The sequence below is a fragment of the Castor canadensis genome, chromosome 5 (genome assembly GCF_047511655.1).
Source record: "Castor canadensis chromosome 5, mCasCan1.hap1v2, whole genome shotgun sequence".
Lineage (NCBI taxonomy): Eukaryota > Metazoa > Chordata > Mammalia > Rodentia > Castoridae > Castor > Castor canadensis.
The window spans coordinates 75530675-75801875 of NC_133390.1; the positions used below are offsets into that span (position 1 = coordinate 75530675).

At 45.4% G+C, this 271201-nt stretch overlaps 1 protein-coding gene across 3 annotated transcripts; it reads left to right on the forward strand.

Moving 5' to 3' along the window:
• Nucleotides 1–1463: 1463 nt before the first annotated feature.
• Nucleotides 1464–161524, forward strand: Xxylt1 (xyloside xylosyltransferase 1). 3 transcript variants are annotated; one of them, XM_074073485.1, is made up of 5 exons: nt 1464–2067; nt 36206–36353; nt 65647–65823; nt 95219–95351; nt 160033–161524. In XM_074073485.1, exons 1-5 carry the CDS (start codon nt 1603–1605, stop codon nt 160427–160429), a joined length of 1320 nt encoding a protein of 439 aa, XP_073929586.1. In that variant the 5' UTR covers nt 1464–1602; the 3' UTR covers nt 160430–161524. The 3 variants fall into 3 exon arrangements, with proteins under 3 accessions (XP_073929586.1, XP_073929587.1, XP_020029211.1); XM_074073486.1 differs by lacking the exons at nt 1464–2067; nt 36206–36353; nt 65647–65823 and adding an exon at nt 48752–49658; XM_020173622.2 differs by lacking the exons at nt 1464–2067; nt 36206–36353; nt 65647–65823 and adding an exon at nt 89319–91338.
• The last annotated feature ends 109677 nt before the right edge of the window (nt 161525–271201 follow it).

Genomic DNA, 271201 nt, shown 5'->3' on the forward strand with positions numbered 1-271201 from the left:
TCTTTACTGTTAGGCACTGTTCTGTTTATTATGAACTGACTTTTATAACCTCATAGGTATAGAAATTAGTGTTCGCCTCATTTTACATCTGGGTGTAACTGTTGTTCAGGGCGATTAAATAATTTACCTGAAGCCAGGTTGCAGTAGCAGAACCAGGGTCCAGCTGGACCACCCATTTCAGCCCTTCAGCTTGTTCTCTTAACTAGGTCACGTGCAGAAGATTGTGGCAAAATACAACTCAGATGTTCAGTTACTGATTTTGGAGTCAGTCTTGGCTCACTTACGTTAAATTTGGGCTTTGGAGCAGTAAATCTGGGTTAGAGTTTTGGCATTGCTTACTAACCAACTAGATTTGGGTACTTTTCTGATTTGTAATCTCCTCTATTGTAAATACCTCCTACCTCCTAAGAGTTGTGAGGATTAAATGACTACCGGATTTTGGTAATTCTGTCTTGGGTTCCCAGTCCTCCATGGTGAGTAGCACTGAACTTGTTGCCAGTCCTGTTTCAGAGGTCCAGTGTTTTGTTTTGAGAAGTGTTGCTCCAATTGAAAGGACAAGAGTTGTGGTTCTGGGAAAGATGGCTCCACCTTACTTTGAGAAATAATGGCATGGCCTCATAAGCTGATGAGAGATCCATTTGTGTGTGCACTGGCCTATGTGCTTTCACCTCTGCCTGTTTCAGGCACGCAAAACACTTATACATGTTTACTTCAGAACTCTTGGTATAGCATCAATTCTTAGAAGACTGAAGTTGATGGCTGGCAGTGTCTAAGGTCAAAACTGCCCACAGGCTAGCCGTGTGACCTTGGATAAGTAACCTTATTGTGCTTCAGTTAAAAATTTGCAAAACTTCCTGGGACATACTAGGCTCTTTATTAAGTTTTAAAGTTTCTTTAAAAATGAAAAGCAAATTGATACCACAATCTCCTGTGCTGTTACTACTCGGGCTCTCTGAGTGACCATGATGTTTTGGGCAGCGGGGTCCACCTGCTGGCCACACCCTTAGATTACCTGTGATCTGTCCCAGAGGTGGCAGTTGCGATGGGGAGGCGATTTCTACTTCTAGTGCTATCATTACTTTAGCTTGAGAGGGAAAGGAACTTGCTAGTTTAAATTCCGTAGCCCCACCTCGTCTCTAATAGACGGAGTCGGGGAGAGAACAAAAGAGTCCCCAAAAAGGAGAAAATGTACGGACAAAATTCTCCCTTGCGTCCAGTTTATGTTAACCGAAGGTCATGATTTAGGGCTGCCTCAATTCCTTCAAGGCTATCCTCGGCTGGGCAGGTAGGAGCGCTTGTTCTCTGTGCAGCTGGCATGCCTTCCTCCACCTCAGGCTGCTGAACTGTCAGCCGGCCATCCGGCTTCTAATCCCTCTGAATTTAGGACCCTGCGGCAGCCAGGCACGCGCTGGCCCCGCCTCTCGAGCATCTGTGCCCGTGATTGGCTCTGGGTCGCGCGGTCCCGCCCCCGCCATGGCTGCCGCCTCGTCCCTAAGCTAGGTGGTGGCGGGAGTGCGGATCTCTGCGGGCTTCCGCGGCTGCTGGGCTGCCGGCTCACAGTGCATGAGCCTCCTTTGAGGCGCGCTCCTATGCGCACGGGCCATGGCCCGCCTGGGCACTGTGCGCTCCCACTACTGTGCGCTGCTGCTGGCCGCGGCGCTTGCCGTCTGTGCCTTCTACTACCTGGGCTCGGGCCGGGAGACCTTCTCCAGCGCCACCAAGAGGCTGAAGGAGGCCCGCGCCGGGGTCCCCGCCGCGCCCTCGCCACCTGTCCCTGAGCTGGCGCGGGGCTCCGTGGCGCCGGCCCAGGGCGCCAAGGCCAAGAGCCTGGAGGGCGGCGGGGCCGGACCGGTGGACTACCACCTGCTGATGATGTTCACCAAGGCGGAGCACAATGCCGGGCTGCAGGCCAAGGCCCGCGTCGCGCTGCGCTCGCTCCTGCGCCTCGCCAAGTTCGAGGCTCACGAGGTGCTTAACCTGCACTTCGTGAGCGAGGAAGCCAGCCGCGAGGTGGTCAAGGCCCTGCTGCGGGAGCTCCTGCCGTCCGCCGCCGGCTTTAAGTGCAAGGTGAGCTCCTGGTGGGTGGGCCACGCGCATTCTGGGTGCAGTCAATGCGTGCCCCGGTCAGGGAAAGGGGAGGGACTGCCCTGCGCTGCTTGCATGTAATGCCTGTAGCCTAAGCCCCTCTGCCCTGTACTTGCTACGTTCACTGCTAGCTGGAGGCCTGATCGGGGGGTGTGTCCCGGAGTCAGAGGCGCTCACCTGGTGCCCAGGTGGAGCTGCAGCGCTGACCCCAGGGGAACCCGCACACCTGCACTTTGCAAGCCTTGCAGAGTTCACTTGCAATGCCCTCTGAGACTGCACCTCTTTTTGCGTTCTTAGACTTCTGAGAGTGGAACCAGTCATTTAAAAGGCACCAGTGCCCTTACCGAGCAGTGTCTGCTGGACAGGGTCTTGGTGAATCTTTGGAAGTGTCAAAGTTGCACTAGCATGTCTTAATAATAGCATTTAAGGTTTTTCTGTCATCTCTGGTCAAACCCAGAGTGAACCATCTCATGTCCTGTGTTTCCTTCCCCCTTCCTTCAAGGGTCATGAACTCAGAGAAGTTGTGGGTTCCTCCTAGTGAGGAAGAGAGAGCTTTAAGAGGTACAGATATGATGTGGGGAGAGTCCACCTAGGTGCCTTGTCCCAGGCTGGACTTACCTGCCTCTGTGGCAACTCCTGCCTCTCTTCACTACTTGGTCCTGGTTCTGCTTGTCCAGGATTGGATTGCTGACCTAGTTTGTTTATTGCTTTCATCCTGCCCTGCTTGCTTCCTTTTGACCTAATGGTTGTACAAAGGGGATCTGGAAAAAAAAAAAAGCAGGGGATCTTAAAGGAGGGAGACTGGTTTTGGAAGGGTAGTGTGGCAGGAGCAGTGACTAAGGAGTTAAGAGCCTAGTGACAAGGGGCAGCTGCTGCTAGGATCACGCAGGTTCAGGGGTCTGCAGTGTTCCTTGTTGCCTACAGAGTCAAGTACCAGTTCCTTGGTGGGGCTGTGTTGTCAACCTAGCCCTTCTCTCTGGCTTTGCCTTGCTTCCTTCCTCTATACTCATGTCTTTTTTGTGTGTGTGTTTTGAGACATGGTGTCCAGGTTGGACTTGAATTCTTGGTCCTCCCTCATCATTGTCTTGAGTACTGGGATTACAGGCATATGCAGTTGGCCCCCTTATGTTTGAACTGTATTGAGTGTGCCTTTATACCACCTGTACTCTCAGCCTAGAATGGTCCTTCCTTCCTCTTGGGCCTTCAGACACTCTTTACCCAGCTTTTACTTCTCTTGAGAATGTCCCTACATCTTGGGGACAGTCCATGCCCAACCCTCCATAGCTGTCCATTCATGTCCTCTTCCCTCATTGTCATTCAAGATGTGTCCCCTAGGCAGGACAAGTGTGCCCATCAGGACACTCACCATGGTCAGGGAAGGACATCAGGGCCAGGATTTCAAGCTATAGGAGGCTAAGGGTTCAGGACCTGGAGCTTGTGGCTGCAAGGGCCCTTGGTTCCTATTGCCTGGCCTGGGGTTTTGTTTCGGAGCCCATCTTGCTTCACTTAATTGGTACCTCAGGAGGTAGGGTAACCTGTCCCAGGTGATCTCTAGGAGTTGAACATTTAAGAAACTTTATACTAGTGCAGGGGGCAAGGTCGAAGGCCCTTGGCCATAGGTCCAGTCTGGTCAGATCTGGGATTTGTCCAGGTCTCCACTACCACTCTGAAGAGCAGCAATGCCATTCTACCTGCTGAGCAGCCTTGGGTCTACTCCACACCATTGCCAGATCTTTACCCTCCTCTTGTACCCAGCTGTGACACCACTTGTGTTGCACACGCTCTGCTGGCTAACCTGCATGCCTCTGCTTATGTTGTGCCCACTCTCCAGTACTTTCTCCAATCCAAGTCTTGCCCCTCTGTAGATAGTGCTCGCTCCTTGGAACTATCCAAGGATCCTCAGCTGAAAGGAATGTTATTCTCTTTTTCCTTCTGGTGCCTCCCTAGTGCTGTGTGACTATATCATGTTGTATCTCCCGTCTCTTATGAAGTCCAGTACATAGTCAACACCAGAAATCAGGCCAGCCTCAGGACCAGGCTTCTGTCTTGGAGTATGTGTTTCCTACTCTGAGTCCCTGCCTCGGTGGGGTCTAGTCCTGACCACCATAGCCCTCACCCAAAGCCTGCAGATGGCCTGAAGGAACTGCCATCTCCCCTGAAGAGGCATGAGGGTAAGGTGAGGGGTGGTAAACAGAGGACAGTGGGCAGGCAAGGGTTTGTCAGTCCTGGGATCACATTGCTGCCATTACTTTTGAGTTCACAGAGTGTGACTCTGTCCTCTGTTTGTGATGAAAGGTGCTCTTTTTTTTTCTTTAAATGAGTGGTTCTAAAAGGCTTGCTTCACTTTATTTGAGATTTGATTCTTCCTCCTTACACCACAAACCACTTCACACATTCCTTTCCCTCTGCCTGGAATATCTCCTCCAGCCCGTCCTTAACTCCTGGTGAGCTTTCAGGCTTCAGCTCCTGTTTTCCTTGGTAAACTTGTGCTGAGCTCCCATTACACACACTCCCAGCTCTGAGTACTCTTCTCTCATTACCCTTAAAATAGTGATATTTATATAGTTATTGAATTAATTCTTTCTCTGCCTTGCTAGACAGTAAACTTAAGGACATCGACCATGACCTCTCTTAAGTGCCATGTCCCAGCACTTAACACCATGCCTTACATATGTGGGTGCCGTCCATGTGGACAATTACTTTTTCAGTATTGATTAAGAAGAAAGAAACTAGGAGTTCTCGCTGGGCTGCCTCAGAGGTAGAAGGGGTTCTTCAAAGGCATATAGCACAATGAATGGGGAAACTTGCCAAGGCCACCCGCGAACTTACCCAGTTGGGGCTAAACCAGAATCCAGGCCAATGTTTTTTCCTTTGTGACCACATTTCCCCTTTCCTCTTGTAAGATAAGGTCCAGAAGACAATTTTCTCCCAGGGAGAGTTGAGTCGAAGTGTGTTGGGACACAAATGGGAGGAGGAAGGCAGCTCCTTGGCCACCCTGACATCTGAAGACAGCTTGGAGGCCATTTTCCTAGAGGGGGGGTCTCTGGGACTCCACCATGCGGGCAAAATACAGAGCACAGTTGCAGTAAGCTGGCCTAGGACTTGTGCCCACACACAGAGGTCCCTTTAGGCCTTTTCCAGTGATACAGAAACACCATTTAGCTGAAATGGTCAGAGAACATTACTGATGACTTTAGATTATATTTTGGCAATTAAATATTAGCGGAAAGCATTCACTTAATCAGAAAAATCTTTTTGTCTGTTATTGAAAGTTTCTGGCCTGGAATAGTGGTATGTGCCTCCAGGATTACAATCCAGACTTGGGAGACAGAAGCAGGAGGATAGAGAGTTTGAGATGAGTCTGGGCTACATAGAGAGATTCTGTCTCAAAATAAAAACAAAAGACAAACAAAAAGAATTATGATCCTAGAGCCAGAAAATAAAAATAAATTTTTTTTCTCAAGATCTATTAGTTATCTCCTAGCAGTATGGAAGTATCTGTTAATAAACATCTGAACTTGCTGTATCCAGGCACCAGTATAGGAGCTGTTTGTAGCCTATAGTCTGTTTTCTAACTGCTTGAGAATCACCTGGTAATACTTAAAAATAGTCTTGGGCCTTGGCCCTTCCTTTGGGCCAGAATCTCTTGGGTGGACTCTGAGAACTTGCATTTGGATGGGACAGTGCAAGCAGTTGTAGGAGTGCCTGGTGTTCTCTTGATGACACCAGAGCCAGTTCTGCAACCTGCCTGGGAAGCATGGTGCCTGGTGCACGAGGCATTCCGTACCAGCTGACTGACAGTTCTTTTTCATTCAGTCTTTCCTGGCTCTGCTGGGGAAGGCTAATACTTTCACCTTGCTAAAATACTGCTTTTATCACCTCCTATAGCTCCTGGCTCCCTTTCATCCCAGGTGATCCCAGCATCCTGGATCCCTAGTTGCTGGCCTCAGCTTCCTCATCCAGCCTTTCATCCTGGATCTGTGGTAAAGGCTGGTCCTTCTAGTGGAGCTTTGCACTCTTGCTTCTGAGCTACCAGCTGCCATTCAGTCAGGTAGAATTTCATGCTTATAGAACTTAGCTCAAAGCACAGGCTTTTGCCCAGAATAGGCCTTGCCAAGCTCATGGAGCATGGATGGAAATGCCAGCTTCACCTACTCCCAAGGACATTGCCAGCCCATAGGCCAACTTCTAGATAGCCATAGCACAGGGCTTCCTGACCAGTTTTATCAGAAACAGTCTCCTTCCCTGGGGTACCCCACTTCAGCAGCCCCCAGCAGTCACTCTCAGTTCAGCCTTCAGACAAAGCCTGCTCTGTTCCCTCTATTTAGAGGGTGAAGGGCAAACAGGCCAAAGACCATTGTACCTTTTCTCTCTTCAAGACAGTCTGTGAGGATGTGAAAATGACTTCATCCTGAAAGTTTCTACCTCCGCTCATAATTTGGAACATTTACTTTAAATGAACCAAACACACAGAAACCCAATGTCTGTGCTATCTCGGGACAGTTAACCACAGAACTAGCAGCTAGGAACAGCTCACAGAGCACTGAACCCCAAACCCAAGTGTGCCTGAGGAGATTGCCAAGTGTACACTTACTCAGATGCTCGGATCCCCCTGACTGAGGCACTGCACTCTCCAGGTCCTTGTAAAGGCCAATGAGTTTTTTCTTTTTCTTTCTTTCTTTTTTTTTTTTTTTTTTTTTTGTGTGTGTGGTAATACTAGGTTTGAACTCAAGGGCTTCACACTTGCTAGGCAGGCACTCTACCACTTGAATCACTTCGCTAGCCTTTTTTTTTTTTTGTGTGTTGGACATTTTTGAGAAAGGGACTCATGAACTATTTGCCTGGGTTGGTTTCGAACTGTGATCCTCCTGATCTGTGCCTCCTGAGTAGCTAGGATTACAGGTGTGAGCTGCCGGTGCTTAGCCCCAACTGAGATGTTTAGTGAAATCTCCCATAAACTAGATCCAGGAAAAAGCTGTGTTTTATTTCAGCCATTAAGTATTAGTCATGGTGACCTCATTTTACAATGAGGGTAGGCTGGTATTTCTAATGATGACAAAAGCAATAAATTCTTAAATTCTCAAAAAAAGACATTTCTTACATGAGCCTTTCTTCATGTACCATGTTTGACAGACTATACCATGAAAGCCTCACTTAGAGCTGGTTTAAACAAGCTTATTTCTCACCTGAGTAATTTAGAGGGAGACATTCCTGGCTGGTGTAGGGACCTCGTGAAGTCACTAGGGCCCTAGGTTTTTCTAGCTCGCTGTCTTACCGTCCCTAGGGAAGGGCCCTTGTCTTTGTGCTCCAGGATGACTGCTAGAGCGTGAGCCACCACACCTGTGTTTGGCCTGCTAAGAATTTGGTTTTGGGTTCAAAATATAAGCACCAGTGAGCAGGCCTCAAAGGATCTCCCACATGGAGGCACCAACAGGACCCTGTGGTCATCTCATCTCTCTTCCCCAAGACAACCAGCCCCTGGCCATCTCTGGAAGGGTGTGGCAGTACTGTGCTCCATGGTAATTCTCCTGCACTGTCACTGAGTTATCAGCTCTTGTTATGTTAACTGGTCATTTTCTGAACCCCCTTCTAAAGCAACCCTGGCCCCTTCTAAAGCCCCATCTTTCCCATCACTTTGCACATGTCTTTTGCAGCATTTACGCATTTGTTCATTCATTCATTCAGCAGGTGTTGAGGGTGTACACTGTTGTAAGTACTGTCAACAGCAGGCGCAGAGCAGTCCTGCTCACGTAGGGCTTACACTTTAGAACTTTAAACAAATGAGTAGACAAGAGAGCAAGTCAGATTGGGATGCGGTCCCTGGGGAAAGTAAAGCAGGTTAAGGAGATAGGAAGTGTGGGTGTCATGGGGTGTTGTTGGCTGTTTTGTGTAGATGGCTGGGGAAAGGCCCACTGATATGGTGACAATGGATGGAACACTGAAGGAAAGAAGGGAGGGAACCACCAAGGGGAGGAACTTCTTCAGAGAGAACTGTGAGGTGGAGGCCTTAGATGGGGGTGTGCTCTGCAATGTGAGAAAGTACTCGTCCTGTGGACTTGTCTGTGGCCTCTCCTTAGTGGAATATGAATTCCAGAGGGCAAAGGCCTTATCTACCAGGTTTTAGGAATTCCAGAACTGCACCTTTCTGAATTGGAAATGATAGACTAAGTGGGCAAGTGGCTCCCTGATGTGCAATCTGAGAATGAGACAGACTGTGAAGAGACAGGTAGCTCTGGATACCCACTGGCCTCCCTGCAGGGATGGGCAGAAGAGGAGAGGCAGGGGTGGGGTGGGCATGCCTCCTAAACTTACCTACCAGATAAGTTTCCCCTCTTGCCTTAAGGAGTTGGTGGGCATGGTGGGGTAGGGAGTATAGCACGGGGAGCAAGAGGCCAGGAGTGGTGGTGTAGTGGAGCGTCCTCTTTGTGGAAGCACAGTGGAGGTGGAGGTGCCCTCTCTCACCCATCAGCCCAGTTCCTGGCACATTCGAGGCTGTCTATAAGTATTGATGGTGAACCACCTGGTAAGCTAAGTGGACTAAACCAGGAGTCTTGGAAGAGGCCACAGTGAGCCACTTTTCTGTCACAGCTCAGCCTGTTGCTGGAGGCTGCACAGACTCGAGGACAAGTTAGAAGGGGTGGTGTGTGTCCCCACTTACAAGTGGTTGCTGGATTCCAGGGACAGCAGAGCCAGAGAGTCACTAGGAGTGACTAGGCAGACGTTAGAGCTCTTCAGGGGCAGTGGGGGATCCCAGAGTTCCTTTTATCACAAGAGCTTGGCTGGGGGGTGTGGCACAGAGGTAGAGCCCTTGCCTAGCATGGCAAGGCCCCAGGTTTGATTCCCCACCGCCCGCTTCCCCCTCGAATCTGTGAGTGGCTTGGAAAAGCTCCTACTTGGGGCTTGAGAGAAGCCTCAGTGTGATGACCCTGTTTCATTGGTGAAGAAACGACAGACAGGTGACACTGGAACTATAAGTCAATGCTCTGGTTCATCACAGTAGCAGACAGCTTGCACGTGAATGAAACCTTTGACTGTATGCCATGATAGCCTGGGAAACAGGTGGTCAGAGAAAAGTGTCCTGAAGTGAGAGGCTCTTTGAGATGAGGCTTGCATTATATGCCATCCGAGAACAATGTGCATTTCACCAAGTGGACAGGGACACTCTTAAATTTTAAAATACTCCTGAGAGTAATTGGACTAGTTAGTGTGCCAAGGTGTGTTTCTCATAGAAGACTGTAATGGTGGATCTGTAGGAAATAACTCTGTGTACTTTTGTATCAGTAAATGCAATAAATAAGTGTGTTGAAATTATAATGCAAAGGTCATAAGTAAGCCAGCAATATCATATAGATCAAATGATATACATGTGATTTATAAATTCTGTGCAGTCCTTAAAATGCACAGATGAAAATGTTTCAGCTTTGGGCATCAGTAATTTTATACAACTTCCTGATTGTTCTCTGTTCCTACAGGCCATTTTTTAAAAAGATATTTGCTTCTTTGTTTTTACAATTAAAGAATGAGATATAAGTCACATACCATAAAATTTACCCCTTTAAAGTACACATTTCAGTGATGTTTTTAGTATGTTCACAAGGTTAAACAACCATGACCACTAGTTCCAGAACATTTTCATCTCAATAGAAATCTTTGTGCTCATTAGCAATTACTCCCCATCTTTCTGTCCCCAGTCCCCCAGAAGATGTTGCTTGGTTTTGTTTTTATAAATTTGTCTAATTTGATTATTTATTAGAAATGTGTAAGTTTTTGTGTGGACATGTTTTCAGTCCTCCAGTAACCAAGGAGTTGTATGGCTGGGTCATACATTAACTGTTCAACTGTTTTCTAAAGTAGCCATGCCACTTTCCACTGCTGCCAGCAATGTGCGCGTGCTCCAGTTCCTCCACACCCTCACCGGTACTTTTATTGTCTGCCTTAGACATTAGAGCCATTCTAGTGGATGTGAAGTATGGATGTTATTTTGGTTTTGATTGATACTGAGATGATTACATGCTGATAAGGACAATTGAATGAATGTATTTGCTATTTTTTAAATCCACTTGCGGTGACAAAACACCTGAGAAAAACAAAAGAGGTTTCAGTCCATGGTTACTCGACCCCATTGCTGTGGGTTTGCCCCATTGCTGAGGCAGAACATCATGGCATGGAGGGGTGGCAGAGTGAAGCTGCTCACCTCATAGCAGGTAGGAAGCAGAGGGAAGAGAGAGGAAGGGACAGTTGAAGGTATACCCTTTTTAGGGTACACCCCTAGTGACCTGCTCGTTCTAACTAGACCCTACTACATAGTTTCTACCAGCTCTTAATAATGCCATCATAATATGAATCCATTCATTAGGTCAGAACCCCCATGATCAAACTGCTTCTGTCCTCAAAGCCCCACTCAACATTGCACTGGGGACCAAGCGCTCAACAAATGAGTTTTTTGGGGGACATTTGATATGCAAACCATAACACTTACAAAAATGTGTTTTACAAGAAAACCCTACTCCTTTCACTCTCCTCTCCTCATCCAGAAAGATAACATCTTTGGAAACGTGCATGTTCTGAAGAGTGTTGTTGGGAAATTTCTGATGCAGACAGAAATGCTATGCCTAAAGTCAGTGGCTTTATGTGCATGCTCTGTGCTCACAGGTGTGGGAGCAGGAGGGCATCTCTGAAGTCTGGTGAAGCTCTGGGCACAGTGGCGTATGTGTCACCCCCCACCCCTCAGCTGAGACCCTGAGCTAGAGTGGGGCAGTGATGCAGTGACTCACAGAGCTGCGTCCTTCAGTCCTCTGAGGGACCTTTTGCAAGGGTAGATCCAGAGCCAGCAACACCCATCTGCAGCATAGTAGCAGGGCTGGTCCTCTATGCATGCAGGCCAGGTCTGCCTTCGCGGCTCCCCAGCATCTTACTCGGTGGGGCTGGGGGTTGAGGAGGTACTGCCTGACCTCCCGGAGGCAAAATCCGCCTCGGGGCTAGCTTTCCAAACGCCCAGTACCTGAGAATCAGTACTGTGGGAGCTGTGTGCCACAGGGGAAACCCCACTTGTTTGTCCTCTGCTTTGGGGTGTGCGCTGGAGGACCTCGGTGGCTATTATCCGCGTGGGAACCGCCAGGCCTGGAGGAGGAGGAGGAGGTCGGGCAAGTCACGCTGCTCTGCCTGACCTCCTGAGACCCAAAGCAGCGAAGGGCCATTGCCCGGCGGTGGCCGCTGGAGGGCGCCAAAGCACCGCGTCGTGTGTCTCCTCTGCGGCCCCCACCCGGCCGGGCCCCTGGTCAGCGCGTTTCCTCCTGGATCTCGCGCCCTGGGCTTTAGAAAGGGGGATTGATGCGAGGGAGCCAGCGCAGCGACGGTGGGCGGTTACTTCCTTCCTGAGGCCCTTTGAAGAAGGCTCCTTTGGCCGCGGGGTGCAGAGGGCGGTGTGGAAGGGGAGGCCCCTTCGCCCTCCTTGGTCCCCGCCCTGTCCCCTGGTGCAGCTCCCCCTCCAGCGCCACCTGCGGCCCAGCACGCAGGGATGGGGGGGCTCGGCTGCGGATGTGGGCACTGTGCATTAGTACTTCTGGAAGGTGGAGTGGCCTGGGTACCCTGGCACGTGGCGGGAGTTGGGCTACTGGCAGGTGGAGGCTTAATTGCGGGAGCTTCCGGTCCTCAGCTGCCAGTGGGCTTGGATTCCCATCTCACAGGCCCATCCTGTTTTAGGCGGAGGGAGGCCCCTCCCTGGGAGGGGGAGTCCTGCCACCAGCTGAAGGGGTCTGATCTAAGGTCCCTCTGCTGCCTTTCCTCATACCCTTCCCGTCTAGGCTCTTGGGTCACTTACACTGTCCTGTAGATTGTAGAGAACCTGTCAAGATGACCAGGGCAACAACATCACTTCCTACCCATGACCTGCAGGCTATAGGGGACTTGGCCTAGAGGCCCCGACCCGGAGAAGCTCTGTACCTGTTCCAGGCAGCTGAGCCAGGCCATGTCAACTGGCAGGATGCCTACTGTTAGCTTAATGTGTTCTAAATTAAAGCCATTTGTTGTATTTATTGGGGTGATTACCGTTAAGCAGCCCCAATTAAGCAATCCTCTGCTGGTAGGATGAAGTGTCCCAGAGTCTGACCTCTGTTGCCTTGCTCATGTCAGGTCCCAGATGCATGTCAAAGCGCCTGGAAGAGCGGGTGCACTCCTCCCTCCCGTCCCAGCCCTACACTTCAGGGAGCACTCTGCTACCCACATTTGCGCAGTGCTCATCTTGCCTGCCTGGGTCTCCCCAGGGCAGAGGTGTGTGTCTTGGAGTCTGAGACCTGGGTTCAAATCTAACCTGTGACATTTGGGTGGTCCTGGGGCCTGTGTGTAACACTTCTGAACCTCCACTCATGACTCCTCACTCATGACCTTACAAGGTAGCTGTGAGATGAAGCTGAGGCAGCACAGGGCCTGGCATGTGGCAGGTGACTAGTAAATGATAGCTGCCACTAATGGTACAGGAGTGGGGAGGTGTGCAGGGAACAGGGACCCTTAGCATTCTAGAAGGTAGGAACTTGTTGATCCAGTTGGAGGGCAGCTTCTTGAACTACAGAGTTCTCCCCTACTCCACTCTTCCCTCCCTTGACAGTACATTATTTCCTCCCCAGGAGCATGAACACGGTGCCTTGCCTGATGTTATGTTGCATCCATGCTTTCTCCTCCTGCTGGAGGGTTCCAGTCTTCATGTCTTAGGTTCCCTCAGAGCCTAATACACATGCCTGGCTCAGGGCACAGGCTCTGAATGCTTGGTACCTAGTATTTTGACTGGTGCTCTTTCTTGTCAAGGTGGGAGAGCTGAGTCTGTGTGCTTGGTAGTCTTTTGTAGACAGCATGTCTACATCCTGCTGCATCTTCTACAGATGAAATCTTCTGTGTGAATGCTCCTTAGTTTCTAGGAAGTTCCAATTCAAGCTTGTTCATAGTAAACTGTATGTTTGATGCTTTCTTAATGGTTTTTTATTTGTTTTCTTGATCTGATTGCTTGTTCATACCCTTTTCTAGTAAGTGATTTAAAAGGCCAGGCTGCACTCCCCCACATGGACCCATGTACTTCCAGAGCTTGTTCACATCACTGGCTTCTGCCCAACCCCTAAGTGGTCTTGAGCCTTACCCTTTGTGGCTCTTACCCCACGGGATGTGTGCGGCCAGATGGCCCTTCTCTTGCCAGATCATCATGGCAGTCTGCGCTGTGGGCTGTGTGAGACTTGTCCAAAGGGTCAGGCTTGTCAAGTCCTGACACGGGCGGGACTCTGGAGGGGTTTCATTGACCCTGGTAGGTGCACAGGTGGGTTAGCCAGTGTTTAAAAACCTGGACAGGATCAGGCTTAGTGCTAGCTTGGTTTAGGATTCCCGAAGCCATCTGTCCTGTGAGAGGCAGGAAGACAGGGCAGGGGATTCCTAGGGTGGCCAGGGCCTGCTTGTGAGAATAGAGAGGTTGTTTGTGGAAGTGGGGGAGCTTTGAGTATGCACATCCATGGTGAATTGGTGGAAAGTACCCTGCCTCTCTTATATATGAGGGAATCAAGGCAGCTGGGGTGACAGGACAGACTAGCCCTGTCCCCTGTACCTGGCAGAAAGGTCATGACCAGAAGATGAGGCAGAGGGGAGCAGGTGGGGGAGGGGCAGCCTGGCTGGGGAGTGCATGGCTCTTTGGGTTGTAAGAATCATGCTTCAGGAGGACTCCAGAACAGGAAGAGAGAGCTGCAGAGCCTGCCCATACATCTCAGTATGCCTGACTCTCATGCAGTTCTGCCCCTGAACTGTCTGGAATTGCCCTGTGCCTATGCCACTTCATATCCCTGGGACTTTGCTTAGCTGCTTCCTGTCCTAGGACACCCACCCCTCCCTTCTTTCTTTGTTTAGCTCTCTCATTCCTCAAGATGTAACTCTGGTGCCAGTACATAGGGCTCCACCTCTGACCACCCCACCCTGGCTAGCCCTTGTCCTCTGGCTCCCGCTGTGCTGAGTCAGGTCCCTTTGCACATTGCTGCAGGGCAAGGCCATGACTTATTTCATCCTGTCTCTGGGGGATGGTGTAGGACAGAGCCTGGCAACAGGAGACACAGCATAGGCTTGTTGGATTGGAGGAAGTAGGTGCCGCTACAGGTGGGCAGTGAGGTGTGATTGCAAGTGTGAGCTGTGTCCCTGAGTCCTGGGGGAATGGGGCTGCTGGACACCCATGCTACTCAGACATTCTGTGAACAAGATTCTTGAATGGGTGGGATTTGGAGCCTGGGCCACCCAGAGGAGCCTTGTGATTGTAAAGACAGCCTCCTAGACCTCATGATTTGGAGACTTCTTTCTGTGTTCGAGAACCACCTGCCTTGCATTACCCTGAAGAAATACTGATGCTGGCCTGTTTGTGTCTCATCTTACACAGCTTAGGGAGGTTACCTGTTCTGTCCAGAGCCCCCTGCTGGGAAGCGGTGCCCTGGCTGACTCTTCAGCCCCTGCCTGGGCCCTACTAGGCATTTGCTTTTATTTATTTATTTTTGTTGTTGTTGTTTTTTTTTTTTTTTCATTTTTCTTTTATTATTCATATGTGCATACAAGGCTTGGTTCATTTCTCCCCCCTGCCCCCACCCCCTCCCTTACCACCCACTCCGCCCCCTCCCTCTCCACCCCTCAATACCCAGCAGAAACTATTTTGCCCTTATCTCTAATTTTGTTGTAGAGAGAGTATAAGCAATAATAGGAAGGAACAAGGGTTTTTGCTGGTTGAGATAAGGATAGCTATACAGGGCATTGACTCACATTGATTTCCTGTGCGTGGGTGTTACCTTCTAGGTTAATTCTTTTTGATCTCACCTTTTCTCTAGTTCCTGGTCCCCTTTTCCTATTGGCCTCAGTTGCTTTAAGGTATCTGCTTTAGTTTCTCTGCATTAAGGGCAACAAATGCTAGCTAGTTTTTTAGGTGTCTTACCTATCCTCACCCCTCCCTTGTGTGCTCTCGCTTTTATCATGTGCTCATAGTCCAATCCCCTTGTTGTGTTTGCCCTTAATCTAATGTCCACATATGAGGGAGAACATACAATTTTTGGTCTTTTGAGCCAGGCTAACCTCACTCAGAATGATGTTCTCCAATTCCATCCATTTACCAGCGAATGATAACATTTCGTTCTTTTTCATGGCTGCATAAAATTCCATTGTGTATAGATACCACATTTTCTTTTTTTTTTTATTTATTTTATTTTATTATTATTTTTTTTTATTTTTTATTTTTTTCTTTTATTATTAATATGTGCATACAAGGCTTGGTTCATTTCTCCCCCCTGCCCCCACCCCCTCCCTTACCACCCACTCCACTCCCTCCCGCTCCCCCCCCTCAATACCCAGCAGAAACTATTTTGCCCTTATTTCTAATTTTGTTGTAGAGAGAGTATAAGCAATAATAGGAAGGAACAAGGGGTTTTGCTGATTGAGATAAGGATAGCTATACAGGGCATTGACTCACATTGATTTCCTGTGCATGGGTGTTACCTTCTAGGTTAATTCTTTTTGATCTAACCTTTTCTCTAGTTCCTGGTCCCCTTTTCCTATTGGCCTCTGTTGCTTTAAGGTATCTGCTTTAGTTTCTCTGCATTAAGGGCAACAAATGCTAGCTAGTTTTTTAGGTGTCTTACCTATCCTCACCCCTCCCTTGTGTGCTCTCGCTTTTATCATGTGCTCATAGTCCATTCCCCTTGTTGTGTTTGCCCTTGATCTAATGTCCACATATGAGGGAGAACATACGATTTTTGGTCTTTTGGGCCAGGCTAACCTCACTCAGAATGATGTTCTCCAGTTCCATCCATTTACCAGCGAATGATAACATTTCGTTCTTCTTCATGGCTGCATAGAATTCCATTGTGTATAGATACCACATTTTCTTAATCCATTCGTCTGTGCTGGGGCATCTTGGCTGTTTCCATAACTTGGCTATTGTGAATAGTGCCGCAATAAACATGGGTGTGCAGGTGCCTCTGGAGTAACAGTGTTTTGGGTATATCCCCAAGAGTGGTATTGCTGGATCAAATGGTAGATCGATGTCCAGCTTTTTAAGTAGCCTCCAAAGTTTTTTCCAGAGTGGTTGTACTAGTCTACATTCCCACCAACAGTGTAAGAGGGTTCCTTTTTCCCCCGCATCCTCGCCAACACCTGTTGTTGGTGGTGTTGCTGATGATGGCTATTCTAACAGGGGTGAGGTGGAATCTTAGTGTGGTTTTAATTTGCATTTCCTTTATTACTAGAGATGGTGAGCATTTTTTCATGTGTTTTCTGGCCATTTGAATTTCTTCTTTTGAGAAAGTTCTGTTTAGTTCATGTGCCCATTTCTTTATTGGTTCATTAGTTTTGGGAGAATTTAGTTTTTTAAGTTCCCTGTATATTCTGGTTATCAGTCCTTTGTCTGATGTATAGTTGGCAAATATTTTCTCCCACTCTGTGGGTGTTCTCTTCAGTTTAGAGACCATTTCTTTTGATGAACAGAAGCTTTTTAGTTTTATGAGGTCCCATTTATCTATGCTATCTCTTAGTTGCTGTGCTGCTGGGGTTTCATTGAGAAAGTTCTTACCTATACCTACTAACTCCAGAGTATTTCCTACTCTTTCTTGTATCAACTTAAGAGTTTGTGGTCTGATATTAAGATCCTTGATCCATTTTGAGTTAATCTTGGTATAGGGTGATATACATGGATCTAGTTTCAGTTTTTTGCAGACTGCTAACCAGTTTTCCCAGCAGTTTTTGTTGAAGAGGCTGCTATTTCTCCATGGTATATTTTTAGCTCCTTTGTCAAAGATAAGTTGCTTATAGTTGTGTGGCTTCATATCTGGATCCTCTATTCTGTTCCACTGGTCTTCATGTCTGTTTTTGTGCCAGTACCATGCTGTTTTTATTGTTATTGCTTTGTAATATAGTTTGAAGTCAGGTATTGTGATACCTCCTGCATTGTTCTTTTGACTGAGTATTGCCTTGGCTATTCGTGGCCTCTTGTGTTTCCATATAAATTTAACAGTAGATTTTTCAATCTCTTTAATGAATGTCATTGGAATTTTGATGGGAATTGCATTAAACATGTAGATTACTTTGGGGAGTATCGACATTTTTACTATGTTGATTCTACCAATCCATGAGCATGGGAGATCTCTCCACTTTCTATAGTCTTCCTCAATCTCTTTCTTCAGAAGTGTATAGTTTTCCTTGTAGTGGTCTTTCACATCTTTTGTTAGGTTTACACCTAGGTATTTGATTTTGTTTGAGGCTATTGTAAATGGAATTGTTTTCATACATTCTTTTTCAGTTTGCTCATTGTTAGTGTATAGAAATGCTAATGATTTTTCTATGTTGATTTTATATCCTGCTACCTTGCTATAGCTATTGATGATGTCTAGAAGCTTCTGAGTAGAGTTTTTTGGGTCTTTAAGGTATAGGATCATGTCGTCTGCAAATAGGGATATTTTGACAGTTTCTTTACCTATTTGTATTCCTTTTATTCCTTCTTCTTGCCTAATTGCTCTGGCTAGGAATTCCAGTACTATGTTGAATAGGAGTGGAGATAGTGGGCATCCTTGTCTGGTTCCTGATTTTAGAGGGAATGGTTTTAATTTTTCTCCGTTAAGTATAATGCTGGCTGTAGGTTTGTCATATATAGCTTTTATAATGTTGAGGAACTTTCCTTCTATTCCTAGTTTTCTTAGAGCTTTTATCATGAAATGATGTTGGATCTTATCAAAGGCTTTTTCTGCATCTATTGAGATGATCAAGTGGTTTTTGTCTTTGCTTCTGTTAATGTGGTTTATTACGTTTATTGATTTTCGTATGTTGAACCACCCCTGCATCCCTGGGATGAAGCCTACTTGGTCGTGGTGAATAATCGTTTTGATGTGTTGCTGAATTCGGTTTGCCATTATTTTGTTGAGGATTTTTGCATCAATGTTCATTAAGGAGATTGGCCTATAGTTCTCCTTTTTGGAGGTGTCTTTGCCTGGTTTTGGGATAAGTGTAATACTGGCTTCATAAAATGTGTTTGGCAGTTTTCCTTCCCTTTCTATTTCGTGGAACAGTTTAAGGAGGGTCGGTATCAGTTCTTCTTTAAAGGTTTGATAGAATTCAGCAGAGAATCCATCAGGTCCTGGACTTTTCTTTGGGGAGACTCTTGATTGCTGCTTCAATTTCATTTTGTGTTATAGGTCTATTCAGGTGATTAATTTCCTCTTGGTTCAGTTTTGGATGATCATATGTATCTAGAAATCTGTCCATTTCTTTTAGATTTTCAAATTTATTTGAATATAGGTTCTCAAAGTAGTCTCTGATGATTTCCTGGACTTCCATGGTATTTGTTGTTATCTCCCCTTTTGCATTCCTAATTCTACTAATTTGGGTTTTTTCTCTCCTCATTTTAGTCAGGTTTGCCAGGGGTCTATCGATCTTGTTTATTTTTTCAAAGAACCAACTTTTTGTTTCATTAATTCTTTGTATGTTTTTTTTGGTTTCTATTTCGTTGATTTCAGCTCTTATTTTTATTATTTCTCTCCTATTTGTTTTGGGATTTGTTTGTTCTTGTTTTTCTAGGAGTTTGAGATGTATCATTAGGTCATTGATTTGGGATCTTTCAATCTTTTTAATATATGCACTCATGGCTATAAACTTTCCTCTCAAGACTGCCTTAGCTGTGTCCCATAGGTTCCGGTAGGTTGTGTTTTCATTTTCATTGACTTCCAGGAACTTTTTAATTTCCTCTTTTATTGCATCGATGATCCACTCTTCATTAAGTAATGAGTTATTTAGTTTCCAGCTGTTTGCATGTTTTTTGTCTTTACTTTTGTTGTTGAGTTCTACTTTTACTGCATTGTGGTCATATAGTATGCACGGTATAATTTCTATTTTCTTATATTTGCTGAGACTTGCTTTGTGCCCTAGGATATGATCTATTTTGGAGAAGGTTCCATGGGCTGCTGAGAAGAATGTATATTGTGTAGAGGTTGGATGAAATGTTCTGTAGACATCTACTAGGTCCACTTGATCTATTGCATATTTTAGATCTTGGATTTCTTTATTGAGTTTTTGTTTGGATGACCTATCTATTGATGATAATGGAGTGTTAAAGTCTCCCACAACCACTGTGTTGGCGTTTATATATGCTTTTAGGTCTTTCAGGGTATGTTTGATGAAATTGGGTGCGTTGACATTGGGTGCGTATAGATTGATGATTATTATTTCCTTTTGGTCTATTTCCCCTTTTATTAGTATGGAATGTCCTTCTTTATCTCGTTTGATCAATGTAGGTTTGAAGTCTACTTTGTCAGAGATAAGTATTGCTACTCCTGCTTTTTTTTGGGGGCCATTGGCTTGGTAAATCTTCTTCCAGCATTTCATCCTAAGCATATGCTTATTTCTGTCGGTGAGATGAGTCTCCTGTAAGCAACAAATTGTTGGATCTTCTTTTTTAATCCTTTTTGTCAAACGGTGTCTTTTGATGGGTGAATTAAGTCCATTAACATTAAGCGTTAGTACTGATAGGTATGTGGTGATTCCTGCCATTTAGTTGTCTTAGTTGTTTGAAGGTTTGATTGTGTGTACCTAACTTGATGTTACTCTCTACTGTCTTGCTTTTTCTTATCCTGTGGTTTGGTGCTGCCTGCCTTTTCATGGTTAAGTTGGGTGTCACTTTCTGTGTGCAGGATCCCTTGCAGAATCTTTTGTAATGGTGGCTTTGTGGTCACATATTGTTTTAGTTTCTGCTTATCATGGAAGACTTTTATTGCTCCATCTATTTTGAATGATAGCTTTGCTGGGTAGAGTATCCTGGGGTTGAAGTTATTTTCATTCAGTGCCTGGAAGATCTCACCCCACACTCTTCTTTGCTTTTAATGTTTCTGTTGAGAAGTCTGCTGTGATTTTGATGGGTTTACCTTTGTATGTTACTTGTTTTTTCTCTCTTACAGCCTTCAATATTCTTTCCTTAGTTTCTGAACTTGTTGTTTTAATGATGATATGTCGTGGAGTAGTTCTATTTTGATCTGGTCTGTTTGGTGTCCTGGAGGCCTCTTGCGTTTGTATGGGAATATCTTTCTCTAGATTTGGGAAATTTTCCATTATTATTTTGTTGAATATATTACGCATTCCCTTCGCTTGCACCTCTTCTCCTCCTTCGATGCCCATGATTCTCAAGTTTGGTCTTTTGATGGAGTCAGTGAGTTCTTGCATTTTCTTTTCACAGGTCTTGAGTTGTTTAATTAATAGTTCTTTGGTTTTTCCTTTAATTACCATTTCATCTTCAAGTTCTGAGATTCTGTCTTCTGTTTGTTCTATTCTGCTGGATTGGCCTTCCGTTTTGTTTTGCAGTTCTGTTTCGTTCTTTTTTCTGAGGTTTTCCATATCCTGGCAGTTTTCTTCTTTATTGTTGTCTATTTTTGTCCTGAGTTCATTTATCCATTTATTCATTGTGTTCTCTCTTTCACTTTCTTGTTTATACAGTGCTTCTATGGTTTCCTTTATTTCTTCTTTTGCTTTTTCAAATTCTCTATTTTTATTGTCTTGGAATTACTTGAGTGTCTCCTGTACATTTTGGTTGACCCTATCCAGTATCATCTCTATAAAATTCTCATTGAGTACTTGTAGTATGTCTTCTTTTAAATTATTCTTGTGGGCTTCATTGGGTCCTTTGGCATAGTTTATCTTCATTTTGTTGGAGTCTGGATCTGAGTTTCTGTTCTCTTCATTCCCCTCTGGTTCCTGTACTAATTTTTTGCTGTGGGGAAACTGGTTTCCCTGTTTTTTCTGTCTTCCCGTCATTGTCCTTGGTGTTGTTACTGTCCCTGTACTGTGTGTAATTAAGTATTTTCTGGCTTATTATAATAACAATGGTAATATTTCGAATGGAAGAGTGAGCTGAGATGGAAAGCAAGAAGTTAAAGAAAAGGGGAAAACAAATATACAGACAAGAGGGAGAAAGCAGAACAAGGTATCAGACAAGAGAGTTTCAAAGGTATAAACAGGGAGTGTTAGTGTACTAATCGACAGTAAGCTGAACAGACATTAGAGAGACAGAGAGAGGATTGAAAATCAAAGATAAAAAAATAAAAAGTAAGTAAATGAAAGTAATATCTATATATAAAAATGAATTAAAATAAAATGGAAAATAGAAAATTAAAAAAAAAAAAAACCAAAAAACTTCCAAGTTTATATGCAATGCAGTTTCAGTCTTAATAATTTGGGTGTCCGTCTCAATCTCCAGTCCTGGAGTTGGTGCCTCAGATGTTGTTCTGTAGTTGTCTCATCAAAGGGGATGCATAAAGTAGAACAAAACTACACACACACACACACACACACACACACACACACACACACACAAAAGCCCCACCAAGTGTCCCCAGTTCAAATGCAATACAGTTTCAGTAAGTTTTTCGGCTTGCAGGTGTAATTCGGTTGTTCTCTCATCAAAGGTAGGGAGAAAAAGAAAAAAAAAGAGTCTGGAGACAGTTCTGAGAGTGGTATCTGCAACTGTGGCTTGCCTGCCTGCTGCTCTCAGCCTGTAGCTGGCGGTGTTATTTATGCAGATCTCTGGGGTGAGCTTAACACTCACCTGGTCCCACAGGCTTTGTTTGCTCAGAGTTCTCCTGTGCGGGAGCCTCTGCTACAGGCTTTCCCCTTTCCAAGCACTGGGAAAGGTGACACAGGCATTTGCTTTTAATTAAGTATGGTAGACACAGCCTGCCAGGGATTGGTGATCCTGACTTACTTTGATAAGGCCTTCTAGTGCTTCTAAGCCTCAGTTTCTCCTCTGTAAGATGGCAGGTTAGTCACTTTTCTGTTGCTGTTACAAATACCTTGAGATAATCAATTTATTAATTGAGATTTATTTTGATTATAGTTTTGGTCCATGACCAGGCAGATGTCTTACTTTTTAGGCCTCTGGTGGGGGTGCCAAATGGCAATGGTGGGGAGCACTTGTGAAGCAAACTGTTTACCTCATGACTGGGAATTGAAAGGAAGGGAGAGGAAGTGCTGGGGTCTCAGTATTCCTTCAAGGGCATATTTCCATTGATCTAAAGACCTCTCATTGAGCTCTACTTATTAAAGGTTGCATAACCTCCCAGTAGCACCATGGACTGGGGATCAAGCCTTTCCACATGGACTTTAGGGGGCCCTATGAAAATGGTAGCAGATCAGTGGGGATATTCCAGCTATGAGTCATAGCTGCAGCTCCCTTACTGGGTTGTCTAAACTGGGTACTAGGAAGTTGCAAATCAAATATTCTTCCAGCTGTGCCCATCCTCAGCATGCCATCTCCTGGTCCTCCTCCATGGGTCACCACTTGCTCACCCTGTGTCAGCTGGGGTCCTGGAGCAGGTGCCCATGCCTGATATGTGGGCTGGCCACATGGCTGCTCAGGCTGACATTTATTTGCACAGAACTTCCAAGTTCATATCCTTTACTGTGCTCTGTTTATGTGCTGAGTAAGAGTGAAATGGTACATGGGCCTGGTGGCAGGCAGGTGAGCACCACACCTTGTGGTCCCCAGGTGTCTCAGTGGAAGAGGGACAAGTTTGCAGTTCTGGGACATGGCTCCTGAGGAGGTGGTAGTTGGGAAATACTCTGGTGGAGAAGTTGACCTGTGTCCTGAGGGTAGGAAGTGAAATGTTTGTTATCTCAGCAGATGGCCCTCTGTTGTGAGGTAAGTTTAAGAGATGTCAGTGCATGGTGGGGCTTTGGTCCTGGTCGTGGGCATGGCTCTAGTCACTACTGACATTGGTGACATGACCTGGGTCCTTTGTCACTCCCTGGGGTTCTGGCTATGCCTGTGGGCTTCCTGAGGGACTCATAGTATGGGCCCACTTGGCTGGAACACAGACATGTGGGAGCCCATTGGGAGACACCATCTCCCCTGCAGCCTGTCTCAGATGGTGCATCCTGGTGTGGAGCTCATTATTGGTGCCCTGGGGACATTTGAGAACATAATTTTCCTCCATGGGTTACAGCTGAAAACTCAACCTAGTGGAGACCTGTGCTCAGGGAAGAGTGCATGGCCACATGGTGAGTGGAGTGTGGTGAGTGGCCTTAGCTGAGATGTGACACCTTTTGTAGGTTGGTTTGGTTTCCTTCTCTAGGTTTGGGACCTTCTCTAGGTTCACTGATCAGCTTTTGCTTTGACCAGAAACATGAGCAACTGAACTTATTTACTCACTTGGCTCTTTCAGAGAGTTGGAAGTCTTTTAGAGAAAATGCAAAGTGAAAACATTTCTTTTACAAGGAGAGAGCTCTGTCTTAAGCAGTTGGCTTTGGGAAATGAAATCTGACCTTGCTGCTTAACCTCCTGGTTTCTAGAACTCTTGGCTTCTGTGCCCTCTTTGACATATGCATGCAGCATCTGGACTTGATTTATGGGACTTTTATTTATAATGAGAGGGCAACTCAGTGGCCCATGAGAGTGTTCAGCTCTGAGGTCAAGGCCTGGGCCCAGGGGAGGAGAGGGGCTTCAGGAGAAGCAGACAGGTGGGGAGCAGCGAGTGCACCCCACTGAGAGCCCCCCTGACTTGCTTTTTACAGAGGATAGGAAACTAAGAAGTTGCCTTCTTGGGAACCATTTTCATTTCCTACATGTCCCTTGAGCCCTTGTCACGTGTGGTCCTGATTTTGGTGTGGCAAGGGAATTCTGTTTTGCTCATTTTACTTAAATGGGACCCACATGTGGTGGTGTGGGTCATAACCTTTCCCGTCTTGCTGTCCTGTTTGGTGCTTATTGTTTATGTGGCTATAGCTTAAGTTATTGTCATACTTCTTGTAGAAGGTGTTCTGGGAGTTTCTGACTTTTTGCACTATAAATAATGCACAAAGAATGTGTGTATATAATTTTTTCTTCTGAATTGTTCATAGAGGTTCTTTGATTATTCACAAGGAACACTTCACAGCTCCATATCACAAAGTAAGTCAGGACCTAGCAGTAGCGCTCTTCCATGCGTACTCTTTTGGCCTTTCACTAGAGTTTTGCCTGTTGACTTACAATGCCTGGCCCTACTTTCTCTCTTCTATAGCATTTTATTTTTTATGCATAAAAAATGTTTAAATTAGAGAGCCGGCACCAGTGGTTCATGCCTGTAATCCTAGCTCCTCAGGAGGCAAACATCAGGAGGATCATGGTTTGAAGCCAGCTTAGGCAAATAGTTCTCAAGACCCTATCTTGAAAAAACAGAATGCAAAAAACAGGGCTGGTAGAGTGGCTCAAGTGTAGTGTACCTGCCTAGCAAGTATGAAGCCTTGAGTTCAAACCCTAGTACTGCCAAGAAGAAAAATTCAGGAAAAAGTGAAGATACCTGTGTTCCTACTATCTAGGTTAAGTAGCTGGGGATGTTTTGCTGTATTTGCTTCAGATTCTCTTTTTTTTAAAAAGAAGTGAAATATAGCTACTGATAAATCCCACCCTTGTTCTTCTTTGTCCTTTCCTCAGGGGTACCTCTTTGTCCCACGTGAAAAGTTGGCGTGCTTTGAGGAATTTGTTTTGTATTTTCATTTTTATGTCATATATAGGTATACATCATATTCAGTCTGTTATGTTTTGTGTGTTTTAGGCAATTTATATAAGTGCTGTCATATATCCCTTGGATATTTCTTTTTATTCAACATGATGGTTTTGAGATTTATCCCTAGAGATATATATATATAAGTTTTGTTGGTTCTGTTTTTCTTCCTCCTTTCCTTCTCTCTTTTTTGTGATACTGGGGTTTGAACTCAGAACTTCACATTTGTTAGACAGGCGCTCTACTGCTTGAGCTATGCCTCCAGCCCTTTTTGCTTTGGTTATTTTGGAGCTAGGGTCTTGCTTTTTACCCAGGCTGGCTTGGACCACAATCATTCTGTTTTATGCTTCTGCTATAGCTGGGATGACAGGTATGTACCATTATATCCAGTCATTGGTTGAGATGGTATCTTGCAAACTTTTTGAGGCTGGGCTTGAACCATGATCCTTTTGATCTCAACCTCCTAAGTAGCTAAGACTGCAGGCATGAACACTGGTGCCCAGCTTTATTGGTTCATTTTAACTGCTGTGTAGTATTTCATTATGGGAAGACCTCAGCTAATCATTTTCCCTGAGAGACTGCCAGGAGGTTCCTATTTTTTTGTCATCCTGTGCTGAACACTCAGGCACTCACCTGCATGCAAAGGTGTGTTTGAGCCTCCCCAGCTTGCTTACCTGGACGGCGTTAACTGTCCAGGGGTGCGTACACCCACAGCTTCACAGGACACTGATGTGCTTTCCTCCAGCTCTGCAGCCCCTTTCCTACTTGGGCTAGACTCCTTTTTCTTGGTGTGGGTCCTGCTGCCTTTGAGACAGTAGACATGCATTTAGGGACAACTTTGGGAATAGGACAGGAGGGAAACTTTGAGGGCAAATGTGCACATTCCCTTGGTACCACTCCAGACTTGTGTCAGTCTGACTTGGGTCAGTCTTACCCAGTTTTCAGCATATCTGGGGTGAGGGCAGTGAGGAGGGCACCCAGCTGAAGGTGGAATAGGCTTTTATTCAGTCTTGACTCTGCATTCTTCAGCTGTAGCTTTCCACTGGCCTGCCCTTGCCTTGCTCCTCTCACAGGTGAACCAATGGAGGGCTGGAGAAAAAAGCCCCAAAGCCTGGCTCTGTGGCCGGCTTCTCTGGTGGGGCACCCCTTCTCTTTCACTGGGCCCAGTTCCCTGTCTGAAACAATCAGTAGTTTGTGTGGCTTCTTTGCTCACCCAGTTTGACTTTTGCAATTAGCAAGTGGTTTCCACCTTCCTGGCCACAGGCTGCTAGGCTGTATGTAGCCTTGGGAGGCCGGCAGGTCTGGGTGGGGACCTGGCATGGGGGCTTTAGTGGCCTGGCACTCCCCAGGACCTGGCTGTCTACTTCCTGTGGCATAAAGCAGCTGTGTTCAGTTGAATGGTCTGTGCTTTCCTGTAGTTTGGGAATGTCCTCAGATACCAGGGATTAAGACTAGCACAGATTTATGCTGCTAGAGGGAGCTGTCGCTGGCCCTTGGGGTTGGGCTGTTCACTGAAGCCAGAGGTAAAGGAGGGCTGCTTTCCTTGAGAATAGCATTTCTGAGGTGTGTGTGATTCCATCCAGTATTGCTGTTGTCTGAAGCCTCACTTGGCCAGTACTCACTGTGTGTTAATGTGTGCCAGGCACTGTTGTAGGAGCTTGGTATGTCAATGAAGGAAAGGTTCCTGCCCTTGTGGATTTAGCAGAAAGAGGATTTAGTGAGCTGCTAAAAGCTGTCTAAATTGTTGCCTGAGAGAAGTGAATGAGGGGCTCAAAAGTGTTTGGTTTCATTTCGCTTCTTTGTTCCATGAGAAGCAGATGAGTAAATGATACAGTGTGCTAGCAGGTTAGCAGGTGAGATAGGATGTTAGCAGGCTAGGCAGGTACAGGAATACCAGCAGTTTCCAAGAAAACTCATTGAGAAGGTGGCATTGAGTGGAGTTAAGTTGCTGCCCAGGAACCAGGTGTGAGGGGCAGGTGCCTCTGGGCTTAGGGCTGTCTGGAGTGGCGGCGATGTCAAAGGCAATGGGAAGAAGAACATCAATCTGTTATGGAGATTGTGGGGGAGACATGTTAGGACGCCATCGTCTTGATCCAAGCAGGGAGGACAGGACTTGACCAAGTAGAGGCAGTGGAGGATTCCAGATTCATCCAGGCAAAGGGCTGTTAGGTTGGTGAGTGGTGGGTTTGTTTACAGGAAAGTGTATTCAAACACAATGTGCAGTACAGGATGCTGTGTAGCATCACCTCTTCTGTTGGACTTGGGCGTGCAGTGGTGTGCTCTGGAGCTCTGTCCTGGTGAGGGAGCGGGAGAGGAAACTTGCTGATGGGGAAGATGTGTGTCTCTGACATCAAGAAGGCCTGGGCTTCGTCTGCCCTCAGGAGTCCACCAAGTTGCCCTGGACAAGTGACTTACCTCTCAGACCCTGCAGCTTTCTTTATAAAGGGCACAGTTGTGGTGAGGTTTGAATGAGTTCATGTTTGTCTACATTGCTGCCTGACACGTTTTATTTCTTTGTGGCCCTGTGAAGAGCAGGTACCAGTGCTCTCGTGCCTGTGGGCTCCACGTGCCTGTTGTGTGCTGTGTGCTTGTTGTGGTGCTGCTTGAAGAAGTGGCACATCCTGGACACAGCCTGGCAGGCATGAGCTCTGGGGCTGGAGGAAGGGATTTAGTTGAAGGCTGTGGATGTGGAGTCAGATGGTCTGAATCTGATATCAGCAGTGTGTGACCTAGGGGAGCATGGGGAAGGCAGGGAACTCAGACACTGGAGCACCTGCCTGCCAACCAGCGCTGTGCATAGCATTTTAAACACATTGTCTCGCTCATGAGACGAGGTGACAGACACAAGCAGTGTCTCCAGAATCAGGTAATTTAAGTATTTCCTTCACGGTTTTGCCAAAATCCTAGAATAATCTGCAGTATTATTACTTACTTAATAATATATTTCATTTTAATTTTTATTTCTTTTTTTTTTTTTGAGATAGGATCTTAACCATTTAGCCTGGGCTGACCTCAAATTGAAGATTCTCCTCTGTCTCCCAAGTGCTAGGATGACAGGCATGCACCTCTACACCCAGCCTTAATATATATTTTAAAATTAACTTATTTGTATTTTAATTGTATTTTATATTTTTCTTTTCTCTTTTTCCTTAGCTTCTCCTTAGGTAATATCTATGATATGAAGCTCTAAAATGTTTTCACTAATATTTTTAGTATTATACAAATCAAAATAAATCTATAAGTTTTGGAATGGTCCCCCTAGATTTCCATTGTTCCCCTCTAATGGAGTGTGTAGCAGTGGAGAAGGGGCTTTAGGAGAGCAGGCAGGCTCTTTCTGGGGTCTGATGGTCTGATTTCAGCAGGGAGCTCTGAGTTCCCAGGCATGGAACTCCATCCTTGAGAGCCAGGAGAGGAACGGGGGCCAGTTAGGACTGAGGCTCAGTCCAGGTTTTAAGCAGCCAGGCCAATAAGGGAGGTTGTGAAGACAGTGAACAGGACTCAAGACTGAAGCCACCTACCTACCTACCTGATTAAAGCTTGTCAGGGTCCTCCTTTTGGGTGTCACTGGTAAAACCACAATGTTCTTGAGAGGTCATAGGTTATGGGGTAGTCCCCACACAAGAAAGAGCAAGCAAGAATCTAGGGAAAAGGCCAGCCAGACCAATTTCTGTCCCATTTGGTGAGCAGGTAGACTATGACAGCTCACTAGAGACTTCACAAGAAAATTCCAAACCTGCACTTTTTTCCTCTTCTTCCCTGCTTCCCCCCAGTAGAAGAAAAGTCAGTCCAGCTATGCTGGGCACAGAGAGAGCCCTGACTCTAGTTCCTTCGACTGGGGTCTTCTCAGTTAGGAGGGCCTTATCTTCTTTGGAGCTGATCAAGCCCCCAGATCCTGACTCAGAATCTTTGTATTTTAGCTGTGTCCCTGTGTGAGTCTGCACACACTGAGGCAGGAGACCCTGGATTGGGGCTACCCTCTTGCTAGCAAAATTGAGACTGGCAGGCATGTTGAAGACATGTTCTGTTGTGGGTGTTGTTTAGTTCCCAAGTCACCCACCCTCTCCTGTCTCTCTTGGCTTATGTTTTCTCCTTGTCCTACCATGCCTTGGTCTATCCAAGGCTTGGAATATGGCCTGTCCTTGGTAAAATGTTGGGAATCTTACAAGAATCCTAGAACATGAGTTGCCAATCTGGATACCTGGAAATGACAGGTAGAGATGTGGGTGGGAGGGAGCAGGCAGGTGCGTTGTGGTGGTTGGATGCAGTAGTGAGTACCAGGGCAGGGCTGCAGCTTCTCTACTGCTAGTGAAGTGGGTTGTAAGAATGGCTCTTGGAAATTAGAAATGAGAGATTGGGCAGGCTTCTTTTCCCTCCCCCAGTGGCTTTCACTTCTGCCTGGCAAAATTAAATTCCATCTAGGACATCGTGCCAAAGTGATAAAAGTCACAGGAGGGAGTAGCTCCCCCTGTAGCTCCTTATTGTAAAAATTGTACATTGATTATTACCTTTCCTATTAATTAAAACTAACATATCCAAAGCTTTTTTTTTTTTTCATCTCTCCTGAGAGATCTTTGTTTCCAAAGTGAGTTAAAGTTCTTGGAAGCTGCAACAAACAGCCACTGATGACTGATGGCGTTTTTAGGACCTGTTAGGGATGAAAAAGAGAGAGATCAATAGATCTGTCGCTTTACTCACTTGTCACTGAGTCATCTATCAATCACAGCCTAGTCCACGAAAACTTCATTTAAGGAACCACCTCTGTTATGACTTCAGACAAAATTTTAAAGTTGGACACAGGTATTCTGAAGCAGCTCACAGATTCGGTACAAATCTATTAGACCACAGCTCCTACTGATGAGGTGAGACATTGCAGGCCTGTTCTACTGATTATTCTGGCCAGCAGGGTTAAAGAGGGAAGGAAGACCCGTGTATCTGAAGGTTTCAAATAAGCCCCATGAGGGAGAAATTTCTCTCCTTTGGGAGAAGGGTGTAGCAGAGGGGAGAGGGGGAACCTGGGGTGGGAAGGAAATGCAGAGTTCCCAGGTGGTCTTGCAAGGCCACTGCTCTGTGTCCTGGGGTGTCATGTCATCCCTCCCCTCTGGATGCTTTTCAGTCTCTGCCCCGTCATTTGCTTGTTACTGCTTACAGCAAGCACTTGCTGAGCCCCACCGTATGTGAGGTCCTACCCTCATGGTGCCTTATAGCCTGGTGGGGAGCTATGGAGAGGCAGTGAATAGATGACTAAAACACTTAAAATTCCACATGTCAAAAAAAAAAATTCTACATGTCAGATGGTGGTAAGTGTATGGAAAAAGTGAATCTGGTAATTCAGTAGTGTAGGTATGTCTATATGTGTGTGTTGGGAATGGGACTGGTAACTACTCTTTTTTGGTGAGAGAGATTTCAGGAGGTGACATTTGCACCGATACCTGAATGAGTAGAAGGATCTGGATACAAGAAAATGCTGGGGAGTGTGCGCTGAATAGAGGGGATAGCCAGTGCAAAGGCCCTGAGGTGTACAAGTGTTTGACATGCATGTGGAATGGAAAGACTACCAATTTGTCAGCAGATTTTTTTTCTTTCCCTCATGGAAGTAAGGCTTCTGGTGCATAGTACAGATCAATAAGAAAACTTTTTTTCCCTTCTGAAAATCATTTTACCTCTAGCTCTTAATGGAATTGATTACTGAGATTATTCAGATTAGTAACAAGTTTGTGAAGCTGGCTGGCCTTGGGCGGGGGTTTGGAGGGAATGCTAGCCTGTGGTTGGGCCCACTCTGTGCTTGCCTCCCACCCTCGGAGTAAGTCGTTCTGTCATGCTTGGTTCCCCATTTGTCCCCAAGAATGCTTGGGCCAGGAGAATAATGGGGGACCTTCCCTTGCTCCAAGAAGGAATAAGCAGCTCTTCTTTGGAAATGTGCTAAGTGCTTGTCACCAGGGAAGACCTTGCTTTTCCATGTCCTCCTGGGTGTCTTTGCAGGCTAGGGGAAGCTAAGGGCAGAGTACTGGTCTAGGGGAGATACTATTTCCCATTGTGGGGCAGATGTCCCTCCTTAGTGACTTTTTCTGACACATTAAGACCTCTTCAGTTCAGAAGAGTATTTAAATCTACCCATGGGTTGGGTTGTTTTAGTAACTGTAGAAGCACCTCCTATAGACAGGTTCTCTACACTAAGCATGAAGAGTTGCGGAGCCCTGGGCAGCCGTGGCAGAGGCAGTATCAGGGGTATGGGCTGAGGGTGACAGGAGGAAGGACCTGGAACTACCTTCCATGCAGCCAGTGTGCTGCAGAGCCAGGTAGCTCCCATGACTGCCACCAGTGTCTTAGGACTACATGAAAACAGAATGCATTGTGTTCTCAAATCTAGGTGTTCTTTAATGGAAAAACCTTCTAACTGTATGGGAATGGGGTAATAACATCAACTGTCGTTATCCAGTGCCTACTACCTTCCTCATGAGAGCCCTAGGAGACAGTCACTGTAGTTCTTTCCCATTTTATAGATGAGCCAAGGCTTTTGAGTGTTTGACCAAGGTAGCCGGGGGTCAAAGAAACATCTTAGCATCGAACCCAGTACTGGGCTTTTGCTATTGGGCAAAATGCCCTGGAGGCACTGACTCCCCATCACTGAGAGATTCCAAACTGGGTGCTTGCTTATCACATGGCATAGTAACCACATGGTATGTGTGCTTGCCACCCTTGTGTGGACATTTCTGTTAATGATGGCAGGCTTTCTGGTTGAACCCAGATGTGGCCATGGAGTCCTTCCTACCTGGTGCTCCGGCAGCCCCTCTGTGCAAGTTGAGTCCTCTTTGCTGATTCTGTAGGAGGAGGGTTCTAGCATTCAGCAGGGTCCACCAGGAATGTGGGAATCCCATACCTTCCCTGAGCTTTGTGCCATCACTTCTTCCTCCTGCACCTTTTCTGGAGACAGTCTCCAACTGGCTCAGACTTCCACTGCCTGGCACTGCTGCTGCAGCTGGGGAGCTATGGCTCTTCGGGCTTTCTTGGGGACCTGGCATCTTCCTGTGCTCAGGGCCAGCCTCACCACCTGCCTTCTTGACTCCAGGACTGTGGCTATGACTGACCCCCAGTGGTGAATGCGTTTCCTAACCATGAGCTAATGATTTGGTGTCACTTTAGATCCCCAGTGAATGTCTCCAGGAGCTGTGGCATGGCTGCTTAGGCTTCTTTGTGCCACAAGCACTGGGCCGGGCTGGAAGAGGCATTTGCTCCTGCCTGGCATGAGGCTCAGCCATGGCTGGTCACTCCAGCCTCCAGTGTTGGAACTCTGTAGAAGAGAATGTGCCATGTGTGGTGCAGTGAGGCAAGTTTCCCTTTGCCCTCCCCTCTCTTCTTTTGAAAACTGTCCTTTTCCAAAGAGTTAAGACTTTCTAAAGTTACATAGTTATATAGTTATGTTACACTGTGCTTTCTCATTGCATACTTCATTTTCAACAACAAAGGACTTGTTGGAGGATAACTTAGCCTAGAAAAAATTTTAGTCATTATTGAATTCAGATGTTCCTAAGATGTCCCTTGATAGAATTAATTAAACATAAAAGGAGGCAAAAGCATTTTACACAGACTTAGTCCTTTTTCCTTTTAGAGGGCTGACCTCATAATTATAGGTATGAAATATTATAAACAAACCTTTTAAAGATCAGTAAAGAAGGAAGATTAATAAGTAGCTACAAATAAGTTATTATTGGCTAATGAAAACCCAGCTACCTTGATATGAACTTGGGGAGTGTTGTGTGTTGGGGTAACATTTCCAATAACAGGATCCGACATGAGTTCACAAGATGCTGCATCCACACATCTGAAGTGACAGGAGGTGTGACATGCCCTGGGGACTCTGCCTCATTTGGGGTAGATAAAGGCATCACTGTTGATGTACATGAAGGTTTTATTTTTTTATTGAATATTTTGAGACAGTGTCTCATGATATAACCCAGGCTGTCCTTAAACTCAGAATCCTTCTGCCCCGACCTCCTGAGAACTGGGATTATAGGTGTGTGCCACCATGCTTGGCTTCATGAAGGTTTTGAGGAAGAAATCATTTTGTAGGCTGAATGTAGGGGAAAATAGTGTTTTATAATTTATAGTATTAAAAATAGTATGTATATATAAATAAAGCTCACAAATATTGATTTGACTTTTTTGTCCACATTTCTAAAAATTTTACAAGTTTGCACAGATTATTTTAAATTTTTTTTTTGGTGGCACTGGGGTTTGAACTCAGGGTCTCAAGCTTGCCAGGCAGACACTCTACCACTTGAGTCCCTCTGCCAGCCCTGTTTTGTGTTGGATTTTTTTCGAGATAGGGTCTCAGGAATTATTTGCCCAGGGCTGGCTTCGAACTGTAGTTCTCCTGATCTCTGCCTCCTGAGTAGCTAGGATTACAGGTGTGAGCCACCGGTGAGGGGCAGGTTTGCACAAATCAGTTTTGGATCATCTCATTGTCCAACTGCCTGCAATAAGAGAGCCACTTTCTGTTCCTGGTGTCCTAGGTTATATAGTAAGTCTTCCTATAGCTCCTAAGGTGGGGGATTTGAAAAGAAGGAGGAAAGGATGGAGGGGTGACCTTTTCTCTCCCTTCCTCCTCCCTTTTTCTCTCTTCATTCTTGCTTTGTGGCCTTAGGCCAGGCACCAGACCCTGGGCTGGGCTGGGGGTTCCAGGGTGTGCCAGGCCCAGACACTGTCCTCAGGCAGATCACCGTTGAAAAGCCTGTATTAATCTTTGGGAGTACTGGGCATTTTTATCCACACTTGCAGTATCTGTGGTTTGCTTCCTGCTGCATGAGTATATCCACGGAACATATTAATTTATCTTTAAGTAGATTTATTATATGAAATATTCATTGGAGCGGGCCTCACAGTACAGCTCTTGGAACAAATGTACAGAGTACAGTTTGTCCTCATAAATCTATCAGTGCTGATGGGATGCAGTTGTTGCCTGTGAAGCTTTGGGGTGATCTGGGGCCGGTGACGTGGGGAGTCAGCTGGCTGCCAGTACGAGTTGCCTCTCCAAGCTTGGCTGAGGTTGTGGCTGCGGCTGTGGCAGGCCCTGCTCCTCAGTGTCCACACATACTTCCCTTCCTCTGTTCCTTTGTCATGAATACAGAAGCTTTCCCTCTGAGAGCCCTTGTTGCTTCCAGCTCCCAGTGATGATTTGGAGCTGTAGCACGGCTGGGAGAGAAAGCTCATGATTGATGGCTGATCTGTGAGGATGGGTGGGGGCTTCAGGGAACCAGGACAGGGGCAAAGGCTTGGGAATGAGAGCAGCTGAGCACCCCCAAGCTGGGTGCTTGTCTCAGATAAGCCTGACAGCACCACAGGAGGTAGGTGTTGTCACTCCTGTCTGACCCATGAAGAGACCAAGGCTCAGAAAGTCTAGTAACTCCCCTGAAGTGCAGTTCCTTCCGTTTAGCAAACCTGTGTTGATGGCCTGGCATGTATGTGGCCAGGGCTGACTATAGGGAAGGAGCAGTCACAGTCACCAAAGCACCCTTGTGAAATGGGGTGCAGGAAGGGCTTGGGGTTTAGGGAAGGCTGGAGGGGAAGATTGAAAGGCTGCATAGGAACTTACCAGGCAGATGGAGGCTGGGTGGAGGCAGTTCCTGGAGGCAGTTCCAGACTTAGGAAGAGCATGTAGGTTTATAGGAACCTAGAACATAAGGGGTGGCTGGCAGCGGTGGGGATGCCTGGTTCAGTTCTGCCCAATTCTGAAGGGAGGACTGGGGGCAGGAAAGCAGAGCTACTGCTGCAGGGCCTCTTGAACCTATCACGGGAACTTGGACTATAATTGAGGGCAGTGAGGAGGGTGGAGGTTTGGAAGTCGAGGAAGGAGAGAAATGAGTTGTGTATTTGGCAGTGACTATAGAGGTACAATAAAGGATGTTTGGGGAAGTGAGAAGGAGCAGGGATGCAGGAGGTGATAGTTATAATTTGGGATTTGTGTTGGGGAGTAGCAGAAACTGGCTTGGATTGGTGGAGAGACCACAAAAAGAAAAAGTCAGAGAAGAAAAGCAGACAGAAAAGCGGTGAAGGAAAACAGTACCTAGGAAGAGAAATGTCAAAAACTTCAAAAAAGGGTTTCATAGAGAGATGCAAGATTTAAGGAGCTCCATAAAACAGGTTTTAGTGAATGAGGAGTAAGAGTATGAAAGAAAGTTTTCTAAGTTTGATAGTATTTTTGAAACTTAAGGAAACCTAAGGCCAAAAGCAAACTTGTAAACTAAGAGAATGTAGGTTAAAGAAAAATATGCAGGAAATATTAGGAATAAAAGAAATTCAGGCCAAAGGCAGAACCCAAGATAGAGAAAAGCAGACAAGGTTTACCACCATTGCAAGGTTGTGGTATGATGACTGAAGGCTCTGGAAGTGCAGGGAGTGTGGTGACCAGAAACCTGGGCAGAGGCAAGGCCAAGGGTGAAGGTACGTGGTAGATTGGCACCAACCTCCAAAATTTGGAAAATTCTCAGGTACTGCCCACACCTGTCCTTTCTCTTGCTGGCAGGGCCTCCCTCGGCTTAAAGCAAGTCACGGTCCTCCTGTGTCTTCACCTTTTGCTGCTGCCATCTATTCAGGTGGCTTCTTGTGTTGGAACTTGGTATAGTGGTGGTGGAGCATTCAGGTGGCATCTGGCAGGCTTGTGCTGTCCTGCCAACTACCAGGGATGTACATGGTAAGAGGGAACCACTCACTGATCTCCTAAGAGGGAGGAGGAAGAAGGGGAGTGCTATCATGTGGAATTAGTGATCTGGATGTCATAGGGCATACGGAGTAGCAGGAAAAGCCCGAAAGACAAAAGTGAGCCGAGCACATGGTAACATGGGGTCCTATGAGCTGAGGCTGGTGTGGAGCAGACTTCTACTCTTCTGGAATAGTGTCAGACAGGAAAACCAACTTAGTGTCTCCTGTCTCTTCTTGTCGCTCGCCATCCTGATGTCCTTTGTTGGTCGCTGTTAAGGAGAGGATGTGATTGTAGTAGAAGGAACATGAGATTGGGAATCTGGAGAGCAGGGCTCAGTCCTGACTCAACACTCATTAGCCACTTGATTTTGGTAGGGTAGCCTCTCTGGGAACCTGCTGTCTCACTTGTAATTTGGAGGCTGGGACAGTGATAGCTGCCTCACAGGCCCCGGGTTATCATGGGGATCAGAGCACAGATGAGAGAGCATCTTATCAACTGCAAAGCTCTGTGCAGCAGTTGGTGGCTCCTCCAGACTTCTATACTTTGATGAAAGTGGTGCTCTGGGCACAGAGCTACCTTCAGGGTGGCTGGCTTGAAGTTCAAAAGCAGAAAGCAAACTGTGAACTGTGCCTATTCCTTGTTTGCCTTCTGATCTCTCTTCTGTTGTACCTCTCCCCTAAATGTGTCCCTACTCCCATAGTCAGCCTTTGTGCTGCCTTGACTCTTGACTCCTTGTTCCCCATGTACTTCTCAGTAGCTACCCCTTTCCCACCCTCACTTCCTGCTCAGGGACCCTGGAGAGGTCCTAGACAGGAAACAGGTGTTCCTGCATCCTGGGCTCAAGTATGTGAGTGTCTAGTGCCTAGGGCAAGAGCTGATCAGCTAACTACTGGGGTTTTCCTCCTTCCCTCTACAGGTCATCTTCCATGATGTGACTGTGCTGACGGACAAGCTCTTCCCTGTCGTGGAGGCCATGCAGAAGCACTTTAGTGCTGGCTCAGGGACCTACTACAGCGACTCCATCTTTTTCCTCTCAGTTGCCATGCATCAGATCATGCCCAAAGGTAACCTGGACTGCCAGAACAATGGTCCAAGGGTGTCTGATTCTTTGTGCATTCCCTGGCTCTAGCCGGCTGGTGTACGGTCTCAGAGAAAAACCTCCACAAAGACCTGAGAGAGAAGTGGAGAGCCAGCCAAGCCCTGTGTGCAGCAGGGCTTCCTGCACTAAGAATAAGGGCAGGCAGGCCCTCGGTTGCATAGCTCCTGGGCCCAGTCATGAGGAAATAGTGTGAGCTGAGCAGTGTGGTGTCCCTGGGCATTCTGGTTAACTTGGGCTGCAGCCCTGACTGCACCTTCCATGACCCCCACCCCTTCCCCAGGACTTAATTGTTCATCTGTTTGCTTAGTTCGCTGATTGTGGTGGGTTGGATTAGGTGATCCTGTTCTGTGTAGTTTGAACCTGTACTTATACAGCTTTAAAAGATCAAATCTAGATGTGAGAGGTACAAATTATGGGCTTACTATGGGACTTTTTTTTTTTTTAATTTTTGAAATTCTGATGTACATTAAAAGAATCTTCTGGGCTTCTGCCCTCTAGGAAAGAAGAGACGCAGTCATCCTCTCTGTGATAGGTGCAACTAGTGAAGAATTGCTGAAAGGCCTGGTCATCCTTGACTGGCAGTATTGGAGGGGTCTCATTTATGGTGTGTCCCTGGCTTTTGGATCTTTTTCCCAGTGACCAATCAAGATTGGTTCTGGAGTCCTGGATACTGCCCAGTTTCTGATCTTGAGCCTCATAGGAGTGAGAAGGAATATTCTGGGACCTTGGGGTCGTAGGTATCCAAATTGTGGCTGGTCGGCTTTTTTGGCAGTTTCTATATGAGGCAGGACTTGTGAGCCCAGGGACAGCCAAGCCACTTGCTATTCTAGACCAGCAGACCAGGAAAAAAAGAGTTGTCAAGAGCCGCCATCCACAGACTAGACAGAACTTGATCAACCAGGGACTCAGGAGTTGAATGTTGAACCTCACTGGCAGAGTGGCTCAAGTAGTAGAGCACCTGCCTAGAAAGAGTAAGGCCCTGAGTTCAAACCCTAGTACTACCACACACACACAAAAAAAATCTGAAAGTTGAACCTCTCCTGTCCTGTTGGCAGATGTCATATTGCAGGGAAAACAAGCCAAAACATTTTGACTGTTCCAGCACCATAGAGGCCTCTGAATGTTCTCTTAGTTGTAAGGCTTAAGGAGCTCCACAGAATGTGGATCTGTCAGCTTAATCCTTCTTTAGTCCTGTGAGGCGACAGAGCAGACTAAAGAGGTTTGTCACCTGCCCATGGTTATATAGTCATTAAAGTGACAGAGCTAGGATTTGAACCCAGGTCTGTCTGGTTTGAAGCTCTGCCCTTCTAAAGAGTGATTCCTTCTGTCCCATCAGGTGGCCTACATGGGATCTCTCTAGACAGGCCCAGTACAGGTGTGGCGGGCAACTCAGACTCAACTAGGGAATGGTTCGTGGTCTCCTAGATTCCAGGGGCAAGACAGGTATAGCTGCTGGTCCAGCTCTGCCACTAGCTATGTGCATGCCTTTGGCTAATCTGCTTTGTCTCCCGATGTCTAAGCTTCCCCACCTGTAAAATGAAGAGCTGCATCAGTGAGCTGTTTCAGTCTGCCTTCTGCAGACCTAGGGCTTGTGGGAATCCCTGTAAGGTTTGTGTAGTTCTAGAGAGCTCAACCCTCATCTCACCTCTCTTGCATGCCCCCAACCCGACTCCTAGCAAGATATACACCTTGATCACTGTGTATATTAGGCTTTGGCATAGGATTCTGTTTGGTCATGTGTTCCATGGCTAAGAAAGTTTGAAACAGTTTAACTAGATGGGCCAGGGGCCTGACCAGTCTTGTTCTGCATGTGTGATTGACTAAAGAACAACAGTAGACGAGGGAGGAAGCACGCTGGGCTTTCTGTGCCCCTTCCCTCTATCAGCTGCCAGGTCCCAGCTTAGCCAGTGAACTCTTCTCCAGGTTGTGCTTTGAGGTGCCCAACCCCGGAGCAAGCTTTTTCTCACTCCCTTATTGGAGCTCCTGGTTACTACTGAACCTAACTGGGCCTAACTGGGCAGTGATGGGAGACGCAAAAAGGACACAGGATAGACAGGCAGACAGAAAGTGGGATCAGGTGTGCTGGCCGCTTGGGTGGAGATGCACAGCAGCCTCATTGCTTTTTTATCTCTATTATTCTCTTCATTTACTTTGCTTCTTTTCTCTATCTTTGTTCTTAAGACCTTACTCCTTTATAGTTCTTTAAAACCTTGCTTCACTATTCTTTAAAACCTCTTTCCTTAGACTCCCTCTGTCCCATGTTTTCTCCTAGTTGTTCTTTAGCATAATCTCTCTTAAAGTCTTTGCCCCCAGATTTGCACTGTTCCATGTTCTCTCTTTAGCTTTCTTAAAGCCTCGGTGCTCAGACTTGCAAACAATAACAGCTCACCTAAAAACTGCATTTGCATAACTCTTAAAGTCTCAGCCCTCAGACTTGCTAGCAATTCCCCTTTAGCAATTCTCCTTCAGCAATTCTTTTCTCTTCAGCAGTTCTCCCTTCAGCCATTCATTTTCCCCCTTCAGCACTCTCCCTCCAGCACTTTCCCTTCAGCAATTCTTATCCCTTCAGAAATCCTTTTCCCTTCCAAAGCCTCCCACATCTAAAAGCCAAAAGCCCAAAAGCCAGCGAGTCTTTTATACCCAATGGTAAACAGGGTAAAGCAATGGTTCTTGGGGAGGGGCGTGACATTGTAACAAGAGTACATTCCTGCTTCACTAAATGTAAACAACTTAGGAAAAGCAGCTGCTCTGCATCTTATTCTGGCCTTATTCTGTGACCAGGGCTGTGCTGAACTCAGCCTACAGAACATTGGGCACAGATGTGCTTAGGTCCAGTTCTCATAGTCTTCTCATAATCCTCTCTCCACACCCAGCAGGAGGCCTTTTGCAGGGAGTGAAGATGCCTCTGTCCCAAGATAATGGGGGAGGAGAACTAGGTGGTGAATTGTCAGGCTGCTCTGGTCTCCTCCCACTTTGCCCTGCCCAGTAGCCTGACATTGTTTAGGGGGCCATGTCTACAGAGAAGAGGCTTCAGTGGGAACTTTGCTGTGGACAAAGTAGGTGGGTTAGATCATCCAGGCCTCTCCAGGTGTGGGCCAGGGCCCACTCTGGGGTAATAGGAGAGATGGAAGGAGTTGTTTTAGCCCAAATACCCATCTATTTTTGAGTTCTTTAGTAGAATGATAATGTGCTTCCAGAGATTCATTCTTGCATATGCCCAAGATTTACTTCCTAAGAAAAGGTACTTAGGAGTTACTACAACTTGATAGTCACAGAATGAACTGACCAGTGCTGCTGTTGCCTGTGGCGTCTGGGACTGTTCTGCTAGGAAGTCTGGCTGCTGCTCAACACTTGGCACTGTTGCCAAGTTCCCACTGGGCAGGTCCTTTGGAATTCCTGCAATTTTCGGAAGGACACTTTGTTTTTAGACATCATTAGCATTGTTTTGAGTTGGTCATGATTCTTTATTGCTGCCTTTTCTGTGTTTATTTTTTTAATCATAAAAATTACTGCTGTTTTGTGCTTTGGTTGATGGTTTTGTTTTTGTGTAATTGCAGCATTCTTGCTATTTCATCTCTCTCTCTCTCTCTCTCTCTCTCTCTCTCTCTCTCTCTCTCTCTCTCTCTCTCTCTCTCTCTTTCTCTATTTTCCCTCCATGAAGGCAGAATCAGCTAAACTTGTGATCCTCAGATTTATGAATCTGGAGGTGGTGACAATGATTCCAGAAATGCAGGTTATTTCTGTGTCTGAACTCCTCTGTCCTGTGGCATACAGGTCATCCTTCTGTACCTAAACTACTTTTAAAATATGTCTCTCTCTATGTATTTTTATTTCTGGTGCTGGGAATTTAATCTAGGGCCTTGTGCATGGGAGGCAAGTGTTCTACCACTGAACTACAACCCCAGTCCTGTTTTCTTTTTCTATTTCAAAAGAAACATTTTTCTCATAAGATAGCAGAGAACAAGTTAAAATTTAAGAAAGCTATTTTATTATCATATAAACATCATATTCTTAATTCTTTGATTATCTTCTAGTATTTTTCCAATACATAGAATTTTAAAATTTTGAGCAAGGCGTTAGACGTTATATTCAGATCAATCTGAGTCTTTTTTAATGTATCAAGATATGAAATTAAGCTTTCATTTCAGTTCAAAAAAGTGAAAGAAATGGTACAATTAAAGCTGTATCATATTTTCTATATAATTATAATCTTTGAAATTTTCTTGAATAGGGACATTGAATAGATGAACCTTAGTTCACTTTATCATTTCCCTATTCTCAGCTAGCTGGATGCTTCCTGTTTTCCTTCTAATATCATATAAATTAAACTATGATGAATATACACATGCATAAAGATTATTTTTTCTCAGTATGATTATGTGCTTATGACAGCTGTCCAAGGGTAGAATTACTAGGCCAAAGATGATCCTCACAGAACCAAGGTGGGTCAGCACCCAGTGCCACCATGTTGTTGGCTTGCATGGGTAGGGTTGCAGGCCTGCTGGTGTCAGACCTCTTGTGTAGTGCTCAAGGTAGCCTCATAGAGTGTCTGATCAGTTACTGTCCCACTTGGCAGAGAAAAGTGAGTAGTTGAGAGCAGATCACTTCATCGCATCCCTAGGTGAGCTGGGTCTCCCCTGGGTTTCTGATCCCTCTGCCCACAGCCACTCTGCTATTGAGACCTGAATGCCATTCCTCTTATGCTTGTGCCACCTCTTGAAGCTTAGAGAATCTAGCTTTCAACCTCTCCTCCTGGCTGTTCACTGCAACCCTGTGGGCAGGGCCTGGCTGGGAGAGGGTTGAGGAAAGCAACCCTGTGCATTATGCCATGACTGTTTCCTGAGCAGTGCTGCCCCAAACCACATCTGCACAATGGTGCCCTAGCAGGAGCAGAGTGAACATAGTCTGTGGTGGTGGCAGGGATCTCTGGGAAGGGCACACAGGCCTTAGATGATCAGTAGAGCCTTCGTCCATCCAGAGGTCCAGGAGTCACACATACCCCTGAAGGCTCTCCTGTCCTGTGTCAATCTGTGTCAGTAGACAGCCTTTGCTTGTTGTTTGCATGACATGGTACCAGCCACTCTGGGTGTATCAGGGAGCTTTGTCAGGCTACAGCTTCATGGTCTCAGGGGCAGGTGGCATGGTCTAGCAATGAAGGCAGACAGCATGAAGATCTGCAGTGCTGAGGGTTTCAGAAAGGACAACGAATCAGAGGCAGGAGGGAGGAAGGCTTCATGGAGGAGGTAGTACTTGGGGTGGGCCTTGCAGGGCAGTAAGGTTTCATCATATGGAAAGAGCAGTAGTGAGTGGGCCAGGCAGACAGCAGTGAGCTGAAGCAGACAGTTGGGAAAGGCTATGTGTGTGTTTGGAAATAGCACACTGTCTGTTTGGTGAATGCATCAGACTACATGCTGGGCAATAGCGAGGAGATGGGGAGGAAAGTCGGTGTGGGCTGTGGAGGTCTGGCTACCAGGCCAGGAGATGGTCTTTGTGGGCATTTTGACAGAGAAGAGCCTTGTTGGCTCTGTACATTAGGAAAGCTGATGTGTCCATGAGCTGCAAATGCGGGAGTCTAGCTGCTTGCTTTTCTGCGTCTGGGCCTGCGGGGGCCTATGTGGAGTGCATGCACATGTCTGTGCATGGCCTGTTTATGATAACAGACCTGTGCATGATAGAATATGAAGCGAGCACCCTGAGACCTAACAGGCACCCCAGGTTTTCAAGTCTACATGTCTTCCAAGCCTGGAGGGGTATGCACCAGCTGCTATGGAACAGACATGAATTAACTTGTAGTTTTTAGGTACTCTGTCAGTTCAGAGTATGAGGAAATGAGGCAGTTATGAGAGTGAACAGAGCAGCCACTTAGGTTGGGGCCACAGATTCTTGTAAGACCAGTTACATGGCACATATTCCTTCCGTGTCACTCCTTTGCCCTTTAGTATGAATTAGCCTGATTACTTTCTTCTTCCTTTCTGATTACTTTCTTCTGAGCACTAAATTGGAAGGATGTCCTACTGGTATGAGATGATACTGTGTTTGTTGGATAAACAAATGAGGCTGAGGCTGAGAGAAAGGTGGGGTAGGAGGTCTTGTGGATATGGACTCAGGTTCATCTTGATAAACCCTTAGGATAGGGAGATGAAAGCTGGGAGGAAGGAGACCCAGGCCTGATTCAGACCATCATGAGGTCAGGACCCTCATAAGGTTGAGGAAGCGGTTTTCTTCGCCCAATACTTTCTTCCTAGACAGTGAGTCTTGCCTTGGCCCTGGAGCCAGGCCTGGTTAGTGCTTGGCTTTACCATACTCTGAATCCATTTGGCTCTGTGGCTAGCCTGGGAAGCCTATCCATTTTTTGCTTTTGTTCTGGTTGGGGCAGAGGGAAGTAACAATTCTAGTTAATTGACTTGCGGATGGCTGTGGGCACAAGCAGCCCCTCATGAGGCAGGGGCAGCACACCTGAGTCCCACTGGGCTTTCTAGAGGCCTTTGCTCAGGTGTTTCCACAGGTCCTAGGCTGCTGGCCCCTCCCTGCAGGTAGAGGGCAAAGTTCTACACATTGTCCTCTGTACGTGCAGAGAAGGGATGGCTCCAGTTGGAGCAGCCTCCCCTGGTTCAGCTGTGTTGGTGAGGAACTTCCTGACTCAGGGTGTCCTCAGCTGCTGCTGTGGGCTGTGCTGTTCACACAGTCTAGATTCTTCGTCCTGCCTGTGTCTGGAAGTCAGATGCATCGTCCATGGCATCCAGGAACTGTTACTCTCAGTGAGTCTGTTTGGACCACACTGACAATTTCCTTCATTTGAAATGAAGGAAATGTCCTTTGCTTGTCTGGTGACAAAACATAATCATTCATAATCCCATATCTTTATTGAGGACCTTCATGTCCACTTCTAAGAGGGACAGAGCAAGTGCCATGATCTCTATTTTCAGATAATGAACTTGGGGCACAGAGAGGCCTTTCCAGGACCACTCAGCAAGGACCAGGACCCAGGCTTCTTGCCTCTCCGCCCACGTTGTCTGCAGGTGTCCTCTTGGTGCTGTGCCTTTTCCTGGTCTGTGCTGAGAGTCTGGCCTGACCTCAGACTGTGCAGAGAATATCAACATTTGTGCAGGCTGCTCTCTGTCTAGAGGCCGTGAATCTAAATTTGAGGGCTGGCTCTGACCAAGCCCTGTGTGTAGTGTTTTGGGATGACCAGAGACCAAGTGAGGCAAAGCTGAATCAGGGCAAGAAAGCAGAGACAAACCACACAGTTCCAGAGAAAGAGGACAGCTTCTGCCTTGTGAGGAGGCTGGTGGGCATGGCAGGTGTCAGAACTTGCTTCCCCACCTTGTACCCAGCTGTGGCTTCCTCAGCTGTGAAGTGGGGATATTTTTACACTGTCTTGGTTTCAGGGCTGTTGTAAAGAGAGGTTGTATGCAAAAATACTTGAATGAGCATCAATGTGCTACTGTGTTAGTACTAATGCTGGTGTTTCCTCAGCTCACATGGTCCTAAAGCAATGGTTCATTGCCAAGCTTACCCATCTGGGGACCCCTTCAGCTACCCAGAGAATCTCACAGTAACTATCTTTCTCATATGACACCAGAGGAAAGCAGTGCTCAGTTAGGGGCAAAGGATTGTGCTGGTTTGGGTGTTATGCCCAGAGAGGGAGTATGTGTGTTATAGCTGATAAATCAATATTGACACTTTATTATTAACTAATACAGTTTTTTCATATTTTCTTACTTTCAATCTGCTATATTTTGGATCTCAAATGTCCCCAAATGCCCATGTGTTAAAAGCTTGGTCTCCAGGGTGGTGCTACTGGGAGGGGTAGCGCCTGTAAGAGACAGGCCTAGTTAGTGGTCTTAGGTCATTGGTGGTGTGCACTTGGAGGGAATAGTGGGTCTCTAGCTTCTTCCTCCTCTCCCTTTTTTTTTTCTCCCTGGCCATGAGATAAGTGACTTTGCTCTGCCGCATGCTTTTGCCACGATGTTCTTCCTTACCACAGGCTCTAGAGAAATATGTCATTTAATTATGGGCTAAAATCTGCAAAACTGAGCCAAAATAACCTTTTCTCTTTATAAGTTGATTATCTCAGGGATTTGTTGTAGTGATGGAAAGCTGACGATCACACAATCTAATGTCCTTTTTCTATGTTCAAGGTTCCCATCCAAGATATTACATTCATTTAGTTAATGTTTTCTTAGGCTTCTCTTGGCTGTGAAAATTTCTCAACCTTGCTTTGTTTTGATGACCTTGACTTTTTATTTTTTTTTTTGGTGGTACTGCAGTCCAAACTCAGGACTTCCTGCTTACTAGGCAGGTGCCCTATCAGTTGAGTCACTCCACCAGCCTTGATCTTGACAGTTTTGAGGAGTAATAGTTTATACAGAATTTCTTGATTAGGACTTATCTGATGTTTTTCTCATCTTTAGACTGGGGTTATGTGTTTTTGAGAGGAACACCACAGAGGTAAAGTGCCAGTTTCATCACATTAAGGGCACACGATTTATCACTCGTGATTTGACCTTGATGACCTACCTGGCTGAGGTAGTGTTTGTCAGGTTTCTCCGCTGTGAAGTTTCCACTTTTTCCTCCTCCTTTCTATACAGTGTTCTTTGTAAGGAAGCCCCATGTGTAGTCCTATGTTTAAAGAATGTGGGTAGACCTGGGTGCCAGTGGCTCATACCTGTAATCCTAGCTACTTGGTAGGCTGAGGTAGGGAGGATTGCAGTTCAAGGCCAGCCCTGGGGTGGCCAGTTGCTGGTGGCATAGCCTGTTATCCCATTGATGGGGAGAAACATAAAATAGGAGGATTATAGTCTAGGCTGGCCTGGACAAAAAGTGGGATCCTGTCTCTAAAATAACCAGAGCAAAAGGGCTAGAGGTGTGACTCAAGCAGTAGAGTGCCTGCCTCACAAGGGTGAAGCCTGACTTCTAACCCCAGTACCAGTCTGTACCCCTCTACCCCCCAGAAAAAGAAGAAAAGAATGTGGATGGCCACAGGGCACACCCCTGCTTGGACCCATCCCATGCATCCTGCTGGTAATGCATCCAGTCTTTACTATAGGATCCTGGAGATTTTTAAGTTCTGCTTCATTAGAGTGGGGCCCCATTTTGCTGCTTTAGTTGAACATATGGCCATGTCTGAGCGTCCCTTGATTTCTAGGTCCAGTGTCTGTGTTGCACTGAGCCAAACAGGTCTCACCAGACTGGAAGGGGAGTTAATGTATCACAGAGCAGGAGTTCAGGCTCTGGATTTGACAGAGCTGGGTGCAAATACAGCACTGTGACTTGCCAACTTAACTGTGTATTATAGTGGTTAAAAGCTTGGGTCTGTAGTCAGATGCCTGGGTGTGTGACAGCCCTACCACTGATTAGCTGGGTGACTCCGGCCAAGTTGCTAAACTTCTTTATGCCTCAGCTTTCTCATTTATAAAGTGGAGGTAATGGTAGATCACATCTCATGGGGTCGTTATGAGAATTTAAGGAGACAGCATGTGTCGGCTTAGAATGGTACCCGAACTCCTTAGCGTTAGGAAGCTCCTCTCTGGATCTCCCTCTCTGTAAAATGGGAAGGGATGGTATGTTCCTGAGATGATAATGGTGACTGCATGTAGCTCTGTGCCTGGCACGTTTCGAGTGCTGTCATTATTGTTAGATGTTGTAGTGATGGTGGTGAGTCATGCCTCTACACACGGCCCTAGAGGGCGTGGGGCTGGAGTTCTCACACTTGTAGACCACCTACTTGTACTTTTTGGAAAGAGTTCCTGACAGAGCATCTTAGTCCAGTTTCCATTGATAATAACACGATACCACAGACTGGGTAAATTATGAAGAAAACATGTTTATTTTGGCCCAAGGTTGAGGGGCTGCTACTGGTGATGACTTTGCTGGCAGAGACCCCACGTGGCACAGGGCATAACATATAAGAGAAAGATAGCATGTATGTGTGTTCTGGTCTGTCTCCCTCTTCTTATGAAGCTACCAGAATTCAATCATGGGGCTCCAACCTGATGACCTTATCTAATCCTGATCACTTCCCACCTCAAAACACTGTAGTCAAATTGTTTTCATCCCATAATATCTCACATTGGTGATTAAACTCCAACATGTCTTTTGCAGGGGGCAAACCTATTAAAACCATGGCATAGTGGATAAATAAATTCTGTGTATGATCCTGGCAGTAGACTGGGCAACAGGGGAGAACTGTCATCTCTGACCTACCTCCCTCACAGGGTCATGTGAGTCAGACGTGGAGTAATGCAGCTAAAAATACTTACCCCTTCCCTAAGGCCTGCCCTTCCCCCCAGCTCCCACAATCCTGGTGTCTGAAATCCATATTATCCTGTCACATGATTATTGCTACCATCAATTCTACCTCCTTATGCTTCCTAAGATCTAAGTGGGTACAAAGACCAGGCAGATGCAAAAGCGATGTAAAACTCTGAAAATGTAGATCTTAGAGCATAAGCCTCTTTTGCCCCAGAATCACTTTTTTGAGGCCTCCTATGATGGTTTCTGTTGCAGAAAAGAATAGCAAAGCCAGCTGGCTGTGAACTGGGCAGCCCAGTCCTGCTCCCAGCTCTGCCTTCTCTTGCATCCAGAGAGCCATCACCTGAGGGTCCTTATTCAGCAGTTTCTTTGGGAGTGGGAGGGGACTTGCTTCTGTAAGGCTGATTGGACTCTTGCAAGGACATGCTTGGGTCAGTGGCACAGGATGGGAAAGACTGGTATAAACCTTGGATAATTCACACATGGGTGCCTCTCAGCATAGATTCTTAGGCCTGTTTGCATGACAGAGAATTGAGAGGTGAGAAATTCTGAAGCCTGGGGGCAAAACCCACCTAGGAAAATCAGATTTGATACCTCTCATCCATCCATTCATTCATTCATGCCCTGAAACATGGAGGTACTGTGTGGCCTTTTGCAGAAAGCCTTTAAGAAGTTTTGTTTTTTTTTTTCCTCTCTCTTAAAGTGAAATTCAACAAATGTAGTAAAGGCCATATTTGAATTTATTTTTATTCTATGTGTTTTGTACTTTCATTCCCAATCATGGCAGGTATTTAGTGTTCTTCACTGTTCTTTCATATCAGCTTCATGGTACAGAAGTAGTTTTTAAAAATTTTTTGTTTATTTTTATTATTGTTGTGCTGAGTGTACATTGTGACATTTACAGAAGTTCTTACAGTATATCATAGGTGATATATTCTCCTTTATTCCCCTTCCCCCATTTCTGGAATAGTTTCAACAGGTCTCATTTTTCCATTCACATACATGTGTATACAGCATCTGCACCATATTCACCCAGGTCTACCCTTTCCCCACATCCTCCCCGCTCACAGGTGGCTTTTAAAGCTGGTTTGTGGAACTTCATAACTTTGCTCAATGTGAAACCAAACCAGAATCTTGTTTTGTTCTGATACTCAATTAGCTGGCACGAGGCACATGTTTGTGATGGGAAGGGTCCTGGAAGGAATGTGTATGCATTCTGTAATGCGGGCTGTGGCAGATTGGGGATGGGGTTATGATTTGGATATAAAATGGCCCCAAAGACTCACTGAGGACTTGGTCCTCAGCTGGTGATGCTATTGAACCCATTGATGAATTCATAGCTGAATGGGCTGTTAGGAGATGGAGTGTGGTTGGAGGAAGAGGTCACCTAGGGATGTGTCTTTGAAGAGTATATCTTCTCTCTCTCTCTCTCTCTTCCCATCCCCCCCATGCTCCCTTTCCTGGCTGCCACGAGGTGAGTGGCTATGCTATACCTTATATTTCCTGTCTTCGAGATTCTGCTTCACTTTAGGCCCAAAAGCAATGCAACTGCCTGACCATGGACTGAAACCTCTGAAACTATGAGCCAGAGTAAGCTTTTCTCTTTTTAACTACTTTCTCTCAGGCGTTTTGTCACAGTGATAAGAAGGGTCTAACACAGAAGGGATCCCAAGGAGAGAGATCTTTTTCACTCCTATTCTCGTCAGCCTCAAGGCCTAGAGAAAGCAGACACAAAGTCCCCTTAGATTCACTGGTGCTGTTTAGATGTGGTTTTCTGTCCATCTGAGAGCCTCAGTGTGAAGGTATTGCATGCTCTGGTTGTCACAGTTAGCTCTGTGGCCACTGCCTTCTTTTGGGCTGAGTGGCCTGAGGATAGATGGGGGGTGCTTTGGTATGGCTGTGGGTCCCTCAGTCCCTTGCTTTCTGGTTCTCTGATGTAGGGGAGAGGAGAGCCTGGTCCCTCCTGAATTCTGCCCCACACCAAGGTGAGAGTGTGCTTCTAGGGCCTTGTTTGTCAGTGGCATGGCTCCTGGGTGAAGGGTCACATGCATGAGTGTAGCTTTTCTTTCTGGAGTTTTCCTCTTTCCTAAGGCAGTAGAAGTGAACTGAAAAAGGTCTCCACAGCAGGGCAGGGACACTGTTTCTTTTCTCTTCTGTCCTTAAGCTTCTTTGAGCAGGAGGAGGGGAAGGTCCTGCTAAGACTTTGGGTATAAGCCAAATTCTCCAGCCTCGTTCCATGTCACACCCAGCTGATAATAAAGTGCTGCTTGAATTTCCCAACTGCCATTGCTCCTGATGTGTGTAAGTGTCTCAGAAACCTCCCACAGAGAGGGCCAACTGAGCTATTCCTGAGTATTTTGATCAAAATAACATCTAGTTTGCCAACCCACCCTCCCCATTCCCCGCAGAGGCCTCGAATGAACAACCTGAGCACAAGTTCTTTGTAAAATGAGGGTAATGATAGTACAAGCCTCTTTGGGCTGTGATGAGACTGACTGAGGTGGTGGGTGAAGAGTCAGAGTCATCATGCCTGGCTCAGAGGTGCTCTGTAAGTGACAGCATTAGGACATTTCTTCTTGGAGAATCAAGTATGGATCAGCAAATCGAAAACATAGGTAAGTCCTACTGCTGGAAAAGGTTGCCTTTATTAAGCATGAGAGACCACCGAGTGCCTTTTTTGAGTAGTACCTATTTGAATTCTGAGAGAGGGTTATTCCACAGAACTCTCTTGAGCAATCCTGCCCTGAAATAAAGGCTCATATGTGCAGCTCTCTTTTGGGGAGGCGGTGGGCAGGAGAGCCCCAGCTGTCAGAGAAAGGCACTTCCTGTCTGTTCCTCTTGTTGGCAGCACAGCCCACAGAGCATGTAACGGTCATGCCATTTTAATTATTCCACGTCTACTTCCTGAGTGACCGGAAGTAGTGAAGGAGTTTGCCTTGGGCCCAGAGGTGTAGGAGGACTTTCCTTGGATCATAAATCATGGTGAAGATCCTAGGGACAGAGCTGTCTATAAGAGGTAAGTGTCTGTTAGCACATAGTGGGTGGAACACCCTTGGCATTGGCCATCAGCCAGTTGTTTCAGAAAAAGGTAACCCATAGGATCCTGCCATCAGTCCTTGAGGAAACTGGGTCTAAACAGACTTGTTCTTTTCTGGAGGGCTTTTCTGGGAAGAAGAAGCAGGCCTGTTCTGTGGGCTAGAAAGGCGCCCCAGGTACAGCTGGTCAGGGTTTAGCTTTCTCCACTTTTCTGTGAGCTCATGGGCAGGGTCTTTTGTCCCTAGGTAGCAAGTCCTGTCCTGTATATTGAGGGGTTGCATAAGGCACAGTGGTGCAGACTGGCTGTCTATGGCCACAAGTCATGCTCTGTGTAGCCATTTTATCATCTGTTCTGTTCTTTACATCTCTTGGTTGTCTTGTTGTGACTCTCAGACCTAAAGCCCTCTCCTCACCTTAAAGTGGCCACTGCAGGTCTATGGCAGCTCTGGCTTCGGCTCCTTCCCATTCTCTCTTGCTCCTTCCACTTTGTCCTCTTTCCCTGCTGAACCCCTCTGCCTCAAAGATCTTTGTCCAAAGGTCGCCCCCTCACTGAGCCAGCCCTTCCCCTTCCTGTGTCACACCTACTCATCTCTTGTGGAATACCTCTACCTGGCTTTGTTTTTCTTCCTAGTCATCTGTATTTCCTTTTTTTTTGAATACTCTTTCTAAATCACCCAAATATAAGTCCCATGAGGACAGGGACTTTTGTGTGTTTCGTTCATTGCTGTGTTCACAGTTCCTCAACAATACCAGACGTGTAGTAGGCATCCAGCAGATATCTGTCAAGCAAATTAGGTGAGTGAACTTTTATTAGGCCCATATTGTGAACTGTTTTATTTTGGGGACCACCTCAGTTTGCCAGAGCCAACTTTCTGCCTCAATTCTTTCTCTTAAGCTGATGGTAGAAGAGCCTGGGGAGTGAGGTCCAGCAACTTATGATAGGTTGCAGGCTCAGGTGCTGCTTATAGGTGGGTCACAACCAGAGTTTCAAGTTTTCTGAGCCGTTTTGTGACGACCCCCATTTGAGGAAGCACGCTGGGCTTTGATTCCTGGCATAACAGGAAGCCCCCGACTGCCAGTGCTCAGTGTGGCGTGGGGGCAGGAGTACTCCTGTGGAAGAAAGCAAAGAAAAAACAGATATTCAGGAACTTGCCTGAGTGAAAACATCTGAGTAAATACTGAACAAAGGTTATAAACATGTGTCCAGTGATTTCAGTGAAAACTATTTCTGGCAGCTCCTATGGAGCGAATCGGAGGCATTTTATCCTTCTTATTCTGAAGAGGGACAGCTGAGCATATTTGTCATAAAAGGCTAAAAATAGCGACGTGGTGCAGACCACTTTCTACTAATTTAATGCCAGAGCTGTTTCTCAGCTAGTGAAAATCATTTCCATATTGGTTGACTAGTGACATCTTCCCTTCTCGTTCCCCCACCCCCACCCCCACCCTGTCCATTGGCTTCTACCTTTTAACTTTTCAAGATTGTCTTTAAAATTCTTGACTATCAGTTAAAGGCATCAGCTGGCTTTTATTATTGCCACAAGGTTTGACAGCATGTATGCTCTGCCTCCCATCACCAGTGAAGGGTCTGGACTCCCCCACCATGTACAGGGTACTGGGGTCGGAGCCGCTGTCCTGCCTTTTGGGGGAGAGAACCCAAATAAGTGTGTGGTCACAGAGCAAGAGGTTATAGGGCAGCCTTGGCACTGTGTCTGGACTTTTGGAGATGTTGTGATTTTTGTGTGGAGAATGGACCAGATTCAGGCAGAATTCAGAGGGAAAACTTCACAGGGGAGGGATATGTGCCAGGCCTGGAAGGCTAGGGACCAAGGGTGGGAGAGAGACAGAGTGGCTCTTCAGGGCATGGGATGTGTTGGGCAGTCTGGACCTCAGCCTGGGTGGCGGCTGCTGCCTCTTCAGATGGAGTTGAGTTCTAAATCTCTCCATCCATTGTGTTCACTGAACCCTCTGGGCTTGACAGTCACTGTGCGTGTTCTCTTTGTCTCTACCTTTGTGCATCGTCTCCTGTCAGGAAAATACACAGTTTCAGTACTCAAGCCATGTTTCATTGTTGATGACCATCTTAGATGGAATCTCAGGCCAATTTTCTCATCTCTTTTTCTTCCCCACCTACTTACTCTGACTTCTAGACATCCTTTGGAGTGTTCTGGACTCTACCTGGGCCTCCAGAGAGAAAGAGAGCTGCAGGGATGTGGTGCCTCAACTCCTCTTGTCTAACCCATTTCCCCTTTAGTATTGCTCTTTCTCCCCTCCTACTTTTGTCTTGACCTCCAGACAAGTTGGCCTCTTAAGATTTCTTGGTCAAATGTACACTCTGTGGTCCCACTTCCTGGGCTGACTCAGCTCCACCCTTTGGCCTGGATGGTCTCCCTTAGGCCCTATTAAGGACACTACCTGTCAGAGGAGCAGGCTTGTTAAGCTCACAGTGTCACCAAGCTGCTTCTGGCTGGGCCTTGGGGATGTGAAGATCCCTGTAGAGTCCTAAATCAGGCAATATATGACTGAGACAGCACGAGCCTTAATTTTTTGTAAAGTCTGAAAGTGGGTAGGGAAAAGAGGGTGATTTCTGCCTATCCCTTGTGGCTCCAGTGAATCAAATCGGCCTAGTGGGTTTGGAGTTAAGGTGATAAACACTTTTAGAGCTGCTTGTTTCCTAGGTAGCCAACATAGATCCCATCTGCACTGACCCTTTGCCTTTTTACTTCTGTCTGTCACCCCAAGCCAGGACTGCTTGCCTTCTTAACAGGCTTAGCTTAGTCCTAATCTCACACCTCCCCGTGAAGTGCAAGAGATGCAGGTGCAGGTGTTCGAGGAAGAGGGAAATGGTTTCTCCTCTGCATTGAGTTGGGGAGTCAGGTACAATATTGATTTTTTTAAAGCACTTTATATCACATAATAAGATTTGTACAGAAGAGTCATTAGTCACAGAGCTGTGAAATAAGTGATTAACTGTGCCTTGGATAGAGTGAACTTCTGATTGTAAGCTGATTTGCTGGCTACTTCAAGTAAACTCCCTCTCACATCTTTTGCAGTCATGGCCTGGCAGCTCATCTGATGTCCCCCAGGAATATCAGGTGTACCTTCCTTCCCAACCCTCTACCTCCTCCTTTTCCTTTTTATGAGAAAGTGAGATTCATACAAGTTACTGAATAAAAGATAGATGGAAGAAGCTAGAACAGGAACATGGGGCCACTCTGAGGACCTAGAGTGATTCCTTCTCTTTCTCTCTCATGTAGTATCTTTGTTTCTGTCTACCTGGCCCTATTTTTTCCTCTTGTCAACAGCTTTTTTTTTTTTCCTGTTCCTATGGAACTGAATTATGCATGGGGTTTTAGTTTGTTATGATGTTCCCATGATAGGCATCGTCCCTTGGTATTTTCCATTTCAGATCCCGGTAGAGAATCATCTGGCCAAATAAATTGTTGATTTATTTAACTTATTTTTTAATTATTGTTGTGCTAGGTGGAGGTACATTGGAGTATTTGCAAAGGTTTTTACAGTGTATCAAATATACTTGAATTCATCTCTCCTATTTTTATTTTTATTTATTTTGTTGCTGATCCAGCCAGCTGAGACAGAGCAGATGGAACCATGTGGTTCCAAATCCACCTGCCTAGGTCTGCCTCTTCAGCAAGGGTGTGGGGTGTGACTGCTGCTCTTTGTTATACAGCAGCCATCAGGACTAGATGCCATACTGAGCAGGAGAGAGGAAGTGATGTGGATCAGATATGGATTTTGCCCTCATGACTTTACTTTGTAGTGGGAACATTAGATGTTTGTATAAATACACAAATAACTATCATACAAAAAAGAAAAAAACAGCTGTTATACAAATGCTGTTACCTTGGGGGATGTTGTTGGCAGCCTCTTACTTGGCCACTTCCTGGTATTCATGCCTGATGGGATCCTCTTCCCTGAGTGGGGGCTTATTGACTTGGTTCTAATGAACAGAACTTGTTAAAAATACTGGCACATCCCGTCTGAGCTTGCTATAAAAGAGTACAGCAGCCATCTTGGGTACCTTATTTCTTATTCTTCTTGAATCCCTGCTCTTAGGAATCAGCCACCATGTTACAAGCAGCCCTGGGAGAGCTCCATGGCCCTCCCCGCTTAAAAAACTGATGCCTCTGGCCAACAGCCAGAAAGGATCTGAGGCACACCAATAGCTGCAAGGGTGAGTGTGTGGCTTACTTGGATGTGGGCTCTGCCCTCAGTGGTTCTTCCTAAAGGGACTGGTGTAGCCCTGATGGGAGAATCTGAAGACCTGGCTTAAACCTCTGTCTTTCCCTATTCTTGATGATGCAGTCTTAAGCGAAGTACTAAGCACCTCTCTTGGGCCTTCCCCGACATGTTTGCTTTTTTGTTTTTTTTTTCCCCGAACTCTGATCACTTATACACACATGCCAGACAATCACTCTTCCAATGAGTGATGCTATCAAATCTTCCACTTTCAATTATGGAAAAATTTAAATATCCTCAAAAACAGAGAGAAGAGCATAATGACCTTCCCTGTACCCATCACCAAGCTTCAACTGATATTAGCTAATGGCCTGTCTCAATTCATCTCCATTCCTACCTGTTGCCTTCTCCTCCAACTAGATATCTTACTATTTTATTCTTAAGTGCCTTGATAAATACTGATGGTGGATAAGTACTCTTTTTTTTTCGTATAAATACAGTATTACATTTAACAAAGCTATAATGCCTTGTGATCCTCTAATATCCATGCAGAATTCACATTCTTCACTTTCCTCAAAATGTGAATTTATGGGTTTGTTCAAATCAGAATCCAGATAAGGGCTACATATTTCATTTGAATGACTTTTGAGTCTTCTTCTATCTTCTGAAATTAAACTCTTAATTTTGAGGTAATTATAGATTAACATGTACTTTTAAGAAGGGATAGAGATTCTTTACCCACTTTTTCCCCATGGTAACATCTTGCAAGACTATAATCAACATGACAAGCACTGGATAGACATTGTCACAGTCAAGTACAGGGCATTTTCATCAGTGCCAGGATCCCTCGTGTTCCTGTTTTATAGCTCTAACCTCTCCACAAACAACCCTTGGCAACCACTAATCCATTTTCATTTCTAGTTTTTTTGTCATTACAAGAATGTTAGTTAAGTGGGACCATGAAGTATGTTACCTTTTGGGATTAGCCTTTTTTCAGTCAACATAATTCTTAGGAGACTTGTTGAAGTTGTTGCATGGATCAACAATTCATTCCTTGTTAGTGCTGAGCAGTATTTCATGGTATGGTATAGCAAAATTTGCTTACCCATTCATACACTGAAAGACAGTGTATGAATGTCTCCAGTTTTTGATGATTGTGAATAAAGCTGATACAGACATTTGCATACAGATCTTTGTATGAACATAAAATTTTATTTCTCTGGGATAAATGCCCCAAACTACTCTATAGGTCCTCCCTTCTTCAACCTCTATTTTCTAACACACTAACTGGAGATAAAAAGTGTGTGTTCTGATTATCTCTCGTGATTGAGATGGTATGTGTGAAACTGTTTGATAGACTAGATTGTCCCTAACTGTGACTGCCAGTGCTTCCCTTTTGTGAGTGTGTCTGAAGATGGTATCACAGAATCTTAGAGAAGATTTATTAATTGTCTGCCTTGCCTTTCCTTGGCTGGCTGGGTTCTGTAGGGCAGCTGGGCCAAGAGGGTTGCCACAGGTCAAACATGTTCCAATTCAGCTTGGCTTTTAACTGGATATTGAGGTCGGTGGGGAGTAAAACACTGAAACTGCCTGAGCAACCCATGAAGACCATAGACCCTGCCCACAGATGTGCTGGCTGCCTAGAATGGTTCTCCAGCTGATCTTGGGACACTGCTGCTTCTGCTGCTGCTGCTGCTGCTGCTGCTGCTGGTGTGTGTGGAAGGGAGGGGGAAAGAGGGAGGGATGGAGGAGAAGGGAGGGAGATTTCTTAAGATGTCTACAGTTTTCTATAACATAGTGTGCTGTGTGGCAAATTCCAGGCTCTATTAGAAACAAAACCTAAGGCTTTTAAAAAGCATTCTCCTCGTCTCCTCCCTTGTCCTCACCTCCTCCCTTGTGCTAACACAAATGTAATTTCCTCCATTGGTCATCATCCTTCTCTCTCCCTTGCTGAGCTGTTGACAGATGCCTGAAAGTTAGTGTCAGCCTTGTTTCAGGGTTCAGTGTGACTAATATGTCCCCAAGTTGCTGGCTGACCTCAGACAAGTGGTGTAGCAGTTACCTGCCCTTGCAGTCCCATCAGCATCAAAAAGGACAGTCCTGGCACACCATGGCAAGGGGCTTGGAGGAGTAAATAACAGGCTGGTGGAGAAACACTTGGAAGGTGAATCATATTGGAGGCACAGTGGAGAGAATGGGTCCAGTGGGCCGCATGCACCTCACTTTATAGGCCTGAGTGGGTGCTAAATCCCTGTGCTTTGTTTTAGAAAATGAGATTTATTTGGTTAAATTCACTTTGTGAGTTTTTCCCAGTGCCTGCCCCTTTCTGCATCACTGTGGATCCCAGGTCTGGGGTTGGGAATGTGTCTACTGTTCTTTTGAAGGATATATGGACCCAAAAAGGCTTTTAGTGATATGCGTGTGTTGGGGTGGGGGGAGGGGCTGGGTACAAGCCACTCAGTTAAACAAATAACAACTGTGGAAGGCCCAGGAATGTTGGATTCCTGGTGCAAGTGTGCACATTAATGCAGACAGAGGACTGAGCAAGAATCACAGCCAGAGAGCGGGTACAGATACTCTTGGGACTGCTGGGCACGGAACCTGCCTGCTGTGCTGTGTCCCTGCACATTGCTTCTTTCTGGGGACAGGGCTCCTGGGCACTCCAAGGATTCTCAGACATCAAAGTGCTCTTCCTCTGTGTGTGTTATTTAGCAGCAACCTTTCTGTGGGCAATCACTGTCAGGGTGACAAGCATGGATGCTCAGAGGGCCCAGGGGGGATGTTCCATGTCACATACTCCCACTCGCTCATGTCTTAGGTTCTGTAACATTGACACCCACGGGCTGGGACATTCAGTGAGAAGTGCTGAAGTGCATCTGCATGGCTCTTAGGTCCTACTCAGGGAGAGATCTCAATCCCAGTCATTCTGTTCTAACTACCCTGCCCCTCCTTCTTGCTGCCATCTGCTTGGGTCAGGTCCTGGTTGCAAAAGACTTTAGTAATAAAACATGTGACAGTTTAGAGAAGGCCCATGTTGTGCCAGGCACATGCTTGGTGCTTTACTACGTGTATGACCTTATCCCCAGTAAGGGTGAAAGAGGTAAATGCGACATTTCACAGGTGAGGAAAATTGGGTTTTGACGGACGGGCAGATTGCCACAAGATGCAGAGCAGTGGCAAGCAGTACTAGAGCTTGGGCTTCCAGACTCCGGAGCTGGACCCTTATCAGGAAAGAGGGACTTGGATGATCCATAAACTCAAGGGAAACATAGTTAAAAGTTGTCCTGACCACCTTCCTTCTCGTACACAATTGTCAAGGTCATTGAGTAGTACACAACTCAAAATAACTGAGCACAAAGAAAACAAAGTGCAATGAGGGAGACCCAGCTAAAACAAGAAACCACAGAAATAGCCCTTTAATGACTTCAGGTATTGAAATTTTATCAGATACAGACTTTTAAAAAATATATGCTGACCATGTTTAAAAAGAAGCAAGTATAAATCTGAAAATATCTGCCTGGAAACTAAAACAGTGACCTTGCATATCTGAAAGAGGACCAAATAGAACATTTAGAAATTTTAAAAAGTACAGTAATTGAAACAAAATGTTACAGTCAGTTAAGGAAAACCTTAAAAATGCACATTTTTAAAGGTAACAAGTACACAAATTTCCTTTCTTACCCTCATTCTATTCCTCTTCAGTGGTGAGCACTGGAAAAAAGTTTTTGTGTTTCATTTTAGACCTTTTTCTAAATATGTTCAGAAACGTTTACAGGGTCTGGGGTGTGTATGGCTCAAGCAGTGGAGTGCCTACCTGTAAACATACGTTTACCAACACACAACAGCAAAGGGTTTTTGCTTCTTTGTTTTGGGGTCAGGGAAGCAGTGAACTCAGGGCTTTGTGCTTGTCAGGCAGGTGCTCTATGGCTTGAGCCATGCCTCCAGCTCAGAAGTTTTTTTGTTTTGTTTTTTTTAAATGTAAGTGAGATTTAAACTCTTCATATTGATCTTCAACTTGCTTTTGTTTCATGTAAGTAATATGTTAGTCAGTTTTGCTGTCAGTGCAAATTTATAGATTTATCCCACAGACGAAACTCATTTATTTGTTTTTGGCCTTTTTGGTGTTCACCCCAAAATTGGTTGAAAATTGTTGGCACAAATATCCAGAAAGTACGAAAGGATATACAGAGCAAACCTCCATGCTCCACCCACTTGCCACGAGTCCTCCAGCCCAGTGCATTATATTATTATTATTATTTTACTATCACTGTATCTTGCCAGGAGTTTTCAGCCAATGTATATAGGGTATCTCATTCTTTTTAATAGTGGCAAGAAATTTCATTTTGTACAGAATTTATTTATCTCATCACTTGCTGATGGACCTTTAGGTTATTTCCAGTTTTGCAATTATGAACAATGCTGCAGATACTGACTTCTTCACAAGTGATGTCTTGTATATATAATATAAATATAAATGGTTTATTTGTTAGATAAAGTCCTAGACTGAGATTCCTGAGTCAAAGGTGTGTGCACTTTAAATTTTGTTTGATGTTGCCATACTATGATGATAATGGTGTTTATATCATTTCTCCTTTCACCAGTGATGAGTGAAATTGTCTGTTTCCCCAGATTCTGGATAGCTAGACATATAAGAAAACTATTTGATCTTTGCCAGTTTGATTGGAGACAAAATATATCTTGGCGTATTAATTTTTCTTTCTCTTATTTTGAGTGAAATTGAATATCTTTTCATGTGGTAAGAATTATTGAATTTCATTGTCTGAACTTTTTATGTCCTTGTCCCTGTTTTTCTATTGGATTGCTGACTTTTTCTTAAGGAGCTCTGTATTTATTAAGGAAATGAATATTTTTGTCCCTGCATTGAAAACATTTTCTCTTTGCACTTTGTTGCCTTTTGGCTCTTTTTTTCCCTTTTCTCTTTTTTTGTGGTCATGGGATTTGAACTCAGTGCCTTGCACTTGCTACATAGGTACTCTGCCACTTGGCCATACTGCCAGTCAGGCTGTCTTTTTTCCTATAAAGATTTTATAGTCAGATATATCAATCTTTTCTTTTATGACTTAGATTTTGTGTCATCTTAGAAAAGTCTCCTGTACTCCAGGCTTATGAGATGACATTATCTTGTGATTTCTGATGGAGCATGTCATAAATTACAGTACATTAACAAGAGAGATGAGCTATTATTGCCTTTAAGAATAGTCCTGGCTTACTTCTCTGAACTTACCTAAACTACTTCTTTCAAGGTAATCCAAGTGAGGATTGGAAGTTCTGGATCTGATGCATAGGATTGGAAGTTCTGGATCTGATGGTGTTGGGGGGTTCTGATAGCTTGGGCTGGGAACCCCAAATTGACAGGTTTTCACCTTTGGGGCTGATGGTAGATATAGCAGTCTCTATATACATAAGTTTGAAAGCTGAAGACATTTAAAGAAAGATGGACAAGGTGATGGGCATGGAACTAGAATGCTGTAAAGCCTGTGGGTAGGCCTTGCTCTTCTTTGGATAGCACTTGGATAGCATTTGCTTTTGAGGCTCTCATTGTCTTGGTTGACACAGTTTTAGATTTAAGTGTGAGGTGGTCTTGGTGTGCCCCTTTGTGCACTTAGTTGTTAGTTAGCAGTAAGTTACCTGTGTTGTTGGAGGAGATAAGCTGAAAAGTAGTCAGATCCCAGTATGGGAATTAATTAGAACTTGAAGCTTTGTGTCCTTCTAGGCCTTGGGTTCTTATGCCAGTTAGGTTCTGAAATGTGTCCATCAGTCCAGCTAGAACTTGGATCCAGGATAGGAATTCTACCTGACATAGCTCCTGACAAGTGTGAAAAGCCACTGGAGTGTCAAGGAGAAACCACTGCAATTTCTGAGTTCAGAGGAGGTAGAAATGGGATCATCAATAGGGAATAGCTTTAAGAAAGGACTTGAGAGCGATAGACACAGTATGAAATTTGGGAGGACAGTTGGGGCTTGCTTTGTTACTATATGGTTTGACAATGTGTTAGGATGGCCTAAAGGCAGAGGGCTGAGATGGAATGTCCCAGAGCAGATGGGTTGAAAATGTGGGTATGGGGCTCCCGTGATACATAGAACACCTCTCTCTGCCAGGCAGAGGCCCTTTCTAGTTGTCCTTGGGAAGTCCTGACCATATCTAGCCATTGGATTGAAAGGCAATGGTTTCAATACCCTATTCCCAGAGGAACCCAGAAGTTGGTGGCCTTGTATAAGATGCTGGAGAGGATGCTGTGCTCATCCAGGCCCATGGCTCTAAACTAGAGGGTGCATCAGAATTATTCAGGGAGCTTTTTTCAAACGTTTGCCTGAGTTTCAGCACTCAGAAATTCTTTTTTATTAAATGAGGTGGAATTTATATACAATGAAAATAGAGATTTTTGACTCAGTAGGTCCAAGGTTGGGCTCTGATTGGGTAATTTAAAAAAAGTGTCCTGGACCAGTTGACTGCATATTTCTACTTGAGAATCTTATTTTCTTTGTTTCTAAATTTTACTAATGGTTATGAGTGGCAGAGCACTGGGGTACAGTAGACCCTTGGGCTCAGGTGTCCTTGTGGTTCACAGTTGTTTCGGCTGACTGTGACATGCTTAATCTGATGAGAGGCTGATGGGTACAGAGTGAAGGAAGCCAGCTGACATCCTTTTCCCAGCTCAATTTAGACAGGAATTTGTAGATTTTCTGCATCTCTCAGTATAGCCCCAGATTCCTGACCACAGTGTCTGTGAGAGTGTCTACGTAAGCCAGCAGAATGCTGATCACCAAAGCTCTCTGGGAGCCAAGTTGGCAGTGAAGAAAGGAAAGTTCCACATCCTGCAGCAGGTTTCTTGGTAAGCACTGGGGAAAGCATTTTCCAGTTTGATTCCAGAGGAGGGATGGGAGTTCGCTACTGCTGTTTCCACTGCTGCTTCCCACTCTAAAGAGTTATCTCATGTGATCTGTCTTTGTGAGTGGATGTGATCGTTTTTCTCAATTTACAGATAAAAAGAAGCAGCTTAGGAACATGGCCATGGACACCCAGCTCCACGTGGAGCTGGAATTCAAGTCTAGTTAGAGTGAGGCCAATGCTTCATGGGTTTCTGAAAGAACCAGTGTGGCGCATCATTCCCTAAACTACCTGTTCTGGAGACTCTTACGTGAATTGTGAAGCAGTGATGGGAAAATCCGTGGGTACACAGAGCAGTTGACCCCTTCTTGGGGATTCCTAGTGTACACCGTCACACTGGAGGCTTTGAGGAGAACTGCTGCTGGGGAATCTGTCTGTCTTTGATTAACCAGAGTTTCCAATGAACCTGCCCACAGATCACTTCTTTTTACCTCACCCTAATGGCGTGTGAACCTCAAATAGAAGTTTGGGAAATGCCATCATGGCTCATAAGTCTAGTGTTCTCATTTTCAAGGAAGGACAGAGCTTGTGTAAGGTCCAACACAAGTCTATTGACAGGCTGGGGATCTGTGCAGCCTGAGGTTTTTCAGGATGGCCATCTTTGATGGGACACCTGACTCCTGATAGGTTGGAGACAGGTAGAAGATAACCTCTATTGAGACTCTGTAGCTTGGGTTTTTACAAGGGTGGCAAAAAGATTTATTGGAAAAGATTAATTTTGTAGGTAGAGATATAGCCACAAAGATTAGTTTGAGGAGCTTTGAGTAAAATTTCAGGTTTCCTTTCTTTAGGTAATAATGTGAACCCTGCATTAGTGGCTGAGGAAACAGGCTATGCTCATTTGATCTGGATTCTTCGTCTAGTCCTGCCAATGGGGCCTTGTGTGTGGGCCAGGCTCCTCCTAGTCTTTGTTGTTGACTCCCTGGGCCCAGAGGGTCCATCCCTGCCTCCCAGTTCTTCCTTCTTACAGATTAATTTCAGTCCCTGGTAATATAATAGATCAGAATTCATTTCCAAGCAGCAAGTTTATATAAGTTGATTTTTATAGAAGTTTGTTTTTTCTAGTGTGCTTGGCAAAATGATTACCAGTATTTACTCATTAACTAGAGGATTGGTTTTCTTACTCCCATCTGAGGACTCTACAGCTTTTGTCTCTATTTTCTGTAGTGGTCAATGTTCTTAGTGGTGAGGGATGGAGATATTTTGCTTCTTGTGATGAAAAAGTAACTTTCTGAATTGGTTATCAAGAACAGTGGATGCCATGACTTTGTGAACAGCATGGAACTTTTCTCTGATGACAGGGGTATTTGTGTTTAAAAGTTTTATTATATGTTGCATAATGATTAAGAGCACTAGAATAACACTGCCTGGGTTTGAATTACAGCTCTATCATTTAGCAGCTGAAAATAATGGTTATCGTTTTGTGAAGATTAATTGAATTGTATATGTAAAGTACTTCAATGAGACCTGACACATAATAAGTGCTATATAAGCATTTGCTATTTTACTCTTGTTAGTGTGGCATGGGTTGAGATGGTCCTTCTGACTCCCAGGCTCTTGACTCTTTGTACCCAATAACCTTTACTTACCATGGGTATAGCAGGGCCTAGAAATCCTTCTTTGGGCCTTTGGCCTCCTAGGATGCAATGCCTGGGCAACTTGTTTCTGATCAATCTTCTTTAACCTCAGAGAGGGTGGAAAGAGAAAGTCTATTTGTATGACCAGTCACATTGAACCTACTTCCTACTTCTAGTTGGTTACTCATCCTTTTTATGAATCCCTTGTGCCATTTACTGCCTCCTGAGTTTGCATCTCTTCTTTAACATACTTCTGGGATGTTTTTGTCAACAATTGCTCCACAGTCAGGAAATGAAGCTTAATTTTTAGAAGCTAAGCCAGATAAAATTGGGTAAACCAGATATACACTATATCCCTAAGTCCCAGTTGAGTAGCTATTGGATCGTCTTCTGTCATGAATTAGTCACACTTCTGCTGGTCTGCTTTTATGAATAAGGGAAAACTGAGGGTGAAGCCTGTGATTAGGAGTCAGCTCCTCTCTCACCTTGTACAAGAGGTAATTATTGGGTGGGGCCAGCGTGGGTGCCCTCAAGCCTGTACCTTCAGGACTTTGGGGGAAGCCTCTCGATTTGTTTTTCTTTTCTTTATTTTTAAAAGATTAACACATAATGACTGTACATATTTATGGGGTACATGTGTTGGTTCAGTGCATGGATAAGTGATCAAATCAGGGTAATTATCATATCATCTGTATCATTATCATTCCTTTATGGTAGGAACATTTAAAAATCGCTTTTTTAGCTTTTTTGAAATATAAAAGAGGTGCTGTAGTTTGAGTATGCTTTGTCCTCCTAAATTCATGTAATAGTTTAATTCTCAAAGTCTTATGTTAATGGTATTGAGAGGGTGAAAACTTAATCCAGTTATAGTGTTTAGAGGTGAGGTCTTTGGGAAAAGATCAGATTTGATTAGGTCATTAGGGTGGAGCTCCCATGACTAAATACTGGTGGCTTATTAAGGAGAAGGAGAGAGAGATCACACAGAATGAGATACACACATGCACCTGCCTCATAAGGGTATGTGCCATAGTTTTTGGATATTCAGCCTCCAAAACTATGAGCTAAATATCTTTACTTCATAAAATTAGCCTGCCTCAGGTATTTTGTTATAGTAATGAAAAGCAAACTAGTATAGGAGGTGAAAGATCTCTAAAATGAAAATTATAAAACATTGTACAAGTAATATACAAATAAATGGAATGATATATTGATAGATTAGAAAAATTGCTGTTATTAAAGTGTCCATTCTAGTCAAAGTGACCTACAGATCCAATGCCATCCCCATCAAAATACTATTAGTGGGCCAAGGCTTGGCCTGCTTGCTGCACAGTGGAAGCCTAGCCATCAGTTGAGAGGCAAGACAGTGGGAACGAACTTAATTTAAAACTTCAGGACTTTATTAAGCAAGGATCTAGCTGATCAGAAGATGGCAGACCTTCAGCTTAAAGATCCTTCTTCCCAGAAAGTTGATTTAGGAGTGGTTTATATAGGAGACAGGGTGATGGGTAGTCACAAACTGGTGGGTGCTTCCTCACCGGTGGGTGTTTGCAACCAGATGATGCACATCTGATTGTAATCAGTTACAAGATGTTCTGCAAATTGCAAGAAAAACATTGATAATTTTTGTCAAAGATCATATTTCTTCAGGTTATTCTCCTTACTGATTGGTTTTCCTTTATGCAGTTCCTGACACATTACCAATGGACAGGCTAGATGGGGTAGATACTGAGAGAAGAGAGAAAGACAAGGGTTGGGTGAGTTACATAAGCTAAGGAAGAGAGAGATCTGGTCTCAATGCTTGGCTTCAGTATCACTGACATTCTTCACAGAAACAGAAAGGAAAACAAATCCTAAAATGTGTATGGAACTGGGAAAGGCCCCAAATAGCAAAAGCAATCTTGAGCAAAAAGAACAAAGCAGGAAGCATCACACTACCTGTCTTGAAAATGCACTACGTGGCAATAGCAACTGAAACAACATGGCTCCAGCATGGAAACACACATAGACCAATGGAACAGAACAGAGAACCCAGAAGCAAGAACACTTATTGGGGAGAGGACAATCTGTTCAATAAGTGGTACTGGGGAAACTGGGTGTCCACACGTGAAAGACTGGAACTAGACTCCTCTCTACCAGTTACAAGAATTAACTCAAAATGGACTAAATAAATGTAAGATATGTAACTACTAGGAGAAAACAAAGTAGACTTTTTTTTTATCCCTACAAGGTCTCAATGTGGGTAAGGGGAGTATGTGAGCATGTCTGGAGAAAGCAATCAGCTCTGTCACATGCTGATGAAAAGTAAGTAGGATAAGTACTGATTTTGTCATGACCTTGACCTTGAGCTGCTTCACTGGAGCAGAGAGAAGTGTGAGTCTGAATAGAGTAGATATATAATCATTTCCCTTCCCTTTTTTATAGGAATACACACACAGGCTCTTGCTGTGTAGCCCAGGCTGGCCTTGAACTTGCTATCCTCTCGCCTCAGTCTCCTGAGTGCTGGGATTACAGGGGTGCACATCTTGCTCGGCTCTTTGATTCGTTTCATGATGCAATATTATGATGTGCATGGACCCCGTCCGTTTTGGTTTCTCTTTCTGAATACTGCTTCCCCAGGACAATCATCAGTGATGTTTTAATATCACACCACTGGTATTTGACTCTCAGCACACGCTTTGAGGATTCCCTAAAACAATTTGAATAGCATTGCATTTTTGTTGTAAATAAATGTCCCAGAGGAAAATGGAGACTAGCTGCTATTGTTTCAAGTTAAAAGCTAATTGGGCCATGAAAACGCATTGCCAATTCAGTACCAAGACATGCAGAAAATAATTGCCTTGATGCATATTGATTTTTTTCACTCCAAGGTGGTTATGCTGCAAGATAATTGGTGAACACCAGCTTTTAAAAAGGACATACCAGTTCCAACACAAAAGATTTTTCCCTCTGCTATCTCCTCTGCCTGTCCTCAAATGTGCTGCTGCTTTTTAAAAATTTTCCATGAAGTGACAGCTAATGACTTGTTTAGCTGGCAATTACAGTCTGATTAGTCTCGTCTCATCCAATATCTCTCATTGCTTTGGCATTTTAGTTCCTGCAAAGCAGTTTTTAATAATCCCCTTTTCTTGTCTGATGTAATTCTTAATTTTAAATTTTGTACGCAGTTGGGCCCTAACTCTTAATGCAGTGGTAAATTATAGAAGAAATTCCAAGCATGTCATTTATTCAGAGTTAAAAAGTGAAGGCAGAGGCCTTCTCATCTATTCTCATATTTTCATCAGGGTCTGGATTCATATCTGTGGTCTCGTTCCCCTCTTGGCTTCCTGTGTTGAATCCTCTAAGACGTGTTGCTGATGGAGTGAAGGAGCAGTCCTCAGATCTCTGTTGGGGTTGCTCGTCTTGGGGCAGTACTGCCAGGATGGAGAGGAAGCCAAGGCCCTGTGTCCTGTGTAGGACAGGTGAGTGGCCTGTGGTTAGGGAGCTTGGAGCCCACGGCCTGCAGAACCCATCCTGTGGCTAGAGGCTACCTTGTGGGATACACAGCTCTAGAAATTGGACACTGGATGGCATTTACATTCAATTAATTAAAAGTAAAGAAAATTAAAAATTTATTTCCTCAGTCACATTAGCCATATTTGAAGTGCTTGGTGGCCAAATGTGACTAGAGGCTACTGCATTGGCCAGTGTGAATATAGAACATTTCTGTCATTGTACAAAGTCCAAGCTCTAGAAGGCTTGGTGGCCTCTTGGATCATATGCGATGCCAGAATTTAGGATGCTGCTCATGGCAGTTCCTACCTAGACCCTTGTCTAAGGAATAGGGCTCTGCTTCCTAAAGACAGGAAGGGCAGATGGTCTGGGCAGTCAGCCTGGAGAGAATGACAGTGCTAGGCAAGGAACCGAGGCAGAATCTCAGACCCAGAGTGACAACCTGACAACCCGATCAGGAGGAAAGGGATTGAAACACAGAAGTTATGCCGAGACCCAGGCTCACTGAAGCTCCCAGGACACCTTAACACTTAGCAAGACTGAGTCTGGATCCCAGCAGGGATGGCTAGAGTTGTTGAAATCCTTCCTGTAGGAGAGGTTGAGCCTGCTAGAAGGGGTTCCAGTTGGATGCAGGGAGAACAGGGATCCCCATAGAGCCTACCCTGCTGCATAGCTGTTCTAGAGATCTCTGTGAGTGGAGGGTTGGGTGGACAGGAGAGGGAGCCTTCAGGACTCGAGGGACCAAGACACAAAAGCTTTTCTCTCCTTGCCCTTTTATTTACAACACACTAGGAGTGGCCTTTCCCAGGGATCTGGACATTTCTAAGAACAAAAGAACAAATAAGAAAAAGATGGCTTTTCATTTTAAAAGCTAGAAGAGGTTCTATCCAGTGGGAGAAATGCAGCCACTTCTCAGCAGGATTCCTAATAGGAACAATTCTAGCTGTCCAAGAGATTCAGGGAGGAATCCATAATGGCTACCCCAGGGAACCCAGGACCACCTTCTCAGAAACCATCAAGGCATGCATGTCTCAATAATGATGACGATGATGATTACATTGAAGATGGTAGCCAATATATAATATTTATTATGACCCAGTCACTGTTCCAATTGCTTTATATAAGTTCATTTAAGAGAATATCTATAATACGTTAATCAGTATAAATCACTCAGCATAGTGACTGGTATATAGTAAGTGCTCAGTGGATGTAAGTAATTATTATTATTTACTATTATCATTTTTGTGAGGCAAGTAAGGCTCAGAGAGATACAGTCAGTCAAGACACAGGTCTGGTGTGAACTCAGGCTGCACCTCCAGGTAGTGACATGTCTCTGAGAAGTTAAGACACAACATTTTTGTATAAGATATTGGTCTCTATACAAGCTGGGCTGTGGAAGCAAATATTTCCAGATATATTTTAGGATATTTAGCATTGCTTTGGGGATTGGAAGAAATTTTGTCCTTTCAACCCCAAGATTCTGTGATTCTGAGCTACTGAACAATGAACAGAGGAGTCTGAACTGTTGAACTTGGAGCTGGAGGGCTCCTTTGATCACCAAAGACTGGCAATCTGGGCTTCGGGTTCCAGGAGGTAACATTGCGGAGACCATGTGCTTCCATCCTTGGCTCTTGATCCAAAAAGTGCCTGGTGGACTCATCTCAGCAGGGCCTTTGCAGGACTTTGGGTGTTGGGAGGCCTCCCTGCAGACCACGGTGCCTTATGTCACTATGTGCCCAGCTCAAGAAAGGAGAGGAAACTGCAGAAGAAAGTTGATAGATCAGAAATTGGAAATAGTTGCCACCGGAGTGCACGGTCCCCATTGTACCTGCACCACAGTCTTTATTCTCCTCCAGGCAGCACAGACAATTGTTTCAGTCTTCTTTCCTGGATTTCCTTCTCCAAGGAGCAAAGGACAAGTCCTCTGTTTGTGGTTAGCTGGCAAGAGATTCCTGCTAAACACCTTTGGGAGATAAACTAATTTCATTCCATCCCCTGCACTTTTTCTCCATCTAGAAGTGTTATTTTTAGAAACAGACCTTTTCCAAAGTCAGGTGTTTACTGTCATATCTAAATATAGAGCATAAAGTGAACTCACATTCCTAGCATGCATTTCATATTAGTGACTTTCTTTAGTGGGATATTTGTCAGAGAGAAAGATTTTTTTTAAGTTGGGAATAAAAGAATGAAATTAGCAAAGGTACCTCTTTGGAGTACCTACTAAGAAAGGGACATTTAAAATATTTCCTGGCATTCATTTACTTTTTTTTTCTTTTCCTCAAATCTGTATTTTTTTATCATCATGTTGTTGTTGTACTGGGGGTACATTGTGATATTTACAAGTGTTCTTATAATACATCATAGTCAAATTCACCCTCTCCATCATTCTCCTTTATCCTCCTCCCCCACCATTCCTAGAATAGTTTCAACAGGTTTCATTTTTTTCCATTTTCATATATAAGTACATAATATTTCCACTACATTCACCCTCCTACATATATTCTCCTCTCTCACTGGTACCAACCCCCAGACAGGACCTGTTTTACCTTCCTATTTTTCATTTTTGAAAAAAGGCATTTTTATTTGTATAAGATAGCTATACAGGGAGTTTAATGTGACATTTCCATGTACATATGTATTATAACACAAATTGGTTCATCTTCTCTATTTTTCTTCTTTATACCTTAGTCCCCTCTTGCAATGATTTCAACAGGTTTAAAAATTCTATATTAATTCTTGTATAGAAAGCACATCAACCACATTCACCTTCTTAACTTCCTCCTTTTACCTGCCCTCTCTCGTATGTAACCTCCCCTTAGCGTGCATGGCCTGTTTTTCATAATAAGCACACAACTTTGTTAGTCATGTCTAGGCATGTCCTCAGCCCCAGATCTTTTCATAATAATAACATTCACTGGAATGCAACCTGCATCATTCACTTCTAGCTGAAAATGAAAAAAGTTTCAATCAACAGGGGCCCTAACTCAGTGTGCAGGCAAAGCAATTAAAGTCAAAGAAGCTGAATTTCCAGGGGTGGATTCCCATTTCTTTCTCCTATATATTTCAGCTCTTGAGTTATGTTACAACAATAAATCCTAGGATAAGCTATTAGGACCAGATTGCTTCTATGACTGATTGACTGTATTCTTATGACTCCTCATAGCACTACACAGATAAATTGAAATTTCCTGAAAAAAATTGAATGGGGGTCATGGCATTGGGGGCAGATCTCAAGCACAGAGACACAGAAGAGATAGAGAGTCAGAGCACAGCTTCAGCTCTGCTGCTGGTAAGAGACTCAGGTGGATGGAAAATTATTACTTGTGCTTCACTTACTCAATCAGCAAAGATTTACTCACTTCCAACAAAGAGCCAACTCCTGCTTGGGTGCTAGAAACATAGGCATTGAAAAGACAGATGTGATTTCTGTCTCCACAGAATATGCAGTGAGGATAGACATTGCCCAGTTGGTTTATGAATTGCAGCTTTGTGTGTGTGTGCACGTGCATGCATGCAGGGGCATTATAGGGGCACTAAGACAGAGTAACATTCAAGATGGGACTTGGCTGGTCCAGGAGGCAGTGGAAGAAGAGTGGTGCAGGCCAGGAACTAAGAGTCTGAAAAGGCTTTTAGTTGGAAGGAACTGCTCTGTCGAAGGAACTGAAGCCTTATCAGTGTGGCCGGAACACAGGGAGCCACAGACCAAGGCAGGAATGGTAGGCTATGCAGGGCCTGGTGAGTCGTGCCAAGGACTGGGGGCTTTATCCTGGGACAGTGGGATTTGCAACCACTGATGGAGTTTGAGCCAGCGGGGCAAAGTGGTTTGAGTTTCCATCTGGTGAATTCATGCTTTTTCTTATATTTAGGATTCCTATGGAGTACACTGAAGGCCACTGAAGAGTTCTGTTTATGGAGTGGTGGCCAGGGAACTAACACTGGAAGGCTTGGAATTGGGGAATGACAGACCAGGAGCAGCTCTGTTGTGGCTTTCAAGTTCTGGGAAACTTGGTATGTAGCAGAAGGCGGCGAGGAAGTAGGCCCAGGCATTCAGGATTGAAATGTCTTGCACTTTTTTCAATGAGAAGAGAGGCTGAGCACGTATGGTGTTGTCAGAAGGATGGAGGAAAGAAACTATTGCCTAGTCATTGGAAATTGTGTGCTGAGAAAGCAGGAGGTGCTCATGGAGAAGAGAGGTTGTGGATCTGAGTGACAGTGATTGAGAGAGGCACTGAGGAGGGAAAGGAGGACTTGGAGTGAAAGGAGAAGGGTGAGATGGATATGTGACCCACTCTTCTAGAGAGGCAAGAGTCAGGGCTCACTTGCAAGTGTCAGGAAAGATGGAGAAAGAACAGAAAGTACTGTCCCTTTGTGTTCCTCAGTGTCTGGAGGCTTGGTCAGTGACCTGCTGCTCAACCTAGTCAGCCCAGCGCCTGTACCCACACAACCTTAGAGTGGAGGGTTCATGTAATTTGTGCCACAGCTCTAAGGTTAGAAGCTGATTTTTATAAATTAGTACAAATTGACCTCATTTCCATGTTCATTCAGTGACCTCAGAAATCAAAGGGAAAAAGCAGCAAACCCAAACCCTCTCAAACCACATAACTTTTCCCCCTAAGCAGGACCCAGAAATACTGGTGACCTGTTTTCTGCTCAGGCCTTTCTGCCCTTGTGTTTATTCTGGGGAATATCCCTTCAGTATCTTAATTCCTCTCCCATTTCACTGCAGATGTGCACAGTTTCATGTTCCACTAATCAGATTATCATGATGGAACATTCCCCAGCTGAGCTGCTTTTTCCGTTCTTTATTCTTCTAAGTTCAGAGACAGTGAGCATTCCAAAACCTTGATTGTTCTTCTGTTTCCCAGAACAGACCTTTCTCCCTTTCTCCTGTGTACTCTTTCATTTCCCTTGCCCTTTTCCTAATTCCTTTTCATTTATTTACTTTTTTAATGGAAGTGAAGTCATTTGTCAAGCTGTTTGCTCTGCCAAGGGATAGAGATGAGAGAGGCCTGGCCCTCCTTGCTTACCGTCACTGATTTTGTACAGTCTGTAAAACAGAGCCATAAAAAATACTCACCATTTGGCTGTGTGTGGTGGCACACGCCCTAGTACGCAGGAGACAGGCAGGAGGATCATGAGTTCAAGGTCAGCCTGAGCTAAATAGCAATACCCTGTCTCAAAAAATCAAGGACCAGAGATAAAGCTCAGTGAGCACTTGCCTAGCATGCATGAGGCCCTTAGTTGATGCCTAATGCAAAAACAAAACAAAACAAAAGAACAACAAACTTCCACTTGGGAAAATGAAATGGGAAGGATGTTTAAGGTAGAGGGATAGCTATGAAACATTTCTTTTTAATGTAGATCATTTCATTGGTAAAGATGAAAAATGCTTTGGCCTGAAGGGGAACTTCACATTTTTTTCTTAACTGAAGTAAGCACTTCTTTCAAAAACAGTAAGTTTCCCTGAATGTTTTTCCCAGGCTGCAGTGCCTATCATAGATGTAAATATTGAAAGTTCTATAGGCTTTATGGGTTGGGGAGGATGGTCTTTTGACTGTAGTGGACCCTGAAGAGGAACTGACCTTGTTTCTGGGAAAGAAGACCTAAATTAGAGTTGCAGGTTTGTTGGGAGTCCAGAGAGGTCTTATGAGCCATTTTGATATTTTTCTTTGAACATCTAGAATTCGGAGGCCATTTATTTAAGGTGGTCTAAGTTGTGGTGATAACCAACAGAGGGAATTGGGTTTTTAATCATGTTTTCAGATAAAGGTGAAGCAGGCGAAGTCTGATGCAATTTGCTCAGCTGCTTGTTATGATCTAATGGTGTTTGAAAGTTTGAATTCCAAAAGGAAGTCAACCAAAGTGTGGAGGGCTTGGTACTTTGCGTTAAAGACCATTCTTCAGTCCAGGCTTAGCATTTTGGAAGGTGTAATCTGAAAAAATTGCATAGTAATCTGAAAAAGTTGCATAGTCTATCATTGTAAAAATGAGACAGTCACCAAGCTTGTCCATTGTTCCTTTCCACTGAGTTAACTCACTCTTAACAAATGAGCAAAAACAGGGCTCTACAGAGATGGTCTCAGTGCAGGGCTCTTCTGTGTATCTTGCTCTGATAGTTGTCTTTGCTTCTGGTGAACCTCAGAGGTCAATGATGGAGATTAAATGAATTTACATATACTAGGAGGTGTTACACAAACTAGGGCATTAGTTTTTCCCTTCTCTGTAAACCTGTCTTCCAACAGAAAATGTCCAGAATTTAAGATAGTGTTTCGTTCCCAAAATAAGCTGCCTAGGTGGCCTAGGGCCACGGGACCCTTTAGTCCTGGGAAGCCTCAGGCATTTGAGCTTTTTTTGACCATTCACCAAAAGTTTTGAAGTTTCCTTCAAATCTGGGGATGTTGAAAAGTAAGAGTCTAAGTTGGTCCCAGATTACCCCTTTCCTGGGATCAGGTGAGTAACAATTGGGTTCTGGTTCCCTTGGCAATTACACTTTTTTCTTTGCATCCATAGGAGAATTTTGACCCCCCTCTTGAGGGTCTCGAGTCCCCTGGGTCCTGGAAATAACCATGACCTCTTTGGATTTCTAGAACCAGGCCTTCTTGCGGTAACCACAACGGGTGAAAACCAATTTCTTAGGGTGCACAGGAGCAGACCAATCCAGGCTTCAGTCCCAGGAGTCACTGGGAGATGCACAGTGAGTGGAACAGTTTGATGAACTTAGAGTCCCCAATCCTGAACCTGGCTTTACCGCTGCCTGGTTGTGCGAACTTTATCATTTTGTTTGTCCTGCCTAAGTTTTAGTTTCTTGATTTGTGAGATGAAGATGACAATGTACCTCACAGAGTTTTCTGGAAGATGAAGGAGGGGAAGTAGACGATAACATGATATAAGCTGTAATAACACATTTTTTCCTATTTTCTGTATAGATTTTAGAATTTTATCATTGGTCCACCATTTAGCACATTAGAAGGTTCTTAGTAAGTCCATCTTTTGGGTCTAGGGAGTTGTTTTGGCAGCTCTATCCCAAAGGTTTTATCTACCCCAAAGGTTTTAATTCTGACCTTTTATGGGAAGGTAGTTGTTGTCAAAAATAGTTGTTGTCTAAAAGAATAGATTCTCATAAAGAGTTGAAAAAGTGTAAAGCCTTTTATTGTTCTTTTGTTTAAATTTCCTTCCTTTCACCAGAGACTTTTTGGATTAAGATCTTTGCTGTCTTGATGAGGAAAGCAGACCTCGGTTTCTTCCTAGGCTTCCAGCTATAGGAGGGGGATGGAAACAGGCAGGGGGTGTCTTCCCATACAGGCTCATTATAAACTTGCTCACTTAAAGTCTGACTCTGTGGCCCTGACTTTGTGTCCACCCAAATACAGATTAATTAATTCATTTGGAGAGTGACTTAAGACTTAGAACCTTTAGAATGGAAATGCTACACCCCAGGCCTTGTACAGTATAAGTTAGTGTTACTGTTTCAGTAGATAATCAGGTTGCCTTCTGGAGTTATCATGACCAAATAAAAGCATCACCAGTGATAACTGAAATTAATTGAGCAACTATTAGTTGCTAGCCACTGTTTTAAGTGCTTTACATTTGCTAGCTAATTCCTAATCCACACAGCCACTATACAAGGGTGGAAGGTAGGTACTGTTGTTTTTCCAGCGTTAAGTTGAGAAAAGCCCGCACAGGGAGGTTAAGTGACTTGCCATGAGCACACACCAGTTAAGCACAATATTTGAAAAGATGATGAGTCAGGGATCAGGGATATGTGTTAATTGGTTAATTAACATGCTCATTACAGTGTCTGGCAAAAGATAAGAACTCACAAATAGTAGCTTTTTTGTTATTTTGGTCTGGACTAGGACTGAAGAAGTGGCATATCTCTTGAAAGAGAAATAAAGTATGCAGTTGTGTATTTTATTGGAGATCTTGGGGGACCAGGACTCTCAAGACAAATGCTAAAGCTCATAGGATCTAACCTGAGACTTCAGCCTGAGAGCTTACCTAGCATCTGAGAGTTAATTAGATGCTTTGTGCATGGGCCCTCCTGTTTCCCGAATGGTGAATGGTTTAAGGACGGGCTGTGGGGAGACTTGCACTGGTTCAAACTGTGCTCCTCCATCCACTGGGCCCAGCCTTATTCCCTGAGGAATGAGAGCAGTAATAGCATACCTGTCTCAAGATTGCTTGTGAATACCAAATGAACTTGTATATAGAAAAGGCTTAAGACACAGGCAGTCCCTGGTCCATGGTAAGCAGTCAGAATGTTAACTGCTGCCCTGTTGTTGTTTGTCATCATCTACTTCCTTAATCCTGAGCCACATTCCTCCCAGAATCTGAGCTGTTCACCAGCTCTGTGTTAGTGTAACACAGAGTTAAACTGTTAGACAGACTGTGGGTGGGGATGGGGAGGGTTGGGGGGGTTGGGGGCACTAAGTGGATGATGAAATCATAGGTCTCATAGAAAAAGATGTAAAGGTGCACAGTGTTGCAAAGGAGGCTTCTAGGCCTCAGCCATTGTCATCACTTAGGTAGCCATTGTTATCAGAGAAAGAAAGCAAAGAATCCTGGGGCAAGCAAAGCTTTCCTGAGCATTGATCTGTAGAATAAATTAACACTTTTATTTCTAGTTCTAAACCTCTGACCCTGTGGAGAGAGTATGCCTTTGCCATTGTATTTCTTAAGTTTTTGGTCTAAACTGGCCTTAATGAAATCAGTTGGAAATTCTATATTTTGGTTCATCCCTCTTTAGCCAAGTAGGGATGAACTAACTATATTATACTTCCTTTTTTTTATCACTGATCTTAGATGAGTTCAGCTTTGAGAACCTCTTAGAAGCAATCTCCTGTTACAGCAAAAGGTTCTCTTGGCTTCTCCTACACTGTGTCTGCTGTCACTTCTTACCAGCGTGTGTGCACTTGTTTGGCTGGAGGAGCAGTGGATGCCTGTCCATGCTGCTTTTGGCATGTAGAGCTCTTGGGCCTGTGAGTTTGATCACGTTTGCCAGGGCATTCGCTGCTCTGGTGTTCTTGGCCAGACCAGGCCACATCGTGCTCTGAGGACTGGGAAGGATGGGGCTGGCCTCAGAGTCTCACCCTTGTCTGTTTGTTTGCTTATCTCCAGGGACAACAGAGCCAGGAAAAGGAGAGCAGCCCCTATAGAAAGAAAAAGGAACAGGAAATTGTTCAAAAGGGGTTGATGAAATGGGAAAAGCAACAGGAACCAGCTCTGAAGTAGGGGAGGCGATAGCCATGGAAATGTCCTGAGGACCAGACAGGCCAGAGGAACAATTCTCCCCAGACCTCTGCCTCTGAACCCTTCCTGGCCCTCCAGTGAGTCTTGCTGTTAGCAGAGTTTAGAGTAAAAGCCCCAATTCCTTAAGTCCCAATAGACTAGGCTCAGCCACCCATCCTAATATGCCGATTAAAGAGTGATAAAGGGCAGAGAAAGGAGGTTTAATCAACATGGCTACATCAGAAAGAACAAACAAAGGGGTGCAGTGACCTCCAAGTCCATCTTCGAGTGACAGATAGGAACTTTGAGATTTATAGAAATGGGAGATAGGGAACGGGTTGAGATATGCATAGCTGATGGAGCAGGTGATCTTGGTCAGGCCATTGGGCTGATTGATCATTACCTCAGTTCTGGATCTGCATGGTTCCAGAGAAGCTGTTATTGGTGTTGCATCCCTATCCATGATGCTTATTTATCATTCCTGTTGCTCTGGAATCCAAAGTGACTGTAGGAAAGAGATACTCAGAGGGAAAAAGTTAAAAAGGAAAAACTAGAGCCAGAGAGAATGAAATGGAATCAGTTAGGCCAATGGACAGTGTCTTCCTTCAAAGCCTCCAGGGTGGAACTGACCTCTCCTGTTACTGAGGGACTGACAGTGCCCCTCCTTGCCCTGGGCTTCAGTGTGGACATGGGGAACTGGAATTAGAAATGACACTGTGCTCATCAAGGCCCAGGCATCATCCCAGGAGGGCTACATGGTCCCCTTCTTTGCCCCTTTGTCTGCTCCCCTTCCTCATGGCATGAGGTCACTGGGGCACCAAGTCCCCAAGCTTGGTGCTGCTCAAAGATTCTCCCGTTCCTGATCAGGGGCTCCATACCCACCACCTTCATCCAGCCCTGACTGGAATCTTCCTGTATGTGGCTGAGTCAAAGCAGGAGGGAAAGGAGGAAGTGAAGGCCCATAAGAGCAGGCAGGCAGTGTCCTCGGGCCGCACACAAGCCACACTGCACAAGATGCAAGGCTCCTGAGACAAAAGCCATGTGTAGGAAATCATTTGGTAATTGTGGCTTGCTTTTTAGTTTGTGCCATGTCTTTACTACTCGATGTGAAATTTGGGAAATCACCATTTTTTGTTTTATCTACAAGAAAGATGAAATTAGGTTTCCAGTTAGAAATTACTTACTTGGTATAGACTGGATTACTTCTGTTATCAGGGTTTTCATTTGGGGCTTGATTATGAGTTAACAACCTAGCAACATCTGTTCTGGGCTTGTTTCTCATCACCGTTGCTCTGGCTATTCACTCATACACTCACACACCTGTATATGTATATACATACATACGCCTGTTCGGGTAACTGACTCTTCTTTCAGGATTGAGCCAAGTTTCAATACAGGGTGCAACTGCAAACCGGTCCCTGTACTTCCACATGCCTTTGTGGTCAGGCTGTTGAACATTACAGCTTTTAGCAGAAATAAGGGAGCTGTTCAATTGGATCAGAGACAGTTCTTGACTGTCTTCAACCAGAACTGAAGAGTTTCTGTACAGTGTGCAGTGACAGGGAGTTACTACTACCAGAGGCAGCCTTTTTCATCTTTGGACATGTTTTGATTTTAGAAAATTCTTTCTTACTTTGTCTAAAACCTGCTGCTGTCTGTTGATGCTAATGCCCAGTCTTGACCTCAGCAAAGAAGTCTGTTTCATTTGTTTCCAAAATTCAAAGACCGTTTTCAATAAGGGGAAACAGTTCTAGTTCCTTGCATGTTCCCCACTGGAAATATTTCTAGACAGCCTACTATCCAGATGCTCACTTTTGAACCTATGTTCATGGGTCTCTGCTCCTTTAAAATATAGGGCAGACTTCATCAGAGGTAGACACTGTGAGATGAACAAATGTAAACTGGAGTATGGACAACAGTGATGTTCTCCCCTCCATGTACAAAAACACTCTACCTCTGTTGATGTAGCTGCACTTAGATTCTCATAGGACTGCTGCATCCTGCTGGAGGTACAGCACTTGCCCTTATCCTAAATTCCTCTGTGGCTATTCTATATACCAGAGTAGATTCAACCAAACTTTGGTTCAAATGTTGATACCACACAGTGGGACTTTCTAGGGAGAGAAGGGCTGGCTTCCCAAGAGAGAGAAAGTAAAGGAGAAAGGAGACTAGCTTGGGGGTTTTTATATGGCTAGAGTTGAGGTTGAGATGAGGGTTCCAGATTAGTTGGAATTTGCATGGTTTGAATCTTCTGCTGCACCAAAGGAGGGAACATTCAGATTTTCTTCTCAACATGCCCAGCTACAGGCACAAAGAGAAGAGGGAGGGGAACACTTAACTTAAAAGCTGTCAGCAGTTAGATGTTAAAAAATGGAGTCAGACTTTTACACTCCCTTTTCATTTATTTTCTATTGAGATAATTTTTTATGGCACTGGGATTTGAATTCAGGGCTGTGCAAGTGATGCTCTTGACCACTTAAGCCACACCTCCAGCCTGAGATAAAATTTTTATATACAATGTATAATATAATTAGTTTTGACAAATGTACACACCCCTGAACTGATACCCCTGTCAAGATATACACCATTTCTGTCTCCTCAGCCTCAAAACAGTTTGAGGCTGCTGCTCAGGCAGATCTCTTGGCCATGAACCTGTGTGGCTGTTAGCATGTTGCCACTGCAGGGCCACTGTCACCCCCAATACACGTCACCTTGTTTGGTTTGGCTTCTGGTTGTGTCATAGATGACTCCTTGGCCCTTCCTGTTTACCACCCTCAGTCTCTGCATCTTGATGGTGGCAAGCCTGGAGGTTTGTTTCTCTCTTCTTGGAAGTCATTGGTGAAAACTGTTAACAGCCCGAGGCTGAAGAGAGTCTTGAAGTCTTGAACTCTTTCGCTTGAGGTCATGCTGAAATTAGAGCTCTTCTTTAGAGCCTGTTCTGGGGTGTGGAGGTGAAAGTAAGGTGAGAGTAGTCCACACTTCTGCTTCCTGAACAGACTGTCACTCTGCTGACAGCCAGGGAAAATGTGAAGGAGTTTAGTCAGAGGGCAGGCGCTGAAGCCTGAGGAAGGGACATACCTTCTAAGAGCAGGATTCTGCCCTTTCATGCTGTTGTGAAGACTCAGAAGGGGGATTTCAAGTGGTTCCTGACATGTTGGAGAAGGGACGCCAGCTGTATCAACAGGCTTGGGAACCTGTCCCCAGGCAAGGGCTTGAGAGTCCTTTCCCACTAGTTCTGAGTAGTTGGCCCTGTCTTCTTCTCAGATCCCATTTCCAACAGCCCCTTATGTGAGGCAAGGAGTGTTGCTATGGGAACAGTGACATTTGCGTCTTCTTACTGAGCTATTAATGTTGTCAATTCCAATCCCAAACTTCTCAGGTAAGCATAAGGGAGTGCTGGCTGTAGTGCATGATACAAATTAATGTCACAATCTGTTTCTGCTCTGCAGTCTCATCAGCACTGGTATACCTTTGAACATGAGGAACCCAAGAAGCTAAGGCAACTTAATAAACAGGATGTGGTGTGTAAGAGAGGTGATGTGTGCTGATGGTTCACAAGTGTGGATGGTAATGTTTGAGTCTGAATAATAGAATAGATCTCGGATTTATGGTCATAATCTGCTTTTTTGTCTGATTTTATACCAGTACAAAATTCTCTGGTTTCAGGGGTGGAGGATGACCATACAGGTATCAGAATTGCCTGGAGGGGATTTAAATATTCTGTAGAGCCCCTTTCCCCTAGGATTATGTGATGCACCCCAGAGTAGTTAAGGCTACCTCTTCTCCCTTACAAGTCACTACTGGAGAGTGGTTGTTGTTAAACTTATACTATCTTTTAGGTGTTTGGGCAGATAAGATTCTTTGTATGCTCACTTTATCTATGCCTGGACTTTACCTACGCCTGGACTTTACCTACAACCTCCACACTGATGATTTCTGCGTTAGGAAGGCTGGACTAGGCTGAGCTGTAATAACAAATATATTCTGAAATCTCAGTGACTTAATACATGTTTTTTTTTCCCCAAATTTCACTCTGGTGCTGTGACTCTCTAGGCATCTTTTAAGCAATGACCCAGGGACCTGGGCTGCCTACGTCCTATGGCCATGCCACAGAGTACATAGTCCAGGGGAGAAGTGCATGAGCTTGTACCAGTGGCTTCTTTACTGCCACAGTGCAAAGATTACATCAATCACTTCCATCCATAGTCCACTAATGAGGAACTAGTCATAATGGTCCTAACTGCAAGACCAGGAGAACAGGGTATGCGTGATCACTAGTCATGTCTGACCACCGTATCCACCTAAGGCCGGCTAATAGAAAGTCCATGCTCACGTCCTAATTATCTCTGAGAATCTCCTTCTGAATGTTCCATCAAACCAGTCTGTGCAGCACATGATTGTTCTCTCCCCCGAGATTTGCCTTTTCCTAATATTGGCAAAAGATGGGTTGCCTAAGCTGGAAACAAATCCTACAGATTGCCACCACATCTCACTGGTTTTGCCGTACACATATCTTTTGGTGGCTCCTGCTCTGTTCCTGTCCACAGAGCTTTGCTCAACCATGCATGGCCAATTGCTTATAAAAAGTTTGAAATGCCTACATTCTGGTTGGTAAGTTGATACACCCACCCCCAGGGCTCTGCTGCAATGCTTCTAGGCAACTTCCTTTCCCATTGGTGCTCTACTTGTGGGCCTCTTGGTACTTAAGTCAGCCCTGCCCCAGGTCTTCTTAGGATTTGGGCTGAGCATTGTTTCTTGTGTCTGCTTCGCTGGTACCCTTGCCCCAGCAGGGTTACATGTTCTACCTCTGTGGCCCCTGAGGACACAGCCTGCTTACCTATAGCTGTTTTTTAAAGTTGCCCACGGCACATTATGTTTCTTAAGCAGGCTCTGAGACAGCCTTACGCATTTCCTCCTTTTTAAAAATAATAGTTGTTGAATATGCTAAGCACTGGTAAGTAGTTGTTTGATGACAGATACATTCTGAGAAATATGTCATTAGGAGATTTCACCATGCAAACATCAATATACTTACACAAACTTCAGTAGTGTAGCCTACCACACAGTTATGCCATATGGTGCAAACTATTGCTCTGAGGCACAAAGCTGGGCAGTGTGTTGCTATACTCAGTACTGTAGGCAGTTATGACACAGAGGTAAATATTTGTGTATCTAAACATAGACCAAAATTACTAGGAGAGAGGAATTTTTTGACTCCATTATAATCGTATGGAAACACCATTAAAATGTGGTCCATTGTTGACTGAAACCTTGTTTTGTGGTGTTTGACTGTACTAGTATTCCAAACCCTCATGGAGCTTACAGTCTCACAGGAGAGGCCAATCATAAGTAAATAAATCAATGTATAAATTGTCATTTGTGGACTGGCTTATGTGAGAGGTCACAGGACTCCTTCCTTTCCCTTCCTAGGCTGGTAGTGAATTGCTCACTCAGAAGGTCCAGCTTGGAAACTGCCTTAGACCTGCAGGGAATTTGGGGCTGCTCTTGCTTGGCAATGCCAGCTGTCAGTTTCCTGGGAGAGTGGTTTTCCTGGAGGAGAAAACACTGCTTCAGCTACTTCTCTCTCTTTTTATTACAGCATCACAAACCTCTCATGAGGTGTAGAAGGAAACTGTAGTGCAGTTCTAGGCTTTTCTTTTGGAAAAGAGAAGGACTTGATCCTTGAGCAGAAAATCCCAGCCTGGCATGAGCTAGAAGTGCTTTTGAAAGGCTTTGTTTATATTACAGAAATGAAAGTCACCAACTGTCATGACTGGACTCAGGATATAAATGGAGGCGAAAATCTTAAACAAAAAACAAAACTCACACTGGTTTCCACAGATAAGGGACAGTTCTTTTTCTTTTGATGTGTGTCCAGTGTTCCTGTGGCACACAGTTGTGCCTGGCCTTGTCATTGAACTCATTTGGGAATCTTTTTAAGGTTGCTCAGCTCTTCTCTCACTGGCATCTCTCAAACTCTGCACCTGGATGTTTGTTACTAAGGATGGCAACAAAGTTGCAACAGATTCAAACTGTTGTATGAATTGCACAGGTCTTGATACTGGACTGGAATATTCTTAAAGCAAATTGCCCTGCCCTGGCAGTTAGGAACTACATCCTAAATGTAGACCTGCAGGAATCATCCACCTGCTTTGGTGGAACAGAGAAGGGACAGGTCATGACATCCTTTCCTAATCAGCGCAGCGTGGGTTTAGAGGCAGTCGATAGCAGTGATCTCCATCCCAGCCTGCCAAGAACAGGTTAAAATGTCATTTGTTTCTGTAGGAATGCTGAAGTTTTTTATTCACACAGGCATGCAGGAAATTAAACCACAAGAAAGGCCAAGTTGGATTTCTCAATCCACCCAAAACAATGACATTTGAAGTGTGGGTTTATGGTTGGAAAGTGACTAGATAAAAATAGCACAGAACTGACTCTACAGATTTGCTTCCTTGTGCCTCAGAGCATGGATGTGTGTGGACTCTGGGAAGAGAGCTGAGCTCTTGGGTATCAGATCTGCCTTTCTTTGGAAAGGCTGGCGCTCCTGGGAGAATTCAGGGCTACCTTTGGCATCTCCTGCCCAGGTATCCTGCTCTCTTCATGCTCAGTTCCAGAGTGCTCACCAGTGTCCTTCCATGGCTGCTTTTGGTATTGGGTAAATTTAGATGGTCTCTGTTTTAAGGTAATGGCAATCCTATCATCTTCAACCATCCTTGTCCATGATAAAGCTGACAGAAATTGACATCTGCTGGAGGGAACTGTAACCTGGGATAGAGGGCTAAATTTTCCAGTCATGACCTCATATCCTCACCTGTAACTGAGGCTGCCCCTTCTTTCTTGGGCTTCTTTGGATTGGCGGTCTCAGGACAGAAGCTGGCCTTTGAGAGAAAGACTCATCCCTTTAGACTTAAGTGTTTTTTTTCAGCTGCTCAGAGATTAAACATACCTGCCATTGCCTTGGACTTCAAGATATACTTGGCAAGAGGAGAGAGGTAAATGGAGCATGAACACAAATAAATAAATGAAAGAAACCGGGTGAGAGCAACTCCTTCTTCTTGTTTGCATTTTCTTTGAAAAATGCATTTGGAAGCCCAGTACCTTATAGTGAAGCAGGAAGGAGGCAGAAGTTTCTAGATGGTCTTAGCTTAGGAAAATGTTATAAAAACAGGTAACTCTGGCCACCTGGAGAAGGAATCCTAAAGAAAGTTGAGCTCCTGGCACAATGCTTTAAAACTGATACATGTGGCCTAAAACTAGGTATTTTTATAAGGCAATTTCTTTAAAGACATTTGTAGTTTGAAAGCAACATGTCCATTTTGAAAAGATGAAAAATATTTACAAAATAATTGTACATTTACCGCAGTGATGTTTTAGCATATTTTCTTCTAGTCTCATATTTGGCATATTGATATGTATATTACAATATTGTATAGTTTCACATAAACTTATTTCTGTGATTACAGATATGTGTGTGCTTATAGTAAAAGACTTGGAAAAGTATAAAGAAGAAATTTTAAATAATTTATAATTCCATTATGGAGTAAGGGTAGTCTCCAAAGATGACCTCCTATTGAACAATGCCTCCCAGTATTTTTACTGTGAATGCCAGGAGGATTGGATTTGGGCTGCCTCTCTGACTTGTTTTTGACCATAGGATGTAGTAGAGCATGGGTGAGGTCAGTACAGTGTAGTATGTCTTGCTTAATTCATGTCTGTGCTGTTCTCAGATCAAGCAGAAAGCGTGAGTGGGGGGAAGGCCTCTTCTAGGGTTGCCAAGAGCATCTTCTTCATCCTTACAGTCTGGGAAAGCTGATGCCCAGAGGAGAAGTGGCTTGCATATGAGTTGATGTCAAGCCAGGGCTTTAACCCTACTCACCTGAGATCCCTAAGTTCACATTTAATTCAGTGAGATACCCATTGCAGAGCTTGTTTAAAAAAAAAAAAAAAAAAAGCATGGGAAAGAAAAGGTGGTCTGGTGCCACCTCTCATAATGCCCTTATCCCCTACTTATTTGTTGACTGATGTCAGAATGGAAAATGGCCCTCTAGGCTGGTGCTGTGGGAGACTTTCCAAGAGGGTCCCTGAGTGTTTGGATTTTGGGCACCATGCCAGCTGTCAGGCACTCTGATGCTCCCCTGTCCAGTAGGTGCAGTAGGCAGCACCAGAGACTTCTGTCAGGGAAGCTTTTGCTTGGCACAACTTGCCACAAGTGAAGGATCCCCAGAAGCTCTTCTTAGAGTAGGATGCCAGCTCATAAATGTTAGAAGGAATGAAGGCATCGGAAAGTCATCCTTTGGCAACCAACATAGAAATAATTGATTTGGACACAAATCATCAATGCATACTAAAGCAAGGATGTAAAAACGTGTTGAGGAATCACATATGGTTATAGTCTCAAAGCTGTTAACACAGAAAGAAATAGTAGCTTTACAGGGATCAAAGTTAACATTATCAGTAATGGGGTAAACTGACAAGATGTCTCTGATAAGGTACAGTGACAAGAACCCAGCATGGCTCCTGTGGTGTTTCAGACAAAGATGCATAGCCTGGATCCAGTTGCTACCAAACGTTAGGTGAAGCCAAAGCGAGGAATCTTTTATTAAATAATTGGCCCATACACCTTAAATTGTTCTAGGTCATGGAAAAAAGAAAGACCAAAGAATTATTGGCATGTGGCAACTATTTGCAATCCTGGACCAGAAATTTTATTTTTGCTTTTATACAACTAACAAATATTGAATGGAACTGTGGAATTTATGGTATTGAACAATTGATGTTAATCTGGTTTTGATGTGACGCTTTTGTTATGTCTTGTTTCTTAAGGAATATGTGTTAAAATATTTAGGAGTTAAATAGGAGTTTGTTTTATTTCTCTTTTGTTTTCAGCTGCAATTATGCCAATTTGGCATTGTACTTTTGAGTCTTTAAAATTAACAAATAACTTCAAATGAACAAATAACTTAAATTTTATTTAATTAAAAGGAAAACTAAATTAAATAACCAGAATTTATTTAAAATAAGGAATTAATTAGTGCTTAAGTACAATCTGGTACATAGAATCTTTTCGGTTATGGACTGTGTTATAGGAAAAAGTTATAAAGAAGGTCTCTTGGTGGAAATAACTGGGGACCCCTGCTTCATTGTTTTGGCTGACAATTGGAGGCTGACTTCCAGCACAGGACCAGGCGTCTACCTTCTGTGTCATTCACATCAGGCTTGTAACAGGAGGGGCTGCTGTGATCTCAGTAAACATGGGCAAAGGTAATGCGACTTCTGCTGTATCTTGGGGAGAAGGAAACCGAAAAATGGAGACGATAAACCCTACGCGTGAGGGTTAAATGAGGGAAAATATGTAGTTTCTAGCCCAGTGCCTAGCATATGGCACTTCATCATTTTATAGATGGGGATAGATAGCCCATCTTTTAAAAATCATAGTGTAAAACTAATATCCTATCATGACCTTTTGGCAAGAGGCAGGAAACCTAAAGAGCCATTTGCTGATTGACTAGTTAGTTTACACACTATCTCAAGGTGATAAATGTTGCCACTAAAAGATGAAAGCCTTATTTTTTTTCTCCTGCTACAAAAGGTAAGGGAATGAGTAGTTCTTCATATGTGCTTTGCAGAGAAGCATGCCTGGGTTCATAGAGTGGGTTTTCTGCTTGAAAGCTGCCATGATGTGGGTTTCTGAGCACCAGGAATGATGTGGGGCCCAGCTTTCCTCAGCAGCACTCAGGGACTTACTTGCCAATGGGCAAGCCCTGTTCTCTTGGTGAGAAGGTGTCTGGCTTTGGCCTGATCCTGCTTACCCTGTGGGCTGATCTCAGTGTCACACTCCCTCTCTTAGCTGTAGGTCCTGTAGCTGTTCCTAGCTGGAGGAGCAGAGGAAACCTGTGAGGGTGGTAATGGGCTGCAAAACACCACTTGGAGAAGGATGAGCCTGCTGGGTGGAAGGAAGGCTTAGTCCTAGGAGAGAGCGGTGGGTTCACTGTTCCCACTGGGGAGAATTGGCTGCCAAAATACAGAAATGTTAGAGATGTGAAAGCTGCAGCCAAGGTCCAAGACACAGAAAGAAAACTGCACATGCTTGCTCAGGCTTTGCAGTCAGGGCCCAGAAGTAAGGATCTATGTCTAGCATGCAACTAGGCAGTGTGCAGAAAGTATGTTTTGGATTTTTTTGTTTTGTTTTGTTGTTGGTACTGGGGCTTGAATTCAGGGTTTTCACCTTGAGCCACTCCACCAGCCCTATTTTTGTGAAGGGTTTTTTGAGATAGGGTCTTATGAACTATTTGCCTGGGCTGGCTTTGAACAGCGAGACTTCTGATCTCTGCCTCCCAAGTAGCTAGGATTACAGGCATGAGCTACCAGTACCTGGCAGAAAGTGTATTTTCCATGGCAGAATGGACATGATGGTGTCACCTAAGAGGTTTTTACCATCAGAAACAGTTTCAGGAGATGATAGCCATCTTTGTGTAGGGGTCCTAATGTGGGATGTCCTGCCCAAAGAACTCCTGTGGGCATTTCAGAAACAGTTTGGGGGTTGTGATCCTACTCTGAGGGTCTGCCCACCTTGCTGGTATCTGACCATCTCTGGCTTGATCTGCTTAGTAAAGACCATGCATAGGTTCTGAGAAACTCAGTGAGACACAAATACAAGAGCAAGGTGGAGAATGAAGTGGGAGGCAGGTGGTGGAGGAAAGGAGCCCAGGGTGGCAGCCTGGGGCTGGTAAGCCTGGATCTCACTGGTAGACCAACTCGGCTCAGGGTAGGGCTATTCAGAGGTAGGAGGGAAAGCAAACAGGGCAGAGTCCCAGAAGAAACAGCAGCAGCTAGGCATCTGCAGCAAGGGCGTCTGCAAACAAGAAGGCATGTGGAGGGGGTCAGATGGCATGGATTCACTCCTGTTTTGCTGTTACTAATCACATGATTAGGATTAGCAAATACTAATCTTTGGTGCCTCCTATTTCTTTATATGTAAGGTGGGGATTCCCAGTTGCTACTCTCTATTGATTCTGTCCGTTTCTATTTTTAACTGAATCTCATTTATTTGGGAGCAGTGTTAGGCCACCAAATATATTTCATAGCTTTCTTTGCAGCTCGGTATGGCCATATGACCAAATTTTGTTCAGTGGGATATATGAAGAAATGTTAAAGACTTTCAGGAAGTATGCTTATGTGCCTGCCTCATTTTAGAGAGCAAGATAGAGGGTGTCCTTTCTCATTTCAGGTGTCTGGAATGCATCCAACTGAAACCCCTATAGTTGTAGTAGAGCTATGAGGTGACTTCAAGGATGGAAACCAGACCTAGGAGAGAATGAATGGGAAGGCAGAAGGAGACTGGACCCTTGGCAATTCATGGAGCAGCCATACCATCCGTGGATGGCTCAGCTGTGGTCTTATGTGTGTTGAAGCCATCGTTACTGTATACACTTTTCTGTTACATGCACTGAACCCAAACACATGGATGCACCTGCTTCCAGGGTTGTAAGGATTGAATGACCTAAAGCATGGGAAAGACTTTAATGAGCTGAGATTTCACTTTGAACATTGCAACATGCCATAAACAATAAGGAATTAGTCCTGTTATTATGAGTAAACAGAAGGAACAGGGCTGAACAGGGCCTAAAAGGTTGACTGGGTCAGGAAGTCAGTCACCATGTGGAGATGAGGAGCTGCAGGAAGCAGGATGAGACCTCTGTTAATTTTTCTGATCTTACACTGACTCTGCAAGCAACAGGGGGAGAATGGTTAGAACATGGAGACAGAAGGCCCAGCAGGTTAGAAACAAGAGCCCCATGACTGACCCTCAACATGGAACATTTGGAAAGTTAAACCATGGCAGTTTGGGCAGACCAGTGGTAGCTGAACCATTATTTTCAGAAATCATTTGTTAATTCTGCCCAAAGAGGATTGAGTTCTATAGTTTCCAGCTCCAGCTCCAGCTCCAGGTGAAGAGCCAAGACCAGGTGTCAATATAACTTTTGTGAACAGAATCAAAATGTGGTCTGCTTCCAAATAGGAAGAAGTCACACTTTTGGAGACAAAGTCTTTGACAGGTACCAGAGAAAAATACATGTGAAAAGGCCAACAGAGGCCATAGACGTCCAGATGGCGGATTTTCAGATCCCAAATCCCATTTCTCCTTCATCTTGAACTTCATCAGTAAGTGCATGAGTGATAATTTCATCTTGGCAATAGAAGTGAGAGGAAAATTGAGACCAGGTGTCATATGTGTCATCTTACAAATATACGTCCTTAAAGTTGTTCAGCCAAGTTCTAAATAAATCATGTTCTATCCCAAAGCAGATGATTTACACCTAGGCACAGAAGGTGCTAAGTGTGAGGAAAGAGGCTCATGTTGCAGAAGCAAAACCCACATCTTTTCATAATAATTTGTTCTGTCCGCAAAGCAGGAGCCAAGTTATAAACAATGCTATGGCCAAGCCGTAGGTAGCTCTCAGCACTGAGAGGGGTGAGTAGGGCCAGCAGAAAGAGCTGGTTGTGTAGCAAATATATAAAGTTGACTGTGATCATTAATTTCTACCTCCTGATCCCCAAATCTTTTACCAGAACCACTCACAGGTTGCATAAATCATTGTTTGGAGCTCCACTTCCTCCAGCATCCCCACCCTCAGAGGTGCAGGCAGCTGCTAATGTGAAAAACATAGATTAGCATGCAGGAGGCAGGGCCTTCCGGCTGAGTGGAGACTTGCAGAACTGAGCACTGGCTGTATCCGGGCATCCAGGGGCCCAGAAGAGGGAATTGCATGGCGGTGAAGAGCAAGCTGGGAGCTCTGGAGTGTGAGTTCTACTTTCCAGCTGTATGATGGTGATCACTGACTTAACCTTTCTGATTTCCTCATTTGTCAAAGAGGAATAATTATACTGTTCTCACACTGCATTGGATGATTCCATGAGTATGATCTATTTATCCATGTTGGCTATTGCCATTAAGGACTTCCTTTCACCTTACTTTGCTGGCAATTAAATCTTTATTTTTTTTCCAGATGTTTCAAACTGGTCTCTGATCAGTGAAGGGGAATCCCAGGAGCCCTCAGTCCCCTTGAGGATGAGGATGTTGAGGGAGGCAGGTGTGGGAAGTAGGACCACTGCCTGTGCATAGGAGTCTCTGTCACTGCAAAAACAAGCTTTTCTTGTTTTTAAGCAGAATAGGGTTTAAATAAAAGCTTTGGAGATGTCTGAGATCTTTTGTCAGAAGCTTGTATGTGATAGGTTAAATAACCAAGTAGGGCATATGTGGAATGGGGCACTCCTTAGCTGAGTCATTGAAAGTTGAGGCACCAGAGTGGGCCCAGGCTGGAGGAGCACCAGGAATCTCTGCCCAAGGCCTGGGACTCCTGGCATATTCTACTCTGTTCCTTCATAGCAGCTGCCCTGCAGCTGGGCCTTCCATTGCACAGGACTGGAGGAGGGTGTTTTCAGGGTCAGGGCCATGGCCATTTGGGAAGCAACCAAGTTTCCTGTTAGATGTGAGAACCACTACAGCCAGCTCCAGCCACCTAGTCACCTTTGCCCTTAGTAACACAGCCTGGGTCTGTGCATCACAGGGCAGCCATCCATCACATGCTTGAACCCTCCAATGCGAGAAGCCAGTCTGGTGGGGCTGGTAGGGCACAGAAGGACTGTGCCTGTCCTGCCAGTCACAAAACAGCCCTTCCGGGGTTATGACCTCTCATCTTTGGGGGAAGTCTCCACCCCTCTCAGTCCTGTCTTGTTCCTGCAGGCCAGAGGTGCTGCAAACAGCAATTAAGAAGCACCAGACTGATAAGGCAGGTGGCAGATTGCTGCAATATTTCAAAATAGACAGGTGAAAACACGCTCCTCATCCAGGCAGCTGCTTCCAGGTCCTCCATCAGGACACTGGAGCACATAGCTTGGTGGTATCAACATTTCCCCTTCTCTAAAGACCCTCTCCCAGCTAGTGGGAAGCTTGAGCTGATGTCTGATATGATAGCCCTCTGATGTGTTATAAATGTTTATCTCTGACAGGCTCTGAGACTGTTTCCAAATAAGAAGAGGGAAAGCATGTGTACATTAACCTGCCCCTCCAAGAGGGCCTGCTTGTTTCCCAGGATGTTGGGCTGGTGCTTACCTAAGCTCAACTTGTCCTCTCTTCCTTTTTTCATCTATTGTGCATGCTGTTTTGTGTGTGAAGATGTGTCTGCCAGGAATTGTTTCTGGGGACAAGAGAAGGGAGGGGAGGGGAAAGGAGCTTTTTTTTTTTTCTTCTGGGACATTTTTCCTTTGCTGTTTGGTTTTGGGTGTCATTAATTACTCACTTTGGGTTATAATTCCATCCATGGTCAGATGACATGCCCTGGGGCTAGTTTAATTGGAAGCTGATGATGTGTTGTCCCAAGCCTGTTTCCACAGGGGAAAGTTGGGTTAGGATTCTTCCAGCTGCTACAAACACTGAGACTGGCCTTCTGCAGTACAGTGTGGGCCCACCCAGCCTGGCCTGTGTATTGTTCATAGCCTAGTAGCAGGTGTCAGACTTCTCGGTCCTCAGAGCTGTGCCCTGAGTGGTCAGGAACTCTCAAGGAGTGCTGTCCAGGACGCGCAGTGATGATGGTGGTGGGGTCTGGAAGGTCAAGCACTTTCCATCTTATCCTTCATTTTCCAACTTGTTAGAGCCAGGTTCTTGTTACAGCCAGTTCTGTTGCCTGAAACAGGAGCAAGAGTGGATGAGGGGAAGTAAGACATGCCCACTTGTGAAGATGGCACCACATTTTCACTCTTCCCCCTACAGCTGAAGCTCAAGTGGAAATGTATCCCAGACCAGAGAGCCCACCTGCATCCTTAACATCTTTTCCCACTTTGGGCTGACATGCTTCAGTGGCTTGGAGATCAGTGTTACAGCCCCAATTGCTGCCCTACCATGGGGATGCTGGATGCTCCTCAGATTTTCCCAGGAGGACAGCCAGTCAGCAGCAGGCCATTGAGCAAGCATGGAGGGAAAATGTGCAGCACAAGTGTATACCCCCAACACCAAGGGTGCATATAGGACTTTCCCTAGCACACAGGGAAAGTGTCCCTCCACCCGAGAAAATGACACAGGTATACATCAGCTTAAACAAATCCATGAGAAGATTTTGTAATCTGGACAGGCAACTGGGAAGATTCAGCTAATTGGAAGTAGCAGCAAAAACTTTCCCAAGAACGAGCAGGTCAAGCTAGAATGAGGGGCTGGAAGGTGGGTGAACAATGAGTATCTTTCTACTGATTGCTGAGGGTCTCACTCCAGGCACTGAGCTTGTCTCCATGCACCTGGAATGTTCAGCCTGGCTCTTGCTTCCCTGTGAGTTTCACATGGCCTAAAATGTGTCCTTAGAGGAATGTAAAGATTTGTCTGTTTCTTCACATCCCTGTCTGATGCTAATGTGAGAATGTGGAGAGCAGTGTTCTCTTTCTTGAGAGCTGGCTGGAAGGTATGTGGAACACAGTCTCATTTCTTTTTTTTTTTTGACTACTCCTTATTCATCTTCAGATTTACATCTTCATGGACTGATATGTGGGTACTCCCTGAAGTAGATGGGATGGTGCTTTTGGGCCTTGACAAAATGTTTTCTACTCTGTAAGAGTTCATGGCCTGTGTTGGGAGAGGATGGGACAGGGTCTAATGAGCACAAGAGCATTGGCTAGTGAGGGAAAGATCTGAATTCTGGGATCAACTTTGCCTCTTCACTTTGCTGTGTGACCCCTGACAAGTCCCTCTTCTTTGGCCTTTAGTTTTCCCATCTGGAAAGTGAATAGGTTGACCTCAGTTGTTACCAGGCTCTCTTTTCAGATCAGCCACCCTAGATTATTCTGACTTCCTCTTTTTGTTGTCTTCTCACATGATTTGGACCTGGAGGGCAGCCAACCTGACTGGGTGCTAGCCCTTATTTTGAGCTTTGTAGATGTCTTGTCTGCCTTATTCTGAGACATGCTTTCCTGTACATCAGACTTCGTGTCCTCATTGCTTCAGGGACAGTTATCTCATTAATTTATTCCTTAAATTTCTGTGGTCCTGCTTCTGTCCTCTCAGCTATCTCCAACCAGCACCTTCTCTGGGCCATCACAGTACAGTGGCTGTCCCTTCCATGAAGCAATCTCATTTTGTTCTCATGCCTTTCAGCATTACCTATAAAACCACACAGATGTAATTCCCATGGCCGGACAGCTCCTCCAAGAGCAGAGACCCAGGGAGCAGGTCTCTTTAAATATTGGCATCCTAATGAATTACAGCATTCCTAGTAAGTATCATCCTCCTTTCAGCAGTGACATTTATAACTTGGCATCTTATTTCATAAAAGGGTAACATCTGGACAAGTGCCCACATGACAGTGCAGGCTGAGCAGGACCTGTTGGCCTCCCTGAACTACAGGGTGTGTCCTCCACCTCAGTTTGGGTTGAAGGGTCACTTCGTGGTGAGTCACGTCTGCTTTCCTTCCTAGTCAGTACCTCATGTAGTGAAGCTCCCCACCCCCAAAAGCAGTGCCAACAACTTCAAGTGAGGCCTCCTTAAACAGTGCTTGGGGACTGAGGCATCTCAGAGTCCTGTTCTTAGACTGCATGGGACTCTGTCTTGGCTCATTCCCAGCCAGTTCCTAAGGGTAGGGAAAGTGCTTGGGTTTGTGGAAAGGCTCAGCAAGACAAGACTAGGGCCCTGTCAGTGAGGTAGCAGGGTCTATTCAGCATCTGATGTCCCACTTTGCCTTCCCAGCACATTCCCATCTTCAAAGAGTGCCCTCCGCAAGGGCAGTGAGCAGATGCAGAGCAGTGCAGAGGCCACAGCCCTGAGGGACAGAAGATGAGGTCATGATTTCTGACCAGGGTCTGTCCAGGCTCAGGGCAGGAGGCACCAAGGCTGCTGCTGCTGAGTAAATAGAACTTAGATGGCCAGGACAGCCCAGAGAGTACACATGACGTGTTGGGTTCTAGAAAGAACTTCCATTGGTTGACAGACTAATAAGTGAATGGCTTCTCTGGCCATCAGAAGTTTCTTCAGTTGCAGTGAAATTACCATAAATTCCTTGTGTTCTTCTACAATCTGCATGTCACCAGCTTATAGCTCTGCCCTAGAATATTTTTTGTCCCTCAAAGCCCCTTTTGCATGCTTCTGGGGCTTTTGCACTTCTGGGGCAGTGGCAGTGAGGCTGAAAACCACCTCCCTGAGTGACTATGATCAGAAGAGAATTAGGGTTTGCTGGAAGGAATGTGGCATGCTGGCCTTTCAAGTCAAGTCAGAGTTCTGAGCCCACTCCACCACACTTTCTTGTGTGATCTTGAACTAATTTAATCTTTCCAAGCCTCTGTTTCTTCATCTAAAAATGGGAATAATTCTGCTTAACATTGGGCAGTTGTACCTGTTGAAACTATTCTAGGAATTGTGTGGGGGAGGGGAGGAAGAGAATAATGGAGAGGATGAATTCAACTATGATATATTGACAGACTGGTAAATGTCGCAGTGTACACCCAGAACAATAATTGAAAAAAAAAAGTTTAAAAAAAGAAAAAGAACTGTAGGGAGGGAAAATGGGCAGTTGTGAGAAATAAGCTATTGCCTAGGCAACACTGAACAGTTAAAAACTACTAAAAAGGGGAGGTTGGTGCTTCGTGCAGCCATTGTTGATGTTGTTAGAACTTCCTGGGGCCACAAAGACAAGGTCTCCACTCTTTTCATAGCTTTGTCAACAACACAAAGCTGCTACCATGCGTTCTGGAAGGTGCCCATCTTCTCACTGAATGCCCCACCCCCACCCTCCTCATTCTCAAAACCCAGGATGATGTGCTTCCTCTGCTGGGGCTGATGTACCATTCTGTGCCCTTCTCGTTCTGTTCTCTTCTCATTAAAGCTCTTCCTTGTTATGCATAAGAGGTGTCTGAGACTCTGGATGTGGGAGCTGCAGTACAAGAGAGGGAAATGACTGGAGAAATGTGTGCCATGGGGTGTCCCCAGATCCAGCTGGCCGACCTTTGATGGCCCATCATGGCTCCTTGGTGGCTGCAACTTTCACTCCTGGCCATTCTTTCCTGGAACACAGTGTCCTTTTCTAAGGTCACCATCAGGGTCCATCCCCCTGTTACAAGGTTGCCCCTGAGGTACCTGTGGCTCTATTCTGTGGTCTGTATCTGCTCTCAACCCCTCAGCCTAGGACAGATTTCCAGGAGCCCAGCAAAGTCCTCATTAAGGCCTCCAGACATCCAGTCTCCCAGGTTATCAACTGATCCTGACTTCTGGGCTGCTGCTTTTGTTATTACTTTTAGGTGCAGGAAGGAAAGCAGTCGTTTTACTCCTCCTGTGTGAGAGTGGCAGTGGGAAGCCAGCTGGCAGGCAATGGAGCCCTCATGTGCCTGGGAAGACCCACCCACTTTCCCAAAACCTCTTACCACGAGGGCCGGAACAGCCTGGCACCCCTGTGCTTTCCTCTGGCCTAAGCAGCTGGAGTCTCATCTGCTGTAACTTTTTTCTTTTTGCTTTTCTAGAAGAGTTATGTAGAATGTCAACTAAGGTTTTGTTTCCGAATCACAAAGGAAAATAGAACAAGGAACAAATGAATCAGTTTTTCTTGAATTGTAGGCTGTGATTTCTTCATAAATTAATTTAGAGAATGGCTATTGGATTCCACAAACATCCCCAAGTGGCTGCCGGATGCCAAACCCTGGATGGATGGAGGCCAGATGGCCAAAGATGTGGTCCCTGTCTTCAGAGGGCTTCTGTGGGCAGCCTGTTCTCAGAGAGCTGTAAGATTCTGTAGCTGGGCAGGCAAGAAAAGACTATGTTCTAGAGTATTTCCAATCCTGCCCTCTCCAGTCCTGCCCACACTAGGGGCCCAAAACAACTCCTCCTCTTTCAGGAAGTTTTCCTTGACTGCTTCAAGTCTTAGTGAGTTTCCTGCTCTCCAGACTCTGGATTCCCAGCGCCTGAAAGGCATTTCCCCCATGTCTCAGCTTCACAGCCTCTTGAGGCACGTAATATCCTCCATATTTTAATAAAGCAACTGAGATTCGGAGAGGCAAAATAACTTTCCCAGGATCACAGGATTAATCTGCAGCAAAACTAGAACTGGAAACTCATGTGCTTCAATTCCCAGGCCAGGCCTTCTCCTCTGTACCAATTACTTTTCTTAATCATTTAACCCCACGCGTCCCCTCTCTGGAACCTTCATGGCTCTCTTCCAGTTCATATTTCAGACCTTTCCCTGTCACTATAATGATCTGCCTGCTCTCCCTGAGGGTAGGGCCCTAGCCTGTGTGATGTCTGGCCCCTTCCTGGCACTACACCTCAGGAGCTGGTCAGGCTCAGCTGGGCAAAGGATGAAGCAGTGAACTCAGCACATCGAAACCCCTTTGTGCCTTGCTAAACCGCCACTCTCCTCTTCTTACCTCAGACTGATTGGAGACAATGGAAACCAATACCTCATATATGCAGTTATTGGGAGACTGAATCACTAGGGCTCTTTTTGTCTTGTAGATGATGGATTGAAAACATGGCAGCAGGTGAAGTCTTTCTGCTGTTTTTCTCTCAATCTGTGTCTTGACAAGACACATACCTGACTTTGCAGAATGTACTAATAAGGGCCTAAGATGGTAATGTCTTTTATCTCTTTCTTCTGTGAGGCATTTACCACTGTGCCCCAAAGACAAAATACCGGGATGCTTTGAGTCTTATGTAGGGTGTCTGCAGAGTGTTTCATCAAAGATACTTTGGGTAGTGAAATGGTACACCTGGACAGAAGGCCTGGACAGGGAGCCTGTTGCCACCTGGTTTTAAATAGAACAGATGTCTTCAGTTGGAAGAAAACATGGATGGTTGTGAAGATTTCTAGTGCAGAGAGGGCTGCTGGTCATGGATGGGCCTTTGTTTCCAGTGGTAACTGCATTATTCCGCAACCACAGTAACAAGCTGGTGCCTTTCTCTGTGCTCTTTACTTCTGTCAATGGCTGAACCTCCCAGGATGTGTGCCTGTGTCTTATCGTCTTCTCTTCTTTTTCTTTTATTTTGCAATGGTGTCTTTCTAGCCCAGACTAAATGAGAACTCATGATCCTTCCTGCCTAAGCCCCCTCAGTAGCTGGGATGCCAGGCATGTACCACCACACCTGACCTTACTGTCTTTTTCATTTTCCTCCAGAGATCATGCGGATCATTCAGCTGGACCTTGACCTAAAATATAAGACCAACATCCGGGAGTTGTTTGAGGAGTTTGACAACTTCTTGCCAAGTGCTATCATTGGCATAGCTAGAGAGATGCAACCCGTGTACAGGTAGGTGGTGTCTGTCAGGGGTAGCCTCTGAGATCCCACCCTACTACTGTCCTCTCTTCTGCCACCACAGCTGCTTGGTTGTATCTGTGTGGAACCTTTCTGTGCTCAATCCTTGGGAGCGTAGGTGGACTGACTACTCAGTTGGTAGCACCGCAGGTGGGTCTGCTCCTGAGACACTGCCTCCCTTAGTTTGGGGGAGTTTATGACATTTTTACTTCTGGAAAGCCTAGTTTTGTGATTGTAGGCTCTGAGTGAGCTCACAATTTTTAAATCTTAGACTTTGTCTGACAAAGGAGGCATCAGGATTTACCCTGTATTCTAGCGACCACTGGACTTTCTTGCCCCCCATTCACATGGCGCTATGAGACATAAGTGGAGGGGTTGGTCAGAGCAGCAGTGTGGAGGGAAAGGTAGCGCCTCCTGTGGACACAGATGCTGCCCAAGGTGAAGACACACTTTCAGCACGAAGCAGCATTTCCTTCTCAGTGTGTGTCACAGAGAAACTAGCACCTGGGAGCCAGGAGACATGATCAAGAACATTCTCTAGCATCCTTCGTAGTAGCCACAAACTGAAACAACCTGAATGTTCTAGACAGTAGAATGGATAAGTAAAATGTATTCATCCAATAAAAATGAGGAAGTGTTAGTGGTACGCAATGACAGGATAAACTAACAGGGAATCTTTGAGAATGCATATGCAAGTATGAAAATGATAGGAAAAGCTAAGATGTTCCTCAAAGCCAGCATCGGGGGTGGGCATGAGAGGGATGGTGTACACATTCCTTTGTATATAATATGTGTTTTACAGTTTAAAAGAAGAGAAAGGAATAGCAGAAGCAGGTTTTTGTTAAAAACAAAACAAAACAAACAAAAAAAAAACTGAGAATTCCATGTTGCTGACCCATCCTCCAGCAGCTAGAGTGACAGCTCCCCCAGCTCCAGCACTGACCAAGTTTGCTCAGAAAGAGCTGGGATTCCACTGACCCTAGGGCTTGCTTGTGTGCTCCATGAAATCCCCAAGGCTGGCTCCCTGAGGAAATCCTGGAGTGAGGCCCAGTCACTGGAGAGCTGTGTGAGTTTCTCCTCAGAGGGCTGGGGAACAAGAGACAGCCTCTATTTGATGGTGGCTCTTTGCTAGTCCAAGATCACATAACAGGAAATTCCTGCAAGGCATTGAATGAGCTGATAACTCTTGGGGTCTTGTGGGCTGTTCTCTCTTACATAATCTACTCAGGGTGCCCCAGAGTCTCTGGCATGGGGGATCATGACCATAGCAGACTCCCACTTCCTTCCTTCACCTTCCAACAAAGCTGTCGTATGCTGTGATCCTTGTTTCAACAAGGGAGGTGACAAAAGGAGCATTAAACACAAAATCCTAGATGCTAGTCCCAGCTCTGCCATGACACCGAGAGCCTTGGTGGCCCTCTATGAAGGGGTGTAGATAAGCTTCAAGACCTCCCTCTCCAACTGTGGCTTTGGTGGTCATAGCCCTGCCAACCCTGCTTGTCTTCCCTCCATCTGGAAGCTGCTTATCTGTGGTGAGCTCCCTTGTGCTACCAGACCCTGGGACATTTACACTGGGCTGATTAACAAATGCAGTTAGTTAGAGCAGTGATGCCTTCAAGCCCTGATGTGGAATTTTCCTGTGTAATGCCCGTGGAAATCTGGGTGTTTCACCTCATTTAATTTAGATAATCTTGACCAGAATTTATATGTTCTGTAAATCAAGAATTTTATAACAGAGCAACTTAAGTCAGTTTAATTTCTTGGCCTTCCCAAAAGAAACATCTGAATGATTATAGATTCAAAATGAAAATGTTTTCTCACCCTTTGATTTTTCACTTTCCATTATGTCCAGTGAGAATCATGAGACCCCCCCCACTCCTCTACCACCGCCACCACCACTGGTTGAATCTAAGAATGTCATTTGCAGGACCTGAGCACTCAGAGCCCACAGACATTTAAGCTCCTTTTCGTGTTCCCTCCATCCCCCCTCCCCCCAGTAGAAATGTTGCTAAAGACTTCTAATAATGAAGGCTGTGAATGCCCACCCTGCTGGCTCTGGGGAATCTGCTGGTGTTGGCTAGTGGCAGACAAGGAACAGAGCATGGTTTTTGCTTCTTCCACAGGAAAACTAGAGACCCCAGTGACCTGGAAAGACAGTGTTAGTCCTCTGCTACTTAGGAGTCTTCACCTGGCAGGGCTATGGGGCGAGGATGAAGGAAGAAAGAGATGGGAAGGGAGAGAGTGAACAGTGTCCACGGTGTCCACGCATAGACAGGTGGAGCTGGGCTTTTCTCCTGAACAGGCAGTCTTGGCCTCCTTGAACGTGACTGTCACAGTTTATGGGGGACCTGCAGATCAACCATTTGCCCTAATTATTGCCTGCAGAAGCAGCCACTCGCCACCCCAAGTATTCCCACAATCAAGGATCTGCCAAATGACCCAGTGTGACATTGACTAGTTATTTATCATAAGTAGCATCTGCTAACATCTAAGAGAAAAAGAAGATTAAGAACAAAGCCAGGCAGCATAAAGCACAACCTGACTGGTCAAGCCAGTGTATCTTGGTCTGGAAATTCACTAAGCAGGAATAGGATTGGATCTCTCAGCTGTGTCGTTTTTATCATCACTTGTCTCATAGTTACTATACTTCAAAGGGCACATGTTGAGTCATTTCATGGTGGTTTCCCCTCTATTGTGTGCCACAAATGTTCCCAGCTTGGAGGAGGGTGGGGCAGAAGTGTTTTCCACTGTCCATTTGACAGATGACTTTTTTTTTTTTTTTTTACAATTTCTGTTTCCCCAAACGTTCATCAAACTAGCTATTTTTCTGGACAATGACACGGGGATCATGAGATGTTAGAATAGTGGTAGAGAATGTCTCTTGGGTCTCTGTGACTATCCTGTGGAGCCAAGCCTTCTGTGGCCTTCCTCATTTGAAAATTGGGGTATCTGGTCATCTTGGGTAGAACACTGCCTTTATTCACTTTGACCCTTTTTCTGGCTCTTCCAACTAGACCCCTAGACAGGTCCTGTGTGATGATGTTGATTGGGTTAAGTGACCAAAAGAAAAGACGTTAATACCATGTGTTTTATAAATGTGCCTTGTGAACGTGCTTCCTTATGAATATAATAGAAAAGTCAAGAAAGCTGGTGAATGCTCTTTATATGCAGCTTAAGGTCACCAGCAGGTAAGGCAGCTTGAAGTATAGGAAATGGTGCCAGGTTGGACACAGAAGCAAATTAGCCTTGGGACATAATACAAGTCACTTGATTCTGTATATATGGAATGCACACAATAACTAACAAACTCAGGTGAAGCAATGTACCTGGAAGTTTCTGGTGTGAGACACCCCAATAAAGAGTGCTTCTTCTCTCCCTTAATCCTTCTATGTTTGTCCTTCTGGACTCCTGCTCCACCTTAACCCCACCACACAGGCCAGTTAAAGGTATAGGACACCAGTGACGTGGAACTTGAGATAAACAACAGATATTATCTTGTGTAATAAGTGTGTTCCAGGTACTGCACTGGACATACTTAGTAAGCAGTTATTTATTATCTGGAAGTTAAATTTAACAGATTATCCTGTTTGTTTTTCCTAAATCTGGCAGCCCTGCCCCTATCCAGGTTTTAAAACTACCCCTTTCAGCAGAAGCAAGTGATCTGGCTTTCCTACAGGAACGTTGAGGAAGCAGGAACAAAGGGAAAGTGGAGCTTGGGCAGGAAACCTGGCCAGGGGTAGAAGGCTGCCCTCAAAGTGTCCTGAGGCCACCCTGCTGAGGTATACCACCCTATCCCAGCCAGGAGCCAACCAGGGAGGCTATGGGAGCAGGAAGCCTTTCAATGGCTTGGCTATTGACCCTAGAGACTAAGGGACAGAAAGAGGAGGAGCCAGGTTACAGCCATGGGTTATGGTCACTGGGCCCTGGGGCTGGATGCCTGAGGAGCCTCTGAATGGTGGCTTTGTTGGTGGGGTTGCAGTTGTGTTCTCCATCCTCAGGCTGTGTGCTGGAGTGAGCCCAGACCCACCACGAGGCTGGAGCAGCAGGAGGATCCTGTCAGCTGCTGCTAACTCACCACTAGGCAGGAATTTGCTTTTGTGTTCAGTATTTTAATACTGTCCATTCTTTCACCTTCTTGGGTCACAGGGCCTTTTTTATTGCTAGTGCTATGCCAGCCTAGCTTCTGTCCAGATTCATTAAATGAAAATGTCTGTCCAGGTTCTCTGCACCTACCTATCCCATTCCTAAGATTGGAGTAGGGTTCTTGGGAATGCTGGGGAGAAAGGGAGGATGTGAACTGACACTCACCTACTGCCACTCTGTTGCTGTGTGATCTTGGGCAAGTCTCTCAGCCTCACTGCAAAATGGAGATTATAACACTGTGTACAGCAGAATTGGTGAGGGATTAAATGAGATTACATATTCATCATCCATGGCATAGAGCAGCACTCAGTAGCGGTGACAGCAATGTTATCCAGAGTCCTAGCTCAGCCACTGATTAGTTCTGTGACCCTAGAGAAGTCATTTAAACTTTGAGCTTCAGTTTCCTTATATGTAAAGTCATGGCTACTGGTAACATAGTTAGTGCTAATATTTGGGCTTCTCAGCTTCTGAGCCCCTTCCCTATCTTTGAGGACATCCCTGCCATAGGAGCCTGCCCCCTATTTTGGGAGACTAGAAAGCTGGTTGCTATATTTCCAGGCTTACTTGCAGCTAGCGAGGGTGTGGAGCTGTGGGTACTGTCCCCCCCAACACTTCCCTGAGGAAATCACCTTCGTGAATTGCTGTCTGTACATGGCAGCGTTTATGTTCTTACTATATATACTGTAAGCAATGTAAGAATTTGCAAAGAAACTGACAGTGCAATGGGGAGAAAATAACTAGTTTCTAATAACAGAAGGAGAGTTTAATATTTCAAGAGAATATTGGAAACCTAGAGATTGAAAGAGGGGGAGGTGTGCAGTGTAGTCACAGAAGAGGAGGAGGGGAGGGGCAGGGAAGGACCATGCCAGCAGCAGGCACTCTGCCCCTGGTCCCACACCATGAACCTCTTTCTGCTTCCTGTGCTAGGGTATTTGGGTCTTGTTACCCTGCACTGAGTGTGGGCCATTCTGTTTGCTTCCAGACCCCAGGCCATGGCCAGGCCCTGATCATCACTGTAGTTTCTGTTCCATTTCTGGCCCATGGAGATGTTTGTCTCATTTTTGAACCCAACTATGTCCTGTTCCCCTATTGGCCCCCAGATTAAAATATATAGTATATAAAAGTGGTTATTAGGTTGGGTGTGGTGATGTATACCTATAATTCCAGCACTTAGGAGGCTAAGGTAGGAAGTTGTTGAGCTCAAGGCTACACAGCCAGACCCTGTCTCAAAAAACAAAACAACAACAAATTTTTAAAGTAATACATTTTCATTAGACATTCAAATAGCATATGAGAATTGGTAACCTTTAAGAAACTTTCTACATATTTATTGATGTGTATACATATAAATAAACTCTTTTTCTTTTTTTTTTTTGCTTCTGTAGACCAGGCTAGCTTTGAACTCGCCTCCCAAATACTGAGACCACACCCAACAAACTCCTGCATTATATGTTCTTGGGCATCTATTTTCATTCAGCACTTTTGTGACCATCCTTATACCTAATTCAGTCTTCCTTTGTTAAACATTGCTAGTTTCCTAAGATAATTTTTTTTACTTTTTATTATGGAAAACTTCTAACATATACAAAAGTAGAATCATAAATACATTTTTTTGAGACATGGTTTCATATATAGCCAAGGCTGGCCTCACCCTCGCAATCCTCCTGCCTCAGCCTCCTGAGGACTGACTGGGATTACAGGTGTGCACTGCCATATCCAGCTTGAGTGCTTCAGTATTAGAATACCCATGGAGCTTTCGCAATGACCAGCTGGTAGCAATCTTGTTTCATCTCTCTTCCACTCACTTTTTCTCTTCCCCTGATTATTTTGAAGCAAATCCCAGGCATAATACCTTTTCATCTGTACATGTCATTTTTAATCTTTTCTTTTTCTTTTTTTTAAGCCTACCTACCATCGCTAGGCTTAAAGCCAGGGAATTATGAAACTGTCATTTTATCTGCAAATTCCTTGGTCTGACATCAGTTGGTATGAGGGAAGAAAATAGACAGAGGCGGCTATAGCGCTAGCTTGCCAGCACTCTCCATCTCTTTCCAGGCTGTCTATTATCAGGATGTTTATGTGACCGTCACATCTGTAAGGCTTTACAGCTGATATAAATTCATTGTTCACTAGGTGTGAGGCCCTCTTCAGAGGAGAACCCCCTTCCCCCACCTTAGGATGTATAAATCAGGACTTGAAGATGAAACTAATTCATTCCATTCTCTCTGTCCTCTGATACCCGAAGATGAATTTTTTTGTCCTTGTTCTTGTGTGTTTTGTTTTGTTTTAAATTCACCAAGATTGAGCCTGTCAGTTTTTATTAGAGTTAAATCTCAGTAAAGGAGAGAAAAGCTTGCCATCTTTTTCAATAATGATTTCTTCAGAAAACTGGACCGTTTTTGCCTAGCCTATGTCACCTATGGGAATCACTTGGTTGGTGTGAGGGGGAAGTTGGGGGATAAATTGACCTTGCAAGAGATAGAAAGTGTGCTATAAGGTTATCTTTTAATACCCTCATGAAGATGCATTTTAAAAGGAAGTAGCTGTATATGGAAGAGCCAAGTGACAGTGTTACTTGTGGTAACAAGTAACATGTTATGTGGTTTCTCGTCCAAGGGCTGTGTCCCCCTGTAAGCTGGGACACCTTGATACCATCCAAAGATGGGGGGGTGCTTCAGCTGAGAGCCAAAGCCTGGTTGGATGTGTGAGAGGCTTCTGGTGTCTGAAAACAGCTCTTTCGGGTCCTTTGCTTGCACATTCTGAGCTGTGGTTCTGCTGAATCAGTGAAACAGACTCACCACATCATACATCACAGATGCCTCCAGGAAGAACGAGTGAGGAGTGAATGAGTGGGACAGGCTGCTGTCTTCTCCCTGCTGCGAAGATGAGTGCCAGGCATGCAGGAGAGGTTTGTTGAGTAAATGAGGGAGCAGATGTTTAACCAGAGGATGCTTCCTCAGCAGGGCGGGGGCCAGCTGTGAAGTGACTCTCCATGGTCTGCTTATAGAAATTGCTTTTATGTGAAATTTTTCTTTTTAAAGACAATCCATGGGAAACCTTGTTATTCTCAGGTTCTATTTAGCGCGCTGTGCGCGTGTGAGCCATGGGCTTAGGTGCTTTAAGGAATTATGAAGTAGAAAACATGGTTCCTGCTTTCAAGGTTACATTGTAGGGGAGATGCGGCAGACAAAATGTACACAATGCCAAAGATGTGACTTGCGGTTTGGAGGCTTGAATCCTAGTGTGGAGATGTGACAGGTGGTGGGGCCCATGGAATGTCCTTAGGTCACTGAGGGCAGTGTCCTCTGAAGGAATGAAGACGGCTAGTTCTCATGAGAGGGTTACTATAAAAAGAGCAGGCCTGCTGCCTCACCCTCTCTCTGGCTTCCCATTTTAAGGTGTGATTTCTTCCTCCAATACATATTCCTGCTGTTGTAATGCCATCTGCTGTGAGGCTCTCACCAGAGCCCAGCCACTACGGACACCATGCTCTCGCATCTCCGGACCTGTGAGCTAAATAAACTTCTTTTCTCTTTAACATCACTCAGTCTCAGGTATTTCACTTTAGCTATGAAAAATGCGCTAACACAGATGCCAACACCAAGTCACTACTGCTGTTTGGAGATAGCACGTGGATATGCCACCAAGATATTCTGCGGTAATAACCGCAAACTGCTGAGCAGCCTACCCCACCCTCAGTTTTATTTCAGCCTTCAAAATGCTAAGAAGTTCGTTACCTGTCTTTCCTCTGAAAGGTCTCACAGGAGGGTGGTTGGATTTGCTTTGTGGATCTAGCCTCTAAGAAGTGCACTTAGAGTGGACCGAGGTCTATGCCCAAATATAAAACTTGGTGGATAGTTGGTGAGGGCCTGGCTGTGCAGTAGAGAGAAACTGGACTGTCTTCCAAAACATGGTAGCTTAACTTGTGGGACCCTTCCCAGAATGCCCCATGGAAGGTGGGCCTGGACAGATACTACAACTTAAGGCATAGCAGATGATGGACCTAAAAGGACTTTTGTTTTTGTTTTTGCATTACTGCAACCTGTTTCTTTGACAAAATAAATACCTCATTGAAAGGGCCTCATTTGCAATTCATGCAGCAAGAAAAAGGATGGACCTATCTGTCTCTTCAACAAAATTAGAGGTAAGGGCAGAAAGGTTCTGCCTGTAAGCGAAGGGGTTGGGAGGGAGAGGGTGGGGGGAGGGGCAGGGGGGAGAAATGACCCAAACAATGTATGTACATGTGAATAAGTGAACTTTTAAAAAAAGGACTTATCTGTAAGCATCTTCCTGGGGAAACAGCAAAATAACAGGATTGAATCACAGTGGCACATGTATAAGAAGGACCTTCTGTGACAAATGGTATATGGGAAGGACTAAGTTCAATGTGACCAGCTACATGTGAAGGGAATTTCAGTAAAACTTCATGGCCATTTGGGTACACATCTCAGTTGCATGACTGCCTTTCTGCAGGTGACTAAGTGACATGGATATGCATTCCCCATATCTATGGATATGCAACTCCGTCTCCAGTTAACAGCAGAATTGGTTGTTGTAGAAATATTAAACTTTTAATCTGAGCTAGGGCTTGAATCAAACACCTTGTCTTCTACTCCTGCTTTCCGTGACTTCTTTAAATGAGTTATTTGCTGCTGATTATAGAGAACTCCTGTGATCTCTGTTTGATGGAGGCAGAATTGATCCCCGCATCCAGTAACTACCCATAGGAATGTTTTCATCTAGAAACTTAGCCTTTCTAACTGTCCCCATCCTTGGGACTTTTATGTTGATGATTGCAAAAGAGGAAGCTTATTTCAGAACCAGAATTGCTTAGTATGTAATTGCCTGGACATTTACTGTGTCCCTGCTTGCCTAAGCACTCATGAGGCTGGCCCATGCTGATAGACTTTCAGAAGTGTGAAGTCACAGAGATGCTCGTTAATGTCAGTCACTGTGGATGACACCGTAGATGAGTGATGGGACCTATTTGGCTCTGCCTCTACTTGATTTCCCCTGGCCCTGTAAAAATATTTACTACCTCTCTTAATACAATGAAGCCAAGTATCTGCATGGAAACCCTTTCCCTTGCTGCCAGAACTATCCTATCTCAGTTGGCCCAAGGGTCATGAACATGAAACTATAAAGAATGCAAAATAATCCTAGCACTTTGTTTGGACTGAGAGTGACAGGATTTTCATGTTTGTAATAATGTATTTGCAATTCATTGATATTCACCTTTCAGAGAGCCTAGAAGAGAGTGTCTAAGCAAGGTAAAGACATAAAGATAAATCATGTTATTTAGAAGGAATCACCACAGCAGAGGAGAGGCACTCCATCTTCTGCCTGATCTTTCCTGCAAAGGCAGAGTTTGCGAAAGCATAGAGAATGTGACCTTATCCTGCAGGCCACCTGTACTCAGACCTCACATCCTTTTGGCTGCTGTCCAAGCTTAATGGCATCATTCAGTGACCAAGCAATACACTTTTGCATGAAAGGAAGAGTAGTATCCTTGAGCCCTTTTGGTCCAGAGGAGACTGAAACAGCTAAGAAAGGGGAATCGTCTGATCCACCTGTGCAGCCAGAACTTGGAGAAATTCAAGGAAGACATGGAGCACCTGGACAGCATGAGACTCTGTGAGTACAGGTGCCCCCCAGCCACCTGCACCCACCAGGCCAGAAGAGCCCCAGCCCCCAAACCACATGCATGTCACATTAAAGGTTACATAGAGCGAGTGGTTGTTTGTTTTTTTTTTTTTTTTTTAATGAGAGAATATCTGATTAGCTCTCAAAAGAAAATGTGATTTTCGAGTGAATGTAACATATTGTAACAGGTAGAAGAAGAGACCATCTGTGACTCAGAATTCAGGTTATAGCCTGTAACAGTGTAATTTTACATAAGTGCCTCCAGGAAATAATTAAATTTTTGAAGATTTACAAAATGGATTGTGAAAGGATGGAAGGAAGTAATCGATTGAAAACCCATCTATGCCTGGTTCTTGACTAATGTTTCTGAGGGTTTTTGTTGTTGTTTTTTTAAACATGAATATTGGCCTGGTGTTACCACATGTGCATTTTTTTCCTTTTTGAGAGAGTCAGAAATCTGACTTCTTATTAATATAAGAAGCTCCTCTATTAATATAAAAGCTTCTGATTTTAAAATCTTGACAATTAAGCAAACTGCTGGTCAAACATGTCCATGCACCAGATTAAGCCCAGCAACTGCCGGGTTGATCTGGCTTAAAGGTTCACTGAGGCAAAAGCTTGCCAAACAGGCCTGTCATTGGCCTGAGCCCTTCAAAGGCTTTAGTTGGCTGGTCCTTTGATGTTGTTTTCAGGTCTACCCAAACTTTTTTCCCCAAATGTTTTCTTTTATTTTTTGAAATAGTTGATTTTTACCAATAGTTTAAAATTCTATCACGTTTTTCTAACTAACCTCAGACTTACCTAATACAAATCATGAAGGCTAAGTAAAATTATTTTTCAGAAATGTGATTTAGGAAGAAAATCAAATCATCCCCAGACTCTCCATTTATTGGAGCTGGTGTTTATGTTAGCCTTAATGCATATAAGAGCATCTTCCAACGGCTCTGAGTGTCTAAAGATGCTTTGAGGAGGTTAAGGACCTGGATGGAGAGGGAAGGAGAGAGTGGAATCCAAAGGGAAAGGTGGGGGAGGCTGGAGAGGTGCCTTGGTATGCTGTCTGCCTCTCACATCACCCTCCTGTCCCATCTGTGCTGTCTCAGAGGAACCTGTGCAGCATGGATGTGTGGGTAGCCTAGAATCCACACGGACATGGCCCCATCCTGCTGCCTGCTGAGCGGTAGTATGAGGGTGTCCTTCATGCCACTGCACAGTGTTCTCTTTGACCCACCTGGAGGCTCTTCTCCTTGCTCTTAGAGTTAGGCAGAGTTGCATTTCTCCTAGAAAATTAATCCTTCTGTACCACTTATTACATGACCCTTTTTTCAGTTGACCGTAGAAAATTTAGAGCAAACTTGTAGTACACCTGTCTCAAGCCATGGTTCTCATAGGATTCATTTTGGTATTAGTGTTCATGCTGGGACAGGAAGTATGAACCAGGGCAGTCCTTGGCCACCTTAAGCCTGATATGGCATGGCTGTGTTAGAGAGAGGAAAATGGACTATGGGGAGAAGGCTGCAGGGGAGGGACACTGTGGAAGGCTGAGGGGTCAGAAACACTGCTGAAGTTTGGAGTGAATGGCTAAAATAAGGAGATGATCGAAGTATGATTACACCAATCACATGGTTTATTGCTATACCAGGAGATGTTTGGGGTTCCTTTTCTTTTCTTTGGGTTCATAGTTCTTATAGAGGGGGAGAATAATGAAAATAGATTTCCCAGGGAATACATTAATCACATAGTGAGTGAGTTGCAAATTTACTAACATCTAGTTGCTCAAATGGGATGGAAGCAGGCCTCTGGGAAGCAAAGTCTAATTAAAGTTTGAGGTGTACCCATGTATGGGCTGCTCTGCAGAGGTATGGCTGGCGCAGCACAGTGGAGATCCTTGACTACAGCTAAGGCTCCTGGATGCTGGAGGGCAGTGCTGGTGGTAGCAGGAGAGGTTTCTGAAATTCACTCCAAGGGCTGACAAGGTGTGGTCCTCTCTCAGCTTAAGATTTTGATCTCCAGAGAAATGGACTTCAGTGCAGCACTGTGACAACATAAGTTCTGGTGAGGTGGCTGACCCACTGTAACACTATTATAGCCCAAGGTCTCAAGTTATCTGTTTAAACTCTTGGGAATAATACACAGATGTTCCTCAATTATGGTGGGCTTATGTCCTAATAAACTCCTTATAAGTTAAAAATACATGTAGTACACCTAACCTGTACATGCTAGCTTAGCAATACAGAGCATGGTTGAATATCAGTGGTTTCTCCTGGGATCACCTGGCTGAGGGAGCCATGGCTTACTGCTGCCCTTGTCAGCATTACAAGAGAGTATTGACTGCATATCTCTAGCCTGGGAAAGAGCAAAATTCAAATTTTGAAATATGGTTTCTATTAAATGTGTATTCTTTTTACACCATCATAAAATTTTTAAATCTTAAGGACATCGGATGTGGGGGTACATTCCTATAATCCCAGGTCTTGGGAGGATAAGACAGGAGAATATTGAGTTTGAGGTTAGCCTGGGCTTTATAATGAAATCCTGTTTCAAAAAAACTAAGGACTGGAGATGTAGTTCAGTGGTAGAGTACTTGCCTAGCATGCCCAAAACCCTGGATTAGATCCCTACACTGAAAAAATAAGTAAATAAATAAGTAAATGAATTTTAAGTCAAGCCACTGTAAGTCAGGACCATCTATATTTTGAAGTCTAGTAGTTGAGATTAGTAGCTCACATATGTGGTCTGATAAGATGTGATGTTCTTGAGGAGAGAGGGAGTTTACACCATCATTCCTATCCCAGCAAAACATGTTACTCACATAACCAACTATGTGAGTGTTTGGAATCACTTCAGAGTTCCATAACACAGTGGATCTGGACCTATCATTTGTTGGGACCAGGAGGGGAGTGTTGGACCATTTCATGGTCAAAATTGTGCTTTTCGCTAGACTTTCAATGTCAAGTGTGAAAGTATCCTGACTATAAATAAATCTTACCGGGTGTCTTAGTTCACGCTTCTATAGACTGGGTGGTTTGTAGACAACAGGAATTTTTTTGCTCACAGTTCTGGAGAATGGGAAGTTTATGATCAGGGTGCTGGTTGATCAGGTGTCTGAAAAGGACCTGCTTCCTGGTTTGCAGGTGGCCATCTTTTTGTTCCATTTCTCATATGGTAGAGCAGGTGGAAGTAGGCTTTCTTACATCCCCTCTAATAAGGGCGCTAATCTCAAAATGAGGCCAGCCCTTGTGACCTAATACTCTCCTAAAGGCCTTACTTAGATGTTAGGATGTCAACATATGAACTGGGGGAGGGAACATGCTTACAGTCTGTAACACCAAGGCTGTTGTCCATCTCCTAGTGATTCGTGTCAGCTCATGAGCTGTAATTTGATCCTGGATTGAACAGGAAGATTAAGCTTTCTCTGTGGGGTGGTACTAACTCTGCTTTTAGACTAGTTTTCTAATTTTGAGAACTAAGCACTGGAATTTGGCCATAATTCCATGGAGAAGGAATCAAGGGGAAAAAGTGGAGATGACACAGCTAACTCTCAGAAGTGTAAATGCTTTGTTGTCACCATTGATTTTAGGTCTCAAAAATTCCCAAGAACTGCTTCTGGTGCACATTAGTTGCACATCAGAGTCAATCCAGGGCTGCACCTCTCAGCCTGTGACTGTGACTGTGAAAGGCTGACTTGGCTGCTTTTGTGTGCTCCAGAGAGCCTAAAGGAACCTTAGAGAGGGCATCACCCCCACATTACAGCTCAGAAATGTCACCTCCTGCCTTCTGGATAGAGCAGGAGCTCTGGAAGCTGGGAGGGTCCTTATCTTGGAGAATTTTGCAGGACTGAAAGTGAAGAACCAAGTCTTCCCAGCCAAGCTGTGGGAGGGGAATGGCATGGTGGAGCTCACCCATGTAGCCTGGCCCTGGCGTTACCCAGGAGGAGTTTGGGAAATCAGTGTTAGCCTGGCCTCAGTCCTTGGAGCATTTCTGTAAGTGACCCTTTCCCTTTCATCTCTGCACATCTGGGCTTATCCAAGTCAGCTTAGTGGACTTAATAGCTCAGCTCTGACAAATTTCACAGATAATATCCAGAGCCACAAGCTCCACCCTCAAGAAGTACAGAAAACTTTTGACTTTCAAAGGTGTTACATCCTGATGAACCCTTTGTAAGTTGAGGATATCTTAAGTCAAAAATGTATGTAATGCTCCTGACCTACCTAATATCATAGTTGAGCAATACAGTCCACTGTATCGTACTGGTGGTTTAAGTACGGCCAACTAGGAGCTGCAGCTTACTGCCTCTGCCCAGCATCACAAGAGGTGCCATACTGCATGCCATTAACTAGGGAAAAAGTCAAAATTCAAAGTACAAATTCTATTGAATGTGTATTGCTCTTGTACCATTTTAATGTCAACCATCAGTTTTCTAGGAAGGTATGTGTTGTTATTGTCATTATGTTGGGGGAATGTTGGAGAGTTTCTGACCCAACTTTCAAATAGCTGGGTTGATTGCTGGTTCTTCCATTTATGCCAAATGACTTTGCACCTCATACTTAAACCTTTAAAATCTCAGTCTCCTTGTCTATAAAATGGGGGTACACCCAACATATTGGTTATAAAATTATTTCTCTTTTCCCATGTATGACACATTTGAGATATGTGACTCCCGTGTTGCAATATACAGGTAGGAAGGGTGAGTTTGAGAAAGGCTGCCTCTCTTTCCCATTTGGGAGTCATTAACCCAGATCTTCAATAAATAGTTGAGAACAAAATGATGTCATGCACATTGTTATTTGATACCAAGCATAGAGGAGCTGGATAAGAGCCCTCTGCTTCTCTCCCTGCCCTATATAATCCATAACTTCCCTCCGTGTGATCAGCATTGGGCAGTTTTACAGAACACAGACAGGCTTCTGGTGAGCATGAGGTAGGGCCTCCTCTAAAGTCAGTGCTGTGTTTCCTGGCTCAGAAAGTGAGTGTGCTGAGCTGGAAGAGATGAGATCCTGCCTTGAATGAAGCTACCCCCGACCCTTTGCTCTTTGCGGTCTTAGCGGTTATAGGTCAGTTGTGTGTCCTTGGCAATGCTGAAAAACATGGCTTTCCTTTCCTCTTCCATGGTACTGAAGACCAGTGTGGAAAGCCCAGTGACAAAGATCCAGAAACTGTATCCAGATTGGGGCTGACCCTGGGTTGTTTTGTAGATTACAAACTGAAGATAACTTGCAACAATATGGTGTCCAGGATTCTTGAAGTGTAAGTGTTAAAGTGCTTCTTGCTTCTATTCATAATGTGCCCATCCCTGGACACCACTCCTATTCTCTCTCCTCTTTTGCCCTCACTCCACTTTCTGATTCCCTGCAGTGCCCCTTCTCTGTTCTGTCTCCCACAGCCTGATGAGGGCACTTTCTCTGCAGCACGTGGGCACTGTGACATGCTAGAATTGTGCAGAATGATCCCAGGACTGCCCATAGCTAAGCCAAGCGTAGGTGTAACTTGACCAAGGGGAGATCTAACTGTCTCCTTTCTTACTCATTCCCTGGGGTCATTTCTTATTTTGACATTCTGCATTTGGTCAAACTTTTATAATTAAGGTCCTTATCATCCAGTGCACTTTAAGAAACAGTCCAGAGGCAAGAATAAAATATTTGCTTCCTTTAGCTTCTGCTCAGCTCGTTCTTATCTAAGCCAGAAGTCTCCACACCCCTCAACAGACATGCCTTACCAGCCCCTCTTGGTGCACTGTAAACTATAAGCTCCCTGTGTCAGCTCTTTGCTCCTGCCAGTGTAGGACAGAGCTGCAGTTCCCAAGGTTTGAACAGGGTTCTGCTGGTTATAGGCCACTTTTTTTCATGTATATTTTAAATTTGTTACTCATGCTAATTCATTGAAGTAGGAAGAGATAGTTTTGTTCCCATTTTGCAGAAGACACTAAGTTTGGGGCAAATTGTATTCACTCTCAGTTACTGATTTTACTTGGTTAGAACTAGGACCCAGAGCCCTGACCTCAGTGCCTTATTGTCTGTCTGCACCTGAGGTCCTAAGATGGAGGGGTTCCTAGACCCTGCCCTCTATTTCCTGAATGAGGAAACAGCAGATCTTGAGAGGTCTTGCAACCACTGAGTCCCCTGCTTAGGGATTCGCAGCTTGTATTTGCATGTTAGAGATGATCACAGTCTTTTCATTGGAAAATGTAAAAGCTCTCCAGTTCCTATGCTGGTGTTTGAGCCCCATACAAATGGCTCTCCTGCCTTTGTCCACAGTCATATTTGGCAGAGGCTGGATTTCTGCCCTAACTCTTGTAGGTCTCTCCAGACAAACAGTTTTTATCACTTTTCCTCACAACCTATTCATGTCCCTAATGATGCTGTGGTCAGTGTGCTGTTAAAGAGAGTGTGTATGGCTGGTCTCAGGTGGTTTCCTGGGGTTTATGATCATTGGGGAATCTCAGTGGTATGGGTTTTAGTGTGGACTACATTCAATCAGACCACACAGCTTCTTCATTCAAGTGGGAATGTGATTAGTTATGAGAGGGTGGACTTCAGGGTTTTTTTTTTTTTAATATGTCTGCATTAAGTCATCTTTTGGCTTGGATTAAATCATCTCTTACTGCTGGGCACAGTGGCTCATGACTATAGTCCCAGCTAGTCAGGAGGCAGAGGTCTGAGGACCTCAGTTCAAGGCCATCCCTGACAAAAAGTTATCAGCTAGACTACAGCTCAGTCAATAAGCTGAGGTGGTGGTACACACGTGTGATCCTAGCAATTTGCAGTCTGAGGCTGGCTCTGGGTAAAAACACGAGACCCTACCTGCTAAAAGACCCCCCAGCTAAAAGGGCTGGGGGTGTGACTCAAGTGGTAAAGTGCCTGCATGGTAAGCTCTTTCTGAGCATGGTTTATCTTGCTTAACATGATGATCTCCAGTTCCATCCATTTTCCTGCTAATGACAAAGTTTCATTCTTCTTCTCCATTGTATATATGCACCACATTTTATTTACCCAGTCATCACTTGTTAAATACCAGTTGTCTAGGCTGGTTCCATATCTTGCCTATTGTAAATTGTGCTTCTGTAAACATGGGTGTGCAGGTGTCTCTCTTGTATGTTGATTTACATTCCTTCAGATATGCCCAAGAGAAGAAGGATCTTATGGTAGTTCTATTTTTAGTTTCTCGTGACAGCCGTTCTGACTGGTGTGAGGTATAATCTCAGTGTCATTTTGATTTGCATTTCTTTTATAACTAAGGGTACTGAGCATTTCTTCATATATTTATTAGTCTTTCTCTGGGTGGTACTGGGGCTTTTGAACTCAGGTACTTGTGCTTGGTAGGCAGGCACTCTACCATTTGAGCTTGTACTTATTCTTAGAACTGTCTGTTCGATTCATGTGCCCATTTATAATCAGATTATTTGTTCTTTTGGGTTTAATTTTTTGAGCTCTTTACATATTGTGGATATTAAAGATTTTCTCCCATTCTGTGCATTGACTCTTGATTCTGGAAATTGTTTCCTTTGATTTGCAGAAGCTTTTTGATTTGATGCAATCCCATTTGTCAATTTCTTGCTCTTATATTCTGAACAATTGGAGTCCTATTTAGAAAGTAATTGCCTATGCCTCCATAAAAGTGTTTTCCCTTAGTAGTTTCAAAGTTTCGGGTCTTACGTTATGACCTTTGATTCATTTTAAATTAATTTTTGTATAGATTGAGAGATGGGATCTATGCATGAATAGCCAGTTTCCCCAACACCATTTGTTGAAGAGGCTGTCTTATCTCCAACATAGTTTTTGGCTTCTTTGTCAAAAATCAGATGGCTATAGCTGTATGGATTTATTTCTGGATCTTGAGTTCTATGCCTTTGGCCTATGTGTCTGTTTTTGTGCCAGTGCCATGCAGTTTTTGTTACTATGGCTGTGAAGTATAACGTGAAGTATCATGATACCTTCAGCATTGCTCTTTTTGCCTGTGATTGCCTTGGCTATTCAGGGCCTTTTGTATTTCCATATGAATTTTTGGATTGGTTTTTTTCTATTTCTGTGAAGAATGACATTGGAGTTTTGACGAGGATTGCACTAAATCTATAGATTGCTTTCAGTATTACAGCCATTTTCACAATACTAATTCTGCCAATCCATGAACATGGGAGATCTTTCTTCTATTTCTTCTTCAATTTCCTTCTTCAGTGTCTTAAAGTTTTCATTGTAGAGGTCTTTCGCATCCTTAGTTAAATTTGTTCCTAGGTATTTTATTTTTGAGGCTATGAAGGAGATAGTTTTCCTGATTTATTCCTCTGCCGTTTTTGGTGGTATGTAGAAAAACAACTGATTTTGTATTCTGCTACTTTGTCAGATCTGAGTTTTTTGGTGGAATCTTTACAGTTTTTTAAATATGGGATCATGTCATCTGCAAATAGAGATGATTTGACTTCTTCCTTTTCTATTTGTGTCCCTTTTATTTCTTTCTTTTGCCTTATTGTTCTGGCTAGGAATTCAAGTACTATATTGAAAGTAGAAAGTATGGTCACCCCTATCTCTCTCTTTCCTGAATTTAGAGGTGGTTTCAGTTTTTCCCTCAGTTAGTGCAATGTTGGCTTTGAGTTTGTCATATATAGCCTTTGATATGTTGAAGTACATTCCTTCTATTCCTATTTTCTTCAGGACCTTTTGTCATGAAGGGATGTTGATTTTGTCTACGGCTTTTTCTGCCTCTCTTGAGAAAAGCAGCTGATTTCTACTGTAGTATCTTTCCTGTGGGTTTCAGCCTCCTGGTGCTAGGTGTAGCCAGCCTGGATTCTCCAAGGGGCAGTAGAGGTGTTCACTGTGTCATCAGCCCTTGGAGATGGAATGAATCCCTTTGCTGCCTCTTTCCTCTCACTGAAGTACCTAACATCCCTTTTCCTAGTGAATGGCTTTGTTAGATGAGGGTATGGGAAGGTACTCCTGGGTGTTTTGGGTCAAGTCACATCAGTCCTATCTGCCTGAAGGAGAATGGGAAGAGTGAATCAAAGTGTCTGTCTTGACTCTAACAGTAATGATAGATTCTCTTAATAGAATTAAATAATCTCAGGCATGGGCAACACAACTGAGGGCACTTTTTCTCACATTGGAGTGTCCCTTATAGCATATGTGAGTTATCAGGACACAGCTTAATTACCTCCCACAATGGGACCCAACCACTTCCAAAGTAGCCTATTATTTTATCATCAGTCAAGTTCATGAGAATGTATCTTAAGTTTAAAAATCTACCTCTCCATGGTTCCTACCCAATATCCACACTTGTGTCCTCTGAGGCCACATGGATTATGTCTATGTACTCTTCACCCCAGAAGCCCTTCAGGTGTTCTGGTTTACAGACAGCTCTCGTTTCCCCTGTTATCTTTTGTCAGGGCTGATAGCCCTTTCCCTACCCATCGCTTCAAGCCACATGTCCTGAGCGCCAGCCAGTTGGAAAAATGGATGGAAAGCCTTCTATCTTGGTACAGTGTCCCAGAGGCAGGAAGGAAACCTCTCTGAAAGACTATATAGACACACATTTCTTACCTAGGAAGCTAAGGTCTGAGTTTATAGCTTTCCAGAATCCCACCCTGGCATCCTGAGAGCTGACCTTGTCAGTGTCAGGAACACAAATGCACATGCACATTCACAGCAAGTGCCCATTTCTCCAAACTTGCCTAAGCCCTGCCATGGACAGAGAAGATCAGTTGCTTAAGGTTGTGATGGTCAGCAAGGGTCTTTCTCTCTCTCTGGATGTAGGGACCAGCAAGGTTTACAGGATATATGGAGACAGCATGGGATAGAAGAAGAAAGCTTTGGGACAGGCAGTATCTGGAAGGTTTGCTTTGGATCTGTGGAGAAGTGGCTGCCAAGACCCTTGCTTTTCCTCCTCACTTGTATTCTCCTTTCTCCATGGAAGGGAAAATCAGTGGTTCTATCATTTCTCTGATTGGTAGACTGGCTGGCTTGGCCACCTCAAGCCACAGAACCACAGTAAGGTGAATATCAGCAGCTTCAAGGTGTGGTGCAGCAAGTTCTGTCAACTTTCTCTAAGCCATCGTGAGTCAAAGGGCTGCTTTCTCTTCTTCCTGCCATCTGAGTGGGGACAGGTACTTTCTGGGGTTCCTGCCAAGTATGGGCATTGTTACAGCTGTTAGCTCTAGGTCTTTTCCCTGGACCTTCCTGGCAGCTGGAATTTGTGGCCATGGAGCATCATCATAGCTCCAGAGGATTTCTCTGGCTGCTCTGAGGCCACACTGCCCCTATTGTCACTTAAAAAGTTAGCTGGAATTTTATATTAGAGTAAAAGTGAGCTAAAAACCTAGATGTCTTCAGTATATATCTGGACAAATCTCCCAGGGTTTTGCAAACCTTGTGCTTTGCAGGCATGGAGTTCTGGTGTGGAGTTACTCTGTAGTGGTTTTCAGGGCAATTGGAGAGCCCAGCCGGCTGGTAGGTTCTAGGGAGTTAGGGCCCCAGCATTAGCCAACGGGAAGGGCCCAGCTATCAGGTTGGGAAGCTGGGTCGCTTCCTTTCTCTTTTGTCAGGACTGGGCCAAGGAGGGTGCTCTGAGCCTAGTAGAGAGGTCAGAGGCACAGCTGGACTCAGGCGGCCTGGGTTTGAATTCCAGCTTTGCTACTCACCTACCTGTGTGAGCTGCCCTGGTTGTTTAACTCAGTGGGTGCTGGGACATTGTAAGACAGTGCTTCCTCATGAGGAAGATTCAATGAGTTAATGTAATTAGGTGCTTTAGAAAAACACCAGGCACAAGTGCTACATGAGTATTAGTAAAATAAGTAAAGGTGCTGGGCCTGCATAGTAATTACTTGCTACAACATGCACCTGAGAATCTTTTAAACCCCAGCATCTGCCTGTGCATGTTATTTATAGCAACAGTGCTTAAAATGTGAAATGCTTGTCATGTTAGAAGCTGAAAATCTGATTTTGAGTCCAATAGATGCTGTCAGTCATGGGCCAATCTCTCCTGAGGTCTTTGATCATGTGTTTGCCTACAGTACTTCCAGAACTCTTGGGTGCCTATGGAATGCTGCACTTTTTTTTTTTCCTTCTGTGGAAGAAAGCCCACCGTTCTCTTCCCTGCACAGAGCTGTTGAAGCCCTCCTTCTCCTCCTGCAGCTGTTGGCTGCTGTAGTGCGAATGCCATTCTGGAAAAATTCATTTTCCTCCCCTCATGAGACTTCAGGGCCCAGCAGCATCTATCTGCTCAGCCGTGAAGGCACCTGACTTTCGGCTGCCTCCTTCTCCACACATCCCACTCCATGACCTGCCTGATTCCCATCGCTACAATCCTCCAGCCAGGCTCTGAGAACTGGGCTGGGCCACTGCCTGCCCGCTACCTCTACCCCAGGGAGGGCTTTTGGAATAAGACGTTATAAAATTTTGTTTCACTAGAACTCAGTTAACTAGAAGATTTGGTTTACACAGGATAGCTATTTCTGACCTCATTAACCAGAAAATTCAGATTTAATAGGAAGAAAATTGTGTGTTTCATCAAGCAAATCTAATTGAAGACTTGCTTCATTTTGGTCGTGGTAATATGAGAATCACAGAGTTGTTGGGAGATCTGCATATACCTTAAAATCCTACGTACATCTGTAAAAGATCCATATTATTATTGCTGGTTTTTTAAGCATTCTGCTTCCTGGGGTCTCTGGGATGGTGGGTGTCAGTTCCAGGTATCTACGTAAAGAGGGGTGAAAATGTGGTGTTGCTTCTTGGCTCTTCAGGTCCAATCTGGTGCATTGAGAAGGTTCAGGTGTTATCTCCCCAGTAAAGGCTGATGTTATCAGTGCCTCCCAAAACTTCATTTTCCTCTGATGCAGATTCAATTAATGGTAAACAGAAATATACTTTAAAACCAGGCACCAGTGTCACACACCTGTAATCCTAGCTACTTGAGAGGCTGAGATGGGGAGAATTGTGGTTCAAGGCCAGCCTGGGCAAGTAGTTCTTGAAACCCCATCTCCAAAATAACCAGAGCAAAATGGAATGGAGGTATGACTCAAGTGGTAGAGTGCCTGCTTTGAAAGCATAAAGCCCTGAGTTCAAACTCCAGTCCCACCCACCAAAAAAGGAAAGAAATATACTTTGTAGTAATAACTCATACTTAATGATATGTGTGATGTGCCTAGCACTGTCCTGAGCACCTGGATGGTTTCTGTTTATTTGCTTTGTTTGTTGGTTTTTGCAGTGCTGGGGATTGAACCCATAGCCTTGCACATGCTCAGCAAGTGCTTTACCACTGAGCTATACCCATGGCCCCACCTGAATAATTACTCCCAACTCCATAAGGTCAGTACTGTTTCTTCCCCATTATAGAGGCAAGGAAGCAGAAGCTCAGAAAGATGCCTCAACGGTATGTCACAATCTGTAAATATGGAAACTGGGTTCAAACCTTGGCAGTCTGACTTTGGGAACCCTGCTCTTGATCACTGTGTTACCCTTGCCTCTAGGTGTGGCAGATTGGCACGGATGGGTCCCATTGGGTTCCTTTGTTCCTTATAAGTGAGGTCATCTGCCTGGCTTCCCCAAGTCTTGCTGAGTGGCATTCAGCATCTTCATCTTAGCCCTGCTCCGTGCTGACCATCTGCCTGGATATCTTTTTCTCTTCATTCCTGCATCTATTCCTTGAGGCCCCTAAGGGGGATGGCCAGGAGAGGTAGTGTCCCCATTTTACAGAATCTGCCCAAGGTCAAAAAACTAGAAAATGCTGAGTCCAAACCTCAAGTGTAATCCATTATTCTTTTTACCGTAGTGTAGTGTTACATCTTTTGTGGTGACAATAGTCAGGATTTTGGATATCATGGGGTCACTGGTAACACTGTAGAGATTTGTCACCTCCTGCTGTGCTTCTCTAACCCTGCTCCAGCTCATGCTCAGAGAACCATCTTCAGAAGGTGGCTCCCAGTTCTCAGTTTGAGCTGTCACTTGCATCATTGACTTGAGCCCACAATAGAGGACAGAGAGTGAGAAATATGTCGGACAAGTGGAGTGGGACTTTCTGGGAAAAGTTTCTTGCAAGTGGAGTGGAACTTTCTAGAGGTGCATTTTCTTGCTGCAGCAGATTCCAAGCCATTTTTTGTGACTGTTGATTTGTGCATTTTGCTGTGGCTGCAGAAGTAGTCATGCTATCAGTAGCCAAAAGCTATATCTCTGTTCTGCTCGGGACAGCTGGCTGCAGAACCAAGGCCTGCCCTTGCTTGGAAGGTGCTGATGAGAATGTGGAGCTAGAACTGAAAAACCCAACTGCCTTACAACTGAACCAGCACACACATCCTTTTCATGGACAAAGAGCACTGTGTTTGGAAATGAATGAAAAGGGAAAGGCAGTCAGCAATGTAGGGACCACATCTTTGGTACTTAGGGTGCCTGAGGTAGTCAGAGGCTGCTTCCTTCAGCACGTAAGGACTAGGCCAACACAAGAGAGAAGGCTTTCCCTTGTGTTTCTGAGGACAGACTGTAGGGCAGGGGTCCAGGTAGCATGCATTGAAGGAGGCACCCAAATGTTGCTGCTTGCAGAATTCACAGGCCTGGACTGTGGTTTTGTGTTTGCAGGTGCTGAGCTGAGTAAACCTGTGGTGATTCTGCTGCCATTGGGCACCACCCTGCATCCTCCCTCCTAGCTTCTTACAGGACAAAGCCACACCTGGCACAACACATAGGTCCCTTTTTTCTGGCTTCAGCCCCCACTCCCTGCTCTTTCCACACCCTAAAATTGTGTGCACAGCATGCTGTGGGCATGGGTGCATTTGTTTACATGGTCAGAGGTGCCAACGTGCATCCAGCCCCCGCAGGTATGTCCTCTTCTTTCTGCTTAAGGCTGTGCTCATGCTGTTTGCTCAGCAGGGCTTGCCCTTCACCAACTCCAGCTGTGGACATCTTACTTGTTCTGTAAGCTGAGCTCCCGCACAGCTGCTTCCATGAACCCGTGCCCTGATCTACACTCCCCACATCAGTTGGAATCCCCTCTCCCCTGTGCTCTGTTCCTGAAGTGCTTTGCTTAAGACTCTCTGAAAGCATTTATTTGATCCCACCTGGTGTCTCCACAGTTTGATTACAAAGTCCTGTGGACCAGCAAGGTCCACCTTTACTCATCTCTGTGTCTTTCATATGCCCCAGCCCAGCCCAATTCTATAAGTCAGCAATCTGCATAGTTCCTGTCCATTTAATGGCATCATCACTTCACAGTCACCCCCAGATTTGTCTCGGAACGTGCTTGTGGGTAACGCCTTCTTGTTGGTGGGAATGCTGGAGCTGTATCCAGTAGTCCTCAGAGAAACCACTGAGCTACCAGGAAGTCCTGGGGATTGAGTGCATTACATTGAATATTTACTGAGATAGGAAAAAAGTGGCAGGAGGGACATACAAAGGACCAAAAAGCTCATGAAAAGATGTACACTATTAGTTATTAGGGAAATGTAAATCAAAACCACAGTGAAATATCAATTCACACATACTAGGATGACTATAATTTTAAAAAGGATAATAGCAAGTGTTGACCAGTATGTGGAGAAATTGGAGTTCTCACTTACTGCTGGTAGAAAATAAAGTTATACAGTTGCTATAGAAAATGGTCTGCTAGCTCCTCAGAATTAAATATAAGGTTACCCTGTGACAGATCTATTCCACTCCTATGTATATTTCCAAGAGAATTAAAAATTCATGTCTCCACAAAAACGTTAACATGAATGTTCATATCAGCATTATTCATAGTAGCTAAAAGGTAAAAACAGCCCAGTGTCTATCAGCTGATAAACAGATTAACAAAATGTGTACATTCATTTTATGGAACATTATTTGGCTATAAAGAATGAAGAATTGATACATATTACGACAGGAATGAACCATGGAAGCATTACGATACTTTAAAGAAACCAACCGCAAAGACCATGTTATATACTTCCGTTTATACGAAATGTCCAGAAAAGACCAAAATGATTGTTTAGGGATGGTAAGGGACAGGGCCAGGGGTGGGGGGGAAATGACAGCCTCCTTTAGAGGCGATGATAATCTAAAATTGCTTGTGTGATAAGTGTATAACTCTGTAAATATAATAAAATCCATTGAATTGTACATTTTAAATGGGTGAGTTGTATGATATACAAATTATCTGTCAATAAAGCTGACACCAAAAAATAGCAATAATAAAAGCAGGAGAAGGTATATTGCTGCAATATAAGTGTAGACTTCAATGTGTGTCCTAGCTCACTGCCTGAGCCCATCTTTCCCCCACACCATTTTTTTCCCAGGGTCAAATGAACATAAGTACTGACAGAGCTGTACAAAATCATTTTTTAAAGATGAAAATTTGTATTTCATTTTTCTGACTCGGCTTCCTTTTTACTTCCCTAGAAAATTGAAATGACTGCTGGCATTTAGATTACTCTGTTGGCTACTGGGGCAAGAAGTTGCACTAACCCTTCAGTCAGTGCACGAATGCACTTAGTCAGTCAGTTGTTCACAGCCAGTGTTTATTGTATGCCAGAGTGAAGTTCTGAAGGGCAGAAATAAAAGTCCCCACCATCAAGGAGCTTAGCGTCCAATGGAAGAGATACTCAAGTAAGACGTAACAAATCAGTATTGTGATGGGGAGGGGTATTCTAAACACACAGGAGAGGCCCAAACTCAACCAGAGGTAATCAGGGAACATTAGGAAGAGGCCACTTGTAAGGCAGGTAGGAGTTGGTCAGGAAGGAAGGACATTTTAGGTAAAAGGGGCTTCTTCAGCTTCCAAGGGCTGAGAGTTCAGGTCAGAGGCCTGGTTGGAGGAGTCAGGTACGCAGGGTCTCACAAACCATGGACACATTCGAACTTTATCCTTTAGCACATGGAGGTCTGGTTTCATCTTCAGCTTAGGAAGGTGAAGTTGGTATCATGATGGAAATTTGATTGGAAGGGAATGAAACTGCATGTGTGGAGCTCAGGTGGGATTTAAGGAGAAGATTGGGTAGGAGGATGAGAGCACCATGAGGTCAAAGATGCACCTGACTTCTGGTTTGGACTTCCTGGTAGGTGATGGTCCTGCTTATGAGATAAGAGGCCCTGGGGGAGAGGCAAGGTTTGCTACTAATTTGCCGCCTGGAGAGGGATGGGCTGAGCTATCAATGCTTACATAAGCAGACCTGAACCACAAACCACAAACTTGAAAGTGATAGAAGTTTTCTGAGTCAGCCGCCAGCCAGTGATGTGGTCATGTACTCTATTCCCCGACCCTTTGCAGATTATAGATCCTCATGGGCCCCCACCCATAGTAGGTTCTCTCACTTATCTGTACGGGAAAGTAGATTTATTGATATTGAGGCTCCCTTCCAGCTCTGACACTCTGTCATTCCACGTGATGGAAGGTTACACATTTGCACAGTTACCTCTTGTGACTTACATAATCATTGAGACATGCTTCAGAATTCACTCTAGTAGCTTCTCTGCTCTTAGATAATTTCAAAAGCTTACATTTCAGCTTTACTGTCTCTCCCTCCTTCTGTAAGGCTTCTCTTTCAAGCCTTAGCCTCTGAACATTCAGATTTACTGGGGGCACTGTTAGAAGTCTTTCCCAGAGCAAAGACTTCTAGAATATGGATTCCTATCCCACGCCCCTCAAGTTCCTCCTTCCCTTGCCTCTCAGGATTTCTTTTAATTTCCTAGCCTGGGTCTGAAAATCCACAAAGAGAACATTTTGCAAAATGGACCCATATGTTGGTAGCTGCAATCAAGTTATAGAATGGAACACACGAAGAAGAAAGGACTATTTCCTTCTGCTTTGTAAAGTCCTAATTGCATCACAGCAGGCCAGACAATCCAATCACCTCTCACCCGATTTGCAGCAGTTTCTGAGAGGCAGCCAGGCAGGATGTAGGCGTCTGAGAGGCCAAGCCTCCCTCTGGCCAGCTGCAGGGTGACGGGCGTGGTTGTTGGACAAGCTGTTTTCTCCAGAGAGAGAGTATTGGGATCAGACTGCGGAAAGGAGAATGAACCCTTCAGGGCTGTCTGTTTTTCTTTATCTCTCTTTTCTCAAGAATGGACATTTAAAGGAACACAAAAAAAAGAAGAAGATATTCTGTTCCTCCCTGCATGCTTCCTTCCCCTAGTTGATTTTTAAGACACTATGCCTTATTGGATCTTTGCCAAGACTATCACAGTACTAAGGAATGTCAAAGTTGGAAGGTATAGTGCAGATCAGGGATTTCTTCCTAGAGAGCAGGATTTCAGCTTCCATCACCTTCCTGTTACCAGCACTTGGTGCCTGGCTTGGTCCACAGTCTCTTTGTTTGCTGAGTGAATGAATGAGTGAATTGCAGGGAGACCTATCTCATTTACCAGTGGGGAGCAGCTTCTTAACGACCTTCACCCATTGGACTATGAGTCTTCCAGGCACAGGTAGTGTCTTTGTCTATATCCATGGGCCAACCCAATGGCCAGGACTGGGGGGTTGGGGAGTGAACAAATGCCTAACCCCTGGCATGGCATCTTTAGGTCGAGTCTGGCACCTTTCATTCAGGGCCTTACCCTGCCTCAGGCTGTACAGGCTGAGTGAGGTTTTTTGTTTGTTTGTTTGTTTTACTTTACCTTAGTGAATTAGGAGTAGGACTCAGTTCATTAAAGAAAAAAACTAAATTAGCCTGCTTCAGGCAGGTCTGTGATAAAGAGAAATTTTAAATAACCTCTGGTGTGTGTGTGATATGGGCATTTGTCACTGTTGGTTTTCTTATTTGCTGACTATAAAACAGTAATTCCTAGATGTGCGTTTGTGGTACTTAAAATAGCTTCCTCATTTATCTCAAGGGATGTCATAAACTTGACAGAAAGTTGCTTGGATCAAAAGTTTATTCATGTATATTTGTTGATTTATTTATCTTAGACCTGCAACTACTTGCAAGATCTAATAAAGAAGGTGTAGGCAATGCTAAATGAAAAATAAAAGACCAAAAAACACAGAAAAAGGAAGATGTTTTCATTGCTTCGATCAAGAATTCAGTTTAGCACTTAGCTTTGGAGACCAAGAAAAAAACATATGATGAAGTATATGATACATTTTATAGCAGAAGTCTGTGGTGGCCCTGGCAGGTGCTCTCAGCCCAACTGAGTTCAGCTGCAGATGCAGTGGACAGTACTGTAAGAGTCCAGAATGGCCTCTAGGGATGGCTTCCCCTCTAAGAGTCCACTTGAGTAGTTGCCCAGAAGTGAGAGCCATGGGAACAGTTCCCAGGTGGTCTTTAGCCATGGGATAGGAGTGGTGGGTCAGTGCTCTAACCTCATATCCCTTTGGACCACAATTCTAGAAGGCATTCTCTACACAGCTCCAGAGCCCTGAGTGGACCCGGCACTTGTGCCTGCCATATCCTATCTTGGAAACATACCTCTATACTGGCTTCTTTTGTTTCTCCTTTTTTTTATTTACAGTTTTGGGGGTTGAACTCAGGACCCATGCTTGCTAGGTAGGTGCTCTACCACTCAAGCCACACCACCAGCCCTTTTTGCATTGGTTATTTTTGAGATGGGGTCTTACTTTATTCCCGGACCAGACTGGACCACAGTTCTCCTATTTGTGGTTCTCTGTGTAGCTGGAATGACAGGCACATACATTGTGCCCAGCCATTGGTTGAGATGGAGACTTAGTGAACTTTTAGCCCAGGCTTGCCTCAAACTGTGATCCTCCTGATTTCAGCCTCCCAAGTAACTAGGGTTACAGGCTTGAGCTACCATGTCCATCCCTTCTGCTTTTTATGATTCTCTCACAATTAAACTGTCCACATCCAAGGTCTTATCTAGGGCTGTCTCCCTTCTGGCACTCCAGTCCCATAGTACTTTGATCAGGGACAGGCAGAAACCAAACAACTGCTTTTTCTCAGCAGTTCCATGATATAGGGTTAGATGGGACCTTGGATGCCCCCTCCTAGGAAGATGGTTTTAGAAAGAGCCCTTTTTCCTATGCCCAGCCTAGTATCTATCTACCCTGTCTCAGAAACTAGATTCAGTTCTCAAAAACTGATGCCATGGTGTCCCTTGCCTGCGCATCCCCTCTCAGACCCTTGTTACCCTGGACCCTGGAAGATACTTTTTCTCAGGGTCTGTCCCATTCAGGGACACATTGAAGGCCTTAGTTTAGCCAGAGGGCTGCAATGATTGCATTAAACCCTCAACAAACAGCAGGCCCCATATTTCCATTTCTATCTCTAGATATCTTTCCAAGGTACCCTAGGGAATTGTTGAGCTTGGATTCAAGCTGGAGATCCCATGCATGCATCAGGTGACAGGAGGATGCTGTCACATCCTCTGCAGCTTATCCTGAGCTCACACCATTGTCCTGCCCACTCCCCAGATTTGTGTGTGCTTTTCCAGGCCCTAGTTCCCTCCCTCACACATCCTCTGAACAGTGCTGGTTAGGTGGGCCCTAGGGTTCCTGGCCTTTCCTTAGGAAGGCCAGCCCCAGACTGCTTTTCTAACTCTTGAGCCCTGAAGAAGAAGGGGATGGGATGAAAGCAGCCTTCCCCACCTTACATTTTTAGGGTTGTCCTGGTCAAAGGTTGCAGGAGAGTGCAGGCTCAGAGCATCACTAGCAGGCCTCCTAGTTGAATATCAGTGCAGCTTTCTGCCAGAGTCAGACTGCCTTTCCCATCCTTGGGGAGGGGGTTAGCCTGGAATCAAGATCCCAGGAGGCTCAGTGTCGTCCTTATTATGTGATCTTTTCTGCACACTGTTTTGCTCTCAGTCTAGGCTGTTGGCTTCCTGAGGGCCAGCATCAAGCCTTTCCTCACAGAACTGCTTAGGAAATGTGTGATAACTGAGTAAGTTCTGGGGGCTATAAGAAGGTGGGAGGCTGTTTATTCCCACTGCTCTTTCCTTCCGTCCTTCAGATAACCTATGGCTACCTCAGAAACCCTGTACTCTTGATAGAAAGTACAGGTGTGTCCTGTGTCCACAACAAAATGGCTCAAATGCTGGCCCAGACGCCAGCCTCTCTGGAGCCAGCCCCTTCCCGTCCTGTGGTCAGCTCCGGTAGGAGCAGTGGCCCCAGGAGTCTCACTGGCTGAGTCCCAGCAGCAGGGTGTGGAGGAGTTTAGTGGCATTCTATGTCCATATGAGACTCTTGCATCTGGAACAAGAGGACTCTTTTTTTTTTTTTTTTTTTAATTTGACACACGATCTTACTATGTAGTCTGCCTCCCAGTCTCTGCTGGAATTACAGGCATGTACCACCATGCCCAACTTAAAAGGGTCATTTTCAAAGCAACTTGGATTCTTGGAAGCAGATATTAAGGTATATGCTCATTAGTCTGTCCATTAGCAAATACATCCTGAGCACTGTCTGCTGGCCAGTAATGGATGCAATTCACACCAAAACAGATGTGGTCTTTGGCCTGCTGCAGTATAGCAGGGGAGGCATAGATACATTAAGCTAATTATTATGTAGGGGGAAAAAAGTGTCCTGTGCCATGCCAGAAGGTCTTAAGGTCTCCATGCTATTCTTCAATCCTCTCCCCAACGTAGGGCCTGGCTTCATCTTCATTTATAAGTGGGATCTGTGGTTCAGAGCCACACTTTTCAAGGTATGTTCCCAGAACATGTCCTGGAGAAGAGGATTTCATGATCAAATAGGCTTGGGACATTCTGAATGTATTTGCATTCATCCCTCACCCACTCCACACCTTCTTACGTAAAATGGCGTCATATTTCCATGTAACCTAGGTACACCTCCCACCCCCGTGTACTTTAAATAGTCTCTAGATTACTTATAATTCCTGATACAATGGAAATACTATTCAAGTAGGTGTTGTTTAGACGGTAAAAAGATAAGGGAAAAAATACTGAATGTTCAGTACAGATGCAAGATATTTTGTTTTGTTTTGTTTTGTTTCATTGGCTATTTTCAAAATGCAGTCAGTTGAATTCATGGATGTGGAACCCGGGAACATGGAAGACTGACTGTCTACATATTTTATTCCTCTCTTCTAGATCCATGGAGTACAATAAAGACTCTACAAAGCTCTCAAAGTACACAGTCCTGCTTAGCTTTGTTGAAGGTTACCTTTTTTTAACTTTTGGGTCTGGATCCCTTCTGTCACATGGTACCTGTGACTTTGCTGCAGTGGGGTCTGGAGACATTTTAAGCCATGGTCATGGCACTGCCTTGGAATCCACAATCATTCCTAATTGGTCTCAGAACCATCAGTTCACCAAGCCATTTGTCATGGGAAACTTGAGCAGTACTCAGTCCCATTAATAATTCAGCTGACGAGCGCTTTAGACTCAGCCCTGCCAGCCCCAGAACTCACTTGTCTTCTGCCTCTAGAGATGTCCCAGGGAGAGTTCTCTGTTACAGCACAAATGCTAATAACTCAGGCAATAGTACCTCTGTGTTCTCCCAAAGTCCCCAAAGCCTCGTCAGTTGGAGGAAGGACAATGGATATGGGTTAATCCCACTCTAATTATATCAGCCATCTTTGAGAGGTGTTGGTAGGCTCTGGGGAGTGGATGCTAATGGCAAGCTTCAGGCAAGTTCCTTGTGTTGGGGAGGGGGTCTTATCCACTAAGACAAGTGGGGAGGCCCCTCCATTCCTTCCTTGCCTGTAGCATTCCCAGCAGTTCAGAAAAAAAAAAAAAGTAAGATCTTTTTTTTTAAGGCTGAGTCTTGCACATTGAAGGCACCTAAAAATATTGGTTGAATTAGTTCTAGCTGATTAGATCTGGTTCTTATTCCCATTTAGTAGAATGATAGGATGTCGCGGCTGAATGGGAACGTAGAAATCTCCTCATCCAGCTCCTTCATTTTCCAGTGCAGGAGAATGAGACCAGAGAAGAGACTCAAGGTCACCTAGCTGGTCGTTGCAGAGGTAGGCAGGTGCTTAGACTCCTGGTTCACAGCCCCACATCCCTTGCAGCCAGTCACACCTGCCTCTGAACATCCTGAGTACAGTGTCCTTGGAGGGCTGCGAACAGCCTGGGGCACAATGATATTGGGACGCCAGCTGCTCTTCTTTTTCTGGCCCCATGAAGCCAAGGGCAGCACATCTGTCTCTGGCTGGCTGTCATGCTGATGGGCCGGGGAGGGGGCGTGGTTATGTACCATTAGTAATGTGACAGTAAACAACTTTCCCTGCTAATTTGTGCTGCTTGGGTCTGGCAGTTGCTTCTTCAGATCCTCTGCTCTTTGCTATAGAGTTGAGCCTGGCTGCTTAGGGAAGACCTTTGGGAACCAGCTCTTCACATCCCTTTGGGGCCCAGCATTAGGTAGATACTGAGCTGGTTTTCCCCCTTTGCCTAGAGGGTGGAGGTTAGGATAGGGGAGAGCCTTACCTCTGCCACTTGCACTTTAACCTCAGTCCTTTTAGACTACTGAGGCATACAGTAGACTGAGTTTTTGTGCCCCCCACCCTAATCCATATGTTGAAATCCTAACTTTGGAGGTGATAATATTAGGAGGCAGCACCCCTGGGAAATGATTAGGTCGTAAGGATGGAGCCCTTGTGAATGGGATTAGCACTTACAAAAGAGACCTTCAAGAGCTCCCTCACCCTTCCACAATATGAGGTCACAGCAGGAAGATGGCCAATTATGAACTAGGAAGCGATCCTTCACCAGACATTGAGCCTATCAGTGCGCTGATCTTGGTCCCAGACTCCATGACTGTGAGCAATAAATTCCTGTTGTTTGTAAACCACCCAGTGTAAGGTAATTTGTTACAATATCCCAAACTAAGACAAGAGTTAGTGGGGTGACAAACTTGGGCCTTGAAAGCTAAAGGTTCTTGGGGAGGCTTGGTGCTAGAAGACGCTTTGGGATGACTTGGTCAGCACTCCCTATTCTTAGATGAAGACATCAAGGCCTAGAGAGGGGTAGCCACTTGCCCAAAGTAACAGGGCCAGGTGATGGCACTGTTGGGATGAGAGCAGGCTGCTCACTGTTTTTATTGTGAGTCTCAGCTTCAGGCACTCAGCCTTTCTAGTTTTGGATATTGTTCCACAGGGTAGGAGCAGCGTGTCTTGTAGTCCTAAACCCAGGGGTTGGAAGCACAGAGGAGGTTTAGTGGACAAGGAGCTCTCTGGGTGGCTGATGGGGCCTCACGGTGGAATTCAGGGACAAATAAGATGAAGTGAGTCCAGGCCATGCAGCAAAGGGGCCTTCAGTGATTCTTCAACAGGGGAACAATCTGCCCAGAGTGACTGTGTCTTTAACTCAACCTGGAGAGCCAACAGGACTGAAAGGAGCAGAGATGTGTGCCACTTGGAGCTATGGGTGCCATTCTTCTTCCATCCTGCACTGGATAGGGCCCCTTTTTTCAGACTTGTCTTTGAATTATGAGCTGGAGCGGTACTTGGCTACATTTTTGCCCCTAAGGCTTGGGGAGATGTAGCCACATAGGACCAGAGAGGCCTAAGTGAAGGGAAGCCCACACCTTCTGGTGTAAAGAGATGTAGGACTGTGGCTTGAGTGGTCAAGCCCCTTAGTGGCTCAGTGTAGTTTCCGTTAAGTGCACTATTCTAAGCACAGGTAGCCCTATCTGGGGGCACTGTGGCTCCCAAGCATTTGGATTCCAGGGATGTGACTCAAGGCCAAGACCACAGCAGGTAAAGCATAGCTCACAGGCCACATAGCTATAACCTTGACCCTAGCTTGTGCCAGCTACCCTACACAGAATCCTGCCAGGAAGCAGCAGGAAAGCTGCGTATGAAGCCTGCCTGCAGAAGAGGACTTGAGAATTGAGTCCTGGGCCCCCTGGCTCCGCAAGGGACAGGGTGGGTGGTGTACAGGAGCTGTGCTTACTTGGGCCTTGCCTATTCTCTATGTTCTCCCAGAGCTGTGATTGCCCAGAGCTTCTGTCCCCCAGGCAGAATGTTGGACTTAGAGCCCAGTAATTGAGCACACAGAAGGGAATCCTGAAGGAAGTGAGAATCATGCAGCAGATACCAAGGGTTCCTTCTTACAGGTACTGGGCACTGTCCACAGACCCTGACCTATGATGGAAACATTGGAGAAATGCCTGCAATGCTAAAATAATCACAGAAGGTAGATGTTTGTTCTTCTGGAGTAATGAGGTTAGGTAATGCCATTGGGTGCACCCTGTGGGCCAGGCACCATGCTCAACACTTTATATAGGATGTGGCTTAATCCTCATGATAGTTCTATAGTGCCAATGTTACTATTATCCCATTTTCCAGAGTAGAAAATGGAGGTATGAATGGTTCACACACTGGACCAGGCAGGCTTTCCCCTCTGTGGCCAGGTGGGGGCATCAGAGTAGCAGAAAGGCAGCATGGTGTTGGGAGGGGTCACCCCCAGGAAGATGGGACAGCTGTAGTGTCAGGTGCCAAGACACTAATGTCAGGTACTAGACATTAGGCTCTGACCTGTGAGATCATCCTGTCCTTGGGGCCTTGATATAAGTCTTCGACAGAAGACAGGAGAAATCTTAGCTTTTCATTTTCAGAGAAGAGAGAGACCATGTGAGTATTGAGTGGAACCTGATCTTGGAGTACATGGGCCAGTGCCCTAGTCATCCAGCAAGGACCCTGCAGGCCCAGCAGGAGCTTCCTGGGGATCTTGGGAGCAAGGGGCAGAGCCTGCCCCCACTGCCACCCTCTGACCCTCCTGCCTTCCCTCTTTCAGCTGAACCCCTTGCCTTGTTGTTGCAACTGCAGAGCAGGCTCCCCAGCTATTGTTCTTGGATGCCTTTCTGTGATCTTAGGACCTTTGAGAAAAGAACAAACAGCTAGGAAAACACAGGGTAGTTTTAACATGTTTGTGATTTTTGTGCTGCATGGAACAAAAGAGGCATTCGGGAGACTCAGCATTGTTCTGGGGCAGCGAGGATGAAACAGCCCTTTGAGCCCTGCTTGCCGACTTGGTGATATCCAGCTGGTCATGGTGAAATGTAGTCAGAGCTGCCTCACCTCCCCAGTGCCAGGCACCCACTCTGTGGAGGGGACTAGGAGCCAATTTTCACTGTAATCACCTTTAATCCTCGTGCAGTTTCTAGCCTGTTCTTTTCAGCTTGTCTTTGGGGAAAGAGGCTCAGTGTTACCACCCAGTCGTTTCATGCTAGCCATCCAACCCTTACTGGATACCTTTAATTGGCTGTGCTCTTCAGAAATGATGAAGTCATACTTAAAAAAGCAATCTGAAGTTCACATAGTAATCATGTGATTTCCCTCATTGGATCTTCCTGTAGGTTTCCTTATATAGGTGCTTTCTTCACTTTATCAAAGATAAACTGAGGCTCAAAGCAAGGAAGTGAATTGCATGCTTTGTTGGTACACAACCACCAACAGAGACCCTAAGGAGCATCATGCTCTTAGGACCCTACTGAAGATCCTTTCTTGGGGGAATTAAGTCATGAAAGCTCATTTCCTCCACTTCTTTGGGAATTCTGGACCCAAAGGTCCAACAACTGTGGACCCCCTGTTGTCTTTACCCAGGAAAGCTACATCTAGTATGGGAGCCAGAAGACTCCAGGCCCTGCCTCTCTAATTCTAAATCCGTAAGATTTGTACTGTGAAATTTAATTCACTATGGTTCCTTTGTAGCCCCAGGAAGTGGGTTAGGTTTATAACAGGGAGGGAAATAGAAATCAGTAGATTCCCCATGCCTTGAATGATCCCTTCTGGGCCTCCTATCTAGAGTCTTCTCTGTCCCCTCAAATCCTGACGTGGCACTTTACACAGAGCAGGTGCCCAAAATGACTTAATGTATTCTGTGACATGTAATTGTAGGTGTTAGAAGACTTGTGATTCTCCACCTCAGCTCTCCAGGCAGTGGTCATTCATGGAGCCCTCAGACCCTCTGTCTTGGGGGGAGGGACCAGTGTGCCTCTGTTTTAGGGAATTGGAAATCCAGCCAGTGAAATTCAAGGTTCCACGGGGAGGTGGCCCTCTATGAAGCTTTCCTGGAGAGTGTTGGGACTGGGCAGTGTTTGCAAGATAAATTGCCACCATTAAAGCGCAGAATCCAAAGATGGTTCCATGGCAGATCATCATCTTGGAATGCTCCTGGGGCCTGGCACTCAGGGCCTCATGGCCTGGCACAGACTCAGCATGCTGTAGCCAAATTGGACGCTCACTGCTTCCTGAGGCTGTACCAAGTGTTACCTTCTTATCTTTTGCACTGTTCCTGCCACCAGGACTTCTCCTCACCCATCCCTCTGTGGTTCAGAGCCAGCTCAGACACGCCTTCCTCATAGCGTTCAGGGACTTCCAGGGCACCTGTTTGCCTATCCAAATGTCCTGAACACTGACCACTATTGGGTCCTTTCCTTCTGGTCACATCTCCTCCTGCCTCATCCTTTGGTCTTGGGGTGCTATGCAGGTTTCCCTTCCAAGAAAGTTGTGTATTCCAGGTCTGGCTCCCAATAGGTGGTGTGAAGTAAATGACTAAAAAGAGAAGAAAAAACTCATAAAAAGTGGGAGGGGCTCTCAAACCATCTAAAGAGAGAAAGGATCCTGAGCAATAAGGGCAACACGGTAGTGTTGTTAAGACCATGGGTATTGAGTTTGCACGGCCTGGGACCTTGGCAGGCCACCTAACTTCTTTGTGTCTCAATTTCCTCATCTGATAAGTAAGAATAAGGATAATTACCTACTCACAGGGCTATTCTGCGAATTGAAATGTTTAAAACTAAGGAATGTTCTCAGAATAGTACCTGGCATGTAGCAAGTATTAATGTCCTTCAGCACACCGCCTCTCCCAAGTAAACTTGCATAGCCTTCTTACTTGCTTGTAAGTAAGCTCAGAAAACTGAGCTGTGGCTCATGACTGTAATCCCAGTTACTCTGGAGGTGGAGGTCAGGAGGATCATGGTTTGAGGCCAGCAAAGGCAAAAAGTTAGTGAGCCCCCACCTCAGCCAACAAGCTGGGCATGGTGATGCACACCTGTTGTCCTAGCTATGCAGGAGGCATTGGTAGGAGGATTCCAGTCTGAGGCTGACCTCACACAAAAATGCTGGACACTATCGGAAAAATAACTAAAACAAACAGGGCTGAAGATGTGGTTTAGGTAGTAAAGCACCTGCCTAGCAAGTGCCCTGAGTTCAAACCCTAATACCACCAAAAAAATAAATAAATAAAAGTGCCAAAAATTGGGGATCTTCAGAGCTACCACTGGATGTTCACCTCTGTTTCAGTCACATATTGTGGCTGAATCAGTTGAAGATTTTTCCCTGAGAAGGTTCCATCCTCACTATGGAAGAAGGAACATCAGAAAATTCCACTGGGCAAGAACCAGCTTGGCCAGGCTCTGTGCAAGGACTATCAATATAAAATGCTGTTTTATCTTCCAGCAGTGTCTACTGCTGTTCAGAACAGAGATCTACAAAATAGATAGAATCTAGTGTAACACAGAGAGCATGAATTTGGGGGGTAGCCAGACGTGGTGATTTAATATCATAGTTCTGCCACTTTCTATGTAAAACTCCACTGCCTAATCAATATTTTGGAAATAGTAATAGTACTTTTGGGTTGTAATGAGAACTCAAAATGCAGGTAAAGCTCTGCACATAGTGCTTGACTCAGAGTGATAGCTACCTTAACTATTATTACTAATGAATGCATTGTGGGAAATTACTTCAACAGTAGCATGTTTGTAGAAGACAAACCTTGGATTTGCTTTCTTAGAATGAAATGCTCTTGAGTTGTAGCTCAGCTGTGTGTGTGTGTGTGTGTGTGTGTGAGAGAGAGAGAGAGAGAGAGAGAGAGGCAGAGAGAGATGTAAGGAAGAGAAAGCCATGGAGACTGAGATTGGGTTATATGTAAGGGTTGGGTTTTTTTTTTTTTCCTTGTGGTTTAAAGAAATATCTTACTAAATCTCAAATGAGTAAAATAAGAGATTCGGCAGTTGAATTAACAGTTGAATCTTCTTGAAAAAGACCCCAGTAATATCTAGTTTTGAGGATTTTTTTTCTTACTCAGGTTGTATGTCTTCACAAATATACTTGTTTGCATTTCTGATTACTGTTTATGCAGAGCGGGTTTTAATACATGGTTATATTTAGTAAGGGAAAATAAGAATAGATACAAGAGCCCTAGAGCATTGGACTTGCAGCCTCTGTGGGTCAGCAAGTTCTCTCTTGGCTGTGGCACCTGGTCTGTGCGACGAGGAGCGACTCCTACATGGTGATGACACGTGAAGAGCTGCTGAAACTAGCCTAGTTGGGTAGGGATGTTTTCATCTTATCTCAAGGTTGATGTGGTTCAGCTGTGTGAGGGGTGTGTGGCAGCGGAGGTGGGAGGCCCATGTAGAATGGGTTTGTTTGTGCATGCAGGGCCCTTTCCCAGCATTGGCTGGCACCACTGAAGAAGGGCCTGTGGCTAGAGCCTTGGTGGGTGATTTCTGTGCCATGCCAGTTCCCATTTTCCTCATTTAAGGAATGAGGTGGTGTCCCCACCATGACTGCCTCAGAAGCCATGGGGATTACCTCGTGATAGGGTTCGGTCAACAGCTTGAACAGGGAGGCTCTAAAGGGCTAGTTGGGAGATACTGCCTGCCATTGTTGAATGGCATCGATGTTCACAGCCCTTCTTTCTGGAAGAGCGTGGAGGCGGCTTACCGTCTTGCCAAAGTGAAGCTGTAAATCAAAGGTCATTCTACGCAAAACAAAGCCAGAGCATTCTGCTGCCCCAGGCACAGGGCAGGTGCCTCTGTGTGTTTGGGATTTATTTTTATTTCCTAATCCTATTACCAACAGAAAAAGACTCTAAGGAGCCTCTGATTTTATTACCATCCGGGAGCAGTTTATCTGTTGTCTGTGGGATGCTTGGCCAGATGTCCAGGACTCTGAGTATCTCCTTGCCTTCCTCTTCCCCCTTCCCTCCAGGGGATGGCTTTGAGGATAGTGTCTTGGCCTAGGAAGGCAAGTGCAGAGGCCCCTGTTTTGGAGCTCAGGATATGGGGGCCATCCACCTGCTGTTCCTGATGTGGAGATGGCAGAGGATAAAGCCAGGCAAAGATTGAAAGAAAGGATTGGCTGCTGTCCTCTGAGCTGCCCCAGCCCTGCCCTGTGCTGGGGACCCTGCCCTCCACAGCAGAGCTGCAGTTTCATACCTCGCCAGCAGGGGTCTCACCTGGGTTGCTCCAGGTCTTCATTCAAGTCCCAGAACCTTCTCTGGGCTCCTCCCTCACAGCAGTCAAAATTAGTTTGAAAAAGTCCAAACTAATGAGAATTAGATGCCACTTGGAGGCACTGATACAGGAAATGGCTAACCCCACAGGAGAGATGGGGGGCAGGGGAGGTGATGCAAAGTAAATCAAGTGCATCTCTATTCTGAGCATTAGTGAATGACAAATGAAGGTATGTTTGGCTTCCACAAAGGCTATGTTATTTTGTAGAGTGGTAATATAAAGTAATCTTATTGATTATTTGCCATCACTTTATTAGTAATGGCAAGTTGGGCACTTGGAGGTAAAGAGCCCATGGTTAATTGAAAGCATTTCTTCTCCACAAGAATCAATACCTGTGGCATTCAGATCAATAGTTAAGTGCTACATATAGCCAGTGAAATGCTCCCTGAAATTAGTCAGCGGTCTCACACTTAATACGATGTAAATACTCTGAGAAAAGGACAGGCATTAGCTAAGAAGTAGTGATAAGGAAAGTGAGGAAATAGGAAGCAAACCATTAAATGTTGGTGACAAGTGTCACCAAGAAAGGAAAAGGTAAGCCCTGTGAGGCTGGGACCACCTGGCTTTTCTCACACTTTCACCAGCATCAGCAGGTGGCCGCAGGGGCTCTGCTGTGGTGTAGGCATGGCCTGCTGACCCCTGATCCCTCTGACCCCAGTGGATGGCTAAAATAGCTGTCCAGCTGGCCTCTCTGTGGCCTGTGAATGGCACAGAGACACACCCTTAGCTGGTGCTTCCAGGGGTGGACTGTGGTTTCCGGAAGAGTTAGCTGCTCACCCCACAGAGCAGCACACGAGGCAGACTGTCCCCGAGCAGGTTGTACAGTATTGCAACAGTTTAATGTCCTGTGCAATGCTTCTTTTTATGAAAAATATAAATGAGCCACCCTTGTGTCATTAACCTTCTAAAACCATGTGTGGGTAAAGGTTAATATCTTGCTCTTATGTCATCAAACTCTCCCCTTCTAACCTATTTCTAATACATACATACATCTTAACAGAAATTTAAATAGAAATCTGTTGATTGACTTTGCATGTGAGCCTCCCTGCTGGCACTTTGCTATTGGGCTTCTGTCAAATGAAATAATATGGTATAAAGATATGTCTGTGCTCCTTCAACTTTGGAAAATATCCTAAGAACACTTGAACTTGGAGAGTACTTGGTACTTTAAATCACAGACAGAAATGTACTACATTTTCCTGAAGTGTCAATTTTTTTCAAGATTTAGTAGGATACCAGAGAATATTAAAGTTTCATATGCTTTTTAGATAAGGCACAATTTCACTCACTTGGCACCAGTTATGTTTCCAGGTCCCCAAAGTTTTAGAAGCCCTGGTCAATATTTCTTGTGGTGTTATCATTTTATCATTCTTACTACTTTATCGTTACGAACACGTTTAATTATACATGTGAAATGCAAACTGGCCAGTGGAAAGTAGAAGTGCAGATAGCCCGTGATGTGCAGATGTCCTGTAGCCACATCCTGACCCCTAGGGAGCCTCACAAAATGCAGACTCCTGGGCCTCCTCCCAGGGGACCCCGATTCAGCTGGTCTAGGGAAGGACCTGCAAGTCTGCATTTTGACTATCCACCCAAAGTGATTCTGACCCGTAATTAGACTTAGAAACCAAAGAACCAACTCATTTATTCTAACTATAGAGATGGCAAAGTGGCGTAAAGTGGTATCCCATGGGCCTCGTAGAAGAGTTTTTCCTTTTTTAAAAATCAACATTTAAAATCTGTTTCATAGCTTTGCTTTAAATCCAGGGCTGTACCAGGCCTGTCTTCTCTCCAAAGCCGCAGCCTCAAAAAGTACAGTGGTGGTCACTTCCAGATGACCCTACTCTCTGGGTCCCTCAGTCCCCCCTGCCCCCCAATGCCACAGTGCCTGGCCTTCTAGGAACCTGTGGTTTTGATCCCTGCTCAATGAACATGTGGTCATGCCTAAGGCTCTTGAAACAACACCCCAAGTCACAAACTTCCTTTTCTAGCTGGGCAATAGGACACTATTGCGGCACCACCCCCTTCCCTCTCCCCCTTCTCCCTCCCACTACCAAGGGAACAGCTCACTTTGTTTCTACCTGGGAAGTGAATCATTCCAGAGAGAGGACTTCCTCTGATGAGAAGACTTGGGACTATGACTGGGACCTAGATTCATCCCCTCTGCTTATTACTTCTTATCTTTGAACCCCATTTTCCACTTATGGCCTCTTCCCTCCCCCAACACCCCAGGCATGCATGGATCTCTCATGGCCATCGCAATGGCAGTGTGCTCCCAGAGTGCCCTTGCTGCATGGCAACTTTCATGGTCCTGGGCTCCCATTTTCCTTTCACTATGGAAAGGCAAATGAGTTCAGAGTTTCAAATAACAGAATTGAGACCTGGTGAGAGGCTTATGTGAGCATGTGACTAAGCAGGACTTAAGTGGGTGCTGTCAGCTTGTGATAGCCCTGCTCAGCCATCAGAAGCAGGACCACAGCTCTGTCTTCTTCCCAAATGTTATGGGGACACTGTTCTATGTTGTCAAAGGATGCCATTTGGATTGGTCACTTGACAAGACTGCATTGTTCTTCCACCTTTTTTTCTAGTTCCCCAAGGCCTGGCCACCTGCCTTGATTCTCAAGGGCTTACAGAATGTGGTCTCTTCCGTGTTTACCTAACTCTAGGTGGAAGTACAGAGACAGAGTACCACTTACCTTCAAGTGGCAACAGGCATTTCCACTTGCCGGTTTAACTCCTCTCTTCCTTCCCGAGATGGATTCTGTTTGGGCTCTAAATATGTAGGACTTGGGCCTTTGTGGCCTCTAATAAATCCAAAAATAATGAATGAAGGCCACTGTACTTCTCTTTTACTTGGTAATAAAGCCACCAGAGGGAACTAGGCCCTACCTGGTGACCCAGAGTCCCAGTGTCTTATCCAAAACACATCTATGTTTCCATGTAGGCCTCCTAGTCTCCCTTCTACCCACTCCCCATGGCACTGGCACTTCTCAGTGTCAGCCTCCCTTTCTCCCCATCATGCAACTTGAGAGTGCAGTGAGAACTTTTCAGTCCCTCAGACACATAAAAGTCAGGCAAAATAGAAAGAATTCATTTTCACCTCAGGACCTGTTAGGAAGCCGTTATCAAAAAGACAAGCGATAACAAGTGTGGGCAAGGATGTGGAGAAAGGGGTGGGAGAAGGTGTAGAGTATGAGGACTACAGTTAAAAATATTGTGATGTATTCAGGATTTTTGCTGAAAGTATTTTAGGTATTCTTGCCACATACAAAAAAAAATGGGTATATGAGATGATGGATGTTTGCTTGACTGTTGTACCCATTTCATTATATATACATCAAAAAATCATGTTGTATACTCAAATATATACAGTGAAAAAGAAAATGTTCATTCTAATCCTTGGGAAAAAAATGTAGGATCAGACATGCCAGATATATTATTTTCTTCTAAATCCCGATTCTATATATTTTATCTTAATAAGGGGCCAGGTATTCTCATTTTTATTCATGAAATATGTTAATCAACAGTACATTTATAATCACCACACTTTACCCAAATGTCACTGCAATGTATAGCGTACAAAGGAGTGACCCTGGGCTAATCAGTGTTTTAAAATAGTTACATAAAACAGATAGAGATTGCGTGCATTTCTAGAAAAAGTGATTCATGGGGTGGAAGAAGCTTTGCGGCAGAGGATGTTTTTACCAGTTTTGCTGTGGTAATGCCCTGAGATGTAAATACTAATCCACCAGGGAGATTCTGTGTTTTTTCCCAGCGTGATTTGAGAAGTTTGGTGAAGGCAGCCAGAGGGATCCAGTGTTATTTCTGGGATATGAATGAATTAAGTAGATGTGTGGTGTTGTGGTGCATGTCCACATCTGCACAGCACTGGCAAGAGACTCAGAGGCTCTAAAGAGAGTATGTCATTTATTAGTCATGGCCTCACTGTCGTGTGCTATGAGATGCCTAGTGGCTTATGGTACCAAAATTGCTGCCAGGATTGCAGCAAAAGCTTTTCATAGAGACAGAAAGAACCCTTTTTTTATGTGTCTGCAGCGTGGACATAGCTATCTTTGGAAAGGCAAGCTTGAGTCTTGCTGGTGAAAGTATATCTATCTAGACATTCACTTGAATAAATATGGACCGAGTCCCTTCTTTGAGCCAGGCCCTGGGCTAGACAGCAGATACTCAGATATAAAAAGACAGTATCTATCCTCAAAGATCTCACAGCGAATAGGACAGAGAGGGATAGAGGGTCCTTGGAAACACCACAAAGGATATGGCCTCTGAGACTGGTCTCAGTAAGAAGCAGTTCTCTAGAGAACAGGGAGGGAGAAGGGTACAACAGCCCAGAGGCCTTGATGAGTGTGGCACATGCAGGGACCTCAGGAACTTTGGTGCAGGTGGAACACAAGGGACAGTGCCAGGGAAAGAGGACGGTGAAGGTGGATAGGGCAGGGCCAGATCGTGAGGATTCTGTGCTGAGCTGAAGAGTTGGGTTTTAACCTGTGGACAGGGAGGAGCATGGCAACACAGTGATGTCAGAGTACAGGAGAGGCCTTGTCAGTGTCTAGGCCACATTGCACCATCTGTTTTTTTGGCAGTCAGAATGCAGACAAGGCCCCATGCTAGGTGTGTAGGCAGGAGGTTCAGAGATGAATATGAAGCCAGCCCAGTACATCTGGCCATCAGAAGTCCAAATACTGGTGAGGGCTGAGGAAGCAAGGGGCAGTTGCAGGGAAGGGGTGAGGGAGACAGCTTGTTACCAGGAGCACTACCCTGCAGTTGGAGACAGCAGTGGTGGGAGGTTTGTTTCATAGGCACCATACTAGCAGTCTCAATGCAGGGGGTGGGTATTCCAGAACCCCCAAACTTCTACCCTTTTCTTCTGTAATATGTATTGTACTTCATGTAGCCTGTGTTCTTTTTTTTTTTTTAAAGTAAGACAGAAGAATTTTTCTTCCCTTTCCCATTTATATCCATCAAGAAACAGATCTCAAATATTTACCAAGGTTACACTTTTAAAAAAAATAAAAGCAACTTAAGAACCTTTACACTGAACTAGATTTCAAATACAATTTTAAAATTGAGTTTTCCATCACATGGTTCTGTGTATGAATATATTATGAATAATGGATTTCACTTCCAGCAGACTTGACCACATTCAGGCCTCGCTGGGCATGGTAGATGTGCCTCTGTGGTGCGATGGATGCCTGGGTGGCGGTGGGTGCAGACCTAACTGTCCAGCTGTGAGTCCATGCACCCACACCAGCATCTGATTTGTACATGTGACACAGGACAGAATTATTTCTTTATCTCTCAGCTTGTTATTGTAGTCTCTGGGAAAAATTGAGGAAGAAGAGAAGATGGACCCTCTTCCACAGAAAGCCGTGTTGTTTGAGAACCTGTCTGTCCCACACATCCTCAACTCCCTCAGAACATTCCACGTTCATTATACAGGATGCTGCTGCTACAGTTTCCCTTTGGTATCTCCAGCTCTAGAAAACAGGTTCACGGTGACTGCAGAACAGTGTGTGCCTGCAGTGGGGAGGTGGCAGAGAGAAAGCAGCACCCTTCATGTGAGGGCAGTGTGTCCCATGTTAGCACGTCACGCTGGGCTTGGCACTGCAGGATGGCAGCCCTTAGAGTGCATTATAGCCCTCAGACTGAGGGCAGAAAGGAAGCCTGGACAGGATGGGGGAGCCCAGAAGCAGGTTGCACTGGGAATGTGGGCAGAGGGTGAGGCTTTCCCCATTTGGCTCTGTGGTGGGCTCCAAGGACTTTAACTGTCAGACCCTGAGGGAGGATCTTAATAGCAGGGACTGGTGCAGCAGGATGGTCCCCAGAGGCCCAGGGTCATGCCTGGGATCAATGACTCTCCTCTGCCACTTAAAAAAAAAATTAAGCTCAAATATATATAACATAAAGTTGCCATTTGAGCTATTTTTAAATGTACAGTGACTGGCATTAATTCTATTCACAATGTTATACAGCCATCACCATTGTCTGTCTCTAAAATGTTTGCATCACCCCAGACAGAAACTGTACCATTGAGTAGTAGCTCTCCATTCCCCTTTCCCATTCCTGACATCCTCTAATCTTCCATCTCTAGAATTTGCTTATTTAGATGGTTCATATATGTGCGATCATACAGTAATTGTCTCCTCTGCCACTCTGCTGCTTCTAGGCCCTAGAGCACATTGTCCCCCACTCCTACCCTGGTGCTGGGCTTTGGGACTTTGTGGGTCCTTCCTCCTTGTTCATCACTCAAATTGTACTCCCAGTGGGTCTTTCTTGAGTTCCTTCAAAACTAGCCCATCATTCTCTGTCTAGAACATTTGGTTTGACGCTTTCTTTCTGTTCAGCTGATTTCTCTATGTGTGCCTGACTTATGCAAGAGTATTCTTCCCTGATCCCACCACACACACACACACACACACGCACACACGCACACACGCACGCACACACACGCACACACATGCACACACACGCACACACACATGCACACACACGCACACACACACGCGCACACACATGCACACACACGCACACATGCGCACACACACATGCGCGCACACACGCACACATGTGCGCACACACACGCGCACACACATGCGCACACACGCACACACACGCACACACGCGCACACACGCGCGCGCGCACACACACACATGCGCACACACGCACACACACACGCGCACACACACACACACATGCGCACACACATACTTCCTCTCCCCCTCCCTCCTTCTTTCCCTCCCTCCTTCTTTCCCTCCCTCCTTCCTTGTGAGTCGGGGCAACTTTGCCATCTCAGAGCAGAACCTCAGGGCTGAGCTTGTCCTTATCTGGAGGAAGTAGAGCACAGTGCTGTCACACACAGTACATACATCTACTGGCTAGCTGAGTGGTTTTCACTCAATTCCTTACCTCTACAAGTCTCAGCTTCCTCATCTGTAAAATGGGGGTGATAATGGTACCCACCTCCCACGCATGAGAAAAGCGAGCAAATTCAAGCTTGTAAACAAGTGCTGGCACAGGGTGCTATATACATATTTGCCATTTTTATAACCTGTGTCACAAAGTTTTGTGAGGATTAAATGAGATCATTCTTACAGTCATTTAAGTTGTCGATGGAGTAACTGGCGTATAGTAAGCATTTAGTAAATGTCAGGTGCCTATATTATGTATTCACATACATGTGTTTTTATTGAAACCAGGTAGCACTGGGGCTGGGTTCAGGGGCTGTCTTCAACTTACGGATGCCACTGGTTCAGTTTAGGGGACTGGACTGTCCCCGGGGGCAGATAAAAAACTAGTCTGCCTTCATTTCCTGTTTTTCCTTCAAAACAATAGAGAAATGGCGGGGAGGGCAGAAGATGTATGCCCAGAGAACTCTTTTTAGGGGTCTTCGAGGTAAAAATCGGAAAGGCCTGAGTTGGGAGGTATTGTCTGAGTTCACAGCACAGTCTTAGTGCTTGCACCTCTTTTTTCTTTTGAAGTCTGGAAACAAATCACGCGATTGAATTCTTTCTAACTTCCAGCCAAAGATTCTCACGTTCCATTATGTTCAGAAGGCTGAGTGGCCTTCTCCACTGATGTGGGTACCTACAGTTTAATCAAGATTCTTGTTTTTTAAAAACCCACAAGAGAAAAATTATCTTCTATGAAATCCAAACTTTACCAAGCTTGTCTCTGTGCTCTGATTTCAATTGCCAGTTACAAGACACCTCAGTCCTGTAATAAATAGCTATGTGAAATGTTACCAGGGCTGGAGCTAGAGGGATAGCCTCCTCACAAATGTATACCTCCATCTAAAGAAAGGTGGGAGGGCACTAACAGGAGAGGGAAGATGAATATAGTTGATATACTTTCTATACAAGAATATAGAATTTTTAAACCTGTTGAAATCACCATAAGAAGGGGACTAAGGTAGAAGAAAAATAGAGGAGGTGAACAATTCGGGCTATAATATATATATATATATATATATATATATATATATATACATGGAAATGCCATAATGAAACTCCCTTAAACAAAAATGTCTTTTTTCAAAAAACAGAGGACACGTTCTGTCTGGGGGTTGGTTCAGTGGGAGTGGGGAGGATATAAGGAAAGGGTGAAGAAGGGTGAATATGGAGAAAATAATATATACTCATGTATAAAAATGGAAAAATGAGACCTGTTGAAATTATTCCAGGAATGGGAGGAAGGGAGATAAGAATGATGGAGGGAGTGAATTCAACAACGACTTGGTAAATATCACAATGTACCCCCAGTACAACAATAATAAAAAAAAAATTTAAATAGAAAAAAAAATGTGTACTCAGACTGCTCAAACTGAATGCAAAGTTGAACTCTAGCTTCCCAAAGACAGAGGAAGTATTGTGTGTGCATATGTGTGTCTGCCATGTGAACGTGCATGCATATACATGTGTTGTATATGTATCTGTGTGTGCATGCATGTCATTGTGGGATGCACTGGAGTAGAACATGGTTCCAGGAAACAAATGTCATTTCTCCACACGAAGAGTGCACTGAGCACCATGTCTGTCCCCACCATCACTTATATACTCCCCCATGTACACGTGTTCCCCTGCTGGACATAGTCTGGGACCCATCAGAGGGATCCCCCAGTCTCCTCTAGTGGTCCTAGGCTCAGCAGATAGCTTCTAATAGTATCTTGAAAGAGCATAACTTTCTGATTAAGGTCGAGGGGGGTTACTTTTGTCTGTGCTTAGGGGTGAGGGAGACTCAGAGAAAGACTAGGTATCTATAAATGCTTGTTGATTCCAGTCTAATTTCTCTTGTTGGCTTCACTTTGAACCCTAGGAGGAACACTGATAGATATCACATATGGAGCTAGTTTCCTTGCCCCTGCCATTGCCTGGAGCTAAGCAAGACCATTCTCTAAAGCTGATTGAGTTCCGATAGGCAGAAAGAGTAGCAGGGAAGGAGCATTTTGCTAGTGGTTGTGGTTCCTTCTCAGTGATGTGGCTTCTTCATCATTTCCTCTGAGCCACTAACCTGCCTTGAAAATCAGACTCACTAAGCAGGAGCACAGTGTCTTCTATCCGTGTAGGCTGCCTGCCAGCAGATTGGCAGGACACAGCAGACCTGGGAGCTATGGCCATTTCTGCAGATTCTTTCTCTGTCTCGCTCCTTCCAGGAGTTATCAGGCATCATTGCCCATGCTTAAGTAACGTAGTGACAAGGGCACTTGAGGATGTGCCCACCAGCATGTTCTAAACAACCCTTTCGTTGGGCATGGTGACATACACCTGTAATCAAAGTTACTCACAGAGATCAGGAGGATCACAGTTCAAGGCAGCCCAGGCAGAAAGTTAGTGAGACTCTATCTCAATCAGAAAGACAGGTGTGGTGGTGCTGCCTGTCATTCCAGCTGTGCAGGAGGTATAAGTAGGAAGATTGCTGTCCAGGCCAGCCTGGGCAAAAACCATGAGACCTTCCCTGAAAAATAACCAAAGCAAAAAACAATAACAACAACCACCACCCAGCCCTTTTCCCCACACCCACATGGAATGCTCATAACCAGACGTGAGGACCCTCAGTCTAAGAGATGGACCTCAGTCTTTCCCTCTCTCACTCTTCCCAGACTGCATGGGACACAGGCTCTGTGCTGGACCCAATACTAGCCAGTGGGAGGAAGGAGGAAGGAAAGCTCCATCATCCATCGCCTGCTGGGCACAGGTGTTCACACAGTACTTCATTCACTCCTCTGGCAGTATTCTGAGCAAAGTGAAGCAAATTCCTTGGAGGCTGCACTCGTGGGTGCCCCTGGTGCCAGGGCTCGTCTGGCACCACATTGCCTTGTGCAGTCCTCACAGCCCTTCAGGATCTGGGGCAGGCCATGCTTTCACCAATTCATAGTCCTTGCTCTTCCCTCTACTTTTTCTCTTCTTACACAGAAGTGAAGCCTGCACCAGCAGCGTTGGCTGGCCAGGGAGCTTGTCAGCGGCGCAGATCCCATCTGCATTGTAACATTTCACTAGGCACGGTCATAGACACAGTGAAGGTGGAGAAGCGCTGCTTTTCTTAGGTAAGAGAATCTGAGAGGGACGTGGACGCTTTACTAAGCTTCCCTTTGCAGGGGTCAGTGGTCTCCAGCTCAAGCAGTGGACAGCACCATGGAAAGAGTAGTACTCCAGTCTCCCAGTCTGCACAGAGGACCTAACATTTGGGCTTGGTTCTCCACCATAGGGAAGAGCAGATGGCAAAACTGGGGAAGGAGGCAAGCTGGGGAAGGATGGCATGGAGACTGGAAGAATTCCTACAGGAGTCTCAAGTCCCTGCATCCAGAGACCAGGGCCACCTGGAGGGAAGGCAGCCAGGAACTCTCAGTGAGACTTCTGTTCTCTTATGAAGAGGGTCATGAGTGTGGGCCTGAAGGACTTGGTTCAGTAGAGGCCTGAGATCCCAAGACGTCCTACTGTATATGAGGTAAGGGCTGAGTTGGCTGTCTTCCTGTCAGCAGGAATCTGCTGGTCTGAACCAAAGAAGAGGCAAGAAAGCCTGGTGCACCACCCTGGGCCTCCATACATTCAGCAGGCATCTGTTGGTTTTGGGCAAGAAGCCAGGTATCTCTGAGAGGTCAGGGAGGAGGCTCTGTCAAGTGAGGATAGCTCAAAAGACACTGGCTGGCCCAGAGGCGTAGATGTGGGTTTTAGCAGAGCACAGACAGGCAGGACTGGCTGGTGATGTGGGGCCTCTATAGAGCCTGATCTGGCTGTGCTGAGCATGTTGGCTTCTTTTCTTCTTTGCTTTCTTCCCAAGGTGTGTCTACAGCCCAGGTTTTATTTTATTTTATTTATTTATTTATTTTTCTTTTATTATTCATATGTGCATACAAGGCTTGGTTCATTTCTCCCCCCTGCCCCCACCCCCTCCCTTACCACCCACTCCACCCCCTCCCGCTCCCCCCCTCAATACCCCGCAGAAACTATTTTGCCCTTATCTCCAATTTTGTTGTAGAGAGAGTATAAGCAATAATAGGAAGGAACAAGAGGTTTTGCTGGTTGAGATAAGGATAGCTATACAGGGCATTGACTCACATTGATTTCCTGTGCGTGGGTGTTACCTTCTAGGTTAATTCTTTTTGATCTAACCTTTTCTCTAGTTCCTGGTCCCCTTTTCCTATTGGCCTCAGTTGCTTTAAGGTATCTGCTTTAGTTTCTCTGCATTAAGGGCAACAAATGCTAGCTAGTTTTTTAGGTGTCTTACCTATCCTCACCCCTCCCTTGTGTGCTCTCGCTTTTATCCTGTGCTCATAGTCCAATCCCCTTGTTGTGTTTGCCCTTGATCTAATGTCCACATATGAGGGAGAACATACGATTTTTGGTCTTTTGAGCCAGGCTAACCTCACTCAGAATGATGTTCTCCAATTCCATCCATTTACCAGCGAATGATAACATTTCGTTCTTCTTCATGGCTGCATAAAATTCCATTGTGTATAGATACCACATTTTCTTAATCCATTCGTCAGTGCTGGGGCATCTTGGCTGTTTCCATAACTTGGCTATTGTGAATAGTGCTGCAATAAACATGGATGTGCAGGTGCCTCTGGAGTAACAGTCTTTTGGGTATATCCCCAAGAGCGGTATTGCTGGATCAAATGGTAGATCGATGTCCAGCTTTTTAAGTAGCCTCCAAATTTTTTTCCAGAGTGGTTGTACTAGTCTACATTCCCACCAACAGTGTAAGAGGGTTCCTTTTTCCCCGCATCCTCGCCAACACCTGTTGTTGGTGGTGTTGCTGATGATGGCTATTCTAACAGGGGTGAGGTGGAATCTTAGTGTGGTTTTAATTTGCATTTCCTTTATTGCTAGAGATGGTGAGCATTTTTTCATGTGTTTTCTGGCCATTTGAATTTCTTCTTTTGAGAAAGTTCTGTTTAGTTCACATGCCCATTTCTTTATTGGTTCATTAGTTTTGGGAGAATTTAGTTTTTTAAGTTCCCTGTATATTCTGGTTATCAGTCCTTTGTCTGATGTATAATTGGCAAATATTTTCTCCCACTCTGTGGGTATTCTCTTCAGTTTAGAGACCATTTCTTTTGATGAACAGAAGCTTTTTAGTTTTATGAGGTCCCATTTATCTATGCTATCTCTTAGTTGCTGTGCTGCTGGGGTTTCCTTGAGAAAGTTCTTACCTATACCTACTAACTCCAGAGTATTTCCTACTCTTTCTTGTATCAACTTAAGAGTTTGGGGTCTGATATTAAGATCCTTGATCCATTTTGAGTTAATCTTGGTATAGGGTGATATACATGGATCTAGTTTCAGTTTTTTGCAGACTGCTAACCAGTTTTCCCAGCAGTTTTTGTTGAAGAGGCTGCTATTTCTCCATGGTATATTTTTAGCTCCTTTGTCAAAGATAAGTTGCTCATAGTTGTGTGGCTTCATATCTGGATCCTCTATTCTGTTCCACTGGTCTTCATGTCTGTTTTTGTGCCAGTACCATGCTGTTTTTATTGTTATTGCTTTGTAATATAGTTTGAAGTCAGGTATTGTGATACCTCCTGCATTGTTCTTTTGACTGAGTATTGCCTTGGCTATTCGTGGCCTCTTGTGTTTCCATATAAATTTCACAGTAGATTTTTCAATCTCTTTAATGAATGTCATTGGAATTTTGATGGGAATTGCATTAAACATGTAGATTACTTTGGGGAGTATCGACATTTTTACTATGTTGATTCTACCAATCCATGAGCATGGGAGATCTCTCCACTTTCTATAGTCTTCCTCAATCTCTTTCTTCAGAAGTGTATAGTTTTCCTTGTAGAGGTCTTTCACATCTTTTGTTAGGTTTACACCTAGGTATTTGATTTTGTTTGAGGCTATTGTAAATGGAATTGTTTTCATACATTCTTTTTCCATTTGCTCATTGTTAGTGTATAGAAATGCTAATGATTTTTCTATGTTGATTTTATATCCTGCTACCTTGCTATAGCTATTGATGATGTCTAGAAGCTTCTGAGTAGAGTTTTTTGGGTCTTTAAGGTATAGGATCATGTCGTCTGCAAATAGGGATATTTTGACAGTTTCTTTACCTATTTGTATTCCTTTTATTCCTTCTTCTTGCCTAATTGCTCTGGCTAGGAATTCCAGTACTATGTTGAATAGGAGTGGAGATAGTGGGCATCTTTGTCTGGTTCCTGATTTTAGAGGGAATGGTTTTAATTTTTCTCCGTTAAGTATAATGCTGGCTGTAGGTTTGTCATATATAGCTTTTATAATGTTGAGGAACTTTCCTTCTATTCCTAGTTTTCTTAGAGCTTTTATCATGAAATGATGTTGGATCTTATCAAAGGCTTTTTCTGCATCTATTGAGATGATCAAGTGGTTTTTGTCTTTGCTTCTGTTAATGTGGTTTATTACGTTTATTGATTTTCGTATGTTGAACCACCCCTGCATCCCTGGGATGAAGCCTACCTGGTCGTGGTGAATAATCTTTTTGATGTGTTGCTGAATTCGATTTGCCATTATTTTGTTGAGGATTTTTGCATCAATGTTCATTAAGGAGATTGGCCTGTAGTTCTCCTTTTTGGAGGTGTCTTTGCCTGGTTTTGGGATAAGTGTAATACTGACTTCATAAAATGTGTTTGGCAGTTTTCCTTCCCTTTCTATTTCATGGAACAGTTTAAGGAGGGTTGGTATCAGTTCTTCTTTAAAGGTCTGATAGAATTCAGCAGAGAATCCATCAGGTCCTGGACTTTTCTTTTTGGGGAGACTCTTGATTGCTGCTTCAACTTCATTTTGTGTTATAGGTCTATTCAGGTGATTAATTTCCTCTTGGTTCAGTTTTGGATGATCATATGTATCTAGAAATCTGTCCATTTCTTTTAGATTTTCAAATTTATTTGAATATAGGTTCTCAAAGTAGTCTCTGATGATTTCCTGGACTTCCATGGTGTTTGTTGTTATCTCCCCTTTTGCATTCCTGATTCTACTAATTTGGGTTTTTTCTCTCCTCATTTTAGTCAGGTTTGCCAGGGGTCTATCGATCTTGTTTATTTTTTCAAAGAACCAACTTTTTGTTTCATTAATTCTTTGTATGGTTTTTTTGGTTTCTATTTCATTGATTTCAGCTCTTATTTTTATTATTTCTCTCCTTCTATTTGTTTTGGGATTTGCTTGTTCTTGTTTTTCTAGGAGTTTGAGATGTATCATTAGGTCATTGATTTGGGATCTTTCAATCTTTTTAATATATGCACTCATGGCTATAAACTTTCCTCTCAAGACTGCCTTAGCTGTGTCCCATAGGTTCCGGTAGGTTGTGTTTTCATTTTCATTGACTTCTAGGAACTTTTTAATTTCCTCTTTTATTGCATCGATGATCCATTCTTCATTAAGTAATGAGTTATTTAGTTTCCAGCTGTTTGCATGTTTTTTGTCTTTACTTTTGTTGTTGAGTTCTACTTTTACTGCATTGTGGTCAGATAGTATGCATGGTATTATTTCTATTTTCTTATATTTGCTGAGGCTTGCTTTGTGCCCTAGGATATGATCTATTTTGGAGAAGGTTCCATGGGTACAGCCCAGGTTTTAGGATTTCCTTCCGTCCAAGACCTCAGAGGAGGAAGGACCAGTGTTGGGAGCCCTACCCTTTGAGTTCTGTGACCTACCCAGCAAGATGATCCTGTAGGTTCTGTGGGGTGGAAGAAGGGCTTGGTCCCCAAGGAGAGTGGCTCAGACTCTCCTTAATGGCACTAGGGTGTGAGCATGAGCTGGTTGTAGATGCACTTCCAGCTGGTATGGCCAGACAAGGCAAGTCTTCTCAGTCAGCAGTCCCCAGCTGGCCCCAAGGAGGAAAGGCTGCCCCTACACAGGCAGAGAGTTTCAGAAGAAAGCCTCAAAGGGAAATGTCCCTAGTGCTCGTTTGGAGATTATCTTCCTGAGATTGACTTGAACTGACATCTAATTTTAATGGTGACTTTGATCTGATTTCTTAAAACTCCACTCTTCACATTCACTCACATCCCAGTTGGCTGTTCTGGGTGATCCCAGGCCACAGTCCATCTGGATAGAGATAAGTGCTGGTGTGTGTGCAGGAGTCTGATTTCCTCTTCTACATACTCTGCGACTCCAGACAGACCCAGCACACCTGTGTAGACACCTGACTACAGTGTAATTGAAGAGTGGTCAGGGGGGCCTTAGATTCTTCTCTACCTTCATGGACACAGAATCAGGACAATTATCTGAAAGAGCTGAAGAATAGACTCAAGAAGAATAGGGCCTATGAGGAGCCAAGGGGCACATTTCTGGTTAAAGGAGAAAAAGATGTCCCTAGAATGTCAGCACACAGGGAAGGAAGGCAGAGGAAGAGCTTTGGGCCTTGTGAGCCTGGGAGATGGTGAGGTGGCCTTGGTCAAGAATGGGGAAAGGTAGGTTTGCCTCCAGCCATCTGGAAAGAAGGTGTCATGTAAACAGGCCACACAGGGCTGCATCCCCCAGCTGTTCCCTTCCCCAGCCTGGTCTTGTGTTTGAAGAACATGCACAGAGGCAAGAGGAGAGTGCATGGGTCTGCCACTGAAGTGGCCCCCAGTGATGGGTGACATGATGTTAAGAACAAGAGTCATAGCACATCTGAGCAGAGAAGCCCAAGGAGACCACTCCTTATTGTACAGGTGGAAGAACAAGACCCAGACATGCATGTCTGGATGATCCTGACCTCTGAGAAGATGGTCAGGAGAGGAACTCTCATGTTGGGGACCTCCAGGGATCATCTCCATGGTTCAGGCCAGGCCCTGATGTTGGCAGGCATGGGTAACCTGTAGCTGAGGTTAATGGGAGAGGTCTTCAGGGTCCCTGCTATGTCTCTTCCTGCCTGAACTCCCACTCCTACAAGGTTCTGTGTTTTTAGATTGAAATGATTAAAGAAGGAAGTTCCAGAATATAGGGAACCCTTCCTACCCTGCTTATTCTTCCATTCTGCTCAGATAGTGGCACCAAGGGAGAGAAGTTGGGCAGGTGTCATTGACCATCTATTGAGATCACAGAGAGGGAAGGAAGTAGGTAGGCAGAAAACTAAGACAGCCTACCCTGAAACCTGCAGACACCAATAGACAAGACTAAGGACTTGGAGGAAGCAAATGAATTCAGCAACTGCACCCCTGTACTGGACACACCTGCTCCCAATGAAGAGCTCATCATTGGAGGCCACCTGCATCCCAACACTGGAAAAGTGGTGGGCTTTGTCAACAAAATGCAAATGAGTTTTGAAACAAAAGCAAGCAGCCAAAAAGGCTGCACCAAAATCTATGTTGTACTTACACACTGTTGGGCATTTAAGGAGATTGCTGGGGTTCAGTGATCATGTTGTTCTCAAGTTCACCATAAGATTCATGGCTTGGAAATCCTGGTCCTGGCAGACAACCAGAAACTTTCAGAACTGGAAAGGGTCCTTGGGCTGGCTGATTAGTCCCTTGAACAGCTTTGGAACTGAGAAACTAGGAGGGGCAGGGGCTTGACCAAGGTCATCCTTTTGACAAAGGTTACTCTGAGAACCTACACCTGCTCAGATGACAGGGGAAGTATGTGGGTTTGGCATCTACATTGTCTTCTCACTGAACGTTCATCTGTGATACCGGATATCAGATGAGCAGTTTACCTGCATTGTCATGAAATCCTTTCAACAACCTCGTTTATAGTCTAGAAGCTGGAAGCGTGGTGAATTTTAGTGCCTTTTCCAGTGTAGTAAGCAGAGGATGAGTATTTGAACCCTAAGACTGGGCCTGACTGTACCTAGAACCCTCATTCTTTTTTTTTTATTGGAAAAATGAATTTATTCATAGCTTTGACCAAAACTGGGGAGAGAGAAATTCTCAATTGGTCTCCACCTTGCCCACAGTAGTGTTACAACTTAAAGATGAAACAAAAGTCAGGATTTACTTGTGGGCCCAAGTTATAGGAAATAGAAGATAAATCTTTCTCCTGGTGCCAGAGGGCAGGGCCCTTGGAGTGGCCGTTTTCACTCTCAGCACGGTATCATAGGACCCACGTTCTTAGCCCCTATGTGTACTAATACTTCTTTTTCTTTTAACTCAGTGGGAATCTAATGTGTACTTTTCACCTGCATGCTGTCTGACTGCTCATCCCTCAAGTGATGGAAAGTGGTGGTGTTGGGCCCTTCTCCCTGGAACCCATGCCTATGCTGCTTCCAGGAAGCATTTTCCCAGAGGCCCTGCCCAGGGCTGTAGCAAAGTTAGACAGTATAGCAAATGCATGGAATTTGTATAAAATTTGCAAGTTGCCATGTTACCTATTTTATGGTCATTTTCAGGATAAATAATTTATTGATGCTCTTGTATACTTCATCTCTTTATAAAAATGATTTTTTTAAAAATCTTTTTTATTTTTTTCTGAGTATAACCTCAGGTGAGCAGTACCAGCATTCCCTGAGATCTTACCAAGGTTCAGCTTTTGAACAGGAACTTACATTTTAATGAGATCCCATTAAGGCTCATTTAATGAGCCCACTTGTGCATACAGCATCTGGGAAGGGCAGCCCCCATGACAGGCTCCTGGGTCTGGCCCATTGCTGTTCTCCAAGTGCCTTTCTCTGTGCCTGACCAATAGGTGATCCTCAGTGTTTGTGTCAATGTGCCAACCACTATTTATACCTTGACTGAGACTCATGCCACAGATGTTCAGGACACAAGAGCAGGGACAGCCCAAGGTTGAGGGTTCCCAGACTCTTTCCTGGGCTTGAGAAGTCAGGCATTTTGCCATGGCCATGCTGCTCTGTGTTTTTGTTTCAGGTGAGCCATGCTCAGGAAGTTCCTGCCACCTCTGGCTTCTGGGTTGGAAGTGAGGACGCTGGTGTGGGTGGATTGAGTTTAACTGGGAACATAAGGATAAATTCCACGCATAGCCTTACATACCCCTCCTTTCCACCCTTAGCACCCACACCTACACCCGGCTTGACATCCTGGAAAATACCCTGCCATGTGTATCCTTGTGACCTCCAGTGCTGTAGGGTTGTTGGGGGCAGTCAGCCAATTCTGAAGGTGACTCTGGCTTTGTCTTCATCCTTGTGAACATCCCTCCCCTAAGCCCAAATTTGGGGAGCTCAGCTTGGGCCTGATGTCCAGGCCAGGTGAAATGCTTAGAGGGCCTCACTGGCCCTGGCTTTAACTTTGGGATCTCTTGGTTGTGCCCCAAGGCTCCCACCAATTCAGCTGCTCCCTTAGAGTACAAGCCCCAGCCAGAGCAGGTGGGGTGAGGGGGTGTCTTCCAGGTTAGCACTGAGAAGTACATTGTCCTGGTCAGATTATAACTGGGCCCCTTCATGCCTACCCTTTGTCACACTGGGCATCTCACCACAGACATGTGTTCCTGGGCTCCCCCTAATGAAGACCCCACAGCTCTCAGATCACTGGACATGGGCACATTCTCCTCTCCTCAGCCACCTTCCTGAGCTTTCACTCTAGCGCCTTCCTGAGCTTTGGCTCTGGTGCCTTCCTTTGATATTTTCCTCTTTTAAATTCCTTCCATCTGATTTTAGAATCTGTGGCTCCTTCCTTCATTAGCCTATTCATTTGCAGCCAACAATTCTGAAGGGGCTTCTGTGAGTCAAATGCCTGCTAGGCTTTCCAAACAAAGATGAAGACTGCGTGGTCCAGTTATCAGCCCAGCTCACCTGATTCCACTCACATCCTCTGGCAAGCCCTTGTATTCATCAGTTATTAATCCCTGATGGTGTTACCCAGGGCCCTTGCAAGCTAATTCTGTCTTCTTCAAACCCTGTTCACACCCCAGTGTCTCTGCCTCCACAGGTGACTTCAGCTTTTGCCTTTCTAAGCTTTTTCAGTATCCCTAACCTCAAATGTGCCCAGGGCTCCCCTCTTCTTGGCCAGTTCCTCTGAGTGGCTTCCCTGTCCTTCCTGACCTTGGGCAGATCTCTTCTGTCTCTACCACATTTTCCTCACAAGATGCTGGAGACAATAGCAAATTCAAATATTGGGGTTAATTCAGTTAAGGACTTAAACAGGGCCTGGCATATAGTAATTGCCCACTAACTGAGCCATCATGATTTGCATTCCTGCCTTTCCCCCCGTATTTCCCCAGTCTGTCCTTCTCTGGCATATGCATTCCTTTGTGACCAGGTGCCATCTGCCTTCCCTGCATCAGATCTCTCCTGTTCATGTGCTCCCCAGTACAATGTTTCCTTCCTCCTACTCTCTGTCCCTTACCTCTCCTGAAGGTCACTGTCACCTGTGCATGACCAAGGTCTCACCCTGTACCTGTTTCAGCACTATTGAATTCTCTGTGTGTGATAAGGTGCTGGGGGGCTAGTTTAGACTGCAGAGGGAGCCAGGAGGATCCAGGAGACTCTGGCTATCCAGAGAATGGGAAGAAATGGGTTCCATAGAGTTCTAGGGGCCAAAAAGCAGGTTCTAGAGGGCAAGGGCAGGAAATTGCCACCAGAGGGATCTATCTCCATTCCTGTTACTGGATCTGAGTGCCTCTGGGGACAAAGTTCTTGAAGAGGCGAGTCCATAGCTCAAATGGGGTTCAAAGGACCTGTGGCCAAAGCAAGGGAAGGAGCAGAAGGAAGAAGACATGAATGGCAGGCAGCAGGGACAAGCATGGAAGAGCCAGACTGCAGATGTGGGGCTGTAAGGATATGGTGGGAGGTGGTGTGCATCCCTGGGGACCAGGGAGATCAAAAGTAAAATTGGTCTGTACTTGGTAGGGGGGTTGAGGTACTTGATGTGTCTGAGGTATCATTCTGTCCCAGTGAGAGCATTTCAGTGAGAGACAGAGTAGGCAGGTCACATACACATGTGCACCACCTGTCTCTTGCCACATGACGCTCTGCACTGCCTTGGAACTTTGTTGACAATAAGGCCATCATCAGAGGAGACCCCTAGACCTTACAGCTCTAGAAGTGTGGGCCAAAACAAACACTTTTAGTCATTTAAAAGTGATGAACAATTGATATCAACATAGAGGGCATCATCCAGAGAAGGCCCATACCTTCAGAGGGCCTTATTGGATGAGAATGAGGATGAGAAAGGCTGGAGGCTCCTTGACTTGGGTTGCAGGGCTAGGTGATGAATGGTTGAAGTGAGCACAGGGAGCCTGAAGGTCTATGGCTCCACCAGTATCCCCACAGCAGAAAAAACGGTCCCATGATTTGAGTCAGTCCTAGCCACTTGGGCCCTACATCTTCCTAGCTCCTCTTCTTCCACCAAGTGAATATTAGAACTCTGTCTTGCCTCCTTTGACCCATATATCCAGCCATGTGCTGGTCTTTTTCATGTTCCTACTCTTGCTGGCACCTATTCAAGATCTTTTCCTTCTGCCCAAACCCACCCCAGCCAGCCTTGGCATTGCTGTTGTTGGCCCCATCCTCCCTGTGGTGCCCTGGCTGCCCATCATCCCTCTGCAGGCCCTCTGCACGCAGCTCTCCCAGAGTCTGTCCCCACTCCAGCACATCTGTCTCACAGCTGTTTGTGGGACTGAGTGGTGGTAGAGTCCCCAGTCCTCACCCACAGTCTTCACAGCTCCAGGACATCAGGTGTGGACCACTGTGCCTGAGCTGGTGGGTGTGGAGAATGGTAGAACAGGAGAGGAGTCTGCTCCTGGGTGTGTGAGATGAGGCCTGCAGTTTTGGTGGGGCTCTGCGTACCTCCTGAGGTTTGGGGCAGAGCCTCAGGGCCCTGGCTGGGCCATGCCATGCCATGGGGTGGCCCCAGGTTGATTGATGCCTTTCCAGAGGTTTCTGAGGAGGACCTCAGTACTTGAGGGGATGTCTCATGGCAGGTCAAAAGCCTTGCTCTTGGAGCTGTTTTTCCTCCAGGGTGTCAGCACCATGCCAGTTTCTAGAGTCCGTCAGAGATGGGTGGGTCGTGGACTAACCAGACAGACAATGTGGGTCACCTATATTGTGCCAGCCTCCTAAAGCAGGAAACTGTGTTGAAACAGAAACCTCCAGGTATCCGGGTAGATGAAGGCAGGTCGCTGACATGCCACACCCACAGCAAGCTGGGCAGGCAGGAAGGGGCATTCGCGGTGTCAGCCGTCCTGAGCACCTGAGGTGACAGCCAGGGCTGCTTCTCTCCGGCATGGTGCTGGGCACAGTCTGTACATTGCTCTGCGCCTAGAGTCCCCCTGCAGTCCTACAGGGAAGTGTCACCCCATCCATGGGTCATCAGCCAGTAAACCAATCCCTGAGAGCCCTAGTGGCCCCCAGCTCTGGCCTCAAGTCCGGCCTCAGGTCTCCAGCCCATGACTGCCTCTGTAGGCAAATCCATGCAGGGTCTTATCTCCCTGTTAGATGCCAGTTCTTGGAGTAGGGGGTGCTCTGTTTGCTTCTCTCTCTGTTGGGTTCAGTAAGTACTCTATTAGATGTCACCAGCTGGATCAGCTTGGGAGTCCTCTGGTGCCTCTGCATATCCAATTGAGAATGAGATGGCACCACCTGAGCTTTGGATGTCTCCTTGCTGACCCAGGCCTGAATCCCTTTGCTTTTCCCTTCTCCAGCCACCAATAACTGCCTCCTTTTGCCACCCTCCTGGACAGAGCACCCAGCCAATCATGATGCATTTTCTCTGCCAATTAGGAGCAACAAGGTCAGGGAATGGGCAGCTCTGGGCCCTGCCAGAGTCCTAAGGGCTGTAGCCCAGGAGAATAAAGTGAAGATGGGTGGCACTGTGTCCTCCAAACTCCATGTACTGAGGCCCTAACTCCGACACTGCAAAATGCAACCTTTCTTGGGAATAGGGTCATCACAGATGTAATTAGTTAAGATGGGGTTATTGTGGAGTAGGGTGGCCCCTAATCCAGTATGACTGGTATTTTATAAAAAGGAGAATGTGCACACAGGGAGGACAACCCCAGAAGGTAAAGGCAGAGGTTAGGGGGATGTGTCTACAAAGAGCCAGAGATGCTACCAAAAGCTAGAGGGATAGCATGGAGCAGATTCTTCCCCACAGCCTTCAGAGGAGGCCAACCCTGCAACATCTCCATCTTGCACTTCCAGCTCCAGAGCTGCTAGAGAATGAGTTTCTGTTGGTTAGCCACTCGGTTGTGGTATTCTGCTTTGGGGCCCTGGCCAGCTACCACAGAGAGCTCGGGGTGGGGGGGGGGGGCTTGGAGGTAAAAGGAAGAGCCTATTGTGCAGATGGTAACAGAGGAAGCGTGGCTCATGTAATAGAATCACCCCAGTGCCCCATCATGACTCTCCCTCTCCCAGCTGAAGGCCCCAGAAAGGCAGAGTTCAAAACCACAGGTTTTTGGAACATAAATGGCTGATCTTCAATCCCTCAGCTGACCATGATCTGCCCTGTGCTGCTGAGTGCAGGTAGATGGTGACACTATCCTGTTTAATGAGGTACAGAGCCACTCTGCAAATGGCACCTCACATCTCCCTGCCTTCTCCCCAGGACCTTCCTCCTCCTCTCTCCTCTGAACCCCCATTCCCAGGCTGGGCCTCTGGTACAGAGATACCAGGAACTTGCAGAGTAGGGGTGCTTGTGACCTCCAGCGTAAGGAGAAGCGCCTCCATATAGAAATTTAGGAAATGCTTGATCCATACCCAGCAGAAAGGGCTTCAGGGTCTTGATTTGTATTCCAACAGGCTTTGTCAACTTCTGGAAGGACCCATTATTTACAGTGGACCATCTGCATGGGGCTTGTTTCCCAGGTGAAATTATTCCCAAAGAGGGAAAGAAACCCTATAACCTGCTCTCCAGGTAATGACAGATGATAAAACAAGACTCCACAGGCCCCAGTTTAGAGCCGAGTAGATGGCTGTGGGCATAGAAGGTTATTCAGAGCAACTTCTGAATGTTCCAGGACTCAGAACCAGATACCCAGGTTCATACAGAGGTTTCCTGAGGCCTCAGAGCAGCTCTTGGGGCTGAGTCCCGTGCCAGTGAAGTGCCTGTAGTGGCTGCATAGGGTGTGCCAGCTGAACTCAGAAATGAGTGAACCCCAAGTGCTGATCCTTGGAATATTAGCCCATGGAATCTGGGGCAGTTGGAGACAAAGGGACCTTAGAGATCAGAAGCCCTGCCCCTGACATCCCAGGACCTCTGGTCCCTCCCTGGTAAAATGCAGACAGCAAGGTCCCAGTGAGATGAGAGAGGGCTCAGAAACCTGCCCGCCATGAAGTGGGAGCAGTGCTAGTGCCTCCTGGTTAAGTGTGTGCACAGAGAGACCAGTGCTACCGTGAGCTCCAACCTTCCCACACGCCAACGTGGTACAGCTCCTCCACAAGAACCAGCTGCCATGGAGGCCAGAGAACTGGCCGTTCTCCAAAGTAACCCCTGTATTTTCCTGGGTGCATTAGGGGTAGAAGGAGCTCTTGAACAAGGGCACCCTGGAGGTTGTTTTGTGCTTGAAGAATCATTGGTTCCTTTTCAGGTTGTTTCTGCTTCAGTGGACACACTGGGAGACTTGCATTTCCAATTTCCTGTCTCTCCTGTGCTCCTGACACATTGTAATGCGCTGAGCTCAACCTGGTTCTTTCTAGCTCTTTGTTATGAAATGCCTCTGAGTCCTGACTGAGAGGCGGTGATGGGAATTATGTTCCCAGAACCACCTGGATTATGGGCTCCACCTGGGAAATGTTTTGTCCTCCTTGTGCTGCCCCCCACCCCACAAGCCCAGCAAGCTTGGTGCCAGGCCACCCTTTGGTCATTCTTGCCATAGAGAAGATTGGGACTGGAGTCAGAAAGGGTGTCCAAGGCTACAGATGACCTGTCTGCTCCCCAGTGTGCTGAAGAGTAGAACCCCATTTTGAGCATCCTCTCCATGGTCTGGAGCACTCAGTGAAGCCAGAGGTGCAGCAGTGGAACTCACTTTCCTTACTTTGTCGTGCTCTCTGGCTCCACCCATCATTGAAGGCTGAGAAGTCTCACCTGCACTCACCTTTCATACTCCCTTGCTGGTCACTTCGACCTTCCCAAGGCTCTGACAGAGAGCTGGATGGAGCGGGCATGGGCTTGGCCTCCTTGCCTCTGTTTTTCCCACTTCCTGGTTTCTCCTCCTGGTAAGTAAATGCTCCTGTCCCCATCCTTAAAGACGGAATCAAGTGCCTGGCTGGTATACTACCTGCTCCCCCAATTGGAGAATCCCTCCTCTACCACACTGGTGACACAGGTCTGTCTGGTAGAATTATACCTGATTTGCAACCTGGTCCTGAAATTAACCACTTAGAAGAAATAGGATAAAATGAGCATGCTACTCTGCTACCCACCCTAATGATTCCATTATCCAGGCTTTTGTGGCCCGAAAGACTATGGCATCTCAGTTTGATCTAGAAACATTTTTGCCAAGGTGGTTGTCAGCAGGCAGACGCCAGAGCCCTGCTGCAATCACTCCTGGAGGAGCTAACAATGAGCCTGCGTGTTCCTTGGGTAAGAGTGTCCCAAGGGCATGCTTTTTCCCACCAGGATCAAAGGCTCGGTTCTCTCTGTGATATGTGAGACTTCAGGGAAGACTTGGCCATTCTAGAACACAGATCATGCACTGGAATCTGAGAATGGATCTGCCGCAGGTCTCCTTGGCCAGGACTCTTGGTTTGATTTCCCATGCACTTTGTGCTTCACCACACAAATCATGTGCTGTAACTGGTCAGGGAAGTGTCTCAGGGAGAGGCCAGAGGGTAGCATTGCCAAGCTGGGCAGTTGGTGTGTTCACAATGTGTTCTTCACCCTGAGGACCCAGGACCACCCTGCCCCTTGCCCTTCCATCTCCTTCCTCCACATCACAGGCACCACTGTTAGGCCTCACCTGTAACTATGGGCTCAGAAACCCTATGCTACCCTCCTACCCCCTGTAGCAAACAAGACCTTGATGCTCAGGAGGCTGGAGAACAGAGTGACCAGAACTCTAACTATGTCACTCACAGGGAGACTGCCAGATCTTCCCTCCTCCAAATAGAAGCATTTGGATGAAGGACCTGGAAGTGTCCCTTTGGCTCCCACCCTCCTTGAATCTAAATCGGCTTTCTGATTCTGCTAGGGAACTGAAGGCGAGGTGGCACCCCCTCCTAAATAGCCATAGTCCTGCTTGGCTTTTTCTCCACAGCTGCTTTCACCCTCACTTGTGGGTGTGTGCCCGGAGCTGGCTCAAGCTCCCAGAGCCCACCTAGCCCCTCAGAAATGCTAGGCTTGGGGCTCAGAAAATGAGACCTGTTCCAAAGCAGAAAGTGAATGAATTTCAGGCCAAGTTCAGCTTCCTTTGTTTTTACCAGCTACCGTTCAGAATTGTTTCCCCTCTCCTCTCCCTCTCCTCTTCAAGATCACAAACAAAGGCAGAAAGTTCTACCTACACTGTTGCTATCCGAAGAATGTAGACTTTGGAGCCAAATGCCTGGGTTTGGTCCTTGCTGTGCTGCAGGGTGAGGTTGGGCAAGTTACATAACCTGCCTGTGCTTCACTTTCCCTTAGCTATGAAGCCATGTGTCATCTCACACAGCCCTCATCTCTTAGGGTTCTTGTGGGGAGTAAATAAGCTGATGAAGGACAGCAAGTCTTCACAATGATGAGAACAATAACAATGATGATGATGTCATCTGCATATCCTGAGGTAGCAGAGGGTGGTGGAAGGACACAAGATGAAGTCAAGGGGACTGGGTTCAGGCTTGGACTTTGCACTAGCTGATGGTGTGATGAAAATTCAGACTCTCAGAATGCTTCTGTTTTTGTCAGCGTGAGACAGGTGAAGACGGTAGTCGTGAAGGCCCAGGGAGTAGGTCTGGCAAGCTTATTCGCCCCAAACCCGGCTCACATTGCTCTCTTTCCCTTCACAGACACACGTTCTGGCAGTTCCGCCATGAGAACCCCAAGACCAGGGTTGGGGACCCTCCACCTGAGGGACTCCCTGGATTCAACAGTGGGGTGATGCTGCTGAACCTGGAAGCCATGCGTCAGTCCCCACTCTATAGCCGCCTGCTGGAGCCTGCGCAGGTACAGCAGCTCGCTGACAAGTACCGCTTTCACGGCCACCTTGGTGACCAGGACTTCTTCACCATGATTGGCATGGAGCACCCAGAGCTCTTCCATGTGCTGGACTGTACTTGGAACCGGCAACTCTGCACCTGGTGGAGGGACCATGGCTACAGTGATGTCTTCGAGGCCTACTTCCACTGCGAGGGTCACGTGAAGATCTACCATGGTAACTGCAACACTCCTATCCCAGAGGACTAGGCAATCCTTGGCTGCCAGGCCTCAGGGCCTTGCCAACTCCTCTGACTCTGCAGGGACGTCTTTTGGGGTGAAGGCACTACAGATCTACTACCTGGCCATTCACTGTCTAGGGACCACCCAAAGAAGACAGGCCTGTGCATCATTGGTGCTCAGGGACTCTTCCCTTCAGGGCACCAGGCCTCACCAGAAACAAACACAGAGACATCTTCTGGTGGGCTCAGAAGCAGTATTTGAAGAGAAGGCAGAAAAGAAAAGGCTCCTTACCCCCCAAGGTATCAAAATCCTTTTAAGAACTGGCCATTCTTGGACCAAGTGTAAATTTAATTTAAATAGACAGTATTCTATTTTGTGAGACAGAACAAACAGTACTCTTGCAGCTCTCAGTGAGCTCTGAGTAAGTGAGCCAGGGTTTTAGCAAGCATCTCATATTTTAAGCATCAAAGGAATGTGGACCTTCCACATCTTCACCCAGGAGGAACACCTGGGTGCACCTCCTCTCAAAATGCTCACATCATTTGGTGCAGGCTTCAAGATCACCACCTCTTCGGGTCAGGAGGTCATCCGGGGCCCACATACCAGGCTTCTTATTGTAGCATTTGCAGCTTTTATCTCCCCATTACATCATGGACCCCGTTTTCCCTCATTCATTCAAACCAGTTCCAAGTTACCTGACTGCACTAGGAATCAAATCCACCAGCAAAGAAGAGACATTGGCCTCCCCTTCTTCTTGATGCAATAGAATCATCTAGACTGGGAAGACTCATTACAAAGAGGAGCCCAGCAGCACAACTGTGTGGGCTTGGGAGGGGTGTGGCTTATGGACTTATAATCATCCTAGTTTATTTTTCTAAAAAGGTCATCCCCATACTTCCTATGGCACCATGCCAGACCGGTAGTAGAACTTAGACTGTCTTTTCTTTATTTCTCCTTGTGAAAAAATGAAGCCCCTCCTGGTCCATGTCCCACAGTCCAGCTGATGTCTTAGGGTGAGATATGTTGTGGGAGTTTCCTCTTATTTCTGTCTTAATTTTGTTTACTTTTTTATTTCTTTCACCATGGGTGAGAACAGCTAATAAATAATCTTTGAGAACACAATGACTCATGTTGTTTGTTTTCTGGTCAGTTTTCAGCAGCTCTGAATGAAGAGAGTAATCAATGCAGCATGCCTGCAGTGGGCTCTGAGGGCCAAAGGGAGCGCATGTCTGAGGGTGGCAGGGAGGTGGTATTGTATTCGGCTCCAAGTAGAGAATCGTTTCTTTCTAGGTATTAGTAAGACCATCTGCTTCTGGAGCAAATGCAACACTCTCCCTTCTCATGCAATCTAGCCCAGACCTTCCAGCTGCATCAGGCCCTGACAAAGGGGCCCCTAGCCCTTCACAGGGGCAGAACTGGTCTGTTCTCTTGGTTTCTTGATTTCCTATTTGTCACAAGCAGCTGTCGAATGCCTGTTGTGTCCCAGTTATCATACTTGGAATTTATATACACTATTGGGACTACTCAATCCCAATCAATCCTAAAACTGATCGTAAGAAAAAATAAGGTGTGGACAGACTCATACACTACGTTGTTGATCACAGCAATTTTTTTTATAATGCAAAAACCTGGCAGCAATTTAAACCATTGAGGAAGTGGATAGATAATGTATGCTGCATCCATATAATGGAAAACACTATTAAAAATCGTATTTTGAGCAATATTTAATGCCTGAGTATGTTATTGCATAAAAAATGCAAAATACAAGATTAAATGATATTATCCTAACTTTATTTTTAAGTTACATATATGTGTGTTAGTATGTATATAGACATATATGTACATAAAATGCATATGTGTATAAAAAGAGAGGACAGAGCAAGCCTGTTGTGCCTGTATATCATTAATTCAACTCCTAAAAAAATTTTCAAACACCACATTTTTAAGAAAAACAATTATTTCAGTGGAAAAAATGTGGATTAAAGGCTAGAGAATTTTAGACTCATAATAACAAAAGAATTTTTCTGCAGTAATTTCAGTAATTAATGTATTTCCAAAGCTACGAGTGTCTTGCTACTGCCAGGGAAAACAGTAAACTGGTTGGTCAAAACAGCATCTCCCATTTACTTTGTTTTTCAGTGTTTCACACAGTTTTATTACAAAACAAGCAGTCCCATTTACTTTTGAGATCCGCCTCCACCCAGTCTCTGTCACCAGTGGCCCTGACCTCACCACCCACAGTGAACAGCAAAATCTTAGGCAATAGGGAATCCAGACAGACCAACAAAGCAGTCACGGGCTCCTGGGCTTTGCCATGAGCAACTTTTTGACAAATCTTGGAGTGCTGGTTCCTGATTGTGGTTCTGTTGTAACCTGCGCGAGCTGTATTTGCTTCATGAAGCCTTCAGTGTATGAACGGGTAGAACAGAAGTCTGAAAAGAGACTATTTCTGTATACTAAAATTACCTTTTCACCAATATTTATTTCTGTATTTTCTATAATGAATATTAATTTTATAGTAAAAATACATAATAAATGTATACATTTTTTGAGGCAGGTCCTCTCTCTGTAGTCCAGGCTGGCCTTGAACTCTCTATCCTCCTGCCTCTGCCTCCTGAATACTAGGATTACAGGCATGTGTCACCATGCCCAACAAAGCTATACATTTTTGAACATACTCCTCTGCAATTCCAGATAAGTGTCATTGCTGCCATTTTACAACTTACAGCTGGCCATGTCGACATCACTCATAGGAAAATATAACCTAGGGTAAGTAGGCTTTGACTTCTCATCTTTCTCAATTGATGTTCTTGTTCTCTAAATGAAAGTAATCCAATAATTTTAGCTCCAGACCCTACTTTCATTCATTTCTCAGACACTGCCATCTATTGTGCATGCACAAAGTTCACAAGTGTTGATGGCCTTTGGAAAGCTCAGGGGCTTGTTGATGAGATTTATTCTTGTATGAGTGCAAGCCAGACAGGCTGCAGTGTCTCCAACAACAATAGAATAGCATGTCAATCCCAACCTCAAGCACACCAGAGGCAAGTGCAGCTGTGACCTGGTACCTGCTCTGACTAAAAACCAGTCTCTGTTCATTTTAACACCTCCTGGCTGATCATCTGGGAGGCCTAGAAGCTGTGCTAAATGTGGATTTGACAGGAGAAGCAGACATCTTCAACAGGTGAGGTGGTGGAATGGAGGGAGCCTTGCCTGAGACAAGACCTATCTCTTTTAATCCACATTTGTCCTCACCACATGGGCCACGTAGGACAAGCAAGGTCACCTCTTACCCTATTTCTAGAGCCAGGAAATAAGAGCTTCTTCAAAGGAGGGTTGTAAAAGGAAAAGAGATGTGTAAGAACTTGGTAAGCTGCAAAATAATACAAAGATATAGGAAATTCTGATAATTACTTGAAATACTCTTTAAATAATAAATCACAGATATTTGGAGCTCACTAAATGTATTGGTTTATCTTCCTAAACCCAGTGGATGGTCAGATGCTTGGAGCCTGTTGAATTTTTTTTTGAGTCCCACCACTTTGGAGGCCAGAGAGAGGGGGGTCAAGGGCTGCCTCAGCTTATAGACAACCTACTGGGGATATTTGGATAACACTCCCCTAGGCCTCAGTTTCTTTCTCTATAAAAACAAGGGGGCAACTGATTGCTAGGTCTCCGAGCAGCACCTCTGTGTCCAGCTTTGTGGAGCAGTAGTGTTTAATATATAACCACTGGAATCACAGTGCTGTAGCAGGAAGTTCACGTGGTTCCAAAACCCCCAGGCCTCAGCTCATCATTTGCCAACCTGAGACTTAGGACCATGCAAAGCGAAACAGTCTACTACAAACAACCCCCTTCCCCACTCTGGACAGGCAAAGTAGGGATGCAGACCAACTCCAGGGCCACTGGAATCGGGAGAGCGTCATCTGGCTTCCGAGAGGCCCAGCCCCTCTGCATATGGTCCCTTGACAGTTGTGCCAGCTAAAATCTTGTCTTAGCTTTTCAGCTTATATGCCCAGGTCCCAGAGGGCCTCCTAGGCAGGGCTGTGTTTCAGACAACTCCATAGCCTACCGTCCAGCCACTACCCGGGGAGCGTGCACAGGACAGAGAAGCCTCACAGAGTACACTGAAGGTGACATGAGGGGGACAAGTTCAGTTCCCAGAGCATCTTCACCACACCCCCATTCTGAGGGGAAGAAAGGCCCCACCATACAGACATTCAGCAGCCCCACTGAAGGCCATGCACCCTCAGAGCCTCAGAAGCACAGGGACATTGCACACCTCTAATGCAAGCCTCCTTTCTGAGTGGAAGGTTTGCCCCAACCCTGCACTGGGCCCCACAGGCCTATGCTGCTGCTGTGTGAGCAAGAGCCTGGGAACCTACCTGGGTCCTTGGGGGAGCATTTATTGACACCCCTCAATTCATGACCCACGCCCACCACTGCTCCTGTAAGGCTGTCTCTTGTTGCATTTACTCATATCCCACTCCTGTCCCTCCAGTAGTCATCCCACTGTGCTGCCTGTGTATCTGTTTATGTTCCCACAATATGGCAGTCGTGTAGACTGCTGTGTGCCGCTCCACACTCACTCTCTTTCCCCACCCTCCCTCATGTCTGTGGAGGCCCACATAGCCTCTGCCCATGCCCTTGCCCTGGTCGCCTGCATTGGCATCCCTGTGGCCCTACTGAGAAGTTCATGCTGCAGATCCAGAAGCAAAACTCTGAATCACAAAGTAGGCAGGCCCTTCCATTTTTCACCCAGGGGTGCCAACTGCTCTTTGAATAGCCACCCCTTCCCATCCTCACCAGCAGGAGCCCCCACCTTCTCTACATACCTCTGCTGGTGCTCATGCGTCTCTGTGTTGCCATGCGTGTGTTGTGATCATACTGAGAACCCCAAAGTGTATCACTAACCCCAGCCAGCCCAGGCCTGGCTCTTCCCAGATTCCAGGACAGCTTTTTATAGCAGGCACAAAACTGAAGGCTGAGCATTCCCACTAGGTATTTGTAGAATTTCTCTGCTTGAAAGGCATGCTGCCAGGGAGGTTGGTAGTCCTCTTCTGTTCAGGCAACAGATAGTGGCATTTGTTGAGAAAAATGTAAGTACCTGCTCATACTCACAGGCAGGCAGCTTCATGGCAAGCTGGGATCCATTTCATCCTATCTTTGGGCAAAATTATCTCTATCTTTCATGCAGGAAGCCATGACAACTCTTGTTGTCATCCTTGTTCCTGTGCCTCTGTGCCTGTCCCTTTCTACCTTTCTTCTCTGCACCAGCCTTTCTCCAGGGGCTCCAGGACTCTCCTGCAATCCTACATGCTTTGAAACATCCTGACAGGGACTATCACTGTCTTACCCAACCACCATGTGCCATGTCCCAACTGGGTATGCCTCCACGAGGACAGCTAACCTCAAACTGTCTTCCTTGTCCATGGCTTGGTCCTTGTGCTCTGGTACTGGACTCCATGCCATGGGATGCCACCAATGGCTCAAGAGGTCCTAGGATTTGCATAGGTGACATCCATGTTGCACAAAAGCCTATGAACTACCCCCTGCCCTTCAGCTGCCATCCCTGTTTCTGATCCAGGCATCTTGAAGGCAGAAATTATTAGAGTCTTCATGCTCCTGGCATCTGGCCACAATGCCTGGTTCAATGTGGGCACCCATTAAAATGCTACTGTTTGACCACATGAATAATTAGAAACCAGGCCACACTATCCAGAGAGAAGAGAAATGGTGGCAGTGGATTTGGGGAGCAAGAGAGAAGAGTGGGAATGGGCTAGAGTCACACACCTTACAGGATCCCATTGAGAGGCAAAGGAGGTGTGGGAAGCACTGGATAACTGGAAGGACTTAGTGCTCAGGTAGATTTGGGAGCATAGGTGGAGGCCCAGAAACAAACACTCATGACAAGAAAGCTCCCCTTTCCTCATTAGTAAATATCTGGATTCATGTTTGTCCTTCCCTGAAACTTGACAGGCCCTCTCACAATTCTTATGCCCCTAAAATTCCCAGGATCTGACTGTAAGATGCCCTCAGTGTTCTGTTATCCTTGCTCAGTAGGGCCCAGCTGAGTGACCCTGAAGCACAGGGAGAGAGGGAGAAATGCTCAGGAAGCAGTGAGCTCAGTGTCCTAGAGGAGTGCCGGCTACTGGCAAAGGCCACGGAGAGCCTGCCAGGAAACAGAGCTGGAAGCTGAGTACCAGGTGGGACTGTGCACAGCCTAACCCACACATGCTGACGTTCTGGATCTCCAAGCCCAACTACCGCCCTTTTCTCCACACCAGTCCCACTGGGAGACATTTACTCCTTGCTCCTGAGCTTGTTCAGGCCTCAGCTCAAGAGACCCTGCCCACTTCTAGGAAGGGGACCCTGCTCTCAGGAAAATGCCTTCTGCCCCATCACATGTACCTTCCTCTTTCCATGAAGTGACCTCAAGTTCCCACCAAAACAGCACAGAAGGCCACATGCATCATCTTGAAGGCCAACAGGAACATGAGAGGGAGGAGGATGACGGGAGTGGCACCCACCAGGCCTGCACTGAAGCTGGCAGGAGATAGTGAATGGAAACCCATGGCTGGGGTGTCATTACTAGTTTGATTTGGGTGCTGTACAGTTCCCAGACAGGACCCCACCCTCAAGGCTGGGCTCAAACCTGAGAATGGAGGGGGTCAATAAAGAAACCTTAGAAAGCAAAAGACAGTATCCTTTAAAAAAAAATTATACCTGATGCCGGGTGCCAGTGGCTCATGCCTATAATCCTATAATCCTAGCTATGCAGGAGGCAGTGATCAAGAGGATGGTCGTTGGAAGCCAGCCAGGGCAAATAGTTTGCAAGACCCTATCTTGAAAAAAAAGCCCTTTACAAAAAAGGGCTGATGAAATGGCTCAAGGTATAGGCCCTAAGTTCAAACCCCAGTACTGTATATATATATACACATATGTGTATAATATAAATACACATATATATAAATATAATATATACATATATATATATAAATCTTGAAGCCCCTGGCAGTGGCTCGTGCCTGTAATCCTAGCTATTTAGGAGGCTGAGATCGGAAGAATCATGGATCATGGATGGAGGCCAGCCCAGGCAAAAATTTCAAGGATCCCCAGCTTAACCACAGCTGGGTGCAGTGGCATGTGTCTGTCATCCCCAGTTCCACAGGGTGCTGAGATTGGGAGGATCATAGTTCCAGGCCAGCCAGTAAAAAAAAGTTAGAGATTCCATCTCAAAGGAAAAAGCTGGGCATGGTGGCGCACACTTGTTATCCCAGCTGTGGCAGGAAGCTTAAAATAGGAGGATCGTGGTCCAGGCCAGCCTGGCAAAAAGCAAGACCCTATCTCCAAAATAACCAGAGCAAAAAGGGCTGGATATGTGGCTCAAACAGCAGAGTGTCTTCCTCACTAGTGTGAAGCCTGAGTTCAAACTCCAATACCACCAAAAAAAGTCATAGCTGATACTTTTTATTTTTATTTATTTATTTATTTTTTAGCTGATACTTTTTAAAAGGAATATTAATGACCTTAGCAAAACGATCAAGGAACAGTCCTGATTTGACCACGATGCTCTGACCAATACCAAAGTACTTCAATTTCTTTTTCTTAAAAAAAAAAAAAGTCACCTGTAAAAAGTAAGCCATTGTGAGCGCTGCCTCCTGTTTCTTGCTATACAATGGTAGCGCCTCTTCCTTATGCATTCACCCTGTTACTCTCCTGCCTTCTAGCCTTCCCTTCACTTCCCCTTCATCTTAGAATCAGCAGGGAGAAAACAGTGGAGATACGAGCAGTTCTCCGACCCACAAGCATCACCAACAAGCACTCATGGAGGGAATTCACTTTCATGGCCTCATTTCATTTCACAGCAGCACCCCCACAAAAGGAGGTAGAAAGGAACCATCATGGCCATTGTGCATGGAGGGGGCCAAGGCTCAGCGAGGTGAAATTGTTTGCCTAAGCTTACCCAGCTTGCAAGTGACAGAACTGACACTAGGATAAAGGTCTCTCTCTCTCTCCCTCCCTCCCTCCCCCACAAGCAGTACTGGACTCAGGGCACACCACCATCTGAACTACACCCCCAGCTCTTTTGGCTTTTGTTATTTTTTGAATAACGTCTCAGTTTTTATGCCTGGACTGGCCTGGACGTCTTCCTATTTATGCTTCCCACATAGTTGGGATGACAGACGTGTGCCACCACATCCACCTTTTTTTTGATGAGATGGAGTCTTACGAACTTTTTGCCCAGGCTGGCCTCAAACTGCCATCCTCCCCATCTCCAGCACCAAGTAGCTAGGATTCCAGGCATGAGCCACCATGGCCAGTAAGGGCAAAGACTTCTGACACCCATCAAGTGTTCCTACTGAGTACCAAACACACTTATGGGTGCCAAGGATGCAGCCTTGATGATGACAGACACAGCCCCTGCTTCTTTTCTCATGGGAAGAGACAACAATGAAGGAAACAGACAACCAAGCAGGAACATCTCAGGTAGTGGCGAGTGCCACAGAGAGCAATTGGATAGGCAGCAACCGGAATGGGGAGTGCTGAGTTTGAATGATTGGTTCATGCAGGCCTCTCGAAGCAGGTAACATTTGAACCAAGGGCTAGAAAATGAACAGGAGGCAGCCATGTGATCTGTGGAGAGAGGATTCCAGGCAGGGTGGAATTCCTGGCAAAGCCACCAAGGAAGGAAAAGGCTGGACCTGTTGAAAGATGGCCAGTGTGGCTAAGGCTGGAGAGGAGAAGTGCCAGTTCAGGCCGTCCTCCTAGTCATGGGAAGGAGTGGGGATTTATCCTAAGTACCACTGGAGAATTTGAAGCAGGCAAGTGATGGATAGACTAGAGTCATCCGTGTAGAGTACATAAACAAGAGTGTCAGCTAAGAGACCAGTTAGGAGGTGACAAAAAGATAGTTTAGGCCAAAGGTGCTGGTGGCTTGGGATGGTGACAGATTGAGGTGACAACTTCCAGGCCTTGTTGAGGAATGGGGCTATAGGCAGGTGTGGGATAAGCAGAAGAGGGGAGCCATAGCTCCTGTGCTCATGGCTAGAGCAATTTGGAGATGTCTCTATTAAGACAGGGAAAACTTGGAGTCAAGTGATTTGGAGGAGAGGGGAAAAAAATCAAGTGTCTGGTAATGGCAGACTTGAGGTGTCTATTAAACAAGCCAGTACAGATCTCAAACAGTCTGTCTGTTCAGGAGAGATCAGTTATGGGCTATAACTCTGGGAGTCAGCTGTATAGTTTCAAAAGAGTTAAGTGAGGACATATTGCTTCCCATTCTCCTCTTGAAAACCACCCCCCAAACAAAAGAGAACAAAGGCCCAAAATAAAACTCCCAGGGAAAAGATATCTGTAACCCACGCTACATGGGGAGCAGTAAATGATTTAAGGAGAGCCCCCCCCCCCCGCTATCTAAGTAATCACAGGGCAGAGATGCCAAGAGGAGGGATCTGGTTTACCTGGCAGAAGCCCAGAAGGAATAGAAGTGGGGCATCAGATAAGAGGGGAAGAGTGAGGCCAGGAAGATGGAGGCAAGAAATAGGGAGGGGCAAAAAGTCCCCACCCAGGTCCCCACCAATGAGAACCCTCTCCCCAGTCCTGCAGGAGACTGGGATCCTATTCTCTGGATAAAATGAACCAGGGAGGTTGGAGAAGGGGGCAGGAACAAAGCCTAGCTAAAAATAACAGCCTGGAGAATCTGCACACTGAAGGCCAGGGCCTGCCCCAGTCCCTTCCTCTGTCCACGCTTTTATCCTTGACTTCTATTTTCTGTGGAAACTGAACTGCTCAGAAAAGACCTATAACTATTGACATGTGGGGAGCCCTAAGTGGAAATACCAGTGAACAGAGAAAAAGGAACTGTCCAAATAAATTATAACCTCAAAAAGATTAGAAGGCACTGCGCCCATGAAAGACAAGTAGGTCCTATTAAGAAAGGAACATCAGAACTAATACAATGTTCTTGGAAATTAGAAATGACAGTTAAAATTGAAAATTCAATGATTAGATGATAGATATGATTAGGTGATAAATTAGGGAACATCTCTAAGAAGCTATAGGGGAAGACAAATGTAGAAATAGGAGAAAAAAGGTTTTCAAAAGTTAGAAGTTCCGATAATCTGCTCGATGGGAGCTGTAGAAAGAGGAACAAGAATGTAGTAGGGGAGATATTATCAAAGAAATAACAGAAGAAAAGTTTCCAGAACTGGAGGAATGTAAAAAGATTACAACATGAAATTTAAGACAATCTGAGAGAAAGAGAGAATCCTAGCAACTTCCAGTCTAGTGTGAGAACATAATAAAGATATCTTAGACACACAGAATCTCAGAGCACTGCTTCCCTGTTAACTTTCTCAGGAAACTTCTGGAGGAAAACTTCACCCATGAGGGAGTACACTAGAGAAGAAGAACACATGGGATCCAGGAGACAGGGAATAGAAGGGACACTCAGTTGCATGGCCTACAGAACAGTGGCCCAAACTGAAACAAGAGGCTGGAAGTGTTGGAAGAAAATGGAACTGATGAAGTTAATGACATGTTTGACCATGCAAAAAATTATATTGACTGCCCATAGAGGGTAGTTATAGAAAACTAACCAAATGCTATTTATTCCAGAAAAAAATTTACAGAAAGAAAGCCCAGCATAGTGGCTCATGATTGTAATCCTAGCTACCCAGCAGTCAGAGATCAGGAGGGTTGAGGTTCTAGGCCAGCTCAGACATAGGTTTGCAACACTCCGTCTCAACCTATGACTGGACACAGTGGTAGACAACTGCCAGCATAGCTATACAGGAAAGCAAACATAGGCTCACAGTCCAGGCCAGCTCAGCCATGAAATGAGACCCTATCTCAAAAATAAGCAAAGCGAAAAGGGCTAATGGCATAGCTCAAGCGGTAGAGCACCTGCCTTGCAAGCAGGAGGACCTCAGTACTACCAAAAAAAAAATTACACACACACACACATACATACATCTTCCCCTAACCTATCAGTGAAAAGTATTAACATAACAATATCAATAAAATATGACCAGAGGTTTTTTTCATTCGAAACATAAGTAGGGGAGGACCGTGGTGTAAAATATCTTAAGTAATTATTTACTATAACAAGTAGTTAATGGGTAGTGGGGCGTGCTATTGTTTAGAAATATACAAGTACTGGAAGAAAACGAGATGAATGAAAAGAGATTGTTTCTGAGGATATGCTGGGCAGAGAAGGTCCTACTGGGTTTTGTTTTTTGTTTTTTTTTAATATTTTTTAGCTCTGACTTTAAAAAACAAAGTATTTGCATGCAATGTTTTGACAAAAAGAAGTTACTGATATTTAGAATCTTAGGACTAATTAAAATCCATCAGAAGAAAGAGCACTAGCAAGAAGAGGAGCAAGGATCAAGACCCCTTCCAATTCAGTCATCCGTTCTGGTTTTATTGGCTGCCCCCCACCATGATGATGTCTAGGAGATGGGAGGAAGGGAGACATGTTTTCTTCCTTGAGGACAAGGGCTCAGGAGCCCTGGCTGCTGACCCTAGGGTGACTGTGGGAAACCTGGGGTCCATCGGCCAGTACTTCCTTGAATGTCATAAGGCATTTCTGGGCCCTTGATCCTCGTACCCCTTCTCTCTACTCACCAGTTCTCTTGAGTGTGGGCATCCCCGAGAAACAGAGGAGAGGGAGAGGCAGATGGAAGCTTGGTTGTGGCATCCAGCAGAGCAGTTGGATCCTCCACCTGCTACTGACATGAACAAATCACTTAATTTCCCTGTGCCTCACCTGTAAGATGACGATCCCAGGGTGGTCTTGGGAGTTGAACAGAATGCACTTAATGGTCTCAGAGCCAGGCCTTCACATAGTGAGTGCCTGATGCACTGCAGTGACAATGATGAAAGTGCTGAGGGTGGAGATGACTGAATACCAAGGCTTCCAGGATGTCATAGCATGGGTTCTCTGCGAAGCTGACTTTAAGATGAAGAACTGGGCACACTACAGGGAGATCCTGGATGTCTGAGGGAGAGGAGCGGAAAGAACAAAGCTGAGGCCTAGGCCACCCCCAGGAGGCCTGAGGTAGGAAAGCCCTCAGCATGGTCCTGGGGTGAAAAGGGCGGGGCCTGACACCCAGGTGGATTGCTCACCTGCAGTGCACTGGAAGGAAGTGAAACCTTGCTCTGGGGGGTTCCCTGCCTCTGGGGCTACTACCCACAAGGGCTGAGAGTAGAAGGCCAACTCCCAGCAGTGCTGTGAGGTGGAGTCCAATTACTACCATGTCTTCCACCACAAAGGCCCTCTAGTGTGGTGGGCCTTAAGTCTGAGTCACCTGGAGGGTGTTCCTGAGCCAGTGGATGAAGTGGGTCTAAGGATTTGTGTCTCTAGGAAGTTCCAGTGGATGAGATGGTGCTGACGTAGAGCCCTCATTCTGACACTGTTCTGGTTGAGATGGAAAAAATGAGGTTATCTGGTATAGGATGTGTCCAGGTCACACAGTAGGTCAGAAGCCAGCTCCGTCCAGAGGCCGGGCCTGCTGATGGTAGCCCCAGAAGCCAGGGGAGATGACAAAAATGAAATAAGCAGAAACTCCTCCCCAGTGGAGGAGTGCAGGGGAAGCTGAGGCTGGCTGAGGTCTCCAGAACAGAGTCCACACCACCTCCCCATCTCCCACACTCACCCCTGCTCTGTGTCACCCTGGCAGTCAGTGAGGGCAGGCTTGTTGGACACTAACACAGACAGCCACTTAGCCAGTTGCCCCAGGATTCCGTTAGATCATTGCTCCTTCCTCTATACCTCTGTCCTCAGACATGACATGAGGTCCCCCACATAAGAACAATAGCTATGTAGTTCTTGTCGAGTTTCCATGCACAGGAATAACAAGGCACATAGAAAAGCATCCAAGGAGACTGAAAGACTGCATGAAACAGGAAGCTTGGGGAGTCCAATGCCATGGACTTGAATGTGAGTGCACAATTTTCCTCTTCCCAAATCTTGGGCATCAGAATGGGGGTAGGGACAGAAACAAAGGGTAACTCCTTTCTTCTTCTCAGCTAAGACAACAGCAAACAAGCCAGCAGGCTAGAACATGCCTTGGTGCTCTGCAGGGGATGACTGGTCACATGGAGGAGGGGAGCAGGGCTAGGCCATTATCCAAGCCAATCCCTGAGCGCTCTGATTTCAAAGAGGGGGCAGGCAGGCCCAGCCTGAATCTGGACAACCACGCCCTCCTTCACTCTGGGGGGACCCTAAAACACCCCTCTGAGATAGTTCATAATAACAGTACTATAACCCTGAGAGCAGGGGAGAGCTGCCTTTCTCCCTGGGCCTCCTGAGCCATCTCCTGGGAAGCCCAGCTTCTACAAATCCAGGTCTTGGGTTCTCAGGGACAGTGGGGTGAGGCCCTGCCCTGTGAACAGTCCCCTTCCTCACATGCCACCTCCTGAGCCAGCTCCTTGGTAGAACGGACCACAACCTGGATTTTTTTTTTTTTTTTTGCTTAGATTTGGGTTGAACATTTTAGGCAAGAATTTTACCTGATGGTGATGTCACTTTGCCTTATCACTTCAGGAGGCAGGTCCCACTGTTGAGATGGTCCCACTGATGCTGGCTTTAATAACTTGGTTAGGCAGATTGGCCAAATTTCTCTGATGTAAAGATGCTCTTTCCCTTTTGTAAATTATTATTAATTGGCGGGGGCGTGACACTGAGATGATGGGAATGTCTGCTTCCAGAGTGACCTCCAACACGATGTTTTTTTGTTTTTGTTTTTGTTTTTTTGTGTGTGTTATGAAACATAGAGATAATTTTTAATAGCAGAGGAAATTAGGTTTTCTTTTTTTTTCTTTATTCATTTATTCATATGTGCATACATTGGGTCATTTCCCCCCCCTGCCCCCATCCCCTCCTTCTCCCCCCAACCCTCCTCACTTCCAGGCAGAACCTATTCTGCCCTTTTCTCCAATTTTGTTGAAGAGAAGACATAAGCAATAATAAGAAAGACACAGCGTTTTTGCTAGTTGAGATAAGAATAGTGTACAGAGAGATTCCTAGCATTAGGAATCTAATTGCTTCCATGCACTTGTGTATTACAACCTGAATTGATTCATCTCTACCTGACCTCTTCACTACTTCCTGGTCATCTATCCATAGTGACCTCTGTCGTTTTAAGGTTACTGTATTAGCTCCTCTGCAGTGGAACATCAAACACTTTCAAATTTTGGGTTTCCTACCTTTCCCTATTCCTCCTGTATGTGTTCTCCACTTAGCATGTGACCCATGTCCAATAATATTACTGCATTTGTTTTAGATCTAAAGTCTGCATATGAGGGAGAATATACAATTTTTGGTTTTCTGAGCCTGGCTAACTTCACAACACGATGGTTTTAGCATCGTTGATGAGCCAGTGGTTTCCAAATGGTGAGGCGCTAACCTGACTGCATGTCTAAATTTCCTGGGAGCTTGAGAGGTGGGTGACTGTGTGTGTCTGTGTGACTGGGATAAAATATAGAACTCAGGGCCTTGTGTGTGCTAAACAAGGCCCTACCACTTGAGCCATGCCCCAGTCCCTTTGCTTTTTTAGTTTGCTTTTCAAATAGGGTCTCACGCTTTTGCCTCTGAGCCTTCCTCTGACCTCAATCCTCCTACTTCAGCTTCCAGAGTAGCTGATTATAGACACCTGGCTGTGTCTGGGTGCTTTTATAAATGATCCACGTCTGCCTCCCAGGACTGGATTTGTCTGGTCTGAGTGGGGCTTGAACACAGAGATGGTGATTCTGTTGTGTAGATAGAGGACTGAGCTGCACTCTCTCTTTCTGGGAGCCAGGGAGGGCTTTGAGGCCCAGGAGTGAAGGCTCCCATGAGCCTCAGAAGGTCCCTCTGGTGGCAGGGGCACTGTGCTTTCCAGAGGAGCAGGGCAGGGGCAGAAGGCTGTGGAGGGAGGACGCTGTTGCAATCATCCTGCTGAAACACCAGAAACAGGAAAGCTAAGGAAGCACATCCATGTTCAAAAGCACTGGGATGCTGTCATCCTGGGAGCTGTCTTTGAGGAAGTTTCGGGCTGAAGTTAATAAAAAAGTAACAAGCAATCGCTTTCGTATGTGTGGACAGCTCAGTGGTTTTGCAATCCTTGAAGCTCACATTTAGTTGCAGAGGGCAGAGAAGGACTGGGAGGGGGTGCTGGGGAAGAGGCCAGGGCAAATGAGGTCTGCTCTGTCTGCTCTCCCAGTGCCCTTGGCTGAGCAGCCACCATCTGTCCCCATCTGCAAAGTGCCTTGTTTAACACACAGAGGGGAAGATGCTAACCCTGACCTATGATTCACATTTGTATTACTATTGTGCTAGGCTTTATTCTACTCCTTGTTTGAAAAATACATGTCGGTCAAGAATAATAGTTTCTAGCTGCCCAAGGGATCTTGGGCTCTAGGGAAGATGCTGGGTTCTGGGAAGGGTGTCAGTAATGTGGCCAAAATGGTGTAGGGGTTGCAGAGCTAGGCCCATAGTTCTCAGGACAGCTCCAGAGCACCCTCTGACACCAGCCAGAGCCACTCAGAAAGGAGCATCAGGGGTCATGGATCTGGCTCAGCTCCTCTCCTTCATAGAATGGGAGTGAAAGGGAATTTCTTGGGGCACCCAAAGCATCCCCGTATCAGGTCTCTCGGAGGATGGTGACCACACACTGGAAGACCAGCCCAGGAATGGCTCTATGGATCTTCCCTATCTCTCAGCACACTCTCAGAAGCAGCTGAGAACCAATGAGAAGTTGGCAGGAGTTGCTTGCCCTGTGGCCTTCCAGACCTGCCGTCCAAGGGCTGCTCTGTAAGGGACCACTACCCACAACCCAGGGCATGTGATCACTGGCACTGGGTACCTGCACACTCCTAGCCCAGCTTCTCACAGCCATAGCCAACCTCATTTCATCAGGTTCTCTGTCTTGTACCCAAGGAGGCTGGGAATGCAGGCATGGGCCAAGCCCTGGAGGTCACGCCCTGGGAAGCACTCATAGCCATGGCATGAGTCAGGGATTCTATGTGAGTCTGTGAGAGGTGCAGACAGGTGGCACAGGAAGGACTCAGATGGGGGGCGGGGAAGGGGAAGGATAGGTGGGGAAATGGAGGACAGCTGTTTGGAGACACAGGATCCGGACAGGCTTGGCCTTAGAAAGTTGGCTGGGATTCCTGGAGCAGAGGAGGCATTCCAGTGACCAAGAACAGCATTGCACTCCAGTGACGCCAGCTCCCAAGGGAGCCCTGTCAACATGAGGGCACCAGAAGGGGGCCGGAGCTCCCAGCTCCCATCTGTGCATGGAGCAGGAGCTGGGGAAGATGGTGCCTCTTCTTGTTATGAGGACAAAGAAGTGACTGCAGCCCAGGTTTGCCCCCACCCTGGCTCTTGCATGCAAGATGTTGATGACAGATGAGGCTAATCTCTCTCCCTGGGTTCATTCCTGCGACACCCCCCAAATGAACTGCAGGCAGTGAGAGGCGGGGCATCTGTCTCTGTCCTTGGTGCTGTGTGACCCTCCCTGGATTTCAAGTCCCTTATCAGTTGAAAGGGGCAATGCCTGCCTTGGTCTTTAATGATTCATTGTGTGCGGCTTGAACTTGAAACCTTTGAATCCACGACAGAGCAGGTTCCCCACAGGGGCCTTGCAAATCTGGGGCTAACAGCAGCTTCCTACAATATTTCACTGTAATTCTCCTCCAGCCGCTCTTGGTCCCCATCCAAATATGAAATTGTCTGCCATCCAATGAGGGGAATGCTGCGGGCTTTAATGAAGTGGTGGGGGCAAACAGGCTGTGAAGCCAGCTCCTGACCTTGTCTGCCCTGGGGCCTGGGTGAGAACCTTCCTGAGCCTCCAGCAGGAGTCCCTGTGACTTCAGAGGCTCCTCCAGCTGCAGAGCCCCTCAGCGCTCCCCTCCTGCAGCGTGCACAGTGCTGAGGCCTCTCCAGGGCAGCTCCTCCCACCCCAGTCGGGCAATGGCCACCGGGCCCAGGCCCTTTGCCGGCCAAGGGCTCAGTGGAAAAGGCCAAGCTCTCTTGTGGTGTCTCTCCTTTTCTTAGAGAATGTCAGCCAGAGTAACACAGTTCAGAGGAAATCGATCCTCCAGGGCAGAGGAGAGCTTGCTGATTTACAGCAGATCCATTCTGCTCACATTTACAAAGCAGGAGCTGTGGGGGACTCGGTCCTGGAAGGAGATGGGGGGCAGCAACTGCAGAGCCATGAGCAGGAGGGGGATGGACTCAGCTGCCATTATTTGAATGCAAGCTGAAGTGCATTGCTGAAATAGAAAACCAGCTACCCCTCTGGCCACCACTTCCTTGCCTTCCTTGCTGTCTATCCAGGGTGTTCTGCATGGGCCATGTAAATGAGTACAAGAATGCACGTGGAGGGACTTTGCAAGCACATATGGGCCACCTGTGCCTTAATGGCCACAAAAGGACCCATGCTGTCATGGCAGTGCAGGGGAGAGCGAGGCTGGTTCTGACTTGGGTGCCTCTGGACAGTTTTCTTGGAGGAAGTCGGATTTGCTCCTTGAAGAACCATAATATTTACTGTTAGGTTTGCCCATAAGTACCAGAGAAATCCCAAATGACAAAATGCAAGACTATTCCTTGCCTAGAAATATCGAAAGGTAGGTGGGCTCCATGGACCAATATTGTGACCCCCATGGGGCCAAGGACACACAGTTTCCATTTGTCTTGTTTCTTTTCTATGACTTTGTTCCCAAGATTACTTCATCACCCCAAATGGCTGCTCCAGTACCTGCCATTATACCTTAATTCCAACTACTAGGAAGGAAGAAAAGGGAAGGAGAAAGATCCGTCCCTTCCTTTAATAGTGTCCCTGAAGTTGCACTTACCTACTACTGACTATATAATGATCACATAGCCATACCACTGTAAGAAATTCTGGGAAGTCTATGCTTTATTTGGAGTGACCATGTGCTCAGCTAAATACTCCATGGAAGAGGGGCAGCACAAATATTGGGGAACAACTAGTGACTACTACAGCTGGGTGGACCTGCACACAGCACTTAGAGTTGTCATCCTTGAAAGAACTCTGCACAGTGCAGGGGTTGTACGGTGGGGGTGGGTGCTGGGCTACACAACCTCGCATGATCAATTCATCCAAAGGTGACCCCCAGCACAGAAGAGATCCAGGCGTGTATGTGTGTGGAGAGGGGAACAAGGGTGAGACCAAGGATTGAAGGCCTCAACCCACCCATGGTGTTTTCTGGCCCTCCCACGTCCTTGACCCTGTTTTCCCCTGGGAAGAACCTGCTTCCTTCAGAGGCTGGTTCTCAGCTTTCCTAGGGAAGAAGATCTCAGTTCTTACCTCCTGCAGAGTCCCGGCACTGCCCCTCAGGTGGGAGAGCAGCTGGAGCTCCTCTCTGTGCTCTGCAGTGCACATCCTGACTCCCTCCCTCTCCTGTGTCTTTCCTCCAGGCTGTTTTTTGAGGACACTGGAGCCCAAGACTCACTGGAGGTGGCTGATTACACCCTCACAGGGCCTCCTGTGGCCCTACTGCACCTTTGCACTGTTCGCTCTGCCTTCATTCGGGACCCACCTGCTGGAAAGTGCTAGCTTGGGAGGCTGGATCTGCATGGCCTCTCCCTCATCATCTCTCTGACCCCAGGCAACTCAGGGCCCCTCTCTAAGCCTCAGTTTTCCTGTTTTAAAAAGAGATTGCCAATTTCATCTTTGCAGCCCTGCCCAAGGTGGAGCCCTGAGCTCTGGATGAGAGCAAGGGCCTTTGCAGACAGGACTCTCAGTCAGGTGAAGCCCAAATTTCTCTATGTCCTCCTCCAATCTATCCCTGCTCACCATCCTCTTTTCCATTTCTATCCACACAATGACAAAAATCTTTACAACAGGGCCAGGGCATGTAGGAACAGGTCTTTCTGGGAGAGCAGGAGGGTGCCCAATCCTTCTCAGAATGCCTCACCAGTCCCTGCTGCTGTGGGGCTTGTATGCAGAGATCCAGGGACTGAGGAGGCAGGCAGGAAGGTGACAAGTGATGCAGACTATGTCAAGTTCGTGGCCTTACAACAGGGGTTGTGGGATGAGGAGGAATGGGTCTCAGAGTCCTTTGTGGTGTGGAGAGGTAGGGACTGTGCCTGTGACCTTGGATTTGTGTGACTCTGATCATCTTGGGGTTCTATCCCAGAGGGATGGGGCTGGCCTCCCGGAGGCCCAGACCGGTAAGAGGCTGAGGATTCATGCTTCCTCTCCTGGGGGGATGGGATGGGGGTTGGAGGTTCCACTTTCCCAACTTGGATAGGTGTGCTCTGGATGGGACCTGGGGCCTACCACCAGGAGGAGAAGGAGCCTGGAAGGAACTAGGGACTTCTGCCCCTTGGGGGGTCCATGCTTTAGGAATATGGGTGTCCTAGGAGGCTCCGGGCATTGTCTCCCTGTGCCTTCCACTTCCTGGCTTTTTACGAAGGCCTCCTCACACTGCAGAGAGCCTTGCCCTGGCCGTGCCTGCCCTGGGCCTCATCTTTCTACAGCCTGCTCACTGTCCACACCTTTGGTCACACCCATCCCTGCTTTTCAAAGTCCAACCCATTATTCTCTGTCCCTGTGGGGACCCCTGCGTCAGCTCCCCTTGGATGTGAGCACCCTACCTCAGAATCCCTTTTCCTTGGATACAGGGATTTGGAACCTGGTCTGAGTTCTGCCCTAGACGGAGACCCTTGAGGTTTAGGAACCATCAGTGTTTTCCCTCAGTGAGGACCTGTGCAGTGCCCAGTGGGGATGGACCACTAGTGGGTATGTTCCCCTGCCTCTCCACTGCCTACTGCGTGAGAAGTTAAAATCCAAGGTGCTTGCTTGGGATGACATGGTTGTGAGTTTGCAGAGCTATCAGACTTCCAGGGTACGTGGATAATTTAGCAGGCCATGGGCCAGCTGGGCATGGGCAGACCTCTCTCTAAAGCATCAGAGTGGTCTGCCTTACCGTTTTCCCAGGGAAGCCCATCCCCTTCAGGCCCATTTTTCTAAAGAGCGGATGGAGGGTAGAAAGAAGTCTCCTTAAAACAGAAAGGAAGAAGATATGGTCTGTTACAGGCATAGGCCAACCCATCTGGGGCCGCCACTTCTGTTGATCCCCTCGTATTTGCTCTTCTTTCCTCCACAGAATATTTTGCACCTTATTTGCAGTGGCTATGCACTTAGGGTCCCAAATAGCCCTGAGCAAATATGCTCGTGGGCATTGTCTCAGTGAGCATGGGACTGGCCACACTGCCAGCTCCAGGCTTCTGAGCCCTGAAGGCGGGCCAGATGGTATGAAAGAACACTCCTGCAGTGGGAAGAAGCAGGTGCAAAATGGAAAGGCAGCCAGCCCCTGGTCCTCTTAGACCATCTCCCCACTCCATCCCTCTGCCCTGCCCACAAGGGCAGAGGACACTAGAAATTCCACCGTGGCTTGGATGCCACTGTCTGCCTCACTGTGTGTCCTAAACACTTTTTTGACTCTTGAAGGTCAGTATCACAGTAAAACGATCAATTGTTAGATCCCATTAACCAAGGCCTTGTTGGGCACATGTGGTGAGGACTACATCCTTTCCTCTCCCCTCTGAAGTGTGCATTGCTCTCTGTTTAGTTAACTCTGTGTGACTCAGCATGGAATCGACTAGGCGTGTCTGCCCCTCCTGGCTCATCTGCCCACAGTCTCTGCAGTTCTCACCCAGACTTACTTTCCAGCTCTGCTGTTGCTGAAATGTACCAGGTAGACACTTAGCTTGGGGGTTGGGAAGCCTACCGAAGACACTTTATACCCTCCCCTCTCCCTGCTGACAGGAAATCCAGGACTGAAAGGGAAGTAGCTAAGGAATTTTCTCAGTTACTTTTCTCTAGGACTGAAGTTCTAGATTTTGTTTAAACCTTGTTGCTTTAACACCGTAACTTTTTATCAGTGACATTTTGATGCCTGAGAACACATTTGGTGTTTAGCTTTTTGTCATCATAGACTCTGCATAGTGTATCTGGGTACACAGTGTGATGCATTGGTGCAGACCGAGCACACCTGTGTTCAAATAGCAACACTCTGCCATTTTTAAAGTCACAATTTGTTAAAATAGAGCTCCAGTCCAACTGTGAGTAACAGATAAGAGCCTGTCTTAGACTCTCCAGTTCTTATAAGAGCTGGAAGTTGGGTTTAGCAAGATCCCATGAGCAGAAGAGTAAACATGGGTTCAGACTAGTGTGGCACCCTGGGCTCATTAGTCAGAGTTGCCAGAGCCCAGTCTATCTGTGTCCTAAGCTGGCCATCTGCTGCTCCCCTGTCTGCCCTCCAGCTCAGCTGGGTGTATGGCAGAACCTTCTCTCTGGCCTTTCTGGAGCCAGTGGGCCCAGAGTTCAGTACCTCTTTAGAAAGTAGATGAATGTCACCTGGATAGATGGGTGGATGGGATGGGGCTCACTGAGATGGGTGGGGTGCAGTCTATACTTTCCTTTGCCTGCAAGTGTTCCTAGAGGTCCATGAGCTGGCCAGCTGGATACTGCTCACCTTCTTGCTCTCAGTCCACTGTGAGACCAGAGCCTACATCTATTAATGCTCAGGTGACAGGTAGCACTCACCAGGCACCTGCTGTGCGTCACCCTCCCTGGCCTTGGCTGCTCCATCACTCAGCTATTTAACAGCAGCCTGACACTGACCAGTCAGAGTGACACTGACCACAGGGCTGCAGCAGAGCACTAGAGGCCCTGCAATAACAGGCATCACCCTTTAGTGGTGGGAGTAGAAGACCCTTGGGGAGATGTTGAGCATGGAGGTGGTATCCTGGGGTTCAGGTAGCAACTGTAGAGGTACAGTTTGTCTCTAGGAATCTGTGGGAACTGGTTCTAGAATCCCCCCATGGACACCCAAATCTGTGGATGCCCAAATCCCTTATATCAAATGGTGGAGTATTCACATAAAACCTCTGGGCATTCTTCCATACACTTGAAGTCATCTTTCTCTCCATTGCTTATAACACCTAATACAATGTAAATGCCATGGAAATCGTTGTTTGGGATGACAAGAAAAAAACCATATATGCTCAGCACGGACACAATTTTTTTCCCAAGTGTTTCTGATTCACAGTTGGTTGAATTCATGAATACAGAACCAGCAGGTATGGAAGGCCGACTCTACTTCAATATTTCAACAACTGGCCTGGCCACAGCAGTGCATCCTGGCTGACCGTCAGCCCTGAGCAGAGATCTTGTGAAGAAGTTCCATGAGCTTGCAGCCTAGCAGAGGAACCAGTGGAAGGGTTACAGCAGGAGAGTAAGCGATTTGGTCTTCATTTGTTTGTCTGTCCACCTGTCATGTACTGCAGGCCAGCTACCTGTCAGGCATGGAAGTTGGTCACAGGTGGCCCCTTCTCCCAGGAGGACACTGGTGGTGGATAATGCTGTATTGTTTTCATGTAGGTTGATATGTTGAATTTGAGGTCACTCTAGGGTGCTTTTGTGGGAATGAAAAAGCCTTGGAACCTCACAAAACCATCTTTTCTAATTTCCTGTGTTTCAGGTGGGGAAAGGAAAGTCCACAGAAGGGAAGGGACCCATTCCAAGGTGGAGGACGCAGGGCAGCTCCAGACCTCTCTGCCCCTTCCCTCTCCCTCACCACATCCACACTCCTACTTCTATCCTGGAAGCCACTTTAATAAAGTAGAGAAAGTGCTGAGGACAATACAGTGACAACTGGACAAAGGGCAGATCCCAAAGCTATAGAAAGCTGATGGCTGTGAGAACTCACAACCATGACCCCGGGGAATGTTAACAGAGATGTCCCCACCACGGGCCTGGTTCTAGTGGTCCCTGAGGTATCAAATTATGCCAAATTTATTTATTCAAGAATGCAAAGCTGAATGTGTTGTTTTTAGGAAGCCTAACATGTAAATCATCTAAATTAGTAAAATAAATAAAAAACATTGAGTTTTGGCTTTCAGACCTGTCTGTGGAAATCCCTGTTTCCTGACTGTGTCTGATAAGGGTTTTTCAGGAGCTTTGCAGGGCTGTCTGTGAAAAGTCACATAAGAAACATTGGGGACCTCCTAAAGACCCATGAACTTGTAGCTTAATCACAGATATATCTACCAGTGTTTGCAGGGTCTCCATTCCTTACCTCCACATGGGCACTTGTCTAGATAGGAGGTGGATTCTAGATGTTTCTGTGATTGTTCTATGTTCCTGGGGGCAAAAGACCCTCAGCTCCTTGAGAGCAGAGGAGAGGTTCAAAAACCTAGGGCTAGCTGGCAGAGTGGCTCATGTGGTAGGGCTCCTGCATAGCAAACATGAGACCCTGAGTTCAAACCCTAGTATGGCCAAAAAAAAAAAAAAAAAAAGAATATACTGTACGCATTTATAATTGTATATAAAAACAATCTTGGGCAAGGTTCCCCAAGGAGCTAGAGGGCTCTTCTCGCCCTGGAAGGCACCTCCATTGCCAAGGGGTCCCAGGCTGCTGCACACTCCATGTCCTGGATCCCAGGAGATCCTATCTCTTCCTGCCACATTTGTGTCTACAGGGAAATTCCAGACTTCATCGGAGACTACCTTAACTGCTTGGAATCCTGCTCTCTGACCTGCCCAGGCTGGCTCTGTCCTGGAGCAAAGGAAAGTAAATAAATACAAATCTGTTTGATCACAGGCAGAGCATTTCTCTTTCAACACGAAACTTCCCGAGGAAGACCAGCGAAGGGCTTTGGAATGAGTACGCCATGTAAGTGCCTGTCTGCTGTAACAGACACCAGGGACGGAAGCTTGCTGTGAGTGACATTGTCCTTTGCTGAGCCCTAGCACATCCAGGACACCCTCAAGCTCTTCCTCTCTCTCCCGGCTTCTCCAGGGCTGTGCCATCCTCTAGACCAGCAACTGTGGGTGATGGGCCTGGCCAGCCTCTGTGGCTTCCCTCGTGCGGGAAGAGATCGTCTTCACCATTGAGCCATGCCGCAGGAAGCTCGGGTCTTCTTCAGGCTGCGGAGGCAGTTCAGGAACAGGGTGGGATGGTTCCCAGGGTGGGAAGGGTCTCCTGCTGTTTGGGGAACCTGGCCACAGCTTCCTGAGCCCCTGCTCTGGCCTGTTCCCTCTGGTGTTTCTCTTGACCTTTCAGGATCCTGAGAGATGATTCCTGTACCCTTCTGATTTGGGACTTGTTCATCACTTTCCTGGGATGCTGATCACATCCCCTTTGAGACTGACCATAGTCTTTGGATTTGAAGAATCCTCACCTGAAACTCAGGGAAGCCAGCGACCAAGGCGACTGCTAATCAGAATAAGATGTCATGAGTTTCTTTTTTTAAATTATTACTATTTTATTATTCATATGTGCATACAAGGCTTGGGTCATTTCTCCCCCCTGCCCCCACCCCCTCCCTTACCACCCACTCCGCCCCTCCCTCTCCCCACCCCTTCAATACCCAGCAGAAACTATTTTGCCCTTATTTCTAATTTCGTTGTAGAGAGAGTATAAGCAATAATAGGAAGGAACAGGGGTTTTTGCTGGTTGAGATAAAGATAGCTATACAGGGCATTGACTCACATTGATTTCCTGTGCGTGGGTGTTACCTTCTAGGTTAATTCTTTTTGATCTGACCTTTTCTCTAGTTCCTGGTCCCCTTTTCCTATTGGCCTCAGTTGCTTTTAAGGTATCTGCTTTAGTTTCTCTGCGTTAAGGGCAACAAATGCTAGCTAGTTTTTTAGGTGTCTTACCTATCCTCACCCCTCCCTTGTGTGCTCTCACTTTTATCATGTGCTCATAGTCCAATCCCCTTGTTGTGTTTGCCCTTGATCTAATGTCCACATATGAGGGAGAACATATGATTTTTGGTCTTTTGGGCCAGGCTAACCTCACTCAGAATGATGTTCTCCAATTCCATCCATTTACCAGCGAATGATAACATTTTGTTCTTCTTCATGGCTGCATAAAATTCCATTGTGTATAGATACCACATTTTCTTGATCCATTCGTCAGTGGTGGGGCATCTTGGCTGTTTCCATAACTTGGCTATTGTGAATAGTGCCGCAATAAACATGGTGTGCAGGTGCATCTGGAGGAACCTGTGTCACAGTCTTTTGGGTATATCCCCAAGAGTGGTATTGCTGGATCATATGGTAGATCAATGTTGAGCTTTTTAAGTAGCCTCCAAATTTTTTTCCAGAGTGGTTGTACTAGTTTACATTCCCACCAACAGTGTAAGAGGGTTCCTTTTTCCCTGCATCCTCGCCAATACCTGTTGTTGGTGGTGTTGCTGATGATGGTTATTCCTACAGGGGTGAGGTGGAATCTTAGTGTGGTTTTAATTTGCATTTCCTTTATTGCTAGAGATGGTGAGCATTTTTTCATGTGTTTTTTGGCCATTAGAATTTCTTCTTTTGAGAAAGTTCTGTTTAGTTCACGTGCCCATTTCTTTATTGGTTCATTAGAAGAGAACACCCACAGAGTGGGAGAAAATATTTGCCAGCTACACATCAGACAAAGGACTGATAACCAGAATATATAGGGAACTTAAAAAACTAAATTCTCCCAAAACTAATGTCATGAGTTTCTTTCTTAAACATCCTGTAATAGAAGTCTGCCCTGGATGTCCCAAAGGCACCTTAAGCTTGTCACACAGAAAATTGACTGCAGGCAGGTAGGTCAGTGGGAGGAGGTGGTGGCCAGGCAGCTTAGCTCCAGAAAGGCTTGCACATGCCCTCAAACCCCAGCAATCGCAGGCACACACACCCCCCCCATCATGCCCACGAGGAAGGTCAGCTAAGGAAGAGCCCAAGAGGAGGTCCTCGAAGTTGTCAGCTAAGCCTGCACCTGCAAAGTGGAGATGAAGCCCAAAAAAGGCAGTGGAGAAGGAGACATCTTCAGACAAGAAAGTGCAAACAAAAGGAAAAAGGGGAGCAAAGGGAAAACAAGCTGAAGTGCTAACCAAGAAGCTAAGGAAGATTTATGTGGAGAAAACGGAGAAACTAAAAATGAGGTGAGCACAGCTTCTGATGAAGCAGAAGAGAAAAAAGCCATGTCTGACAAATCACACACTTCGTCTCACCAGTTCTCCTACAATCCAGAGGAAGTTTTATCAACTATTTTGTAAATGCAAGTTTTTTAGTAGCTCTAGAAACAGTTTTAAAAACAGGGAATCCCACTTCATCCCATTTTTTAAGTGTAAATGATTTTTTTAAGAAGTGAAATCATTTGCTGGTTGTTTTGATACAATCAGAAACTAGTGGGATATCAAACTGTAGAGGCTTTGGCTGTCTAGGGTGTCGGAGTAACATTCCATAGGTGGGGCTTAGTTTTATATCTTACAATATAAATCCTAGTAAATGGCAATTTACAGTCGTACACTTAATGTCTTGAATGTTTTATACTCTAGTCCTGTGTTGTTTTCTAGTAGGAGTGAAAACCACTCCTTGGTCTTTGCTGTCAGGACTGTGTGTGCTTTGGAACTTGGGTCGTGGTAGTCCACTTTTCCTAATTATTTAGTGTGCTGTGAAAGATGGAAGACTTGAGTATGTGGTGTATGTGATACAAAATTGTGACTTGGTGGAAGTTAAACAGCAGATGATCAACATTTGAAGATGTGGGACATGATGTCCTCAAGGAAAATTTGCCTCCAAGTTTGAAGCTGGAATGCTGCCAGAATAACTGTTTAAAAAAGAAACACAATATATGGCTTTAGATTTTTGGTATGTGTGTGAAAAATTGTGTACAAATTGAAATGTCTGTGTGCTGATCCTTAACACAATAACATCTCAATTGTGAAAGAAAAGAAAATTGACTGCACGTTTACCCCTTCCCATTTCCTGCCTCACTGCCCATCCTCCCTTCTGCTGGGTCAGAGGACTCCTAGCTGTTCCATACCTCATCTGGCTTAGTCTGTTCAGCTGCTGTAACAAAATATCTCAGGCTATGTCATTTTTAAACAACAGATATTTATTGCTCTCTATTCTGAAATGCTGTGTCTGGAAGTTCAAGAAAAGATTCTAGCACATTCACTGTCTGGTGATGCTCACCTGTGCTCCATAGATGGCACCTTCCTGTAGTGTCCCCACCATGGGAAGGTGACCCCCCCACCTCTTTTACAAGCCTCTAATCAGGCAACCAATTGGCGCCTCCCAAAGACCTGACTTCTTCATACCACAACAGGTTTCAATGGAGGAATCTGGGGGTGGTGTAAATATTCAGACCCTATCATCCCTAATCCTCTTGACACTTTCAATCAGAATCTAAGTGTATTACTGAGGTTTCCATCACAATTGCAAAACACCAGGGGTAATTACAAAGAGAAAAGGGTTATTTTGGCTCATGGTTTGGGAGGTTCTAAGCCATGATTGAGTGATCCCACTTCTATCACCTTCCAGTAGTGCCATCCTGAGGACCACACCTTTAACACATGACTTGGAGGACACTTATCCAAATCCTAGCACCCAGCAATAATCTGATGTTCTGAAGATGGTCTTTGTGTGCAACCATTTCACTTGATTAGTTATTTCCTCCCTCCCTCCCTCCATCCCTCCCTGCCTTCCTCCCTGCCTTCCTTCCTTCTTTCCTTTCTTCCTTCCTTCCTCTCTCCTTCCCTCCCTCCCTCCCTCTCTCTCTCTTTCTTTCCAATAGCTCTGAAGGCCTGAGCTAGAGCTGCAGGGACGAGGAGGACTAAGCTATACCTGCAGGGACACTGGCCTCGTGACTAACACCACGCCAGCAGCGGGAGGGCAGGCTGGGCTGGAGAAGCTCTCAGCAGGCTTTATATGTACTTCTCACCCACACCTTGCACCATGCATCAAAAATTTGGACAGTTTGCAACAAGAAACTCAGGTACAAAATAATGGTCATTCGAAAGAGCAGAGATTTGGGATGTGGGAAAATTGAACAAAATGAGCTCCGCAGGCACCATGTATTTTTAGCAAATGGAGCTCATTCATTTGGGAAGCTTGAAGGACAACTGAAATGGGTCAACTAGGGAGAATAAAAATAGCAGCAGCTCCCAGGGTCAGACCCTGTGCCGAGTGCACTGCACACATCACCACACGAAATCTCAGGATGCCTGTTTCACAGTTGGGGAAACAGTAGCTCTGGATTTATGTGGCTTGCTGCAGTCACAGAGCTAGAGCCAGGTTTGAAACCTGGGTCTGTCTGACTCCAGTGTTTCTGCTAGTCATGCCAGGGGCAGGAGTACTCATTTCTACAAGCTTTCCCTTGATTAAGGCAGCTAAGGCATTTGCATGTCCGTGAACCTACAGAGTAAGATAAGCCTTCATATGTTTCTTGGTGTTCTGGGAACCAACTATGGGAATTCCCAGCAGTCTTTATCTCAAGATATTTGTTGCAATCTCAGTTCGTGTTTGCTGTGGCCACAGAATGGCCACAGAATTGGAGTGGACTGGGAGTCAGATGGTTGGCATTGCAATCCTGGTCTTGTAGAGGATTAGCGGTGTGACCTTGGAGAAGTCACTTTTCACTGGTCACTTTTCCCACTTGATACTTCAGAGGTATCTGGAATGAATGAGTGATGTCACTTTTCTCATTTGAAAATTGTGACAGTTGATCTTGTCAACTTAATTGGGTTGAGAGATGCCTAGGATTAGTGAAGCACACCTCTGAGTACATCTGTGAGGGTTTTTCCAGAGGAAACTGGTACATGGGATAGTAACTGGGGGGGACATAACTACTCTGAATGTGGGTAGCACCATCCAATAGGCTGGGGCCCTGGATGAAATAAAAGTGCAAGAGGAAGCCAGTCAGAGTGTGTAATCGCCTGTCTTCCTGAACCAATGCCTCCGTCAGTGCTGCCATCACTTGTGGACATGACTCCAGTTTCTTCAGCCTTCCAATGAGGACTCACACCAGTGGCTCTCCAGGGAGCAGCCAGGCCTTTGGCCTCGGGCTAGGAGACATCATCATTTCCCCTTGTTCTGAGGCTTTCAGCTTCTCGGACTGAGCCCCTACCTGGTTCCCTGCCTCTTTTATGAGCGACCCAGTATCCATTTGTGTAAACCAATCCAATAAATCCCCATACATATATGCATATACTTTCTACAGGTTCTGTTCCTCAAGAGAACCCTGACTAGTACAAAAAATGAAGGGATTGCAGCAATTCTAGCAGCGGGCTAGAAGAAAAGTACGTGACCATCAAGAAGCAAACCCAAGGATGGCAGTACTGCATGTGAGCATGGGAACCAAAGAGCAGTCATGAGAATGGTAACAAACCAAGATGGCCCTGTGTGGTAGTCAGCCTCCAAGTAGACTTCCAGTGACCACCATCTCTGGGTACCCCTGTGCCATGCTCACTCACCAGGATGATCTGCATGATCAGTAGCACATGGCAGAAGTAATGACCTTGTCACTCCTGAGCTTAGGTTATAAAAGACCATGGCTTTTTGACTTGGGATTTTTCCTCCCCTTTTTCTCTGATCATTTGCTGTGTGAAGCACTTTGCTGTGGGCAGCCCTGGAGAGAGCCCATGTGCCATGTGGAGCAGAACTCAGTCCACCTGCCGATACCAATGTGAAGGAGCAATCTTCTATCCCCAGTCAAGCCTTCAGATGATGGCAGCCCAGCCTGCAGCCCAGCTGTGACCTCATGGGAAACCCTGATCCAGAAACACCAGGATGAGTTGTTCTGGGATTCCTGGTCCCAGAAACTGTGTGAGATAATACATTTTTGTTATGTTAAGCTGGTAAATGGGGGTGTGTGTTACACAGCAATAGATAGCTAAACACTCCATAATATAGAATATCATCAACAGTTAACACACTGGAGTAGGTCTACGTGTACCAAGAAGGACAGATTTCTAAGATGTGCTGTTAAGAGAAGATAACTGTAGAAAAACACATATACCTATATATCTTCTATATAAGATGTCATCACCACTTGCTATGATTAAGTATTTACATATGCAGGTAAACGTAATAAATAACTCCTTATGAGATGACAACTATTAACACCAGCTTATCAATAAGGAAGTCAGAGGAGGATGCAAAAGAGGACTTTCATTTTTATTCAATATATTACTATGTATTTGATATATAAAAATTTTACCAGGATAATGTGTCTATGTATTACTTATATGCAACAAAAAGGTTCTTTAAACAAAGGGATTGACTGCATGATCACTGGGGTCTGTTTCAACTCTGATGTTTTATAATTCTATTAAAATATCCATTTGCATACACATTAAAAGAATGAAATAACATGTATCACCTCTGTGGGCAAACATTAGATGTTTAATAAATCAGGTGTGGGGAAAATGCTACCCCCATACCCAGCTGTGGGGAGGACAGATTGAGAAGCAATCAGGAAAGCTTGTTTGGATAAAAATAAGGCCATGCCAACTAAAACTAAAAACACAAACTCCACACTCTTGGAGGTCTAGTATTTTCTACTCAAAGGCTTGATTTATTTATTTACTTATTTATTTTTAGAATATAGAAACATGCCGGAAGCAAAATGGAGATATTTAAAATGATAGAAATGCTATATTGTAACCAACATGCTGTGACATACACCAACATGGACATGGTACTGGGCTTGCAAGAATAAAAATTTACGAGGAACCTAAGTGTCCATAAAAATAAGCGGGTGTGTTATCATGCTGTGAAGCAGCACGAACTCGTTGAAATAAATGAGCTAGACATGATACACCACAGGGTAGAGAAATCATGGAAGATTTTAAGGGAACAAAACACATTGCACAATGTTACATGTGAAATGGCATCATCATAGACACCGTCCCGTTTCCTAGTGTTTTCATGGAAAATGACAGAAGTCGGTAACAGCACAAGTCTAAGTCACAGTGGAAGTGTCTCTGGAGACAGGGAAGAGAATGTAATTGAGGGATTAATGAAAAGGGACTTAACATTTCTCTGTAATGTTCTAATTCAGTTAACTGCTGATAAAGCACTAGTGTGCACTAAGTAAGAAATGTACTTAATACTCGTGTCATTAAAAATAATTTAGAAGTAACCACTTGGTCATATCAAGCAGACCTGGGCAGGATGAGCAGACATGCGGGCATTTTAAGAGCAAGTCCTCAACTCTGGTTGCCTGTGCACCACAGCCATCAGAGCTCTAGAAAAACACAATGCCGGGCCTGCCCCCAGTAGGGGTTCTGACAGGAATGGTGCCATTCGGCTGGCAGAGTGGCTCAAGTGGCAGAGCACCTGCCTAGCAAACATGGGGCCCTGAGTTTAAGCCCCAGTGCCACAAAAAAAAAAAAAAAAAAGTCAGATACAGAACCATGGCCTTTGACCTTGGTGCCTTTCAAAGACTTCCCAGGAGATTTTGGAGGACCGTTGGGGCTCAGAATCTCTGAGGGTAGCAGGAAGTAAAAAACCAAAAAACGTTGCATGGTAGGACAGAAAGGTGACGTCACGACATGGTATCCTTGATCAGATGCTGGAGCAGAAGAGGGCATTAGGAAATCCAAATAAAGTCACCATGTAGCTAACACTGCGTACCAGCATTAAGCCTCTTGGTTCGCTAAGTGTGCATGGTCCAGTTTGATGAGAACTTCGAGAAAGCCAGGTAAAGAGTTGGACCTCGTACTATTTCTATGACCCTCCTATCAATCTAAACAAAGTTTTTTGTGCTCTGTGTTTTGAATTTTAAAACATTTGGGGTGAAGTCCTGTGAGCTCAGGTGCTCAGGAGACTCCTAGGCAAGGGCCTGCGTTGGACCTGAGTCCAGCACATCCAGGTCCGGCAGGAACTAGAACTCACCTGGCAGGTAGGGGGCCTCAGTGCAGACAGACCCTCCCTGTATAGAAGTTGCTGAAGAAGCTCACACTCTGCAGAGAGCACCTGTCTCCCTCACGGTCACAGGATCAGTTTCCCAGGCTGAGAAATGTCTGTAGAAGCTTCTGACTGCTGTGGAATGGGAATGGGAGGACTGGAAAGAGCCCTGGGGGGAGAGGCAGGCAGGAGCTCAGTGAGTCCAATTCTCTTCATCCTCAAACTGAGGGCTCTTCCTGTCATGTCACTGTTGTCTCTGTGCTCATCAAGCCGGTGTCTACAGGGAGAGCTTGCCTCTGGGAGAGACAGAGTCAGAATTGACAACCAGTTTCTTTGGATCACTCTCTATTTTGGCTGAGGAAAATCTCTCATTTTTCATTACTTCTAAGAGAGGGCTGGGAGATGGTCCATGCCATTTGCCAGCTGTGAACACTGCACAGAACAGTGTCATCCTGTTGAATTTATAATTCTGGAACTGTTTCCAACTCTGAGTGCTCAGGCCCAGGCCTGCCTGGCTCACCTGACTGATGGTCCCTTTCTTGGGTTCCTTGGGAGGCTGGGGCTGCTCTCACTTGATGGGGTGTTCAGCTGAGATGAATAGCACACGCTGCCATGAAAGTTCCCCAAAGTCAAGGCCTTAGGGTCACCTGCCCAGCCCTGCATGTCTCATCTTGGGTAGGTCTGGGGGGAAGATGATTGCATCTAAAATCATTCTGATCAAATACTCTGATTTATCTTGCTTGGAAGGGAAGTCAGCGATACGGGCCCAAGGCCATGAGCAAGGAATGCTGTGGCAGCCTGAGCAGGGCTTCTCACCTGGCTACACAGCAGAATCACCTGTTCAATTGGCTCGAGGGCCAGGCGGGAGTGACTCTTGAAAGCGCCTCAAATGGCTTTAAGAAATCCCCAGGGTGGAGGCTCTGGGGTGGAGGGAAATGGGATAGGAGCACCACGGTTGGTGGATGGAATTGGCCATGTTGGCTAAGTTAAGCAACTCCCTAGATAAGAATGACTTGCTCACAACTTTGCTTACTGCTGGCAGATTAAATTCAAGCTTCAGTTTAACAGAGACCCACAGGCCACCTACTCTGCGCTGGGCATGAAAGGAAAGGGGGGTACAGGGACAGTCTCTCCACAGCTACTCCTGGGAGAGGAGATGAGAGACAGACTGCTGGCTCCCAGCAGGGCCTCCTCTTCCCAGTTCTACCTGCACGCACCTGCAAAGTAGCCATCTCCCTTGATCAGCCTTTCCTCTGGGAGGAGGACAGCATGGGAGCTGATTGCATGGGTTCTGGAAGCACACTGCTTGGTTTGCTCCAGCCCCAGCACTTCCTAGCTGTGTGGCCCATAACTTCTCTGTGTTTCCAGCTTCTCACCTGTCAGATGGGGCTGAAGATAGATCATGGGGTTGTGAGGGTTCAGTGAGCTGACTGCGGAGGTTCTTAATGCAGATGTTGGCGGTTGTCATTCGACTTTGACTGTGGAAGTTCTTAATGCAGATGTTGGCGATTGTCATTCGACTTTGACTGTGGAAGTTCTTAATGCAGATGTTGACGGTTGTCATTCGACTTACAAGCTCAGCATTCCCATCCTGGTTGGATGGGAAGAGAAGTTTCTCTGCAAACCATCTCTGGCCTAGAATGAATAAAGGAAATGGCTATTATTTATTTGGCATAAACGGTCTTTAATGTCAGGGGGCATAGCTACCATCTTTAACTGCCTGTCTCTTGAAACTCCAGCCACCTTTTCTCAGATGCACCTGGGCCCAGCTCCTTCTACAAGCAGCACCTATTCCTGGCTGTGCTCAGCTGTCATCTGCACCAGCTCCATCCTTCCTGACTTCTTACTGAGTCCATAGATGCTCCAGCCACCACTTGGAGCTATGTTCCCGAAGTACCTTCTTAAGAGTCAAGCGCAGGCATGTGTGGGGTGAACTTTCAGTAGAAGGAGCTGGAAGTGTCTTGGATTCCTTGCACCTGAAGAAAGAGGGGAATTGACAACCAGGGCCAGTGATGCTTCACCAAGTCAAGGAGCTGCAATTGCATGACGATAGGGGTGAGGTGGGGGGGGCACTTGGAACAATAGCAGAAAACCACCATAGAAACCAGTAAGAAGCTTGCTTTTTCCTTTCTCTTTTCTTCTGCTTCTCTCCTCTCTTCCCCTCCTTCTTCTTCACCTTCTTTTTGGGGTGCTGGAGATCTAAACCAGGGCCTTGCTTATGCTAGACAAGCTCTCTAAGGCTGATCTGCAGCCCCAGCTGGTAACAGTAAGCCACTTTCTACTCTCCCTGCCTCCTCCTCCCTCTCCTGCTCCCAGGGTGCCCATGGTTAGCCAGATGGGAGGAAGAGCAGAAAGAGTAGTGCAGAGGAAGGGAGAAGCCTGTCTTCATGTTATGGGCTAAATTGTGTATTCCCCAAATTCACATGTTGAAGCCCAACTCTGCAGCACCTCAAAACATGATTTCATTTGGAGACAGTGCCTCTAAAGAGATGAGTAAGCTAAAAATGAGGCTTCCGGATGGGCTCTAATCTGATATGACACGTGTGTGTGTGTGTGTGTGTGTGTGTGTGTGTGTGTGTGTGTGTGTGTGTAGAAGAGGAAATGTGGACAGAGAGACACAGGGTGTTGGGCCTGTGCCTTTGCAACTCAGTCAGAAAGCCAGCCATTTGCAAGCCAAGGAGGGTAGCCTTGGCCTTGACTTCACTTTCCAGCCTCCAGAACTGTGAGAAAATAAATTTCTGTCACTTATCTAACCCTGGGGGCTTATTATCTAACTCAAGAGTTTATTATTTAATAAGCCCTGTCGGTGGCGTTTTGTTATGGTAACTGGAGCTTAGACACTTCCCCGGATGGCCGTTTCTAAGGGCCCTCGCCTAATACCCTGCGATTTCTTTTATGTCCTCACAGATAAATACTGAAAATTGTGCCTGGCTCATGGGACAGCCCTGATAAGGGGAGACTCATGCTGGAATTGAGGGCCCAGATTCTGGTGTGTGCAGCCAGCCCATTCTCCACCCCTCAGACTCAGGATAGGAAGGTTGGGAGGCAACAGAGTCTTTGGAAGTGGTGCTCAGCTAGCCTTTTTGTCTCAGAGTTGCTCTGCTGAGCAAATTCTTCACAGGCAACAGCCGGGCAGGGAGGGATCTCTGCCAGTTTGTCGAGACATGCCCTGCTTCCTGTCCAGTAGATAAAGGGGTCAGACTAGCCTCTGTAATTCTTTATTATGGACAGGCTTTACCACTTATGTGCCTCTTCACCTGCTGCTTGTTGGGCCCTATACTAGGCACACAGTGGTTATAAGCTTGCCAAGAGATCTGGCCTCACCCACATTCCCTACACTCTACCCAGTGTGCTTTGTGTCAGGAGGCTTTCAGTTGCAAGTGACAGAAAACCAGTTCAACCCAGCAGAAACAAATAGGGCATTTATTAGTTCATAGAATTAGAAAGTTCTAAGCCTTTATCCTCATCTTCTGCTTTCCTCTTTGCTGACTTTATTCTCAGGGAGAATTTCCCTACACCATGGAAAAGTGATTGCAGCAGCTCCAGTCTTATTTCATGAGTCTAAAGAGATTTGGTGGGGACTCTGATTGGCTCTACTTGGGTCATGTGCCCATTTGTGAACTAACTGCTATTACCAGAGGGGGATTCTGATGGACCAAGCCTGGATCATGTGTGCAGCTTTGTACTGAGAAGGAAGGGGCTAGCTATATTAAATGGATTTCTACTTTCAAGGCAGGGGTTGGTGCTGTTAAGAGAGAGGGAGAGAGAAGGAATTTTGGGGCCAACAAGATCTACAGGTAGAACAGTCTGCTCGAGATCGAAATAGACCCGAATTGTTACTATTCCAGATCACGTCTTACATTTTCCTGTGACCTGACTCAGGTCACCCTTCCCGCCTATATCATACTAGAAATTGTGAAATATGAGGACAAAGTATGTTAAAAATCACTGCGTTCTCAAAAGGAGGCACCCAAAGGGCCAATAGGTAGATGGAAAAAGTACTCAGTGTCACCAACGATCAGAGAAATGCAAATCAAAACTACAGCAAAGACACCAGCCCCCTCTGCCTCCAGTGCATTTATTATATACAGCCCCAACACGAGGTGGAGACACCATGATCCTCAGGAACAGGAGAAACCTGTGACAGCTTCTCTCCAAACATAAACATCTTAGGAAAAACAGCTGTACTGCATCTTACCCACTTCTGTAGCTGAGGCTGTGCCAATCAACCATGCAATTACTGGGCATAACTGTACTGGTTCCCTCTGCGGTTTGGGGCTGTGCCAAACTCAAACACGCAACCTATTCTATACACCTGTTGGCTCCCAACACTCCCCCACACACTTCTCCCCAGGTTTTCTCCTTTTGCCATAGCAGAAGTTATAATCCCTCCTAAGTCCAAGGATGTAAGAAATTTTTACCTGTGTTCTTGGAGGAAGAACAGAACTGGAAATTTATGCTCCTTAGGTTTTTACCATACTTACCAACTCCTTGAATGCATAACCAGTGTCTGCTGGCTTGCCTCCCAGTTCTACCTCAACCTTGATCCAGCTTCTACTCCACACTATATAGAAAATACTCACTCTCTAATCACCAAGGGTGAGCCCTGGTGTCTTTTCTACTTGGACCTCAGGAACTCTGCTTCCCACAGGCTCCCCTTCCTGATCTGTGTTTTAACGTTCTGTTCTGGACTTTCTTTCCTTTTTTATTCTTTTTAAAGACTTATTTATTTATTTTTAATTTTTATTTTATTCATATGTGCATACAATGTTTGGGTCATTTCTCCCCCCTTCCCCACACCCCCTCCCTTCCCCCCACCCCTCCCTTCCCCCCCCCGCCTGCTCCCTCCCTTACCCCCCCTTAACCCTCACTACCAGGCAGAAACTATTCTGCCCTTATCTCTAATTTTGTTGAAGAGAGAGTATAAGCAATAATAGGAAGGACCAAGGGTTTTTGCTAGTTGAGATAAGGATAGCTATAAAGGGCATTGACTCACATTAATTTACTGTGCATGTGTGTTACCTTCTAGGTTAATTCTTCTTGATCTAACCTTTTCTCTAGTTCCTGATCCCCTTCTCCTATTGGCCTCAGTTGCTTTAAAGTATCTGCTTTAGTTTCTCTGCGTTAAGGGCAACAAATGCTAGCTAGTTTTTTAGATGTTTTACCTATCCTCATATCTCCTTTGTGTGCTCTTGCTTTATCATGCAATCAAAGTCCAATCCCCTTGTTGTGTTTGCCCTTGATCTAATGTCCACATATGAGGGAGAACATATGATTTTTGGTCTTTTGGGCCAGGCTAACCTCACTCAGAATGATGTTCTCCAATTCCATCCATTTACCAGCAAATGATAACATTTCGTTCTTCTTCATGGCTGCATAAAATTCCATTGTGTATAGATACCACATTTTCTTAATCCATTCGTCAGTGGTGGGGCATCTTGGCTGTTTCCATAACTTGGCTATTGTGAATAGTGCTGCAATAAACATGGGTGTGCAGGTGCCTCTGGAGGAGCCTGTTTCACAGTCTTTTGGGTATATCCCCAAGAGTGGTATTGCTGGACCAAATGGTAGATCAATGTTTAGATTTTTAAAAAGCCTCCAAACTTTTTTCCAGAGTGGTTGTACTAGTTTACATTGCCACCAGCAGTGTAAGAGGGTTCCTTTTTCCCGCATCCTCGCCAACACCTGTTGTTAGTGGTGTTGCTAATGATGGCTATTCTAACAGGGGTGAGGTGGAATCTTAGTGTGGTTCTAATTTACATTTCCTTTAAAGACTTATTTAATTGACAAATGAAAATTGTGTATATTTGTGTCACAAAACATGATATTTCAAAGCATATATACATTGTGCAATGGCAAATCAAGCTATTTAATATTCATTACCTCACATACTTTTTTGTGGTGAGAATTCTTAAAATCTGCTCTTTTGGTCATTTTCAAGTGTATGAACAGGTTCTGCCTGGAAGGGAAGGGGATGGGGGGGAGAGGAGGGGGAGGGGAGGGGAGAGGGGAGCATGGGGGGAAATGGCCCATACAATGTATGCACATATGAATAAATAAAATAATAAAAGAGTAAACTTTTTTTATTACAGTTCTAGAGGCTGACAAGTCCAAGGTCAAGGGGCCTGTGTTTTGTAAGGGCCTTCTTGCTACATTACCCCATGGTGTAATGTGGGAGGGCAGGAAAGTGCACAAGATGGTGGGTATGTGTGTGATGAGATCTTTTACCAGGAACCCATTTCTGCAGTAGCTAGCCCACTCTCACTATAATGGCATTAGTCCACTCAAAAAGGGCAGAGCCCGATGACCTCATGATCTCTTAAGAGCCTCACCTCTCAACATGTTTGCAGTGGTGGTTAAGTTTCCAACACAAGAGATTTGGGCAAACCATACCACTTGGGCACAAGGGGAAGAGAAGAAGAGTGATGACAGGGCTAGAGCAGAGACAGGCTGATGGCTTTGGTTAGTGGTCTTGATTTCCTTCCAAATGTGGACCTGGTGAGAGTGGGAAGAAGTGATTTGAGACAAAGGGAAAAGATTTGGGGAAGTACAAGGAGGTAAATGGTAGGATGACGAGGGAAGTGGAGCAGCCAGCTACAGTGGCTCAGTGTGAATTTGTAGGAGACCTGGTGTTTGAAAAGCTGTGGTCTTCCATAGGAAGTGTCTGACGCCTCTTGGTGGAGAACTGTAAGCCCATTAGCTTGCCAGGGGAGAGGCAAACCCCCATCCCTGAAGCTATCGAAGCCAGTTTGTGTAACTAATTGGCTGGAATATTATGAAGATCTCTGAATTAGGTGGGATAAATAACCTTTAAGTTCCCTCCTAACCTTGAGATTTTATGATTCTATTATTCTATGTATTGTAAGAAATGTAACAAAATCAAATTACTTCTATCCTATTCAAATTATAGTGACCTGCCTTTCAGCTTCCCTGAGGGGAGAGACTTAAAAATGCTGTGCGCTCAGAATAGATGACACGATTCCTGCTCTCCCATTCCAGGTCAGTTCTCCTAAGCATCAGAGTAATTATGACAGAGCAGATGCGCCATCATGCTGACTGGCAAACTAACTCTGAAATCATCTGTCTTGAGCAGGAGTGATGGAGTGGCTGAACACAGACATATTCTTTGTGCACATTCTTTGTGTTTGCTGATGACTTTCTTGAGTTTTCTATTACAAGAGTGACATTTTCCCTGTTAATTCTGGGTTATTAAAGCTTTATACTTCTTAGAGAATTTTATTTAGTTCTTATATTTTGGAAGAAACTTTGCAAAGTTGGCAGCAGGAGAGAGGAGATGTTCTGGATGGTTCTGGCTCAAAGGCACCACCAATCTCTGCCTAATGGCATGTAATACTGGTCACCCCATGTGTCCTAGAAAAGTAGAAAGGAAACAAAGTTTCCAATGTCGTGATGTTGTTTCATACCGGGATGGAACTATGGATGTCCCCAGCCAGTCTCAAAGGGCAACCATTTCAATGAGGTTCACTCTAGAAGTCACACAACGAGTAAACATTCTGTGATTCTATTCTAGTTATAGGACTTGCTCCAACAACTTCCAACACCATAACTGTCCATCTGGTAGCAAGAAGCAGATGGGTTTTCAGGAGAAATGGGAGGCATCCGCTTTCTAACATGACCTCCACCCCCAATAAGGAGAGGTTTGTCATAGAAAATCTCCTTCTATCTTAAGTTTGTAGCATCCTCCCAAGCACTGAAATATTTCCACATGGAGCAGGCCTCATGTCACTCTTCAGGAGAAGAAATATTGCTCCAGTCCTCCCTCACGTCCAGCATCAGCAGGTTCAGAGCATATCACCTTTACATGAGCCCTACATGTTGGGGGAGTAGAGGAAAAGTATTCCAAGAGCAAAGGGATTACTGCTCTGTTCAATAGGTAATAAACTCAGCCACCTCATGGAAAAAAGTGAGAGCAGAAATATTAATCAAAAGTTCCACTCAACTGCTTAAGTAGGCAGTAAAACACTCCTCACTTCTGGTCAAAGTTACTATTGCCAATTAGCCTAAATTGCATCAGTTACACTGACTTGACCTTGTGTTCCCCTGAAAAATATTGGGATGAAAATGGGAATCTGGCTGTTTTCACAATGGGTATTAAGTGACTTTGACAAAGACTCCCATTCTACATGATTCTTTAACTAGAATAGAAGGAGAACTCTGAAGCAAAACAACGAGAAAAGGATGCGCTGGAATCCTAGCCTGACGAGGAGGACTTTGACAGCAAATGAAATGAACTCTTCTCAGGTTTAGGCCACCTGTCAGATTCTTCACCAGTTTAAAACACCGAAGTTCTTAGGAATAGTTATCAGTGTTTACCAAACACATAATGGGCAGATGGATGGTAGAGTGGTGATATGGGTACCATAAACGCTTAGAGAGAAAATGGACTCTAGAAAATGTTGAATAACCATGAACTCTTCTGCCACACACAAAATGTTATCATGAGTGAATAGCTCAATGAGCGAGCCAGACAGGAAGATTAGCAGACACCTGAGATGAAGAGGGAATCTAAAGCCTGTGATTGTGTTCCTGGAGGGAGTGGGGGATGGGAAAAGGTGATGGGAAAGGAAGGCGTGGCAGCCAAAGTGTCATCAGCTCCAGTAACCAAGGGGCTATGGCTTTAATGTCCACATGGGAGCAGGAAAGGAGAAACCCTGTCTTATGCTGTCATTCTTGAAAGGTTGCATATTCAGGGAAAGTAGAGGTTAGCAAAAATCTAAAAACCTGTCCAGTGGCACAGCAAGGTCTCAAGAAAGCATGCCTGTTTCTGCTTGGGCCGAGTGAAAATGTCTCCCCAAAGAAATCCCAGGGTAATGGCTGCATACTTTTAAGAATTAATGCATCTGCCATTGAAGAAGTATGGCAGGTCCCAAGAAGGATAAAACTAAATCCACACAGAGAACACAGGAAGCCTCAGACTAGCAAAAGCAAAGTTTTAGCCTGTGAGAAAGACAGGTTGCCTACAAGGGAGAAAAGCAGGTGGGAGAGTTCTCAACATTGTCTGTAAAGGCCAAAGGCAATGGGATAAACTTCAAGAATGAGAGAAAAATCAGGACCTTTTCAGACACATGAAGTCTAGCAGAAATTCCACTCAACCCTTAAATATTTTGGAGAGAAGGATAACCAAACTTGAAGGAAGGAGTGGAATGCAAGAACCAATGCTGAGCAGAAAAAACATGAACAACAACAAAAGCTGAATAAGCAATGACTATATAAAATAATAAGAATGAAGATTGGTAGAGTGGTTCTGGTGGTAGAGGGCCTGCCTAGCAGGTGTGAGGCCCTGAGTTCAAACCCCAGTGCCACCCAAAAGTATAAATAAATTTTTAAAAAGTAATGAAATAACAAGTATGATAAGATATTTTGGAAACTGAAACTAGATCCATGTATATCACCCTATACCAAGATTAACTCAAAATGGATCAAGGATCTTAACATCAGACCCCAAACTCTAAAGTTGATACAAGAAAGAGTAGGAAATACTCTGGAGTTAGTAGGTATAGGTAAGAACTTTCTCAATGAAACCCCAGCAGCACAGCAACTAAGAGATAGCATAGATAAATGGGACCTCATAAAACTAAAAAGCTTCTGTTCATCAAAAGAAATGGTCTCTAAACTGAAGAGAACACTCACAGAGTGGGAGAAAATATTTGCCAACTATACATCAGACAAAGGACTGATAACCAGAATATACAGGGAACTTAAAAAACTAAATTCTCCCAAAACTAATGAACCAATAAAGAAATGGGCAAGTGAACTAAACAGAACTTTCTCAAAAGAAGAAATTCAAATGGCCAGAAAACACATGAAAAAATGCTCACCATCTCTAGCAATAAAGGAAATGCAAATTAAAACCACACTAAGATTCCACCTCACCCCTGTTAGAATAGCCATCATCAGCAACACCACCAACAACAGGTGTTGGCGAGGATGCAGGGAAAAAGGAACCCTCTTACACTGTTGGTGGGAATGTAGACTAGTACAACCACTCTGGAAAAAAATTTGGAGGCTACTTAAAAAGCTGGACATCGATCTACCATTTGATCCAGCAATACCACTCTTGGGGATATACCCAAAAGACTGTTACTCCAGAGGCACCTGCACATCCATGTTTATTGCGGCACTATTCACAATAGCCAAGTTATGGAAACAGCCAAGATGCCCCACCACTGACGAATGGATTAAGAAAATGTGGTATCTATACACAATGGAATTTTATGCAGCCATGAAGAAGAACGAAATGTTATCATTTGCTGGTAAATGGATGGAATTGGAGAACATCATTCTGAGTGAGGTTAGCCTGGCCCAAAAGACCAAAAATCGTATGTTCTCCCTCATATGTGGACATTAGATTGAGGGCAAACACAACAAGGGGATTGGACTTTGAGCACATGATAAAAGTGAGAGCACACAAGGGAGGGGTGAGGATAGGTAAGACACCTAAAAAACTAGCTAGCATTTGTTGCCCTTAATGCAGAGAAACTAAAGCAGATACCTTAAAGCAACTGAGGTCAATAGGAAAAGGGGAACAGGAACTAGAGAAAAGGTTAGATCAAAAAGAATTAACCTAGAAGGTAACACCCACGCACAGGAAATCAATGTGAGTCAATGCCCTGTATAGCTATCCTTATCTCAACCAGCAAAACCCCTTGTTCCTTCCTATTATTGCTTATACTCTCTCTACAACAAAATTAGAAATAAGGGCAAAATAGTTTCTGCTGGGTATTGAGGGGGGGGAGAGGGAGGGGGCGGAGTGGGTGGTAAGGGAGGGGGTGGGGGCAGGGGGGAGAAATGACCCAAGCCTTGTATGCACATATGAATAATAAAAGAAAAATGAAAAAAAAAACGATAAGATATTTTGGGAAATCAAAGTAAAACTAAAATGCTAGCAAAAACAACATGCAAAATAGAGTAGAAAAATAGTTATTTTAAATGAGGCAACAGTTATGCTCACCTTGTGCACAAAATGTAAAAGAATGCTAAAAACTCAATAATAAAGACAAAGGAAATTTTAAGGCAAAATTTTAAAATCAAAATTAAATAAAAAATCCACAAAACAACACTTCAAATAAAGACAAGGTCAGTATTAGAGATTTTTAATTTTGCCTCAGACTCCAGTATGACTTGGCGCGGTTCTGATTCTAAGGTCTGCTCCATTTGGAAGAGGTTAGAGTTATTATTATCTTTAGACATTGTGAAGGATGATGGTTAAATTTTTAAGTGAAATAAACAGAATAATGGGAATACAATGGAGAATTGTTACAGAGATAGTAGAGCAAAGGAAAATTCACTCAGTTCAATAGAAGGGAGAACAGGGGTTGGAGAAAACTCTGGCGAAAAATGAACACAAAGCAACACAATAGGAAGAAGTCTAATTACTTCAATTCATAGAACAAATGTAAATAAAACAACCTAGGCAATGAGAGATGCAGGCGCTCAGATTGGATTAGAAATCATTAAAAACCTCAATTCAGCTATATGCTGTTGATCAAAGACAAACCTAAAACCTGGAAAGATTAAAGCAAAGAACTGGAAAATGTTACACCAAGAAATTACTCTCAAAGCAAATGTGGAGTAGTTAAACTGATATCAGATAAAACTGACTTAGGACACAAGGTATTTTTAGCAATCGAGAGAGCTAGTACATAAAGAAAAATGAACAATTCACAGAAAGATAACATTTCTGAACTCTTATGAGCCTAATAATATAACCACAAATGTTTGAATCAAAATTTGACAGAATTATAAGGAGAACTTAGCAAAGCCATAATCAAAATAAGTGTAATTCTTTTAAGAACTGACAGATGAGGCTTTAAAAATGACTAGGAATGACTATTTGAATAATATAATTAATAAGTTTCATCAGTGTTAGTAGATGTCTCCCTGTAAACACTGCATATAGCATTTATATCCCCTTAGCGATACATGGAACATTTGCAAAATTTAACTCTCCTTGGTCATAAATAAATCTTTTTTAAAACTTCTAAAATTCAACATTAAATAATGTTGAATTCTCTGACCTTAATTCAATAAATCTAACCTTAGTACATAAATCAACATCTATTTTACATAATTTTATTTTATTATTATCTTTTTAAGACAGGGTCTCTCTATGTAGCCCAGGCTGGCCTTGAAATTGCAATTCTCCTGCAATCCCAAGTACTGAGATTACAGGTGTGTACTACCATGCCCAGTTAACAATTTTATTTGGATATTTGAAAACCAACTTATAAACAATCCATGCATCTGAAAAATGTAACATTAAATTATTAATATATTTATAATTCAACAGTAACAAAAACTCTCATGTTAAGTATTTGAAACATATCTAAAGTAATCCATAAGGGGAAGTGGATAGCCTTACATATATATGTTTTAAGGCAGCCTGTATAGATTATTAAAAGAGTATTGAGAGTCCAGAAACAAATTCCATGGTTAGTTGACTTTTGACAATTGTACCAAGACAATTCAGAATAGTCTTTTTAAGAAACGTTGCTGGAACAGCTGGATACAGATACATAAAAGAGTGAAACTGGATCCCTTCCTCAGACCATACATATATAAATTAACTCCAAATGGATCACAGACAAAATGTAAGAGCTAAAGCTATTAATCTCTTAGAAAGAAACTTAGGTGTAATTCTTTGTGACTTTGGATTAGGCAGTGTCTTCTTAGGTAAGATGCCAATAGCATAAGCAATCAAAAAAAAAATCAGACGTCAATAAAATTAAAAGCTTTTGTTTTTTCGTGGGTACCATCAATGAAGTGAAAAGACAATCCAGAGAATGTGAAAAAAATTTGCAAATCACATATCTGATAAGTGGCTTGCATCTGGGATATAGAAAGAACTCTTGAAATTCAATAATAAAGACAACGTAGTTTAAAAATGGTTAAAGGATCTGAATAGAATGGTTAAAGGATTCTCCAAAGACAATATAAAAATGGCCAATAAACACATGAAACTATATCAACACCATTAGTTGTCAGGGAAATGCAAACTCAAGACCACAAGAGATACCACTTTGTATCTGCTAGGATAGCTAGAATCAAAAATTAGATACTAACAAGTGTTGGCAAGGAGGTGGAGAACTCAGAACCATTATATGTAACTGGTGGGAATGTAAAGTAGCACAGCTGCTTTGGAAACCAATCTGGCAATTCCTCAAAGTTTAAACAGAGTCACCGCATGACCCAGGAATTCCACTCCTAGGTGCGTATCAATGACAAATGAAAACACACATGCACACAATAACTTGTGCACAAATGCTCATAGCAAATTTATTCATAATAGCAATTGATAAATTAACTAATTCTGTTAGTGGAATATTACTTGCAAAAATAGGAAGGGAGGGAGGGAGGAAGAAAAGGAAGGAAGAGAGGGAGGGAGGGAGGGAGGAAGAAAAGGAAGGGAGGGAGGGAGGGAGGGAGGAAGGACTGATGGACTGCAACATCTACAAACCTCAGAAACATCATGCTAAGTGAAAGAAGCCAGATACAAAGATCACATACTATGTAATTCTCCTTATTCACTTTTATTTCTGATTTTTTTTATAGTGCTGGGCTTTGAACCCAGGGCCTTGAGCATGCTAGGTAAGTGCTCTGTCACTGAGCTACACCCCCAGTCATGTAACCCTGTTTATGTGAAATGCCCAGAATAGGCAAATCCATAGTGACTGAAAGTAGATTAGTTGTTGCCTAGGTGTAGAGAGAGAGATGGTGGGCTGAGGGTGATAAAATCTAAAATTGATTGTGGTGATGATTATACAATTCCATAAATATTCTAAAACCATTAAATTGTACACTAAATGACAAATTTAGTAGTACATAAGATATCTCAATAAAACGTTTCTTTTTAAAAATGGCCTGAAAATTAATGAGTTAAGTCTATAAGAAAAGTACTAAAGGGTAAACATAAAATAGAAAAAAAGAAACTAATAAAGGTGAGGCATAAATAATGAAATAGAAACTACACATAATAGTGATCATTGCAAAAATTAATAAAATAGATATGCCTATGGCAAGGCTGCTAAAGAAAACATGAGAAGCCCAAATAACTCACGTGAGGGATGAAAAGGGATGCTGTAGATATTGCAAAGATAGCACAAGGGTATTAAATTTATGCCCCAAAATGAGACAGTTGAAAAGAAACTGAGGAATTCATCCCCAAATTCTGTTTGCTAGCTGAGAGAGGAGAGGCTCCTCTTATAAAGTGGAATTTAAATTATAGAGAGGAGAATGCAGAAGGTCTGGAACCAGAATAAACCAGGATGTGGGAGGGGGCAGGGAAGAGCAGTGGCCCATTGGGCCACCACAGAGGGAGGGATGTGGCATTGAGGGGACACCATTGGGAACTGTAGCCTAAGAGAGAGTGCCAAGAGGGACAGTGGAGGTTTCTGGTGGAAACTTTTGCAGAGTTAGTAACATTGCTTCGGCAGGACCTTCTCTTCCCTCTGTCATACCCTCCTCTGCTGCCCTGGCTTCTGTCCCCCTTGCTTTCCTGCCACCCTCCCTGCAGATTTCCTGGCTTCCTCCTCCATGGGCGAGGACTGGTGAGGTAAGAGCTTGGTCTGGATGATGTGTATGGTTCTTTCTAGCCCTAGAGCTCATGAGTCTAACTCAGACTCAGATCCCATCTTAGTAGCTGGAAGAGATGTGAAATCTGAAGTGTTTGGTAATATCACAGGTCCTCCACAAGTCCAGGTTGCCCAGAAGGATCTGGAGTAGCACTTTTCATGCTGTGCTCCATGGAACACGGGGCAAGATTCTCAAGGTCTTCTGGAGGGTAAAGGGCGGCTCAGCTGTAGGGTTTAGTCCTCCTGGCACAAAAAGGTCATGTGCCAAAAAAGACCCAAGTCTAAGTGATTTTGAAAATCCCTCACTGCTAAGTTGTAGTCAGAGAAAGGCCTCAGAGAATTTGAGGTCAATCTGGGCTGTCTGGTGGGTTTGAGGCCAGTCTAGGCTACATAGCGAGACCCTGTTTAAAAAAAGGAAAATACAGAGAACTAAACAGAACTTTCTCAAAAGAAGAAATTCAAATGGCCAGAAAACACATGAAAAAATGCTCACCATCTCTAGCAATAAAGGAAATGCAAATTAAAACCACACTAAGATTCCACCTCACCCCTGTTAGAATAGCCATCATCAGCAACACCACCAACAACAGGTGTTGGCGAGGATGCGGGGAAAAAGGAACCCTCTTACACTGTTGGTGGGAATGTAGACTAGTACAACCACTCTGGAAAAAAATTTGGAGGCTACTTAAAAAGCTGGACATCGATCTACCATTTGATCCAGCAATACCACTCTTGGGGATATACCCAAAAGACTGTGACACAGGTTCCTCCAGAGGCACCCGCACACCCATATTTATTGCGGCACTATTCACAATAGCCAAGTTATGGAAACAGCCAAGATGCCCCACCACTGACGAATGGATTAAGAAAATGTGGTATCTATACACAATGGAATTTTATGCAGCCATGAAGAAGAACAAAATGTTATCATTCGCTGGTAAATGGATGGAATTGGAGAACATCATCTGAGTGAGGTTAGCCTGGCCCAAAAGACCAAAAATCGTATGTTCTCCCTCATATGTGGACATTAGATCGAGGGCAAACACAACAAGGGGATTGGACTTTGAGCACATGATAAAAGCGAGAGCACACAAGGTAGGGGTGAGGATAGGTAAGACACCTAAAAAACTAGCTAGCATTTGTTGCCCTTAACACAGAGAAACTAAAGCAGATACCTTAAAAGCAACAGAGGCCAATAGGAAAAGGGGACCAGGAACTAGAGAAAAGGTGAGATCAAAAAGAATTAACCTAGAAGGTGACACACACGCACAGGAAATTAATGTGAGTCAACTCACTGTATAGCTATCCTTATCTCAACCAGCAAAAACCCTTGTTCCTTCCTATTATTGCTTATACTCTCTCTACAACAAAATTAGAAATAAGGGCAAAATAGTTTCTGCTGGGTATTGAGGGGGTGGGGAGGAGAGGGAGGGGCGTGGAGTGGGTGGTAAGGGAGGGGGTGGGGGCACGGGGGAGAAATGACCCAAGCATTGTATGCACATATGAATAATAAAACAATAAAAATTTTTAAAAAAGGAAAATACAGAAAGAGAAACAAAGAAAGAAATCAGTCCTCAGGCCATTGACTTTCTAGTCTGTGACTCCCTGCTGAGGCTCCTGACCAAGGGGATATCTGCTGTGGGCTAAGTGAGGGTTTAATTTATCCACCACAGATTGTGGACCTCAGGGTTGGCCAATGTTTGGTTTACATTTGCTAAAAATCTCTGGGTTTTTTATAGAACTTGATAGAATATTCCCAGAGTACTTCATCATTTGAAGAGTCTTAGAAGAATGTGAGCAAATCTTGGATGTAGCTTTCTGGGTGGAGGTTTCTGAGTTTGCTGGAGGTCTGCTGTGTTCCCTGTCCTGTGCTAGGTTTATGGCGAGAAAGACAGCGGGATCACGAAGTGGGGGCAGGAGAGGTATTAAAATAAAAGAAAAGGGCCAAGGTCTTTGGGTCCACCTGATGAAAAAATACAACTAACAAATAAAGCATGATCAACTGTATTGGAATGGGAATTACAGAAAAGAAGGGAGAGTTTAGCTGGGAGCGCTGCCAGAAGGGTGAGACTTGCGTGGCTGCCAGAGGTAGCACATGAGCACCAGTGGACTTGAGGGAGACCCGCCTTGGCTGGACAGCGTGAGGATGCTCTTAATGGAGGACGAATGGCCTCCCTCATGAGGCACTGAGTGCCCCTCCTCAACAGTGTTCCGAGTCTACACAATCTTCTTGAGAATGGTGAGGAGATGATGGGTTATGGAGCTGTAGGGTGGGCAGAGGGAGCTGTGGGATGTCCACGGTTCCTTCTAACCCTTTCAGCTTCCAGGCAGAGCTCTGTGTTAGGTGCACACTCCGCTATAGCCACACAGTCTGGACTGGTCAGAGGACTTCCTTAGGTCCTTGAAATCAACCTTGAGAACATACATCCAGCAGCTGTGGATCATTCATCAGGCTGCTTCTTCTGGAACCAGGAAATGACTGTACATAAAACTGTGTTATGATCACAGGGACTCAGGGTGTGAGATAGCATCAGGAGATGAGGCTGGGCACTGAGACCTGGCCAGTCCAATAATTGGAACCATCTCACAGGCCTGTTAGCATGGCTGGATACCTTGTAAGCAGTGCTCTGAGCAAAAAGCACATTTATGAAATACCCAATTAATTTCCTGCCAGAGATCCTATCTGAATCCAGGGGTCTGGCCTTGTGGAGGCATAGCTATTTGTTACAATGCATTCCCTCCTCCAAGGCTGAGGCAGCCTTGGGCAAGGAACAACCCCGCTTGTCAAAGCAAACTCCGTGACTGTATATTTCCCACAGATTTTCTGAAGTTTACTTCTTTGCTAGCTTAAACATCTGGTATAGGATATCGGACCAATTTAATGCTGCATCATTTCCTATCACATATTTTGGTTGATCTGAGAGATGATACTTAAAAGTTCTGAAAATGATCTGAGTCACTATAAATGCTACAGCCACCAGTCATAAAAAGGAGCAGCTGGATTTGGATATTTTGGATGTAAAGTTGTCTGGGAGCTTTTCCCTGCCATGTGAGGTGCTTTAGATGAGACAGTCTGCAAGAATTCTGTAAGTTAGAGGCAGGGTAGCAAGGAATGTCTTGGCTTATGCAATGCACTCTTGCAGGTAACCCGTCATGTCAACCAGTCCACAAAAATGGTTAAAAGTGTATAGTACTGGCATTTGGCTACCTATTGGTTCGGGCTTGGTAGTACACATCTATAATCCCAGGTACATGGGAGTGGTGGTAGGAGGATCATGGTCAGCAAAAGCAAGATCCAGTCTGAAAAATAGACTAAAGCAAAAAGGGCTCAGGCATGGCTCAAGGGGTACAGCACTTTCCTAGTAAGGGCAAGGTGCTGAATTAAAAGCTCAGTGTCACTGAAGAAGAGGGAAGGGAAGGGAAGGAAAGGGGAAGGGGGAGAGGAAGGGAAGTTTGTACAATCCTGCATACCCCTGAATTTGGGTATGGGGATGGTTGCTGCATGACCGCTCTAGCTGTGTACCTTGCATCAGAGGTAGGAATCTGGATCTAAGGGTGGAGACGGGTGACCTCATGCATCTTCCTGTTGATCTGGGTAAGCGCTGGCTCTGAGAGGGGGGGGTTTAAGCTCAGGAGTTGAGTCTGTGTCACCTCTACCTCCATGTCTTTGGCTCAGTAAACATTTGATAAATGAAGGCCTGAGGTCAGGAGAGCAGGTGCTGGGAGTCTCCAGAATGACCATGTGAGATTGCTGTTGGACCCCTCATGTGTAGAGAGGAGGCTGTCACATTTGGCCCGCAGGGTAGGTGATTTACTTCCTTAATATCACCTACCTCCATTGTCATCCCCTTCACCAATGCCCTTGCATCCCCTCCTAGGCCAACAGAGGGAAGCTTAGGGTGAAGGGCCCCAATGGCTAGACCTCAGCCTCCTTCCCGACAAATCCTTTCCTCTGGAATGGATGTGGTGATCCAGAACAGCAGTCAAATCTTGGGATAGGTAGGAGAACTGGGGGTGCCGTCTAATCTCGGCCACTTCTCTTGTTTATCCCGAGAGTGTCGGGGAGCGGTGGACAGGAAATCGGCATTGGCCAAGCCCAGTGCCTTTTCTCTGTGCAGAGAGGCTTGGCAGAGGTAAGCCCAGACTTGGGGATGACAGGAGGTAGTGAGAGGAAGAGGATGCCGCCAAGAGGGTATGTGCGGTGGCAGCCTGAAGACCCTATCTGTCTCCTTGCAAGTAAAACATCCTCTAGAAGGAGAAAAAAGTCTTGTGCTCTCCCGTCCCTCAGGCCTGGGCCTATGTCTCAACCCTAATTTCTAGACGTTCACTTCCACTACATCAGTCAGACACCCTGGCTATCAGTGTGTTAGTTACTTTTGTCTCACTGCTGTCAAAACACCCGATATAGATGACTTAAGGGAGGAAGGATTTACTTTTGGCTCACAATTTTGGAGGTTTCAGCCCGTCGTGGTGGAGAGCATGGCAGAGCAGAGCAGCCCACATCATGGTGCCAGGAAGCAGAGAGATGGAGAAAGTCTGGACTAACAGGCTTTCCTTTATCCTTCCTTCTGGCCTCCCCAACCTGTGGGGTGGCACTGCCCACATTCAGGGTCTTCCCCACCCTGAATTAGTTAACTCCCTCTACAAACGCCCTCACAGACACACCCAGGCGTGTGGTTTGCTAATCTCCTAGGCACCTCTCAACCCAATCAAGTCAACAATCAACATTAGCAATCATGTTCAGTTTCCTCTTGTTTGAAACAGGAACTACTACTTACCTCCCAGATCCCTTTGAAGATTCAATAATCCAATATTTGTGAAACTTGCTTTGTGGAAGATAACTGCTGGTTACCATGACACCCTTGCAGCAACCCAGCACATATACTTGGGAGGTGGTGGCTCTGAGTGTGAGCTTGAGGTGTATTTGTGCAGTGGGTTGAGTGGTGGCTCCTAAAAAGATATATCCTTATCCTAACTCTCAGAACCTATGAATGTGACCTTGTTTGGATAAAGAGTCTTTTAAGATGTAATTGAATTCAGGATCTTGAAATGATGTCATCCTAGATTATCCAGGTGGGTTGGACACTCATTATGTGCCCTATAACAGAAGAGGAGAAGATAGAGAAGAGAATAAAACCACAGGAAGACAGAGGCAGAGATGGAAGTGGATGCAGCCACAGCCAGGCAAGATCTGCAGCCCCAGAAATTAGAAGAAGCAAGGAAGGATTCTCCATTAGAGTGGTGAGAGGCAGCAGACACCTTGGCTTCAGATTTCTAGCCTCTGGAACCACAGGAGTGCATGTCTGCCATTGTAAGCTACTTACAGAGCAGGAGTTTGCTCTGGTAGCACTAAGAAATAAATACATGTTTCCTTCCTCTTTTCATTAGACTTTGATGAACAAAGCACCTTTTAAGATTTTGTACATTTCTACTTTGACTTTCCAGTTTATTAACCCTTTTATATACAATAATTGTGGCTCCCTAAGAGATAAGACAGAGCAGAGACTTTTAAAAAGATGTCATGTTACAGGTAAGGTGTCCAAGACTCAGAACCCCACTGAACAGAAGTCAGCTCAGAGAGCTGCTCTCGGAGGTGAAAGGACCGGTGTGGTGTATGTCCCGGGCTCTGCCTGCCCTTCTCCTCTCAGAGGCTGTGAGAAGGACAATAGGTTCTCTGGAGTCCCTAACAAAGGGTCTCAAATGTCATCTTGGGGTGAGGACCTTCTGTCCCTGGTGATACAATGGGAGAGCAAATGCAAAGGCTTTGAGAAATTGGAAGTGCTCTGATGTGCTCTGCGGGTTCTGGTTATATTATTGCTAGAGCTGGGATCCGCTCAACCCGCAAGATGATCTCCACGTTCTTAAAGTCCTGGAGAGGCGCTCAGGACGGACGCCCAGTGTACTGTTACTTTTGTTAACACAGAAATGTACACCCAAATGAGCAGTGAGCAAATTATCTCACGCTCTAATTCGATAAGAAAAGCTTCTGTTTCTAAGAAGCACATTTTCATGTTCTTGTCAGCTAAAAATGTCTTAGTGGAAATCAATTTCAGTGATTCATCGCTCCATCCTTCCACCCACAGCATTTCTCCTATAAGGATTTTGGAGAGGTGCCACTTCTTGTTTCCTGTGACATCCTTGTCTGCAAGCTTGGCCCCAGTTGGACCACACCATGCCATTCCTCAGGACTGCAAGGACCCATCTAGATTTCGATCTGATTACCCCATGGAGCTGAAGGGGAGCGGTGGGTCCTTAACCATGCCGTCCTCCTTCCACCAGAGCAGCTGGCCTGAAAGCCTGCTTATTTGCTCTTTTTTTTTTTTTAAATTGGACTGGAGTTTGAACTCAGAGCTTTACAGTTGCAAAGAAGGCGCTCTACCACTTGAGCCACACCTCCAGTGTATTTTGCTCTGGTTATTTTGGAGGTGGGTCTTGTGAACTATTTGCCCAGGCTGCAATCCTCCCGATCTCAGCCTCCCAAGTAGCCAGGATTACAGGTGTGAGCCACTGACTCCTGGTGCCTGCTTTCTTTTAATAGTCTTGTCTTTGTGAATGGCAGATGACATTCTGGAGGCAGGAAGTTGTGACATGAATGAAACATTACGTAATGTCTTGTATGTGTCAAGACCCAAAGAATGAGCATCATGGAGGTGTTAGAAGTCTGAGTTTGCAGAAAGATTCTATTCATGCCCGAGGAATCAAGAAAGCTTGTCTGTCTGCCTGCCTCCTCTTTTCCTTCAAAAAAATTTGTGTGCCTTGAATTTGTTCCAGATATTGTAGCTAGTGTTGGGGACATAGCTGAGAACATGATAGAGACATCTTTGTCCTCCTAGGGCATACTGACTAGGAGGGGATACAGACATTTAACAAATAGACAAATCATTTTAAATTATGATGATATGTTAGGAATTGTCTTGCACCCTTGTCAAAATTAATGACCACATCATGCATGTCCAGGTCTGCTTCTAGGTTCTCCATTTTCCCCCATTGGCCTGAGGTCCCTTTGTCATCCACACACCCCATCTTGGACAGCAGGAAGTGAAAGCAGGGTCTGTATCTCCTCCAACTTTACTTTTTTCCAAAATTGCTTTGGCTGTTTTCATTCCGTGGAGATAGCTATAAATAAATTGTTCTCCACAGGGGCAGTCCTGACCTCAGGTAGGTAATAAGCAAAGGATAGATGAGGTACAAGTTAACTTATTTGTTAGCTTTGTTACAAGGGACTCTGAGACTCTGTGATCCTTTCACAAATGATTTGGGATGGTTGATGGTTGAGTGTGGGTCAGAACTACTTAGATATATCCTGAATATCCTTCGTGTGTTTCTCCTTCATTCACAGGACCTCACTAACTTGGCCAGTTGGCTTTGAACGCATGGTCCTCCTGTCTCTGCCTCCCCAGTAGCTGGGATTATATGCATGTGTTAGTGCACCTGGTTCTTTCACGCTTACCAACAGACACTTAAGTGAAGCTGGACACATGATACTAACCTCTCAAACAGAATTTTGGGAAAAGGGGGAGACTCACTGGACAATGGTGTGAGCCTTGCCTTGGAGGATGGCAGGCTCACTGACCCAAGCCATGCCAGTGGGCTGGTAGCCCAGTCCCAGGGAGGGCACTGCAGTGATGTCTAGCAGATCCACAGCTGGCCAGACAGGGAGGCTGCCCTGCAGGGGAAGCCCTAGTGGTCCTTTCCCTGCTTGGAGCTGGAAGAAACCTGGCTCTATTGGCAATCAACTTCCCTGCTGCCCAGCTCTGTCCTCCATTGTTGAGACCATGCCCAGCTCCCACTGGGTGCACATGAGTGGGCAGTCAGTACTGAGGGCTGTGAATCAGTAGTAAGTGCCTGGCTGGGAGTTGGTGTTAACCACTGCTATCCAGCCTCCTAGCCACACCCTGCTGCTAGGGAGGCAAGAAATGTGCTTTAGCTGTGTGCCCCTGAAGGAAGAGGCAAATGAAGCCATTTCTGCCATGACAGGAGCTCTTGCCCTCCTTGTAAAAATGAATGGGGACAGAGCCTGGACCAGTCAAGAAAGTTCCTTGAAGGAAGTAGCATGGACCTGGACCAGGAAGGTTGGTAGCTTGTCTCTGAGATGGTCTGGCTGGGTGGGTGCTGTGTACCAAAGTGCTCCTTACCCTCCTTCCCTTTTCTACCTGTCTGCCCCACTGTGTATAACATAGGGTTATACACATATTGCATGGAGGGGAGCCTGCCAGCTGACTCATGATGGAGCAGAGTCATTTGGGAGGACCAAACATCTTGGGCTACCTGACCTGCACCACTGAGCACCAATCTTCCCTTCTCTCACAAGGACAAAAAGTGGTCATTCTGAATTAAGAAGGTGCTTTTAGAGCCCCTAATTACATATTCATCGGGAGAAAAGTAATAAAAATCACTCCTCTCTTCATTTACTTAATGTGAGATTTCTGAAGTTGTTATGTGATTAGTGGTATTTTTCAGTGACATTATTAAGAATAAATGGGCCTCTACTTCTCAACTGAAACATAAATTCCAATATGGAAAGTTGCCTCATTAGACAGTAGTGGGGGGGAGGGAAAGGACCATTTTCTAGGGGAAGACTCTGGCTAGGGGCACCTGGGTGAGGTTATGTGGAAAGAATGGCAGTGGGTGCTTTGATGTGGGACTGCTTCTTTCCACCTGCCCCCTCAGCCGAGTATCTCAGAGGGTCACCTCCTGTGCTTGGCCTATGGTAGGGCCCCAGGAAGGGACAAGCTGAGTGCATATTCTAGAACTTCTCCAGCTGTGTCCTTTCCCCAGCTCTTTGCTCTTCTAGCTGGTTGGGATAGAAATCAATATTCTTTTTCCTGGAATAATATTTTAAATGGCAGAGACAGTTTCCAAAGAGCAGATCTGACTACTTTGAACTACCTGTGCCCAGTGCCTGCACAGCTGTTCCTAAGGCTTTTAAATTATTCACAAGGAACACGACATGAATTGCTGTGGGGCTTGGGGACAGGACCCTGCATACATCTTTTCAGGTTATGCCCTGTGCCATTCTAGGGTGGCTCTACTCACATAGACTTCAATGTGTGCCACCTGCATGGCTGTAGGCAGGTGGCCCTATGCAGAGTCTTGACACAACTAAGAACACAAGGAGTCTGCCAGGACCCCCAGGCTGGTGCAGACAGCTTTTCTCTAGTTCAGCCGTGTGTGCATGTGCCACACTTTGGTCAATTGTCAACATGAGGCAATGGAGTTTAGGTGACAGGCCTGGGAGCCATTGATGGGGTTTTACTGCCCTAAGCAAAGCTGTGCCATTGTCCTGCAGACAACAGGGAGAACCATGTTAAGCAATACAAATCCAAGAGGTTCAAAGAGACAAGAGTTTTTGAGTGGTTCTGGAGGGCCCATGGAGGGAAAATGAAAGAGTGTCACACAGGAGTCCAGGTTTAGAACTTGCAAAATGAGCTTGGTGCAGACTCGGTTTATACAATCTCAAACAAGCTGGTGTTCACATTTAATCTTCCCTTAAGATTATTTCCCATTCCTCGAACCCTTCCTATACCAAGCACTGCATCAATCTATTATATGTGCCCAGGGGCCCTTTGCAGAAGGTACTTCTTGGTCCTGGTTTTAGAGTTATGGAAGCTGATGCTTGGAGAGGGTCAGTAACTTGCCCAAGATCACACAGCACGTACACAGAGGAGCTGGGATTTGAACCCAGCTTCTCTGCCCTCCAGACTCATTGCCAATCCTTCTGTTCTTCCCCTTGTTCAAGGGTTACTCAGCAACAGTTAATATTTACTTTAGGAAAGTGATATCATAGGAGATGAGGTGGTAGACAGATCTATCCTCAGAGACCACCACCTAGCAAAATCTTGCAATTCCTCAACAACCTTCCCTCCCTCTTTTTCTTTCTACACTCTTCCAATAGGCCAACTTTATCTCCTGCTCCTAAACCCCAAGGTTTTTCTTGTCTACCAACGCTAGGTCTTCCCCCGCAGATTTGGTGTCAAATTCACTGCTTTCAAGAAGCCCGCACAGGTTCAGGTCATTCATTTGTCCATTCAAGCTCTGGAATGCAGACACAAATGAATGGTGGATTCTCTTAAAGAGCTCACCGTCTGGTTGGGAAGACAGACCGATAGGGAGAAGATAGACTAAGTGTCCCCTAGAACATTCATGCTTAATGTGCAATGATTCCTGGTGGAGGGGGTGGCAGGTTTGGGGTGGTGCCTACCAATTGCTGTTCTAACACTGTGATAGGAATGAGTGCCTGGAGCTGGGAAGAAGGACAGGTGCTTAGTGAGGGAGCAGGAGTCTGGCCAGGATGTCCTGCTGGAAGCTGAGGAGTGAGATCTGTTGCCTCCTTAGATGAATGCATTGAAAGCAGGGCCAGGATGGCCCTGCTTCTCTCATAGAACACTTACTCTATCTGTTTTACCTTGACTTGCTCTGAACAAGCCACTTGCTTCTGGGAAGTGGGGTGTTTGGACTCAGAGTTGAGCTAAGAGCCCTTTCAGCTCTGTGATTCCCACCCAAACCAGCAGGACAGCTCTGTTTTGGGGGATACTCATAGTTTTGGGGGGGCACTTGTAGAGCCTGAGAGACAAAGGGATCCAAGAAATGTTACCATTCAGGTGCCTCATTTTGCAAGGGAGGAAGCAGGTCTCAACCCTGGGCAGGTGGGTGAGTAACTTTCCAAGATTCACAGGATGAGATGTGACAGAGGCCAATGGGGACTCTAGAGTTGACACCACCAACCCTGGACTCCTCCCCAGACCACTGCATCCTGAGGGCTCCACTCCATTGGTATTCCAGGGAAACCTCCCCCATGGAGCTGGGCCACAGGACTCCTGCCTTTCATGGTCTCAAACTGCTAATCAGAATGAGACAAGGGGAGGAATTTGCAGCACTGTCCATGAGGAACTGGCAGCAATGAAAATAAAGTATTCCCAGCCAGTTAAATTCTCTGGGAGGAAAATTGCAAAGTCCCAGTAATTATCATCACAAGGAGTTTGGAGTAAACACAACATTGCTCGTCTTTAATCTCAGGTAATTGAGTGATCTGAGCAGAGCAGCTTCCCTGGTGCTTCCACTATAACAACATGCAAAGGGAATGTGGGCCTCCAAATGCACTTGCTAAGGGCGGAATGCAGCAGGCGTGAGTGCTCAGAGACAAGGCAGCAGGTGCTGGGCACAATGGGTGCACAGCAGATGCCCCCGTGGAACTCTGAAAAGCAAACCAGCACTCCCTGCAGGCTGAAACTGTATTCCTTTGAAAAGGAAGCTTCACCTGTCCCAAGAGGTTTAACCTGGCTTACCTCATCCCTGGTTTTAATTAAAATCTGGCACAGCAGGCAGATGGAAGGCTGAAGCCAGAGTACCGTGAATTTCAAATGTGTCAACAAGTTTTCATGGGCAGTGTGATCAGAATGCTTTCGTTAAACAAACAGGCCCAACAAGAGATGCCAATAAACACCAAGTGTTTCAGGTGCTTATTTATGGGGAGGCCACCACCTCCCTGCCTCCCTTGGCTACTGTCCAGGCCAGCCCTATGGTGACAAAGGTATTAGAAGTCCCTGTCCCTCCCTAGCTCATCCAGCCAGTGGACCCACCCCATGCTGGTCCTCCAATGGTCCTCTCCCCTGAGGCAGCCCCAACATGCCCCTCTCCCCCACAAGTGACTTCTTCAGACACTTGCTGAGCTTCTGTTCACGGGACAAGGGGAGTGTGGAGACCCAGGTGGGCTGCACCTTGTGGGCAGAAGTCTTTGCTCTCAAGAAGCCCCTAGTCAAGCTGGGTAGACAGACCAAAGCCCAAGAAATTCCAGCTCTTCTTCTGGGATGAGGGTTCCTTCATGCTCCATCCCCACAGAATCAGCTGGGGTCCAGCAGGACTCAGGGACAAGATCTGTGTCAGTTATGTGACCTTGATCAAGTGGTCTGGGAGATTATATTCCCTGGAGAAGTAGGGAAGGCTCGCCTTGGTGGTCTTTGAGGTGGACCTTAGAGGTTGTGAGGGATGCCAAAAGAGAAGCTTGGGAGGGGAGAGAATAAAGGGAATGTGTGGATGGGGGAGGTGTCAGCACAAAGGAAAAACCAATGGATGGCCAAGACTGGATGGGAGGAGGATGAAGAAACATCAGTGTCAAGGCCAGAGGAGAAGGCAGGCTGACCATACAGAGCCACGAGTTTACTTGGGCAGTTGGGAGCCAGGAAAGACTGTGCTGGCTTGTCTTGGGCCTACCATTGTAAGAGAACAGTGGAAGCATGGAGGTGTAAGGGGCAGGGAAAGCGGTAGTATGACCAAGGAATAGCTGTGTCCCCTTATCTTAACCCTATGGGAGGAATGACCTCTTGCCTTGGTGGCCCCTGAGACACATGCTTTCCTTTTCTCCTGCCTCCATTGAAATTTACACGAAATTGATCTGTGTTTAACAAACTTAAGATCATTTCTTGGTCCCTCAGTTGAGACAGACTGACTTAGCCACTCTCTTGCGGCTCTCTTAGCTTACAAAGATCATCAGAGACCTTCAGATATGAGCTGTGATATGAGTCCAATCCATACTTTGCCATTATGTCGCTGGCCAGTGTCAGGGGCCTTACCAAGAGGTTAATTTGTTTACTGAAAAGATGTTGAGAATTTGCCCAAAACATACTACAATACTCATTCTTGAAGACCTAGGCAGGAAATTTTCTTAGGCCTTCAGACCAGGGCGAGTCAACCTTTTAAAGAACTGGTTTCTCTTTACTGTCTCTATGCTTTTAATCTTGAAGCTAATTGCATTTTATTCCTAGCACTGGCTTCTAGGAAGCTTACAGGCACTTTAGTGTCCCAATATACTCTTCTTTCTCCTCAATTTCCCCACTTAAGTTTTAAAAAGCTTATGCCAAATGTATTTTTGTAAGCCACCAAGAATCATATGACTATGAAGTGGAGCATACAAAGTAAAAGTTTGATTAAAAGTCATGGATGTTAAACCTGAAGAAATTTTAGAGAAAATATGGTCCACCCCTATCAATTACAGAGAATACAATTAAGACTTCAAGCGGAGTGATATGGACAGGGCATAGTGACACATACTTGTAATTTCAGCTACTTGGAAGGTGAAGAGAGGAGAATTGAGGTTTAAAGCCAACCAGGGCAAAAGTAGAAGGCTTTACTGAAAAATAAGCTAAAAGCAAAGGACTGGGGCCTGGCTCAAATGGTAGTGCAGAAAAGGAAGATCTTGAGTTCGATCAATGTGTCAGGGTGCCCTAGTGAACACTGGGGGATCTGAGGAGGACCTAGGCTAATCCAGAAGAGGATTTTCCTAGCTGTTCCCTTTTCTGTTTGAAGTACTCAGCCCATCTTGCTGATCGTGCTTCCCTGAGGGATTCCTTTGCATCGCGAGCAAAGTTAATATACCCTGAACACCTCTACCCAAGCCAAGGGAAGGTGACATCTGAAATCTAGATGGGCAGAACTTGGGCCTTAAAAAACAATCTGTTTTATTTATTCTTTAGTTAGTGAGTTATTTTTAGTGGGACTGGGGTTTGAACTCAGGGCTTCATTCTTGCAGAGCAGGAGCTCGACCTTTCGAGCCAAACTGCAGTTTATTTTGCTCTGGTTATTTTGGGGTGGGGTCTCTCAAACTGCTTGCCGAGGCTGGCTTTGAACTTCGATCCTCTCTATCTCAGCCTCTCAAGAAGCTAGGATTACAGACGTGAGTCACAGGTACCTGGCAACGACATGTTTTAAATAAGACAGTTGTGATGAGCAGTCTAGAGCCTGGAGTGAGCGGGCTGCTGATACTGGTGAGGATACTTGCTTTCATTATCCAGAGGAGGGGTGGGTAAGGCTGTTTCGTAACAACCGATCTGAGAAGAAGGGAGAGATAGGGATGATAGCTTCTCTCCTCTGTTGACACCCAGGCAGCATGAATCAGCCCCTCCGCCTCCTTTGGGAACTGTAAACAGCAGTGTTATCATAACTTGACCAGGGAAAGATTTCCCAGACTGAGAAATGGGAGGCTCAGCGTTGGTGGGAAGAAACGATCCTTCTTACCTTCCTTTCTTCAGAGCACTGTTGAAAACAAATTAGACTATGCACAGCCAGCCCTGGATTGGGGTACTCCAACTTCCACGGCCTTCAGCCCTGCACAGATCTTTCTGGACTTTCTGCTCTTGATGGCAGTTTGATATAGTTGTGGTCCTATTGCTGAGCTGGCATAATACCAAGTTTGTTGGGGGAGGACCCATGCTTGTGTCTGGGGTCCCTGCTCTAGGCAGCCTAGTTGCTCTCAGCTCTCACCAAGTCCTCAGAGCTGGGCAGGAAGGATGGGTTGTGGGCTTGGGGCACTGAGGATTCTGGGGGATCCTGGAAACACTCTGCTTCCTCCAGCTAAGTCCTCACCTCCTTGGGGAGCCTCCCTCTCTCCCTGACTTATCATACCACCCATGTCCCCTTGTTATTGTGGTAGCTGCAACTTTACATTAAGTTGCGAAATTATTCATTTCACATCTGTGTCTGCCAAGGAAGTGCCCCCAGAGTGCCAGTCTCATGGTCACTCACTAAGCTCTGAGCCCAGTGCTTGGCACATCCAGGCTGTTCAATAAGAGCATTTTGGTTGAATGACTAAACAATTAAATGAGTTACTCCCTAGACTTTGTTAAGCACTCATTATATTTTATCCCTAGAATTAGGCCTGGTGCCCTGCAGGGCCAAGCTGGAGCTGGGGCTGGAGCTGGGAAAGAGCTCTTTCCCTGTCATTAACCCCCGAGCAGGGATTCCTCCCAGGTCCACAGCTGTAGTTACTGGAGGAGAATGGGACCCTCCCAGAAGGCTGTCCTGGTTGAGGCCTGGAGACTGAGTCTAGAGCCATCAGGGCAGGTCTCTGAGCAGGATGCAGCTGAGCAGCTGGACATGGTGTGGAGCGTCTTCTGGATTTTGTCTTATAAATATGATGATGAGGCAAGAGACTATAGCTTGAAGCTTGTATGCACATTTTGAATACATTTTACTATTTCACGGTATTGGGAATTGAACCTAGGACCTCAAGCATGCAAGGCGAACGCTCTACCACTTAAATCATGTCTAGCCCATTTGTTTGCATTTTGTTTTTGAGATAGGATCTTGCTAACTCTGCCCAGGCTGGCCTTAAACTGTGAATCCTCCTGCTTCTGCCTCTGAGTTACAGAGGCATTACACACCTGGAATTACAGGTGTGCACCACCAAGCCCAGCACAAATATATATTTTTCAATGATTATAAAGTTAATGAAATTAGAAGAAACCTGAGTGTCCAAAATGTTTTTGATAATGATAGCAATGCAGATTTAAACAAAAATGAGAAACCATTTTCATCTGTCAGCTTGGCAAAAAGTAAATGGTCTGACAGTGCCAGTATTGGTGCATTTGGATCATCTTCACGTGACATTTGATAGGTGGTAGATGGGTAAACAGCACTGACAACGATCGAAAGTGTATGGTGGACAGACGCAAAGACTGCATGCACACCCAAGGACCCTGTGGCATCACTTCTAAACAGGTGCTCTGGTCCAGTGCGGTGGTTCTAAACCTATAGTTTGCACCTCAGCCACCTGGCAGGCTCGTTAGAGCAGTCTGTTGGCCCAGCCCTGGAGTTTCTGATTCTGTCTGGGTGGGGCCTGAGGATTTTCACTTCTACCAAATTACCAGGGGATTTGGATGTAGCTGGTTCTGGACACACCTTCAGAGTCACTGTCCTAGTGAAACTCTTGCTTACCTACGTGGGAAATTACAGTAATGTTCATTGTATCAGTTCTTTAAAAAAATTATTAGCATGTAATAGTTGTATAGGGGAATACATAGTGATATTTACATGTGTGCCTGCAACGTATCTTAGTTAAGACATACCCCCTCCATCATTCTTCCTCTGTCCCCTTCTCTCCTCCTTAGAACAATTTTAACAGGTTTCATGCTTCTGTTTTCATATATGAATACAAAATACACCCACCATATTTACCATTGCTCACCCTTTCCTTATGCCTACCCCTCTCACTGATACCCACCCCCAGAAAAGACCAATTCTCCCCTTCCGCCCTTTATTTTTTTTAAGTGTATATTGATGGTCCCAGGGGGTTTCACCTTGGTACTTCATGCCTGTCTGTATATATCATGCTTTAACCAAATTAACACCCCCCACCGCCCGGTTACTTACTCTTTCTCTATCACCATGCTCCCCTAATATTCAATAGCTTCATTGTATCAGTTCTTATAGCAAAACTTAGGAACAACTGGAAAGTCCATCGCTGAGCAGTGGCACATTCCAAGATGGGTTATTAGTCAGCAGTAAAGCAAATGAGAGGAATGTGTTTATTTAAACACCACACCTCTGGAAAGATGTAAATTTCAGGGTGTTATATAAAGTATGACATCATTTCATTAGGAAGTTTAAAAGGAACTTTTTAAAAATCCAATTGAATCTACATAACCAATATAACATGGGTATAAACACATGGGCTAGACACACAGCTTCTAGAAAACTGTTGTCTCTGGAGAGGTGGGAAGGGCCTTGGAAACAGAACAGAGAGCTTTGATCTAATATCCTGCTTTATGATTTAAAAAAAATAAAGTCTAAGGACAGCATGATCTTTCCTCATTTTAAGGGCAGGACTTTTTATTAACAGTCCTTTGTGTTTTTCTATATTCTTTAAGTGAATTTTTAAATATGGCAATCCACACTTGCTGTAGAAAGTTATAAAATGCAGAAATGTAGAAAGATAGAAACTAAAAGCATCCACTAATCCCCCGTGACATTCAGTATTCTTTGGTTTGATTTGCTCACACACACAGTAAAAGGTAGGAACGTGCATACTATTTATATTCTTGCCACATGCTTTTGTGGCTTACTATATTACAAATAGTTTTCTATTCATTAGGTAGTTTTGAGTGATAGCTTTTTAATTTGTTACATAGCGTCCATCCCTGTGGTAATACTTTTATTTAATAAGCCCTGTTGGTCTTCTGGTTTCCAGTTTCTTACTATTATAAATAACAAGGTGATGCATATCAGCTTTAATACGTCCTTTTCTGTGTTAATTCCTTCTCTGCTTAGAGACAGCAGTGTCTTTGAGTTGTGGGTCACAAAGTGGGTGACCCTGTCCTACTGGGCCTGGGATGAGGTGTCTTAGAGGTATGAGTACAACAGTTCTGTATGGGAGTGGGGCTTGGGGACCAGTTAAGTTCCTGAAACCCTGGGAGGCCTCAGCAATTTGGCACACAGAGTGACCTTGCTTCCTGCTCCTCCCTCCATTCATTCAGGCCAGACAGGTTTTTAGGATCCTGTGTGACCCTGGGATGGGGATGTAGGGCAGTCTGAGAGGAGGAGGCCTGGTCCGGATGGGAGACTAGCACAGCCACAGCACTACAGGATGCTGTGGTTTAGATATGTGACCCCAAAGGCCCATGTGTTGTAGGCTTGGTCTCTAGCCTGTGGTGCTATTGAGAGATGGTGGAACCTATGGGACCTACTTGGGGGATGCTAGGTCACTGGAGGCATGTCCTTAAAGGGGATATTGCAGACTCAATCCCTTCCTCTCCCTCTCTTTGCTTCCTCACAGCCATGGTGTGAATAGGCGTCTTCCACCATGTACTCTTGCCATGATGTACTGTGCCACTAGAGGACCAAAAGCAATGCAGTTAATTGACCATGACTGAAACTTCCAAAACTGTGAGCCAAAATAAACTTTTCCTCCTCATAAGTTGTTTTTCTCAGGTATTTTGCCATAGTGACAGAAAATTGACTAACATGTAAGTTAAGGCATAGAGCAGGAAAGAACCCATAGAGCAGGAGGTCTGCCAGGGAGCAGTCAGCCCCTTGCAGTGGCAGCAGGGAAGAATCTGGAGAGACTGTTACATGATCCTGGGTGAGGTTTTGCTGTTGTTTTGTTTTGCTTCATTTTGTCTTTATTACCAGCTTTATTGAAGTCTATTTTACAGATCATAAAATTCAGTCATTTTAAGTATATAACTCAATGATTTTTAGTAACTTTTCTGGGTGGTACAACCATCACCATGAAGCAGTTTTGGAACATCTTCACCACCCCTCCAGTGAGATCCCACAGGCCTGTTTGCAGCAACCCCTCTTCCCACATCCATCCCCTAGGCACTGACAAATCTCCCCTCTGGTTCTGTAAATTTGCATGGTTAGGTTACATTTTGAAGGCTGGAAGCTGAACCTCAGATTAAGGTAATGGCAGGGAAACTGCACGACTTGGGGACACTGGTGGTTGTTTCTTAAAAGCAGCTCCCCAGCCTCTGACTTGTCCATCCTGAAGCATCAAATGGTCAAGAGCTCTGCAGCTGCTAGAAGTACAGTTCCCACCTTAGGGCAGGTGAAGCTCTTCTTTCCTTTTACCTCCTGAGGGCTGGATTCCTGTTCTTCCCACAGTTGCTAAGCCTGTCCGGGTGGTTGCAGGCAGTGGCTGGCTTTGAATGCACGTTTGGCTGCTGATTGTGTGGTCCTGCAGTAATGGCAGGCTGGGGTGGGGAGTCCCAGCAGAAGCATGCCAAGAGCACACGGCCTGGCAGGGATCTGCAGAGGACTTCTCTGTTTTCTTGATGGTGTGTGACTTGGTCCTGCCGTGATGGTCCTCATGGTCTCTGACCACCTGAGACCCAAACATTTGCACCCTGAAAATGAGACAAGCATGGGGCTCAGGGTGTAGCTCAGTGGAAGAGCATGTGCTTAGCACTGCATTTTTAAAAAGAGATATTCAGTCCACCTGTCTTAATATAATCAGCTGTGCTTTGAATGTTATGTGGGAGAGTCTTTAGAATGCATTTAAAATTTTTTCAAGAAATGCAAGCTCATTCAGAAAACTAGCACATCAAAGCAAAATCCAAATTCAGCTGTATAATTTCACCTCAAACATGGTCAGTGCTGCATTTAGGGGTATGCGCTTCTGAGCTTTTCATTTCATTCATGTTTTAACTTCTGCAGGATTTGGTTGGCTTCCACTGAACCCCTGTGGTGGTGAGAAAAGGTGTTTTAGAGCATCAGGGCACCTGCCTGGCTCTTTCTGGTGTGGGCTTCCACTCTGGCTTAGAGCCTGGAGTTTTGCCTCAGGTATTTAGCCTGCTTTGTTTTCCCTCTGGCCATGAACAAGGAGCTCGGCTCTGGGATGGGGTCCCTCCATCTGGGGTGCTAGCTGCTGTGTAAGGTAGAGTCAACCTGGAGCTGCTAACAGCTAGCAACACTCCAGAGTGTCTGGGCTGCAGGTGACAACACATCTCGGGGTAATTCAATCTTTACAGAAACTGGCCCACTAATCATGTATGATGACTCTTCCAAACAAGGCAATTAAGAATGCCTAAGATTAAAAAAGAGCTCCATGTTCATTTCACGTCTGTCTTATTACCCCGAAGTTCATGGAGCCTGGAAGAATGTGAAAATGTACTCCATTCTTCTACTTTGTACTTGGCACTTTTCTGAGTTTGGCTTCAGCCCCAGAGGGAGAAAGTCTCGTGTGTGTGTGTGTGTGTGTGTGTGTGTGTGTGTGTGTGAGTTTCAGAGGTGAAGGGTCCAGATTTGATGCTATCTGAGGTTGGGGCTGGGGTGGGATCTGGACCAGGGCAGCCTGAAGAAGGGGAGGCCTGAGGGCCAAGCCTGTCTGCTGGAATTCAGAGTTAGAGGTAAAGAAATGGGGTAGCAGCTTCCTAAGTCTGTCCCAAAGAGGGCTGGAGGATCCTACCCTGAGCCAAAGAGCAGGGACAGCAGGATGAAATGGCACTGCACGAGCAACCTTTGGTGCACACTGCAGGTTAATCCTCCCTGACTGTAGGAGTTAGGCATTCACACCACATTTTGGAGCTCAGAGGTGAGTGATTTGCTCAAAGTCATGTAATTAATGAGGCAGGGTGGGGATGGAGTCTGTTTGTCTTACTTCAGTGTGTTGGTCCTTTCCTACTTGCACAGCCCTAAAGTCATGTATCCCAGTATGGCGTACTCCAAGACTCAGCCTTGAAGGGAGAGAAGACAAGAATGCTGATTTTTCATTGTTCTGGGACTAAAGCATCCTCCCCTTCAGGGAATAGAGGTGGCACAGGGACTGAGAAAGAGGAACATAGGAAGGAATCTGAGGGCACAGGGGATGAGAAAGAGGAGCTCTTGCCAACCCCCCACCCGAAGGTGGGCCCCATCTCTGGGCTCCTGCAGCCCTTCCCACCACAGGGCTTGCTTTCCAGACAGGGCAACCACTGTGACCTCCCTGTGTCATGGCTTGTATGACCCTCCTCTTCTTACTGGGGCTGGGAGAAGAAGGGGAAAGCCAAGGTGTAAGTTCAGGACAGTAGGGGCAGCTAGACTAGAAATTCAGGCACCTGGGATGAGAAGCCGAGATGGCTGGTATTGTGGGTACAGTGCCCTAGAGCACATGCTTAGCAGGTCAGACCCTTGCAGGTGGCAGAGACCTCCTAGGGGCCTGGGCATTGCTCTGCTTCTCAACTTTCCCAAAGTTGATCTCCTAAATGTACCTGGCATCCTCCATCCTCTCCTCAAGAGAGGAAGATTCCTCATCCCTCCAGGGATTGGACACCTCCTAGGCCTTCACACAAGGGGAGGTCTGACTTTGTTCTCTTTTAAGGACTGCTGAAGCCACTGAAGCCCCTCAGGGTACAAACCCTTTCCAGATTTTATGCACATCTTTTGTTAAAAGATCAAACCCAGCTTTAAACAGGGGAATCAGGGCTCAGCTTGGGATATTGAATCCAGATAAATAGTGCTGGTGGAATAATAACAGTTTTTAAGAACTATTAATTCTTCCATCTCCCCCAAATATTACTGTTGTGTTCCATGGGACTAATATGTTTTTCAAGATAGACTGAAAAAAATACAGATAAAACTGTAATGTGATGTCTTTCATGTTTGTGCATATTATTTAATAAAGTGGTTAAAAGTTATGTTATCAAATCATATCATATATTATTTATTTATTTCAGAGAGTCAGAATTCCTTTTATTTATTTCTATAAACCATTTCATATTTTCTACCTCCCATCTAAACTATGTTATGTCAGCCAATTTTAGTGGAATTTATCTTCCTCTTTTATCAAATATATAGAAAAATTTTACCATAATGTTCAATGAAAATAATAGAACTATTTTAGATTCTTATTTAATTAAGTCCCAAAAATCACACACCAGAGTTCAAATAATTATATTGAATCAATATCCTATTGTTAGGACATTATCTTATGAGGTTTTTTCCCAAAATTTATTCCCTAGCAGGTTTTATAGTTTTCCTTGAAATATTTATTAACACATTTCTTCAGTCATACTTTTTCTGACATAAAATAGGCTGATCTGGCTTATAGATTTAATAAATAAGCATTTTATTAAAAATCTTTTCTTGGCAGCTGGGCATAATGGTGCACCTTTGGTAATCCTACCTCCTCAAAGGCAGGAAGATTGCAAGTTGGAGGCCAGCCTTGGCAAAGTTATCTCAAAAACAAAATAAAAAAACTAACCAAGCAAACCAATAAACAAAAAGGTTGGGGTGTGGCTCAAGTAGTGGAATGCTTGCCTAGCAAATGTGAGACCCTGGGTTCAATCCCCAGTACTACAAGGGGAAAATCATTGGTAAAGTTTTATTAAGTTAATAGATTTAGATTTCCCAACCTTGTCTGAAAATAATGGGTTAAGCCAGGGCCCTTTAACAGAGGGAGGAAGAGGTTGATGGATAACAATTTCAAGTCTTTGTAGAACCTTTTGGTGTTCTTTTCAGAAAATGACAAGAAAAAATTTCGAGTTAAGTGATATCCAAGTTTTGGCTAATTAAAAACTAAGTTTACCATCTAACTTTCAGTCATACAGTTCAGCAGTTTAGGAAATTAAATTATGGCATTGAGAGAACAAAATATCTTGCCTGGACGTTTTGACGTGACTACAGTTCCTCAGCATCTCTACCCAAATGAACGGGAAAAATAAGCACAGGACTGGTGCTGGACTCACCAGAGCACCAAGTTTATGGATGGGTGCATGACCTTGCTGGAAAAAAAGCAGCCCCATGTAGCTCTTTCACTATAAATATGTATGTATCTATATACATATATATAGATCTATATACATATAGATATATCTATATACATTTAACTTATGATCATATAGCTATGTATATTTAACTTATAGGTCTAGCTTCTACATATAAGAGAAAACATGTGACCTCTGATTTTTTGAGCCTGGTTTACTTTGCTTAACATGATGTTCTCCGGTTCCATCCACTTACCTGCAAACAACATAATTTCATTCTTCGTTATGGCTGAATGATACTCCATTGTGTACATATGCCACATGTTCTTAATCCACTCATCAATTTTGGGGATCTGGGCTCCTTCCAAAGCTTGGCTATTGTAAACACTGCTGCAATAAACAAGTGTGTGCAAGTGTCTCTATTACATCCTGAAGCACATTCCTTCAAACATACGCCTGAGGGTTATCGCTGGATCATAAGGTCACTCTCTTTTTAGTTTTTCGTGTGGTCTCCCATATTACTTTCCATACTGGTTGCAGTAATTTACATTCCCACCAACAGTGTAGAAGTACTCCTTTTCCCCACAACCTCTCCAGCATTTGTTGTTGTTTGTGTTATTGATGTTATTGTTCTAACTGGGGTGAGGTGGAATTTTAATGTCATTTTGATTTATATTTCCTTTATGGCCAAAGATGTTGAGCTTTTCTTCATATGTTTATTGGCCATTTATAGTTCTTCTTTTGAGAATTGTCTGTTCAGTTTATTTGCCCATTTATTCAGTGAGTTGTTGATTCTTTGATAGGAAATCCCAGCTACTGAGGAGGAAGAGGTAGGAGGATCAAGATCTGAGGCTAACTCAGGGTAAAAATCACGAGATCTGATCCAAAAAATAATGCACAAAGGACGGGAAGCGTGTCCCGAGTGGTAGAGCACTTGTCCAGTAAGTGCCAGCCCTGAATTCAAACCCTAGTACACAGAATGCTAAATGGAAAATTTTATATTATGTGTGCTTCACAACTGGAACAGAATCAAAGTGTTAGAATATTTAGGTAATATTAGATACGTTTAAAAGAATGATGCAATAATTGTATTTAAAAATGTCAATATTTGCACTGTGCCACTCATCACATTGCAACTATCTAACTTATAATGAGAAAATTTCATTGTCAACTTAAAATATGCGTGCTGAGGTCCATCAGTTCTCAAAATAATTTTAGGGCGTTCCAGCAAAAACTGTGAAGGCTTTTGCTCCAGGAAATTCAATTCCTTGGAGGCATTTGCACCAATCCACCAAACTGAGGTGAAAATTGGAACTGCCTCAGGGAAGGTCATCCCTCTTATAGGTTATATTGGAACTCCTGGTCACCAGTTCAACATTTTCTTTAAGAAGCAAAGGAGGGAAAGGAGGGGAAGGAGGGAAGAAAGGGAGGGGGTGGAAAGAGAGAGGTGGAGGGAGGAGGGAATGAATTATCTGTCTACAGAACAAAAAGCTTTAAAACCATTGCTCTCCCACAGAATTCTGGATGGATCAGACATAATAGCGCAACCAAGCATGTTTGACCCTGTTCATATGTGAAGAGAACCATTCATGTCTCTGCATCTCCCTCCTCTTCTCAGACTAAACCTGGCACTTTCACCATCCTGTGACCTGGTCTGCCGACTCCACATCCCTTTAGATTCCTCTAGTCTATCAGTGGTCCCTTCCCAGGGCCAGGACAGGAAAGGAGTCCCCTGAACATACAGTCATTGGAACCATGGCCCCTACCACAAGGTCAGCCATGCCCCCCCTCCACCGTATCCAGCAAGCTGTGGCTAATGTGAAAGTTGGGTTCGAGCTTAGCACTTTAGGGTGGACACGGTACAGTCCATGTTGCACTCCTGCAGGAAGGCATGGCACTGGCGTCAGACACACTGTCTCTCAGGCAGCTTTTCGTCTAGCGCTTGCTAGTTCACTGAGCATCAAAGGAAGTACGTCAGATGTGTTGGGGACCAAACACCATGAAAACCATGATATGCTGTCATCAGGCCATACCCTGCCCAGAGAAAGGCTTGTTCTTTGAAAGGCAGGTTGAAAGGGAGTCTGAGGAGGAGGAACGATGGATTCATCGCCTCATCATGCCTCATGGGTGTGATCTGGTACCAGTGACACTATTTAAACACTCCCTTCCCCCGTGGATCTGTTGGCCACAGGTCACATGTGTATGATGCAGCTACAATCCTTCTAGAATCCTGACACCCATTCAGTTATTCAGCTGGCTATCACAGAGCACAAGGTGCAAGCACTTTCCCAAGTGTGCTTCTCCCCCACCCGCCCACATGTGTAGACTGCGAACGGCCACAGGTTCTTCGCAGTTCCTCTGTCAAGAGGCAGAGTCCCTCTCCCTACTTCCTAAACCTGAACTTGCCTTGTGCCCTGCTCTGAGTGATGGATGTGGGTTCCAAATCTAGGCCTCAAGGAGATGTGCACTATCTTGCTTTTGCAACCCTATAATTTCACAGCCTTGAAATGAGCCTGCTTGGCCGGGCGAGAGGGGGGCGGGCATGTGGAGAGGAACCCGGCCTGCTGGCTGGCGCATGCGCAGTGTTGAATATGTGCGTGCAGTCACTCTAGATCAGCCAGCCAGTCAAGCTTCAGCTCACCAGAGCCGCTGGAGTGAGCCTGAATGAGAAAAGCCACTCCTGGTCCCAGCCCAAATTGTGGACTTGCAGAACTTTGAAACAGTAAATGTTGTTTGAGGCCATTGAGTTTTGGGGTGGTTTAATAGTTGTTGCAGACATGGCTGTTACAAAAATCTGTACTCCCCTTCCATACTGTGCTTTTTTATTACACAGTGGCTGCATTTCTGAACTCCCTCTGAATCAGATGTGTCCCCTGTGTAACTGGAATACAAGGGGAAGTGACATCGAACGCCTCTGGGCTGAGGTTTGAGGAGTTGACGGGGATTCCCCCTCTCTCTTTCGCTTCTATTGACCAAGAACACAAGACTTCTAGGTCCCAGGTTACAGCAAAACTGCAGATCCAATGAGCTGAGCTCCTGGTCACCTTGTGGCAATTCCCCTCTAAATAAGGAATGCCTGTACTAGACTATTACAAGGGTGGTAAACTTCTGTTGTGTTAAGACTGAACACTTGGGAGGACTATGAGCGCAGGAGATGTGTACCAGAAATAACAGTGATAAATGACTCTGTCAGGTCCTATTCCACTTCATCCTCCCAGGGAAGATACCACTGTTCTCACTTTGGCAGAGAAAGAACCTGGGACTCAAAGGGACAGTGTAACATTCCCCAGGGCACACATCTAGAACAAAGTGGGGCTACAACAAAGTGATCTGGAGATCAGATGTCACAGATCGCCAGCTAGAGTCCTGGTCCCTGTCCTGCCACTGACTCACTGTGTTCTGCTGTCACCTCTGACTCCCAGTTTTCTTATTTGTAGATTGGACTGGGAGTGAGAAGCTAAGACTCATGAGCTTTCCTCTGCAGCTTTGACATCCTGGATGTTTATGGTGTCTTAGTCTGATTTTCAGTGCTATGATGAAATACATGAGACAGGCTACATTTTAAGAAAAAAAGAAATGTCTTTAGTTCATAGTTTTGGGGCCAGCCAGTTTTGGCTGCTGGTTTTCCTGAATCATGCTTCCTACTTAGTTTGGGCTGGCGTTGGTAAACTCATGCCTTTAATGTGTGTGTGTGTGTGTGTGTGTGTGTGTGTGTGTGTGTTTCAAGTTTCCTAGGCCAAGAAGAATTTTTCAAACATAGCTGGAAGCAGCTCCTACTTCTGGGAAATCCCATACAAATGATCTCAGTTGGAAAGAATGGCTCCGTAGGCCTGTTAATTTCAGGGCTTCAGCTGCCCCACTCCTGGCAGTAAATCTGGTCAGACTGTTGTCAGAGGGTGGTGGTTGGGAGGCCTCTGACACCTGTGCTGTTCCAGTTCAGGTAAATACCTGCTGTTCTGGAGAGGAGGCCTGGGCTCTGCTCCCAGCTACATAATTGAGCATGGAGCCTCGATTTCCTTATCTTGGAGGTGGGGGAGGGGGAGTGAGCTGGACTAAGTAGTTTTAAGATCCCTATGACCCACTCCTGCAGGAAAGGAAAGGTGTGGTGGGAAATGTGTTTTAACACCTATGTATGTATATTTCTTAGCAAGCTTTGAAGCCCAACGTTTCCAAAAAGAGCTTAATTAGAAAAAGAAGTGTATTAATTCAGTTCTCTAGTAATGCACTTATTGCCTTCACATTTCCTCACATAAAGGACAGAGAGTAAACCATACAGGATGGGGTGATGCTCGGGATCCTGGGATGGGGAGTAGACTATATTTTTGACTCCTTAGTTGCCTAGTTTCAACTTAGATTGTACTTCTGGGCTTGATCCTGGTTCACCATGGTTGGTTGAGAAGATCTAGGCCCATGGCTGGGCACACTCATGACCAGGATGCATATGAATTGAGGAAGGCTAAGATAGGAAAAGTTCAGGACTCTTTAAACATACATGACTTAATAATGAATTTCAGATTGAACATTTTTCTCCCTCTCTGAGACTTCTTTTCAATTGCAAATATGTACAGATTACTCAAACCCTAGCTCAGGGACAATTTGAACCACCACTCTAGTTCAGGGGCCACCCAAACCCCTCTCCCAGGTTTCTCCCCTCCCATAGGTCAGTGCAGGTTTTAAAAGCATGTGGATACAGGAAGAGTGATCTCTTTGTGTCTGCCTCGTACCTGGCCCATCATGGATGTTTTTCCTCTAACCTTTAATAAACTTTTATTATCACCCTACCTATGGTGTGATAGCTAGGTGATAGCTATGTATCCTGCCTGGATGCATTCACGTGTATATAAGAATCTAGATTTTCTGTTTATTGATACTATAGCAAAATGGCTGTCCTGTGGTAGACTCTGGAGTGGGTTGCTGTACCTGGTGAGGAGTCTGAGTAAATAAGTCCTGACTCACCTGGATTCTAGATGGCTTTGGTCTTGGGAGTGTTGCCTCAGCCATCTTAGTCAGGCCTCTATTTATTGCCTTCAACTCAAACTTGCTTAAACACAAAAGGAATTCTGGCTCCAGAAATTGGGAAATATGTGGGTGGAGTAGACAGGGATGACTGGATTGAAAGCTCACTAATGCTTCTAACTCTCTCTCCAGCACTCAATCTCATTTCTCTGTTTGTGAGTTGTTTTCATCATTTCTTACCACACAGAGGGGTACTGGAATGGGGGGTGGGGTCCTGGGGTAAGGCTCTGCTGAGGACGCCATTAAACACCACCACCACCACTTGGTCATCCTATGAGAAAGAAGTCACAGTGTATACAGCTCCCAAGGGAAGGCTCACTCAGCTGCTTGAGGCTACATGCTGCTTCTGGGAGCAACATCACAACATCACAGGGCAGGGAATACTGCCACTCACAGTTCAGTAGAATCATATGGAGTGGGGCATGTGGGAGGAGCAGCTTTTTAAAGAGAGTACTGTTATTGGAGAGAGGGATCAGAGGGCTCCTATGAGAAAGCTAAAGACAACAGGTAACCACCAAAGATATGGTAGCAGGGCACAACAATCAGAATGGAGGGAATTTCACGTAAATAACTGTTAGGTACAAAGTTAACAAGGTAGCTTAAAGGGCAAATGGAAACCCCTAAGGTGTGACAGAGGTAGCAACTGCAGACAGCAGCTTCCATCCCTATAGGTGAGGAAGCACAGGGAAGAATTTGGCAAGATAGAGGAAGGGCCCTGCAGGGCTGAGTCTCAGACTTGAGGAGAGGGCTCTGCTTGGCTGGGGTTGGGGCCTCTGAGCTCAGACAAGGGCCATGAGCTTGTCACCCAGACATCTGATTAGGAGGTATCAGCCAACTGCTGGTGGTGTTTCTTGGGTGCGAGTGGGTTATAACTAGTTCTGGTACAGTCCTTGAAGCAGCAAATTGGGCTCAGTTGCTATATAGATTGGAACTGTCTGTAGCTGGCAGGGTGAGAACTCTTGCTGAGATTGTGGCCCCAGAAACAGGAAGCCTGCAGGAAGCAGACAGCGAGCAAACAGGAAATACCACTGCTGGCCATGCAGCCTCTCTCTAGTGCCCTCTGTTGCAGAGACTAACACAAGCTGCTGGGAATGCACAATCCCAGCATCCTCCAGGGATCACAGAGGGCAGGTTAGGAGCACAGAGCTAGTGACTTGCTAGCCTGATGTTTTCCTTCAGGCTTCCAGATGGCATAGCCTCCCATGCAGCAGTTGTGAAAGCTGTGAAGTCAGAGGGCGTGCCTAACTTACTCGTGTGTGCTCCTCAGGGGAGGAACCCTTCCTTGCAGAGCAGGCCCTGGTAAGTGTATGGTATATGGAAGCAGATTGTGTGGCTGGAGCCTGTGTGGTGCACGTGTGCCCTGAGCCAACTTCGCGGACCTCCATGCCGCCTTTGGGTCCTGTCTCTCTTCCCTGGGGGATAGGGTTCTAGGCTCTCTCTGAGGTCCTGCATGGGACCAGGGAGGAGACATTGAACCCTGGACTTGAACAAGCTAGGACAGGCTTTGTCCAGACCTGGTGGATGTGCCCTAAATTCCCTTCACATCTTCACCCCACTTTCTGATAAAGTCAATAGCATGGTCCCAGTTCTACCTTATAAGCCACTGTGCAGCCCTGGGCAGCATATTGGACCATTAGGAGCCTCACCTTCTCCAAAGTACCCTTCAGTCCCTTAACCCCTGCACCACAAGATAGGAAAAGACTCTTGGTCCTCTTCTTATTCTCCAGTCCCCTCCCCTGCCCCTTGCTATTTGTGGGAGTGGTATTTTAGCATCAGGCATCATAATTATGTTTTGAAGGCAGTCACTCTCGAGCTTAGAAAAGAGTGAAGACCCAGGACAACCAGGGCCTGCTGGGAAGAGTTGGGGGACAGATACAGAATGAGGCCCCAGGGTGTGAAGACACCTGAAGGATACAAGAGACCAGGAGCGCACCATGCCCCTGGCACCCAGTGAAATCAGGGCAGCTGAGTCTTTGTTTAGGATTCCTCAGGTGAAAGACTGAAGCACCCAACCTTTAATGGACACCAGGAAGGACAGCAGGGGGATAGCAGGGGACGGGACCCACAAAGATTTACTCGTTATGTGAGAAAAGGGATTAAGCCAGTGCTCAATACAGAGTAAGTGCTCCAACCATAATGGTAGCTTTTAGCTTCTTTAGGTCCATATTGTCACATAGTCTGCCTGGACTAAAAGTTTGTGTACAAGTTTAACTTCCTCGTTAATTTCAAGGTCTTTCCAGACCTGGTGGTGTGCAGAATATAATTGGGGTGTGTCTGGGGATCACAGTCAAGTTGAGTGAGTGTTAGGAGGGCCTAGGCCACTGAAGAGTCATAGTCACAGTCATTGTGAGCTAAGACAGCAGTGTGAGTAGGTGGGCAGAGGAGATGAAAGCACAGGGCCCTCTGTTTCGTCCAGAGAAAGGATCAGTGACGATCTCAGGTTAATTGGGTCCTGGGGACTGATGGATAGTCAGCTGGCCTGGCTTCCTCCCAGCCTCTGAGACCTGCTTCCTCAGAATTCATTTCATTTTCCTTTGTTGGATGTAGCTCTTGGGTGAGGAGTGGTTTGGGCTGTTTTCTTCCTCCCTTTCTTTTTTGGTAATAAGCCACTTGTATGGGAAGATTACAGTTCCTGGTAACTTTTCTGCTGGTGGGCTGGGCTGGGGTGACATTTCTATGAAGACCACAGTACAGGGAACACAGGTCCTTTTGCCTGCTTGGCTGAAATCCATCTGTCCTGCTCAACTTCCTGTGGAATAGGTGGGGAATCTGGCAGTGGAGAGATTTCTGAGCTCAGACTTATAACACTTTTTCCTGGAGACCTGACAAACAGGAGGGGTGGACACACCTCCCTTCCCTGCTGCTTGATAGCGGTGCTTGCTGGGCCACCTGACTTGAAAGATGGGGCCACAGAGCTGGCAGAGGAGGATGGCTCTGGAGTTGGCCTGCCTGTGTCTGAATCCTGACTCTCACCTATAGAGAAGTACTGTGAGACTCCAGCCTGTCTGGAGATTTTTGGGTTAAAAGGTTAGCACAGAGCCTGTTGTGCAGTAAGTGTGATGTTAAGTCTCACAGGCTTTATTAGTAGGAGGGCATATTGATTTCAGGTGGCAGTTTTAACAAATTGCCACAAACTGTGTGGCTTAAAACAACAGAAACTTACTTTCTTACAGTCCTGGGGTCCAGAGTGCAAAATCCAGGTGCCAACGGGGTATGTCCCCTGAAGGTTCTGAGGAGAATTGGTTCTTTGTCTCTTCCTGTTTCTGGTGGCTGCCTGTGTTCCTTGGCTTGTGGCCTCATCACTCTAATTGTCAGGGCCAGCCCTTTCAGATCTCCCCCTGCTCTGCCTTTACATGGCTTCTTCTGAGTGTGGCCACATCTCCCTCTGTCCCACTCATAGGATAAATGTGTTTGCACACAGGGCCTATCCAGGTAATCTAGTGTTGCTCTCTGTTTCAAGATTCTGAATTTAATCAGATCTGAAAGGTAACTTTCACAGGTTACAGGGATTAGGATATTCCTATCTTTTGGGAGGCCACTTTTCAAACAACCAAAGAAGGACAAGTGGGAAGAGTGGGAAGAGACTTGATGCCTTTGGTTCTTGGGATGGGCATTCCCACACAATGGTTTATTAGGGAAGTGCTCCTGAGAGAAACTGTCAAGAGATGGGAGAAGGAGATGAAGCCCTGTAAAGTGCAAGGTGAAATCCCAACCTCACCCTAGTCCCACATGGGGCTTAAAACAAACAAACAAACAAACAAACAAAACTAACTGATGAAATTGAATCTCCTATTTCTCTTCTTCCCTTTTTTGAGGAAATTATTGCTGTACATTTATAAATATAAACATATAAATACATATATAAAGATATAGGTACTTTCTTTCTTGTCTCTTAAAAATATTTCAACACATAGCTATTTCTGTAAACAATGGAAAGTGTTCTCTTCTGTATTTAAAATTTTCATAATAATGTAAATAAATGATACCTCCTTTTATGAATATTTCTGCCACTTTGCTGTTTTCACTCAGGATGGGGTTTGGGGGATCTGTTCCCATTGAGAATGTGAATTTAGTTCATTCATTTTAATTGCTGCATATTAATATAACCACTTTCACTTTAGTCATTATTTTCTTGATGGAGATTCAGGTTGTTTTAAAATGTTTCCATTACTACAATATAGCTGAGGTGTCTCCTTTCCTTCCTAGAAGAATTCCTCTAGGGTTCATACCTTGGGAATTTGTTAAGTTATAAAATATGTACATTTTCAAATTTTAATAATGACTACAAATCTGTCCTCCAAATGGCTCTGCTAATTTATCCCTCCACCAGCAGTGTACGATGCTCCCATTTCTCTCGGATTCTCACAAGAGTCGTACTGTCAGACTTTTACATGTTTTCCAAAACACCATGATTGAAATGATATCATAGTATTTTACTTTGTTTTTTTTTTTTTGAGTGTTTGACAGTTGACAGCATCTTTCCATGCATTCATTGGCCATTTGAGCTCCTCCTCTGTGAACTACGCTTTACATCTCCACCCCCTTTTTGCTGGGTTGAATGCCTTTTCCACACTCAGTCATAGAAGATCTTTATATATTCTGGATACTTTACTATTTTGTAGTGTAAAGAACTTTTGTCACTTTTTGCCATCTCTCTATTACTATTTCTAGTACAGCTGTGCCTCAACTAACAATGGGCTTATGTTCTGATAAACCCACCATAAACTGGAAATATCACAAGTTCAAAAGAGGTTGAGTACACCTACCTTACCAAATGTCCTAGCTTAGCAACACAGTCCACTGTAAAGTGTGGATTTTTCCCCTCATGATGGTGTGGCTGACTTAGAACCCAGAGAGAAGACAACCACCTGCAAGCCAAGATGAGAGATTTTAGAAGAAACTGAAACAGATGGCAGGGAGCCACTGGGCACTAGGGCAGGAGTTAAGCATTGCTAGAGCACTGGTGCTGATAAGCCTTTGTTGTAGGCACCCTTTTGAAAGGTTATTTTTTCCTTTTAAATGGCTGAGTTGCTGGGGTGGGGAGATATAAGTCCTGAGTTCTCCAGTGCCCCAGCTGCCTTAAGGAAAGAACTACCAGTCGGGCAGCTGGAATTCCTTATGCTACCACTAGCTGCTTTGAACCCAAAGCAAAACTCCAGCTCCAGAAGGCACTGCCCCAGAAAGCAGCTTGCACAGGATTTTGCCACCAGAGCAGCCACTGCCACCCAGGCCAGAGGGGGAGCAATTCCTTTCCCTGGTGGCCCAGCAGAAGATCTATGACTAGTATAAACATGGTCCTTTATTTGCATATGGACTACCATGGTTGGTGACAGGGATTATGTCATGTTGGTTCAAACATAATCCTTCATTTGCATGAAGGGACTGTCACAATTGGTACAGATACCCTTACCACAACCCCTTCTGACTTTATAAGCAGGCTGCTCAACTCACTTCATGAGCAGCTGGGAAACCTTCATTTGCTGTCCTCTGATGTTGCAACATTAAGTCCAAACACACACTTCTCTGGCTGAGTGTCATGGCTCATGCCTGTAATCTCAGTTACTTGGGAGGTGGAGATAGGAGGATCATGGTTTAAGGATAGCCCAGGTAAAAAGTTAGGGAGACTCTATTTCAAAAAACAAGCTGAGTGTGGGTATGTGCCTTGTATCCCAGCTATTTAGGAAGAAGGAGGATCTTGAACTGAGGCCAGCCCAGACAAAAGCATGAGACCCTATCTGAAAAATCAAAAGAGCTGGAGGTATGGCTCAAGTGGTAGTGCTTGCCTAACAAGTGCAAGACCCTGAGTACAAACTCCAGTACAAACAAACACACATTTCTATTAAGTGGTCTGCCTTGATGGTTGATCTGGTAACACAAAGAAAAGAATAAGCAGCAGCAGAGGCAGGGCAGAGAGAGCTGTAGTGGGGCAGGTAACTGCTTCCTGAGGTAGCTAGAGCCCTCAGCAAAAGTGACATGGGGTAGAGGGAGAAGAAGTAAAAGCAGCAGTAGGGTGGCTGAAGTCACCTTTCAGACAAAACTGACTAGAGGGGAAAAAACTGATGAGTGTGGCTGATCAGAGTAAGCAAGGAAAGAGTGAAAGTGACACTGACATCAGCTAGTCACAGTAGGTAGCAAGGACAGCAAAACTGACATTGACCAGAAGCAGCAAAGTGAAACTGACATCCGCTATTCAGGATCTGAATGGAGAGACATCCCCCAGGGTGGGTCCTGGCCCAAAGTGTGAAAGAGCTGTAACTCTTTAGGCCTCAGCCTGCTCCAAGACCGGAAGCCCCATGCTACTGCCCTAGAGGTCAAAGGCCCAGAGCCAACTGTTGCTGCTGCCATCCACTGCCACAGCTTGCACACATCCACCAGGAGCCTGGAATAATGGGGGGAGCTTCTCTTTGTCTCTCCACAATTTCTATCTACATAGAGGCAGAAGGGCCCTGGCCAGCTGGTTTGTGACACCTTGACCTGGACATCCAGCCTGCAAAAACTGAGAAAATAAGTTTCTACAGTTTAAGCCACTGTAACATAAGCTATCATGGCCCTGGCAGACTAATGCACTTTTTATTTTAAGTCATTTTTTTTTCTGGGCTCATTTTCTTTATTCCCCCTGAATTGTTTACTAGTTCTAGTTCTTTCAGGGTGATCTCTGGGTCTTAAACTGTCTTTGTATCTCCCAAAATATATTTATTTAGCCTCACTCTAAATAATACTCCTGGTAGATCATGAACGATAGTTTATTTATAGATTTCTAGGAATGATTCACACTCCCAAATTAATCTGGATTTAGTAATTCCATTTTGCCAGTTCCCACTCCTCTCAGGAATGATTCTTTCATCATTTCCCGAAAGGGGCATGCTAAAATTAATGAGAGCCTGCTTCCAAGTACATTGACCCTTTAAATCTGGACATATTGAAAGAGAAGAATTGCTGAGGATGTAACTCAGTGGTAGAGCAGTTACCTAGAGAGTGCAAAGTCCTGAGGTTGATCCCCAGAGCTGCAAGAAAACCAAACAATCAGAAAAATCACCACCACCAACAACAAAAACCCCTTCTTTGAAAGAGAAGAGAGGAAAATGCTCTACATTGTAAACCAAACCTATTTTTTTTTTCCTTTTGTAGATATGGATTTGTGCTTTGGGCTTAATGTGCTTATTCAATGTAAAACCACATGTATTTCCTTGTCTCTGAAAAAATTTCAGCTATTATCTCTTTAAACGTTGCATCTTTCCTAGTCTGATTCTTTACTTGTTCTCTAGTGTAGTGAGTGCTCTTGGGGATATACCCAAAAGACTGTGACACAGATTACTCCAGAGGCACCTGCACACCCATGTTTATTGTGGCACTATTCACAATAGCCAAGTTATGGAAACAGCCAAGATGCCCCAGCACTGATGAATGGATTAAGAAAATGTGGTATCTATACACAATGGAATTTTATGCAGCCATGAAGAAGAATGAAATGTTATCATTCGCTGGTAAATGGCTGGAATTGGAGAACATCATTCTGAGTGAGGTTAGCCTGGCCCAAAAGACCAAAAATCGTTATGTTTTCCCTCATATGCGGACATTAGATCAAGGGCAAACACAACAAGAGGATTGAACTTTGATCACAAGATAAAAAGTGAGAGCACACAAGGGAGATATGAGGATAGGTAAGACACCTAAAAAATTAGCATTTGTTGCCCTCAACACAGAGAAACTAAAGCAGATACTTTAAAAGCAACTGAGGCCAATAGGAGAAGGGGATCAGGAACTAGAGAAAAGGTTAGATCAAGAAGAATTAACTTAGAAGGTAACACACATGCACAGGAAATTAATGTGAGTCAACTCCCTGTATAGCTATCCTTATCTCAACTAGCAAAAACCCTTGTTCCTTCCTATTATTGCTTATACTCTCTCTTCAACAAAATTAGAGATAAAGGCAAAATAGTTTCTGCTGGGTATTGAGGGGGAGGGGGGAGAGGGAGAGGATGGGGTGGGTGGTAAGGGAAAGGGTGGGGGCAAGGGGGAGAAATGACCCAAGCATTGTATGCACATATGAATAATAAAAAATAAATAAATAAATAAAAAATAAAGTGTAGTAAGTGGCTTCTCAGTCTCCCTCATAACTCTTAATTCCTTTTTAATATTTCATATCTCTTTATATCTCTGTGATTTTCTTAGCTCTATCAACCTCTCATTAATTTTTCCTCCAGTTGTCCATTCATTTTAAAGAATCAATATTATTCATTTCTATAATTTTTTCATTAATATCTTTTTCAATCCTTCTGTTTATCTTTTCCAATATTTTGTTTTTGCCTTATCTGTGTATTCCTTCCATAATTTCTTTGAAAACTTCAGGTATAGTTATTTTAATATCCCTTTCAGACTTCTGTATAATTTTTAGTTTCTCACTTGTGTTTGTTAGTTGAATATGGTGATTTTTGTTCTTGCCTTTGGATGTCTTTGTATGTTTTGTAATTTTGGCAGAGGGGGATGTCTTTTGTTGGGATCCTGCATATCTTCAAAGGATAAATAGTCTTTGGGACAGAATTTAGGTGAGTTTCTAAGTTCCAGATGTCCACGCCATGCTGTCAGTGTGAGAACACCTGTCCATGTCCTTGTGCTACACAGATTGATGCTCAGACATCTTATTGGTGACTATTTTCATCACAGCCTAAGGTAAGTGATTCCCTCTTGTGCCTAATATCCAGGCCAGGAAGCAGAGATCTCCAAATCTCAGTTCCTAAAGAGGAGGGCCCTTTCTGACTCCTCCTCTATTCCAGGGATTCCACTCCAGTCTCCCTGCTGTGTGGGAGACTCTGCCTTGAAGTCCCTCCTTGGTGAGAGCTAAAACTGCAGCCTCTCTACACTCTATGATTCCTTTCATATGGAATTCTGGAAAAGCCACTCCTATACCTTAACCTAATTTTTAAAAGACACAAGATAAAAACTGTATATACGGGTCAATATAATTTCTGATAACTTTGAAAAATACTCCAGTCACTAAGGCATATATGGTTCAACCCTGATGACAGCCATGAGCCTCCTCTTCATTCCAGCTGCCGCAGGTCAGGTTAGCTTCTGAGCTTGGGTCGTGGGTTTTGACTAATTTTCTATCTTTCATCCCAACAGTTCTACATGTTTAGAGTGAAGAGACTGGCCACATCAGCTCAGACCTCCACTTTGACTAGAAGTCAGGTTCCCACCATGCCTCCTTCAGGCTCTTGTATCTGCTGGCATAAAGCACCCCAGAAATGCGAGTGCATTTTTAGGGTAGTCACTGCCTTGCTTTCCTAAATCAGATGCTGGGCCTTTGTCTTTTCCCCCTGTTCCAGATGTCTCCTTTGGAAGATATCTTGCCAAGTTCTGTTTCTGATGCCTTTGACATGCACTTTGCACTGTGGGCTGGATCTTCCCTGATTGCTACCCGAGGCTGGATCACCACAGAGCACTGTGTTGATGCTGTGGGTGCCGCGTCCATCCTGTGCAAAGTGCCTAAATGGACCCCTGGATTTGACTCAGCGTCTGAGAAGGCATTGCTTCCAGTTCATGCTGGCTGCCCAATCATTTGGGCATTTGGAAAAATTAGAAACTGTGCCACTGATAGGCTGACTCCCTAATTATCCACACTGGCTCTAGAAGTGAGCTAAAGCACTAAAAATAGTTAGTTGAAGAGTGAATGATCAAGAAATTACAAATCCTCTATTCCAAGCCTCATGTAAAAGAAACGGAATCATTTAAAAAAATCATTTTATAATCCTAGTTACTTGTGATAGGATTGTGGTTTGAGGCCAGCCCAGGCAAGAAGTTCGCAAGACCTCATCTCAACCAAAAGCTGGGTACAGTTGTGTGCACCTATCATTCAGGTACCTAGGATGCTGAGATTGAGAGACTCGTGGTTCTAGGCCAGCCCAGGCAAAAAGAGTTGGTGAGACATCCCCACCCCCGCAATCTTAAGGGGAAAAATCTGGGCATGGTGGCAGTGCCTGTGATCTCAGCTATGGTGGGAAACATGAAATAGGAGGATGGTGGTCCAGGCTGGCCTGGGTAAAAAGCGAGACCCTGTCTCAAAAACCAGAGCAAAAAGTGCTGGAGGTGTGGCTCAAGTAGTAGAGCCTAACAAGTGTGAAGCCTGACTTCTAATCCCAGTACCACCACACACACACAAAAAATTACACACACACATACACATAAAATTAATAAATTGTTTTCTAAAAAAAAAGAGTTATGCTTAAGAATTTAAAGCAAAACAATACTTTTGTGAAGATACACACCTGAGATGAGAGAGAAGACAGAGACAGAGCGAGAAGAAGAAAAAATAAGAGGAAAAGCGGGGGGGAGAAGAGAATGTCAGAAGAAAGAACTCTCTAGAACTGATCCAGTAAAGATGTCTGCTTTCACTGCTAAGGAAACTGAGGCTCAGAAATGGGGAGTGGCTAACCCAAGGTCATACAGCTGAACGGAAGGCAGTAGAGCCCAGTGCAAAGTCATGGGGCTCAGGTCTCCCAAATCCTAGTTTAGGACTTGTTCACTGGGTCTTCCTTCCTGTAGGTCTCAGACCAGCTGTGCTGGTGGGCATTACTGGTGGAGCTCCCAGACAGTAGTCCTGGAAATTCCTGCAGGTATAGGGGGTAGGGTGCAATAGGCTAAATGGTAAGGATGGGAAAAGTACGGTCAGCACCAGGGAGCACCTGACCCACACAGGCAGAGGCTCCTTGGCTCCTTTAGCAAAGCCACGATATGAGGACATGAGTCCCCTGACCCTGACAGTTGGCAGCACTGATGCTCCCAGGAAATGACAGGAGGACCCAAGTCATTGCACTCACTAATGAGGGCTGCTGTAAAGAACAAGTGGGGCTGACTGGGGAGATGATCGCTCTCCCCACAAGGACATGAATGACTTGTCCAGCCCAACACAACCTTCCATCTAGAACAGGCTCTGACATGAAACATGTTCATGAATTCATCTCCTCCACTAGTCAGGAGCTCTTGCTGTGCAGGGTGGAGGCAGGGATGGAGCAAGGAGAGAGATTTTTATGTCATGGATACCAACATGGGAGAAGTCAAAGGAGCCTCACTTAAAAGTACTTATTAATGTATATTAACTGCACATCTTAATGGATTTCACTGTGACATTTCCACACATATGGGAGCCTATTACACTCAGTTCTTTTAGTGTTTAAATTCTCTGCAGACAATGCACCCCCTTTATTAGTATCCATGAGAAACTTCTCACAACCACTATCCCCTGCCTCCAGGCCCCCTCTCCAGGTCTGTGTTACTGACTTCAGGGCAGGGTTGCATAGCCACTCCTACATGAAAGGGCAACAGGAAAACAAGTGTTGAGGGTTCCCAGCCTTGACAATGGAAGGTGACAGACCTGCCATGCCCTTTAACCCCTGTTCCCCCAAAGGTGACAGGGCCCAGCTGTGGTCCAACTATTTGAGAGTTTTCTCACCAGTCAGGCTCTGTCAGAGCCAGCTGTATGACTAATACAGCTGTGGCCAAGGGCAACCTTGCAGACCCGAGGGGACAGCACTGATCCGACATTAGAGAGGCATGAGGCACGTTTGTGGGTGTGACTGAATGGTTCTGGAGGGAGAGGGGCTCTCTCACTTGTCCAAATTTAAATTCCAAAGTGTTTGCAAGAATTCAGTATTAGCATGAACACTCTCACCCGAAATATCAGCCCCAACTGAAAAATTCCATTAGGAGAGCACTATTTGGCTGCTCTTGCTGCTGAAATATACTTTTCTATGGATCTCATCATGAGTCAGCTAAATTTAGCACTCCCATCAGTGATGCTGGATATTCCCGCTGACAAGTTCAGTAAAGTGTCTGCGTGGCACATTGGGTTCTGCACCCCGACTCTGGTGAATTGTCTCTCAGTTATGAGCGGGCATTTGCTGGGGTGACCTCAACTCACTCTTCTGCATGGAGGCAGAGGGGTGGCGTTCTGAGTCAGAGTCCTGGGGACTCTGAGATTGTATGGAGAAGCCACATGTACAGGCCCCGGATGGTCCCCTTGAGGCTCTGCGGGTTTCCTTGTGGTTTTTTTTCCCGTTGAGCGCAGGCAGCATCTACTTGGCTGACGAGGCCCTGCGGCTTAGCTTCCAGAGGACTGTATTGAAGACATTTGCCACAGGAGATATTTGATGATGGCTATATTTGACACATCGGCAGCTCTGGAGGACTCAGGAACCCCAGAGCTCTTCTTTCTTTGGGAAAAAAGTGCTGAATGTTTGAGAACCCTAGTGAAGACTGTTTATAAACGTGTTATGGAGTTGAGTCTGAGCAAGACAGCTCAGCCAGGTACCAGGAAAGTTGACAGGCTACTTGAGGTGGCTGCACCCATCTGCTGAGCCTGGTCTTGGGGAAATGTATGAAGCAGTGCCACCTGGAGTTCTGCAGGGTGCAGCCCTGGGAGCCCTGTGTGGGGACAGGGAAGGAGGCCCTAAAGCAGGAGCCTCAAGAAAAAGCTAGCCCTAAGGATGGGTCACATCCAGCCCTTGTCGGCGTGAAAGATTCTCAATACTGTAGGCAAAAAAAATTGTGTCCCGTTTGTTTTGCAAACAATCACACCCCGAGGGGTGTGTGTGGGAGCATCAGCTGGGGTATGGTGGCTGAGTGAAAGAGGGTGTCCTGCCACTCTGGGAGCATTGCTCAATGGGTCCATTGCTGAAGATTGCAGATTGCTTGATCATTAATTACAGTTCTGCTTGCCAATCCATGTAGCTACCTGAGTACAGCAGAAGCGTCATCATTGCTGATGTTTTTCTAAGTGTCGTGTTGGCAGAGTTTACAGGGTTTTCAATATTTTTTTCTGGGCAGAGGCTTCTGCAGGATGGGGATGGTGAGTGGTGTACAGCATCTGAGAGCTCCGTGAGGTTGTGCGGCATATGTGTAAGGTGCACTGTGATGGATTAAGAAAGGGATGTATTAAATTGCCATGTCTGAAGAATGGGAACAGATTCAAGATGAGAGAGGGGAGGGCAGAAAGGAAGAGAGAGAAAGTGAAAGAGAGAGAAGAACTCATGATGCTTGCTGTCTGGATGTCTGGGGTCACTTGTGTCTTGGCCACACCTGAGGTCCTGATACTTGAAGCTGAGGTCCCACACTTGCTATGAACCCCTTGCTACCATAGCCAACTCTTTTATTATTTTTGATGGTGGTACTGGGGTTTGAACTCAGGGCCTCACATTTGCTGGGAAGAAGCTCTACCTCCTGAGCCATTCCACCAGCCCCCACTCTTTTTGTAGCATCCCTCAGCTCCAGCACTACCAGGAAGCACTCTGTACTCCACCTCTAAAGAAAGAAAACCCTCCAAGACATCACTAGCAACACATGCATGGGAAATGAGACAAGTTTAATGTAAAAAACTTCACATTGGGCAGAAAAGTACCTGCTGCATAGAAGGATGTGCCACACTGAAAAAACTGTAATCTTAAACATACAAGTTGCTGAATGAGTGGTTATTTTGTCATCATTACTCACCCAGTGGAATTTATTGGGTTTTTCAAAATAGAGAGTAAATGTGTGGACTATTAGCTGGTGTATTCGTTGTTTATCATTGCATAACAAGCCACCCAACACTGAGAGGCTTATGACATGGTTTGTCTAGGTCAGCAAGTCAGGAGCAGGGTGGCTGTGCAGTTCTACTTGGAATCTCTCCTGAGACTGCAATCAGATGTCAGTTGGCTGCAGTCTTCTGAATGCTTGTGTGACATTGGGGACCCTTTTCCAAGGTATTGTTAGATTGGAAAGTGGACCATCTTGGAGGCTGGGAATCAGTCAGTATGAAAAACAGACACACATCTGAGAACCCTGAGTTCTTCCTACGGTCAATACCACCATTTGGCTCAGTTAGGCCAGTAGCTGGTTATTTCCTGATGATATAAGGGCCATATTTTGAATTCATAAACCAAGATTCTGTATACCACCTTAGAGAAGACCTTCTGGGCTTTTGCTTCTCTGTGTTCACACTGCTTCTCACCAGGAAGTCGTTCTCACCCAGGTGTCTAGGTGGGCATGCTCTGGGGCCTGCAAGGGTTGCTTTCATCCAGAGAGCTTTCTTAGGGGTCAGTCAAGGCCCAGCATCTGTTTAGGCTTCTTCTACTTAACCTGAGCCCACGTGGTTCTTATCTCATGAAAGTCTAAATGTTGCTCTTGCTTGGCAGTGAGTTATAAAGCAGGCCTTCTCAGGAAAAGAAACATCATCATTGGCTAGTCAAGCTTCTTAATTGCAACAGTGGAAGGCAGTTATGCTAATTTAAGAAAAAAAAAAGATACTGATATTGGATGTTTTACACATCACCCAGAGAGTTGGAGAACTGAGTTTACAAAGTGGATGGGAGCAGAAAGATGAGCAGTATTTGGTCTCCCAGACCAGGCTGGGAGGATGCTGTGGTCACATCTACTGGGAAACACAGCCTCAGCTGGTACCCCTGCCACCCCACTGCCACCACCTCCTGGGCAGCAGGGCACTGGTGTTTGCTGGTTCTGCTGCCCCTGCTGCATGCCTCCACACAGTTTCATAACCACGATTCTGCCATGGTGGGAATGTTTTCCTATTAACACTTTGGTTTTCCCTTCCTCCCTTCCTCCCCCCTCACTCCCCCGTCCCTCCCCCGTCCCTCCCCCCTCCCTCTCTCCCTCCCTCTTTTCCTTCCTTTCTTCCTTCTACTGGGGTTTGAACTCAGGGCCTTGAGCTGGCTAGGCAGGTGCTCTACCATTTGATCCACAGACTCCAGACTTTTCTGTTTTAGTTGTTTTTCGAATAGGGTCTCATGTTTATGGGCCAACCTGGGCTGTGATCCTCCTACTTACATTTGCTTCATAGTTGGGATGACAGGTGTACACCACTGCTTGGGTTATTTGAGATGGGGGTCTCAATAGCTTTTTGTCTGGCTGGCCTCAAAAAGTGAACCACTCAATCTCCATCTCCAGAGTAGCTGGAATTACAGGTATGAACCACCACAACCAGCAACCCTTTTGACTTTCATCATCTGATCCTGCTCATGTCTAAACTGTATGCTCATCTTCTATTTGTAAGGGATGAAAGACATACTCTGGCCTTCTTGACTTCCACGGTGGGAAGAGGTCTCAGCCTCCTGTAAAGATTCTTATGACCGCAGGAAATGTCCCAGATGCTGGACCATCAAAATAACAATGATAATAACAACCACCATGAAACAGACAAATGCCCACTATGCTTTACTCCCACCTAGAGAAAACACTTGTTTTTTTTAAGTTATTAATTTTTATATCTAGAGAGCATATGAGAAATTATCCTGGGCTGACTTGTCAAAAGACTAAAATGTCCAGTGAAGAAACAGCAATACGTGAGAAAAATACAACTTAATTTAGAAGACAACCAAATTTTAAAAATGAGCAAAGGATCTAGATTGACATTTCTTCCAAGAAGATACACAAATGGCCAACAAACATAAGAAAGATGTGCACCTTGCCATCTTTTTATTAATATCATCAGCTCTCGGGGGAAATACAAATCAAAACCACAATGAGATGTTCCTTCTCATTCATTAGTATGGCTATAAATAAAATAATGGTAATAACAAGAGTTGGTAGGGATCTGAAGAAGTTAGAATTCTCATATACTACTGGGGGGTGATGTAAAATGGTATGATCATTTTGGAAAACGGTCTGGTTTTATATATATATATATATATATATATACACACACACATATATGTATATATATTTGTATCTATATACATACAAAACAGAAATGTTGGGACTATTTGGGGGTGCACCAGTGGGGGTAGAGGGAAAGAGAGGATCAAGGGGGATGATAATTGACATACATTATGTCTATGTATAGCATAATAAAACCACTAAAAACTACTTAAAAAGGGGGCTACAGGGGATAAGAAAGGGGGGATTTGATCAAAGTACAATACATGTGTATTTGGAAATACCACAATGAAACCCCTTTGTATAATTAATATGCTAATTGTATTTATAATTTTTATAAAGAATTCATATACTTTTAAGATTCTTAATTCTTAGTGCCAAACATTTTTCAAAAAACACTTGCTTTCTTAAAAGATGTCATTTAAGAGAAAAAAGTCCCATGCTCTACTCCTTCCAAGCCCCTGTGTGGTCTAAATGAGGTTCTCTTTCCCTCTGGTCTCCTGCTTTTCCCTTCTCCCTCCTCGCTGCTGTTGGAGATTAATTTGTGCTGTACATATGCAGTGGATGCTGGAGGCTTTTCACCTGGGCTTCTGAGCTGATTGCTGTCTGATATCATTCAAGGCAACATACCGGAGGTTTTCAAAGCATAAATGCGCACAAATAGCACAGGAGGAGTCAATGACAACATTGGAATTTGGAAGTCAGGAAGTGGTACCTGACTTGGCAGATACAGCTGAACATGAAGTCACTGGAGGATTCTGGGCGGTACTGGGGCACCTCCTTCTGAAAGTGAGAACCAAGAGCATTTTCAAACGCATGGAACTGGGTGGTGGTACAGGCCTGTAATCTCAGCAGTGGTGGCAGGAGGATCAAGAGTTCAAGATCAGACTGGGCTATATAGTGAGACCCCATCTCCAAAAGAAGAAGGATCGATTGCAAGCAGAATTTCACGATAACCTCACCTGCTTCATGTAGCCAGACATAGGTCTGCTCCACACCCCTGCTGAAGACTGGTCATATTTTCTGGAAAGGTTAAAACACAGGATGCTGGACTGGGGAACCAAGACCAGATGATGGCAGTGGGGGCATTAAAAACAGGAGGATTAAGGAAAGCTATGATGAAGAAAGATGACACACTTGGCCTTCTTCCTCCCTTAGCTCCAAAACATGGCCGCCAGATGTGTGTGCTCCAGATGGAACACTGATGAACCATCTTCTCCAGGGCCTAGGCTGAGACAACCCAGAGATACTGACGTGGAGGTGCCCTGTTCAGGAATGGCACCTGTCTGCTCAGCAAATCCTGAGGCCCACAGCCAACAAGCCCCACGTACATATGGGGTGTATTCCATCAGTGCAACCCAAGATCTGATCCCACTCTTAATCTGACCATATTTCTATTTAATCTCCCACAAAGGAGCTGGGTATATCCAAGTCATTTGGGGCCCTTTGTAAACGTACTTTATTGAGTTCATGTTTACATGTTTGTCTTATTTTGTTGTCGTAAGTGAAAAGAACTTTCCTCCATGGGTTCCTGATTATTGGATATGTCTGTATGAAAATGATTGGGTTTTGTTTTTCATTTGTATTCCACTGCTTCATCCAGCTTTTTTATTAGTTTTAAAACTTTTCAGATGAGTCTTGGGTTTTGTGGGAAGACAATTGCACCCTCTGCAAATTATATCAAGTGGGTCTTATGTCTTCCTTCTGGTTTGTATGCCTTGCTCCCAAATTTCAGAGTGTTAATTAATGGGGGGATAGCGGACATTCTTGCCTGTCCTTGACTTTAAAAAGTTCAGTCCTATGTGTCTTGTTGTGAGTTACACCTCATGTTGGCCGAAGATATTTTTATTACATAAAAGGAGCCTTCCTTTCCCTTTCCTTTGTTCCCCTCAAGAATTGATATGAATTTTATCAAATGTCTTAGTACTTACTGAGATGTGCATATCATTTTTCCTTTGCCTTAGTGATATGATCTGCTGAATAAATTAGTCCCTCAGTAACCATCTTTGAATGGCTCCATTAGACATAGTGCAGACTCATGAGAGCACACAGGCCTTCTGAGGGGGCCGTCCCAGCAGGCCCTCCCCCTTTGGCTACTGCTGCCTCCTCCAGAGTCCCTGCAGACTCCCCCAGGATGAGGAGCCCATTCTAACCTCTTGCCACTCAAAGTGTGGCCTGTGACCAGAGAGCTTATTAGAAATGAAGCTCTCAGACCCCACTTCAGACCTCCTGGATGAGACTCTGACATTTAATGATATTCGTGTGCACGTTATGGTCTTAGGAACACCACTGTCACTCAGCAATATGGCCTAGTTTCTGTTCTCCAACAAGGCAGCCCTCCAGTCCCACAAGACAGATGCTGGGAGAAGTTGTTAGGATGCTCCATGTGTGCTCTGTGCATGTGTGTGTGTGTGTGTGTGTAAGAGAGAGAGAGAGAGAGAGAGAGAGAGAGAGAGAGAGAGAGAGAGAAAGGCCTGATATGTGCACACATGTGATCCCTGGGCAATTATCACAAGTGACTATGACCAGCACTCGTGTATTAGCCAAGCTCTCAGTGCCCATGGCTTAGGAAAGGGGTGCTCCTGAGTTAATGCAGAAAAGAGAATGGAGAGAGAGAGGGGGGAAACACAGGACAATAGTTTTTTCCTACAAAGGAGCCCCTGGTGGTTTGTTCTAACCAGCTGCAGACTGCCTGAGTCACGGCTGTCGAACTAGCTCCAGACCTGCTGGCTAGCAGCTGTGAGGGGTGGGATCCCTTCTTGTTTTCTTGGGACGCTAGCTAGTTAGGAAGACTTAGGCTCATCATGATCCTGCATGTTCCTTCTTTAGGTGTCCCAGCCTCTACGTTTGCTTCCTGGCTTGTAAGACAGAGACAGCCAGCCCTACCTCTAGGCCTGGCCCCAAGTAAGTCCTGAAGAGTGGGGAGCAGTTGGCCAGCATGGAGGAAGCTGACTGGGAGCTCTGTGAGAGCATGTTGTGGGGGATTGGAGGGGTCTTCAGCAGAAACAGCCACAGCATGGTGTCATCCTGATCTTACAAGGCACCAGTTCCAGGCACTCACGGGAAAGCAGCAGAGCAGAGAGCTCAGCTGGCCTTCTGGGATCAGAGGACAGACAGCCATGCAGAGCACAGGTTCACTCTGGAATCTAAATGGGGTCATGACAAAGAAGCTGGCATTTCAAAAGTGTTTGGCTATTTACTTTTGTAAGTGAGTCCAGAAGCTACTATTTAAGTCAGTACTAGGGAATGTGACTTGGTGGGACAGCTCTGATTGTGTGTGGGGGGGATGGGGATCAAAGAGTGGTTAATCAGCTGCTGCAGGGAAAGGACTGGGATGGGGGCACAGGAGGATTGATCCTGCTGAGGAGTTGCACTGTGTCAGAACTGAGAAGGAAACTTTGTAAGGGACTGACATGATAGAGCCCTGGACACCAGGCCAACACTGTGCTGAGCACTCTATTGCCTTGTGCTCTGATTTGGATGTGATTTGAGTGTGGTTCCCAGAGGTTCATGTGTTGGAAGCCAGTCCTCAGTGTGGCAGTGTTGAGACGTGGGGGGGACTTTGAAGAGCTGGGGCCTAGTGGTAGATGGTTAGAGCACTGGGGCATTGCCTTGGCAAAAGATTGGAAGAAATTAAGAAAAAAATCAGTAAGAACATGTGTGATGTTCTTACTAAATTGTGATTAGTATTCTTAGAGAGATCAAGAGGTTATTGCACCCATAAAACAAGAGTAAGATACTATGTAAAAAGTTGAGCACAAGAAACAGAAATCTCCTAGAAACTCAAAGCATGACTGATGAAAATAAAAGCTTAATGGTATAAGTTGAATAATGAGAAACAATTTAGTAATTTGGAAAGAAAATCCCCAGAATATGGAGCAAAAGTAAAAAGAGAAAAAAAAAATCAGAAAAATGCAAAGTGGATCAGAAATTTCAATGTCTGACTAACAAAAGTTTTAATGGAATATGGACATTTAAAAAAAAATAGAAGAGATATCTCATGAATTGAAGAAATCAGGATACTTCAGACTGAAATAGCCCACACAATGTCAGAAGGAATTTATGCAGACACATTCTGATGGGATGACAGAAATCTAAGGACAAATGCATAAAAACCTATTCAGGGAAAAACAGGTTGTATGGAAAGTAAGATTCAGACTGACATGAGATTTTGTCTCATCAGCTCTACTTGTTGTTAGAAGCCTTTCTCCCCCCAAAGCAACTGGTGGGGGGTTGCTTTTTCCAGCTTTGGGAGGCTGCCAGTGTTCCTTGGCTTATGGCTGCACCACTGTTCCAATCTTTCAGGTCAGCACCTTCAAATCTCTCCCTGATCCATCTTCATGTCACCTTCTCCTCTGTGTCGGTATGAGGACTCTCCATCTACTTCTCTCTTACAAGGACACTTGTGATTGTATTGAGGGCTCACTTGAATAATGCAGGATAATCTCTCTATCTCAAAATCCTTACCTTAATCACACATGCAAGGAGCAGGTTCCATGGATATGTTTCAGGAAGCCAGTTTTAGCCTACCATCCCTATGCCCTAGATGAAAACAAACTTTGAGGATGCACTCTAGCAAAACTAAAAAGGAATTGTAAAGGAAGATGACATGGGTGACAAGAAAGAACCCTGCTGGAACCAACTACAAGAGAAGAAAGCTGAAAGGAAGATGGTATCTCCATGTGCATTCAGGGTTCTCCAGGAAAACAGAACCCCAAGGCATATGTAGACATGCAAGAGGAGACTTAATATGGGGATTGGCTCTTGTGATAATGGGGGCTGAAAAGTTCTTTAATCTGCCATCTGTAAACAAGAGACCCAGGAAAGGAGATGGCATAATTTGGTCTGAGTCTGAAGGCCTGAGACCCTGGGGGCCAGTGGTGTAACTTCCGGTCCAAGACTATAGGCCAAAGGGGTGTTGGCATTGCCAGTGTAAATCCTGGACTCCCAGGCAGGAGAATCAAGAGCTCTGATGTCTGAGGGCAGGAGAAGATGGATGTCCCAGCTTAAGAACAGAGAGCCAGTTCACGCTCCTCTGTCTTTTTGTTCTGTTTGGACTCTCCACATTGAAGAGGGTGAGTTTGATCTCTGCTCTGTCCACCAATTCAAATGCTAATCTCTTCCAGAAACGCATTCTCAGCCACAGGCGTCATGGCAGGGCCCTGATGGATTCTCCTGCCCAGACATTCAGGCAGACACTGCTCTCCTAGGGCCATGACCAGGAGCCATTTATAAAGGCAGTGTCCACATAATCACAGCATTCCCTCTCTACAAGGACATGACCTGCCACTGAGCTGGAAGCCTTCCCTCCATACCCTTAGTCCCAGGGTAAACACCACATTGAAAGAAGAGATGAAACTTGATTTTCTTCTAAAGTACTCAACTGTGAAGGCCATGTGTCTTAGTCCATTTTGTGCTGCAATAAAAGAATAGAATATCTGAACTTGGTGATGTATAATTAACAAATTTATTTCTCATGGTTCTAGAGACTGGGAAGTCCAAGACTAGGTGCCATCTTGTGACATCTTGATGTGATACCCTGTGGCAAAAGATTGAAGAGAGAATGTGTGTGTGTGTGTGTGTGTGTGTGTGTGTGTGTGTGTGAGAGAGAGAGAGAGAGAGAGAGAGAGAGAGAGGGAGAAAGAGCAAGAGCAAAGAGGCCAAACTGTTTTTCATAACACAGTAATGAACACACTATTGTGATAATGACATTACATTACATTACATTCAAGAGGGCAGAGCCCTCATGACCTCATTACCTGTTATAGGACCCACCTCCCCACACTGTTGCACTTGGATTAAGTTTCCAACACATAAACCTTGGGGGACACAGTAATCCATAGTGCCATATTCCAACAGAAACTTTTTTTCAAACAGTATAAACAATGGGGTCCCCATGACAGCAAGGCCCTTGGTGACAGGACCTGGGATGCTCAGCAAGAGTTCGGCCCTTTCTCTGAAGCCCTGGGTTTGTCCAGACCCCTCAAGTATCCCAGGACAGTGTGAGGGTACCGTGAATATCCTCCTGCAACCCAGCTTTCACGATGTGTCATTTTCACAAATGACATCCTGGTAGTGGACAGCACCTCACAGCTGCTGGCCCTCCCTGCACAGCACTGGATAACCCCAAGCCCCTTGACGGTAGGAAGAGTAGAAGATGGGTACTGAGATTTGAGAAAATTAGGAGGCTTCATGGTTACTCTTTGTTATTTTTCTGGAAGTACTATCAAGTTACTGAGGGTCAGACTTACCTGACATTCACCTGTTTGCCATGTGTGACTGCATAAACAAAATTTGGGAATTTACCCTCCAGGAATGACTGCCCCATGGCTCCTTCTGTCAAGGGCAGTGGGCAGTGAGCTGGCTTCCCAACAGCCCTGCCTAGGTAGCAATGTGTATGGGGGGCTTGGGGTGGGGAGAAGTGCCTATCTTATGGCCTCTACCAGACTGGGGGTCCCAAAGGGTAGAGATCTTGATATTCTTTCCCCATTCCTCCAAGAACTGGCCCAGAAGCTGACGTACTGTTCATCAAGTTAGGGTTAAGAATGAACAAATGCATGAACGTCAAATTCCTATTATTTTGTGGGGCATAGGGACAGGGAGGCCCAGGGGTACTGGATGGCGGCCATACTGATGGACTTCCCTCCTAGCACTTCTTTGTTCTTGACCTTTTCTTTTCTCTTTGTCTTCCTAATAGTTATTAATAATTGAAAGAATGTGTATAAACTACATTGCTGAGGGCTTTCCCCTTTCCATCTCACTTACCTTCCTATTCAAGTTATCCTCTGGGGTGAATTCTGTGGCCAAAAAGTGAGTCTCAGTGTCAAATAATTTGACTGAAGCTGTCACAGCCAGAAACTGGAGGTATAGTTCAAACCCACAGCTGCCTGATCCAGTAGTTATCCCTTCTTTTTTATACCTTCCTTTCTGCTAACCCCTTCTTACCTCCATCTACTTGGCCTTGCTCCCTTCTGACAGAAATCAGACTAGCCTGGAGGCTGGTCCAGAACTCTTCCTGGCAAGAGGATGATTGGCTAAAGCTGTTCCCCAGTCTTATCCTCATCGTGCTCACTTGGCCTGCTCTCAGTTATAATTACCTGAGGACCATGGACCCTGGAAGTGAACTGTGTCTAGAAGAAAGTGTCAGGGATCTTGAATTAGCAGACCAGGGATCAGATCTCAGTTCTGCCACATTTTGGCTTTGGCAAACCGATGTCTCATTAGAAATGAGTTACTGCAAGGTTCAGAGCTATAATCTGTTAGAGCATTCAGCATAAGGCCCAGAAAGGAGCTGGGACTCAACTGTGAGAGCTGAAAACAGCCCTGGAGGCCCCTGGCCTGGATTTGGAGTAAACTCCAGGGCTGTGCATCCTGAAACTCATCTCTCCAGTTTGACATAGATCATTGTCTAGCGTCTTAGTTTGCTGAGGGCCCCTGCATTTCACTCCCCTTTTAGCTAAAATATTAACAGAGTTTGTGGGTAGACAAAGTACAAGAGCATAATTCAGCATATTTTGTTTCTTTAAAAAAGCATGTTTTTCACTATTGAACTTTTATTAGAAATTAAATCATTTTGCTGGAGGCATGTCTCAAGTGGTAGAGTGCTTACCTAGCAAGTGCAAGGCCTTGTTACAGAAATTAAATCATTTTTATATTAAAAAAGCACAAAGTTTATTGCTTTCAACTACTTCAGGGTTGCTAAAAAAATAATGTCCTAAGTCTTGAGTCCAAGTCCAGAACAGAGGTGAACAACCCAGATAAGCCTTGGTTTAAATCCTGGCTCCACACTCAGTGACCACATGACCTTGGCTATGGAACAGCCCAGAACATCAGTGTAGTTAGTTACCTGTAGAGTGGGTCTAGTAACAGCAGGGTTTACACAGTCTCTGAGAGGATCTAGCAGATCTGAGTCCTGAGGCTGGTGAGGCATCTGGTGAGTGGTAACCAGTGTCTTTGGGCTCTGATAGGGATTTGGAGAGATTTTTTTTAAAAAAACTTCTTTTCATAACTTAAGTAAGACTACCCTCCCCCAACCACAAAGACATGATGTCACAACTGCCCCAGGAAAGGTGTTAGGAAATACAGTTATTAAAGGATGCATTTAACTGATTAGTTTTCTGGTGTCATTCAGGGCACTGGTCCCTCAGGGATGGTGGTGACAGCTGGGATCTGTCAGGGCTCAAGGTGCCTCTTGGCTATGAAGACTGACAAGTGGACTCAGGAGCATGGTGTAGCTTCAGTGCAGTCAGGTGGACACCGGCTTTTATGTTTTATAAAGGGTCCCTCCTGCATCTCTCCCACTGTAAAAAGAAAAAAGAAAAGAAAATGCCAAACACATTAAATACCCCTCAAATTACCTGCTGGATCCACCCTCTTCTCCTTACATTCGTTGTCTATCTACACGAGGGGTAAGTGACTTGCTCAGGCTACGGTAAAGAGATTTAGGGGCTCCTCTGAGCTGGCTCATTCATGAATGCGGCCCAGGGCCATCCACCTCGATGAATGAACTCACAACAGACCTATCTGAACTTGAGTTGGCCAGAGAGAAGAGGGAGATTACGCAAGGCCTTGGCTCTGGCTATCTACGGGCAAGTCACAGTTTTCCTTTTACTCACTCTTTTGTGGAATGATAGAGACAGATCACAGTTATGGGCCAGATACCATGATGGGCCCTGGGGACAGAGAAATTAAACCGTCCTACAACTGTCCGCAGAAAGATGTGGGCCTGGTTTGACATCCCAATCCTGCTGTGGTGGTGGCTGGTCATCAAAGCCCAGGATTAGCTGGAGGTGGTGACTAATTCCTACCTGGGAGACAGTTCAAGGGTGGTTTCAAGGAGGAGGGGTGGGACGCCCCAGGTGTCAAGACTCCCAGGTGTACAGAGTTTCACTGTACCTTACAGGTCTGCCTGTCTCTCTCTAGTTCCCCAGTTTGGGTTGGTTGGTCCTCCACTACTTCTTGTTCCCTCTCAACTTTGAATCTTGCTTTAGGGAGATGGCACTGCCAGCTGACCTCTTCTCTCCATTCTATTTGGAATATGACAGGATCTGCAATGCCCTGTGTCATGGTTTGGATACGAAATGTCCCCTAAAGACTCTGGTATTGAAGGCTCAGTTCTCAAGGCAGTAGTGTTCAGAGGTAGGGCTTTGAGGAAGTGATTGGATCATGAGGGCTCTGACATCATCAATGGATTAATCCAGTAATAGATTAAAATTTTACTTGCATTATTGGGAGGCAATGTCTAGTTAGAGGAAGGAAGTCACCAAGGGCTTGCCCTAGAAAAGTGAGTTTGTCCCTGGCTCCTTCTGTCTCTGCTTCCTGGCTACCATGAAGTGAGCAGCTTTGCTCTCCCAGGCCCTTCCACCATGAAGTTTCTTCCTTGCCAAAGACCTAAAAGCAATGTAGGAGCTAACCATGGTCTGAAACTTCTGAAACCATGAGCCAAAAATAAACCTTTCCTCCTGCAACTTGTTTTTCTCAGGTATTTTGTAACAGTAACGAGAAGTTGACTCACACATCCTATCAGACATGGGACAAGGAGTTAAGATCAGCATGCCTGAGGAAGGCTTAGAGTCTAGGCTGACCATATGCTGTTCATCTGAGGGAAGAGGCACCTGGAGTGCCCAGGTGCCTTAAATAAAAATGGTGTAAAAAGAGTAACCTTGCAGTAGAGAAAGCAGGTGCTCTCTTCTGGACAGGTCGGGCCCATCAGGGGAGAGTTTAAGTACCACCTAGCAGTGTGGCACAGTGACATGTCAGTTTATTTCACATGGTGAAGGATAGATTGTCAGGTCATCTGAAACAAAGTGAGGGTTCTTGGGGGTGGAGGTGAGAGAGAATAATAGGAGTTGTCCTCTAGAGCTAGAAGGGCATCCTGGGGAGGATCCTGTGAGTGCTGACACCCTGCAGCTCTGAGCTAGGATAGGCAGGTGGAGTTACAGAGAAGCATGGGGCAGAACTTTATTCAATAATTTATTTTCCTTAGGGTGCCAAGGGTGCACTGCTACTTTGCATAGTAGTGGTCAGCCTACATAGATACACTTGAGCAGAAGACAGAGCTTTTTGTCAAAGATGTGATGGAAGAGTTTCAAACACTGAGTTCCCTCTATTGCCCATTTCAGCTCTGAGGTTCTCTGATTTTATGCTGCCTTACAGAAACAGGTCAGGCTCCTGGCAGTGGGACCCTCTATTTCCCTTTCCCCTGTTTGAGAATGACAGTGCTTCAGCATTCTCCTCCCCCACCAAATGGCTCTTTTTTTCCTCCTCTCCCTTTGTCACTCTCTCCTGGACTGGATGAACTCTGGACTCCCTTTTGCTCATTCCAAAGTCCTTGTCAGTTGAGCTGGGTGAGGGGGCAGCCTCTGGGCAGGCATCTCAAACTTGAGGTGACAAACTGTGTCTTCGACTCATGCCATGTCCCCTCTGGTGATACACACCTTTGAAGTTCTCCTTGTTGTGAGATATTTCACATTCAATTTCCTTTCCCATCTCAAAACCTGCAAGCAGCAACACGTGCTTGTTATCTATCCCAACACTTTTTTCCTTGTTAGTTTCAATTGGAACATTCAGTACCAGCCCCTGTTCTGCCTTACAATGCCCTGCAAATTGGTACATCTCTCTTTTATTAATTTAGTAATTGGCATTTCCTAGACGTTTAGATGGAAAGATAGACGGTCAAGCTCTTAAGCCTCAAGATAACAATGGATAAAAGGGTGTGGGGAGGCAAGCAAAGGAGACTTGAATGGCGGCAGGACTTAGCCATTCCCGGGATTCTGTAAAACGGGCTGCTTTTGTCTAGATTCTGAAGCAGCTTTAGCAAATGGCCTGGGAGGATGATGGGCATAATTGGGAAGTGTGCCTGCAATCAGACTCTTTCCTTTGGCAACAAACTACCACAAGGGGCCCCAAGAATGTTGTTGCTGAAAAATCAGGACCACAGAAAGAGGCCTGGAAATAGCTGGGGGTAGTGAGAGGAGGTTGATAACTAAAGAGGGTAAAACCTCAACGGGGATATCTGCCATCCATGAGCACAGCCCCAGAACCATTACTGGGGGAAGAGGGGCAGGGGGAGGGAGAGTTGGAAAAAAGTGTCTGGGGCTGAAAGTCATGGCCTTAGACTACATTGACCCATGGTGCATCCCCAACCATGCAACCACCACTCTGTTACCACCTTACTCTTTCTCCCCTGGACTGACAACACTCTCCTAACTGGTCTATCTGCTTCTGTCTGGGCCTGTACCCCTCTTTGTAACCCCCGCCGACTGCCTAAACTACCATCCACCCTGATCTGCTCCAGTCATTCCCAGGCTTCCAGGCCTCCATGGCACCCATCCGTCCCCTTGAAGGGAATCAGGAAATGTTCTTTGCATGAGTGAGTGAGTGTTCAAACAAATGAACCAATGAATAAGATGGTGGTGTGCACACGACAGTGAGGGATTTGGGCCTCAAGCATCACGGAGCCTAAAGCAGGTAAGGACAAAGTCAAAGCTCCTTGAAGGCCCAGGTCAGAGGAGAGGAGGCTGGACTGGGATAGGAGACCTGTGGACCACCACTCAGCCTGAGATGACAATGATAGCACTACCCCAGTCCCTCCTGGGTCTGGGGTGATGTGACTCCTAAGCTCCTGCCCACGTACTTGGGACATTAGTTGTGACTGTGTGGTAAGAATCCAAGCAAATAACCTTTGAGATCCAGAGAGATGGCTACAGAGATGCCAGCTGACACCCCACAAGAACATCCATTCACAGTGGCCCCATCTCCTGTGCCAATAGAAAGGCCTTGCTCAGGTGTTCATGGTCTCGGTCATGGAGGCTGCTAGTAAGAAGGTGAGGGTGCAGGAGCTACCTCTTCCTTTCCAGCAAATGCTGCGGGGAGCCCTTCTCTTTTTAGGGCCAGGGTGGGCAGGGTGTCTAGCTCAAATGTGTTGCCAGGAGAGAGTAAGCAAGCTCAGGAAGGAGGGAGGACTAGACAGTCTCATATTTCAGGGCCTGTCTGGATTTACCCCAAGTTTCCCCTCACTGAGCCCTGGGTAGACCAATGTCACTTCTTCTTGTGCCAACAAATGACAGGAGCCAGGCTGAGCAGCCAGCCCCAATACCAAGACAGAAGGGGCAGGGACTTCTCGTGAACCTACCCTCTGTTCTCAGTGAGCCTGTTTCTCTGTCATTTACATATTATGCAAAGCATAATAGTTTGTTCTTCCCAAGGACTAACAAATATAGAACCTATTAAAATCTAGTAATCCAAAGCACATTGATTAATTATATATACAGTTTCTACAAAACCAGTGAACAATGCATAGGGAAGTTAAGGTATGGTTTAGAATGATAATTAGGCTAGAAATGCAAAATTGATTACATACATATTAAATGTTTTTTAAACAAATAAAATAACTCATAATTTTTTTTCCCTGGTGGGCTGAAATGAAAGCCAAGGAAGAAGAGGAACTTCTCAGAATGGAAACTGGTTAGTGTCCAGGTAGATAGCACACAGTACCATCGTTTGGGTTTGCAGGACAGTTGATGATAGTGTGTGGGCAGCAGGACAAGAGCATAGGCAAGGAGGACACAGGGTGCTGCAAACCAGCTCACCAGCACCTGAAGTGTCAGGGAGTGGGAGATAGACGAGGAGTCTAGCGGGAGGAGGTGCTAATGAGGACATTAATTCGGAGTTTACTAAGGGCCAGGTGCTCCTCTGCTAAGCAGTTCTCCAGCATTATCTTCTGCCACCTCACACAACACCTCAGGGAGGTGATGTGATTGCCACGCCCACTTCCATTTATAGATGAAGAAGCCGATGCTCAGAACACTGAACTGATTTGCCCACATCACAGACAGCTACCTGGTACTAGGTAGAGTTTCTGAACTTGATGGCCTGACTGCACAGCCCGGGTGACTGACCCTGTGTGGCACTGCCTGTGTGAGGCACTCTGCTGGCACTGAATTACATTTCCTATAATCAGGCTCCATACAGAACCAGCCTTTGCGGCCAAGTCAATAAAGTGCAGTGAACGTATGCCGTTGCTAGAAATCCTCGTTGCACAGGCATTTTACAAGTTTTAGAAATCATATTCTAAGATTTTAACGTCCTTTTCTTTTAACAAACAATGGTGCTTCTGGCTGGAACTGAAGGCCATGTGCAGACTCAGCAGTCCTCTACAGCCTGCAAGAAGGAAGCCTGCTTGTTTTGTTTTTTAATTGCTGCCTGGAGTATGTAGTTAGAGAGGATGGGTGCCAGATTTTCTCACTCAATGTTTGGAAATTTTGCCTAAGCCCATACGACTCCAGTCATAACCTATTAAGAAGCATGCCAGGCATCGACGTGCTCATTCCTCCATTCTGCCTCATGCAGGCCTGCCTGCGCAGAAAATAAGTCTCTGTTGGTATTAGTGAGGATCTGCTACCTGCTGTCACAAAGCCCCCTAAATCTCTGACACCTTCTTTCTCAGGCATAGCCCTGGGCATGTTGTGGGTGGAGCACTTTGCCAGGCACATGCTTTAAGATACTGGCTCCTTCTGCTGTGTGACTTCCCCAACTCCTAGGGGAAAGGAGGTCTACCCTTGGACTTGTCACATCAGTCTGGCAGTCAAGGAAGCAGGGACCATGAAACATGTCCCAGGTGACTTAAGGGTCAGGCTAGAAGTGTTTTATTTTCCCATAATCCATTGAAAGGAACTAGTCACATGGCTACCTGCATTTGAGGAGGCCTGGGAAATATGCCTGTTATGGACTGAATTGTGTCCCCTCAATTCACACGTTGAAGCCTTAAACCCCACTATGTCAGATGTGGCAGCACGTGCACATAAAGCCTCAAAAGAGCAGATTAAGTTTAGATGAAGCTATCAGGGCAGGCCCTTGTCCAAACTGACTGGTACCCTCTAAGAAGAGGAAATTTGGACGCACAAAGAGACTCTACAAACTTGTATACATAAAGCAAAGGCCATGTGCAAGCCAAAGATGGAGGTCTCAAAAGAAACCAAACCTGCTGACACCTTGACCTTGGACTTTCAGTCTCCAGAACTGTGAGAAGATAAAGGTCTGTAGTTTAAGGCACCCAGGCGGAAGTATTTTGTTATAGCAGCCTGAGCCGACCGATACAATACTCCAGCAGTGTAAACCAGGGTAGCTGAGTGTTAACTGTCTCTGCCACAGTCCGTTCACTTGCTCCTTTCTCCCTGGTTCCCTACCCAGAGAGCACAGGCAAAGTCCCGGCCGGCCACTGTATCTACCTCAACACTGAGGATTTTCAGGTATGTTGAAATGGTCCTCAGCCTTTAAACTCAGAATTTGGCTCCTCTGCCATCATAAATCTCTAAAACACTCAGAATACTTCCAATCAATTTGCTCCAGCCAATTCTATGTGCCAGCAACTGTACCCAGAGTTCTGTTCTGGAGTCATAACTCCCAATCTTGCTTGATTTTGCTTTGTTCATGCCATTTTTTTCTCAACCTAACAGTGGCTACCTGGAAGTTATTAGGCTTGAGTAGAAAGGCATAGTCCATGAATAATTTCTTTCTTTTCTTTTCCTTCCTTCCTTCCTTCCTTCCTTCCTTCCTTCTTTTCTTTCTTTCTTTGCCTGAGGCCTAATTCTCTGAGTTTACCTGAGAAGAACGATTCATTGAGTCTTCATTGCTCAAAATCTTTTTAAAATGCAGACATTGAATGGTATCTGAGGAAGAAACTTTCCTTGTATTAAACCCCTTAGATTTGGGGATTGTTACAACAGGTAGTAGATTCCCCGACTAATCCAGGAATTTCCCTTATCTGTGGAAGTAGAAAGACAGAGACCACAAGGGAAAAAGTTTGTTAGGAGCGATCCTTTTTTCCCCCATTGCTACAAGCTCTAAATTTCTGATTCTCTATTTCATTTCATTTCTTCCTGCAAACTAGTTTGCTCTTCTATCAATTTTTTAATAATATTTTGCTGAATACAGCCAGCAACAGGCACACACAACATTAGTATTCTTGTTTCCATCCTCTTACCCTAGATCATATATGACCTCCAGCTAATCACAGGCAACAGCTTTTACTAAGTGTGTTATCTGAGGTTACACAGATTCCTGGTTACCTAATTTGGTTCATCTCTTTCTTCAGCTTCATATCTTCATTTGACTAAATCCTCCTGTTAGTTAAGGAATGCTAATTTCTGAAGTAAACAATTGCTAAATCTCAGTGAATTTAACAATTGATACAAAATAAAGATTTGTTTTTCCTCATGTCACAGTGCAATATGGATGAGCTCAGGGGTAGAGGTGGGAGACGCAAGAGTTCTGTTCCATGCTGTCACTCAGGGACCCAGGACCTTTCCATTGTGTGCCTCAAGAATTTGCTAGGGCACTGGACCCCTTCATAGATTTGAATATTTGGTTGGCAGGTGAACTCATGGGAAGATTCTAGGGCAAGTCAGAAAGGGCTTGTCTATTGGCAGTTACTAGTCTCATGACTTCACTGGGTGTAAGAGCTCGTAAAAATTCAGTCTATTAGTAGCCCAGGAAAAAGGAAATGCAAATACCAGTGTGCAGGAATATTCTCTGCATACTCTTCCCTGTTTCTTCCATGCTGGGAGTGTCACGGACACAGAGGTGCATCTCTCAATTAGCCTTTCAATGAAGTGGGTACTGCCCAGCTATAGGGGCAATAGCTGCCTCCTGACAGTCTTCAACTTTCAGCCTCTTCAGGAATCCTCTCAGCAACCAAGAGCAGTTTTATCCAAGGTCACATCCTTCCTGGGGTGTCCCACATCCAACAATTAATTAAAGCCCAGTCATTCTGACCCAAATAGGATGTTTTATTTCCAGGCCCCTGTGGGATTAGCCAATGCTATCACTGGGTTTTCTCCGCAAATGTATCTTTCCTTCTGTCCCAATCTGACTTCCCTTCCTTTCCACGGCTGTGTTAATCTCAAGAAACATCTTAAATTCTAAACCCCAATGCAGTCATCTTCCTTGGAGACCATAAACTCTTTTCTAGTATTAGAATTTTTGATGTTCTCTGCTATGGTCCCAGCACCCATGACAGTGTTTGATACACAGATGTACTTACCAAAGTATATTTTTAAAGGAATGTCTATGTAAATATATCTACACTCCTGTCATTCTCCTTTGCCAGGCTTAACCTCCTCAGGACAAAGCCTATGTGGTCATCTTCTCTCTGTCGCTAGCTCCTCTCTAAGTGTCTTAGACCAGGGACCAGTTCAGAATTTCCATATAGAAAGGAAAGACATGGTTGGAAAATTGGCAGTTAGGGTTGTGGGCATCTAGTGATTTATCCTGAGCTGATATCTGCTAAATAAGTATTCTTTTCACTTAAAGTGTTTTTATTTGGGATAGATAATGGCAATTATTAGGGAGTAAAGCCTGCTGAAGCCACCTTCACCTTTGTTACCACCCCTAGCTGAAGGAATTTCACTGTGCAGAGAAGGTTGGAAGTCTGTGTGGTGGGTGAGAGGAGACACCAATTCCCCAACCCATTTCCTGAGCCCTACAAGTGTGTCCTGGCAGAAAAGACACTGGTGAGGAAAGCAGGTTCCAAGAACCATAGCCCATTCCTTAGGGGGAAACTGAGGAGACAAGACAAATTCATCATGAAAAATTAACACCACTGGGACCATAAGGAAAACAACATAAACAGGTAGGACATAGGTGCTGTTGTATGTGGCCTCTGGGATCAAGAAGGAACAGAGCAGAAGGCCTCTGCTCTAAGTCAGAGAAATTTGTTATCCGTTTGGTTTTTAACACCATAGACACACAAACAGATGGCTATTAAGAGAAAAAAGGGGAATAAATAAAGGTTTTAGATGGAGTGGAAATAAATAGAATAGGTGTTGGATGAAAGAAAGACTAGAAAACCAACACGTGAGAAATAAGTGAGAAATTCTAGAAAGTGGGAGGGCGAGGAAGGGATGGCAGGGGAGAGAGAGTAGAGGCCTCTCTGCAGGCCACGGTGGGTCGTCTCCATTTTTCAGACCAGAACTTCCCCCCAGCTTTGGTTGGGGTTCCAGAAAATAAAAATATGGTCCCTGTGCCAGTCCTTGGGTCCCAAGAGCCCTCCCCTCCTTCTCATAACCAGGTCTCTCCTGGTGCCCTCTGAGAGCCCTTCAGCAGCTGGCTCTCCTCAGGATTGGAAAAGCTGAATAGAGAATTGAGGCTACTCAGAGATGCCTACCCTTCTCTGCTCTACTTGCCTCTTCATTTCTGCCTTCCTCCCTCTCCCTCTCCCTCTCCTCCCCATCTCACCCCACACACAACAATGAAATGCCCATTGGGGAATTAAGAAGTCAAATCTGTTAACATCTCTTCTGCAAATGGTAGACAACGTCATCTTCAGTGACTAGAAGCGGGATTTGACAGGACCAAATCTCCCCTCACAGGCGAAAAACTAAATGGTAGGAATATAAGGAAAAGTATGTTAGAAAACAAAAACAGCTCTACAAATGTAGAGGCCAATAAAAAGATTTTCTGAAAGGGTCAGTTATTTTGCTCTCAAAATAACACACTTAAATGGGAAGAATGAAATGACAGAGGTATCTATTCATTTCTTTACCTAGAAATGAGCACAAAAGCCTAAGTTGACCAGAGAAATGTCAAATAATATTAAAACAGTTTAGTTAGGGTTTGATCAATGCTTTCTCTGGTAAGAAAGGAAAGAGGACTGTAGTATAGTCAGGAGACCCCATTCCACCATTTGGGGTTACCTTGAATAGCTGGTTTCTTTCCTTGTCCATATCTCTCTGTTTTTCAAAAGAAGGAATTGGTCAATAAATAATTTCCAGAGTCTTCCCAGTTTTGCTGTTCTATCTTAGAATAAAGAAAAGGCTAAACAGTGATGTCATCCTGAATCTGTCAAGACGATGGCTTCAATTGGGAATCAGCATGGGTGTTCTTTTAGTGTGAGAGCTGTACCCAAGCCAGACCTGGGGGACAGACAGAACTGGGCCAACAGAAGTGAGGGGAGAGGTAGAAATACGGATAGGCCAGAGAAGTCCAGGCAGGAGGAGAACTTGTACATTCCCACCCAGCTCTTTCCACTGGACAGGAACAATGGAATTACGCAGATGCACACCATGGCCCAGTGCTAGGGTCCCCACAATTACGTATTTGAGGACCTCTCCCTGTGAGTGTGGTTCTGGTTTTAGTATCCATCTATTGAAAATACACATTTTTACAAAAAGTACACGGAGATCTAACATTTTCAAGTAAACTTGTATTACAACAGCATTCATAGTAATTTGAAAAACAGTACATTTGTATACAAGAAATATTTATTTAGACTGCAAGTAAAACATGCAGGAATTCTGAGTTCCTATCATTTGCCCAGTCCCCTTGGGTTCTTGACTGTCGGCTGGGAGCCAAAAGTCTAGGACAGACGTTCTCAAAGTGTGGACCATGGGCCAGTACATCACCTTCATCTGGAAGCATGTTAGAAATTCAAATTCCTGGGGCTACTCTATACCTACTGGACCAGTAACTCTGGGAATGAAACAGTCTGTGCTACTCTGGACAGCATTAGAGGCAACCAACATGGGATGCTGAAGACCTCAGGACTGGTAGGAACAAAGCAAGGAAGGGGGTCTCAGAAACCCAGAGAGCAGTATGGAGGAACACCCCTGGGCAGGAGCCACATCTTCAGTAGGTTGCAGTCAGCAGGAGGAAGCTGTTAGTTTCCTGATCTCACTCTTCTGCCACCACAGACACACAAATAGACACCCACTAGTGCCTTCCAGTAGCTTGTGTGGTTTTCCACACCAATTCTGCCATTCTCCAATTCTCCAGTACCAAAACTGGTGTCCAACAATTCAATTCTGATACAAGCTCCCAGAGTTAGCCCAAACCCCTCAGGTTATGGGCTCAGTCCCACAAAACTGCTCCCACTTTAGGTGTCAGTCACGAAGTCCAGGTCCCAAGGCTACCCACACTGTCATCTGACTTGGTTACAAATTCAGGAGTTCCCATAATCTCTTCTTATGATCAGTAACTCACTAGAACAACTCACAGAACTCAGGAAAATTCTTGTGGTTAGTAGTTTATTGTATAGGATTAACAGCCCAGGAAGTGTCAAGTGGAAGGGATGTGCGGAGCAGGTGTTAAGGGGTGTGTGTGTCAGGGGAAGGGGGTAGGATTGGCACAGAATTTCCATGGCTTCCACGCCCTCTCTGGATACACCATCTTCCCAGATTTCTTTTACAACCCTGTCTTTAGCCCTCGCCCCTCTGTGGAGTTGGGGTGGGACCCTCGAATGACATGTTCCAGTGTGTTCTGGTGACCAGTTCTCATTTGGAAGCTATATAGGGGCACACCCTGAGTCATCTCATTAGCATGAACTCAGGTGAGGTTAGAAGGGGCTGATTATGAATTACAAGCATCCTTATCACTCAGGAAATTCCCAGGGTGTTAAGAGTTCTGTGCCAGCAAGGGGACAGAGACGGGCTAAGGTTTTTATTATACCACACAGCTGAACCCAAAGGAGCCTGATGGTGAGTCAGCCAGGCTAACAGTCCAAGGAATCTCCTCCCAAGGTGCAGGGCAGGGTGGAGGGGGGCAGAGGGTGGGTCTTGATGAGCAAGTAGAGAGCATCCAGCACCCCTTGCCTCCTATGCACCTGCTGTCCAGGGGACCCTGACACCTCCATATTCCCAGAGGCCAGAGGAGGGAGAGGAAAGTTTACTACAGCCCTACAGGGTGACATTTCACGGTTCCCATACATCAGAGGGCAGCGGCCCTCCTGCCCAATCCACATTCCACACAGATGGCTGGGACAGGCTCCTGAGATGGTGCCCTGCTCTGGCTGAGGAATGAACTAGAGCAGTTTCCTTGACTGAATGCCTATGGTATTTTTCTCCCTGGTTCGCCCCCAGCCCTGCAGCCTATGTCTCCTTAGCTCCTGCCTGAGCTCCAACTGTTCCTTCTGGAGCCAGCAGGATCCCCCTCACTAGGGCACCCTAACAATCTTAGCCTTAACCTGCCATCCAAGGCCCACCACCCTGTGCCTACTCATTTCTCAGTGCTCATTTCCTGTGCTGCAGACGAACCCAGCTCCCATCATGCACCACACCCTGCCAGCGCTACCTTTACTGCTGGAGCTTGGCTCAGTGCTTACCCCCACAGGGGTGGCTTGCCCATCTGCACCTTCAATGCCCAACTTCTCACCTGCCAGTTCCTCCAGGACATCTCACCTTCTCTACCTTCTCGATCCCTGCTAGTCTCAGCCTTTTGGAAGCTATTCACTTTCCATCTGCAAAACTCCAACAGTGACCTAGCCATGTGTCCTTTCACTTTCCATGTACTTCCCCAGCAGATATTTATGGGGTTTTTGTTTTTATTTGCCAGGTACTCAGCATAAAACACTGAAGGAAATGGTCTTTGTCCTACCCTCATTGAACTTCCCATCAGCCCAGTTGGGGAGACACAATAACAACACAGACCAGCGTGCATTTTCCTCAGTGACAAGTGCTACTCAGGAGGGGAACCTGGTGCCAAGAGAGTTTATAACCAGAGAATTGCCTGAGTCACCTGACAGGAGAACTTCTGTAAGGAAATGTCATTGAACTCAAAGTGGAGGGAGGAGCAGGGACAGTTAATTAGGTGAAGGGGCAAGGAGGGTATTCCACACAGAGGGTGTGGCATGTAACAAAGCTTCTGTCATCGTTTCTTCTACTCCTGTCTTACCCGTAAACTGTTCACTGTGACCTTTTTCAGTTCGGATCTTCTTCTGGTTATGTGTAAGGTCAGCCCAGGGCTGATAATAAATCCTTAAGTTGAGTGATGCCAAGTTAGACTGAATTCCCACTCTCAAGATAGGCCACTGGCAACCACAGAGCAGCCTCCCCTACCTTCTGAGGTTGGGCACAGGACACTTTCACTTGCAGCCACCATCATGAGCCACAATTGACTTTCATGTGGTCTTGTAACCTCAACCCCTCCGAGTCAGCAGTGGACATCACCTGTGGGCTGATATCAATAATTGCCGGGGGTGGGGGCAAGGGCAGGGACCAGAGTTGACAGCACTATCCAGACAGTGACCTTGCAAACAATGACCAAAGGATGCCACCTGGAGAAAGAGCTCTGCTGATCCATGCCTCAGAGCAGCTTCTCTGAGCAGATCCTCTGAGCCCTGGGAGGCAGTGTTTTGCTTCAGGGCTATGGGCTCAGAGACAGCAACAGAGTCCCAAAGATGCCAGGCGGGTATGTGAGGCCCTGCTGCAGATAAAGCCATCGGGGTAACGGGCAGTTGTATCTGATAGCTGACAAGGCTTCTGTCTGCCAAAGAGATGATCAGACAAGTGGGGCCTCATGCAAAACACTGCTTACATATTCCTTGGCCATGGAAGGAAGGTGGCTGGTTAGGGGTGATTCTTCTTCTTCTAGGGATGCCACCAGACATAGCTGTCCTAAAGCCTGGGCCAGGCCTAGAGTAGGCAAGATCCCTCACACCAGAGGGATGGTGTTGGGATGGGATGGAGGAGAAAGAACACACCCTGGAGGACACTACAGGCCTGTTACCCCCTCCTCCCGATGTCACTGTGCTCTGCCCATGTCACCTGGCCAGCAGCCAGCAATCCAGGCCTATCACTAAGTCAAGAGGGAGGGTACTTGAATTCACTGGGATCCAACAGGTGGCCTGTGTCCCACACCCGCAGGGCAGCCCCAAACCTTCCAGCCTCTCGGAGCATCCCAGGTTCGGGTAATAAGTACCACCTCCCATGAACACCCTGAAGCACCTACCCCAGCCAAAATGGCCCCTGCCCTCCTTCCCAGCACATTCCTGCCTCTGTTCACACACCCTGGAGAGTTTCCACTCAATCCAAGCCTGTGTCACGTCTGCCAAGCTCAAATCCCAACTTCTCTGAGATTTCCTGGGATTTCAGTCATTAGAAGTGATTGTCCTCCTTCTCTGAG

Excerpts from the sequence above, each read along its gene's own strand:
- Xxylt1 (XM_074073485.1), top strand. The coding sequence starts at position 1,603 with ATGGCCCGCCTGGGCACTGTGCGCTCCCACTACTGTGCGCTGCTGCTG. Across the intron at positions 36,354-65,646 it reads GCATCAGATCATGCCCAAAG|GGTCTGGATTCATATCTGTG; the intron begins GTAACCTGGACT and ends TATTTTCATCAG. Across the intron at positions 65,824-95,218 it reads CTGTGTCCTGTGTAGGACAG|AGATCATGCGGATCATTCAG; the intron begins GTGAGTGGCCTG and ends ATTTTCCTCCAG.